Source organism: Equus asinus, chromosome 5 (assembly GCF_041296235.1).
Source record: "Equus asinus isolate D_3611 breed Donkey chromosome 5, EquAss-T2T_v2, whole genome shotgun sequence".
Taxonomy (NCBI): domain Eukaryota; kingdom Metazoa; phylum Chordata; class Mammalia; order Perissodactyla; family Equidae; genus Equus; species Equus asinus.
This window is the reverse complement of record NC_091794.1, coordinates 20,277,431-20,545,882: the sequence shown is the minus strand read 5'-3', so window position 1 is coordinate 20,545,882 and position 268,452 is coordinate 20,277,431. Positions and strand designations below refer to the sequence as shown.

The window sequence follows — 268,452 nt, the reverse complement described above, 5'->3', positions numbered from 1 at the left end:
GTCGGGCCATGGCGCTGAGTCAGGCAGTGGCAGTGATTTGGGAGAGAAGCCACCAGGACGGCGGAGCTTCCTGGCGTGGGGGGCAGGGACGTGGATGACTGAGGAGGGTGATAGGAGATGGATACTGAGTCAGAACAGAAATAAGAGTATTTTGTTTGCATAGGTGAATGGACACATAAATAACACAGATGTGGACGTTCTTAAGCAAGTGTTATGCCACTGTGCTCCAGGATCTCTTAATCCATCGTTACGTGACGCTTTAATTGTTAAACTTTAACGTGAATGAGTGCCATCCAATAAGAGGAAATAATCTTGCCAAACAGGAAGAGGGAAGGAATAGAAGGGCTTGGGGATTCCCAAGAAAGACAGCAGTCACCACCCAAGTGCAGAAGGAGAATTCGAAAGGAAATAGAGGGGCCAGCCTGGTGGTGCAGCAGTTAAGTGCGCACATTCTGCTTTGGTGGCCCGAGGTTCGCCGGTTCGGATCCCAGGTGCGGACATGGCACTGCTTGGCATGCCATGCTGTGGTAGGCGTCCCACGTATAAAGTAGAGGAAGATAGGCATGGATGTTAGCTCAAGGCCAGTCTTCCTCAGCAAAAAGAGGAGGATTGGCAGCAGTTAGCTCAGGGCTAATCTTCCTCAAAAACAAACAAAGGAAAATAGATTTTATAAACATGACAGGTTTACCTAGGGCTGGCCTAGTTTACCTTAAACTCAGTAGGGACAAGTAAAAGCTATGTTTTTTCTTTATTTAGCAAAGAAATGATTTTCATATATTTCCCCACTTGTACTTCTTCCTCTTTTCTGCAGAATCTTTCTCTAGCCTTCTGTCCCAATTTTCCTTTTTTTTTTTTTTATTATTTTTTTCTTTTTCTCCCCAAAGCCCACTGGTACATAGTTGTATATTCTTCGTTGTGGGTCCTTCTAGTTGTGGCATGTGGGACACCACCTCAGCGTGGTTTGATGAGCAGTGCCACGTCCACGCCCAGGATTCGAACCAACGAAACACTGGGCCGCCTGCAGCGGAGCGCACGAACTTAACCACTCGGCCACGGAGCCAGCCCCAGTCCTAATTTTCTTAATTGTAATCATATACAGACTGAACTATTGTAATTGCCAACAGCCCATGCCAGGAGTCCCCAGTTTGGAGGCTGTGGGTCCCTGGTCATGGTTGGGGAGGGTAAGGGAAGAGAATAGTGTGTGAAGGAATTTGAGGATCTATATATGAGGACTCAGTTTCTCATTAGGTGGAAACAAAATACAGTGAGCACCATGTGGAAACTCCCTGTGTGTTTTCAGCTATTAACAAGGCATCCGCATTTTTCTTGAAGGTTAGAAAGCGCTATACTATGCCTATTACTATTCTTCAGATAATTTTTTCAACCAAGGTAATGTGCCAGTCATTTAAGTAAATCGTTATGAAACTTCTCAAGCTGGGAGATAATGTTGAAGGCCTTTAGTTCCCTGCTGTGCCACTTTATCTGCACTGGGCGTTGCAGCGCCGTGACTGGCTGGAGGCACGTGGCTGCTCCTTGCCCATTGCCGCCATAACCCTGCTCTCCCTCCATAGCTGGGCAGGGGAGTTTGGCCTCAAAGGAACCGAGCTTCCCCCAGTTCCTGCCCTGTGTGTTTTTCCTTATCAATGCCCACAAAGAGGCCATGCTCTTTGAGTATTATAGATATAGATATTGCCAAGGATTCTACGGGTCCAGTCTATTTGGGCATCACAAATACTTAACATGAAGACTGTGCTACTTTCAAGTTTGTATTGATTTTTTCTCGCTTACACTGCCACTCATTTTTATAGTGCCTTAGGGTTTGTGATGTTTTTACACACACTTTATTGATCCAGTGGACTCTTGAGATAAGTAGGGGAGATGAGGAGTGGAGGTTCCGAAGAGGTGGGGGACTTGCCAGAAGTCCCACAGCTAGTAAATGGCACAGTCAGGGTGCTAACTCAGCTCTTCTGAGTTCAAGACCTTTACACTATAACGCCTTCACCTGGGCTTCTCTCATTCTTTGAGGGAGTTTTCCTGAATCTGTATCCCTGTCGTACCTCCTAGAGAAGTTTGGGATCTTCTAGGTACCAATGAGCACATTCCGTTCTCATTTGGTCCTTTTCATCTTTTTTCCAAACTCCCTCCCTGGCTTTTCTGTCCTTAGCTCCTTCACTTCCACTCGAGCCCCTGTCAGACAGGTTTCCTGGGGACCCCAAAGGCTCTGTGAATGGACTCTTTTTAGACGTGAAAGACTCGAAACCTCTGCTTTCCACAAGTCATATACATAGTCTCTGCCAAGAGCCATTAACGTGTCCCACAAGATAAAGCATGGTCTGGTACATTTCCTAAGTTCTTTTTTGCCAATCACACCCCAACACGTTTTTCAAAAGGTCTGACCCTTAGTACCTTACATATTTAAGCTAGTGCCACCTTCATTGGTTTTAAGTACACTGAAGACCATCTTACACCTGCTGAGAGGCGTTGATAGATCTCAAAGGGATTCACAAAGATGCGGCTGAGAGGCCCTGCCCCAGGGAGCAAGGCTCCATTGTTCCATGACAACTGTTGAGTTGAAACCTCAAATGAATTTGAACCTTCCGTACATATGTTGCGGGTGTGTGTGTAACACTGGACCTTGAAGGAGAGGTTGGTAAATAGTGGAGCATGACGATAATTGAATGCTTGTTCCATATTGATGTTTCCCTGTGTTTTTCACTTTAACTTTCCAGTAGCCCTGTAGGTATATATGTACAGCAAAGGGAAAACAGATTCAGGGTTAGTCACTTCCCAAAGTTGGTAAGAGGAAGAGAGAAGATTTGAACCCAGGTCTCTTTTGACTCCTATATCTTGTTTTTTTCCCCTATATTACATTATCAGGAGATTTTGAGATTTCTCTGTGAGGGCAGCAAGGGCAGAGATCTCATTTGTAGCTAGGATTCTAGAAATTATACCCAGAACTTGAGATGTATCCATTGAAATGCCTTATCTTGATGACCCTAGTACATTCTTCCACTATCGAGTAGGAGTTTTGCTAAAAAGCTATTACTCACAGCTATTGTTTGAGTGCCAGTAAATTTGGACCAGTATCTTTGGTCATCAAGCTTATTGCAATAAATTGAAGTAAGATGACATTAGTTGGCATGTTCCCTGGGATTATGGGCCAAACAGTTTTTCAGACCAGAGTTATGGTATAACTTCCTGTTGGTATCTCGTACAGGCTGTTAGCCATTCTAATGCACACTTTGTGTATCTTACTGAGCCCTCTCAGTCTCACGTGAGCATGGATGTGTTTTCCAGAAGCAGTTTCTGAGAGGTGAAGTGACTTGCCAGAGTCATGCATAGCTGGGATTTGGGGCCAGGTATTGGACTCCAAAGCTGATGTTCTTAACCACTTCATGGTGACGGACAAATAAACTCACAAATATACAAAGGAAATAAGGATGGGCAGTTATAGTATGCCCTTCAACCAAAGACCCCCAGGAACACATCTGCAGATAAATAAACTGGGCTTATGACTCACTGCAGTGAGCAAGAACACACCATGAGGAGCCGTGACGTGTCTCAGGAAAATGGAATTAGAAGATACCATGGCGTTTGGGTTCGAGTTGGGTCATTTGGGGAGAGTCGAAAGAAGCAGGGTGTGCTCTGTATTGGACACTGTCAAAAAGTGGGGACGATTCTACGATTGTGTGTATCAATACATTTTGTTCACAGGGAGGGACTGGCAGGAGAATAGAGATGTAATTGGTAAACGTAGCAGTCGCTCATTTTAGTCAAGAAAGGGTGTGTGGGGCATTTTGTGGGTGGCACAGTGACCTTGTTTCTGTGTGTGCTTAGAATTCTAAAGTGGCCTTGCTTTCCCTCATTTTGTCTTAGTCTCAGAGTGACTTTCTCTGAGGCTGGTGTTCTATGAGATTGTGTCTACTGGAATACCATGGCCTAGTAGTGAGCGCCAGGCTAGCTTCTGAAGGTCACAGGCTGCCCTTTCTTTTCTAAGAGGAACTCAGGGTGGAGGCCACTAGAAAGTAGGGTCTCATGGCACCAGTTGTCTTTAACCCCAGGATGTGGCTATTTGTCTCCTGCAAAGGGGTGTGTGTGCGCGCATGCGTGTGTGTGTGTGTGTGTGTGTTGGGAGCTGGCTGGGGGTTGAGGGAAGGGTTGGTTGGAGAAGGTCTGGGAACTGCCTTTTTCCAAGGTGACTTTGGATCTCCTCACTGCACGTGGCCACTTGAGCCTTAGGATAAAGATGTCACACACGAAAGCAAACTCAATTGCTTACAGCTAGCCTCCTCTGGGTTTCTTCTTTGATTCAGTCTCGCGTATAGGAGGCGATAAGGATTTGGGTGAGGTGAAGCAGGAAAGAGAAACTAGAGGAAATACTACCTACAGAAGGGGAAAGGAAATTGTTCCCTCAATAGAAACGAGAACCAGAAGTTTTCAATTCCTCGACCACAGCCTGGCTTGTCAATCAGATTGGTGGGGGTGGGGAAGAGAGGAGATTAGGTTTTCAAATTCACATGACTATTATTCCTCCTTTTCTTTATGGGTAGCCAGAAAGTACTTGATCTGCTCCTTAGAATAGAAGTTCCTTTTTATTACAGCCGATGTAGGAAAAAAAGCTACAGGGCTGACGATAGGAGCAGTGGGCTTTCAACCTTCAGGGTAAACAGCTTCCCAGGAGGCTGAGTAGCAATCTGGGGAGGAAACGGCCAACAGAGAGAGCAGAGAGCGTGATGACCCATCTGGTGTTGCAATCCAGTGAAACCTAGCCCAGAGTTCACCTGACATATTTTTGGTGTTAAGTCATAAGTGCTCTTTGCTCACCTGATAAGCGGGCAGACCAACTGTTGGACCAGTGGGAAGTTTTCACAAGATGGTTTTGTCCGGGCGTGTCTCGAGCCCAGCAACCTGCCAGCAGCCCAGAGCCAGGCTCCTGCTCTCCTTCCCCTCCCTGCTCTGATGGGGCTGGAGGTGGCTTTGGTGAGGCTTGGCCTGGGCCTCCCCCTGAGCAGCGGCTTAGTCTCACTGTGAGCCCTACTTCCAGTCCCAGAAGCCAGAAGAAAGAGGGGAAGGCTGGGCTTCCAGGGAAGGTGGAGAGGGAGGGAAGCCGGAACTGAAGCTCCTTGCAGCAGGAAGCGCAGGAGTCCTCAATGGCTACACTCTGCAGGGGACTCCTCAGGCCTGGGTCTGTCTCAGTGGAAGGTGTGTCCTCCCCCACTGGGTGCCCGGACATGGTGGATACCTGGCTTCAGGGCCTTATTTGGTTTTGGGGGGAGCAGAGCCTGATCCACATCCACAGTGGAATTTGCATTTTCTATGAAGGATGAGACTGAGGCTCCATGTAGGAAACTAGCTGGGCAGGGGGCAGGGGCTAACTGAAGGCCCATTCTCTTTCTAGTTACTTCTTGGTAGAGAAGGCAGGTGATAAGATTTAAGGAGCAGCAGGTGGGCCATCTTGCCCCACAATAGCTCCTTCCTGCTCCCATCCCTGCTGGTTGGATTCCACCAACTAGAGATCAGTTTCAGTTATCAGGGAAAAATCTGCAGAGATGATTAAGAGTGAGGACTAGTTGTCACTAACCCCTTAGCGTGAATTAGTTTGCAAAAGGCTTTCCCTTAACCTAATTGAGATCAAATCACAAAGAGAAGGGAATTTTGTAGGTAGAGAGAATTTTGGAGCACGAGGCCCTGGAGGGGAAGGCAGGAGTGGGTCTGGGGCAGGATTTCCTCAGCCAGTGGAGTGCACCAGGGCACTGGAACACCTAGTTAGCAGTGGAAGAAAAAGCCACCAGGACATGAGAGAGTGTGGCAAGGGAGATGGGAGAGAGGGCTTTCAAAGCTCTGCCCAGAGTAAGCTCCTTCCCTCTCTGCTCTTCTGGTGGATCACAGAGAACCTTCTCAGCCAAGCGCAGAAGTCATTGATCGTGACACCTGAAGCTCGAAGCTCTGTCCTGGAGAGACAAGGCGAGGCAGGGGAGGGGCAGGCTGGCTGTGTGTCAGGACGTGCTATCCTGGGAATTGGATCAGGCTGCTGTCCCCGCTTTACCACCTGGTGCCCAGCAGAGGCATGCCGCCCACCCTGCCCACCCTGCTCCTCCCTGTCCCTTCCTGCCTGGGGCTCAGCCTAGCTCACGGGAACCTGGTCAGGGACGTGGGCCTGGGGTATTCCCTGTGACTGAGTTGGCTGGGAGTAGGACCCTGCAGTGACAGGTCCATTTTCTTCATAGGGGACACAGTTCAGCGGTTGGAGTCAGAGATGCTTCCATTGCAGGAGGAAGGGGATTTGAGGAGCAGCAGCTCCATCACCCTTCTGGGCGGAGTACAGCAGGAGGGAAAAGTAAAAGTAAACTTAGAAGCTCCAACCCTTTAACTGCAGGGCAGGGTTCCCGGTACCCAGCAGGAAACACGCCCTATTGCATTTTCCATCTCAACTTTAATACCGGTGAGCCGAGTAAACTCTTCTGTCGGAACAGCCATTTTGTTAATCTCATTTATGACCAATTATGACATAAGTGAAAACGAAAAGTGAACATAATTAAAAGCCCTCTTTATTTATAAGACTAGGCAAACAGATGCTGAGTTAGAAGAACCTTCTTCAGGACCACAGATGGAAACATAGCTCAGAAGAGAAATATTTTGACAATAAACAAAAATCACCACAAATCACCCCTCTAGTGGTTGACTTGCTTCGCTCCTGTTTGAAAGAGTTTTCAAGTTGAGACTGGAAAATATATAACAGGCTCCTGCTTTGTCCCAAAAAGTCCACACACTTTCAATTAATGAGAGATTGAGGTTACTTAAACACTTTTGACTCGGCAATGTCTGAGAGGAAATTTCAACCATTGTTAACTCGAGATTGGGTGTTGTCCTGGAGAAGAAAAGGATCCCGAGGTGGCATTAGAGAATCACTTGAGTCTCTGTAGGTGGGGGCCACCGTGGGACAAAGCCAAAGATGATGGATGTATTTCAGCAGCCTTTTCCTTCCTTCTCACCTGGACAGCCGTCAGCTGACGGAAAGTAGTGAGAAACACGGATTTGCTGTCCAAGTACAGACGCGGCTTGCTGTGAGAACGGGGGTTCCTGTGAATGTCTTTACGCACCCAAATTAAAAATAACCAGAGATGGGAGGACTTATTAGCGACTTTCTAAATTCTTCCCTTCCTACAGTCTGTAAAATGTTGCAGAATCCTAGACCAGGGTGAAGACACTAGTGGTGAGAATTTCAGGAGCCTCAGAGCCTAAAGGAACTCCATACCAACCGACTGGGTAATTCGAGGAAGAATGCACGTGTTCCCGTGGAGCACAAATGTGGAATATTAGGAGAGCGGGGTTCCGGCACCAAATCCGGAGTCACGGGGGGAAGGTGGTGTGGCGATGACACTTTATGGTTAATATTCAATTCTGCTCCAGTAGAACATGGTACCCAGGAGAACCCAAAACTAGAATACAAAGGAAAAAAAACAAAACAAAACAAAAAGAAATAAGAAATTGTTTTAGAAACATACTGGGGGGAAAAAATGAAGTTACGTTCATTGAGGCTTAGGTCACACTGGATTTTTACGAGTAATCTTGCCGTAAGCAACATCACAGGGCAGAAGTAATACTGAATCCATCCTGCCACTCAGAGCAGCTTGCTCGTTCTCCTTCCCTGCCCCCGTCTGCTGCACCTAGACTCCCAGTCTGCTGGGCTTGCCCCTCTCAACTCTGTGCTAAACCAGCACCCTAGGGAAATTCTTCTTCCCATCAGGACTAATTACCTTCCAGTGGAGTCCTATTTCTAGTATGTACCATTTGGGGATACGAGTTTCTGGCTTCTACTATTGAACCTCTCCTCCCAGGGGACTCCCTCTTTTCCCAAAGATGCTTGTGGCCTGGAACAGCTGCCTCTAAAGAATGCACCACAGAACTCGAGATGGTTGACTCAGACAAGGGGCTGGAATACCGGGGGTCTCTTGCAGATCCGCCATGGAACTTTAACCACTTGGCCACAGGGCTGGCCCCCAAGAATTCCTAATTTTATTAGATGCTGACCTTGAGTACACGTGTTTTGACTACTCTGCACTACAGAAAGGAAGTGTACATAAGGCGGTTTTGTTGCCTACTGAAATGTGATGGTTGTCTTGAGGAAAAGCACTTGTGTGATTGAGTTGTGCCCTGAACTAGCCAGTTTTTCATGAAATGCAATTTTTACCCGAAAAAATGACTAACAGACAAGCTCTGGTTATTCAGATTGGGTGTTTGGCGGACATTTTCTTGAAAATTTACAAAGCGAGTCTGTCACTTCAAGGAAAACAACTGACAATATTTGTTGCTGATGATAAATTTGAGCAGTCAAGAAAAATCAGAGAACGTGCATCTGTGGTGATGCGCGTGATAGCATCCCCATGCGTGAGGTCTTTTCCAATGTGGTAATATCAACAAATGTGATGTCTTGGTACTGCATAAAGAAATCGGCCAACATTTGGAAGATATGCATAACACAGTGAACCAATATTTCCCCTATATAACCAATGCATGATGTTATAGAATCATGAATGGATAAAAGATTTATGCAAACTGCAAGACCAACCAAAGTAATGTATTTTAACGTGTAATAGTCTGAATATTTTGTTGACATAGTTTCAGATTCCATATTGCAACTAATCTTTAAGAAACTACTACTTTTCAAGCTTTGTTTGGTACCAAAAAAGAATATTCACAATTATCTTTAAATAAAGCTACCAAAACATTCCTGGTTTTTCAAGTACATATCAGTGTGAGGATAGATTTTCTTCAAATTCTTCAACTTAAGCAACTATTATAGCAGATTAAATGAAGAAGCAAATATGAGAACCCAGCTGTCTCATATTAAAGCTGGACATTGAAGAGATTTAAAATGTAAAGCAAGGCCACTTTTCTCACTATCTTTTTGCTTTGGAAAATAGTCACTTTTTCCACAAAAATATATTGTTAATGTTAACTTGTGATTGGTTTATTATTTTAAATGAATTAATAAGTACTTAAAATAATTCTCTGTTAATTTCCCATAGGGTATAAATATCAGTAGATATAGCCCCATACACAAAAGCTTTTTGGAGTCCTCAATAATTTTGGGGAATGTTAGAGGGTTCGGAAACCAAAAGTTTGGGACTGCTTCCCGAATGCGATGGTTCTTAATCCTGATAGGAAATTAGAATCATCTGGAAAAAATTTTTTTAAAAGTCTGGATCTTGCCCCCAGGTCAACTGAATCAAAATCTCAGACGTTGGGGTCCAGGCATGCTTCTTTTCCCCCAAGCTCCCTCAGGAGGTGTTAATGCTCAGCCAGGGCTGAGACCACTACCCTACCCTCTTGCTGCACACGCATCAGATAAGGTGGGCAGAAGGACAAGGTGAGACTGGTGGAGGCAGCTCTTTGAAAGGGACGAGGCAGGTTAGTGTCAGGCAGGAGCCAGCTAGATAGAGGACAGTCTTTGATATCTAATTGGACCAAATTAATGAGATCTGTAGAGCTGGAGTACAGGCAGGTGCATCCCTGTCGGCCAGAAGAAGGATCTGGTTAGGGCATGTCCTTTTCATGGTAGGGGAAGTTGACTCCCCATCTCCCAAGGGAATCCAGTGTCCTTGCTCTAGTGCCAGCAGCTTCCTGACTAGTCCTCAGGTCTGAGTGTGGCTGCGCTAACCAGGGGGCAAACTCAAGGTCTCTCCTTATCATCGTCTTCTCGGAAGTAAAATAGGTGCCAGGAAATACTCACAGTCCAGCAGAGAATGGCAAATCCAAACCAGGCAACCCCCCAGGCGTGTCGGTTCATTGGTCCAGAGATGAGTTCATAGCAGCCCTGGAGGAGGGGGCGGTTCCCCATCGGTGGGAGAGGAACCAGAACAAAAGACGTCAGAGATGGGTGGGAAAGCTGATTGCTATTTGAATCAATGCCAGTCCAAAGTCTAGTTTAACATAACCAGGTTATTTCCACATCCCTGTGGACAGCCAGGTGTTACCAGTGCTTTGCTAAGGGGATAGAAATAATCCTGTTGAACAACTACTCTATGTCACATTCACTTGTGTCGTTATCATTCAGTCTAACTAACAAAGGTGCTGCTATTTTAGCATAATGGGTTTTTTTTTTGTATTGAATACATAGACAATGTAAAGTATTCTTAGTAAAATTTGAATTTTTTTCTCCCCCAAGATTTTATTGGTGATTTGTTTGAGGGCGGAGTTACTTTTTGATTTGTTTGTTTTTAAATAAAAGTGCTTCCAGTCTATGAAAACCAGAGGCTTTTTTTTTTGTAATTATTAAAGGAACCCCTATGCCATGCTTTCTAAATTCTCATTTGACATCATATTTCAATATATTTACTGGATTCTAGTGAGACTTTGAAGAGCCACAGTGTATGTGCGAAAGAGTGATTGATTTTTTATGCATCGACTCATTCATTCATGCGTGGTCCAGTAAGTTTTCATACGGGGTGCACTCTGTTCTACTCGCTGTGCAAAGGGCTGGAGTGATACGCATGTGCAGGGCTGGACCTGCCATTTGAGTGACCTCTCCTAGAGCCCTGGGGTCACAGGAAAGCCTAGGAAATGCCATACCCAGACTGTTTTCAGGAACCACTGAGGTCCAGAGGGAAATGTCCTTGGAGAGCTGACGTTGAAGTTTAGGCTCCACCCAGTGCTACAGGTGGCCACTTGAGGTTCTGTCCTTTCTGGTCTGCCCCAGTCCCTTGTCAGTCCACTTACATGCTCTGCTTTTGCTACATCTGCCCTGACTTCTCTCCCATTTACTCTTCTCCGTCTAAGTTACAGGCACCACCATTCACCTAGATACTCAAATGGCAAAGTTCAGAATTATCCTTAATTGTTTTTCTCTTATCCAACATTAAATACTTAAGCAAAACCTTTTGGGTCTACTTTTAAAATATATCTCAAATCCAAACGTTTAGTACTTCCTGCAGCCACCTCAGTCCACCAGGGCGTCCCTCCAGGATTGCTACTCTAGCCTCCCACCTGATCTCCAGGAGGCCTGAGGCCACTCTTGGCCTCCTGCTGGCTTCCACACAATGCCAGAGGGATGCTTATAAGACATAAATCAGATCACTTCACATTGCTACTCCAAAAAATGGCTTCCCACCACCCTTAAAATGGAATTTTAAGTCCTCACGATGGCCCGTGAGGTACTGTCTGACATGGCCCTGCTTCTCTCTGTGATCCCAGCTTCCACTAACAGAGTTTCACTGTAAAGCTAATGAGCTTAAGCTTCAGGACTCCTTACTTGCAAGACCATTTCAAGGTCCTGTGCGTAATGCTGTATGTGTATTGTTTTGTTGTTTTTCCTAAGGAGGAACCCTACAAATCTTATAAACTTCAGGCCCTACAAAATCTGGGTCCATCCTTGCCTTCTGCTTCTCCTTCACTCATTCTGGTCTTGCCATACTGATCTCCATGATGTTCCTCCAAAAAGCTACGAGTGCTCCCATTTCAGGGCCTTTGCATTTGCTTCTTCCTTTCTTTAGAACTCTCTTCCCCAATCTTCCAGGGTCTCATTTCCTCACTTAATTCAGAACTCTGTGCAAAAATCATCTCAACAAAGCCTTTCCTGACAACCATAGAGAAAAATACCCTTTCCCCATCATTCTTTATGTATTTACTCCGCTTTATTTCTGCTCATGGCATTTATCACTACCTGGAATTTACCATGTATCTGTTTGGTAACTTTGTTGTCTGCCTCCCATACTATGGTGCAAGCTTTACAAGGGTGGAGATTTATCTTGCTCATTGTTGAATCTCTAGAACCTAGAACAAGTGTCTGGCACAAAGTAGGCACCTAACTGACATTGATAGGATGAATGGAACGTGATAAGAAGTAATGATTACAAGTGTCATCTGTGACACACTTGATGGTTCACAAACCCTCCTACATCCGTTACTCACTTGAGCCTCCTGACCATCCTGGGAGGTAGTCGTTTGTCTAATAATATGTACATGAGCCCACCTATGCCAGGTGCCAGGACTGGGCTGGGCATGCAGCTACGACAACGTAGAAATGGTTCTTGCCCTCATGGAGCTCACAGACAAAGGCCAGTTTTTTCACCTTTTCTCATTTAGTGCTTTTTCATAAGTGAAGTGGTGCTGAACTTGATCTTCCTTCATTCCATCATAATGTTCTTGAGGTGGAGAGATCAGAATTTGCACACAGCATTTCTGGGGCAGATGGCCCAAGATGCAAGAATGCCCACATTTGCATCTCACAAGTTATGTGAGGTTCTGGTTGATTTCTATTATTTCCACACTTATGATGGCTTCTCTAATTTTATTAGCCTTCATTTGTAGAATGTAGATCTTGAAAACCTACAATAGGGATGTGAAAAAGAGAGCCATTCGCCCACCTACCAAACATTAATTGATGCCTGCTTTGTACCAGGCATTATGCTAGGTGTTGAAGATACAGAATTGAATAATGCATGGCCCTCAAGGAGACTTACTTATAGAAAAAATAGACTTGTGAGTAAATAATTATAATATAGTTCAAGGTGTCAACTGCAATAGTACAAGTAAAGTGGATCAGGTACTGTGGTGGCATATTTTGCTTTGCAGAAAAGGATTGCTCTAAGAGAATTAGCAGGACTCAGAGAGAAGGGTGGTGTGTAAGAATCTGGGGGACGGGTAGGGAGATGTGGAAAGGATTAATAGATAAGAGATTATTCAAGGGTGAAGAATGAGTGAGACTGAGAAAGCAGGAGCACAGAGAGTCAGACAGAGAGAGGGAGTTCAGGATTCAGCAATCTGGTTGGGGAGTGGGGTTGAGTGATAATGAGTTTGTACTTGTGGTGCCACTGATGGGCAGTGGAAGTGGAAATGTTAAGGACAAAGTGAGGCCAAAGAACTGTGAGAAACGGCATTAGAAGGGTTGTCAAGACAGATGTGGAGCTCCCTCATTACTGGAATGTTACATGTGCCAGTGAGAATAGTGTTGCTGAGAGATAAACTGATTATCTGAGGGCAGACATCCTTTTCTGTCCCCTTCCAAGAGATCATAGTTTGTATGCAATTACAGTCCAATCAAGTTATGTCTGCATGGGCCAGTTCCAGTGTTGAAATATTAAAAGCATTTTATTACTCCTGAGAGTGATCGTTATATTGCATATTGTGATTATAGGCAATGAATTTAATTTTATAGCAGTCTGAATATAACTGATTAAAATGATGCCAAAACAATGTTGCTGAAGAGCTAAATGAGGGTTGTTTTGAAAGACTCTGCAAAATAATCTGTGTCACTCTCACATCCTTTTCTGGATTAATGCAACCAATCCAAGTCCAGGCACCATGCCAGGTGTGGTGGGATGGTCAGCAGTCCAGTGCCCTTCATTCTGAAGTGCAGTTTGTATTACTTACTCCAAGACTAAAGCGTCTGACATTTCTCAATTATTGAGTGAACTGGCACACAAACTCACGAAGCAGTGTACACCATTTCGGAGGCTGACCACAAGTATAGGAGCATTCTCTGCAGGGCTTTTCGGAACTATTACCAAATTCTTTCTTGGCCTAGAGTCTGGGATCTGGGGCCAGATTGTTAGCATTTGAATCCTGACTCAACCACTTACTAGCTGATTGACCTTGGGCAAGGTACTTATTAGCATCTCTATATTTCAATTCCTCATCCATAAAATAGGGATCATACTGGCACCTGCCTTTGAGCGTTAAATGAGTTGATATATGTATGGCTCTTGGAACAGTATCTGGCTTTTAGTAAATATTCACTGAATGTTAGTTTTCACGATCATCACATCATCCTCATTAGGCTGGAAACACTTTTTCAAAAACCATCTGTATGTAAACTCCCTTCTACCCAAATCACCAATCTAATATTTTATTAAGACCATCCTATATTACCACTGCCTAAGGAATGTGGATATATAATTACTGCATTTACCCTCAGCAATTCCCATTGCTTTGGAACTGGCAAAATGTTCTCTTTGTATATCATCCCTTCCAATGTACAGTTTGCAAAAAAGAGCAAATCTTTGTTTAATGTAAATAGTTTTTGAAATACTAATTCTCCACCTTGTACAAATAGTTTTCATTTAAACAAAGTTGGATTTTGCTGTTGCATTCTCATGTTCTGTTGATTTTATTAAAATGTAAAGTTTCCCCAATCAGCCCTAGGTTAGCGTTCACATTTTACTAACAGAGAAGGAAATAGTTACCATGAATTTTAGGAAAAAAGATGCAGAATTTCTTACCGAGAGACTATGACCTACAGTTAACCAGTATTTTCCTCATGAAGAGTAGAGGAACTTTCTGGCCTCTACTCTTGGTCTTGGGAGGAGAGAGGACTCACCTGATTGTGATAATAACCAGGCACTCCGAGTTTGCAGGCCTCCAGGTTGAGAGGTTCTTTGAGATTGTTCATAACACAGCACTGACGAGGCCAGGGATAGTCAGCATCACTGTTCTCAGTCCGGAAGGCAGACGTGTATTTCTGCCAGTCTGATGGACCGTTTACACCACAGCAATTGTCCTGTCAGCAGAGGAGAGACACAAAGTTCTCTTCCACAGTCGGAACTAGAGCCATCAATGTAGCAACTGAGGTTTTATGGAGAAAGAAGATATGGAAAGTGTACCACATCTTGTGTTTACTAAAAATCCCCAAATGAGAACTGAAGATATTGATAACATGTCTCGGAGTTTGCAAAATACTTTACATTTATTACTTTACTAGCCATTAATGAGCTCTGTAGCCTTTGACAAGTTAAATTCTCTAAGCCTCATTTTTCTTAACAGTAAAACTAGGATAAATATGGTACCTACCTCATAGAGTTGTTGTGAGGATTAAATTGTTAATACACTTAGCGTGTCTAGTACATTGTCGGGCCCATTAATAAATACTAATACTTAATAAATACTACTATCTTGATACAAAAATGTGAGAGAGGTATAATTATTCTAATGTTACATATGAGCAAATTGAGAACCAGAAAATTAAAATTTTTAGTAGTGAAGAAATTATGAGTGATTCTTTTTGTTCTACTTTTCTATATATATATACATTTATATATATATATTTTTTTTGAGGAAGATTAGCCCTGAGCTAACATCTGCTGCCAACCCTCCTATTTTTGTTGAGGAAGCCTGGCCCTGAGCTAACATCCGTGCCCATCTTCCTCTACTTTATATGTGGGACGCCTGCCATAGCATGGCTTGCCAAGCGGTGCCATGTCTGCACCCGGGATCTGAACCAGCGAACACTGGGCCGCCGGGATGGAACGTGTGAACCTAACTGCTGCGCCACTGGCCCAGCCCCAACTTTTCTATATTTTTAACTTTCTACTTTTATAATGGGAGAAAATAAACTGGAAAAAAAATAACCAAAACCTGGTGGCACAAAGCTATGCCTCCACATAGGAAAGGAAAATTAATGAACACAAAACTAATATCCTTACAGCCTGGACAGAATTGAGGATAGAGGATAAAAACAATTCATATCACTTTCCTTCCTTTTTATAAATTTTGCTAAAATGTTTCAAGGGAAGAAATTAAAACTATGGGCATCTCTCAACTTTTAGAAGAAATATATCCAAGTAAATTTGATGATAAGTCAACTGTCTTAAAAGCATGTCCTATTCTGCCACTGGCTTATGAAAATATCTCACCAAAGGAAATAATCATCCTGTACTTTGACCTGAGCGTTTTGGGGGAAAATGGTTAAGTTTGAGCCAGGCTTATTTCAGACTGGGGTTTAGAAAATTGGTAAGTGGATATTTCAAATGTGTGAACGTTCAAAGTGGTGGTTGCCAGAGGGGAGCGGGTTAGAGGGAAGGCTGACATAGGTGAAGGGAATTAAGGGTACAAGCTTCCAGTCATAAAATAAATAGGTCAAGGAGATATAATACACAGCATGGGGAATACAGTCAACAATATTGTAACAACTTTGATGACAGATGGTCATTAGTCTTATCAGGTGATCATTTGGTAATGTAAATAAACATCAAATCACTATGTCGTACAATTGAAACTAACACAATATTGTATGTCAACTATACTTCAATAAGCAAACAAAGGTGTGAGCACTCGTGTTTCATTTGAAGAGCTTAGATCTTGCTAACAGAGTGGAAAACATACTTGACCTATAGTCAGAGAAGTCATAGAAGGTGAAAAAGGGGCCAATGAATTGGAGGTCCAAATGGAGTAAAAAAAAAATATATTGGAATGGAAATATTAGAATAAGAGAAAGAAGGGGCTGGCCTGGTGGTGCGGCAGTTAAGTTCTCATATTCCACTTTGGTGGCCCGGGGTTTGCCGGCTGGGATCCTGGGTGTGGACCTACGCACTGCTTGTCAGGCCATGCTGTGGCAGGCCTCCCACATATAAAGTGGAGGAAGATGGGCACAGATGTTAGCTCAGGGCCAGTCTTCCTCAGCAAAAAGAGGAGGATTGGCAGCAGATGTTAGTTCAGGGCTAATCTTCCTCAAAAAAAAAAAAAAGGAAGAAGGGAAGGAAATTATAGAAGATAGAGGGTAAAGAGAGAGTTCAAAAAGGGGTGGAGACTATAACTGAATTTGCTGATGACAGACTGAAGCGGTGGTGTTTGGGAGGGGAGGGGTGTAGGGGGTAGTGTGAGAGTTGGGTCAGATCAGGGCTTGTGTAGGGGAAAAGAATGTATATACATATGGCAATGTAGGGGTGATAGTGGATATTCTGAAAGACGTGGACTTTTGATGGTATTTGAGGTAAACTTGAATATAAGGTATGACTGCCAGTCAGAGAAAACCAGGTGACCAAATCAAGCCATAGCCCGTGGTCCTTAGCAGGACTAGCCCATAGGAGGTGTGAAAAGGTGCTAACTGAGCCAAAGAGACAAAAAGTGCCACTTGAGTTCACTGTGGGGCGGAGGAGGCATTTTTCTTTTACTGTAAGTGATGTCTGAGTTCCAAGGGGCAGAGTGGGTGACTAATCTAAATTTCTTGACAATGTCATTATCCCTATAAATGGAAGCTAATCAGCATCGTGGCTTGAAATAAAATATAGAAGATCTAAGGGTCCCACTGAGCCATGTGTACACCCCATACCCCCTGCCATAAGGGGAATAGATGAACTTGCCTATGTCAAGTCTCTTTTTGAAGGAAACCCCCTTGGAGGCTGTGGTCCCCTCCCTTTGACTTTACTCCCAACCATACATACACCTCTGGATACTGGTTTAGATACAAGGTGCCATCTCCCCAAGACCACAGGCATTACCTGCAGCATGAGTCTGTCCCAGGTTCTGGTGACGCCATTGTTCTTCCACTGGTCGTCGTTGTTTGGAGGGCTGCTGTTTTGGTACCTCTCCAGCATCTGCTTCAGGAAGAGGTTGGGTGTGAACTGTGGTGGAAGGAGCAGCAAAGAGGGAGAGTTAGCTCACCAGTCAGTCCCCAAGGAGGAAAGTGATTTGCTCGGCCTGTTGCTGGGGGCACTGAACATTGTCTCCTGGGGTAAAACTGCTCAGAGGCACCGAGTAGGGGTAGGGTGGGTGTGAGGCCGCTCTGGTTGGCTGAAGTCCCCCATCTCCAAAGAAATGGTCTCACCCCACCGAGACCAGGGTGGACAGGCCTTGCAGGGTGCCTTAGGCTAGGGAGTGGAGGAAAGGAGAGAAAGCAGGATGATGCATTGGGAGGAGTCTTCGATGTGCTGGACTATTGATCATGCTGTTGGAGGGCCAGTGGCCCTGGCAGGGTGGTGAGGAGCGTGCAGTTAGAAGCTTGCGGCTGGGAGTCTCACCGCCTGGACTCAGGATTCTTCTCTTTCTCTCACCAGCTGTGTAACTTTGGACAAAGTACTTTACCTTTTAAAGATTCATTTTTTTAATCTCTAAAATGACCATAGTGATAATACCTATTTCATAGGGTTACTATAAAGATGAAGTAAAATTATGTATTTATTATTAATGTGCGCATTAGGGTGCCTGGCAGGGAGTAAGGGCTCAATACATGTCAGCTGCTATGATGATGATAGTGATGATTCAGATGCTCATTTTTGCTCTGTGCTTTTTGAGCCCATACTCACAAAGTCTCGTTGTGTTGCTGCCGTGATACAAGATGCCACTTCAAAGCCATATACGATAAACATCAGAATGAAATACTGGAAGGGAAACAAGAGAAATAAGAGAATGGCATTTGCTTCCAAAGACAGATTTTTTAATTTATTTTTCAGCACATTAGTCTAAATATAACCACTCATTCATTCACGTAGTTATTCAACAAAGCCTGATTTATCAGCTGTTTGAAGCAAGACTTGGTGCTAGGTGTAACCAGCTCAATTCTCTCCTTTTTCCAGAGAACAAACGACCATTGAATACAGAGCTTTCTCAGTCCAGTATTCTGCATTTCCATTTTAACTGGGAAAAACAAATCCAAAAAGACGAACTGATATGTGTGTGTGTGTGTGTGTGTGAGTGTGTGTGTTTGTTCAATAGCTGGCAAGGGTCTTAGTGCATCAGATACTATGTAGAGCCTCGTATAAATCCCGTCTCCTTAGGAGGAATTTTCTTTATGGTTTACTGAAAATTTAGAATTATACAGGTCACAAAACGATGAACTGGATCGTGCTTAATACCCATTGTCCCCCCGATGGTGTCCAGTCTCATCAGGGAGGAACAGACAGCCTCCAGGTGCACAGCTCTTCACTGGCATTCTTCTCTCATCCCCCACCTGTCCAGTTACATCAGGTCAGGGGAATGAAACAGAGCTCACTGTGTGTTGTTTTTATTGGTGGTGGTAGTGTGTGTGTGTGTGCATGCACGTGGACATGCGCATGCACCCATGCGTGCACAAGATGCTTCCACACCACACTGCCCCTGTTTATGGCTGGAAAATATCTGAACAAGCAATGGCCTCTGAATCTGGGACGGGACTGTTTGCCAGGGCTCCGTCTTTGCCCTCCTCGGCCTTGCACCTATGCTTTTGGTCCTTGGATTCTTCTGGGGAAAGGCCTCTGTGGTTAGTGAGGGAGAGCAGGGGAGACAGTTCTCGCCCAGGGCGGGGAGGCTGTCTGAGCAGGACCCTCTGGGGCCCTAACCACTCCGCCCACAAAAAGTCTTTGGCGCCTTACCAGCAGGAGCATCTTCAGAGGCCTCATAACATTTCCCCCTGTCTTAGTTGCTGCCTTGTTCTTTGTCAAGAGCTTTGCTGGCTCCCCTTAAGGAGGCTCAGGACCCTTAGAGACACTCCAGAAAGGAGGCACAGGGTGCAGGTGTTTCTCCGTCAGCCCCTTAGAGGGTGCTCTGCTCCTTTTCTGGGGGGCACGGTGAAGAAGCTTCCCTCTCAGCTGAGTTCTCCTGGCTGCAGGCACACATGGTGGCCCAAAGTGAGACTGCGATGCAGGTGAAGCTAGTCTCTAGGGACGCCTGCCTCTCCTGTCCCTTTCCCTGCATTCATTTCCCCACCCTGCAAGAGTGGGGGCGGGAGTTACTCACGCTAAGGAAGCAGAGAATGTCAATGTTCTGCATTCCCTGGGTAGCAGGACAAGGTTAGATCACAGGAACAGTAGATCAACAAGCACTTTAGGTTGCTGGACTCGTTCCATAAAGGTGGAACTCAGGTTCTGTGGCATTTGGGGATGAGTTATTTCAGGGTGGGGAGTGGAAGTGGGGCCCCATCACAGTGTGAGAAACTGCTGGGGCCAGAGTAGAGGTCTAGACCCAGTATGAAGGTTCTTAGCTCTGCCGGCTGCAAACGTGCTTCCATCTGCAAAGGCAGGGCGCAACCTTGTCGTCTGTGGCTTGGCAGAAGCCCCTCTGTGGTGTGCAGAGTTAGAGCCTCCACAGGCAGGCGGGAGAGGAAGCTGTCCTCTGCAGTGGGGGCATCTAGGTTTCCCAGGGGCCCCGACGATCAGAGTGAATGCATCATATGAGAAGTGCAGGTCCTACAAAATCATCGGCTTTGGGCTCAAAAATGTCTGAAAAGGCTCACACTTTCTCTTAAAAATTCACACCTATTTTGCATTTTATATCCTAATGTATCAATGCCTGAATAATAGTCAAATAATATTTAAACTACTGATTGTCTAGAGAAAAAAATCTAATTATCAAGTTCACACTCTGCCTCTCCTGTGGCCTATGTAGGTCCTAGCTGGACCTTTCGGGCACGTGCAGACACCAGTGGGAGAAGCAAAGATCTGGAAAATCAGGGTTCCCCCTGCCCCATGTGTCTCCTCTGTACTAGAATCTTCTGGTCTTACAATAATGGAGGGCATCCTTGCCCCCACACGGACAAGCTTCCCTGCAGGGAGAGCCTTCCCTCCTCACTCCTCAGCTGGCACTCTCTGCTCCCACCTACACTGCGAAAGCCAAAGCAGGATGCTCAGGGAAGAAAAACAATCCATCAAAATTGGTCCAGGAGACAGCTGTAGAGAGTTTTAAGGTCTCACCGCCAGAAGAATTTTCCTGTTGGACTTCATGATGCCCACGATGCCTAGAACGGACAGGCAGAAGAGGCAGATGCCGACAAACATGCCGATCCAGGCTGCCCCATAGATGTCGTCATTGTTGGTGGCTTCAAGCAGCGGGTAGAGGCTGTGTTGGTCGGATACAAAGAAGATGCACTCTGCGGTCAGGGCGATGCCGCACATCTGGAGGCAGAAAGGGTTCTGTCAGGCTGGCGGCCAGGAGAGCAGCCTTGGGAAAGGGGGTAGAGAAGTGGGTGAGGAAGAAAGACTAACTCTGTCCTCTGCATAGGCTCTAAGCAACTGACTTAAACTCTTCATAGCCAGGAAATCACATAGCTCCTTCCAGCTGCTAATTGGTTGCATGCCTCCTTCCACATGTCACTCTGTCTTATTGCTGTTTGGGAAAAGACCCAAACAATTTCAGACCGTCTATAAAGTCCTTGGGGCATGAGCCATTCAAACAACATCTTCCAGTGTGAAGATAATCTTCCACCCCACTCCCACTGCCCGTCACCCAAATTCCTGGACTGTAATATTTCAACCGGCCGTGGTCATATTTATCAGTGCCAGAGAGCCACTAGATGTTAGAGCTGGAGGGAACCTTGGTGGTCCTCTTTCCCACCCCCTGTATTTTATAGATGAGGGATCTTGGCCCTGAAAGGCAGTGACTTGTCCAAAGTCACATGGAGTCAGAGGCAGAGCTGGGTCAAGAGCCAGAGATCCTGACTGTTAAGTGCTCTCTCACCACTCTGTGCCCATACACCTTGGCCTCGGAGCTACTCTCACATCCTGGTGCTGGCTTCTGTATGAGGAGAACAGGAAGATGCAAACATCTGTCCCCAGCAGCCTTAACAGCAGAGTCCCAGGGAAGTCAAACCAAGGTGAAATAGCAAAGAAACGCGAAGCGTGTGTGTGGTGGGAAGGGCGTGGACGCTGACTGTGGTTGACATGGCTCTTTTTAGATTCTCCTGTTTTAAAGTTGGGAGGGCAATATCTATTTTTTTTAACCATGGTCTTTTGACATATTACGTAGTTATATATGATTGTTTATATAGTTCAATTCTAGCTGGCATATTTTACTAACACATTTCTTAAAATAAAGAAAAGATGTAGGGAGCCAGTAATTATATCATTATTTTCCTCTAAACTTTCACTTTTGATTGATCTAAAATCATGATTACAGGAAAAGCAGAATGTCCTGAAAAATACTCAATACTTACACCAATAACCACATTTCCAAAAATCAGCAGGCCCTGGAAGCAACGAACAGTGGAGTCGTCCTTGGCCATCTTCAGGATCCCCCAGCAGCTGCAGACACAGTGGAGAACATTACTACTTAATAGAAGCAGGTGACAATTCTGCTGACGTCCCCTGACATGACCGAATCACGCCGCTGTGTGTTGCCTTGCTGTGTTCCAAATCATCCAAACCAATTTGGGCACTAAGCTCAGTAATCACTGTAATTTTATAAAGAACAAAAAAAAGTAAATACTGCCAGGCCACAGTCAGTGACTTTCAGGAGTTCGTTAGCATACGGAGTATACAGACCACGTACAGTCATCCCCCCTTATCTGGAGCAGATACGTTCCAAGACCCCCAGTGGACGCCTGAAACCATGGAGAGTACTGAACACTATATATACTATGTTTTTTCCTGTACAGACATACCTATGATAAACTTTGATTTATAAATCAGGCACAATAAGAGATTAACAACAATAACTAATAGAATAAAACAATTCTAACAATATACTGTAGTAAAAGCTACTGTACATCTTAGCCACCTCAGCATACGATTTTTTTCTTCCCTTATTAAGATGAGAACTTTCACTTTTTCACTTAAAGGAAGCAGTTTACGGCTTCTCTTTGGCATCCGAATTGCCAGCATCACTACACTTGCACTTAGAGGCCATTATTAAGTAAAATAAGGGCTCGTTGAACACAAGCACTGCGAAACCGCGACAGTGGATCTGATACTGAGAGGCTGCTACGTGGCTAACAGCCGGGTCCCTATACAGTTTGGATACCCTGGTTAAAGGGACAAGTCACATCCTGGGCAGGATGGAGCAAGATGGCACGAGATTTCATCACGCTACTCAGAACAGTGTGCGTTTAAAACTTATGAATTGGGGCCGGCCCTGTGGCCGAGTGGTTAAGTTCACACACTCAGCTTCGGTGGCCTGGGGTTTCACTGGTTCGGATCCCAGGCGCGGACAAGGCACCGCTCATCAGGCCACGCTGAGGCGGCATCCTACATGGCACAGCCAGCGGCACTCACAACTAGAATATACAACTATGTACTGTGGGGCGTTGGGGAGAAGAAGAAGAAAAAAAGAAGATTGGCAACAGATGTTAGCTCAGGTGCCAATCTTTAAAAACTAAATAAATAAAACTTATGAATTATTTATTTCTGGATTTTTCCATTTAGTATTTTTGGACCATGGTTGAATGGGAGTAACTGAAACCAAGGAAAGCAAAACTGCCATATGGGGGACAACTGTACTTCTGAGTGATGGACTGAGGCCCCGCCAGTCACCACAGGCACACTTGAAGTGGCGATCACTTCGGGCAGCCCCGAAGCACACGAGGGTCCTTGGTCTAGCTCTTCACATGTTTGGTCCTGGCAAACTGAAACCCAAAGGGTAATCCCATGGCCAGAGTTGGCAGACAGTTCCCACATGGACTGTTAGGCAGCTGTTAAAAAGCATTATTTCCAGAAGATTTTATCTTCAAAAACAGTTGGCAAATAAAAAAGTACCTGGACATACAAGTGGGGGAGAAAAGAGGGACTGATGTTTACTCTCTTCTATGTGCCACTCCACTAGATACTTTACATGCACACATCTGATTCTCATTACCCGAGTAGGAAGAGAAAGAGAAAGGGTGAGGAGGCTCATTTTGCAGATGAGGCAACTGAAGCTTAAATTTAGGTAAATTAAGTTCTCTGGGGTCAGACAACCAGTGAGCGGGAGGCTGGAGACCTTGGTCTATGTGACTCCAGAGACCAAGCTCACCCTCCCAGCCCGCACTGGCTGCCAGAATTATTTACAAGGTTTAGTGCTTTGTATGCCACCAAAAATAAGCGTCTCCCTCTTTGAGGATTCTCTGGAAGGAATACGAGGGTAAGTGTTTGGTCAATTACTTTGGCTTTTGTACGTGAAATACCTGGAGAAAAGCCATCCGCATCTCTTACTGCCTTATTAATTAATCACTTCGTGCATTCATGCTATAAATAAAAATGTATTAAATAATACAACTTGTGCTGTGAGATATACAAAGATATGTAAGGGAGATTGTTGTATTCTAGGATTTCATTCTCTAGTAGCGAAGCTATGTTCCTAAATCATTCTAATTCATCTAGGAAGACCCTAGGCTCTGTGGGAGTTCCGAGGAGGGAAGATGTAAGCCTTGCAGAATCTGCGTGGTTTTGCTAAGCAGACTAGAGCTGAGTGGGTGTGGGAGGAAGGTGGGGCGGGGGACATTCGAGGGAAAGGGAAAGTCGAGGCGTAGAGAGCTAGACGAGCAAGGTCCCCAGGGAGAGCAAATGAATCAGTTTGGCCGAAGTCCTGGTTTGTGCAGGGGATCAGTGGGAAGCAAGCCTTCTAATTTGACCTAGACCTTGCTTAATTTTAACTTCACTGATACATTCTAATGTGAGCACTAACAACCTCCAGGTAATCTTAAACATCTTTAAATATTTCCCTTACTTGTTCACCTGGGTAGCTATGGGAATTGAAGGAATTAAAATTTATGAGTGTTTTTGGCCCAGAATTGGCATATAAGGGGTACTCCATCAATGTTTGCTGAATGAATAGAAGAATTTGGGCTATTGGTACCAGATCCCTATGTGTAGTTCCTGCTTAGAAATCCCGTTCATTTCTTTATGCTTGGAAATATCATTTCATGCTTAGAGAGGTCACTCATTCCTTCCAGTGAGTGTCGCACACTAGACTGAGTGGAGCCCGGGTGCCCTGAAGGAGTTAATGCACCGACCCCACCCAGGGGGAACCTTCCTCACGCAGCCAGATCAGTCACCTTGTCAGATTCGTTACTGGTATGCACTGACATTACTCCTGACCGGTCGGGTTACCATCTGAACTAGAAACACAAATAAATACACTGTGACAGGTAGAAGTTCAGACAACATAAGTATAGAGAGCAAAGGGCAAAAATCTGGAGAGGCCAAATTCACCAACCGGTACTGACTATGAACCCATTTGCCAGGTGGTGGCCTATTGGTGGTGATTAGTTGGGCTTAAAGAACAGAAAGAAGACCATTCGTTCTTTCAAGGAATTTAAAGTGTGATTACAGCAACACGGATTCAAAGCAAAAATGACCATGCCCAGTAGAATAAAGGGGGAGAGTAGGGTTGTGCACCAAAGAGGGGCTTTCTGGGGGCAGAAAGGAGCTGAAGGGACCCTGAACAAGGAATTTGGCCCCAGCGATGACCCAATTGTGCCCCATAACATGCATATTTTCCCAAAGATGACTCCACTACACAGAGATTTACAAAGAGGGGAAGAGACCAATGAATTTTCAGTGGGAAAACTGCAAGAGTGAGCGTGAGGGTGGGGAAGTGAGATAAGAGTGGGAGAGAGAAGGAAGGAGGCAGACACGAGCTTGGTTTGAGCAACAAGATGCGTGGACTGGAGAAATCTAGACAGGCCAGTGGTAAGAAAGGCCAGGGAGGCCGCCCTGGGGAGGCGGGGGCTGGATTGAGGAGGGGCAGGAACGTGTGGATGGGCAAGGTGCTCTGAAGTCGCTGACCACTAGGTTGTTCTCCTGCCTCACTACATTCTCTCTTCTCCTTCAGGCCTCTGGCATCAGTGGCACTTAACAACTTAGAAAGTCACTCCTCTCTTCCAAAATAATGAAATGATGAGGAAAGCTGTCATTTAAGGAGCACTTGCAATGTTCTCGGTGCATGCTGGGCACTTACTGTTCATCCTGTCAACTGAGAGATGGGTATTTTTACCAAAATCTGCATTCGTTTCCTATGGCTGCTGTAACAAGTTACCACATTCTTAATGGCTTCAAACCACATGACCGTATTCTCTTACACTTCTGGAGGCCAGCAGTGTGAAATGAGTTTCACGGGGCTAACAGCAAGGTGTCAGCAGAACTGCCCTCCTTCCAGAGGGTCCAGGGGAGAATCTGGTTTCTTGTCATTTTGCAGACGAAGACAAGGAGGCTTGAAGAGATTAATTACCCTGCCCGAGGCCTCATTGCTAGAAAGTGCAAACGCTGAGATTCAAACCCAGGTCATACCCACAACTAAAATACATAACTATATACTGGGGGGATTGGGGAGAAAAAGCAGAAAGGAAAAAAAAAAAAAACCCAGGTCTGCCTGGCTCCAGATCGTTTACTTAACCCTCTCCCGTTTGTAAAGTCCTGCCGCAGAGCAAATCTTTTCAGTACCAGAAGCCGCTGCCTCGCTTCCTTGCCAGCCCTGGGAGCAGGAGGGTAGACACAGCTTCCTGCTCAGAAGATCGTGCTTTTGTGAAGGCTGGAATCACGAGCCCGTTGCACTTACTTCTCTAGGTTCCTGTCTCCTTAGCTGCTCACACTGCATGAATAGCGGCACATTTTCCTCAAACCCAGGCCGCACCCACACGTTTTCACAGAAAATCTGTCTAAATGTATCCCAAACCTGCAGCTCTCGCACCGCCACCTCGGGACCGAAGTTGTTAGAAGGTGCACCCGGGCAGAGAGTCTGCATCTCACAGCCTCTCCTTGGCCACTGGCAATTAGACTAGGTTGGTGTCTAGAAGACCCAAAACATTTGTTGTACTCCCCAAAAGACTGCAAATATCAAGAGGGGTGGCCGTTAGGGAGCCAAGGGTGGGCTTCTGGCACCTCACAGTGTAGTCCGGTGGCTGTGGTCTAATGGTGAGCACACTGGACTTGGCGTCAGAACGCCCAGGTTCAAAGCCCCGTCTTGCTCAGTCCTCACGCTATAACCCTGGGCAATGCCACCCAGGTCTTCTTCCTCACTTACAAAATGGGTAAAACACAACTTGTTTGATGGAGTGGTTGTGATCACTGAGATAAAAGAGGCACGAGTGGTTGGCAAACACCCAGATTGTTTACAAATGTAGGAAATGACAAATAATTCCCAGGGGGATGCTCAGGAGGGGTGGCCTACTGGGCTATGGCCATAGGAGGGAGGTTGTAATGGTGACTGGGCCCACAGCCAAAGGCTCCCAGGTTGAGGTGAAGCTGCCCCTCCCACCTTCCCTCTGCTCCCTGTTCAACGGTTGCTCTGCTGGAGGAAGCCTTACCCGTCTGTGCCGATTTTTATTCCCCATGAAGGATTCATGGGGGAAAAAATCTTTTTGGGGAAGGAAAGAAAGCTTCTCAGTTGCGCTTGGGGTGTGGCGAGAGGCAGGTACCAAGCAGCATGTCTGCGAGGGAGGGGCCCTGTGTGCATTCCATCAGCATTCCTGAACAGCTAACACCCAACGCTGGGCCTCGGCCATCCTGCTTCAGCCAGCTCTGGGGCCTCTGCTCCGGATTGCGAGGTGGTGCAGGGATGGCCCTCGAGGTCCTCCTCTGTGCTTGGGCTGCTTTCTCTTTGACACAGAAGGGACTCAGAGGGGACTCCATCCTGCTCCCTTTGTGCATTCTTTCCTCCTGCTATCAACCTATGAATGGCTTCCTGCACTTTATTGCACTTTATTGTCCTCCAAAGCAGGACGAAGCCCTGGGACCCTGTGTTATTTGTCTTTCTAGGTCCAAAGTGGCACAGTGCCTGACACATAGTAGGCATGCAATAGATTATTTTGCTAAACAAAAGAGCAGATAAAGTAAATTTTAAAATGTCTATTTGAATGAATGAGTGAATGCATGAGTGAATTTTCTGCCTACACCTTTATTGCAGAACAAGTAGAGAGTTTGGTGAAGTAGAGAGAACATGGGCTTTCCACTGACTTGGGTTTGAATCTTAGCTCCACCATTCAGCAGTTTTGTGACCTCGGGTGGTTACTTAATCCTGTTCAGCTTCATCTCTAAATGGGTATCGTAATCCTCATGCTGAGAGTTACCGTGAAAATTAAACGAGAATATATGTGAAGTTCTGATACAATATTAGTTACCCATCCAACATTAATTTCCTTTACTTTTGCCTCGGTTTCCTGAAGCAGACAGACCAGAGCTAATAGACTAGGGAGTGGTGAGGGCACCTGAAGCTAGTGATTTAATTTTGTTTTAAAACAGAGCCACATTTTCAAAGGACTCATGGAACTATGATTTCAACGTGGAACTCTAATATACAAAAGCTGATCAAAATCTGGCCGAAAGAGGAGCGGGGAGCCTGGGCCTCCCAGAGCTTCCCCGCGTCAGGTCTAAACTTCTAACCATGTGGCTAGCCAGAGTGGTTGGAAACCACCATTCTAGAACTAACACAAATGAAACATGTAGGCAAATTACTGAGCTCAGAGGCAGCTACCCAAGACATTGGAAGACACTCAAGAGTGAAGCTGGAAAATCCTAGTCAAAATGTGTAAGTTGATATTACGCAGTCTCTGCGTCAAGAAGACTCCCGTTCAGTGGAAAACTTCTAGGAAAGACCCCCGGGCAACGGAGGCCAGTGAGTTTACTTCCATTCTAGACAGCTGGCGGAATGTTAGGAAGGGCTGTGTTCCTGGGGCACTTCAAGGCGGGGGCAGCGTGATTCCTGCAAGAGGAAACAATCAGACCTGGCTAAGCTAGGGCTCTTGGAAGGCTATTAAATGCCCATGCATAAGGACAGACTCATCAACTTATTTAGGTTAAAAGAAGAAAAACTCTGATAAATTTCCACACTGATGGCTATTAAAACAAAATTATGAATTTGTTGACCTCTCCAAAGGGCATAGGCACGGAGAGAGAAAAAAAGGGAGGGACAAATGGACCCTTTTCTACTTCCAGAATATAAACTATGGTGTTCTCTGGGGCCTGGTAGTAGCTGTGCCTTAAGAAATTAATAACTTCTTGAGTTTTGGTCTGCCTGCCTGATAAGGAAGTATTGAAACAGAGACCCTGGGAAGGTTAATTTTATGTGTCAACTTGACTAGAATATGGTGCCCAGTTGTTTGGCCAAATACCAGTCTAGATATTGCTTGAAAATGTCTTTTAGATGTGATTAACGTTGAAATCAGTAGCCTTGAGTAAAGCAGATTACCTTCCATAATGTGGTGGGCCTCACCCAGTCAATCGAAGGGTGTAAGAGCAAGGACTGACGTTTCCTAAAGAAGCAGCAATTCTGCCTCAAGATTGCAGCATAGAAACGCTGTCAGAGTTTCCAGGTGGCCACTTTCAGATTCAAGACTGCAACATCAACTTCTTAACTGAATTTTCAGGCTGCTGGTCTGCCCTACAGATTTCAGGCTCACCAGCCTCCACAACCACGTGAGACAATTCTTTAAAATGAACCTCTTTCTCTCTCTCTCTATCTTATTGGTTCCATTTCTGTGGAGAACCCTGAATAATACACCCCTTGATTTGGATTGATTTATATTTTTTACAGGAGGAAATAAATGATCATTTTCTGATGCTTCCTGAGACCATTTTACCCTTTCCTTCCAGTTCAGATGCCAGCCCCTAACATCTGGCTCAGATGAAGTCAACACTTTCTGTCTCCCTTCCACACAGTGATGCCAGAGCGAACTTTCTAAAGCAGACGTTCTCGAATGATCATACAGAGCACAGAGAGTCCACCTACTGGGGCAACATATTTTGATGCCAAAATTGAGTAATTGCAGTCATTTCCTAATTTGAAGAAAAATTAATGATGAAAATTTGTCATTTCAAGCATTTTCCTCTCAGATTTTTCTTCAGTCTTAGGTATCTGCTACCACCTGTCTAGCTGGAATCCAGTTTATAGTACGAATTTAGGTCAAAATGATCTACTTACTTTAAATTTAATATATCCACACTTTGTAGTGTTCCACAAAGATAAACGTGCCTTCGAGGTGTCAGTCCCTTAATCAGTCTTGAGACCCACTGTCCTCAATCGCAGCTCTGAGTTTCCATCACTCCCCTGCTTCAACCCCTTCAAGGCTCCCTCTTGCCTCCATTTAAAGGGGAGCCCTGGAGAGCTCCCGCCCCACCAACCGCCTCAGCCACAGGCTCCTTCTTACTTCCTAATGCCTCACGGCTCCACTTGTCCGCCCATTCTTTCCTGCCGACCCACCTCTTCAAATCCGGATTTCTCCCATACTGCTCTGTCGCACTTGAATTTGGGAACTTGCTGGCTTTGAGCTCTTGGAGACAGACCAATGACTTCCCTTGCCTATATCTACAGGCTTTGTCCAGACTCAACCATTTCATTTTCCTTCTGGCACATGGAAGAGAGGGTGGGCAATTTCAGGAATAAGGCACAAACTCCTTAGCCCACCAGCTTCCCAAGGGCCTGCTGCTTACCTTCCTCCGACCCTCGGAGCGTCCTCATCATGCGTCCAGGAGGCCTTGCGCTTCGGATGGCTCTGCCTCTGGAATCCCTGCTCTCATTTCTGCCCACTGAACTCCTTACCACCTTCTGAAGTTCAGCTGAAACCTCTTCTTTCCCCATCGACCCTTGCCCAGAAAGATCCTTGCTTCCACACCTCCCTCTCTGCCCTGAGCAAACAGCGCTCCAGGGAGCTCAAACCGTGTCCTGTTTGGTGGGTCCATGTGTGTGGCTTTTCTTCCCTGCTCACCTGTGCCATGGCAATCTAGCCTGGTACTTTGTTACCTCTTTTCTTTACCCAAGTTTGTTTAATAAGTTATTCTGAATCCACAAAGGAATAGATGGCCATGCATTTAAAAAGTCAATTTGACAAATAACTGCACTAAAGAAACAAAATTATAAACTTTCAAATTAACTGATGAGTGACACATCTAGAAGTCAATGACTACACTCTCGGTAGTTTTGGTCTAACTAAGAAGGTATGCGACGAGGGAGAAATTAAGGTGTCATTTATCCTAGGCCACTATTGGCCATGTGTCCATTCACAGCATCACAGGATGTCAGCTCTGGCTGCCAACTTGGAGGATTTGTAGTCAGTGCCCTCAGTGTACAGATGAGGGAACTAAGGCTCCAAGAGGGGAAGTGACTTGTTCAAAATCATCTAGGTATCATTTGCAGAGTCGAGATTTGAGTCCTGATCTCCTGACCCTTAAGCCAGACTTCTATTGAATTTGTTGCATTCTTCTTCTTTTTCCTTTTGTGAGGAAGATTGGCCCTGAGCTAACATCTGTTGCCAATGTTCCTCTCTTTTATATGTGGGACGCTGCCACAACATGGTTTGATGAGCAGTGTGTAGGTCTGTGCCCAGGGTCCGAACCTGTGAATGCCAGGCTGCCAAAGTGGAGTGTGCGAACTCAACCACTATGCCACCAGGGTGCCCTGCATTCTTCTTTTTAAGGTAGAGAGATACCACCTCTCTTTACTTTTCTTTAAAATTAAGAGAAACTCTGAATGCCCTGCCCTTGAGCCTGCCTTTCCCTTACAAGTTAAGCCACTGGGGGAGTCACATAAACAAAGCTGGCGAGGAGAGAGCCTTCCACCTCACCCTCCATTCAAAGTCATCCTCACTCCTCACCCAATTTCTGAAATCCCACGACTAGAGAATGACCCCTTTGCTCCTGATTAGAGTGCCAATACCTATAAAAGAGGCACATGGAGTCTGACGAGGCATCAATGTCAATGCCTCACTGGGAATGATTTTCTCAGATTCCTTCCTCATATTTCCAGAGAGAGAGGAAAGACACCACGAGAGGGAAAGAGGCCCAAGGAGAGGGCAGAGCCTAGACAGATGGCGTCCTAACTCATGATCTAGGGGCGTGGGGCTGTCTGTCTGTGGATGGAGACTGACTTCTGGTGATAGGGGGCGTCTTCCCTTCCTCCCTACCCTTTTAGGCCCCAGTATGTAGCAGCTATTTCAAATATGGGGTCTACAGAAACTTTCCCATGTTATTCCAAAACAGCGCTTCCCTCATGTGTGTTAGATGGATTTTTTTTTCTTTTTAAACCTAGCAGGGCTGGAAAGGAAGCAAATGGGGTGAATTTTAAAAAGTGGGATTGGTAGAGGGCACAGGGCAGAATAGTGGCTGTCGCTTCAGAAACAGCGTTGCCTCTGACTGAAAGTGCATCTCACCTCACGAAGTTTTCCATGTGCAGGAACGGCCCCCGTGGGCCCCACCCTGTGGAGAACTGCCCGGCGGCCTGGCACCAGGATGATTTACTCCAATTGCTCAACACTCTGCGAGTTCCTTTGCTCTGAGGAGTGTAGATTTTTTAAAAGGCTAGAGTTTTCTTTTTTGTGCCTTCATTCAGTTTGTTTTCTTATAAAAATTATTCAAATCCGTAGTGTTGATGTTTCCAGACACACTGAATAAGGCTCAAAACCATCACTAACTAAACAAACCAACTTTCCAAGCAGAAGAAAAAGACGCGAGACTCACCCGCCAAGTGTGAGATCATTTTTTTCAAGTTCATTGCCTCTCTTCCTCACCCAAGTTTGTTGGACCAGAGAACACACAAACCACACCTCAAACTCTAGCTCATGCTAGAGAAATTGGGTTAACAAAAGGGAAAAAAAAAGGAGAAACAGGAGAGGAAGAAACAAACACAATATGCTGTTGCTTTAGGCCTGACCCTGAAACCCCGGACAGGAATAGACGCCTGTGTGACTTAGAGGCGAGAATAAAGATGGGTGTGGAGATTTTAGATGAGGACAATTCCTGCTCTGCTTAAATTTAGGGTAGGAGGAGTCCCTGGGAACGCTGAAAAGAGGAGCTGGTTCCCATGGCCATGATACCATGGCTCTCAGCCTCCATTAGTTTCTCTTGCATTAAAGCTCTACACCCGCTCTGACCAATATGGTAACTCGTAGCTGCATGTAGCTATTTAAATTCAAATTAATTCAATTAAATAAAATAATACATTCTTTAGTTGTACTAGGCACATTCCAAGTGCTCAACAGTCACATGTGGTTAGCAGTTATGTATAGAACATTTCCATCATCACAGAGAGTTCTAGTGGACAGCACTGCTGTGATGTTCTCACCCCAAGTCAAGGAGCAAGATGCAAGCAATGGCTCAGGCCTTCTCAGCCAAGCGAGGACCTCCGGTGTGGGCAACGGCAGCAGGATGCCCGGCCCCAGGGCAGGAGGACTATGGAGGTTCCTTGGGGAGGTGAGATCAGCATACCTCCTCCTGAATTTGGTGTCTGCCTCAGTTAGGGAGCAGTGGCCCATCAGGGGCGTGGATAGCCCCGCATGGCAGTGAGGCCCAGATTCCAGCATATTCTAGGGCTGGTCAGTGTTTGCTCTGGGTAAGAATGTAAGCAGAAAGGTCAAAAAGAAATTCTGAGGTTTCATTTGTTTTTCTTGACTAGATGGTATCTAAGGTCTCTGTTGGATTTACAAGTCTATTTTTCTTTCCAGGTAGTTAAAAAAAATAGGTGAGTTGATTTTTAAGCTTATTATAGCAGAGAGCATAAAAGTCTATTGTAGCAGAAAGCAAAATAAGAAATTTTTCTCCTGATCAAGAAGAGTTAATCAAAAGAAAACTTATTTCTTTACAATTTTGAAAATTATATAACTCAAGTTATATATACATATACATATATATATAACTGAAACGTGTATATGTATAAAATCTAAGTGAGCTCTTTCTTCCAGTGCTTAGCGACTCTATTTAGGCAAGAAATGATCAATAAACATTGTCTTTAATTAAATGAAGACATTAAAATTAATAAAAATTTAAAAATCTTCAAAGCTAGTTATAAGTGGGTCATGAAACATAAACATAAACATAAAATAATACCAGCATTATTTGAAACTAAATTTGTATTATGTGTAGAAATGTCATTAGAACAAAAAATATATTTAGGACCTTCGGATCCTGGTGGATCAACTAATTGGCAAAGAGTAAAAATAAATTATGTAAAAATAACATTTGTAGATAAAGCTAATCTGTTGACTTATTTCAACTGACACATTTTATTAAGCAGAACTGTTTGCAGAGAAGAAACGTGAGTACACTCACTGCCTCACAAATCCCATTACGAGTTGGCAGGACCAAACGGTTTCTGACAAGCCATCGGGGAACTTTTTCTCTTCTAGGCTAAGAGGCTGATTATTAAGAAAGAACATGACCCCTTTCCTTAAAATTCCTTTTGCTTTTCTGACTGCACAAGGAAACTGGGCATCCACACAGGAGTCTCTCTCAGATTTAGTCAGATTTAGATACAGGTTTTCCCAGGGTTCTTGGATTTTTCCTGGTCGTGAGGAAATTTGAGGTTGGAATCGGAATGGGGAATAACACCCCAGGTAGAACTTTAATTTCAGTTCTGAGAACTGAACAATATATCAGAGGGTTTAAGAAAGCAATTTGTACAGCTTCAAGTAAAAGAATCACAATATTCTAAAGTACAAAAAATGACAGACTATGCCTCAGGAAATTCATTTCTTCTCCTTTCCCTTTCAGACCCCTAGCACCCCCTCCCAGGAAAGCAACCCCACTATAGAGAGTGCTGTTGGCTTCCCTGCCCAGTGACATCCATCTACTCACAGCGCCGTCTCCTCCTCCTGGCACCGGGCCGGCTGCTCTGCGAGCCGCGCTGCCCTGAGGTCCTTTTCTATCCTGCGGCAGTTCTTCCAAGCTCTGGCACCAGGAAGGGTCTGTGATTGGGAGGAGGCCTCTCCCATGGGCTGAGCCTGAGGCTGCCTGAACCTGCCTCGCCGAGGCCGGAAGTCACAGGAAACTCCGCTGGTAGATTTCTGCTGCTCTGGAATGAGTGATTCTGACAGATGGAAGCCCGGGACCCCGCTCAGCGCATCACTCCTCTGGATTCCTTCTGCGTCTGGGCTTCCTCGAACACACACTCAAGGCTTTCGTTTTTGTTCTGATTTGATTTATTAGTGTGATTTGATCCTTTGTTCTGCTTTTGTGCATTAAAAGTCCTCTCTATTGTCCTGACTGCTCAAAGTCACGCTGGTACATGTTTATCTGTCTAAGGTCTTGTGTAGTTTCAGTATCTGTAACTTGCATCTGCTACATTACGGGGAAAGTAATTGCCCAAGTAATGCTCACACTGGAGGGGGTCAAAAGACTAAAAACGGGCAAGAGATCTGGAAACAGACTGGGAGAAATTCAGGCATAGAGAGAGGGCTCAAGTACTTATCTGATGATGTCCCGGTCCTCCCTTCCCTTCCTGGCTTTCTTCTGGAGTCGCCATGTGTCGCACACAGCACCAACATTTCTTTTAATGGCTGCGTAGCATATCATGGTGCGCATGCGCCATAGTTGATTTAGCCTGGTGTTAGCGATGGATGACGGCCGTACTGTTAGAATTTGCTGAGTACTTAAATCAATAGACTCAGTTGTTCCTCATGGTTCAGGACCAGCTCTATCACAGGTGAGGCTCTTCAGGAAGCAGACTCTGAGACAGAGTTTAGTGGGCAGTGCATTTATTAGGGATTTAACATCCATGGGAAGGAGACGGAAGAAACAGGTGTGGGCAGAGGGAGAAGTGGAGCTGCCAGGAAGTGGGGACAGCCTCGGGCAATCCCCTCCTTCTAGCCCCAGGAAACTCTGAGGAAGACGGCCTGCCTCAGTTGTTCTGCAGTGGGCCCCTCTGCGGTCAGGCCTTAGATATGGGTCGCCCTGGGAAGGCAGCTCCCTGTAGCTGAGGCAATCCCGGAAGAGGGCTGACGATGGGGCTGGAGCTGCCAGTACCCCCAGCAGCCGGGCAGCACGTTCTACCTTGCAGGGGCCTGCACAGGGCATCTGTGTCCATCACATGCCTTACTCCTCCTCAGCTCTCCAGGGCCTGGTTAGATACAGCATCATAATTCACACAGTGGAATTCTAGGCAATTGTGAAAAATGATGCCACAGAAAAATATTTAATGACATGGAAATACATTCATTCATTTATTCAACAAGTATTTATTGAGAATTTATGAAATGTCAGGCACTCTTCTAAGTGCTAAAAATGAAAAAAGCAAATTACAAAAGAGTGTATAATTTGACACATTTTAATTTTTTTAAAAGGATATACATATATATGTGAGTTAAAGAGTTAGGAAGAATATAAAATAAATAACAACAGGGTTATAGGTGGATGATGTGATATGAATGACATTTTTTCCCTTTTTTTGGTAGTTTCTTTGTTTACAAAGGATCTATATCATAGTTATAAAAAAGAGAAACATGTAAGTTATTAAAAACATGTGCCACATACGGAAATCTTTGTGATAAAGTACCAAGGAAGCAAACGAGCACAGTTTCCATTCATGTCTTAGGCATTTTATTTTCTATTTCTAGAATGATGTGGGGAGAAGATAAATACGAATCTTTTCAAAATAGGTAAAATGAACACAAAACCCAATAACAAGAAACAAGAGACTAGCCAGGAAAAGGAAGATTAATTTTCAGACAATAACTGCAGCTGATCACATGAGGAATTTCAGGTCCTTAATGTATAATATGATTGATTGATTTTCCAGTAATCGCTTTCTAACTGTGTTCTGTTAATCTTTGCTTTCCCTCTGGCTAGGTGGCTCCCTTAACCACATCTTAACCCAATTCCAAAACTCATCAGTAAATTCTCATTACTAAAAATCTCAGTTCAGTTGGAAAGACACAGAGTTTTCTTCCTATCACCACAGTTTAGACTTGGGACTCCAGTGGTTTGGGAGTTTGAGGGAGAAGGAGGGAGGTCTTCTCTCCAATAATCCCCCTCCCAACTCCCTGTATACGCCCCTCTGGAGTGAAGCGACGTCATCTGACGTGACCTGGGAGAGGCTGCTGTCCTTTCTCTTAGTCATCATCACCGCTCTCCACCATCCGGCTCACCGCGAGCAGCCTCAGCGTAGACGGGGGTGCTGTATAGATGTGGCTGATGAGAGTTCTCGCAGAACCCCAACCAGCTCCCCTAAGCACCAGGGGGTGCTCTGCCCCTTCATTGGTTTGCAGCCAGTCTGTATCCTCCAATCTCACCTACACTCCAGGATTGCCAGATCCACCCTCAGTACATCTTAGAAATCTGGAACTAAAGGGGCTGCGCATGCTGCCTTTGCTTGGCTAGGCCACTGCACCATCCCCTCCAATGCTTTTCCTTCTCTGTAGTTGTTCCAAGGCAAGTTAACAAGCTTGGTGACTAATGTGATTTCTAACTGGGCTACAAGATGTCGGTCCTATACACACCCTCACACTTTCCAGCCTTCCTGGGGCTTCTCTCTCTCATCTTTGGGACGAGGAACCAGTGGAACATTCACAAACATTGCACTCCCTAAACAGACCCCTCACTCCAAATCCACTTTTTTATGGGGGAGGCAAGGAGCTGTAGTGTAAACTGGGCAGGAAAGCAACTGGCCCCGCATCTGGAGGGTCTTCAAATTAGGAATGTGGGTAACAATGCTTTTTGCTCTAGTCACCGGTTTCAGGAAGAAAGACTTCTAAAACCATCATGCTGTCTGCCATATTTTCAGTACTTCCTAAAGTCTCAGGCCCTGTCACATTACTCTTCACAACAGCGCTGGGAAGCACACATTGTTATTAACCCGTTTTACAGACGAGGGAGGTGGTGATTGGGGAGGTTAACTGGCCCCTGGTTACAGAGCTATTTAGAGGTAAAGACTCTCGTTGGTCCATCCTCACAGGCTGCACGCTTAACTGCTAGGCTAACTGTTTGACTATAGTGAGACAATCAGTGTAATTTTTAAAATGGTTTTTAAAATTTTAAATTACTAATGTGATTTTTTTCTATTAACTAGTTAACGAGGTGAATAGAGAGTAGAATATAGAATATTGTTCCCCGGATATGTAAGAGGCTGTAGTGGGCAAACAGGCTCACAAGTAAGTCTGCAGAGCACCTAGGCTCCTTGTGGAGTGAGCAGGTCACTATCAGAGCTCAGCTTCTATACTGAAAACGACTGCGCCAAACCTGCAAACGATGGGCCCTAGGTGCCCAGATCCGCACAACTGAGAATTGCTTTTCCTACAACAATTGCTTTTTCTCTCTTCATAAATTTTACTGAAATGTACAAATTCAGGCTTTTTAACCTTTCGTGGGTCCTCTCTTTTACTCAGCAATCCTTTCGCTCAATGTTAATTGATATTCTCATATTCCCTTCAGCTCCTGTAGATGATAAATGCTTATCTTAGTTCATATTTTTAGATTATGGCCATGACAAGATGACTTCTTAAAGCAAGTCTAGCCCTCAAAGAAAAGCCTCTATAATCTCTCTGCTGTCCAATATTAGGGGGCAAGTCTATGAAACTTGTTGTTGTGTTTATCATAGAGATATTGTTGAGGATGCTGTGTGCCATCTTACTTGATGGGTCTAAGAGGTCCCAAGGGAAACCATTATCTCTGGTCTTTTTTTCCTGATTAACTGGTTTGTTTTTATCTATTGGACACTAAATCTTCAATGAAATTCAGTCTTACCACGACATTGAAACTGCTTGTCAAGTTACAAACAACCTCTGTTTTGGCAAGTCCAGTGGACACTTCTTTGTCTTCATTTTACTCAGTCACGCAGCAGCAACCGATACAGCTGACAACCCCATCCTTCTTGTGCTACTTTCCTCTTCTGGCTTCCATAATACTGTATTCTTTTCCTGCTTCTCCTGATCCTCTGGCTGTTCCTTCTCAGTCCCCACTGCTGTCTCCTCCCTGGCCTGACCAATGATGTTAGAAGACACCAGCACTTGGATCCAGCTCTCAATTCTGAATTGACCTCTGAAATTTCACTTCTGTCGAGAGTCAGCCCCCTTACCCCCGCACCCTTCACTCATTCCCTCTACCTCCTGGTTAGAAGTTCAAAAAGATAGAGCAACACTGTCTGGATTTAAGGGGTGTAGAGAGAATTCCAGGCCTTTGTCATCTTACACATACAGCCGTGTTCCTCTGCTTTTCTCCTGGAAACTTCCCCGGCCACCAGCATTTGAAGAACAGTGAATTAGGTAGTGGCCTCTCTTAATTGGATATTTGGTAAGTATGTATACTTTTGATGTTTTTAAAGTTTTTGTTTTTAGATGTTGGGGGAAGATTCTGTGATGCAGTTTAAAGCGACACTCTTAACAAGAAATGTGCTGAGAACTTTTAAGAACATAAATCAGACTTTGTTGTTCCTCTGCCAAAAGCAGCTCAGTGGCTTCTCTTTTCACGCAGGAGCCAAACTCTTTACTAAGCCTGACCAGCTACCCACATATCCTCTTCCAAGTTCACTCGGCACTACTTCCACCCTCTGTGTGATCCAACCACAGGGCTTTTGCATTTCCTCTTCCCAGTAGCGGAAATTCATTTCTCCTGGCCGTTCCCAGGCCTGACTTCTCATCACCCTTCAGGTGCAGCTCAGCTCTCAGTTCCTATGAGAAGCTTTTCCTGATGGCCCCACATAAAGCACCCTGTCCTCTCCCCTCCAGTTACTTTCTCTCATAGCATCAATTTCGTTTCCTTCATAAAAACAATCACAGTCTGTTATTATCTTCTTTGTTGCTTTTCTTCCTCTGCCCTTGCTGCCACACCGACACTAGAATTGTTTCAAACAAATGAAAGAATTTCTGATTTGGGAGGTTTAGGGTGAATTAGATCTATGCAGTCCTGGGGAAAAAATCATTGCAGTAAAAAATGCTTGAGGAGAGCCAAAACTGTGTGTCCAACGAGCCACTTAGACACAGGCACGTGCGTTTCTTCAAGTGTTGCCCCAACTGATTCTCTGCTTTAAAAACAACGCTCATTATTCTATTCCGGTGACAAAATGAGCGTGTGTCCATTGCAGAGTATAAAAATCACTATACTTCCTTAGTGATAAACTTGGTGAATGTTTTGGTGTGGAATCATCCATTCAGGAACTATGTCAGGTACTTTTGTGTGTCAGGTAGAGTTCCAGCAGAAACGAAACTGACAAAATCTCTACTCTCATGGCACTTCCCATCTTTCTTCTTTGCATTTCCCCCCACGGAATTGGGATCACCTTTATTTACAGTCTTCTAAACCAGGTATTTCCCCTTATGGTACAGTGCAGACATTTTCCTAGGGGATTATCTGCAACGTAATTTTAATGGACGTGTTGTAGCCCATCATATGAATATGCTATTATGTATTTAACCAGATCCCTCAGGTTGAAAATTCAGAATTTCAATTTTTCAATGTTATAAGTAATGCTGTGGAAAATATTCTTGTAGGCGAAATTTTAAACACATTTCATTATTTCCTTAGTACAAAATCCTAGAATCAGAATTTCTGACTAAAGGGCATGTTTGTTTTAAAGTTTTTGGATTGTGATCACATTGCATTCCAGAGAGGCTGTAAAATGTATACTCCCCACAACGAGGTCAGAAAGTGCCATTTCTCTACACTTTCAGCCAAGTTAGGTACCATCTTTAAAAAAAAAAAAAATCTATAGGGGCCAGCCTGGCCCGGTGGCACAGAGGTTAAGTTCACACGTTCTGCTTCTCGGCGGCCCGGGGTTCGCCGGTTCGGATCCTGGGTGCAGACATGGCGTCGCTTGGCAAAAGCCATGCTGTGGTGGGTGTCCCAAATATAAAGTAGAGGAAGATGGGGATGGATGTTAGCTCAGGGCCAGTCCTCCTCAGCAAAAAGAGGAGGATTGGCAGTAGTTAGCTCAGGGCTAATCTTCCTCAAAAAAAGAAAAAAGATCTATAAAAATATTTAATTGGTATTTAGTTTTTGTTTCAATTTACATTTCTTTGGCTATTTACATGTTTTCTTCAATAAGTTTCCCATTTGTGTTTTGGCCCTCTTCTTTGACTGGGGGTGTTTATGTTTTCAAAATTGATTTGTGGGAACTTGTTACATATTTAGGATACTGACCTGCCATGGTCATTGCAACTATTACTCTCACTTAATCATTTGCCTTTTTGCCAAATTTTCTTCATACATTTTAAAATATTTCATGTCAATTGTATAAATATTTTCCTTAATGATTTCTGCCTTTGGGACTATGCTTAAAAAGGGCTTTCCAACTCAAGATTTCATATTTTCCTATTCTTTTATTTCTTTCAGTCTGTTAGTCTCTTTCTCTATTTTATATGTATATGCATATAGTTACATATGTATATGTATGTTGTTATATGATGCAGGGTAGATCCGATTATACTCATCCAAATAATTAAACAGTAACTATAGCAACATTAATTGAATGTATAGAATTTCATTGTGTGTATAGATCATAATTTATTTGATCAATCTGTGTTTGGACAATTTTGAGACTGGACAATTATCTTCATTTTTTTCTCATTATAAAAATTTGACACAAATCTTCCCTATAAAATTCTCCAGGTTCAGGGTCATCTCTGGAAGTGTAATTTGACCATATGAGTGATTTCATTGTGGTGCAGTTTTGGTGATGACAAGGTGTGGTTCTGGCAGTAGGTGACTAAAATGGAGCATAAACGTCACCGGAAAGGAGGAGTCCTTTGTTGCTGACAGCTCACTCCTTCTCCCCGTACGTGCCCACGCCGAGCTTGGGCCCTCTGAGGCTCTGCCTGGACAGACATCTCCCTCCCCTTAGCCGCCCTCGTGGGTCCTTCGGTCCTGGCTTATCTGTCGTTGCTATTCCATCTGCTTTCTGTTTTCAGAAATCATAGAAATCTCTGGTTTCTCTCCCTCCTGCTTTGAATATTAAAATGGACTTCTTTTTGTAACTCTTCACTGTAATTTTAATGGAGTTTGAGGAGGACTGCTTTTTCTTTTTTAAAAAAATTAAAGCACAGAATTAGGCAGACAACTTAACTCTGCCTATCGGAATCCTACCTCTTTGTAATACTAGGCCACGCTACCACTCTCTACCTGGGCTCAGCTTGTTGCAAATTCTTCCAGCACGACAAGAAAAAAAAATAGCCTTTGGAGAGCCTACTAAGGCACTGGCACACTAATGATGTCTGCCACTCATAAAAACACAATTCTTCCTGTCAAGTTTTAGCCTTACAATGTTCCCATCCAAATAACTGACATGAAGATTCAAGCATTGATACACTGATATCTCGAGCCATACTTGTCCACACCTCCATACACAAAAATATATCTAGACATATGCGAGCACAAAACATCAACAGACAAAATTATGCTTATACACTCACAAGATTTATATTTGTATTCACAAGAAAAGGTGGGTTTGTGTAGAGTTAATACAGAAGTGGATTACATAAGAGAAAAAGAAGGTAAGTGGAGGAGAGTGAGTGAGTAAAACTGAAATAAGGTAGTCAAGAAATAATAGGAGGCTTTATTGTGGAAATCATTTCACAATACATTCATATATCAAATCATTGTGTTGTATACCTTAAACTTACACAATGTCTTATGTCTATTATACCTCAATAAAGCTGAGAGCACACACACACACACGAAACCATAGGAGGCTAATTCAAAAAAATACAGCATATACAAAAGACCAGACTGTAAAACAAGGTAATTTATAAACAATGAGGAAATTGGAGGATAATTTTCCTGGAAGGCTAGGTATTCCTGTTTCTATTCCAGCTATTCCTATCCCAGTATTCCTGTTTCTATTCCAGCTATTCCTATCCCAGTATTCCTGTTTCTATTCCAGCTATTCCTATCCCAGTATTCCTGTTTCTATTCCAGCTGTTCCTCTTCCAGTATTCCTGTTTCTATTCCAGCTATTCCTATCCCAGTATTCCTGTTTCTATTCCAGCTATTCCTATCCCAGTATTCCTGTTTCTATTCCAGCTGTTCCTCTTCCAGTATTCCTGTTTCTATTGTTTCTGAGTTTCACAGCTATTCTCCTGTCATAAAATGGTCTTAAAATTATTAACCTCCACATGAATTCTTTTTAAAAACAGCTTTATTGACATATAATTCATTTACCATAAAATTCACCCTTTTGAAGTGTACAGTTCCGTGGATTTTAGAATAGTAAGAGTTGTGCAACCATTACCACTATCTAATTCCAGAACATTTTCATCGCCCCCAAAAGAAACCTCATCCTCACTGCATTCACTTCCCATCACTCCCTCTCTCCTGCCCCTGGCAACCACTATCTACCTTCTAGCTCTGTGGATTTGGCTATTCTGGACATTTCCCATAATGGGATCATATAATATGTGGCCTTTTGTGTCTGGCTTCCTTCACTTAGCAGAATGTTTTCAGGGTTCAGCCAAGTCATAGACATGTATCAGTACTTCAGTCCTTTTTATTATCAAATAATACTCCATTGTATGGATCTATCACATTTTTTTTCACTTTTAATTTTTTAAAATTGTGGTAAAAAACATAACATCACATTTACCGTTTTAACCATTTTTTTAAGGTCTTAAAAATCTTTTATGAAAATTTACTCCTAGGTATCTCATTATTTTTTTTATTAAGGTTATGAAAGTTAACATCCTTGTGAAATTACAGTTGTACATCATTGTTAGTCATGTTGTAGGTACACCACTTCATCCCTAGTGCCCTCCCCCCACCCCCTTTCCCCTGGCAACCACCGATCAGTTCTCTTTGTCCATATGTTATCTACCACCTATGAGTGGAGTCATACAGAGTTTGTCTTTCTCTGTCTGGCTTATTTCATTCAAGATAATACCCTCAAGGTCTATCCATGCTGTTGTGAATGGGACAACTTTGTCCATTTTTATGGCTGAGTAGTATTCCATTGTATATATATATATATACCACATCTTCTTTATCCAGTCATCAGTTGCTGGGCACTTAGGTTGGTTCCATGACTTGGCTATTGTGAATAATGTTGCGATGAACATAGGGGTGCATGGAACTTTTGGAATTGCTGATTTCAGGTTCTTAGGATAGATACCCAGTAGTGGGATGGCTGGGTCATAAGGTATTTCTATTCTTAACTTTTTGAGGAATCTCCATAGTGTTTTCCATAGTGGCTGCACCAGTTTGCATTCCCACCAACAGTGTATGAGGGTTCCCTTTTCTCCACAGCCTCTCCAACATTTGTCACTCTTGGTTTTGGATATTTTTGCCATTCTAACAGGTGTAAGGTGATATCTTAGTGTAGTTTTGATTTGCATTTCCCTGATGATTAGTGATGATGAGCGTCTTTTCATGTGTCTATTGGCCATCCCGTATATCTTCTTTGGAGAAATGTCTGTTCATGTCCCCTGCCCATTTTGTAATTGGGTTATTTGATTTTTTATTGTTGAGTTGAGTGAGTTCTTTGTATATTATGGAGATTAACCCTTTGTCGGATAAATAACTTGTGAATATTTTTTCCCAATTAGTGGGCTGTTTTTTTTGTTTCAATCCTGTTTTCCCTTGCCTTGAAGAAGCTCTTTAGTCTGGTGAAGTCCCATTTGTTTATTCTTTCTATTGTTTCCCTCATGTGAGGGGTTATGGTGTCCGAAAAGATTGTTTTGAAGCTGATGTCAAAGAGCGTACTGACGATATTCTCTTCTAGAAGACTTATTGTTTCAGGCCTAATCTTTAGGTCTTTGATCCATTTTGAGTTCATTTTAGTAAATGGTGAAAAAGAATGGTTGATTTTCATTCTTTTACATGTGGCTGTCCAGTTTTCCCAGCACCATCTGTTGAAGAGACTTTCTTTCCTCCATTGTAGGCCCTCAGCTCCTTTGTCAAAGATTAGCTGTCCATAGATGCATGGTTTTATTTCTGGGCTTTCAATTCCGTTCCATTGATCCGTGCATCTGTTTTTGTACCAGTACCATGCTGTTTCGATTACTGTAGCTTTGTAGTATGTTTTGAAGTCAGGGATTCTGATGCCTCCAGCTTTGTTCTTCTTTCTCAGGATTGCTTTAGCAATTCGGGGTCTTTTGTTGCCGCATATGAATTTTAGGATTCTTTGCTCAATTTCTGTAAAGAATGACATTGGAATTCTGATTGGGATAGCGTTGAATCTGTAGATTGCTTTAGGTAGTATGGACATTTTAACTATGTTTATTCTTCCACTCCACGTGCATGGAATGTCTTTCCATCTCTTTATGTAGTCGTCAATTTCTTTCAAGAAGGTCTTGTAGTTTTCGTTGTATAGATCTTTCACTTCCTTGGTTAAATTTATCCCAAGGTATTTTATTCTTTTTGTTGCAATCGTGAATGGGATTGAGTTCTTGAGATCTTTTTTTGTTAGTTCATTGTTAGCATATAGAAATGCTACTGATTTATGTATGTTGATTTTATACCCTGCAACTTTGCTGTAGTTGTTGATTGTTTCTAATAGTTTTTCTACGGATTCTTTGGGGTTTTCTATATATAAGATCATGGCGTCTGCAAACAGCGAGAGTTTTACTTCTTCATCGCCTATTTGGATTCCTTTTATTTCTTTTTCCTGCCGAATTGCTCTGGCCAAAACCTCCAGTACTATTTTGAATAAGAGTGGTGAAAGTGGGCAGCCTTGTCTTGTTCCTGTTCTGAGAGGGATGGGTTTCAGTTTTTGTCCGTTGAGTATGATGTTGGCTGTGTGTTTTTCATATATGGCCCTTATTATGTTGAGGTACTTTCCTTCTATACCTATTTTATTGAGGGTTTTTATCATAAATGGATGTCGGATCTTGTCGAATGCTTTCTCTGCATCTATTGAGATGACCATGTGGTTTTTGTTTCTCATTTTGTTAATGTAGTGAATCACGTTGATTGACTTGCGGATGTTGAACCATCCCTGTGTCCCTGGTATAAATCCCACTTGATCATGGTGAATAATCTTTTTGATATATTGCTGTATTCGGTTTGCCAAAATTTTGTTGAGGATTTTTGCATCTATGTTCATCCGTGATATTGGCCTGTAGTTTTCCTTCTTTGTGTTGTCCTTGTCAGGTTTGGGGATCAGGGTGATGTTGGCTTCATAGAATGTATTAGGGAGTGCTCCATCTTCCTCTATTTTCTGGAATAGTTTGAGAAGGATAGGTATTAAGTCTTCTTTGAATGTTTGGTAGAATTCTCCAGAGAAGCCGTCTGGTCCTGGACTCTTATTTTGGGGGAGGTTTTTGATTACTGTTTCTATTTCTTTACTTGTGATTGGTCTATTCAGATTCTCTATTTCTGCCTGATTCAGTTTGGGGAGGTTGTATGAGTCTAGGAATTTATCCATTTCTTCCAGGTTGTTCAATTTGTTGGCATATAGTTTTTCATAGTATTCTCTTATGATCCTTTGTATTTCTTCAGTATCTGTTGTGATTTCTCCTCTCTTGTTTCTAATTTTATTTATCTGAGACTTCTCTCTTTTTTTTTTAGTGAGTCTGGCTAAGGGTTTGTCGATTTTGTTAATTTTTTCGAAGAACCAACTCTTTGTTTCATTGATCCTTTCTACTGTCTTTTTTGATTCGATATCATTTATTTCTGCTCCAATTTTTATTATTTCCCTCCTTCTACTGACTTTGGGCTTTGTTTGTTCTTCTTTTTCTAATTCCGTTAGGTGTCGTTTGAGGTTGTTTATGTAAGATTTTTCTTGCTTATTGAGGTGAGCCTGTATTGCAATGAATTTCCCTCTTAGGACTGCCTTTGCTGCGTCCCAAATCATTTGGTATGATGTATTTTCATTTTCATTTGTCTCCAGATAATGTTTGATTTCTTCTTTAATTTCTTCAATAATCCATTGTTTGTTCAGTAGCATGTTGTTTAGTCTCCGCATTTTTGGCCCTTTCCCAGGTTTATTCTTGTAGTTGATTTCTAGTTTCATAGCATTATGATCAGAAAAGATGCTTGATATTATTTCAACCCTCTTGAACTTACTGATGTGTGCTTTGTTTCCCAAGATATGGTCTATCCTTGAGAATGTTCCATGCATGCTTGAGAAGAATGTGTAACCTGCTGTTTTTGGATGAAGTGTCCTATATATATCTATTAGGTCCATCTGATCTAATTTTTCATTTAATTCTATAATTTCCTTGTTGATTTTCTGTCTGGATGATCTGTCCATTGGTGTTAATGGGGTGCGTTGAGGTCCCCTTCTATTATTGTATTGCTGTTGATGTCTCCTTTTAGTTTTGTTAATAGTTTCTTTACGAATTTTGGTGCTCCTGTGTTAGGGGCGTATATATTTATAAGTGTTATATCATCTTGGTGGAGCATCCCTTTTATCATTATATACTGCCCCTCTTTGTCTTTCTTTATCTGTTTTGCTTTGAAGTCTACTTTGTCTGATATAAGTATGGGAACACCTGCTTTCTTTTGTTCATTATTAGCTTGGAGTATTGTCTTCCATCCCTTCACTTTGAGTCTGTGTTTGTCTTTGGGGCTGAGGTGTGTTTCCTGAAGGCAGCATATTGTTGGATCTTGTTCTTTGATCCATCCTGCCACTCTGTGCCTTCTGATTGGAGAGTTCAATCCATTCACGTTTAGAGTGATTATTGAAAGGTGGGGGCTTACTGTTGCCATTTTATCACTTGTTTTCCGGTTCTTCTGCATTTTGTCCTGATGGAGAGCTGTTACTTTGTGTTATTGTCCTTCTGCTTATCTCCTTTGTTCTGGATTTTGTAACCCGTTTCCTTTTTTTGATTTTTCAGGAATGAGGTTCTTCCTGAGCATTTCTTGAAGAGGAGGTTTTGTGGCGATGAACTCCCTTAACTTTTGTTTATCTTGGAAAGTTTTTATTTCTCCATTGTATTTGAAGGATATTTTCGCTGGGTAGAGTATTCTTGGCTGCAGGTTTTTGTCCTTCAGAGTTTTGAATATTTCATTCCCATCTCTTCTAGCCTGTAAGGTCTCTCCTGAGAAATCTGCTGATAGCCTTATGGGGTTTCCTTTGTAAGTTATTTTCTTCTGCCTGGTTGCCCTTAGTATTTTCTCTTTGCCATTGACTTTTGCTAGTTTCACTACTATATGCCTTGGGGTTGGTCTTCTTGCGTTAATAAAGTTTGGAGATCTATTGGCTTCTGTCACAGGAAGTTCCATCTCTCTTCCCAAGTTTGGAAAGTTTTCAGCTATTATTTCTTTGAACAGGGCTTCTGCCCCCTTCTTCTCTTCTCCCTCTGGTATACCTATAATCCTTATGTTGCATCTCCTAATTGAGTCGGATAATTCTCGGAGAGTTTCTTCATTTCTTTTTAGTCTTAGTTCTCTCTCCTCCTCTGTCTACAGCATTTCTATATTCCTATCCTCCAAATTGCTAATTCTGTCCTCCATATTATCGACCCTACTGTTCAGAGAGTCCAGATTTTTCTTAATCTCCTCCATTGTGTTCTTCATCTCCAGTATTTCTAATTGGTTCTTCTTTATAGTGTCAAGCTCTTTTGTGACATAGCACTGAACTCATTGAGTTGTCTATCTGAATTCTCTTTTAACTCGTTGAGTTTTTTAATAATGGCAGTTTTGAAATCATCATCATTTAGCTTATAGATTTCATTGTCTTTGGGATTGTTTTCTGGGTGCTCATCATTTTCCTTCTGTTCTGGAGATTTAATATATTTTTTCATACTGCTTGATGATGTGGATTTGTGCCTCTGCATAGAGATAGAGTTTAGTTGCAGCTTCCACTTGTTGCGACTGGTGTGTGGGGGGGCAGCTGTTTAGACTGCACCAACCCGGAACCCTGTCAGCTGTTACTGACTGGACCTGGACCCCTCCTCGTAGTCACAGTGGTCCTGTGGGATCCCTTGTTGGTTGTGGGGGCAATCGCAAGGGGGCCTCAGGCTGCTGATGCCTACTGTTTCAGCCCACTTAGATGCGCTCCTCCTTGTGGTCTGCAGCAGTGTTGTGGGCTTTACCAGCAGCTGGGAGCAGGATCACCTATAATCGCCACTTTGTCCCTAACAGAGCCCACAAGATCACACTTGTCCACTATAGGTCCCAGTAGAGCTATGGGTATCTTCTGCAGTCTGTCATTAGCTCACCTAGCTGTGCTACTTTTGCCCCAGGGCCTTCCCGCCTTGCGATTGCCGGTTGGGACCTCTCCACTAGTGCTGTGCAGAGGCTTTCGCTGAGGCTGCTGTAGGAACCTGGAGTTCCCCCCTGGGCTACGTAGCCATTTCACTGGAGCTCCACTCTGCCCCACTCCACTCTCATGGGATCTCTGGGAGCCCCTTGCCTCTTCTGGGACACAGCCAGAATCTGTAGGCCTGGTGGTGGCTTGTAAGCTGCTGCCTTGTGGGGAATTCTGCTCTAGGGAGTTTCCTGGTGTTCCGAATGCTGGGCGGGGCCTCCCTGCCAATGGCGAGCAGAGGCCCTCCCTGCTGGGGGGGTGCGGGACCCTGGAGCTCCCCCTGGGCCGCAAAGCCAGGTGTTGGAGCTCCACCCAGTCCCCAAGACGTCCACGGGAAGTCTGGGCACCCCCTGCACCAACCCATGTGCCAGAGACCGTGGGCCCAGCAGCAGCTGGCGGTCTGATGCAGTGCCAGGGAATCTGCCCACTGGGAGCTTCCCTTTGTTCTGGATTCTGGGCGGAGCCTCCCAGCTAATGGCGAGCAGACGCTTTCCCTGCTGGGGGGCGGTGAGGGACCCCAGAGCCTCCCCCCGAGCCGCAGAGCTGGGCGCTGGAGCTCCAACCCTGTCCCCAAGCACGTCCACGGGAAATCCGGGTGCCCCCTGCACTGACCCATGCGCCAGAGACCGTGGGCCCAGCAGCAGCTTGCGGTCTGGTGCTGTGCCAGGGAATCTGCCCGCCAGGAGCTTCCCTTTGTCCTGGATTCTGGGCATGGCCTCCCTGCTAATGGCGAGCAGAGGCTTTCCCTGCCAGGGAGGTGCTGCACCCCGGAACCTCCCCGCGGGCCGCAGAGCCAGGCACTGGACCTCCAACCGTGTCCCCAAGCACGTCCACAGGAAGTCCGGACGCCCCCTGCACTGACCTGTGCACCGGAGACCGTGGGCCCAGCAGCAGCTTGGGGTCTGGTGCCGTGCCGGGGAATCCGCCCGCCGGGAGCTTCCCTTTGTTCTGGATTCTGGGAAGGGCCTCCCGGCTAATGGCGAGTGGAGGCCTTCCCTGCCGGTGGGTGCGGGACTTTGGGGATTCCCCCTGGGCTTAGGTGTAATCGCGGGGGGCTTGAGTAGGGCTGTTGTCACCTGTTTCCACCGTCGCTCCGCTGGTGACTGCACACTTCTGCCCTTGGTGTGTGGCAATGCTATGGGGGAGTCCGCTGGAAGAGAGCCTCCTGCAGGAACTAGGCCGTCCGGGGGTCAGGGGTCGGGGGTCAGGGAGTTTTCACCTATTTCCACCTCCTCCCGGGGGGAAGTCCGTCCGCCTTCCAATGTATAGTAGCGCAAGAGTCTTAGGCGTCTTGAGATGCTATCTGGATATCCTTAGGTTGGCTCCCGCCTGGCCAGCTGAGAAGCTCTGCTGCTCCCAAAGGTGGCTTTTTTCCTCTCTGGCCGGAGTTACTGCCTCTTCTGCTTTCGTCAGGACTGTCCCATGTTGTGGGGGTTCTTTTTATCCAGTTTTCAGTTTTCAATCCAGGGTGATTCTTCCTAAAATTGTTGTAACCTGGTTGTGTTTGTGGGAGGAGGCGAGTTCAATGTCTGCTCACAGTGCCATCTTGACAAGAACTCCCTGTTTTAACCACTTTTAAGCATAAAGTTCATTAGCATTAAGTACATTCACATTATTGTGCAATAGATCTCCAGAACTTTCTATCTTGCAAAACTGAAACTTTATACCTATTAAAAAAGTCACCATTTTTCCCTCCCTCTAGTTCCTGATAACCATCATTCTACTTTCTCTTTTTATGACTTTACCTATTTTAGATATCTCATATAAGTGGAATCACACAATATTTGTGACTGGCTTATTTGTTGTCAGTTCACCCATGTTGTCGCATGTGACTGGATTTCCTTCCTTTATTTTTTTAGAGAAAGATCCACCCTGGGCTAACATCTGTTAGCCATCTCAAAGCCAATCTTCCTCTTTCTTTTCTTCTCCCCAAAGCATCAGTGCATGGCTGTATATCCTAGGTGTAAGTTCTTCTAGTTCTTCTATGTGAGCTGCCACCACAGCATGGCTACTGACATATGGGTGGTGTGGTTCTGTAACCAGGAAGCAAACCAGAAGTGGAACACACTGAACTGTAACCACTAGGCCCTCTGGGCTGGCTCAAGAGTTCCTTCCTTTTTAAGGCTGGATAATATTCCATGGTATGTATGTATATACCACATTTTGTTTATCCACTCATCTATTGACTATAACATTTTAAAAATCTATTCATCACTTGATGGACATTTGCATTGTTTACATTTTTTGGTTATTATGAATGCTGCTACAAACATTCATGTACAAGGTGTTGGATGGCCATACCTTTTCAATTGCTTGAGTATATACCTAGGTACGGGTTGCTGGATCATATGATAATACAACGTTCCTCTTGGAAGAATTGTCAAACTGTTTCCCAAAGCGGCTGCACAATTTTACGTTCCCACTAGCAGTGTATAAGTGTTCTAACATCTCCACATCCTTAATTATAGCTAATAATAATTAATCCTTACTAATACATTAATAAGTGTATTAACACTTATTAATAAGTGTTAATAATAATACGTATTATTGTCTGTCTTTTTGATTCTAGCCATCCTAGTGGGTGTGAGGTGGTATCTCATCATGGTTTTGATTTACATTTCCCTATGACAAATGATGTCACATTTATCTTTAAATGGAAGAGGGGAGGGGACAGGCCCAGAAAAACTGCTCGAGCAGCTTCACTTTCCTATTATTGTGAGGAGATCAGAGTGGCTGGGAAACGCAGTGAGGGAGGGTCATCAGGTTGCACAGGTAAAATCGAATACTGATACCGTGGATGATAAAACTACTAAGATAATAAGAGCTGACAGTGCCAGGCACTGTTCTAAGTGCTTTTACATGTTATCTCAGTTAACAACACCTGAGACACTCACACCCCATATCTATAGGTATAGCTCCTCCTTCAGAAGCATCCTTGGAGGGTTCCTGTAAGGGAATCAAGGGAGCGCACATCTTTTGATTTCTGGTTGTTCTGACATTGACACTTATTCCGCACCACGTTTTTATCCTACATGGCCGCCCATGTCCTCTGTCAGTTTTCCTCTGAAAAGGCCATCTCTGGGACTCTTCTTCCTCTTCTCATTAATAGCCAGTCCCACCTGGATTCTCACCTTTAGTGTTTACTCCTGGCTTGGGACTACTTCCTACCATTTAGGGACTAAGGACTGAATATACTTATAGCTGACTGATCTACACTAGACAGTTCTTTTGGTAGAGAGCCTGAGTTGCTAAAAGTCAGGCTTGGTCTTCATTTTCTCACTTCTCTATTCAGTCAAACACGTTCAGACAGGAGCACTGGACCATACCATGCCCATCCTCTCTGGTCTACTTCTCCTTGTAAAAGGTCAATGTAACAGTTGTGAAACACAACACAGAAAGCCAATGAGTTGGGCTGAAGTGGCTGGTGTGGTCTGGTTTGAGGTGTTCTGCCTTAAAAAACATAAAAAGCTCTCTGGTATTAGGGCTGAAAACCAGTGAGCTAACTTCAGTACTTAATTTCAGATGTTACTGATAACATCCAAGGTTTTGATCAGTAATAATATTGTTGTCCCTTCAATCTTTGGGTTATTTTGTTCAAACAACTGATTAATTGTAACAGTCACATCACTCAAATTTTTCCCATAGGTTCACTGCAAATTTATAGCTTTCACCTCGTTTTCCCAGCCTACAATCAACGGACAAGCTGCTTATCTGAGTGGAGAACGTTTATTGAGTCTGAGCACATGCACATTTTGTGGACAATTGGAAGAAAAACTAAACAAACTTTGAAGATATAAGCAGGAGATTTTTTAACATAATTATTAGAAAAGAAATTCAGGTATAAAAAAAAAGTAGGATTTATGCATGATTGTTCAAACGGAAGCTTAATTCATTGTAATACAACCACATACTTGCATCAAGTCACCAGCGAAACAAAATAAACAATCAAGTCTGCTTTAATGTTCAAGTGGAAATCAAATGAAAGGCTCAGCTCACGAAAAGAGCAGCAGATGATCATCTCAGTCATGACTGCTGGGCAGATCCTCTCATACCAGAGGGACCATGTTGAGGCTTTTTGCTTTTAAATACCAGTTTGACTGGTTACACATTCCACCCGATGTAGATACACTTCAGGGGCTAAAGGTGATGAGGAAGTGCCATTTGGCCTCTCCCACAGGTGTGTAAAGGGTAGTATAACATGTCTGAGTTTTGCTGTAGGTTAAAAATGAGAAGAGTGCCATCCGTAGGAATAGATTAAATCACATCTACTAATGGCTGAACGTAACAGGAAGGGTCAAAAGGAAAATAGTAGAAACATGTTGGAGGTATTAAGAAATAAGAGATATTACAACAATCATCTCCCATTAAAAGAGACAAAAAGTGATGTTACAAATTATTTTCCACAGGCTTTCTGATCAAAAATTTTATAGACAGCTTGGAGACATGATAGATTTGTATGCTTTAAGAGAACTGCACATAAATTGCTAATATTCTTTTCTTGATCCTCTTTGGGATTTGTGAACTTGTTATTGTTCAGTGCTTTGGAGGAATGAGCATTGACATATCAATGCATGGATAAGTATAATGTGTATATTTTTGTATGATTAGACAGAGGTATCTGTAACTATTATGTGAATTTTACAAAGATACCCTATGGATTTTTACTTAAAAATTAAGAACACATTTAGGCAGAGTCACTACCAATGACCATTCAAAAACTACTTTTCAGAGCGGCAAATTGAACAGAGTATTGATATTGATGGTCGTAAACAATGTTGAGGAGAGATTCATTCATTGTAGGTTTCAGGGTTGTCTCTGGTTTTTATCATTTCCTGTACCTGAGGAGAATGAAAAAGAATTTTTTCCACTTTCAGTTTTGGTCTACATGGGATTACCATATCTTGTGGGGTTAAAATATGTAGAAATTTAAAATACAGAAGTCCTTGTACTGACCTGGTACAATAACTTAGACATTGATAGGTCAAGAATACATGTTGTAATCTCTAGGGGAACCATTAACAAATGTTAAGAGGATCATTAGGGCAGTGACCCTATTCTGTACAACACTGTAATTATAGATACACATCATATACATTTGTCAAAACCTATAGAATGTACAACACAAAGAGAGAACCCTAATATGAACCATGGACTTCTGTTAATAATAATGTGTCAATATTGGTTCATCAACTTTAAAAAACACACCACACTAAGGTAAGATGTTAATAATAGGGGAAACCTGGGGTGGGGAACGGGGGAAGGAGAAGGGAGTAAATGAGAACTCATTGTTCTTTATGCTCAAGTTTTCTATAAACCTAAAACTACTCTAAAAAATAAAGTCTATTAATTTTTAAAAATCACCTCAATGCAAAACCATCCCTCTAAAAATTAAGAGAGTATAACTTCTAATAGAGAGAAAAATGGAGTGATAAAAGAATGCAAAAAGGAGAGGAAAAGAAATGACAGATAGGACAAAGAGACAGCATATGGTAGGACAATAGACTCAAACACAACATATCTTTAATAACATCAAACATAAATGGACTAAATGCTTTAATTAAAAGCCTGTAAGATTTGAATAATGATAAAAATTATAATGGTGCTATCTGTAAGAAAGACATCTAAAACTTAAGGGCAGAGTAAAGTTAAAAGCGATGAGGATGGAAAAATATATACCATTTAAGCACTGACTAAAATAAACCTGGTATGGCAATACCAACATTGAACAGAGTAGTTAGAGTTCACGTTCTACCTCTTCATGAGAAAAAGTTCAATTTACAAGAAGGGTACAAGAATTCTAAATTCAGTGTACCTAATAACATAGCCCCAACTGCATATACACAGCATAAACTGACAGAACTATAGGAGACAGGCAAATTCACAATCATATTGGAAAACGTGAACAACATGTTTAGCAAACCTGATCTAATGGATATATTTACAACACTTCCCAATAATTGCAGAACAAATCTTTTTCAACTCCAATTAATTCCTTCACAACAATTAACCATATGCTACGTCATAAAGCAAGTCAACATATTTCAAAGACTTGAAGTCTTGTTCCATGAGCAAAGTGCAATTGACTTAGAAATCATTAACCAAAAGGCAACTAGAAAATCCAATATTTGATCATTTATATAAATAATCTAATGTCCCCAAACCCATAAGTTGAAGAAAGCATAACGAAAATTATAAACTATTTTAAACTAAACAGAATGAAAATAGCACATACTTATATTTATGTGATAAACTTTAAATGCATATATTATATATAAAAAAGGAAGATCTGCTTCCTACATGTAAGAGTAAGCACTTAAAAAAAATAAATCCTGTGGGGCCAGCCTGGTGGCGTAGTGGTTAAGTTTGAGCACTCCACTTCAGCGGCCTGGGGTTTGCAGGTTTGGATCCCAGGCGCAAACCTAGTACTGAATGTCAAGCCATGCTGTGGTGGCACCCCACATGAAACAGAGGAAGATTGGCACAGATGTTAGCTCAGGGCCAATCTTCCTCACACACACACAAGATCCTACAAATAACAGCTATGTACTGTGGACAAAATACAATCCTTCCCCCTTGAAAAAAGAAAAACCAAACCAAAACAAAACAAAAACCCCACAATTACCTGAAGGTTCTGGAGACTATGCAAAGATAGGCAGGTTTTGGAGGAAAGTCTAAACTTGGAGCAAGTGATCAACATGGAACGAATTCCTCATTTTTTGTACCTTTGACCCAATGACAGTCACAGCCATAGCCATAGGTGTGGCTGCTCAAGAAGGCCCAAAATTCTGATAGAAAGCCCACTGTCTTTCTGGATGGAGGAATCAGGGGAAGAAGCTGGTCAAATAAGGCCAGACGCTGAAGAGCGAGGGGGAATCCTAGAAGAAAGATGATTCCCCAGTTCTGTGTATGAACCCTGGACAAGCCTCAGGCTGACCCTTGAAGCATGCATTCACAGGACAGATTCAAAGTAGTGCAACAAAGACCTAAAGAATGGACCCAAGCTACGATCCATCAACCACAGAAGGCAAGAGAGGGCTTACAATTTGAATGTAACCACATGAACTGCCAGCTAAAACAAAAACGTCAACATTCATCAGAGGAATATGACAGAACTCAGTCTACACAACATAATATTCACACTGTCCAGAATACAATCTAAAATTTTCCTACTGACAGAAAACCTAGAAAATGCAATCCATTTTAAATGGTAAAGACCCTTACTCCTTCTTCTCTGGTTTGGATGCCTTTTATGTATCTTTCCTGACTAATTGTTCTGGCTAGGACTTCCAGTACTATGTAGAACAGAAGTGGCCAGAGTGGGCATTTTTGCCTTGTTTCTGATCTTAGAGGAAAAACTTCCAGGTTTTCAACACTGAATATGATGTTAGCTGTGGGTTTTTCATATGTGACCTTTATTTATGTTGAGGTAACTTCCTTCTATTCCTAGTTTGCTGAGAGTTTTTATCATCAAAGAGTGTTGAATTTTGTCAAATGCTTTTTCTGGATCTATTGAGACAATCACATGATTTTTACCCGTTATTCTGTTAATGTTGTGTATCACTTGAATTGATTTCCATATGTTAAACGATCCTTGCATCCAAAGGATAAATCCACTTGGTCATGGGGTATGAGCCTTTTAACGTGCTGTTGGATTTGTTTTGCTAGTATTTTGTTGAGGATTTTTGCATCTACGTTCATCAGGGATCTTTGCCCATAGTTTTCTTTTTCTTGTGTCTTTGGTTTTGGTATTGGTAATGCTGGCCTCACAAAATGAGATTGGAAGTGTTCCCTGCTCTAGAGTTTTTTGGAAGAGTTTGAGAAAGACTGATGTAAATTCTTCTCTAAATATTTAATTGAGTTCACCATGAAGCCATCTGGTTCTGGGCTTTTCTTTGTTGAGAGGTTTTTGATTACTGATTCAATCTCCATACTAGTTTTAGGTCTACTCAGTATTTCTCTTTCTTCATGAGTTAGTTTTGGTAGGTTGTATGTTTCTAGGAATTTATCCATTTTCTTCTAGGTTATCCAGTTTGTTGGCATATAATGAATTGTTCATAGTATTCTTTTATCACCCATTTTATTTCTGTAGCACCAGTTGTAATGTCTCTTCTTTCACTTCCGATTTTATTTATTTGATTCTTCTCTCTTTTTCCTGAGTCTAGCTAAGGGTAACTCTTTCCTTTGTCTAACTAACTCTTAGTTCCATTATTTCTATTGTTTCTCTATTTTCTATATCATTTATTTCAGCTCTAATCTTTGTTAGTTCCTTCCTTCTGCTAACTTTGGGCTTTGTCTGTTCTTCTTTTTCTAGCTGCTTGAGATGTAAAGTTAGATTGTTTATTTGAGATCTTTCTTTTTTTTTTTTAATGTAAGTGTTTATTGCTATGAACTTCCCTCTTAGAATTCCCTTTGCTACATTCAGCAAATTTTGGCATGTTGTGTTTTCATTTTCATTTGTCTTGAGGTATTTTCTAATTTCCTGTTTGATTTCTTCTTCTACCCAAAGTTTGTTCAAAATTGGAAAAGAAAAAGTAAAACTCTTCCTGTTTGCAGATGACATGATCTTATAGAAAGCCCTTAAATACTCTACAAAAAAAAAAACCCTGATTGAACTAAGAAATGAATTAGGTAAAGTTGTAGAATGCAAAAATCAACATACAAAAATCAGCTGCATTTCTATATATTAACAACAAACTATCTGAAAAGGAAATTAGGAAAACAATCCCATTTACAACAGCACCAAAAAAAAAATATTTAGGAATAAACAACTAAGGAAGTGAAAGACTTGTATATTGAAAACTATAAAATATGATAAAAAAATTAAACAAGAAAATAAATGCAAAAATATCCCATGTTCATGATTTGGAAGAATTAATATTGTTCAAATGTCCATAGTACCTAAAGCAATCTACAGATTCAATGCAATCCCTATAAAAATCCCAATGTCACACTTTTTAAAAAACAGAAATAGAAAAAAAAACTCTAAAATTCATATAGAACCACAAAAGACCCTAATAGCCAAATTAAGCAGTAAAAAGAAGAACAAAGATGGAGGTATCACACTTCCTTTTTTCAAAATATATTACAAAACTCCAGTAATCAAAACAGTACCGTATTGGCATAAAGACAGACATATAGACCAATGGAACAGAATACAGAGCCGAGAAATAAATTCATACATACATGGCCAACTGATCTTCAACACAGGTGCCAAGAATACACAAGGGGGAAAGGATAGTCTCTTCAACAAATGGTGCTGGAAAAACTGGATATCTACATGCAAAAGAATAAAATTAGACCTTAATCTTATGCCACACACAAAAATCAACAAAATGGATTGAATATTTAAACATAAGACCTGAAACTGTAAAATTTCTAGAAAATAACACATGGGAAAAATATCATGACATTGGTCTTGGCAATGATTTCACAGATATGACACCAAATACACAGGCTACAAAAACAAAAAGAGATGAGTGGGACTACACCAAACAAAAAAGCTTCTGCACAGCAAACGAAACAATCAACAGAATAAAGAGGTCCCTACAGTATGGGAGAAAATATTTGCAAATCACATATATATATATAATTATTGTGTGTGTGTGTGTGTGTGTGTGTGTGTGTGGAAGATTGGCCCTGAGCTAACACGTGTTACCAATCTTCCTGTTTTTGCTAGAGGAAGATTGTTGTTGAGCTAACATCTGTGCCCATCTTCCTCTCTTTTATGTGAGGTCCCACCACAGCATGGCTTGATAAGGGGTGCTAGTTCCATGCCTGGGATCCAAACCTGAGAACCCCGGGCTGCTGAAGCAAAGCGTGAACTCAACCACTGTGCCACCGGGCTGGCCCCAACAAATCATATATTTGATAGGAGGTTAACCTCCAAAATATGTAAGGAATTCCTTCAACTCAATAGTAAAAAACCCCAATAGCTTAATTTAAAAATGGGCTAAGGACTTGAACAGACATTTCTCCAGAGAAGACAAACAAATGGCCAGCAGATAAATGAAAAAATCCTCAATGCCACTAACAATCAGGGAAATGCAAATCAAAGCAACAATGAGATATTACCTCATACCTGTTGGGATGGCTATTATAAAAAAAAAAAGGTACAAATGTAGGCGAGGATGTGGAGAAATTGGAAACTGTGCACACTGTTGGTGAAAATGAAAAATAGTGTAGCCACTATGGAAAACAGTATGAAGGTTCCTCAAAAAGTTAAAAATAGAACTACACATGGTCCAGCAATCCCACTTTTGAGATTGTTCTATTTATCCAAAAGAATTGAAATCAAGATCTTGAAGAGATATTAGTACTCCAATGTTCACTGCAGACTATACATAACAACCAAGATGTGAAAACAACCTAAATGTCAATCAACAGAGGAATGGATAAAGACAATGTGGTATATATATACAGTGGAATATTATTCAGCCTTAAAAAAGAAGGAAATTCTGCAATATGTGAAAATATGGATGAATGAGGATATTATGCTAAGTGAGATAAGCCACTCATGGAAAGACAAATACTGCATCATTCCACTTATATGAGTTATCTAAAGTGTAAATTCATAGAATCAAAGAATGGAATGGTGGTTGCCAGGGGCTAGGGGGAGGGGGAAATGGGATACTAATCAATGGGTATAAAGTTTCAGTTAAGCAAGATGAATAAGTTCTAGAGATATATTATACAACACTGTACCTATAATCAACAATAACATATTATACACTTAAAAATTTGTTAAGAGGGTACTTCTCATGTTAAATGTTCTTACCACAGAAAAATATAAAAAATAAATGGAAAAAACAATCAAGAGACAGCAACTCCAAGATGACCCAATGTTGAGATTACCAGACAAGCATTTTAAAGCAGCTATTATAACTATGCTCAATGAAGTAAAGAAAAGAAGTGAAAGAAAATAAAGGAAATGCCAGAAGATAAACAGAAAATATAGAAAAAAAAAGAAATAGAAATTTTAGAACTGAAAAATAAAAATTCACCAGATGGGCTAACAGCCAAATATAGATGACAGAGGAAAGAGTCAGCAAACTTGAAAATAGAGCCAAGTAGTTATTTGATCTGGAGAGAAAGAAAACTTGAAAAATATGAAGAGAACTTCAGGGATCAGTGGTATAACATCAAAAGGTGCTAGTGTAAGGTTAATTTGAGTCTCAAAAAGAGGGGAAGAGAGAAAATGTGGCAGGAAAATATCTGAAGAAATTATGGCAGACAACTTCCCAAATTTAATGAAAGACATAAATTTACAGATTCAAGAAGCCAAGCTAACCCCCAAAAAGGTAAAGTCCAATGAGTATCATGATTAAACCCCTGGAAACTAAAGAAAAAGAGAAGATCATAAAGGCAGATAGAGAGAAGTGACATACCATGTATAGGGGAGCAACAATGTGGACCTTTCATCAGATACTGTGAAGGGTAGAGAGTAGTGAAAGCACATTTTTAAAGAGCTTAGGGAAAAAGTCAATTCAGAATTCTATATCCAGAAAAAATGTCCTACAAGAATGAAAGTGTAATAGATTTTCAGATAAAGGAAAACTAAAAGTGTTCATTGCCAGCAGTCCTGCAATACAAGAAATGGTAAAAGAAGTTTTTCAGGTTGAAGGGAAACAATTTCAGATGGAAACTTGGAAATTCACAAATGAATGAAGAACATTAGAAATAGAAATTATTTGGGTAAACGTAAAAGATTATTTTTTCCTAAGTTCCTTAAAATATACATGATTATTTAAAGCTAAAATTATATTGTTGCCTTATGGGGCTTTTCACATATGTAGAAAGTGATACCTATGACAAGATTAACCTAAAGGATAGTGGATGGGAGTAAAGGGACCTATATGATTATAAGCTTTCCTTTTTATGTGAAGTGATACAAATATTAACTTTATACTGTGAAAGGTTAGGGATATATATTGTAATCCCTAGAGCAATCACTAAAAAATACTAAGCGGTATAGCCAAAAAGCCAGTAGATAAAGTAGAAGACTAAAATTATTCAAATAATCCAAAAGAAGGCAATAAAAGCGGGGCAGAAGAATGAGAAACAGAGACAAACAGAAAATAAATAATAAAATGAGACATCTATATTCAACCATATTGATAATTAGGTTAAATGTTAATGGTCTAAACCAGGGGTTAGCAAACTTTTTCTGAAAAGAGCTGGAAAATACATATTTTAGGCATTGCAGGACATGTGAAAAAAGTCATACCAAGTAAACTGTAAGATAGGAAAGCTGGACTGGCTATGTTAATATCAGGGAATATAGACTTCAAAACAAAGACTATTACCAAGGATAAAGATGGACATTTCATAATGATAAAAAAGTCAATTAAACAGGAAGACATAATGATCATAAATGTGCATATGCCTAATAACAGAGCTTTAGAATACATGAAGGGAAAATTAACAGACTTAAAGAGAGACTAGCCAATTCCACAATCATTGTAGAAGATTTAAACACCTCTTTCTCAGCAACTGATAGAACTAAACCAGAATCCCCAGAAAAACATGGAAGATTTGAACATTATCAGTTTCCTTGATCTAATTGATATTTATAAAACACTACATCAACAACAGCAGAATACATTTTTTTTTTCCAAGTGAATATGATACATTAACCAAGATGGAACCTATACTGGGCCATAAAAAAGTTTCAGTAAATTTAAAAAGATTGAAATTGTACAGAGCACAACAAAATTAAGCTGGAAATCAATAACAATAACATATCTAGAAAACCCCCAAATATTTGGAAGTTAAACAACACACTTCTAAATAAATAACTGGTCAAAGAAAAAAGTCACAAGAGAAATTAGAAAATATTTTGAATTGAATGATAATGAAAATACAACATATCAAAATTTGTGAGATGCAATTAAAGCAGTGCCTGGAGGGAAATATAGCTTTAAACGTCTAGAGGAGAAAAGAAGAAAGGTCTAAAATCAATGATCTAAGCTTTCACCTTAAGAAGCTAGAAAAAAAGAGAAAAATAAACCAAAATTAGGAAGAGAAAAAAGAGATGATAAAGATAAGTGCAAAAAATAATGAAATTGAAGATAAAGAATAGAGAATCTCAACAAAGCCAAAAGCTGTTTCTTTGAAAAGATCCACAAAATTGATTAATCTCTAGCTAGACTGATTAAGAGAGCACAACTCACATGAGAAGGACTCGACTGGCCATCGTTGGCTTTGAAGATGATGAAAGGGTACCCTGAGCCAAAGAATGCAGCGGCTGGTAGAAATTGGGAATGGCTCAGCTCACAATCAGCAGGTAATGGGGACCTTGGTCCTACAAACACAGGGAACTGAATTCTGCCAGTAACCCAATGAGTAGGACACGGATTCTCCCCTTAGAGCCTCCAGAAAGGAAGAGAGCCGCCAACACCTTCATTTTAGTATGGGGAGACCTGTACCAGACTTCTGACGTTCGGAACTATAAGATAAGAAATGTGTGTCGATTTAAGCAACTAAGTTTATAATAGTTGTTACAGCATCAAGGAAAACTCATACAACACTATACACAAAAGTTACCTACACATGGATCATAGACCTAAATTTTAAAGTGAAAATGATAAATCTCCTAGAAGACAACATAGGAGAATATCTTTGCAACTTGGGTTAGATAAAGATTTCTTAGATACGACTCAAAACTCTAAAGGGAAAGGCGGATGAATCATATTTTACCAAAACTAAAAATGTGTGCTCTTTGAAAAGCATTGTAAAGAAAAATCAAAGGAAAGCTAGGCAATGAAGGAAAATATTTGCAACACATTTATCTGATAACAGACCGGTATAACCATAATATATAAAAAACATTTACAGCTCAATAGTAAAACAAAACCCTAATTTAAAAATGGATGGAAGATTTGAACAAACACTTCATAAAAGGAGATATATTAATGGCCAATAAGTACATGAAAAGCTGTTCAACATTTCTGTTCATCAGGGATATGCAAATTAAAACTACAATAAGATATTACTACACACCCACTAGAAAGGCTGAAATTAAAAAAGACAAAGCAAGATTTGGCAAAAAGAAGTGGCTGCTTTCAGATTTGGGGCAGGAAAAGTATAAGTTGTTTCTGGAGCATCTTTTGTTATAGCACCAAGCAATGAAGTGATCAAAGATTACAAGGAATGTTAAAAGTGCTAGGAGTCATCCTAAAAAAGTTCCCATTGGTCTCAAACAGGAAGATTAGAGCACCAAGAAGAATAATAACTGCAAGGATGAAATGCATGAAATATATTTAAATCTATGAGTTGGTAATAATAAAAAGGTTGATTACCTTTAGAGAATTCAATGAAAAATTTTTGTTATGAAAACTGGTAAATAAAGACAAAGAGTTAAGCATTTGTCCTGTTTTCCTATGTAATCTATGCCTTAGGGTAACGAAATCATTGATGAGATATATTATGGCTAATAAATAAAAAAAGAAGGATAAAATTAGAATATCACCAGTTTGCAATCCCTAATGAATTAATGGGTCGGGTGATGATCATCAGTAACTGCTTATAGAACAAAAGATCATCAGTGGCTGGATCATTATGCACCAACTGACGGAGACACACCAGAGCACCTAGGAAGTAATTTTTCCAAGATAAAAAATTGAACCTGAATTTAAAGAAAGCACTAGATGTAACTATAACTAGCAATTTGCAGAAAATATAGGGTTCAGAAGAAGATGTTAAATGACATCATTGGAAAGTAATCAGCAAAATCCAGACTGGGAAACTCTTTAGAACAAATGATCTGGTTACTTCAATAAAGAATATTATAAGAAATAAAGAGAGGGAGAGAAATGAAGGGTGAATCTTTATATAATAGATCTAGGACATTTATTGATCAGTCAGAATGTATGGACCTTATTTTGATCCCAGTTAAAACAACAAAAAGTAGACAGTTGGTGAAATATGATCACTGACTTGTTATTTGACATTAAGGGATCACGGAGAATATTTTAGGTCATAACAGGATTGAGGTTAGATTTTTTTTAAGTCCTTATGTTTTAGAGATATATATACCAAATATTTACAAATAGAGTTATATTACGACTAGGATTTGTTTCAAGATAGTCTGGGGAGGAGAAGGCAGGTAAGGTATATATCAAACAAGATAGGCTATGTGATGATAGTTATTAAATAGGAGTAATGATCACACGGAGGTTAAAAATACTATTCTCTATTTTTGCATGTTGGAAATGTTCTATAATTGAGAAACATTTAAAAGTAAATAACAAAAAGGAACTCCCAGCAAATATTCTGTTCCCTGAAGGAGAAGAGAGAAAAAAGGGGATAGAAACCACATTTGAAAAACTAGTGGCTGAAAAATTTTCAAAACAGATGAAAAGCATTAAAACACAAAGTTTTGGAGCTTCTGTTTCTTCTAATGGTGACCACGTTTTTTGCTGTCTGAAACAGCTGAAAAACAGACAACAGACTAGAAACAATTGCTTTTAAGGCAATGGATATCAGGCAACAAAGGACAGTGCTCTCTGAGAAACAGGAAAGAAATGAAATGAGCCTTACGATTGCTCCAGCTTACTCTCTTCAGAATATTTCCTGGCCTCAGTGTAGATAAAGAGAACCCAAGAGGAACCCTGCAGACCCCTAGCTGAAGAGATGGACCCGAGAGCCTGGGGAAACCACGGCAGCTATTGTTCACAGGGCAGAGTGCTGGAGAGGAGAGAACTGCAGAGAAAGAACTCTGGAAATCCGCAGCAGGTGCCCTTCAAGTAACCCCCTGTGTACAGATCAGTGCATGGGTCTGAGGAAACTACTTGAGGCCATGGAAAGACCCAACCAGGAACAGTGCCATTAGCACCAGTTAAACTGGAGAACCTCATGAATCCTGGGCATTGGGGAAAGTACTCAAAGGGTCTTGCCTCAGTAGTGGGGAATAATTAGCCGTAGACTGAACACTGCTCTGCTCCGCTCTAAAACAATCTCAAAAGCAAAATCTGAAAGGATCAAACTGTTTCTGAGTAAATTATCTAGGTCCCAAAATAAAGCTCAAGAATACTTATAAGAATACAAAAAACTCCAGCACCTACCAAGGTTAAAGTCATAACATCTTGCACCAATCAAAAATTACCAGGTGTACACCTAAAACTAATACAATATGTCAATTATATCTCAATTAAAAAATAGTACCAAGCATATAAAGAAGAAGATTTAAAAAACCATTTTAAGTGTATTCTCTATGTTCAAAAAGTAAAGTAGAGATATCAACATTCTAGCACAAGCTAAACTTCTAGGAATGAAAACTACAAAAATTATAATGTACTCAATGAAAAATACATTGGCACTTTATTATTAATGGTACTTTAGATGTTGCAGAAGAAAAGATTAGTAAACCGGAAGACATAACAACAGATAGTATCCAAAATGATATATAGAAAGGAAAAAAGAATTTATAAAAAATGAACAGAGCATCAGTGAGTTGCGAGCCTACTTCAAGTGGCCCAGTATATGTGTAATTGGAGTTCCCAGAGGAGGGAGCTGGGACATAAAAGTGTTTGAAGAAATAGCGACTAACAAATTTCCAAATATGATAAAAACTGTAAGCCCATAGTTCCTAGAAATTCAAAGTACCACAGCACAAGAAACATGAAGAAAACTACAACAATGCCACTTTAGGTGGGAGTGTAAACTGGTCCAAATACTTTGGAAAACTTTTTCGCAGCCATCTTTTAAAGCTGAACTTATGTCAATACCCTATGACTTAGCAATTCCATTTCTAGGTATGAACCCAATAGAAATGCACGCACATATGCACCAAGAGAAAAGCACATGAATGTTCACTACAGCGATATTCATAACAATGGAAAATTGGAAACAACCAAATGTCTGATTTGGAACAGAGAATACAGAAATGAAAAGGAATGAATAATACGCACAAGATGAAGGAATCTCACAAACATAATGTCAATTGAAAGAAGACAGCCCCCAAATAGTACAGATTATCTGACTCCATTTATATAAAATCTAAAAAAGCCAAACTAATCTAGAAGTCAGAAGAACGGTTGTTTTGTGGTGGAGAAAGGGTAATGATTGGAAATAGGTACTACATGAGATTCCGAGGAGCCTGTAACATTCTCTCTCTTAACTGGTGGTTTCATGAGTCTGTTCAGGTAGTGACAATTACTCAAACTGTACAGTTTTGATCTGCACAATTTTCTGTATGTACCCTTGAAAAGTTTTTAAAATGAAAAATAAGGATATTTTACCACATTACCAGAATAAGGGAGAAAAATTATACAATAAGGGAGAAAAATAATACAATCATTTCAATAGATATAGAAAAATAATAAAATTTAATGATTCATAATAAAAAAAAACCCCTCAGAAAACAGACTAGAAGAGAACTTCCTTAACATGATTAATAGTTTCTGTAAAACACAGCAAACATCATACTTAACGGTTAAATGGGAAAATTTTTTTTTTAAACATCAAGAGCCAGCAAGGTGAACCACTGTAGCTACATCTACTCAACATTAATTCTACTGGAGATCCAGGAAACAGAGGGCACATTTAAAATAGAAGAATTCAATAAGGGTTAATTCAAAAAGAGGCCATTTAAAAAGAATGAGGCATAGGGGAGTCACAGGAGATAATGCAATAATCCAAAGCTAGCAAAAGTTGACCTAACCTTAGGACTGAAGGTCAGGAGGAGGGAACATTATGGAATTCAGAAGCAAAGAGTCATGTAAAGTAAGATGCCTTGAGAGGAGGCGTCACTTCCAGACAACTCAAGACAGGCAGATCATAAGGGAAGAGGACAGGGAAATAAACCTAATCTCACCCTCCTTCCTCCTTCCAGTCTTCCTTCAGCGTTTCCCATCACCTTAAACCAACTGGAAGTCAGAAGGAAGGAGAGCCTACTGATCTAGTCCAAACACATTAGCTTCTGTGTAGGGTAGAGAAGAGAGGAAGGTGGATCTGAAGGGGCAAAGAGAAGATAAACAATACATGTGATATGACAAGGGAGGAAAAAAGAATAAGGATTGGAAAGGTCAAACAAAACTGTCACTACTTGCAAGCGATATGATTGTACATGCAGAATATATATTTTATATATATAAATATATATCTACAAATACATGTATCTACAAATACAAAGTATCTACAAATACATGATTAGAATTAATAAGTTGAGTCTAGTAAAGTGGCTGGATATAAAATTAATAAAAATTAGATGTATGTTTATATGCCAACAATTAGAATGTGAAACTTCAAAAGTTTCTATTTACAATAGCATCAAAGTTATAAAATACCTATGGATGAGTGCATGAAAAGATATGTAAAACCTTTATGCAAATAATAACTGTACTGGGAGAAATTAAAGACCTAGACAAACGGAGAGGATAAAGAATTGGAAATACTCACCGTTTCAAGCTGTCACTTCTCCCCAAATTGATCTACGGATTCAGTGCAATCCCAATAAAAATCTCCCCAGTGTATGCTTTTGTGCCTGTGTGTGCGCATGTGTGTGTGTGCTTGTGCAACTTGACACATAATTCTAATACTGATATATAAACGCCCAGGCCTAAGAACACCCAAGAGATATATATATATATATATATTTTATTTTTCCTTCTTCTCACCAAAGCCCCCCAGTACATAGTTGTATACTTTTTAGTTGTGGGTCCTTCTAGTTGTGGCATGTGGGACGTCACCTCAGCATGGCTAGAGGAGCGGTGCTAGGTCAGTGCCCACGATCCGAACAGGCGAAATCCTGGGCTAAGGAAGTGGAGCACATGAACTTAACCACTTGGCCATGGGGCGGACCCCCAAGATATTTTTAAAGAAGAATAAGACGTGAGGACTTGCTCTCATGGATGTGGTCTTATTGTAAGGCATACTATTTAAGACAGGCTGTGTCTGAGCAAGGATAGACAAATACACTGTAGGAATCAAGTAAAGGGCAGTGTGCAAGGTACAGTTTTTTTAATATAAGGTCCTTGGTCAACTGGAAGAAAATGGAACTTGACCCCACCTCACCCCCTACACAGAATCAATTCCAGATAGATTGGATATAATATAAAAGGCAACAAACAAAATTAAAAAGCAAAAGAAAAAACCCGACAGACAAACTTCTACTAGATGATACAGGGGACTATGGTGAGGAACCTGGGCTAAGAGAGACTTGTAAAATAGGACACCAGAAGCACTAATGAGAAATAAAAAGATTGTTAAATTTGACATCAAAATTAAGAATTTTTGTTCATCAAAAGGTGCCTTTAAGAGATAAAAAGGGAAAGGAGAAAGCAGAAAAAGAAACCTGCAACAAACACAATCAACAAAGAGCTGATAGCCAGAATATACAGAAAACTGTTACAGAGGAGTAAAAAATTGACAAACAATACAATAGAAAAAGAAGTATTTCCAAATGGCCAATAAACAAATAGAAGATAAGCAACTGCCTTAGGAATCAGTAAAAAGCAAATTGAAACTTCAATGATTTATTATTATCCACCAAAAAAAAATCGCTAATGCTAAAAAGACGGATAATACTAATTGTTGGATATAAGTGGGAAGGATGTAAAACAACTGGAACTCTAATATACACTACTGCTGGGAGTGTAAACTGGCACAATCACTTTGGAACATTGTTTGAAATAATGTACTAGAGCTGAGCAAACACACATCTTATGACCCAGCAATCACTGTCTGGGTCTGTACTCAAGCAAAATGTACATATCTGTGTACCAAGAGACATGCACACGAAAGCTCATAAGAAAATTATTGTACTAGCTGGAAACAACCGGAATGTCCACATTCATCATAGAACGCATAAACTGTGGCCTTTCATGCAGTGAATACTATACAGCAATGACAATGAACTACAGCCGCACATAACAGCATGGATTTTGAGCAAGACATAATTTTGCTGATCGACATAATTTTGAGCGAAACAAATCCTTTATATGAAATTGAAAAAGCTGACAAACCTAACAAAGTGTTTCACGATTCACGTTTAGTGGTAAAATTATAAAGTGAGGAAGCCATTATCATAAATGTCAGAATCATAGTCCCTTTGTGGAGAGTAATGACTGTGAGGGAAAAGAAGGGGGTTTCTAGGATGCTGGCGATGTTTTAATTTTTTAACTTGACTGGTAGCGACAGGTATGCTGACTTCATGATAATTCACTGAGCTGTACATGCTTTGATTTGTACACCTGTATGTGTGCTATACTTTACAATCAACAGAATAAGAAAGGTTGTTCTTTCTCTCCTACTCCATACCTGGCTCAGCATAAATCTCAGGGGGTCCTCTGGTTTCTCATAGACTAAGTTTTCAGTGATCTGCTGAGAGAGAGAGAGAGAGAGAAAGGCGCCACATTATGGTTCCGAGTTGAGCTGGCGATGTGGTCAGGTTACACCTGAAGGCATCTTCCGTACTAACCTAACGTGTACCACAGTGGCTTACAGAAATTCACAGATCTCCACAAAGTGACAAATTACTTTCTTACTACTTATAAAATTAGGCAAATTAAGGTAAAGTTTGGAAAAATGAAAATTCAGTAATAAGGAGCAATGGATATTTTTCTAGTTTCCAAGATGAAAGAGGTAGTGAGAAAGTTTTGGAGAAAGTTACTGTTTTGAGAATTATGATCTTGCCAGACTGAGAAATCAATAAATTATTGGCTTTGAAGAAAAGTCAAAGGAAAGTATTTTGAATAAAATTTTTTAAACGCTAGTATATGATTTTACATAGAACTTTCCTTATGGTGAAAATGATATTCAGTGTTTGTAATAATAAATGAGAAAGCATATATAAAACGTGAGAGATTCACTTCCAAACTTTTGTTGTTGTTGAATAACCCCCCAAATTATAATAAAGTAAACAGAATTCTCATTTGCAGGGAATAACAATGGGGCTTTCAGAAATAAAATATTGAAGTCTGTTTAACCCACCCCCACCAATTATGTATTTCATATATGTTTCTACTGAACACACATTTGAGAACTAATTTCTCTTATAACGACATTGCATGCATAAGCATTGTTTTTCCTTGAGAGATGAAGAAAATCATTTATAAAGTGATTAGAATTCTACTTTCTTCAACAGCTTTCATCTGTCAGTTTAATAATTAGTAGTTCTTTGATTAAAGCTAGAAAATCCAGCCATTATCCCTCTCCCACAAAAGGACATTTTAAGAAGGAAAAGGCATGGAGCAGAATTAATGTAGTAAATATCACTTGTACCTATTTTATATGAGGAAACTGAGAGTCACAGAAATTAAGTAATTTTCCTCAAATCACATGCAAAGATAAGAAGTGGCGACATTAGGTTGGAGCCTTGGGCCAACAGATGGCAAAATTTGTGCTCTTTCCTCTACACTCTTCTTCTTTAGACTTCAACTTTTCCAGTTCAGAAGTTTTCATTTGAGGTGCACCATTCTTATTTTACTCCTTTCTCCCCACCAAGTTTCTTCACATGTACAGGTTATTATATATGTATATATGATTTTCTGGGTAGTAATATTATCATAAAAATAAGCATGTCGGGGAAACAAAAACAATTCGCCAAACAACAGAAATTTTATAAAAGTGATAATCTCCTGGAATTCTGTATTGGCCAAGGAATGCTAGACTTTAAAGAAGGTTCCAGCCCCATATCCTGAGGTCAATAAGATTTGTAATTTCAAGAATTAGAAGCAACTTTTAACTGCTTCTTTTTTCTCCTACAGAATGTGGTTTCTTAGATGGCCACAGGTTTGTCACCTTTTGAAAGTATTATATTCCTGCCTAGAAAGCCTTTTTCTCTCCTGTTCAATTGCCAATATTTTGTCCTTCCTTCCTAGTTGGCTCAAACTTTAACCCTTAGCTAAATTTTTCCCTATCAACCAACCTACTTGATCTCTAATCCTTCTGAAGGGCTTCATATCATGATAAATATCATCCATTTAGTGTTTACCATTTACTACTTTTGGTTAATACATCCTAATGCACTTACTGCTCAATGAGATTATATCCCTTTTACAGCAAAGGCTCTTTTTTTCCCCCAAGTAATTTTATTGGAATTATAATAGTATGTAACATTGTATAATTTCAGGTGTACATTATTCTTTATCAATTCCTGAATACACTTCATCATGCTCACCCCCAGTAGTCTAATTTTTATCCATCACCATACATATGTGCCCCTTTATTCCTTTCGCTCACCCCCCCCCCCAACCCCCTTCCCCTCTGGTAACTACTAATCTGTTCTCTTTATCCATGTATTTGTTATCGTCCACATATGAAAGGCTCTTTCTTATACTTATTGAAAAAAATTTGTTTTTTACATTATAATTACTGTAAAACTCATAAAGAAAGGGATTAAGAGATTTACCTGGAATATTTGCAGAATGTGGTGTTTCTCCACGTATTGCAGTGAAATTTGATAAGGATCTTCATAGACTGTAGGAGGGAACCACCTCCTGTAAGTTTGACTGTGTACAAGAGAACTCTTTCCTTTCCGGTATTCTGAAGCATCATCCTAAAAGGGAAATATCCCCCCACAGAGTCTTTAATAAATTTAAAAGCCCCAAGAATTCTGCCGTTCTTGTTGCTATTATCAGGGGAATCCAGTGTTGATGGGATCCAAACACCAGGAGGTGGAGAAAAGACACATTATTTTGAGAGACCTGGCTGATCCTCCAGGCAATATAATGCATCTCAAGTCCTGGGAGGTACCTAGGCATCCAATCTACTTTAAATACTTTTCCCTTCACAGGCACCTCCAATTCACTCCAAATTCCTTTCCTTTGATAGGGAGGGGAAATGACTTAGTGTCTCAGAGACAGCAGCAGAACTAGGACTTGAAACCCAGGTCTCCTGAGTCCTCGTTCCTTGATCCTTCCTCAATGGCCTTAGGGTAGCAGAGAAGGCAACAAATTTCTTTACTTCTCACCCTTCTCTTGCCCTTCCTGAAATCTATAGGTCACACATATCACAACCCCCCATACCACCACCACAGGCCCCTGGCTTGGCTTCCAACCCCCGAGGTGGGTATCAAATATCCCTTTCACCTACACGCTTGGTTTCTATGGCTTGAGTTGTTTCCTGTCTGCTGACATAATCCGGTTTGGATGAGATGGAGGGAAGTCTTTGGGAAAGGGCTTGGTCTTTTGCTTGGAAATTATTGATGAATCTGCCATCAAGTGAGTCGAACACTTGCGTATCAGTTACATTTTCAGTGTCAGTTTCAGTTGAAATTTTGGAATTGCTGAGGTCTGTTTGGCTAGCCTCAAATGTACAGGGTTCTATTCTGAAGTCAGCCTCTTCGCTCTCCTTGCTGGGGCCAAATAGGGTAAATATTTCGTCGTCAGACTGGCCATGTGCTCCATAGTCAAACAGGTTGGCTTCTGTGTCATTGTCGCCTTCGTTCATAAAGTGGTCAACCTGGTCAGATTCACTGTTGTCAGCCCTGTCAACCGTCAGGTTATCAACACTGCTGTCAGCTTGGTCAGCAGCCTGTTGTTCTGCTAGCTGAACAGCTTGGGCAAACGTTGTGTGGTGAGTCTTTATAGATGCTCTGTGGTCAACCGGGGCAGGCATTGTATGGTCAATCTGTGCAGGAATTTTTCCTTGAACTAGGCCAGACAATCTGCTGTAAATCTGTTCAGAGGTGCTTTGGTTGGCCCAGCCAGACATTCTGTGGTCACTCTGTTCAGAGGCTCTTTTGCTTTCAGTCTGTCTGGACAATCTTGGTTCCATCTGTTCAGAAGTTCCTTGCTCACCTGGAACAGACATCTGGCTGTCAGTCTGTTCAGTCTCTACATGATCAGCTCGGCCAGATGCCTTGCTGTCTGTCCCTTCAGACATTCTTCGGTCAACCTGCTCAGGCACTCCATGAGCATCAACGTTAGCATAGTTGGATGCTCCGAGGTCAGCCTGATCAGATGTTCTGCGCCCAAGGTGTTCAGTTCCTTTGTAGCCAGTTTGGCCAAATATTCTGGGTTTAGCCTGGTGAGATAATCTTTGGGTAGTCTGGTCATCTGCCTCCTCTTCGTTCTGGTTCTCCCAGTTGTCTTCCTGGTCACCTGTGTGGCTGTCATTTGGGGACTTGGCTGTGCTTTCAGGTCTCAAGGATTCCCCCGGATCCTCTTCTAGAGGCCCTTCCATTTTTTGCCTCCTTCCGGGCTGGTCTGTGGTCTAGGTTGCCAGACGCTGTGGGTGGGGCGGGGCCGGGTCGTCTAGGTGACCTTCGGGGAGCGCGCGACGATGATGCCCACGGGCTTTGTTCCGGCCTCAGCGCACGGTCTCTTCCGGGCGCGCGGGCGGCCGCCTGGCCGGGAGCGAGGTGCCCGCTGATGCCCCGGGAAGGGCTGCCTCGCTCTGGGCGCAGCCTGGAGTGCGGCGGCGGGTGACGCGCAGTGTGGACGGGAGCACAGGGGAGAGGTGATGACCACACGCTGGGCGTCAGGGCCCGGTGAATTGGTGCTCTAGGGCGGCACCCTCTTCGTTTCCTTGCGGAGGTTCACAGCGGTGTGTGTGAAATCGGCTTGTTCAGGTACCACCCCCTCTAATCGACAACAGAATGTTAGTTAGCCGATAATCGATCACGCGTCCCACCACACGAGGGCCCCTGCCTGAACAGAGGGTACTGCAGTCGTTAAGTCAAATCCCCACCTCGTCGGCTGTGCTGGGCACTGTGCTATTCAATGGTCCTGCTAAACGTTATTCTTCTTTAGGCTCCAATTGGTATGGTGGTGTGTTTTTTCTTTTAATTGTTTTAAACCATTTTTTAATCCTGCCTTTACAAACAGTGCCGATGCTGTTTTCACTGGTACCAGGAAGAGTTTAGTCCTCCTAACGCTCATGTTACCAAAGTCATATGGATCTTTCCTCACCATTAGTATAGAGAGGAGAGTTTGCCCTCCTCCCCACCCTCACCCTCACACACCCCTCCGCAGTTCCTTGATGCGGGAGCATCCTCTTCTCTCTCTCAAGCTGAGCAGCTGTTTTCCATCCTTTCTGGGAGGGGCTGTCTTGGCTGTAGGAACTCAAACCTCAAGGTGTTTTCTTGTTGAATTAGACATATACGGCTGGAGGGCAGGAGGGAGGAGAGGAGATGCAGTGAGAAGGGGTTCTAAAATCACACTGTCCAATGGCCTTATAGCAGAAGGGAGGGTGAGGGTTAGGAACCAGAGTTGGAGCAGAATCCAGGTACACTGAGGTAGAATCATTTATGTAAGAGTACCTAGAACATAGTAGGTGCTCAAGACATGTTTGTTGAACAGAAATATATGAATGATCTGCCTTATTTATGTATTTGAAAATGTGTGGTGCAAATGGACTCTGGGTTTGGAGTAAAATAAGTGATAGGCTGTGATTTGCAACTTCAAAGGACATTGGTTTTGTAGATTTGTTTTTCCATTTATAAGTTAAATGTAATCATTGTAGAAAAATGAGAAAAACAAGTGTGAAGAAAAAAAATTTCCCAAACATGAGTTATAACTTTTATTAACATTTTGATGTATATCCTTCTAGAATTTTCCCCATGCAAATCTATATGTCTAATATCTATAGGTATGTGTGTATTTTACAAAATGGAATCAAACTGTGCAGCTGTTCTATAAACTGCATTTTTATTTACCACTGTGATATATGTTTTTCCTTGTCAATAAATGTAATCTAAATTAAAGAACCTTGGCTGTTGGAGTCAGACCAAGTTTGTTTTAATTCTGTATCTGCCACTTTCTAGATTGTTGAGCTTGGGCACATCTCATTATTTCTCTGACCAACAATTTTCTCATCTGCAGAGGAAAATGGAAATAATATAATAACTCACAGAGCTCTTGTGACAACTAAAGGAGATAATGTATAAAATTAGCTCATATGTGCTGCATAAAGAGTAGCTATTTCAAAATTTGTATGGGATCACTTATGCAAATTTATTTTGTTGCTTTTGGCATTGACCATCATTGTACAAACATTTTACAAGCTTGTAATATTTTTTCCTTAAGATAAATTTTTAGTTGTGGAATTGCTTGATTAAGGAAATGCACTCATTTTGGTCTTTTAAAAGTACTATATTTAAGGGGCTGGCCCCGTGGCCGAGTGGTTAAGTTCTCGCGCTCCGCTGCAGGCGGCCCAGTGTTTCGTTGGTTCAAGTCCTGGGCGCGGACATGGCACTGCTCATCAGACCACGCTGAGGCAGCGTCCCACATGCCACAACTAGAAGAACCCACAACGAAGAATACACAACTATGTACCGGGGGGCTTTGGGGAGAAAAAGGAAAAAATAAAATCTTAAAAAAAAAAAAAAAAGTACTATATTTAAAAATGCCCTTCAGAGAAGTTGAGTCAATCTATAGCTCCGCCAGTAATATATGAGAATGCTATTTCCCAAACCGACACCAATTCTGTATGTATTTTTCATTTTTGCCTATCTCATGAGTGAAAAATAGTATCTTGTTTTAATTTGTACTCTTTTTTTACATGTTTAATGGCTATTTGTATTTTTTTGTAAATATCCTAGATATGCCCTTGTCTTTTTTTTATTGATTTGTGAGTGCTTCTTCTGTATTAAAATTTTTAATTCTTTGTTATGTAAATTGCAAATAAATTTTCCTGGCTTGTTTGCCACGTAGAAGTTTTATATTTTTATTTTTATGAAGTTAAATTTTTCTGTCTGTAGTTTTTATCTTTGGGCTCATGCTTAAAAAGACTTCTCCTGTCTCTTAAGATTATATAAATGTTCCCTACCTATATATTACTTTAGTACTTTTCAGTATGTATTCTTTTCTTACGTAGAGTTAAAACTTAAGTGTGCAGCTTGATGAATTTTTCCATGCGAATATATCTATGTATACACCGCCCAGATCAAGATAGAATGGTCCTGGCAGGTTTCCCCATGTCCCCACCCAGGAATACCCCTCCAAAAGTTAGATACTGTTCTGATTTCTGTTTCCACAGCTTAGTTTTTCTGGTTTTTGAACCTCACAAAATATGACTCTTGTTCTGGCCCCTTTTATTCAACAATGTATCTGTGAAATTCATTCATTTTTTTTTTTTTTTTAAGATTTTATTATGGCCGGCCCGGTGGTGCAGCAGTTAAGTGCCCATGTTCCACTTCGGCGGCCCGAGGTTGGTGGGTTCGGATCCTGGGTGAGGACACGGCACCGCTTGGCAAGCCATGCTGTGGCAGGCGTCCCACATATAAAGTAGAGGAAGATGGGCATGGTTGTTAGCTCAGGGCCAGTCTTCCTCAGCAAAAAGAGGAGGATTGGCAGCAGATGTTAGCTCAGGGCTAATCTTCCTAAAAAAAAAAAGATTTTATTTTTCCTTTTTCTCCCCAAAGCCCCCTGGTACATAGTTGTATATTTTTAGTTGTGGGTCCTTCTAGTTGTGGCATGTGGGATGCTGCCTCAGATGGCTTGATGAGTGGTGCCATGTCCGCACCCAGGATCTGAACCTGCGAAACCCTGGGCCACCGAAGCAGAGCATGCGAACTCAACTGCACAGTCACGGGGCCGGCCCCTCATCCATGTTCTTACATGTTAGAGTAGATAATTATTTTCCACGGCTGTGCAGCATTCTGTTGTATTTTTACCACAAACTATTATCGATTCTGATCCTGATTGACATTGGATTGGTTATATCTTGGAACTATTAAATCCTTTCTTGTACATGTCTTTTGGTGGATATTAGTGTTCATTTCTTTTAGGATATACCAGATCGTGGGGTTCCTGGATCACAGCGTAGGCTCATGCTAGGAAATACTGTCAGACAGTTTTCCAAAATGGTAGTACCAGTTTACACTCTCACCAGCAATGTATAAAAGAGTTCAAGCTGCTTTACTTGCTTGACTGTTACTGTTGGCTATTCTGGCGTGTTGGTTCTCAATTGGGGTTTTAATTTATTTATTTAATTTATTTATTATTTATTAATTAATTAATTTATTTTTTGAGGAAGATTAGCCCTGAACATCTGCTGCCAATCTTCCTCTTTTTGCTGAGGAAGACTGGCCCTGAGCTAACATCCATGCCCATCTTCCTCTATTTTATACATGGGATGCCTTCCACAGCATGGCCTGCCAAGCAGCGCCATGTCTGCACCCGGGATCCCAACCGGCCAACCCCGGGCTGCCAGAGCAGAACGCGTGCACTTAACTACCGCTGCACCACCAGGCCGGCCCTGGGGTTTTTATTTCTGTTTCCCTTATGACTAATGGTGGTGAGCACCTATACAGGTGCTTATTGGCCACTTGGATATCCTTTTTTACGAAGTGCCTGTTCACATCTTTTGTCCATTTTTATCATGGATTGTGTTTTATTGATTTGTAGGACTTTTTTATGTATCACACTTGTGTATGCGTGCGTGTGTGTACTTTTTAAACCTTTAAAGCTTTAATCTTTCTGCATTTTATTTTGGTACATGATATGAGATAGGAATCTAATCTACTCTTACTTTTAAAGCATTAGCTGGATATTACAACGTCATTTCTTTTGAAAAAAATAATTATTTTTCCATCTATTTAAAATACCAGCTTTTGCATATACCACTCTCAAATACATACTTGAGTCTATTTCTGGACATTTTAGTTCTGTTTCATCAAGAAAAAATAATCTGTTCTGGTGTCTGTACCATCGTATTTTTATTGTCATACTTTTATAATGCACATTAATATCTCATAGAGCAAATTCCCTTTTGTTTCTTTAAAAATAATTTGTGACTGCTTCACGTGTTTGTCATTCCAGGTGAACTTTACGATAAATTTTGTCCAGTTCCAACAGTATCATCAACAAAAAGCCTGTTGGATTTTGATTGAAATTATTTAAATTTAAATATTAATTTAGGAAAAAACTTGCAGGCAGAGGACGTGTGAATCTGGCTTGCTGATGTTGTCTTACTGGCGCCTCTTATGGCCTGAATTGTGTTCGCCCAAATGTCATATGTTGAAGCTCTAAGCCGTGGTGATTATATTTGGAGCAGGGCCTTTAAAGAGGTCACCAAGGTTACAAGAAGTCATAAGGGTGGGGCTCTAATCCATTCTGATGGTGACCTTTCAAGAAGAGGAAGATATGCCAGGGAGGCGCCAGCACAGGGGAAAAGCCGTGAGAGGACGCAGCTGGAAGATGGCCGTCTGCGAGCCAAGGAGAGAGGCCTCGGGAGAAACCAAACCTGCTGACACCTCGATCTTGGACTTCTAGCCTCCAGAACTGTGAGAAAATAAATTTCTGTTGCTTTAAGCCACGCGGTCTGCGGTATTTTGTTATGGCAGGCCTAGGAAACTAACAGCTCCCATAAGGTTTTTTTTTTTTTTAAACATTTGATGCTTAGTTGCTATTTTAATATCATTGGAGAATAGAGAGGACTCTGATAATTGAATACATTTCAGGTGAGGTAATGGTATATTTTTCTTAAGGTGAAATTCATGTAACATAAAATTAACCACTTTAAAGTGTAGAATTCAGTTGTATCTAGTACATTCACAGTGTTGTGCAACCACCATGTCTGTCAGGTTCCAAACATTTCCTCAGCCCTAAAGAAAACCTCAAACCCGTTAAGCAGTCACTCCTGGTTATCTTCTCCCCACAGTTCCTTGTAACACAAATCTGCCTTCTGTTTTTATGGATTTACCTACTCTGGATATTTCATATAAATGGAATTATACAATATGTGGTCTTTTCTCACTGGATTTTTTCACTTAGCATCATGTTTTTGAGGTTCATCTGTGTCGTAGCATGTATTAGTATCTTATTCCTTTTTACGGCTAAATAATACTCCACTGTAATGTATATACTACACTTTGTTTATTCATTCTTCTGATGAGGAACATTTGTGTTGTTTTCACCTTTTGGCTATTGTGAACAGTTTTTCTAGGAATGTTACTATGCAAGTATTTGAGTTGTTATATTCAATTCTTTGGGGTATACACCTAGGAGTCAATTGCTAAATGATGGCAATTCTGTTTCACTTTTGAGGAACAGGCAGGCTGTGCTGTTTTATATGCCCACCAGCAATATAGGAGGGTTCCAATTTCTCTACATCCTTACTTGTTATTTCCCTTATTTGTATTATAGCCATGATACTGAGTGTGAAGTGGTATCTCTTTGTGGTTAATGACTAATGTTGAGCATCTTTTTCTGTGCTTGTGAGTCATTTTTATATTTTCTTTTGAGAAATGTCTATTCAAGCCCTTTCCCCATTTTTAAATTGTTTGTCTTTTAGAGGTTATAAGATTTCTTTATATATTCTGGGTTCTAGACCCTTATCAGATATATGAGTTGTAAATATATTCTTCCATGCTGTCTTCACTTTTTTGAAAGTGTCCTTGGATGCACAAAGTTCTAAGTTTTGATGAACTCCAGTTTATCTATTTTTTCTTACGTTGCTTGTGCTTTTGGTGTCATATTCAAGAAACCGTTATCTAATCCAAGGTGTTGAAGACACACCTATGTTTCCTGCTAAGAGCTTTATAATTTTAGCTCTTTTATTTCTGTTTTTGATATGTTTTGAGTTAATTTTTTGTATGGTGAGGTAGGAGTCCACCTTCAATCTTTTGCATGTGGATATCCAGTTGTCTCAGCACCATTTGTTGAAAAGACTATTCTTTTTAGGTTGAATGGTTTGGCACCCTTGTTAAAAATCAATTGGCCATCATATTAGTTTCATGGGGCTGCCATACAAAATACCACAGACTGGGGGGCTGAAAACAACATAGATTTATTTTCTCACAGTTCTGGAGGCTGGAAGTCCAAGATCAAGGTGTCAACAGGTTGGTTTTCTGAGGCCTCTCTCCCTGGTTTGCAGACGGCTGCCTTCTCATAAGGACCCCAGTCAGATTGGATTAGGACCCGCTCTAACGGCCTCATTTTCACTTAATTACCTCTTAGCCCTGTCTGCAAATACGGTCATGCTCTGAGGTAGCAGGGGTTAGAGCCTCAACATATGAATTTGAGGGGGACACAACGTAGTTCATTCCAGCCACAGATGTGAGGGTTTATTTCTACTTCTCAGTTCCATTCTGTTGGTCTATATGTCTAGTCTTGTGCCAGTACCACACTGTGTTATTCCTGTTGTTTTATAGTGAGTTTTGAAGTTGGGAAGTATGAGTTCTCCAACTTTCTTTTTATTTTTCAATAGTGTCCTGAATATGTAAGGCCCCTTGAAGTCACATGTGAGTTTTATAATAGGCTTTCCCATTTCTGTGAAAAGCCCATTGGAATTTTGATAGACAGTGCATTGAATCTGTAGATTGCTTTGAGTTAGTATTGCCATTTTAAGAATATTAAGTCTTCCAATTTATGAACATGAGACGTTTGTCCGTTTACTTGGGTCTTCTTTAATTTCTTTCAGCAATGTTTTGTAGTTCTCAGTGTACAAGTCTTTCACCCACACACTCACACCCCTTCTTTGGTTTCATTTATTCCTAGGTATTGTATTCTTTGGGATGCTATTGTAAATAAAATTGTTTCTTAATTTCATTTTTTGGATTGTTCATTGGTAGTATTTAGAAATAGAAATATAGCTGATTTTTGTGAGTTGATTTTGTATCCTGCAACTTTCTGAATTTGCTTATTATTGCTTTTAGGTTTTTTTGTGGATTTTCAAGGATTTTCTATATTTGAGATCATGTTATCTGTGAATAAGAGTGCTTTTATTCTTCTTTTCCAATTTCGATGCCTTTTATTTCTTTTCCTTGCATAATTACTCTTACTAGAACTTCCAGGACAGTGGTGAATAAAGTGGTGAAAGTGGGCGTCCTTGTCTTGTTCCTGATCATAAGGGGAAGGCTTTTACTATTCAGTATCATATCGGTTTTTCATCAGAGCCCTTTATCAGATTGAGGAAGTGCCCTTCTGTTCCTTGTTTTCTGAGTGCTTTTATCTTGAAAGGGTATTGGATTATTAAAATTGCTTTTTATGCAGCAGTTGAAATGATTGTGTGTTTTTTTCCTCCTTCATTCTATTAATGTGGTATATCACATTAATTGATTTTTGTATGGTGAATGACTCTTACATTCCTAGAATAAATCCTACTTGATCATGGAGTGTGATGCTTTTAATATGCTTCTGCATTTGGTTAGCTAGTAATTTGTTGAGACTCTTTGCATCTAAATTCATAAGAGATGTTAGTCTGTAGTTTTTTTTTCTTGTGATGTCTTTGTTTGGCTTTGATATCAGGGTAATGCTGGCTTATAAAATGAGTTAGAAAATGTCCCCTTCTCATTCTTTCTTTGGAAGCATTTGAGAATGTTTGGTGTTAATTTTTCGGTAAACGGTTGGTAGAATTCATGAGTCAAGTCATATGTTTCTGAGTTTTTTTTATTCTGTTGGGAGGTTTTTGATTACCGATTCAATCTCTTTGTGTGTTACAGGTATATGGAAATTTTCTCTCTTCTTTTTTTGGTAATTTTGGTAGTATGTGTGTTTCTAGGAATTTGTCCATTTTGTCTATGTTACCTAGATTTTTTTTTGCTATAGTTGTTCATAGTATTCTCTTATAATCCTTTTTACTTCTGTAAAGTTAGTAGTAACGTCCCCACTTTCATTTCTGGCTTTATTTGTTGTTTATCTTTTTTTTTGTCAGTCTAGCTAAAGGTTTGTCAATTTTGTTCATCTTTTCCAGGAACCAGCTTTTTGTCTTGCTGCTTCTCCCTGTTGTTTTTCTGTAGTCTATTTCCTTTATTTCTGCTCTATTCTTTAGAATAGAATTTCCTTCCGTCTTCTGGATTTAGGTTTAGTGTGCTTTTCTCTTTATAATTTTTTAAGGTGTAAAGTTAGTTTATTAATTTGAGATCTTTTTGCTTTTTTAATGTAGGCGTTTACAGCTGTAAATTTCCTTCTGGGCATTGCATTCGCTGCATCTCATAAGTTTTGGTATGTTGTTTTTTCATTTTCTTCTATCCCAAGATATTTTCATTCATCTCAAGATACCACATTTCCCTTGTGATTCTTCTTTGATCCATTGGTTATTTAAAAGTATGCTGTTTAATTTCCAAATATTTGTGAATTTTCCAGTTTTCCTTCTGTTGCTGATTCCTAGCTTCATTCCACTATGTTCAGAGAAGATACTTTTTATGATTTTAATCTTTTAAAATTTATTAAGACTTGTTTTGTGGCCTAATATGTGGTCTGTCTTGGAGAATGTTCCATGAAAAGAATGTGTGTCTGCTATCGTTGGATGGACTGCTCTTTATATATCTGTTAGGTCTATTGGTTTATAGTGGTGCTCAAATCCTGAATTTTCTTATTGACCTTCTGTCTAGATATTTTATCCATTAGATACCTTACGTCAGTCCTTCAGGTAGCCATCAGACAAGTCAAAACAGACAAACACAATTCTTTGAGAAGAAGGTGTGCTCTGCTCCCTCTGGAACCAGGAGTTATGCTCCCACACCATATGAATATGGGCTGCTATCTTCAAAACTGCTGAGTTGAGAAGTGGGGAGCGAGGACAAGTAACAACACTTCAGTGCTTTCCTACTGTTTGTCAGTTGTCTCTTTCTTGATTCAGCATTCACTTGGTTGCTGTAAACCTTTGTTTATTTTCCAGAATTCTGACAAAGTTGACTAATAGTTTTTGCTTATTTTTTCATTGTTTCTGTGGAAGGTCAGGGTCTACTTCTCCGTTTTCACTGACGTCACTTCCCACCCCCTCTTAAGTTTTGAAAATGGAGCAGTGCACATCACATTAGATTTCAGTTTCCTTTGAAGAATTGGAAAATCTGTCAATATTGAGCCCACAGTTCCACATATCAGCAAATGCCTGGTGAGTAGCAGTTGCCCCGTTCAGGCAAGACACACCCACTTCAATTTCCCCACACTTTTCTCCTGCCCCTTAATCATTTAAGTTATGTGACTGGTTCCTCCACCCGTTTTAATGATAAATCTCTTTAGTATTATGTAGTGACTAAGATCGCAGGCCTTTAGCCAGACGAAACTGGATTTGAATGTTGTCCTCAGCTCATTTAAAGCCTGTGTTGCCTTAGGCAAGTGACCTGTCTTCTGTGATCTTTAGTGTCTTTACTTAGAAAATGAAGATAAACATAACTGCTCAACTTAGTTGAGATGAGTAAATGATATAATATTTATACAGAATTTAGCCCAGTGCCTAACATTCAGCAAGGTAATAGTAGTTGTCATGAGTTTTAATGTAAATGTATTAAAGTTATCTTTCATGTCCTTGGTAATGTTTGGAATTTTTTTCTTACATGTGGAATGTATTTGTTTTAGAAAGTTATTCTTGTGTAATTTATGAGTTTTATTGTTGTGAATTGGATTTTTTTCCTAGTATATTTTCTAAAAGGCTAATGCTAATATGTAGGAAAGATAATTTCTGTTTCTCTTTTATCTTGCCATCTTTTTATTTTCTTATTAAATAGATTTTTAGATTAGTTTGATTTTTCTTAATGGATAATGGTAATGGTAAGTTTTCCTCTTCCTTTTTAATATTTATACCTCTTATTCTTTTTCTTTTCTAATATTGAATAGGACTGCCAAACAATGTTTAATAATTATGAAGATTATAGATGTCTTGGTTTTATTCCTGAATATAATGGGAATATCCCTTTAAGTGCAATGCTTAATTTTGGTTTCTGATATGTATATATATATAAAAGAATATATATATGCTCTTTTTCTGTGGTAAGGAAGTTTCTTTCTATTTTGTTTTACAAAGGATTTTAATTGGCTTTTGAATTTTATCATATAATTTGTAGCGTTTACTGAAATAATTGGAGGATTATCTCCATTAATTTATTCATGTAGTTATATCAGGAAGATTTTTAAATGTTAAATCAGTTATCCATACCTGGGATAAGCCTTACTTGGTCATCCTATATTGCTCTCTTAATACAATTCTGGAATCAGTTGCTAATATTTTATTTAGGATGTTTGTATTTTATTAACCAGAGAGATTGGTCTATTGTTGCCTTTTCTTGTCTTTTATTTCTCACATTTTGGTATCAGAATTATGCTAGCTTTATAAACTAATTTAAGAAACTTACTGTCTTTTTCTGTGCCTTGGAATAGTTTATATTTGAGCTATCTGTTCTTCAAGCTTTGCTAAAACTCACCTATAAAATCACATGGTCTGGTTCCTTGGCGGGGGCAGGGGTTGTGGTTGTGTGTGTACAGATCTTTTATACATTTTCCAATTTATTCTATAGTTATTGGTCTACTTACATTTTCTCTCTCTACCTGAAAAAATTTTGATAATTCAACTTCACTTAGAAAAATCTTCCATTTTCTCTCAAATTTAAAATTTATTAAGTGTAAAGCATTTTCTTACAATATTATTTCAATCTCCCCCATATATGCTTATATTTCCTTTTTAATTTTCAATATTGAGTCCTCTTTCTTTCTTGGTTGCATTCGGTTATGCTTTCTAGGATTTTTTTTCAATGTTTCTTTATACAGCCTTTCTAAAGAAACATCTCTTGTGTTTGTCAGTTCTATGGTGAGTCATTTGGGTGTGTCGAGGCTATAATAAAAAAGACAGTGAGTTTACAGGTTTGTGCTCCTCTGACCTGTAATATCTAACCCTGTATGGACTGCCAAGACCACTAAATTTTGGGTGGGCATCCATGACATGCAAACAGTTTAGTGGGGAGCCAAGTCGAGCCTCTTGCATCCTTTTTCATTTATATCCTTTACCCTGTTTATTTATTGCTTTACGAGTAAACAAAGTGAAAGCAACTGTGACCTGGGGTCAGGGTGTCGTTCTTGCCGACCTTTAAGCCGGGTTAGGCATCTGTGGTTTGGACTAGCGGAGGTAGCTTTCTTCTGTTTTTGCTTTGCTTTGTCCTTTTTGGTTGGTGTCTGGGAATTTCTTATTGTTAAGCAAAAGGTTAAGTGTTTTACATACTTTATTGTGTATTTTTAAAAGTAGTTTTATTTTTTATATATTTCACGTACCATAAAAATTCACTCATTTAATGTGTGTAAGTTCAGTGGTTTTTATATATTCATAGAGTTTTGCAACCATCACTACAATCTGATTTTAGAACATTTTTAACACTCCAAAAAGAAATTCTGTACATATTAATAGTCATTCCCCATTCCTGCCCCTACCTGCTGCCTCACTTCACCCCAACCCTGGGCAATCACTGATCTGTTTTCTGTATCTATGGATTTGCCTATTCTGGACATTTCACAGAGATGGAATTATGCAATATAACCTATGTCTTGATTCTTTCACTTAGCATAATGTTTTCAAGGTTGTAGCCTGTATCAGTACTTTTTTTTAATTGCCAAATGATTTCCATTATTTGTATATACCACATTTTGTTTATCCCTTCCTCAGTTGACGGACATTTAAGTTATTTCTACTTCTTGGCTGTTATGAATAATGCTGCCATGAACATTTGTGTACAAGTTTTTGTGTGGACATATATTTTAATTTCTCTCTGGTGTATACCTAGGAGTGGAATTGCTGCATCATATGATAGCTCTCTGTGTCTCTATGCAGTCTTTTGAGGAAACACCAGACTGTTCCAAAATGGCTGCACAGTTTTACATTCCCACCAGCAGTGTATGAGGGTTCCAATTTCTCCACATACTCGTCAACTATTGTTATTATGTCTTTATTATTTTATGCATATTGGTGGGTGTAAAATAGTATATCTTTGTGGTTTTTATTTGCATTTCCCTGATGGCTAATGATCTTGAGCATCTTTTGGCCATCTGTATATCTTCTTTGGAGAAATGTTTATTCAGATTCTTTGCCTTTTTGTTTTTGCTGAGGAAGATTAGCCCTGAGCTCACGTCTGTGCCCATCTTCCTCCACTTTATATGTGGGTCACCACCACAGTGTTGCTGTGGTGTAGGTCTGCACCTGGATCCGAACCTGTGAACTTGGGCCACTGAAGCAGAGGGTGTGAACTTAACCGCTACACCACTGGGCCAGCCCCTCTTTGCCTATTTTTAGTTGGGTTACTTGTTTGTTTGAGTTATAAGAATTCTTTATATATTTTGTATATAAATCCCTTATGAAGTATATGACTTGCAAATGTCCTGTGTGTTGTCTTTTTACTGTATTGATGGTGTCCTTTGAAATACAAAAGTTTTAAATTTTAATGAAGTCCAATTTTTTTTTTCTTTTTTTTTGAGGGAGACAAGCCCTGAGCTAACATCTGCCAATCCTCCTCTTTTTGCTGAGGAAGAGTGGCCCTGAGCTAACATCCATGCCCATCTTCCTCTATTTTATATGTGGGACGCCTACCACAGCATGGCTTGCCAAGTGGTGCCATGTCCACACCCAGGATTTGAACTGGTGAACTGCTGCGGGCTGCTGAAGCGGAATGTGTGCACTTAACTGCTGTGCCACCGGGCCAGCCCCCAATTTTTTTCTTTTGTGCAATGTGCTTTTGGTGTCATATTTAGGAAAGCATTGTCTAATCGTAGATCACAAAGGCATAGACCTCTATTGAAGAAAATCAGTAAATGCCATCTTCTGAGTGAAAAGACTCCATGTATCTGTGGTTTCCTAATCTGCAAAAAGCTTGTAACATTTAACTCCTTACTGATTATGGCCAAGGAGAAAAGAAGACTGGATGAGTGCGTTACTGTTCTGATAACTTGTTGAAATTGATGCAGATGACCTACTAAAGAGTAATACAGGAAAACAGGAAGGTCAGAGCTCTTGGATGGTGACAGCTGTGACAAAGATGTAGCATCCATCCTATTACCCTGGTCTATGTTGGGACAATTGCAGGTGATCCCATACAAATCTAAATTGGCTTGGCTTTAGGTAATCCATTCTTTTGTAAAGGTTTCCATGTGATTAAGTAGTCTAATTAAATGGTTACCATTCCAATATTTTGTATTCAAATCATGTAGCCACAGAGGTCTTTCTAAAAGCAACTATTTTTAAATTTTTAAAATATGAAATTTATCTATTGTAATGTTATCACAACATAGAATCTTCCTCTTCTCTGTTTCCTCACCTCTCTCAGGGACGAAGAGGAGATGTCTCTGGTGGGACTCTGGCTCTGGTGGGACTACTTTTCTGGTACTGGTGAGCGACTTGGCCTTGATGAGGTTTTAAGACCATTAGCAGTTATTATCTCTGAAGACCCAGCTGAGGGAAGGGCTTTTCACGACACTGACCTCTTCCCACATTCCCCTACTTGTTCAAAAAAGTCTCCCATTTCTCAATTCAGAGAAAAATAATTTTTCATTTCAAAAAATGTTTATTGAGCACTAGCTACATGTCAGGCAAGGTGGATACAATAGAAAACAAGACTGATACAGCTTTTAACCTTAAGAATCTCATGTTGTAGAAGGGATCTCTGATAAGAAAACAAGCGATTGTAATGCAATGTGTTAAGAGCTATGATGGGAGAAGCACAAAGAGCTGTTGGCGCATAGGTGAGGCACGTAACCTGAAGTTGAGGGGTGAAGAGCAGTGGCATAAATGTGGCATAACATCCTGTCAGTTTGTCGTTGTAGGACCTGTGGAGTGCTGGAGTCTAGCTGCAGAGCCAGCATCCGCCAACTCCGTTACCTTGAACGATTTCTTAATCTTCACCACCTTCAGGTTCCTCATAGTTAAAATGAGGACCATTATAGTACTTGCCTCATTGTTTTCCATGAAAATAAATGAAGTAATACATATAAATTCCCTATTTGTGGAAAAGGCATGCTGTATCCCAGGAAAACTTGACACAAACTGGTCAGCACTGACATCATATGCTAACAAAATGACTGGACCTCAAAGATTAAGACTCTTTTGTGCAAGTAGGTCAAAAGGTCAAATTTCATCCGAGGAAAAGGACAGGTTGGCTCGGACTTCTCCACAGCAACAATCAATACTAGAAAACAGTGGAACAAGCTTAAAATTCCTCAAGGGAAGAAAATGTACTCAGAGATGTATTCACAGCCAAGTCGTCATTCTAGTTTGAAGACAACAGATATCTTTGAACCTTCAAAAACCCAGAGAATATAATTTCCATGAGTCTTTATAGCAGATGGCTTTCTTGAAGATTCTAAAGGGAACACTTCAACAACCAGTAGATGAATGGAGAAACTATGACAAAAGGAGTGGCAGGGGGACACCACTATGAGTAAATGTAGGGTCAAAATGGAAATAAAAATGGGAGTTATGGTTAGAATGGAATCTATTTTATAAACTCAGACGAGGTGGAAATGATAGAACAGACGAAAGATGAGAAACAGGAGAAACAATGTGTAAGCACCTTTTATATCTGGAAGCCAAAATTTACTGAAAGCTGCTCAATGAAGAAATAGAAGTATAAATATACTTAAAATTTTAAAGATAAGTACTAAGAAAAACCTTATAATCCATGAAAATTAGGCATTAGAGTGAGGAGGGGAGTGGAAAGGAAATAGAAATATACTAATTTAATCATTGCTAATAGTATAGAGACTATAATAGATACTGTGCAATGAAATAGAGGATTAAAACATTTTAAACTTTTAGTAAGGCCATGATATACTTGCAAATGTGAGAAATTAAGTGAATGAAAAGATATTCATTGCAACATCATTTGTAAAAGCAAAATATTAGGCTGTTGTAAAGAATGAGCTCTGTGTTTATGTGGAATGATCTCCAAGATGGATTAAGTGGCAAAACAAGGTACAGAACAGAGTGAATAGAATGAGGAAAGAAAACCAACGTATACTCATATATGCTTGTGTCTGTGTGAAATATCTCTCGAAGGACACACAAAACTGGTTAGCTTGGTTTCCTCTTTTTTTTTTTTTTTTTTTTAAATTTTGGTGAGGAGATTGGCCCTGAGCTGACATCTGTTGCCAATCTTCTTCTTTTTTTTTTTTCTCTCCAAAGCCCCAGTTCATAGTTGCATATCCTAGTTGCAGGCCATTCTAGTTCCTCTGTGTGGGACGCCACCTCAGCATGGCCTGTTGAGCAGTGTGTAGGTCCATGCCCAGTACCTGAACTGGAGAAACCCCGGGCTGCCAAAGCGGAGTGCGTGAACTTAACCACTCAGCCACAGGGCAGGCCCCAGTTTCCTCTTTTTAAGGAAGTGTGTCACTGGGGGTCAGGGGTAGGAGGGAAATATTTATTGTATACCCTCTGGTAATTTAAAAATCTTGTATCATGTGTTTTTGTACCTTTACTTTAAAAAATAACTTATTTTTCTTAAAAAGAGGTTGTTTAAGTCCCTTATGTAAGAGATGATAGTGGCTCGAGTTAGAGAAATGGCAGTAGGGATGAAAAGCAGTAGATGGAGTGGAAGTGTTGTCAGTTGGCTGATGGGTAGTGAGGAAGAAGGAGTCAAAGATGGCGTCTAGAGAAGCTTGGGTCCCTGGATAGTACGGGATGCTCAGATTCCCTACAGGTCTGTCCACAGGCTTCTCCCCTTATCTTTCTCTGTAGAAGTCTGTCGTCTCGCGCCCTTCTACCTTTCCAGGACTGCAGTTCTCACGTCTTTGCGGACAGTTTCCTTATCTTCCATAAACTCTAGATTACCTGCATTATCAGGTACCTACTGGACGACAGCTCAAACACATGTTCTTAACTCATTACAGGACTAAAGAATCATAAAATTTAAATCTAAAATGGACCTTAGAGATTTACCATGGTTTTGTCATTTTATTTTACCAATGAAAACCCTGAGGACAGAGGCATCATGTGACTTAGACTTTTGTTAAAAATTTAAACTTACAGATTTTTGATTTCCCTCTTCTTCGTTTATTTAAAGGTGGATCTTATTATGACCTCTTGTAAACTTTTCAGTAACCGTTCAAGGCAGATAGATCAAAGTCCAGATTCCTTGGATGGCATTCAAGGCCTCCATGATTTATAACTAGCCTTTGTTTCTGATTTCATTTCTGAATACACCTGCCACTGCAGCCAGACCTGACTAGTCATCTTTTATAAAATTCAATCTTTGCCCCTCTATCTAAAGTAACTTTTCCCTTGTTTATGTTTGTTGAAGATTTATCCATCTTCAAGAGCCCATTCATTCACCATGTAGCTTTCCTGGAGGAAATCTTCCTTTTACTCCCATGTCTTTGAGTTTGTACCAATAGAATGGTATGCTGACCATTAGCTTTTCATTTTATTTAGTGGCGTATGTGTCCATGTGCCTTTCTCTTTAGAGGCAGAGATTTTGTCTTTTTCATAATCTATGTTATGACTGTTCAGTATACTTCCCCAACCTTCTCTTTCCCAACTTCTATACCTTCTAGATGCTCTGAAAAATTTTTGGCTTAAGTTGAGAACTCTTTGTGAGTCCTCTGCGAACTTCAGTGATCTGAAACTGGATTGAAAATTGAAGTTAGAAACCAGACTGATTAACCACAAATATTTAAGTAACATCACAACAGAAGTACCCTAGAGACTTGTTATATTGCTAAATGATATTCTCTATTTGTGACTTTTCTTAGTTTCAATTTTCACTCTGTTAACTTTGCAATTTATTACACTTGGTGCAGATTGTAAAAAATGAAACATTGTACTTAATATAACTGATTTCCCAAAGGGACTAGATTATGAATGCAAATATATTTGTTATCTGAGATATTAATGCAAATTTTGAAACAGTTTTTGAAAATGTATAAAAGTATTTGGAAAAAATATTTGAGTAGAAAACTTATTTCATTTTTTAAGAAGATAAGTCACTTAGCGGCCGAGGGACATGACCCTTACTTGCATTACATGAGTTCTTCCACAAGAGGGCAGCAGCGACTCATGAATCACATCAGGCAACAGTAAAATGCTTCGAGATTATCCTTGGAATACAGTTTCCAATGCAAAATTCGACAAAATGCAATTTTAAAAAACATATATTTTGTTGACTTTCTGGCCAGGTAGAAATTAAGCCCTAGTGTTAGCTCTTAAGTTTAGTAAAGCAAATTGTGTTATGTGGCAGAACAACTTTCTTATCTTAGTTTTCAGCTTCGTTTCTCGTTTCGTTCATTCACACAGCAAACGTATTAAGGTCTGTTCTGTCCTAGGCACCGTACTTTTCCTGGGAATGCAAAACTGGATAAGACTTAGTCCCTGTTGCAGAGAACCCTGTTTCATTAAAAATTTTTTTTTAGTATTCCTATACTAAACAGAATAAAGGATACAAATATGTATAAGACATAATATTCGCCATGCACTGAATGCTTACTGTTGCACTGTTACCAAGGCTTTGTTGTAAGTACTTTACTTCTATGATCTTACTGCTCACAACAGCTCTAAGAAGTGAGCGTTAGTGTTCCTATCTTACAGAAATGGAGGCACAAAGAGGTTGCGTACCTTGCTGAGCATCGATGACACAACATTAAGTGGCGGAGGCAGTGTTTGAACCTAGGCAGGCTCAGTACAACCCCTCACTCTTCATCACTATGCTGAATACTGTTTCCCTCATAAGCCCTGCTCTCAAAAAGACATCACTTAAGGAGACATGAGACATCCTAGGGAAATAAATAGCATCGTATGGATTAAGTGCTTCCTCTTAGGTCTATGATGGCATCTCAGTAAAGGTATTTTTCTTTCTTGCCTGGATTCTGAACAGTTTGAGAAATAAAACAAAAGAATTGGGAGCTAAAATATCACTTTTATTACTGATAGAAGCCAAATCAGAGGATTTGGCTTTAGATCTGTTAGCTAGCGGGCTTGCTCACACTGAGCTCTTGAATTCGGGGCCTTCTCCACTCACCCCCCAGGAAGGAAGCCCAGGCTTCAGGTAAGCCTCACTCCGACCCTCCATCCAGTGTGTGCTCTCAGCAGGGGCAGAGTCCATGGAGGAGCAGGAATTGAGTGCTCCCTATAAGTGCCTCACTCCCAAAAGGAAGAAATGAGGCTCTCAGCCAAGTGTGCCCCATTTATTCTTCCCAAATCACTTCACCTCCTCTGAGCAGAGAGAAACCAGTAATCCCAGTTAGCGAGTTCCTTCTGGGAAGGAGATATCAGAAGTGGTGGAGATGCATACCTCCCTAATATTTTCTAGCTCCTGCAAGCTATTTACTAGTTAATTATTTTGAGAAAGGCATTGCGGTAGACTGAAATGGGCCCCCAAACGTGTCTACAGCCCAATCCCCAGACCTGTGTATGGTAGGTCACATGTCAAAGGGAATTAAGATTGCAGATGGAATTAAGTGTGCTAATCAGCTGACTTTAAAATGGGAGATTATCCTGGATTATCCAGGTGTGTTATGGCCTATATTTGTCCCTTGTTATGATGAAGCCTTAACCCCTAATGTGATAGTATTTGGAGATGGGAACTTTAGGAGGTAATAGGGTTTGGATTAGGTCATGAGAGTGGGGCCCTCCTGATGGGATTAGTGCCCTTATAAGGAGAAGAAGAGAGAGAAATCTCTCTGCTTCCACCAGCGCACATGGAGGAAAGGCCAGGTGAGCACACAGTGAGAAGGCAGCCGTCTGCCAGCCAGGAAGACAGCTCTCATGAGAACTCGACAAGCTCAACCACGCTGGCACCATGATCTTGGGCTTCCAGCCTCCAGGACTGTGAGAAAATCAATGTCTGCTGTTGAAGCCACCCAGTCTGTGGTATTTTGTTACAGCAGCCTGAGCTGACTAAGACAGGGTGGGTACAATGTAATCACCCTTAAAAGTGAAAGAGGGATGTGGAAGAGTCACAGAGATGGCAGCATGGCCAAGTCTTGGCCGAAAAAGTGTGAGAAAACAGACCATGTTTCAAAATGATGTCTGAGAAATATGGGACTCCTGGTCCAGAAGAGGGTATGGTATGGATTAGAAGGCGGAAAGCTCAGTGAATTAAAAAGCAGGAACTCCACAGCAACCCTGCTTGCCTAAGGCCCCATGAGATGAAATGTATAAGCCAATCAAGGCCTGTGTTACTTTCTCTGTTTCCCTTTTGATAAGCCTTGGCATTTAGTAAAGGCATGAATGTCCAGTCTTTCCCAGCCCTGCTGCTGGGCATAAAGGAAAGATGCATTTGCACCAGATTGGGTAGAGAGTTAAATGTAAAGTAGTGCCACTTTACAACCTAGAGACAAATAAGACGTTACATTAGTAATATGAAGGAAGACCCGAGGAGAAGGAAGAATCTCACTCAGGGTGAGGGAGTGTAGTCTCGTTGCTTTCTTCATTTGAAGAGTCCTTGGAGTTTCTGGACTTCATTATCATCAATAATGATTTAATTTCCTTTTAAGAAGTTATAAAGCCATATATATGTTCCATTTAAGTCATGGCTATTTGTCCTACTTCCGCATATATTCCCAAGAGCCTGGGGCATGAAGAGTAAGCTAGTTAAGAAAGCTTCGAGGACAAATGTGCGCACCAATAGGTACTCTCTCACCAAGAAGAGTGTTTGAAAGATAAGTCACTATAACCATGGCAGATTTTATTCAATACATCTGTTGTTTATTTGGTGAGTCCCTATTAAGTACTAAACATTGTTCTAGGTGGTTGCTAGAGATAAAAAATAAACCAACATTCCCTATTCTTAAGGAGCTCAAAGTATACTTGGAAAAAAGACATGTAAATGGTATAAATGAGTAGTTAGAACACAGTATGATTTAGTAAAAAATAAAGATGTTTGTAAGAGGCGATCTTCCATGGGCTCTGAACATCCCTGCATGCTCCTGCTGGACGTGCCAAGAATGCAAAGCCCTGACCTCTGTTTACCTGGAAGATTTCTCAGAGTTGGATTTGCCTCAAGCAATCTTGAGGATGAGGTAATGTCTCCCCCAAAGAATAGGCTTGCTTATTGCTCGCCATATTAGTGAATCTCCAAGTTCAGTGTTCCTCTCCTGTAATGCAACCCACTGCGTGTGTAGGCAACCATCTAGACCCACCTGTGTCACCCCTGTGAGATTTGGAGGACCCGAGGATCTGGCATGAACATGAAGCTGTGGTTACTACTTTGTTGTAAGTAATAAAGTTCTTTGTCTCTGATCCAGGAATCTCATGTCTTCTGCCAGCATACATGAAATGATAGTAAGCTAATTTCTTAGCTTGTAAGTAGGGTAAAATCCCAGACCCTTCATAATTACTGACTATACTCTGCCTTAGAGAAGTAAAGTGAGACTTGAAGAATGATCATGGATTTTCTAGGCTGACAAGAAGGTCGCATACACCAAGTCAGGTAACACTGAGTGGGGCAAGGCTACCTTTCGAAGACTTTAGCTCTCTTGTTGATTCTGACCCTGAGAGATTTACTTGCTTCATTGGCTGAATTCTTGGAAAAATTAAGTGTGTATCTCCTCTTTGCAGTAGAGCTTTAATAGTTCATAGTTTTTAATGTGAAGGAGAGGGTGTCAGCAAAAAGAATGATTACACATTCTCAGACCTGAGCATCAAACATAATCTGAAGTGTGTGTGTGTGTGTGTGAGAGAGAGAGATTCACTTTTCATTGTTGTTTTTAAATAATAATTTTGTTTGAGTTTTGACTTTGATACTTTTCCTTAGGTCATTCTTATATGAAATTTCCTGAACTTTTAGAATGAGGGTGGATTTCAAGAAGATTTTTTTAATTTCACAGAACTCCTTCTTATATGTGATGTTAAAATGTGGCGACTTGCTTTCTGGGGTTTTCTGGCTTTGTTTACCTACCCTAGTTTGGTCTGGACATTCTTGTTCCTTTTCACTGTTCTGCTCAATTTTGATTGCGCTTCTAGCAGCTTCTCCTCATTGTTCTGCTCTTCCCTAGCCCTTCTAACTCTATATCAGCGTCTCCTTCCTGGAGGACCTGAGTTGACAAAGGGGTTCTGTTCCCGAGTCTGTCAGAAGCTGGCTCATTGCTGCTTTATTTTTCCTACCAAGTGGACACCAATGCTATACGAGTTTTGTGGCTGTTAGTGGTTCGCTGGCACCTGTTTGTATCTTGTGGTTTGTAAGCATACCTTGTCATCCAATTTTGAAATGAATGTTGTCCATGGGTTTTTGACTTTACTATCTAGTTGCTCTTCTTGTTTTTATGTGAGGATTTGGAAAAAATGGAAGAATTATATTGCCATTACCCCCATCTTCCTGGGATCCATATTAAAATTCTTATCAACTTTGTTCATATCATTAGCATGTCCAGTATATTCCTGCCACATTTTATACCTCACAAGGCGATTTACAAGGATACTCCAGCTTTATGAAACTATCCCGTAAAATGTCTTATGATCATTTCTCTTATTTTATCTGGGCTATCTACTGATCTTAATTTGATTTCTCCCTCAGAAGCGACCATGTTGATTAGCTGAGATGAATAAGTACCCTTGGTTGTTCTGTTTCTCTTGGTAAATTCCTTACCTATTCAATTCAGGTTAACCCTTACTTGGGGAGCTATTCGTGAGTTAGGTGCGAGGGACGCACCGTTGAATAAGCTGTAGACCCTACGCTGAAGGAGCTCACAGACCAGTAAATTTGCTGCTGGTATGAGGGATCTGTCCTTACCTATCTTTGCCTCAGATGATAGTGGAAACAACCTCTGATGAAGAGAAGGAATTTGGATTCTCCATCAGAGCCTTATGAAAAAAACCAGTCAAGTTTCTGAGAGGTAGAAGAAGGAGACAGAAACTGCTACTGAGCCCCAAATTAGTGTAGAGGACAAGACTTTGCTTTGAGTATTCATGCTGAAGGTTGTTAATGATTTGTCATCTCAAAATGTAGGTGGGTAGAGTCATTTGATGACCTGAGTTTTACTAAGAGGTGGGATCAACCAGGGTAATTTTCACCCTGGAGAAAAAAGGCCTGACAAGCCCAAATATGTGAATGGCCAACAGCTTCTTCAGGGAGCTCTCCACAGGAGAGTGTCTGGGTCTGTGTGAGCTCACTCCATTGACCTGGAGCTGATGCGGTGGCATCTCTGGGAAGTGCACAAAAAAGTGTCGTGGTAATGGTTGATGGTGAAATAGGTGAGATTCGCAGGCAGAGGTATAAACGTTAAGACATTTAGTGTGTGAATTGTGTGATAGAGCATTTTATGGTACATTTTAAGTATATCTTTGTGATATTATGTATGTATATATAGGTGTGTCTATGTGTGTGTGTGTGTATACAGTAGTCCCCCCTTATCTGCGGTTTCTGTTACCTGTCAACCATGGTCTGAACATGGAGATTAAATGGAAAGTTCCGGAAATAAACAATTCATAAGTTTTAAATTGCATGTCATTCTGAGTCACATGATGAAATCTCAAGCCATCCCGCTCAGTCCCGCCCAGGACGTGAGTTATCCTTTTGTCCAGTGTATCCATGCTGTATACACTGCCTGCCCAATGTCACTTAGTCACCCTCTCGGTTATCAGTATATTGTTACAATACATTGTTACAGTCATTCTATTTTATTATTAGTTAGTGTTGTTAATCTCTTACTATGCCTAACTTAGAAGTTAAACTTTCTCATAGGTATGTATGTATAGGAAAAAAACCATAGTTCATATAGGATTCAGTACTCTCCACAGTTTCAGGCATCCCTTAGGGCTCTTGGCACGAATTCCCTGTGGATAAGAGGACAGCATAGTTTTCTTTTTTGTTTGTTCTATCTCTGAAAAATCCTGCTTTTCTGTGTGGTTTTGGTCACAGAAGCTTGCTAAGTTAATATTTTCAAAGAAAGCTTCCCATTCCTCCCAGATCCTTCTCTTAGGATTTCAGTAAAATTTAGTCTTTTAGTTATAAATATTTGAATATACAAACTCTGAAGACTAAATGCGGATGAATAGAAGTTGATGTATTCCATGAAACTTACAGTGACATCAGTTAAGCTGAAATATTTAATGATGAGCAAAAGTACTATTGTGGTGCAAGAAATTTAAGGATAAATGGTAAGCATTGAACTTTGGCATTAAAGTATTTATCTGTTGAAGGATAGAATAGACACAACCCCATGAAACATATTATTGTATTAACTTTAAGGATGCTATTGAGGATACGATGTAATAGATTATATACTATTTTCTATGTGAGTACTCATGAAAGAAATTTCTCTCTGTTCTTCGTACCTGTGGTAGTTATGCTGCTCCTAAACTTTTGTTCTGTTTAGCTTTTAAGGATGCTGTATCTTATAACTGATCATATTCCTCTTTGCATTGTCTGCCAGGAAACTCAGAGCCAAATTTATGGCTGACCTATAGTAAGTGTGGAGGATATTATGGCATAAATTATCTGCCCTAACCTCACACTTCATCTTTCCTTTACTTTGCCATTAGTTCTTACTTATTAATTTTTGTTATAACATTATATTGTTTTTACTTTTGGGGAAGCTGCTAAATTTTAATTAGGAATTTGAATAAATAAGTGAGTAGCTCATGTAACTAATTACAGGTGGTAGTCATTTACATAGTCAAACTCAGTTGTCTAGGGTTGGTGCTGAATATGGGCAAACGGGAGGAAGCAAGAAGTTGCTCTGAACTCTATATGTCAAGGAAGCAGGAGATCAGGGTTTAAAATCTCTCTCCTTGGAGGCTCCCACATCTCAGGTTCTGGGAACTGTGGCCTCAAACTCTGTTCTTTTTCTTCCCCATCCTCCATTTTCAGTGTTTGTCTTAGCAGCACAGACCAAGCAGTGTATTGTAAGCGGAGGCTTCTTGCCCCCAAATATCTTCCCTTGCTGCCTAAAGTTTCACCAGACATAGATTTATTTGCACCAACAAGCAAATGCCTATGAAGGACTAAGAACTGGATCTTCCTACTTCCTTCCACAAGTGGGTGTGGATAAGTAACAGGGTTATCAAACTGAGAGGGACTTGAGTGAGTCCAAACAACTCTCCTTTTATAAAAGAGGAAATTGAGGCTCCCAGAGGTAATGTGATTTGCCCAAGGGCATATAGTTTATAAACATTACAAACCAGGAATAGAATTCTCGACTCCAAACCCAGTGTCTGTTAGAAAGCAGACTTTTGGGGCCAGCCCCGTGGCCGAGTGGTTAAGTTTGCGTACTCCACTGCGGCGGCCCAGGGTTTCGCTGGTTCGGATCCTGGGTGCGGACATGGCAACACTCATCAGGCCACATTGAGGCAGCGTCCCACATGCCACAACTGGAGGGACCCACAACTAAAATATACAACTATGTACTGGGGGAATTTGGGGAGAAGAAGCAGAAAGGAAAAAAAAAATAGATTGGCAACAGTTGTTAGCTCAGGTGCCAATCTTTTTTAAAAAAAAAAGAAAGCAGATTTTTAAAAGAACTGTATGGCATAGTTCTTTTCATATATTTAGTGCACACGTAGTCTATATAAAATACTCTACCAAAGGATAGTCACTTTGGGAGCTGGCAGGGATCTACCCAGCTCTTGGGAATCCTCAGTCTCCATCTTGGTGTTACGGGCATGATAATGAGCACAGAGATGGAGTCTAGCATGAAGAGAGAGACTGGGAAAAAGAGTTCATGGGAACAAGCAGCAATAAAATGTAGAGGGAAAAGAAGTAAAGGATGAGATTGTGAGGAGAAGCAGAAGCAGAGGAGAAAGAGAGAGACAAAGATAGACGTGAAAAAGAGAAAGAGGAGAATAGAAATGAGCAAAATAAAAACAGATGAAAAATGGGACGATGAGGATGAAAAGTGAGTTAAGCAAGAGATAGTAAAGAACAAGATATGGAAGAGATGAGGACTGTCTCCTGGGCAGTTAAATGCTCAATCCGATGCTGTAAGTAGCAGGTGGAACCACATATTAAGTGATTTATGTTTAAAAAATTGGGTATTCATTTTACTCTCTAAGTTATTGAGAGGCAACAATATATTGCCCTAAAAGGAAAATTAATGCAGCATTTGAAAAAGCAAAACCAATAAATAAAACCCGTAACTTCCTGGGTAAAATTTTAGTAGGAGGAAATTCATTAATATATTAATAGATTTTTGGTCTGCAGGGAATAGTTAAAACTGGGATAAAAAACAACTGTCACCCTAGGTATGGTCTCTCTCCCCTTAAAGATGCAGATTAATCATGGACTCCCAAATGTTGCTTAGGATAGGAAAGTTACAATTAGCTGCTGTAATAATTGTGCTCTCTGCTTCTTGCTTTGTTTCACAGTGGCTTTAATTAAAGGCCTAGTGATGTCGGAAAGTCACATTAATTATTCATCTGCAAACATTTACATAGACTTCCCTGTTCCCCTTCAATAAATTATCAACTTCACATCTCCATAATTTAATCAAAATGGCTAAAAATACACCATCTCCAGCTTCTGCCCCTCCTCTCTGGGCTTTGTCTCTTCACTGTTATTTGTTACTGGAGAAGCCTTCCCACTGTTATTAAGAAAGAAGAGAAGAAAATCTGTCTGCTGAAATTGTGTGGATAGTGTTTGCTTTTTTCCACGCTGTCATATTGATTGGTATAAAGCTGTGGTTTGCAAATGTCCATAATTTTGGGGAGAGCAAGATGAGCGGTACCATAGAATTGTGCTATTATTAAAAGCCAACATGATGTTGAGATATATTAATAGAAGCATAATATTCAAGAATAAAGCAGCAATTTCTCCCATAATCCTCAGTGTGTGAAGAATCAAAACTTCAACCACTAAGCATAGAAAAATCATAAAAAGTAAGACGTCTAGGGGTTATAGCTGAAAGACAAGAATAAGCATAGTTAGAGAGCCAAATGTAAAATTAGAAATGGCATTTAAGAAAAATTACTCAAGAAGGCAGATGTGCAATTTGATAAGTCATTAGTAGGTCTGCAATTTGGCCTAACTGGTAAAGGTATGCTGGCAAACAGTTAAATACAAGGACTCTGAAAGGATGGTGATGGGAAAAACATGCACTTTAGAATCAGCTGGACCTGAGTTCAAATCTTAACTCTGCCATTTACTAGTGCTTTGATTTTTAGACAGTTTCTCAACTTTTCAAAGTCTTATTAAAATCTTGATAGATAATGACTTAGCCTAAGATCATTTGACTACAAGGAGTAGAAACCCATTCAAGCCAGATGAAGCATAGCAGATTTGCTGTCAGGAAACAAAGGAATCTCATGGAACATACACACGTGAAATATAGCCAAACTTTATGGAAATTGGAAAGTTTTCAGGCAACTTTTCCTTTCTCTGAGTGTTTTCCTAGAGTCTCTTATTTATGATTCCTGTTCAAAATTTGTGTTTCTTGAAGAAATTAAAGAGCATCTATTTTGTTTTTTGAGGAAGCTTAGCCCTGAGCTAACTACTGCCAATCTTCCTCTTTTTGCTGAGGAAGACTGGCCCTGAGCTAGCACCCATGCCCATCTTCTTCTATTTTATACGTGGGACGCCTACCACAGCATGGCTTTTGCCAAGCGGTGCCATGTCTGCACCTGGGATCCGAACCAGCAAACCCCAGGCTGCTGAGAGTCGGAACATGCGAACTTAACCACTGCACCACTGGGCTGGCCCCAAAGAGCATCCAAATAAATGAATGGACATCCTCTATTTGTGGATCAAAGACTTAATGTCATTAAGATGGCAGTATGCCCCAAATTGATCTAGAGACTCAACACTGTCTGTCAAAATTTCAGCTGTTTTTTTTTTTGCAGAAGTTGCCAAACTGATCCTAAAATCCATATAGAAATCCCAGAGACCCAGAATAACTAAAACAATCTTATACAAAGTTGGAAGTCTCACACTTAGTGATTTCAGAACTTACTCAAAGATATAAGAATCGAGGCAGTGTAGTTCTGGCATGAGAAGAGATCCATATATGCAATGGAATATAATTGAGAGTCTGGAAATAAATCCATACATATATGGTCAATTTAGTTTTGACAAAGATGCCAGAATATTCAATGGGAAAAGAATAATCTTTTCAAAAAGTGGTGCTAGGACAACTGGATATTTATATGCAAAAGAATGACGTTGAACCCTTACCTTACACCGTATACACAAATTAACTCAAAATGGATCAAAGACATAAATATAAAAGCTAAAACTCTCAGAAAGAAAGGTAGGTCTAAATCTTCATGACTTTGGATTAGAGAATGATTTCTTAAATATGACACCAAAAGCACAGGCAACCGAAGAAAAAGCAGATAAATTGGACAACATCAAAACTAAAGATATTTGTACATCAAAGGACACTATCAAAAAAGTGAAAGACAGCCCACAGAATGGGAGAAAATATTTGGAAATAATTTATCTGATCAGAGTCTAATATTCAGAATATATGAGAACTCCTACAACTCAACAAGACAAAAAGTCTCAAAAAGACAAACAACCCAATTTAAAAATGGACAAAGGACTTGAATAGACATTTCTCCAAAGAAGATATACAAATACACATTAAAAAATTGCTCAACATCATTAGGAATCAAGGAAATGCAAGTCAAAACCACAATGAAATACCGCTTCATATTTACTAGGATAGCTGTAATCAAAGAGAGATAAAAATAAGTGTTGGTTAGGATGTGGAGAAATTGGAACCTTCAAACACTGCTAGGGGGAATGTAAAATGGTATAGCCACTTTAGAAATAGTCTGACAGTTCCTTAAAAGGTTAAACCTAGAGTTACTATATGAGCCAGCAATTCTACTACCAGGTATATACCAAAGAGAAATGAAAATATATGTCCATACAAAAACCTGTACATGAATGTTCATAGCAACATTATTCATAATAGCCCAAAGTGGAAACAACCCACGTGTCCATCCACTGATGAACAGATAAACAAAATGTGGTCTGTCCATATGATGGAGTACTACTCATCCATAAAAGGAATGAAGTTCTGATACAAACTACAACATGGATGAGCATGGAAAAAATTGTATTAAGTGAAAGAAAACAGTCACAAAAGACCACAGATTATATGATTCCGTATATATGAACTGTTCAGAAAAGGAAAATGTAGAGAGACAGAAAGTAGACTAGTGTTTGCCTAGGGATGGGAAGGGGTTGGGAGGATGGGGAATGGGGAGAGACGGCTCATGCATGTGGGGTTTCTTGTGGAGTGAGGAAAATGTTCTAAATATTAGATCATTGTGCAACTCTGTGGCTATACTAAAAACCATTGAATTGTACACTTTAAATGGATTAATTGTGTGATAGGTGAATTGTGTCTCAATAAAGTTGTTTTTAAAAAAGATTTGTATTTCCTGACTTGTGGTGACTCTGGCTTGCTGACTGGGGGAGGAGGGAGGGATTGGATCGAATACCTAGTCTCCTAAACTGGTCCATAGCCTCCCAAAAATGGAGTGAGAGAGGAACTGATCATTCTCTCTAACATAGGAATATCATACACACCTCAGAATTGGGAGGAGTCAATGACATAATATGTAAAGCACCAAGAAAAGTGCCTAACTAGACTCCCCTTTACCATTCTGATTTAGCTTGTCAGATTGAAACCACCTGCTGCAAGTCTTTGCAGCTCGGGTGCCTGTGAAGACCAGCCAAGTGGGGTGCTCTGTGCAGCCTGGCAATGGTCTATGTTTCTAAGGTCTAGGATCCATCCTGATAGGCCTGTATCCTGGGCTCTTAAAAATCCTCTGAGTATTTGGCCTTGACGAAGGATGAGGTTATCCTTTCCCTCATCTCCTGGGCCTGGAACAGTTTCCTATCCAGAGGACTCTGAAAGGACACGATGATGAATTCGAACCCCTGGGTGACTCTCAGTGGCTGTGAGCCCCTCAAGCTGAGGCCCCACATTGAGGGTTTTCCTACAAATCAGAACAAGTCTCTCCAGCCACCTCAGTTCAAATTCTTACCAGAAGGTTTTCTTGGGGGACACCAGGAGCCTCTCTAAAATAGGGAAATGTCTACAGCTGTCTTTGCTCTTTAATGCAGACAAGTCAAATATACGGCAAGTGACAAGTTAGCCTATGGCAAATGGCTTGTAAATTCTGTATTCTTAGCTTTGAACTTTTGATGGCGGTGAACTAGTCAGTTTATGTATTTGAATTTGATACTCTGGATTTCTAATAAAACTTTTGCCATGTGAGTGTGACTTTTCAGATAAGGGCTTGTCCGTGGCCTCAGTTGTAACCAGATTTCTCATTAGACTGTGGCATTGTGCTGACCTTGAACAACAATTTGAACTGAATTCACCCATCTGGGGGAACTTATTTCTCAAGGCCCAGCTCACATTGTTACCTCTTCTCTATAGCTTCCCTGACCATGTTCTTGACAAAGTAATTGTAATTGGTCCTTTGTGTGTCCTTAGTCTCTTTAGGCCTCAGGTAGCAATTTTCTCTTGGTTTAAATGCATTACCAGAAGACTATGAGCATTACTCCTTTTCCTTGTGACTTAGGCCTCACCTCCTCCATACAGTGCTATGATTTGCAGAGCTCAGAAGCTAAAGGGGCGGGGGTATCATTTTCTCCCATGGGGATTGTGAGTCATTGGCATCTCTGCTCTACTCAAAGCTGAGCTTTACTATGAACAAGGCAGTGAGTGAAAACCCAGCATCTTCATCATGACTGGGGCCTTTGGATTGTTGGTGGCTCCACTTCCATTATGCCCTCAACAGCTTTTACAGATTTTCACTTCTCTTCCTAAACCACACCTTGTATCTCATCACCCACTCCAAGAATTTGACCTTGTCTCTTTTTTCAACTGAGGAAATCAAGATCAGGTTGGAATTTCCTCAGCTTCCTCCTCTGACTCCTGCAAATTATATCCTGCTTCTAATTCTTGCTTCCTTTCTCCTTTGGAAAGGTGTCCCTCCCTCATTATCCTTCAGAGTCCAAAAATGTGAAAGAAAAGCTTATGTTTCTTTACTTTCTAATTTCCCATTTACTCCTTAGCCCACTCCAGTCTGGCTTGTCTCTACTATATTGGAATTTCTTGTTCAAGTGACTAGGATTTAATGGGATTTCTGTTTTCTCTTGATCTTTCTTAACACTTTTATGCCATTTAATCTTTTGACATTTCACTTCTTCTCCAACTGTGACTTCTGTGAAATTACTCTCTCCTGGTTTTTTTTCTACTTCTCTGATCTTTGTATCATAGCCTCCTTTAAAGGATCTTCTTCTTTCTCTCATCTGTTCATTCTTTCATTTACTGATAGATTCCTTCTACATATTTTTTGAGTGCCTACTCTGCACCAGGCACTGTCCCAGGTACTGGGGTAAGTACAATGGAATATAACACTGACAAGGCCTTTGCCTTCTTGGAGCTTACTTCTAATGGGGGAGATCTTCAGTAAACAAATAAATAAACCAACAAAGTAGTTACAAATGATGATTAGTGCCATAAAGGAATATAAATAAATAGTGTGAAGTGACAGTGAATGATGGGAGATCTATTACAGATATAGTGAGTAGGGAAGGCCTCTCAAAGGAGAAACCTGTGTGTGAAGAACAGAAGAAGATTCTAACAGAAGTGCTTTTAGATGGTATTTAAAGCCATGGGAATGGACAAAATCACTTGGAGACAGAAAAGAGAGGACAATTTAATATTTAAAGTTGAGAGGAGGAGGATGGGCCAACAGAGAAAATAGAAACAGCTAAGAAGGTAGGAAGAACATGAGGTGAGTGAGCTGGGAAGATGTGGTAGGCAGAATAATGGCCCCCCAAAGATAGCTAAGGCCTAATCTTTGGAACCTGTGAATATGTTAGGTTACATGGCAAAGGGGAATTAAGGTTGCCCATGGAATTAAAGTTGCTAATAAGCTGACTTTAAAATAGGAAGATTCTCCTGGATTATCTGGGGAGGGCTCAATATAATCACAAGGGTCCTTATAAAGGTGGAAGAGGGAGGCAGAAGAATAACAATATGAGGAAGAGTCAACTTGCTGTTGAAGATGGAGAAAGAGCGCCACAAGCCAGGGAGTGCAGACAGCCTCTAGAAGCTGGAAAACTATCCCTATATCATCTGAATTTTAGCCCAGTAAGAGCCATTTTGCACTCCTGACCTCTAGAACTGTAGGATAACATATTTGTATTGTTTAAGCCACTAAAAGTGTGGTAATGTGGTCCAGCATCCATAGGAAACTAGGCTGCGACCTCAGCCTCAATAGGACTGAGATCTAAGCCCTCTCCTCAGCTTCTCATTCTTTATTCTTGATCTAGATAATCTTATTTTCACTCATGACTTCAGTCTAAACATATATACTCATGCCTCCCAACCCTACGGCTGTCACCTATCTAAACTACAAATTTGTACACACATCTATAATTTTACTTGGATAACTCACAGGAACTTAAACAGATATAAAGCCAAGTTCATTGACCTTTTCCTCAAATCTGGTTTTTATACTATGCTCCTTATTTCTGTGATTGGTACCAACATTCACTCAGTCAGCAAGTGACTCCTCTGTCACCGCTCACAATGAATCATTAAGATCTATAGCCTCTCTCTTCTTATTTCCTCTTACCCCATCACCACCTCTCCTCTTCTATTGTCACTGCCTCGGTTCAGGCTTTCACCAAGTCTAGCCTGGATCACTGTAGTACCCAACTGGGATTCTTGCCTTCCTGTCCAGCTGCCACTCAATTTTCTGCTTTGCTGCTGAAGTATTCTTTAAACAAAACCCAAGAGTGTTACTCCCCAGCTTAAATTCCTTCAGTAGCTTCCTGTGGTAGCTTTTGATATCTCAGCTTGGCTAAGCTGAACTGCAGTCCCCATAATTCCATTTTTACCATGTTTCTGGTTAGGATGGGTTACAAAGGATATTCTCTTGTGAGAGTTGGAGGATGGTAGCAACATACACCTTCTCCAAGTTATTCAAACAAACACTAATTCAGGTACTGTTGAGAAGTGATTTTGCAGATGCGATTCAAGTCCCTAATAAATTGACTTTAAATTAATCAAAAGGGAGATTAGTCTGGGTGGGCCTGAGTTAACTGGTTGGAAGACTTTTAAATGAGGGTTTAGGCCTTTGCTGAGTTCAGAGATGCCTAACTGTGAATGACAAGTTTTACCTTGTGCCCATGAGTTCCTTGTGCTCATGATCTTCCATTGCTGTGTGCCTGGCCTGTGGACTTCAGAATTGCTTAGTCAGCCCCCACTATTGGGTAAGTCAGTTCCATGTAATAAATCCTCCTATGTCTATGTCTATATCTGTATCTACGTATGGACCTATATCTAGACCTGTGTGTGTGTGTGTGTGTGCACACGCAAGTGTAACCTACTGGTTCTCCTTCTCCAGTTGAACTGTCACTGATGCAGAAGTTGGTACCAAAAGTGATGTTTCCAGAGGAACAGAATCTTAAAGATGAGTTCTCTGAATTGGTTTTGGGTTTTCTGGAATGGGATCTCTGATTAGATATAAAGGCACTAATGACCCTATTTTCAGTGGCACAAAGTGACAAAAGTGTTAGCAAAGTTACCACATTTGGATACCTGTAATCAACTACATATAGAAAGCAAGGCTCTGGTCACCAAGTGTTAGCAACCCTAGAACATTTTATTCAAAATAAGGAATATAATGGGATTGGTTGGCTGTTTTTAACTGCACTGAAAAAAATAAGGAAAGAAAATGATGAGCTCAGGGCTTCAAATTCCCAGCTCAAGCTACACATAATGACCTGAAAGCTTCTATAACTTTCCTGAAAGAAATCCGTATCCCCTTTAGCTACCAGTCTGAGACTTCTGAAAACCAAACCCAGAGTTTCACTTGCATGTAGCTGATTACAACACAAATCGAATTCCCAACTTGGCGCCATCTATTCTGTTAAAGTTAGAGTCTTTATTTGGATAGAATGGGATCAAGAACATATGGGTAGATTCCAGTGAAGATGGGGGAACATGGACCCCTAAATTAAATAGAGGCTTCGTTGCTAATGGAAACAGCTTTCCACCCCTGTCTGAGAGGGTTAATGGTATATATGCAATTGGGCTTGAGTCCAGTATATATGAAGTACATCCTGAAGGCACAAGTAAATTGCATGAGGATGTGGTCAAAATGTCCATGGCCTCTACTCCTGCTGTAGTACCTTCTCTCTCTCTCAGCCTGTACTTATAACCTCATGGGGAGTTCTCTATGACCAGCTGACTGAGCAAGAAAAAACTTGAGGCTGGTTTACAGATGCTTCTGCAGAGTATGCAGGCACCCACCAAAAGTGGACAACTGCAGCACCCCAGCTCTACTCGGCGACATCCCTGACAGAAAATGGTGAAGGGAAATCCTCCCAGTGGGTTGCCCTTCGAGCAGTGCACCTGGTTGTTTGTTTTGCTTTAAAGGAGAAACAGCCAGATATGTGACTGTAAACCAGTTCACAGGCTGTGGCCAATGGTTTGGCTGGGTGGTCAGGGACTTAGAAGGAACATGATTAGGAAAGTGGTGACAAGGAAGTCTGGGGAAGAGGTATGTGGATAGACTTCTCTGAATACGCAAAAAGTGTGAAGACATTTGTGTCCCATGTGAATTCTCACCAAAGGGTGAGCTCAGCAGAAGGGTATTTTAATAATCGAGTGGATAGGATGACCTGTTCTATGGTTACCAGTCAGCCTCTTTCTCCCAGCCACTCCTATCATTGCCCAATGGGCTCATGAACTAAGTGGCTATGGTGGCAGGGGTGGAGGGTATGCATGGGCTCGGCAAAATGGACTGACACTCATCAAGGCCAGCCTAGCTGTAGCCACAGCTCAGTGCCTAAATAGCTAGAAGCAGAGATCAACATTGAACCCCCGTTATGGTACCATTCCCTGGAGTGACCAGCTGATTACCCGGTGGCAGGTCGATTACATTGAACAACTTTCATCAAGGAAAGTGCAGCACTTTGTTCTTAATGAAATTTACACTTATTCTCAATGTGGATTTTCCTTCCCTGTGCACAATGCTTCTGCCAGAACTAACCTATGTGGATTTACAGAATGCCTTATCCACTGTTGTGGTATTCCACATAGCATCACTTCTGATCAAGGAAGTCATTTCACAAGAAGTAAAGGGCAGCAATGGGCCCGTGGTCATGGAATTCACTGGTCTTATCATGTTCTCCATTATTCCAAAGAAGCTGGCTTGATATAATGGTAGAATGACTTTCTGAATAACTAGATATGATGCCAGCTACATAGCAATACTTTGCAGCATCCTCCAGGATGCAGTATATGTTCTAAATCCAGTGTATAATATATAGTACTGTTTCTTCTCTAGACAGGAATCAAGGGGGGAACATGGCACTGTGTCTCTCACTGTTTCCCCTAATTTCACACAAAATTTTTGCTTCCCATCCCCACATCTTTAGGCTACGCTGGGCTGGAAGCTTTCATTCCAAAGAGAGGAATGCTTCCATCAGGGGGGCACAACAATTATTTCATTGAACTTGAAGTTGAGATGGCCACTTGGCCACTTTGGACTCCTCTGAATCAGCAGACAAAGAGGGGGGCTACTGTGCTGGCTGTGATGATTTATTGTAACCAATCTTACATATTTTGAGATTTTTGAGGATTAGAGGCAATATCAGAGATAACATTCCCTAGAAAGAAAACTCGAATTCCTTAACTTTGACAGGAAACGAAATAAATCGATGTCACTACTTTTACATTGAAGTTTGTGTCAGATAATTGGGTTACAATTCCCATGATATACAATATTCCTTTGGTAAAATACAGAAACCACATACCATATCCCTTCAGTCGAATGAATATCCTCATTTATGAACCTCCTCCTGGGTCTCTTTGTCTTATTTGATACTTTTAACCATGGCAGGATCACACTTTGTCAAAAGCAGCGATCACAAATAATGTGAAGTTTGCAACTGCTATAACTCAAAAGAGATATATCATTATTTCCTTCAAAGAATTTCTTTCTTAGTGTGAATATTTTCTGTCTGGTAAACATGTGACCTGGACAGCCAAGGCTTTGCCAAGTTATGAGTATGACTGTGGTCATGTAACATTTGTGCCCAGCTTGCCTCTTAGCTCTTTCTGTTCTCGCAGAACCTCATCTCCCTCTCAAAAATTTCCCCCAGTTGTTTCAAGGAACGTCCATGATTCTGATGTTTCACATGTGCCCATGAATAATTCTGTCCATGCTCCTCCACTCTTGTATAAGCCCTGTGACTGACAACCACAAAGGAGACACCTCTCCCCTGGCAAAGAGCTGTTTTTGAGGATGCTGTTCTGCTGGGCACTGCTGCCTTCTACCTGCTGTATGCCAGAGCTGTGTTCTGGGGTGGAGGTCGGGGACAGAGAGAGTAGTCTCTCTGATTCTGTATGCACTTGATCACCTGGAGAAAAGCTAGCTCTGTTGTGTTCAGAGCCTCCGACAGACTCATAAATATACTTCCTTTGGCCTTTTGCCCTAATACTGCTCTCAGAGGAACTTGAACACATCCATCAGTACAGATATGTCATGAAAGAAATGAAAAATGAGAAGTGAGAGAAATGGCATACATCCTGGTCACTGTCCCTGATTTTCTCGTCTTTATTCTATTCCTCCCTATCTCCTCTCAGCAAAAATAAAAAAATCCAAAACCCAAAACCAAATAAAAAACCAAAGACAGAAAAAATAAAACCACTCCTGTACCCAAAATTCACATATACTCTAAAGATTGGCACTTAGATGCAGCCTACACATCAGAAGATCTGATTCTTAGCTGTCCAGGTAGGACACCCTGGAACAACTTGGAAAATTTTCAGATCATCTTAAGGTAGTAAAATTTTGATTCTGCATAAAATATCATTAGTTAGGTGTTATTTAGGTATGTTTGCTTTATCAGTTCAAATCCCATCCCTTAAGTATCCCAAATATGTTATTAGTCGTGTAACTAGAACAATATTGTAATATATTATTTCATGCTAGGTATAAATACCAGCAAGTCTATATGCTGGCTCCCAGAAAAAAATAATCCCTTTCTGAAGCTCAGTTTGTTTTTGCTTTCAATTTTCAAAAGAATAAAATAAAAATATTTGAAATTCTTGCTGAGGGCCTAGGGTTAAAAGTTATGCTGTCTACTTTTTTGGGCTGGAAAAACTGTGACATACGGTATATACCATGTGCTCCAAAGTCAGGAACACCCGAATTCCAACTTCACTGCTTACTTCTGTGTTCTTGGTTAAGTTCTATGGACTTCAGATGCCACTCTTGAAACACTGAAGATCCTTCCCGGTATTCCCGTCAGGGTTAAATGAGATCTTGCAGAGACCCCAGCACCTGGCAGGGGCCACACCATTGCTCCTTCCTCCTACCCAGTGCCTTCTCTTCCAGAGTTGTCTCCGACTTCAGCGAATCATCGCTACATGGAATTTCAGAGCTGGGAAGAAATAGATCTCAATTTTCATTGCCATGACAACAGAATCAGAGAAGTGAAAAATTTCCTCCTGAAACAGTGAGCAACTGTTAACAAAGTAGCACCTTTTTAATTGGTGGCGAGTATGTGATGCCCCTCCTCCTTTTTCTCCCTTTGCTTCACCTAGCATCCCTAATCCTCTTTGTTTACTCTGAGAGGACCAAAAGGAGCCGATGGAGATTGATTTTCTACTTTCTGTGAAAATGTTCACGATGATATCTAGTTCTTTCATATCAGCTACCTTCAAGCTGCTGCCTGCAGACTCATGGAAGGTACCGAGGGCTCTGTTATTCTCTGAAGTTAGACCTTTTCATAATCAATATCTGCATTTGTCAGATGTCTTTAAGCTATTCTTTACAATCTCCAAGAGTTACAATGGTTGTCTAGTCTTTCTTTCACCCTCTAAATAGATTCATTTCCAAAAGGAGTTTTTCTGCTCTTTGTTTTGACATGCCTAAAGTCGACTCAATTAATTTCCATGGTAATATACTTCACTCCCTCATAGTTTTTGTGGTCTTAATTACCAACCCAACCTGCTAAAACCTAAGCCTCTTTGCTCTCTTACCAAAGAGATAGAAAATAGTTAATCATTGCCACTATAAAATACATCTTTTTATGCTCTAATTAAGAAAGACCCCAACTTATGATCTCTTCTTTTTTAAGATAAATAAACTGTTGTCCTTTTATCACATGATGTAGTACAAGCTATTTTAAAACAATATGTTCCACTTAAAGCATATTTTTTAACAGTTGCTTTGAAAGCTTGATTCCTTAAATGCGAAGGTTTGGCAGAAATCTGTGACCAAGGTTAGGCTTCAGAGATCAGTAGAAGTCATTTGCTGACAATTTCTTATTTGAGAGAAGAACTGAGTGATGTGGAAACACGTTGCCAGTAAAATTTCCTTCTCATTGATAAAGGATCACGACAGATACAGAAGCCATGCTTCTTGCATGCAAATAGGAACTAGCGGAACTTTCTTTGGGCTTTTGATAAGGTAGTAATTTTTCACTTGTGCAATTATAGAGAGGAATTTATTAGTTAGATAAGAAAGAAGATATAGGAAGAACTAAGAATGGAACTGTAACAGAGATTGCTAGCTGCCCACCTCACATCCATTCTCTCCTTTTTCCTTACTAAGGGAAGCCCAATTTTGGGAGGGCAATATTGTATTTGGGTTAACAAATATTCCATTTCCCAGCCTCCCTTACAGATAGAAGTGGATAAGTGGTACAGTTCAGGTCAATGATGTAGAAACAGAAGTTTAAGGTTAGAACTTCTGAAAATACTTCTTCAGAGTGCGTGATCCACGGCTGGTGTGACTTTTCTGCTCCATGGACTTGTTCCTTGCCCTCTCTGTGAAACATGAAAGCCATAGTGGATGTGGGTCATGTATCTTGTAGAGGTGAGAGAAAACCACGAGAATCACAGGTACCTCAACCCAGATCTAATCTTGTAATAGTTTCTTTGATGAGGTTGGTGTTGCTTAAGATTGGCTGCTTGTTAAAATCTCCTGAGGATATTCTAAAAAACTAAGTGTTGGGACTTCTACTAATAGGCAGGATGTAGTAGAGAGTGGCAGGCCGGTGTTCCTGTTGCAAAAGCCAGGCAAATTACAAATTTATTTCTAAAGGAATCAGAGAGCTGTGAAAGCAAGTTTCTGGTACTACAATTCCAGAGAGGGAGGAGCCAGTCTCAGGCGGGTGGATGAACAGCAACTCTTCTCTCCCTGGGGTCATTTGCCAATTCTGGGCATGGGCTGAGGATCTGACTTAGCCTAAGGAGAGGGACTCTGCTGAGAAAAAGAGAAACGTATAAAGTTTTTAGTGGTCATTCAGGGCTGGAGTGAAAAAAGTAAACTCGAAGGACTTCAGATACATGTCTGATTTCCCCACAGGACATTAGCCAAGTTTTGGTGCTGCACAGGTGGCCGAGGAGCTAAGCTGAAAGCTTCTAAAAAGCAGAGTGAAATACCCTTCAGTCTCATAAAAAGAGGTGAACCAAGGGTAGACCTGAGTCTTATTAAAACTGGAACTCAGCCCCAACCTAGCTCAGTACTTAACTGGATTGAGGTAATCAGTCTCTCATCCTATATGCTAGTAGAGAACAAGATCTCTCTTTGGGAAAGATAACATTATTTGGAGCATTTGTATTTTTTTTTTAATACACAGAGTTTGGCATACAATAGAAAACTACTAGACATACAATGAGGCAGGTCAAATAAGACCTATAATTGAGAGAAAAAGAAGACAATTGAGGTGGGGCCGCAGATAGTCCAGATATCGAAGTCTGCAGACAGGGAACTTAAAATAACTGTGATTAATATGTTTAAGAAACTAAAAGAAAACATAGCCACACAGGTGAAGTGATGGAAAATCTCACTAGAGATTTGGAATCTACAAAAAAAGTGAAATGGACTAAAAAATGAAGAAATACAATATTTGAAATTAGGAACTCGATAGATGGGCTTTATGAGATTGGACACAGCGAAACATAGACTTAGTAAACTAGAAGGCAGTTCAAGAGAAAATATCCAAGTTGAAGCATAGAGAGACAAAAGGATGGAAAGAACAAAACAGAGTGTAGCAAATGTGTACCGTGGTATTCTGGTAATCTAGCACTCTGAAAAAAGAAAGTCTTGATTTGTAGCAATACAACTGATTACTATAGTGTAAATACTGTCACCACGGCTGATTTCAAGTTATTGATGGTTTAACAGACATCTCACAAAATTCCTGAATATTTAACAATCAACTCTGGCAAGCTGGTACAAGCTGGTTCCAGCACATCCTTCATGTGAATCATACTCTGAAGGTCTAAAATATATTAGAGACCCAGAAAGAGAGAAGAGAATGGGGCAGAAGCAGTATTTTAAGGTATGATAGCTGAGAATATTCTTAAACTCTTAAAATAAATCTAGCCAGACACTAAAGAACACAGAAACTTCAAGCACGGTAAATACGAAGAATACTACAGCTAAGCACATCATGGTAAAAGAGTTGCAAACCAAAGTGTAATAGGCTGGATGGTGTTGCCTCCCCAAAATATGTCTGTGCCCTAATCCCTGAGATGTATGAATGTTGCCTTGTTTGGAGAAAGAGTCTTTGCAGATGTAATTAAATTAGGATTTTGACTTGAGGAGGTCATCCTGGATTATTTAATCCAGGTGGACTCTAACTGCTATCCCATTCCTATTCCACCATTGTAGAAAAAGAGAGACACAAATTACCTGCATAAGTTATAACAAAGGAGACTATGGATTTGACAGAAATCAAAAATATACCAAGATACTTTTGTGAACAATTTTACACCAATAAATTTGGATGAAATGTGTAGATTTTTGAATAATACAACTAACCAACGCTGACAGGAGAAGAAATAGAAAACCTGAGTAGTATTATGTTTATTAAAAAGATTATCCGTTAAAAAACAACTTTCCATAATGGAAATCCCCAGTTTGATGGATGCACAAGTGAATTCTTACAAATATTTATGGAAGAAATAAAAAGAATATTTCACAAATTCTTTTGTGAAATTCTTTTGTGAAATAGAAAAAAAGGAATACTTCCTTACTTTTTATGAGGTCAGCATAACCTTAGCTCTAAAACTTGACAAGCAAATTACAAGAAAAGAAAATTACAGACCAATCTCTCTGATGAAAGTAGATGAAAAAATTCTTAATAAAGCTTAAAAAAATCCATTTATATTTAAAAAGGATAATATATCATGACCAGTGGGATTTATTTCACAGACACAATGGTAGTTTAGTATTAAAAAAAACCAATTAAGGTAATTTACACATTGTCAAGAAAAATTAAAAAATCCACGATTATTGCCACAAATACGGAGAGAGCATCTGAGAAAACTTAAGACATGTTAGTGACTTTTAAAAAATTGTGGCAAACTTGGAATAAAATGGAATTTTCTTAATTCAGTAAAGATACCTGTTAAAAACCTATGGGAGACATCATAATAAATTATGAAATATTACAAACTTTTTCTCTGATATTGGGTATGAGACAAGGTGGCTTGCTACTAACACTTCCATTCAAAATTTTCTGGAGATCTTAGGAAGTACAATAAAGTAAGAAAGAAGCAAATAAGGATTGAAAAAGAAGAAATAAACATTATTTTCAGATGACATGATTGTGTATGCAGACAATTCAAAGAATCAATAGACAAAATATTAGAATTAATAAATCAATTTAGTAAGATTGTTGGAAACAAGTTAGATGTACAAGAATTAAGTTTTTTCTTTATGCCAGCAATAACCAAAGAGAAAATGAAATTTGAAAAATGAAGCCGTTTACAATAGCATCAAAGAACATCACATGTTTAGGAATAAATTTAACTAAAAATAGACAAGAAACTATTAAATATTATTGTGAGAAATGAAAGAACTCTAAATACATTGATTGATATGACGTGTTCTTGGATTGGGAGATCTAATATTGTAAAGATACCATTTTTTCTAAATTAATCTATAGTTTCAACACATTCCCAATCAAAATCCTGGGAGATTTTATTGTGGAAATTGAGGTACTGATTCTAAAATTCACATGGAAATGCAAAGGACCAAGAGTAGCCAAGGTGATCTTAAGAAGAACAAAACTGATATCAGATAGCAAGACTATCATATACCTATACTACCTACATATATACTGCCTATAGTGTAGTATTTGGGCCAGGATTGAGAAATTTGTCAATGAGAATAGAAGGGAGGCATAAAACCCCACACATACTCAGTTATCTCATTTATGCAGGCTACACGACAGGCTGAACTGCAGTAAGGAAAGGCTTTTCCTTACTTTCAATACATGGTGCTAGGTTAACTGGCTGTCCCTACGTCAACCATACACAAAAATCAAATCCATGTGGATTGCAGACACAAATGTGAAAACTAAAACAACAAAGCTTTTAGAAGAAAATGTAGGAGAACATCTTTCTGACCTGGGTGTAGTCCTGCATTGTGGTCACTTCATTCCAACTCCAGGGTTCCTTGGGCGCACCAGTTTTCTTGGTATCTCAGAGTGCCCTCCCTTAACCAAGAACATGATAACTCCAACCTGTCCTTTCTGCACCACCATAATGAAGTATGTGCAGCTCTAGGAGAGCATCTTCTGGCCCACCCATCAAGACTTTCTTCCACACACATTCACTAAATTGCAGGACTGCTTCGTTGAACTGCTATACACTACAAAGAAAGTGAAGACTCTCAGAATTGACTTCCTGGCCTCTCTTTCTTTCTCTGCCTTGGTTCCTCTTTGAAAATTTCCCCTTTCCCTTTTTGCTAGGGTTGGAACTTTGTTTATATAATATTCTCTGACCTGTCTTCAGGATGACCACTATAGAATCTTTTTGTTTGAATCCATCTGATTTGTCTCTTGATACTTAAAAAGGAGCTATTAGAATTAAAAACAAACAAAACTACAAACACTAATGACAAGAATAACAAAAAAAAAATAGGGAGAAATTTTCCCTGTCTTGAAGCCTGGCCATGGACTCAAAGAAGTAACCATTGTTCTCAAAGCAGAAGAATTACTTTTTTTGTCTAGGTGCCTGTTTTGTCCTTCTCTGTGCACAACAAAACTCATGGCTTGACTTAAAACGAGGTAAAAATTGCAGGAAAACATTATTTACAAAGGGGAATTTAAAAGTGCATAGTTTTAATTGTTCCAAAATATCTTCATTACACATTCTATTGCCTGTGCCAGAAATTATCTACTTCTCTTTTGCTGGGTCAGCCTTCAGTCTTTGTAAATGAGTCAATTCTTCAGGGAACTCTTCCCGGATCTTTTTAATTATGTTAAACTTGGTTACAGGCCTCCTTAGCACCTGATCTCTCTCCTGCATACCACTGTTACATTTGTTTGTAGGATTATGTGATAAACCTCTGCCTTTTCCACTAAACTGGAGGTTTCATAATAGCAAAAGACCTTCCGATTTTTGCTACTTAATGTATCCCCAGTACCATGGACAGAGCCCAGGGGATGGTATACTCTCAACAAATATTGTAATATGCCTCATCAATAATGAGAATTAGTATATAATGCAATTGACAACTCCTGTCCTGTGTTCAGCCCCTTTTTCATATGGCAGGATAAAGGGATGGAGGCTAAAGTGTGTACTTTCTAAGGGAGGATGTGGTGGAGTGAGTGAGATTAGAAGGTTAAACAGCAGGTGGTTCTGTCTTAGGAAGCATGGGATGTGTCCCTGTATATCATGGCCCAGTATTCTTGCATGAAGCTGATGAAACAAGTGCCGACTCACTATTCCTGGAATCACAGAGGCTGCCCTGGAAGTACCAACCAATACAGGACCCATAAACACTCCCATCAATAGCTAAGCTTTAGTTTGAAGTGCCACCAGGTAGGACAGGAATAGATGTGGATCCAGCAACAGGAACTCTGGAATTCCTGCTTAGCAAGCCAGTTTATTAACCCAGGCATTTTATTAACCTCACAATAATGGGACTGTGCATTTTACATGATCTAATTGTTCAGTTGCACTCAATACATCATAGTGGGATTTTTCTATGCTTCTGGAATTGATGGACTGTGTGGAAGCTGTGTACATTCAGTAACGGTGGAAGGACGGGGCAGGGTTGGCTGTGAGGCAAAGGTATTTGTTACAGCAATAATGCCTTGAAATCTCTCATTTCAAAGATCCACATAGAGGTCCGCTCAGTTTATTCTATGGAGATATCTTGATTCCAAGCATTAAATGAGTTCAAATATTTGCTTATGGCTGTAAAATACAATGCAACAAAAGGTTTTTGGTGGAAATACCAAGTCCACCAAATGGATATTTGTATCCCCATGATGCAGACTATCAAATAAAATGAATAATCTACTATTTATGGTAATAATAACAGCAGCTAACATTATTTGCCAGGCTGATGACCTGTAATAGGCATTTTCACGTATATTACCTCACTGAACGCTTATAACAACCTGTGAAGTAGAAATTATAATCCATTTTTATAAAGGTGATAGTTGAGGCATAGAGAGGTTAAGTGACTTTCCAAAGGTTATTAAAAATACATAGCAGAGTTGAAATTGAGCAAAGCTTTTATCACTTAGAAGTTCAAATGAAAAAGCAATACTTTGTATTTGCTTTATTTGATTCTAGATATTGAGAAAGACACACAGAGACACACATCCAAAATCTCTAGGACAAGAAGAAGCATACTATTCCATTGTTTTGATGTGCAATTTGAAAAGAGCTGACTAATAAAAAACTATAATAGAATCTTGGTAAGAACTATATACACAGATGTATAAAATCTACTTAAGGGTAGGTCTCTTAGCCTGGATTCCCATGAAAATTTATCCTGAGTCAAAAGCTTATGTAGAGTTTGTTTATTTAAAAAGCAATGGCAGGGGGAGGGAGAATAAAGCAGTCAAGGATGTCTTTGTTGTCTGTTGGTTACTGTTGATCATGGCGGGACCTTCTGAGGAGCTCGAGGAACTGAGAGCTGCCCACTTGGAGAATGCAAGGGAGTAGGATTATCCACTGGCTCCCATCCTACATGGGTTGAGAGTGGCCCCATAAGTGTTGACATCCCTGTGCTTCCAGGTTGCACCTGTCAGTCCACTCCCTTCCTGTCAGTGTCCCAGGCAGCAGGGTCAGAGAGGCTCCTGAGTAGGGAGAGTGTAGGCCTTGGGGTAGGCCACAGTGAAGCAAGTTACTGACAGGTTATTCCTGTGAGAAGCTGATCTAAGCCTGCAGCAGAGGCTGGAAGAAGAGGCAGGGCTGAGAATATCTGGAATATTGCACAAGAAGGTTCTAATACTGTGGTATTCTTCCTTTAGGAATACATGGTATTAATATGTGGATTTTGGTAATAATAATGACTAGAAATATATGGATTTTGCTAAAATGATATTAAAGCTGTGACCCAATTTATTGTAATTAAAATATCTTTTAGACCATCTAATTTTTTTCTTCATTGTGTTACCATAGAAACATAGCATGGCTCACTATTTTTAATTTGAGTTCCAATTTTTAATGGGTTATTACTGATTTTATTATTAATAGCACATAGAATTCCAGGTATTATTTAGTCTTTCAAGCTCACTAAATATAGAATTTTAGATTAATTTTTAAGGGGGCGTGGTATCCATTTAATTGTGTAAGTCTATATCTTTTAAGGAAGAGTGTTCATGAATAGATTCAGAAGACAGGCTAAAATCTGAACAAACAATTCTTTAGTACTAAAAAGTAGAAGAAATATTACTAGTTCCAAATTGTCAGGCAGGTTACTAATTCAAATAGAAGTTTCAGGATATAGAGGAAAGAATACTGGCCTAGGAGTAAGAAAAGTTGGGTTTTATTATTTGGGTTTTACTGAAGAGCTGTGTAATCTTGACCAAGCAGTTGAAAGCTTCTTTGGATCTCAGTTTTCTTCATCTGGAATAATGGGGTAAAACTACTTACCTCACAGGGTTATTGCGAGGATTTCTCTGAGACTTTGTACGTTAAAGCACACAGCATGGTGCCTGGCACCTGGTAAGTATGCCATCAATATGGACTGAATTTAAATTGAAATGTACATGCGACACCGGCTCCAACCCACACACTGATCATATATGTTACGAGACTGGAGGCCATCTTTTTGAAATTTCTGGTTCTTTTCATGGCTTATTCCTTCACATCTGTTGATTACCAGGTTAGATGTCACAGCTTTAAGATCTTCTCTGATGAGTCTAATCAAGTAAGACCTTCCTCCCCCTACTTGAAGCATAAGTTAATGACCCTCAGAACACTTTAATCCTAAAGACAATGTTTTTGGTGGCAGGCAACAGAAATTGATGGTGGTTCATTGGAGCAGAAAGGGTCCAGGATGTTGGGTAGCACGTAGAAAAGATGGGAAGTCTAAATGATCAGAAAACAAGCAGCAACCAAAGGAGTCAAGGTAGCCAAAATGACACCATAGGAACAGTCCAGTGAGGACTCACAGACAGCTCACCACCACCACTGCTGGCACCAGGTACTGGAAGCCACACCCGACACCATCACCACAACTGCCTCTGGTCAGTGGACAGTGGAATGAATTCTTCCTCATTCCTTCCTTATTCTTATATTTTGTCATTTCCTGGTCCCTTATCCCTTCCTTATTCCTGCGTTTTTGTGATGCCTGCTCAAGACTTACAGTGCAGAGGTGAGCCTGTCCAGCTGGCTAAGCCTTGTGTTATGTGACAGCACTCTGGTTGCTAGGAGGTGAGGAAGCCCTTTGGGCACCTGCAGTGGAAGGTGGACTCTGCTTCCCTTTGAGAATCAAACTTTGGGGAATTCTCTGAACATTGGAAGAGGGTCTTGGTGCTTAGCAGTCAAAAACAGGTTTAGCAATCAAAAAATTCCTCAGTCGAGCCCTTTGGATGACTAACATCCACCAATACTTTTTTCCTTATATTTATACTTAAAAAATACATAATGCATATATCTTTCTTACAACTGAAAAACCGCTCAATTCTTCTACATTAGGAGACAATTGAAGTCTATTATTACTTATGGTTTCCAGATTTAAGTCCAAAGGTGATATCCATTCTTCTAATTGATATTCTCGTGTCTTGACATTCTTCAGTCTGTGGATTACCGGTAAAGTTACCTGCCACCGTCACACCCTAAATAAACTAGTGGGGTAAAGGAAAAGGAAAGAAATAGAAAGTTAGTTGAAAATTTAAATATATAAATGACAAGCAAAGAATAAGGCATAGAGGCTACAGACCTTATTTCTGAAACTGAGTTTGAGGCCACAGCTATTTCAACGCTGAATCTTTGAGAGATGACGTTCTTTTTGCACACTCTTTGAAAGTACCTGAGTTTCAGTCTAGGCCTTATGCCCAGAATTCAGGGATTTAAGCACATTATCTTCTTTCTTTAAGCAGTATAGTGCCATTAAAAGTAGTCACCTACCTCATAGTTCTTCATGCTGCTTTTACTGTTCTCCAACAGTGACAATCACTTTTCTCAAAGCCTTGTCTTCTCTTCTTTTTTTTTTTTAAAGATTGGCACCTGAGCTAACAACTGTTGCCAACCTTTTTTTTTTTTCCTGCTTTATCTACCCAAACCCCGGTCACCCTCCCCCCCCCCCAAGTACATAGTTGTATATCTTAGTTGCAGGTCCTTCCAGTTGTGGGATGTGGGATGCCACCTCAACGTGGCCTGATGAGCGGTGCCATGTCCGCGCCCAGGATTCGAACCCTGGGTCGCCACAGCAGAGTGCTCGAACTTAACCACTTGGCCACAGAGCCGGCCCCTCCTTTAATCTCTTAATTTGGTGAATAAGATTAATTTTCAGATGTTAAACCAATCTTACATTTCTGAAATAAATCCAGTTGGTGTGATGCATTATCCTTTTTAGATATCACTGGATTTGGTTTGCTAGTGTTCGTTTGCATTTCTCTAGATGATGAAAATTGGCCTATTTTCCTTTCTCCCATTATCTTTGTCAATATTTGGTATTCAATATAATGCTAGCATCGTACAATGAGTTGAGCATTTCCTCTTTTTCAGTATTCTTAAATAGTTGGCAAAAGACTGGAATTTTTAATTTTCTGAACATTTGGTAAAAATTGCTGATAAAATTGTCTGGATCTGAAGTTTTATTTGTAGGAAGATTTTAAACTATTGCTTCAATTAACTTACTTGTATGGGACTATCTGGGTTTTCTGTTTATTTTTGAGCAAGTGTTTGTAAGTTATATTTTTCTAGGACTTTGTCCATGTCTTCCAAGTTTTCAACTTATTGGCATAAAATTGTTCACTATGCTCCTTACTTTTTTAATGTCTTCAGCATCTGTAAGTGATGTCTCCTTTTTTATTCTGATATTATTTGAGAGCTCTCTGCCATTTTTTTTCCTTCTTCTTCTTCTCCCCAAAGCTCCCCAGTACATAGCTGTATATTCTAGTTGTAGGTTCTTCTGGTTGTGCTATGTGGGACGCCACCTCAGCATGGCTTGATCAGCAGCGCTCAGTTGGTGCCCAGGATCCGAACCAGTGAAACCCTGGGCTGCTGAAGTGCAGTGCGCGAACTTAGCCACTCGGCCAAGGGGCCGGCCCCTCTCATTTTTAATTTTGATTATTTTCACCAGAGTTTGGTTAATTTAATGAAAATTTTCAAGGTACTAACTTTTGGCTATGTTGATCTTCTCTCTATTATATGTTTGTTTAATACTTTATTAATTTTACCTGTTTATTATCTTATTCCTTCTACTTTCTTTGGACTTATTTTATTTTCTTTGTCAAATTTCTTAAACTTTATCTTAATTCATTTGTGTTTAGCTTTTATTTTTTTAAATATAAGCATTTAAGGCTTTAAGTTTCCCTCCAAGTATATATTCCAGTTGCATTTCACAGATTTTGATGTAAAATATTTTTATTATTGTTTTCTTCTAAATACTTCTTAGTTTCCTTTATGATTTCCTCTTGGATTTTGAATTATTTAGAGGTGCCTCTCTTGATATCCAAATGTGTGTGTATGTGTGTATATTTATCTTGTTATTGGTATCTAGCTTAATATCATCATGATCAGAGAATGTGTTCTGACTGATTTCAATCTTGTGAAATTTTGCTTTATTTACTGATTCATCTATTCAAAATGTTGATTCAGTGTCTACTGTATGACAAGCTCTGTCGAAGGCACTGAGATTTCATCAGTAAATAAAACAGATCAAAATCCCTGTCCTCCTTGGTTCCATTGGGTGAAGCAGACAATAGACAAACAAGATATTAAGTAAAATACACAGTATGTTAGTGATGGGTTGCTAAGAGGAAAATACCACAGGGAAAGGGATTTTGAAATGTCTTTTAAACTTTTTTTTTTTTTGAGGACAATTAGCCCTGAGCTAACTACTGCCAATCCTCCTTGTTTTGCTGAGGAAGACTGGCCCCGAGCCAACATCCATGCCCATCTTCCTCTACTTTATACATGGGACGCCTGCCACAGCATGGCTTTTGCCAGGTGGTGCCATGTCCGCACCCGGGATCCGAACCCGCGAACCCCGGGCCACCGAGAAGCAGAAAGTTTGAACTTAAACGCTGTGCCACCGGGCCGGCCCCTCTTTTAAACTTTTTATTTTGGATAGAATGCTCAAGCTAAGGGCTCACTTCAGGTGACATGTGAGAAAAGACCTACTGGAACTGAAAGGAGAGCTGTGCAAAATTCTGGGAAAAGAACAGTTTCAGTGGCCCTGAGGCAAACATGTTCCTGCTTGTTGGAGGAACATTGAGGAGGTCATTGTAGCAAGATCGGAGTGAGTGTGGGGTGGGGGTGGGGGAGGACGGAAGAAGCCATTAGAGAGATAATGGACTAGATCAAGGTGGGCCTTGTGGTAAACAGAATAATGCCCCCGCTTAAAGACGCCTGCTTCCTAATCCCTAGAATTTGAGAATATGTTACCTTATACAGCAAAGGGGAATTAAGGTTGCAGATGGAATTAAGGTCACTCTTCAGCTGACCTGGAGATGAGGAGATTATCCTGGATTATCCACGTGGGCTCACTGTAATCACAAGGCTTTTTAAATGTAAGAAGGAGGCAGGACAGAGTCAGAGAGACGGCAATGTGAGAATGACTTGGCCTGATGTTGATGGCTTTGAAGATGCAGGAAGGGGGCCATGAGCCAAGGAAAACAGGTGGACTCTAGAAGCTGGAGAAGGTAAGGAAATGGATTCTCCAGAAAGGAGCAGAGCCCTGCTGCCATCTTGATTTTAGCCCAATGAGACTCATTTTGGACTTTTGACCTCAGAACTATAAGATAATAAGGTTGTGTTGTTTTATGCCACTAAGTTTGTAGTAATTTTTTATAGCAGTAATAGAAATTTAACACAAACCTTGTAGTTTATAGAAAGGACTTTTACTTTCACTCTGAGTGAGATGGGAGGTCATTGGAAGGACCCAGGCAAAGATGTGAGCTGATCTTACCCAAGAGGATCTTTTGGGATGCTGTGTTGAGAATAGATTATAGAAGGAGTCCTTCTTTCATCTAGCTTTTGGCTTGACTTTTTCATATTTTATTGAGAGCTTATGAATTCATCTAAGATTTAACAAAATATAATTTGACATTTCTTGTAAGTTGAGGTCTCTAATCAACTTTGTTGTCAGAAATGAAAAGTCTTAAGTACACTTTAAATTAAACTTCTATGGAAAACTCATAGTCTACTCTGTACTTTTTGGTGTTTTTTGGAAAAGTTACATTTAGATCTAATCTGAAACTGTTCATTTTTAACAAGTAAAATGTTACAGGTCTCAAAAAACACAAAAACATAGTGGTGCCATTTTAAATTTGCCATTAAAATGCATTCAGTAGCACTTTATCACAATGGGCTGTGCTCAGAGAATAACTTTGCCTAAAAAAAAATGTGTTCATAATAAAAGGATTTCAATGTTGGGGAGGCAACTGCAGTGATCCCCATAGCCAGCTTTAAGACACTATGGTTTATATAAATTTCTTTAGATGTTGGTCTATAAAGAGATAAAAGAAAAAGACTTTGTGGTGTGATCGAAAAAACTATGGCTTGAATGACAGAATGCCTTGGTTCCAGTTCTGCCCATTGGTATTTGCAATCCCTGAGGCATCCCTTGATCCTTTTTTGAGACTGGACATCTTACTATGTGAATAATGTGAATATGTGAGTAATCCCTGCCTTACACCCTGTGAGGTTGCTGTGAAGATCAAATCAGATGATATATGTGAAAGCACTTTGAAATTTATGAAGTATTATACAAACATAAGATGATGTCTGTTGCTTTAGCACCCAGAATACTTTAGAGATTTAAAGAAATCCTACCGTGGTCATAAGGCAGATTAGGATAAAAGAGCTGGTGAAACTCATCAGTACTAATAAAAAATTTACTCAAAAATACATGCCAGTGGTATTATCTCTATGAATTAAAAAGCCCATTTTTTCTTTGTTTCCTGAGAGCGTCCTTTTGGAAGCCTCTGTGCACAGCACTTGGAGTTTCCCGTACTCTCCGTCAGCTTCCTTCGAGTCCACCATCTACCATCTGCCTCCACGCTTCTGGGCAGCCACATTGCCTCCTGAAATCTGATCGCCCCCACTCTCCCTTCAGAAGCCACGCTCCCTTTTCTATGAAAAGGGCGGCTCCACCAAACTCTGTGCACTGACCTCTTTCTAACTCGCCAGCTCCTGTTGGGCAAGGCGGAAGTACACCATGGTGACAGAGGCAGGAGAGCTCTCTTGCTCTGCTGATTCACGATGTGCAGTTACATCCCATATACAACTGGAAGTTATTTAAGGATGGGGATCATATCTTATACTTTATGTTTAACCTTCAACCCAGTGCCTTACAGAGTGTAGATACTCAGTAAATATATGCTGAATTGATGTGCTAAGAATTATTTCAGGTAACTTGCTTTATCAGGGCTTTTCAGCCTAGATTATTAAGTTATTTATTTAATTAAAGAATAAATATTCTATCTCTATATTTATGTCTGGGATTATAGTGAAGCAAAGTCCTGCTCTGAGGAGCACCTGCCATTTGACAGCTTTATATTACTTACTCTTATGCCCTGCATAGGACTGGTTAGAATGCAGGAATTTGTACAGGGCAAAGTAAGGAATTGAATTGGACAGAGAAAAAAAACCCTTTGAGTTTAAAAGAATGAGAATGAGCCCAGTTATGAAATCATAGTTGAAATTTTAACTTTCTGTTGTGAATAGCAAAGACTATATACTGTCATATCATTCTTTTCTTGCCATTAGAGATCTGGTAAGGGATTCTAGCAAATTGGAAATAGTGAGCAAAGTTGAATCATCTCTAACTGATAAGCAAACTATATCTTTTTAGGGTAGTCTTGTTAAAGGTGATTGACACTTGTTAATGGTTCTCCTTTTTTTTTTACTTGAAACTATAACATCAACATTTTCAAAAAATAAAAGGTGCATCCATAAGTCCACCATCTTGATACTATTTTCATTTTTACGTATATCTTTTAATCTTTGTCCAAATGGATAGCTGTTTTACATTATTTGCCTTTCTCCTGTGCATACTATTTTCATTTCTGAGTTGCCTGTATCTCACATTGTATCTGCCAGATGGGGCTAAGAATTTCTGAATGGCCTCAGGAATCCTAGTGTGTGCCACTGTAGAAATTGACCAGAATGGTCTGACATTCCCTGGGCAGACATGTTCTCAAATTTCGAAGGCTCAGGTTGGAGGCTGAAGCAGAGAGTGACTGTGGGCAGTAAGGAACCAGCAACCTCAATGGAAAAAAAAAGATGATTAGGTTTTATAAGAAGAGATGCAGGTAGATATTTAAGTAAAATAATTTCAGATGCCACGAAGTTCCCTCTTCACACCCAACCAACCAAAGAAGAAACAAAAAAACCCAACCAAAATAACAACCATCACAATAAAATCACCTCCTCACTAGTTAACAAATACTTGAAATTAGTTGAAGAAAGCGATAACATTTAAAACAGGAACATTTAAAAGTTAGAAGTTGACGTAAGTTTTACTAACGGAGCAAGAGAGGGAGTCGTCTCATTGATAGGACCCGGGAGTGAGGAGCGTGGTACGCCCCTACGCTCTTTTGAAGGAAGAAAGAGTAGTCAGAAAAAAGAAGGAAAGAAAGAAGCTATAGAATAGAACAAGGCTCGTTGATTATGAATTTTGTCAGACTCAGGTTCTTTCAGATTATTTAGATTACAGAAGAGAAGACTGAAAGTGAAATGGCCAAATAGAAATCATCTGGAAACTGCAACGGAAAACAATGTTGCTGGTTCTGAGGAAGGAAGTGGCAAAGTCCCTCCTAGAGCCGGGTGGGGATGGGGACTGACACCTCCTGTCCCGGGAGTGTTGAGGCCCGGAGGGGCCCCGGGCGGCGAGCAGGCCGGCCGCCCCTTTCCAGCGCTCGCCGGGGCCCAGCGCACAGGTGGCCGGGCCGCGCCAGCTGCGCGCCGCGCTCCCTCCGCGGGCGGGCCGCCAGGCGTCGCGCTGGAGCCGCGGTTGCCGGGGAGACCGAGCGGGCCGAGGGGGCGGCGCGGAGCCGAGCCGAGCCGGGCTGCTGCCCGAGGAGCAGGGCGAGAGTTGGGGGAGTGGCTCCCCGGGCGGCGCGGGGGGCCGGCGGGGCCGGGGGCAGCGCGCGGTGGCCGGGGCGCTGCGGGGCGAGGCCGGCGAGCCCGGGACGCGCCTGGTGGCAGCTCGGCCTCCGCAGAGCGGGACGCCGCGGGAGCCGCACTTGCCGGGTCTGCGCGTCCCACGGTCCCAGCCCCGGCGGGTCTGCGAGGACCGGGCTGTCCCGAGAGCGCCGAGAGCCCGGCCCGCGCCTCCGCGGCCGCGACGAGGAGCCGGGCGGGCGGCGGGCGCGCTCCCTGCGGCCCCGGGATGACTTCTCGGGGCTCCCCGCTGGCGCCCCTGCTGCTCCTCTCTCTGCACGGTGAGTAGCCCGAGCCGTCCGCTGCCGTTGGGCCAGGCTGGGCCGGCGGGCGCGGGGAGAAGCGGTCTGGGGACCGCCAGCAGCCTTTTCGCGTGTGCCGCGTCTAGGAGCCCAACTTTCTCCGGGGCGCAATCGTGGCTTTGGGCCGCGGCTCGCGCGCCCGCCCGCGCCTCCTTCCCCGCCGCCGGCGCGGCTCAGGTGTCCCCGATCGGAGAGGGGACTGCGCCCGCCGCTCGGGGCCCGCCGATCCCGAACCTGACTTTGACCCCGCTGTGCTCCTGTTTAGATAATCAGCTCCCTTACTTACTGGGTCCAGTGAGAAACAGTTTTTAGAATCAATTTCCGTTACTAGGCGGCTGCAGGAAAACTAGAGATGCCTTTAAAATAATGCAGAAAACTTTAAATTGTAGTTTTACCATAACGTTTAGCAAGTATATGCAAGTTTGACTGATAAATGTGATCTTTATTTTAAAAATAACTGCACAGCGTGCTACACTATACTCGAAAACAAGCATTTAACGTTTTCTACCCTAGCTTCTTCCCCAAAGGATTTGAAATGACTTACAAAAATACATAGAATATAATGATATTAGAACAAAGGAATAAACGCATGTTTAATTTTCTTAATGGTTTTAAAAAAATCTATTTTAAAATTTTCTACTCTCTAATCTTTCTTACATTTGATTTTCTATGAATAGCCATCATATTTAAACTCTGATTTTCATCTTATCCAGTGCCCTTTTCTTTCGTGAGTGCACTGTCCTGTGCAGTCAAGTTCTGTCTCATTTAATTGATTGTTGAGATTTGCTGAGATTTATTCTGAAGGGTTTTATTTAAAAAGCAGGTTCAGTGGTTTATGGAATATTGCGGTTAACCTTGTTCTTTCTGGAGATATCAGTATGTTTCCCATAGTTTTGTGACCTTAATTGAGCTGATAATGTACCTATAGATAACCTACCTATAGTAACCTAATTTTAGCTAATTTAAATTGTACAAATTCATTTAGTAGGGGAGAAAGGAATACAAAACTTCATATACCTATTCCATAGAAGCCAGTGAAGGAAATCATCAAAATTACAGCTAACTTTCCTGGAGTTCAGTAGGTATATTTTTAGTGATGATGTGTAGGTAATAATTAAGTGATGTCAGTATGTGCTTCTAAATTTATTTTGTCTGGTTACTGGTTTGAGAGGCCCAACATTTTTGTCCTGCTTCCTTCAAGTGTGAAATAAGATGGAGCAAATGGGCTTTTTATACAGTACCTTGGACATAACTGAAAATGTTATAAATTTTACTATAAGAACTGCTGAAATTTTTGGTAAAAATAATGTGATTAATCTTCATAGGTTAAAGTAAATGCCACTCTCTTTTTGTAAATGACATTTATATATAGTTTGCTTTTGAATTATTATTGAATTATTTGAATATTTTTGAATTTTTTGAATATATTTGAATTATTATTATTTTGAATTGTTAGGCAGTACTTTTAAAGAGTTAATGTAATTCGCAGAAGCAGCCTTACAAGGTCATCTGATTTGTTTCTTTTCCTTCAGCAGAACTATTGCTAAGCCATCCTAGGATGTTTGTAAAGACTTCCAAGGACATTTCAGCCTTCATGATGAACTATGCTGTAGAGGCACTTTTCACCCTCCAAAAATGAACAAATGTGTTCATTTGTTCAGCAAATATTTACTGAGCTTCCATTCTGCATCTGGGTGTCTGGTGGGGAGGGGTGATGGTGGAAGACAAAGATGCACAAGAGTATGTCCACAGCCCTTAAAGAAGGAGTTTGCAGTCAGGCTGGAAGCATGGACAAGCGATTTTTGATACAAGGAATATATGATGAGTGCTGTTTATTAATGGTGACATCAAGGAAGACTTCCTGGAAAAGTTTACTTTTGATCTCCTCTGCTTTGAGTAGAATTTGAATTGGCTGAGATGGCAGTGGTTGGGTTTTCCAAGCTAAAGGAACAGCCTGGACGAAAGATATGAAGTGGAAAGTGCAGGGGCATGTTTTTGAAAGGTCAAGCTTCTGGCTTGCTAGAGCAGGAGATGTGTGCACAGGAGAAAGGGCTAGAAAGGTCGTAAAAGGATAGTGAAAGCCTTGGATGCTCACTTTGGGATTTATTTCGTAGGCCATGGAAAGGCCACTGTTCAGTTTCCTTGAGATGGGGAGGGGAGAGAGGGTGAACAGGTATTGAGTGCCTGCTTGTGCCTAGCATAACCATCTGGGGGAGAATACCACATCCTGATGACATTAAGTTCTCGAACCAGGCAATAGCCAAGATGGTTGGAGTGAATTAGGGCCCATCCCTTGGACTTCCAGTGTGGAATGAGGGGGAGGGCTGGATATCTGAACAAAGTTGTTTCTATTATGAAGGAGGAGAAGGGAAATGGATGCTAGATAGATAATCATTGTAGCAGGAGCCACTACAATGGGATAATGCACCAAAGGTGGAAATTGAGTCTCTCCAATTTTCGAAAGAAAATGGATGTCAAGAAATTTCTGTTTTTATTTTTGTTTAAATCTCTTCAAAGGGAATTTGAATGGAAAAGTTGACTTTTATATAATTCTACCAATGGGTTAAATATATCTAAAGTGTTTCTTGTACTACTTGTGATTCCTTGAAATAGCAGATAACTTTTTGGAATCTGAGAAAATATAAAAAGAAAGAAAAGACCACATCAAATGAAATGAAAATGAAAAGACTTATGAGCCTCAGTGTTAGCATTATGAAAAATTTATTGTAAACTTCAATTTCTTATCTCTAACTTTAATTATGCAGCTCTTTTGGAAGGATTCACTTTTTAGTAAAAAATCTGTAGTTTGACCCAGAGGAGGGGTGTCAGCCACTGGATGGGAATTTTAGAGAAATTAAGCTTCCTACACTGTATATTCAACATGGACTATTCAGAAGGCAATTTAAATATTAAATCACCAAGTGCCTCTAAAATGTTAGACTTAGAACTGTTGTCAGACCTGGGGTCATGATGCACTGGGTAGACTTTCCCCCAGTAACAGTATGTGGCACATTTTCAAATGTGTTTTCACACTTTGATAGTGGAAGCATTTATAATGAAAAGTCTCATTTGAATCTTCATACTTCAGCCGTGTGATTTAGTGTCGAACAAGGTGGTGGCTGGTACACAAGATTCTTCACTTGCAGTGAGTTATACGGAACAAAGGATGGGAGGTACTAGCAGAATTGGGAGAGAGTTGGGAAAATTGTGGCATTCCCACTAAAATTCTCCTCTATAACTAGTTTCTTTAGAATAGGGATTCCGAATCTATTGTTATCTGCACCAGTGATACCGATTTATTTCTACCATTTTAGGCAGTTTGAGGGAGGATCGCTGGGTTTCTGGTGGTCCAGTCACTTCAAGTCCCCTCCTCTGTTTGACGAGGCTGCCTGGCACTCACACGTCTCACCCTTGAGTTTGAGGGCAGCCCTCAGACCATCTGGAGGCTCGGAAATCCTGCTTTGATCGTTATTTGAGAGTAACTGGTATCAGGGAGGTTGTCAGCTCTTGGGTGGTGTTCAAAACACCATCTGATTTGAGCTGCATTTGGTCTTCAAGTGGAAAGTTAATTAGTTTACTTATTAGTTAAGCTGATCTTACTAAACTGTGGAAGGATTTTTTTCATTTTGTTAAAGTTTGGGTAATCGATTTTCTCTGTACCTGGTTTCCTGTCGCCTAACAGATTGTTAGTAGTAGTTTGCATTTGTGATAGTTTTAAAGTTGTAGAAATGTGAAGTCAGTCACAGAGAGAAATCTGTTTGCTAATTTCACAGATAATAGACTCAGCCGTTGATCTGATACCAGTTCATCTTCACCAACGGATGCTACAGAGGTGCTGTATGGTGTGGCTCTGCCTCACTCATGTTTGACAGGAAGATCACATTGTAATAAGTATCACTAAAAATTTTCTGTTTCTAGAATAGGGTTAAACCAATACAAATTTTCCAATGTGAACAAAACGTCTATGCAATAAAAAAATCCCAGAAGTCTACTTACTGGTCTCTCTTCATTAAGCATTTTGGTCTTGAGAGGGTGAACACACTGACAGGGTTAGAGGCACGCTTTTATAGGAGCATTGCCGGGAAAGAAGTGGAGAAGCCAGAGGCACTGAGTTCAGGAAATTCTTGTACCACGTAGAGTTCTTTGGAAGAATCTTCAGAGAGTTAGACTAACGTCAGTGGCAATGAATCATAGTGGATCAGGATTTAGGGTTGGGATAGAAGGTCAGAGTGTAATAGTTTGTAGGATTTGAAATTCAATGCTGGTTTTTCACCAAGGGTCACAACTATGTAATAACACAATGTGACATTGTGAGTGTAACTCTAATGTAATGGGGCTGCTTGTACGTCCAGTCTGAAAAGACTCATTCATCCAATATTTTAAAAATTTGGAGAGAAATTTGAGTTTTTACCAGAGTCTGTTGAAGATCACACCAGAGGAAACTTAAATGACTGTCGAGAACCCCTTGACCCGCCTTTGCCCGCAGTCTCCCTGTTCACAGCAGTTGCTCGTGGAAAATCTCTGTTCTCTCACTCCCGTATTCTCAGTAATGTGATTCTTTGCTGTCCTCTTTCCTCCTCATTCTCTTCTTCCATTTTGGAGGATGTTATGTTCTTCTGCTAGTAGCATCAGGTTCTTTTAAGATAAATCTATCCATTCATGGCTTTTCCAAAAGATTTAGGTCTGCCTGTTTTGAGGGTTCATATAAAAACCCTAGGGCCAAGCAGGCAGACCCAGAAATTGCCTTAGAAGCTGGGCGTTGGTGGGGCCATGTGAGAATGTGGACATAGTTCCATGCTAATATTTTCCCTTTGTCCCATGAAGTTAACTTTATGATATAATTTTCTCTCTGTGTATATATATATGTATGTATGTGTATTTTCCCTAAAAGACTATGGTACCATGCCCAGTACATAGTGAGTACATGGTAGGTAATCCTGAATGAATGAGGGAGTGATACTAATATAAGTGGTAATCCCGTGTGCTTAGAGTACGTGAAAAGAATGTTTTTCTCTCTTTTAAAGAAAAAGAGAATTTTTGTTAAAATTTTCTTTAGGGCCAGCCCTGGTGGCCTCGTGGTTTAAGTTCAGCGTGCTCTGCTTTGGCGGCCCCAGTTTGCTTCTGGGTGTGGACCCATACTGCTCTGTTAGCAGCCATGCTGTGCTGGCAGCCCACATAGTAAAAAATAGAGGAAGGTTGGCATGGATGTTAGCTCAGGGGGAATCTTCCTGAGCCAAGAAAAAAAAAAAAAAATAGTGATTTGGTGTGACTGTGTCAGCATCATTGATCTTTAAACTTTAGTTTATATTTTGTGAAAGAGAGGTGACAGAGATCTATTTTCATAGTCTTTTCAAATTTCATGACTTTGGAGGTTTATTTAAAAATGTAATACTTATAGACCTTTCAAAATTGATTCTTGGCTTATCTTTAATCCTAAAACTTTGAAGTTCTCTATTTTGAATCATATTTTCCTAAGGAATTTCTGAAGGTTTTGCTTTGTGCAATAAAGAATGGTGTTGGATTTTTGGGAATTTATTTAGAACCTTGAAGATTCCCACATCCATGTCTGGCATTCTTAGACCTGAGGGCCTGTATCTTGGAACTGGTATGCCGAGAGCAGAGATAATTAAAATAACACCTTGTATAGTCTAAGCTCAACTTCCCCTTCCCCACATTGTGTATAAAGTTCTGGAGTTGCTTTTTTAGAAATAGGAGCATTAACTGAATCAGCCGCATGTGCAGGTATTGTAACTTCTTCTGTGGAGACTGTCAGGTGCCCTCCCCTCCCTTCCCCTTCGTTTTTCCCGAAGTCTGTGTATTTCCAGCCATAGTCTCTTCCAGCTATGATTCATTCCCTTATGGAGCATCCTCTCAGTCAGCCGTGATGTTTATCTCTCTCAAAATGTCAGAAGTCTGCTACTAACTATAGCCACATCCTCACCCATGTGCTCAGAGATGCCTTAAGTAACACCAAACATTGATCGTAATACCTAATCTTTGTTTCTTTGGACCAGGTCCAGCCCTGGTTATATAACCAGAGTTATATGACTTCTGTTACCCACCATGGTTCAAGGTCACTTGCCAGGACACAAAATAGGTGGCAAAAAGAGAGGCTGAAGTGTAGCAAACACCACTTGTTGCAGAACCCATTCAAATCAGGCTGGCATTTTAGGCTTGTAGTGCAGTCCGGTTGTGAGCCTTGCCTGTGTGTAAATCCAGGTTACCTTCCCAGCACCTGTTGGCCAAGACTGAAGACAGTATGCAGAACATGTGAAGAATGTGTTAACAGTGTAGTACAGAGGTTCTTTTGGCCTTAAAGATTGCTAGGGGCTTAAAGATTATTGAGAATCACAAAAAGCTCTTGTTTATGTGGACATGTCTACCGATATTTGCCATATTAGAAGTTAAAAATGAGAAAGTTTAAAAATATCAATTTAAAAAAATAATAAATCCATTATATGTTGACATAAGTAATATATTTTTGTGACAAGTAAGAATTTTTTCCAAAACCAAAAATTATTAACGAGGAGAGTGGTGCTGTTTTACATTTTTGGAAATCTCTTTAGTGTCTGGCTCATTAGAAGACAGCTGGATTTCCTTGTCTGCTTCTGCATCCAGTTTATGATGATGTGTTGTCTTGATTTGGTTGAAACATATGAAGAATATCTGGTCTTAGATTTGTAGTTGGAAGAGGAAAGAGTATTTTGATAGCATTTTCAAATAATTTTGGATATTCTTTGATATTCCATCAAAACTCGGTAGTCTCTTAAAGTGGTTGCGATGCAGAATCAGAAACCATGTGGATAAACGTTGCTTACTCTGCTATATTAAAATCCATTGGTTTATCTTGAAAATTGAATGGATCTCTTATTCATGCATGATTTATTGGTAACATTATACAGTGATAATTTGGAAAATATTGCTTCACTGATGGAGATCTTACAAATGTTCATATGTATCAAATTTTATAATATAAAGAACCCCACATTTGTTAATATCACCATTGATTTCATCAGAACAGTCTTTAAGGATTGAGAAGATGCTAAACTCATGATGGCAGATACAAGTTTTCCAAAATTTTAATATTTCCTCCAAATTTATCGTTGGCAACAAATAGCTGTCAGTTATTTCCCCTGAAATAACTTATTTTGTTCGATTTTGTGGTATTATTTTGTTCAATTTTGAGAACACATCTGCCAGTTACCTAAGTATGAATAACTGTAGTGTGTCTGTGAGTTGTTCTTTCAAGTAAAAATGCCGATCCATGAAGAAGGCCACCAGTTCACTCAGCTTTGAGCTCAAACAGTTGCTTTTCCTTGGGACAACCATTTTGCTCTGGTATGCAGCATCAGTGGCTTCTGTTTCATCCTACCCATTTTGTTGCCCAGAATATTGTAAAAGGTCAAGATTTAATAAAATGACTGGTATTGTTTCATCAAAGACATTCTTTAGTGAAACTGGGTTTTCTTTCTTAACTGAGTGCGTGACAGTGAGGACTACAGTGACTGAGTAGGGTGGAGTGCCAGTGCCTTGACTTGTGTAAGGCGCCAAGTTTCACCCAGCACTGCTCTGCCCCATCAGCGCAAACGTCAGCACAGGCAGAAAGGCAGAGAGCATTTGACCCTTATTAAGAAAGTAGGTTTTACCTCACAATTTTCTGAAAGGGTCTTGGAGACCCTCACGGGTCTGGTGAACTTAGTGGAATGTTAGATTCTTTTTTTTTGAAAATTGTTTTAGAGACAAATAGCCACACAATTATTCCATACCATGTGGGATGGCATTGAATGGAGTATGCATGTACTATTGAAAAATAAATAACAAACTCATTTAAAATTCTCTATTTTTGTATTATAATTCTTTTAAAATTACAAACGTAACATATCCTAGGCATAAAAATTCAAACCATTTGGAAGTCTTTGAGAACTGACTCATACCCTACCTCCACCCACCGAATTCTCTGGTTTTGCTGTGCATTGTTCCAGACCTTTTTCTAATCATAAACAAAGCCTGCATGTACATGTATTTTTATTTTCTTTTATGAAGATCTTTATGGATCTCACAGAGGACCAGTCCCTTAAATTTTTTGGAGCTTTTGTTTACCCTCTTTACCTAAATTCTATTGTCTGATTGCATTTAGTAGGAAAATAATCATAGCTGCTAGGTAGAAAGTATGTGTGTGTGTGTGTGTATATTTATATGTGACTAACAATCACCATGCCACCAGATTGTTTTTCATGAGTTACTCATATTGCACTTTGTTTTAATGAAGTATAATTTAATTACAAGATGCTCCTATTTTCAGTATTATGTTATATGAGTTGATAAATTTATGGACCTGTAGAAACATGAACACAGTCAAGATGTAGAAATTTCCCTCATCAAAAAGTTCCCCCATGTGCCTTTGCAGTTAACTCCTCAACTCTTGGACTCAGTCAAATGTTGATTAATTTCTGTAACTATACATTAATTTTGACTGTTGAAAAATTTTACCTAAATGGAATCATACTATTTGTGCTTGAAAAGTACAGACTTCATGATTTTTATGAAAATGATCCATATTTATTTTAAGTAAACTCAAACAATATAAAGCAGGAGAAAATAATATTTCAACATAGTATTCTAAACCACACCACCCAGATTTATCCATTTTAACCTTTGGTGGTTATGATTTATTTTTATTTTTTATTTCTTTTGAAGATTGGCACCTGAGCTGACGTATGTTGCCAATCTTTTTTTTTTCTTCTTTCTTCTTCTTCTCCTCAAAGCCCCCCAGTACGTAGTTGTATATTCTAGTTGTGAGTGTCTGTGGTTGTGCTATGTGGGATGCTGCCTCAGCATGGCTTGATGAGTGGTGCTAGGTCCGTGCCCAGGATCTGAACTGGCCATACCCTGGGCCGCCTAAGCAGAGCGCACGAACTTAACGACTTGGCCCCTGGGCTGGCCCCTGTGACTTATTTCTTGATAAATCTAGGTAGGTTTCTATCACTTAGAATTGTTTTAGTGCTTACTTTATTCCCTGAATTAGTTCATTTTTTCAGTATTTGCCTATTTCCATCCAAATTGAAGGGGAATTTGTCTACGTATGTTATTGAGTGAAAATATTTTTCCTAGAATTTTTAGAAGTTGCTCCATATCTTCTGGCATGGACTGTTGCTGTGGTGAAGTCTGACATCAGTCTAGATTTAATTTTTCTCTCTTGAGAGTGATTGACTTTTTGTACCTGAAGGTTAAAAGTCTTCCTTTATCAATAGATTAACCATAATTTGTGTTGATGTGCTTGTTTTTTTTCAGTTTTTTTCCGTGAGGTATTATGCATTTTCAATCTGCCTAGTCATGTCTTCCAACATTTCAGATTCCCTTTCCTGTATTGTATTTATGAATATTCTTATGCTCCGTATCTTGTATTCATTATCTGAGATGCTATATATTAAATCATTTTTGTCTCTTCTGCATAATTTTCTTAAAAAAAATTTTCTTTCTTTTCTCCAAAGCCCCAGTGCATGGTTATATATTCTACTTGTAAATCCTTCTAGTTCTTCTATGTGAGCCACCACCACAGCGTGGCAGCTGACAGACGAGTGGTGTGGTTCCGTGAACCGGACTCGAACCCAGGCTCCCGAAGCAGTGAGAGTGCCGAACCTTAACCAGTAGACCATCAGGGCTGGCTGTGAAAAAGTTTAATTCAATTTATTTAAACTACAAAAAACCAGTTCACCCATTTCTTTCATGTGCTTTTTTTTGAGGAAGATTAGCCCTGAGCTAACTACTGCCAATCCTCCTCTTTTTGCTGAGGAAGACTGGCCCTGAGCTAACATCTTCCTCAACTTTATAAGTGGGACGCCTACCACACCATGGCTTTTGCCAAGTGGTGCCATGTCCACACCCAGGATCCACACTGGTGAACCCCAGGCCTCCGAGAAGCGAAATGTGCGAACTTAACTGCTGCGCCACTGGGCCGGCCCCCCAGGTGCTTTTTTAAAAAAACAAATAATACCATAAATATTATTCTACAACTTATTTTTAAAACATAACAATTTGATATGGGCATTTTGCCACATTGTTACATGGATCTACCTTATTCTTTTTAATGACCCTTTAGTATTTCATAGCATGTTGGTACATAATTCAGTTAGCTGTTTCCCCGTGTTGGACATACATGTTGTTTCTGATTTTTTGATATTAATGATGTTGGAGTGGACATCTTTGTACATATAACCTATAAACTTGTGTAGATATCTCTGCAGTCTGGCTTGCCCAAAGTAAGAATTATTTGGATGTACACATTTAGCATTTTGGCGCAGATTGTAGCATTGTGGGGATTTTGATAGTCAGACATATTGGGTTTGAATACCTGACTTGTTATTTATTTGCTCGGTGACTTTGGGACTATTTTAATGTCCTGAACTAGAGTTTGATTCTCTTGTAGAGTGGAGATGGCCTTCTCAGTGTGTTGAGAAGTACTAAAATAAATTGACACATCTCTAAAGTGTCTAGCATAGTGCCTGGCGTATAGAAAATGCTTGGTTAGTGACAGTTATTGTTGCAAGGATCCATCAGCTCCAACTTGAGTCAGGAGGTAAGAGTTCCATCCAAGAGGGAGCACGGATGGAGGTGTGACCTGGGACACATCATGCGGTTCTCCGGACCTGCTTTCTTTTGTGAAATGAGGGAGTTGGGTTAGGTCATCTCCTCTTCTTTTCCACCTCTGTAATCTCGTGATTCTTTGACTTGGCTTCCAAGTATTGAGAATATTGGCAATCAAATAAGCTGGAGCTGATGTATGGCTGGTTTTAACATACTCACAAAACTTTTCCTAAAATAGTGACTTGACTTTCCTCCCCCCCTCCCCCATCAATATCATGAGACTTTATGGTGATGTCTATTCTAGGAACTACATATTGTCATCTGTTGTAGGAAGATTATAAAATGTGGTTTCAAAAATCTTATTTTTAAATTTTGTTTTAAAATTGACTTCTTTTCACTTTGGCTCAGGCTCTTTATTCTTTTAAATCCTTTGTATCACAGACAGATCTTGTAGGTGTCAGGAGAGGTTCAGTGATAAGCAGGCTATAAATATGACAAAAATCTTTTTACCACAATCACTGTATTTTGGTCCTTAAAGTTGATTTCTGTGACCTTCCTCTGCTTTTCTCTCATAATGACTTATCTTTGTCTAAGCCATGCATAGGTGTCTAAATTTTATCTATCCTGGGTCACATGATGAATATAGACATTTTCGTAATGTTGTCATTGATTAGAAATGAAAGGCCTGTGAACTTTTAATGAACAGTGAATTCGAGTCAGGGATGTGTCGATGCTCAAAGTGAAGCCTTTGGAGGGCGTGGTTAGAGCATGTCTTCATTCTGACTCTAGGTTTCGTGTCATTGCTGGTGTTTCCAAGTGGTGCTTTTTGCATTTTCATGGAAGAAGATGTTTTTATACAAAGCCAGGTGGTCTCCAAAATGAACAGAGTTAGTCACACGGTTAGAACTTTCAAAATAATTCTGAGATTCATAAACTCACCACCTACTGTGTTCTTTTGGTAAGTGTAGTTTGTTTTTAGGGCATTAAATTTTTCCTGAAGCTAAACCACACTAATAAAGAAGGTTCTTGAGTTTTTTTACTCCAAAATAGTTATAGAAACTTAGCATGATTCATTTTCATGAAAATATTTTTTGAAATTGTGACTTTTCATTTTTCCTAATTTGTGATTTCATTGTCCTCAGAGTTTGTTTTTTTTTAATGAGGAAGATTGGCCTTGAGCTAACATCTGTTGTCAATCTTCCTCTTTTTTTTTCTTGAGGAAGATTGTCACTAAGCTAACATCTCTGCCAATCTTCCTCTATTTTATGTGGGAGGCCGCCACAGTGTGGCTTGACATGTGGCACTAGGTCCGAGTCAGGGATCCGAAGCTGTGAACACTAGGCTGCCAAAGCAGAGTGGCTGGACTTAAACACTACACCACAGGGCTGGCCCTTCAGAGTTGTTTTTAGTTGCCCTTTGATCAATCTGTATTTACAGTTTCCATCTTAACATTTGCACTTCTTTGGACAAATTAATTATGCTGTTCCCCGATCCCTCCCAGTTGCTTCGATTTCAGGGGGTTGAGTTGTCTCTCTAATTAATAAGAAAGTGTAATGTTGTGAGGCACAGGGATCTGGACCAGTAAGGTCTCTTAGAGCCCTTTAATTCCATAATGTCCTTGATCTGAGGAAGCCGCTCAGTAAAGCTCTTCACAATTTCCACGACCAAGCCATCTGCCTGCATTAAAATAGATCAGATCTGCTTACTCCTTCAACATCTAACAAATATTCTATAAACTGATGATGATGAAGACCACAAATGTGAAAATAATTTGCAGTCTTGAGCACTTCCTCTGAATTCTCGGCTCAGATCCTCTTGAAATAGTGGAAGTGGGCTGCCAGCTTTCTCTTTGGCTTGAATAAAGGGTGGCCGAACCCTTTCCCCACTCCTCTGATTGCACTTATCCCAAGTGTGGCCAGTGACTAATTCAGCTTGTCCACATTCAGATTAAACTTCACAAAACCTTTGCTTACTCTTCTACTTCATATATGCTGGCTGAGTAGGTAAACCCACATATGTATTGATTTAGTTTTATCCATGGCAGTTTGCATAAATGGTATATAGATATTTAAATCTCGGGCAGACTGATTTTGTGTCTGGCCCGAGCTTCTGATGTTGCATAGACTGTGTCGACTGCAGACCGTGGCAGCGTCACGCCGTACAAGTGCATGATCCCATGGCCTGTTCTTCTGCAAAAATATTTTTTTCACACCTGAAAACCACGGAATCTTGACAATATTTCTTTTCCGTGTTCTTCGTACTGTCCTTTCCTTCCTCACCACCTCCATTAATTTATATCCTTATTTTAAGTTTAGATTATTCCAACAGTTTTCTGCTGGTCTTTACTTCACCTTTTTCGCTTTGATCCATCCTTGACTCTCTGCCAGGTTGCTTTCTGTCAAACGCTGCTGTCATTGTATTCCCCTCTTCCTTCAACAACAATAATGACAGCGAACTCCAGAAATCTTAAAGGATAAATTCCAGTTTTTAGGGTGTCATTCACTGTCCTCTGTGGCTTCCGCTCTTCCCCAGCCAACCCACCATGTTTGCACCCCCCTCTTTCACACTCTGGTCCCATCTACCTCTTCCGCTCTCCTGCTCCCACTTCCCTCCTTTCTGGTTGGTCTGGATTACCTCGCCTCTTTCTCCTGATACCTGCACTGCCTACCCTTCCAGGCCCAGCACAAGCCTGTTTCCTCCGAGGCTGACCGCCTGACATCCTGGCCTGACTGCTCTGTGCAAGATCTTTTCCTCTTTGAGTTTCCTAAGCACTGACTGTGCTGCTTCTCTGGTAGCACCTCCCAACTGCCATGCCCTGTCCTCTTGCACTTTCTCGAAAGTTCCACCAGGTGAGCACTTGTGCAGTGCACATGGCAGGTGCTTAATTTATTGAGTGAATGGACGAATTTTAAATTTTCGCTTTTCAGCAGTCTTTTATCTTGTATTAGGTAATACACAATCCAATTCTCTGATTTTTTTTGGGCAAAAAGTTGAAATTCTGTACATAACATTGAGATAGTGATGTGAATTTTAAAGTTTTTTTTTTTTACTAAAGCATAGACATTTCTCATTCTCAAAAAATGATAAAAAACATATTCTTTTATACCACGGATTGAATTTGCATTTCATTGGCTCCAGTTTTGAACAGGCTAATACAATTTCTCAGCCTTTTCCTTTATGTGAACTGAGTTTACAGTAGCTTCCCTGTATCTTCTAACATATTCCTGCTTCTCTTCTCTAAGTTATACTTTATTTGTTCCACTGAGGAGCATTGATTTATATATGGTCAACTTTTGCCAATTTTTTTAACGGCTTTACTGAGAAATAATTCATGTATCGTATAATTCACCCATTTAAAGTATACAATTCAATGGTTTTTGGTAGATAACTATTAATTTTTAAGATTGTGGTAAAATACAACATAAAATTAGCCATTTTAACCATTTTTAAGTGTACAATTCAGTGACATTAAGCACATTCACAATGTTTTGCAGCCATCATCCCTATCTATTTCCAAAACTTTTTCCAGAAACTCCGTAAATGTTAAGGAATAACAGCCCGCTTCCTCCTTCCCCAGCCCCTGGTAACATCTCATCTCTTTCTATCTCTATAAGGTGGCCTATTCAAGGTCGCTCATATAGGTGGAATCATACAATAGTTGTCCTTTTGTGACTGGCTTATTTCACTTAGCATAATGTTTTCAGCGTTTATCCATATTCTGAAATGTTTCAGAACTTCATTCCTTTATATGGCTGAATAATATTTCATTGTATGTATAGACTGTATTTTGTTTATTCATTTGTCTGTTCAAGAATCCTTGGGTTTTTGCCAGTTTTTAAAATCAGAGAGTCTGTGTGTCTTTTTTTCCCCCCGATTTGTATGAGTTTTAAAAATATCTGTTGGAGTATTTTATTGGTACTTTATTTTATTTTACTGGCACTTTATTGGTTATAAGTGTTGTGAAATGTTCTTTTACTCTGTGACTTGACTTTTCACTCTCTTATTTTAGTATCTGTTAAAGAACAGTTCTTAATTTTAATTAGCTCAGTTTTAGTGTTTTTTCTTTTTTGACAAGCACTGTTTGTGTCTTGGCTAAGAATTCTTTGCCTATCTCAATGTCACGAAGATATTCTCTGTAATCTTCTAGAACCTGTACTGTTTACTTTTTATAGTTTGACCCACAGCCCACCTGGAGTTGATTTGCTGTATGTGTGATGAGAGTTGGGAGTCAAGGACTAAAACTTATGTTTTGGGGTGGTTTACCTATTTGCATTTATGTCCAGTCTTTTTTGTTAGATAAGTTCTTCGATGTGGTCTTAGACTTCCTTTACCTCCAGGGTCTAGTACAGTGCCTGCTCATGGTAAGTGATCAATAAATGCTTGTTAACAATAGTCAGGCCATAGAGATTTATTTCCCCAAAGATGTATCTAGGGACCCAAACAGAACGCTGTGAAATCTGACTTTATTCTTCAGTAGTGTTCATTTCTCGTTTACAGCATTATTTTCTTCTCTCCCTTTTTTTTTTGGTCTATTATCGCTCACTGTTGCCACTGCGTCCTTTGTCACTGTCATCTCCTCCTCTTTCATTGATATCATCATCATCTGGAACTGAGGTTAAGTTCTAAATCTCATGATCTTAATTTTATCATTGTATAGTATTTACTTTAAAAATAATCATTTTGGTTGTATAAGAGAGTTTTATATTGTTGAGTACTTTACATCATAACACCACCCCCTCACATTTGTTTTGTACAAGAATTTTTTTTTAAGGTGGTAAACATTTTATTTTTTCTTGAGGTACAGTTGATATACAACATTATATTAGTTTCAGGTGTACAATATAATTCAATATTTGTATATATTTCAAAATGATCACCACAGTGCGTCTAATTAACATCCGTCACCATACATCGTTACAAAGTTTTTTTTTCTTATGATGAGAACTTTTAAGATTTATTCTCTTAGCAACTTTCAAATATGCAATACAGTGTTATTTACAGTAGTCACCATACTGTACATTCCATCCCCGACTTACTTATTTAATAACTGGAAGTTATTTTTGACCCCCTTCACCCATTTCACCCACCCCTCACCTCCTGCCGCTGGCAACTACTAATCTGTTTTCTGTATCTATGAGCTTGGATTTTTGTTATTTTGGTTTTCTTTGGATTTTTTGGTTTGTTTTTTAGATTCCTCATATAGGAGAGGTCATATAGTATTTGTCTTTCTCTGTCTGACTTATTTTGCTTAGCATAATGCCCTCGAGCTTTATCCATGTTGTTGCAAATGGCAAGATTTCCTTCTTTTTTATGGCTGAATAATATTCCATTGTGTACCTTTACCACATTTTCTTTGTCCATTCATCTGTCGGTGGACACTTAGGTTGTTTCCATATCTTGGCTATTGGAAGTAGTGCTGCAATGAACATGGGGGTGCATATGTCTTTTTAAGTTAGTGTTTTTGTTTTCTTCAGATAAATACCCAGAAATGGAATTGTTGGATCATATGGTACTTCTATTTTTAATTTTTTGAGGAATATTTATACTGTTTTCCATTGTGACTGTGCCAATTTTCATTCCCACCAACAGTGTACAAGGGTTCCCTTTTCTACACATCTTCACCACTTCTCTTGTTTTTTTGATAATAGCCATTCTTGACAGATCTGAGGTGATATCTCATTATGGTTTTGATTTGCATTTTCCTGATGTTTAGTGATATTGAGCACCTTTTCATGTACCTGTTGGCCGTCTGTATGTCTTCTTTGGAAAAATGTCTATTCAGATCCTCTCCCCATTTTTTAATTGGATTGTTTGTTTGTTTGTTATTGAGTTGTATGAGTTCTTTATATATTTGGATATTAACCCCTTATCAGATATATGATTTGCAAATGTTTTCTCCCATTCAGTAGGTTGCCTTTTTGTTTTGTTGATGGTTTCCTTTGCTATGCGAAAGTTTTTTAGTTTGATGTAGTCCTTCCTGTTTAGTTTTGCTTTTTTCGCCTTTGCTTTTCGGCGTCAAATTCAAAACATCATTGCTAAAACCAGTGTCAAGGAGCTTACCCTCTATGTTTTCTTCTAGGAGTTTTATGGTTACAGTGAAGTTTACATTCAAGTTTTTAATCCATTTTGAGGTAATTTTTGGGTATGGTGTAAGATAGCGGTCAAGTGTCATTCTTTTGCATGTGGCTGTTCAGTTTTCCCCACACCATTTATTGAAGAGACTGTCCTTTCCCCATTGTGTATTCCTGGCTCCTTGGTCGTAAATTAATTGACCATATATGCTTGGGTTTATTTCTGGGCTCTCTGTTCTGTTCCATTGTTCTATGTATCTGTTTTTACAAGGAATTTTATTAACCTTTGGTCCAAAAATGGTTTTCAGAGAAGTCACAGGAATTTTATGCAAAATTTAGTGCTGTATGCATTTGATATTTTTCTTTTTTCTGGGGAGAGTATCTCAACTTTTTACAGTATTCTCTTTCATTTCATAATAAACAATTAAGAGATCTACTTTCTGTATGTCCCTGTACTTGGCCCTGTGGGTCATACAGAGTATTCACTATGGTGCCTGGTCATAAGGAGCTTAATACATGTGTGACTATAGTTAGAATTGTAAGCAGTTACAATTTGGAGACTTATGTGAATCAGAAAAGAAGTAATTGTGGAACCCACTTGTGGTCAGAATCATGTGAGGGGACAGAGCAGGTGACGTAGTAGTTAGAGTGTCAGGTGGAAGATGACGCAGCCAGATAGTTAATAGCCTTCTGCACTGCCTGTCTGGTCTTCCTCTCAGCCCATGAGGCAAAACACCTTTCTTTCTTCTGTATTCAGCAGTTTTTAAGGGGGAAAAACCCCAAAAACAAAATGGAGGGTTTATTATGCTCTAGGCATCTGGGGACAGCACGATGAGGAAAGTGTAGGCTCCAGTCTTCGGGATCCATGGTTTAGTCTAAAAGACAAATGTGATTCAGCTCATTGTGATACAATGTGTTACATTAATGGTTTAATCAAGTGTTGTCTCCCGTTCAATTCTCATTCTTGTTTTGACCAAGCCATGCCATTTTCCTAGGTGGTATTGGTTCCTGGGGTCTGCAAGCTCTGCAGGTGCTGTTTTCAGTGTGTGCTAGGGGGATGGCATGGAGGCAGTGGCAGAAAGCAGGTCGGAGGCAGTGCTCCTGGTTCCTCAGGGCCCACCTGAAGGGTGTGAGAGGCCTGGTAGTGCTTGTGTATCCTGGGGAGGGGACTGATGGAGGCCTGAGGTTAGATTGAAGTCTGTGTGTGCAGGAATTTCAAGATCAGAGGCAAATGGCCAGGCCCACGTACGAGGATGAAAACTGGCACATACCCTGCATTATTCCCCAGTCAGCAGCAGCACCACCACCGGAAAGGCCACCCCCACGGAGGACCTTACTGGTTACCAGGCTGGGAGCAGCCGGTGAAGATGCTTACAGCAGAGGCCAGTGCAGACCCAGAGAACTTTGTGTGGATAGGAGGCCCCCGTCTCTTCTCCTCTGCCTTGGGGTAGTTTGAGGACTTTCTTCTTCATGCAGTCAGATCCCCTTTTGAGAAAAACAGGACCAGGGGAAAAAAATCTGAAAGACTGAGCATTTATTGGAGGCACTGATAAGAGACATCTGTAAGGTTCCTTAAAGAGGCTGTTCACGTTATTGGCTCAACCTTGGATGACCAGATTGGATTGAATTCCGTTACCCTCCTTGTCCCCACCACCCATCTGGTTTTGGGGCGGGTTGATGGGAAGGGGTTAGAAACAGTAAGAAGATCCTATCAGTTTGAGAGAAATAGACTCTGCTTCTTTGCATATGCTTATTTATTAACAAAGGAATGTAAATTTACTTAGTGCTGTCCTCTTGAAAACATTTGGTTGAGACACATGGCCAGTCCCACAGAGTTCAGGGTCCTCATCTGGCCAGATACGCCAACCTTGAGCTCTGTCCTAGTTTTTAATTTAAGCTGATGTGCCAACACGGCAGCCAATGTGTAAGCAGCCGCGAGAACCATACTACAGTGGTTTATTGAATCGCAATAAATGATCTTTTCTTTCAAGAAAATCCTCTTTATTCGCTTGATCACTTGGAGTGTTTTTTTTAAATACTTGGATTTGGCAGGCTTTTTCGATCCTGAGGTGCCCACAGTGAACTGAATGTGGTTAAACAGCTTGGAACACTGGAGTTGAATAGGCTCTGGCCACATGTGCCAAGGGGTGGCAAGCCAAGTCATCCTGCCTCCTGTGCCAGCTCTGACGCGCTTCAGTTCTGCTGCCGTCACTTCTGGATCCCTAAGTCACACACATTTCTTCTTCTTTTAGTGTCATGAGTTTTCAGTCTGGATGTCCAATTTCCATTAAGATCGTAGCTGCCATTGTTGGCTCTCTACCACGTGCCGTGCATCGCCTAGGCATTTTAGTATGTTTGCTTATTAATCCTTAAGACAACCTGTGAGATAGATGAGTGTGAGCCCTATTTCCAAGTGAAGAAATCAATTGTGCAGTTGGAGAGTAGAATGAATTTCAGTACCTGGAGTTTAAGTGCCTGGAAGATTAATACTATGTAAGTGCCTAGTACTGCGTCAGGCTCCGACAGTCAGTCAGTGGATTGCATTTTCTCTTTGTAGCTCTATTGGGCCTTGTGGTGGTTTTGTCTCCATTCTGGGATCCACCTGGAGAGGAATGTGGGAAACATTTGTATGAGTTGTGAGCAGAGCTTGTAAAGGCCTTTAAATGCTAGGCAGGAAAGATTATGGGGCCCCTTCCTGTGGAACTCAAAATGAGACACTAAACTGTAGAGTGAGGATGATTCCAACACAGTTGTGTTTTTTCCTTCTAAAAGACTATTTTAATCTTTGTTCTGAAGTATCAGGAATTGACCTTAAAATGATTTCTTCCCTCTGTCTCTCTCTTTCTCTCTGTGTTCCTGCCTTGCTGGTGCCTTAAGTATTTGTTTGGTGTGCCCGTTGGGTAGTATAGCACTCACCATTATAGAGTTTAAAATTTTATTTTTATTTATATCAGATAAGTAGGTATGGTACAAGATTTATATGTTATTAAATTCAAAAGGGAATGATTAAAAACTTATTATATTTATCTCTTTTGGAGATTATGAGTCAACAATAAATTGTGCCTGGCAGTTATGTTCGACACTGCAGGTGACAGAGAAGAAGTCCCAAACTCCGTTCCTGCCTGCCTGGAGTTTACGGCTGGCGAGGAGGGAGGGGGGGAAACAGGTTTTGAATGCTTCCTAGGTGCTAGTCCTCGGTATACGTTATGTAATTAATCGTCACCACACGCTTCCATTATTCCCATTTTATAATCAAGGAAACTGATGTTCAGAAAGGTTAAATAAAGTCACAGTTCATGTCTTTTGGTTTCCACACCTACCTTCCTCCTGCTTCAGGAAAAAGAGAACGAGAAAATACTGTTGTATCAACTTGAAATGCCCCTTCCTTCTCTTTTTTCTGAGCCTGGAAAATAAGACTTGTGCTTCCAGATGCAGGTTGATGTCACCTCCCGTGTGGTCTCCCTGAGGTGGCCGTTTCCTTTCCTGTCTCCGTATAACTTTGTTCAGACTGTAGCCAGCCCTGTTTTCTGTAATCTCTACACTCACTTCTTTGTGCAACCCCCGTCCCCTACCTGGCTTACCCTTTGCACGGTGCCTAGTACACAACCAGTGCTCAATAAATGCTTGTTTCATAAATAATAAGTGACGATTGTATAGTTCAGGCTGTAAGTGCAACTGGAGTTTGAAGAGCGTTTAGGGAACAGGGGTGAGCTAAGAGTCCTGCAGGGTCTGAACAGGATTTAGACCAGCACAGAGGAGGCCAGGCCCACCAGATTGGGGAGGGAGGGGCGCGGAAGACACGGGACTTGGCCACATGGAAGGAGCATCACTGGTTCCTGTTAGGAAGTAATGCGAGTTAAATTTGGATGCCATGTTTATTATTTCAACTCTTTGAGAACTGCCCCTCATGATATCTCTTTTCTTTTGTTTCCTCAAAATTAATTATCTTTTTGTAGCTATGGTAACTCATTTGAAGCTCTATTATGCATGTAATCTGCACACACTGACTATTTGCTTCAGCATTCTAAACATTTTCCTGCATAGTCAATAATTCTGTATTTACAATGTCCTCTTCCTTCTGGTGAAAATTGGCTTTTCCCTTTAGATTTTTAAAGATGGCTTAAGAAAGAATTAGGAATGACAGCTTGACTAGTAAATTACCATAAATGACCATCATCTTTGTCACGAACGTTCATGCCATTATTTGCTTGTACTGACAGTTGTTCCTTTGAGAAACTTTAAACACATGACACACACCGCCCTGGTTTCCCCACTTTCCTCGCTCCAGGGGCCCCTCCACCCTCACTCTTGAGAGCTCCCGACCCCCTGCCCCTCTTCTGGGACTCCCGCAGCCCAGCGGGGCACCCTTTGTGCCTCTGGTCAGCTCTGGTCCAGCCAGTTACACTTCTGTGTGTGCGCCTGTTCTTTCCCCCTGCTGCTACCTATCCTGTCGCTAACCTTCCTGGCTCAGCCTCTCTGCCTGGGCTCAGACCGCTCGTCTCTTATGTCCCCCGTCTCTCTCCAGGAGGAGTTCTGCACCTGCAGCCCAGCTCACCTAGGCAGACCATCCAGTCCCATGCTTTCTTCTCTTCTTTGCTCAGAGTACGGTCTAACCTCTGAATCTTTTTCCTCATCTGGAAGGTCAGGCAAGCAACACCCCGCACTGAGTGGCTGGATTGGATGGAGAGATGCCCTAACACGTGGGCCGTAGTGAGTAAGCTGTACCTCTGCCTCTCCCTCAGCCCTCGACATTATGAAACTTCTGTTTCTTCCTTTATTCACTAAATGTTTAATGAGTTCCCGCTTTGTGCTAGGCACTGGGATATAGCAGAGGCAAAAATAGACTAAAACCAGACTAACAACATCTAAGGCAGTAAATAAAAATGAGATAGCACTAAAATTTCTTTTTCAAGTCCCTGCTTCTTAAAATGTTGGTTCGTCTATGAAATAGTGGCAGGTTAAGAACAATGTAGCTGATACAGAAAGAAATTCTGTTAAGAACCTAAGTCCGCTTACGTCACAGTAAACATGCTTTTTAAAGCTTCCACAACCTTTTGATTTTGTTTGTGTTCTCCAGGTCCCTAATGGTTTCCTTAGTGAAGTGGCAGGGTCGTGCGGTTGCAGCCTGTGCTGCTGGGCCCCCGTCTCTGAAACGCTTGCAGTTGGTTATGTTAGGCGAGCTGGATGTTACACAGACATTGGAACCGACTCTTGTTAGTTAGTATGCTTTTTATCTCCAATTAAGTGATTTCCTATTGCTAAGAGCAGTAATAAAAACTTTCACTATTTCCTCTGAGACAGTCATTGCTCAATATTGCTTAAACCACGGTGCTTTACGTGGGGAAGATACTCAGGAAAGGTTTATGGGCCCCGAAAATGTTTGTTTCTCTAAATGAGCTTTTATGCTTCTCTTTTTGGGGCTTCGTCAACAATTACATTTGATGTTTATCGCCAGTAATCAGCATCATCCTAGATAATGTCTGTGTCTCTTTTTCTTTTAACTGATTTTTGTACTTTAGAAATGTAAAATTGTTCTGTTTGAATTGTGTTTATTTTTAAAGTACTTCTAAGCTGTTTTAGTATTTACTAAATATTTATTAAGCATACAGTATATGTGACTCATACACTTTAGAGGTATGTGAATAAATATTGATTGGTTTGCTTTTGAGTCTAATGTTGATAATTTCAAACCAGAAGGGGAAAACATCTTGCACTTCGAGTGGCTTTCTTGTGAAAATCTCTGCAGCTATCTATGGTCCCAGTATTGAGATCTGGGAAGCACCTTCTATCTTCTTCTTTGCTCAGCTCTTTCCTCCTTCCCCTCCTGCCTCTATTCTTTGCTGTTATATAATAAGAAACTCAGCGAGGTAAAGTAATCTTTTCAAAACTACACAGCATGTAAGTGGCAAGGTTGGGACCAGAAACCAGGTTAATGCTCTTTCCAATAACATGAGGGAAATAAACAGCTAAGCAAAATTTCAGTTTCTTTTTCTGTCTTTTTCAAACTAATTTTAACCTCTTTAGGGTCAAACATTGTCTTTGCCTAGGGTCTTTCTGCCTCTGTCACTCCAACACCCCAAAAAAATATTATACAAGAAAAATGTACATATACCATGAGTGTGCACAGACGTGTGTAAATAGTCCATGTGCTTGTGTAATTGTGGTAGGGTTCTTTAGGCCCAGTGGAGGTGTTATGTGCACCAAAAAAAAAAAATAAAAATACGTATCAGATACCTGCCCTTAGTTCCTTTATGCTTCTGTGATGTCGTTGTATTCCAGACTGGGTAAGATGAAACAGATGAGAAAATACTCAAATTTCATTTCAGAATGTGCAGCAGCTGGAGTGAACATCAAACAGATGGGCTTTTCCACCCTGATTATCCTAACTTCCTAAATTTAGAAATACATGCTTTAAAAAAATGTAAATTACCCGAGGGGGTGGTGTAGCACATGCCAGGCAGTGCTAACGAGTGCAAATAGATGTCATCTGCTGACTTAGATGGAGCTCAGCTCCCACTCCTGGGTCTGTGTCATTTTGTTCCCTTTAGACTTGTTTATGTCACTGCTCTCCTTTCTGAAAATGTAGTGTCAAGCCTCTTTTCACACATAGACTAATATTATTTTAGAATGTTGAGATTTATATGGTATCTCCAAACCAAAATAGTGTTTAATCTGCCTTATTACTCAAAATACCTTCAAGCTGGTGGAAAAGGATAGGGAAGAGATGTTAGATGAGAAGTCTCTTGTATTTTACCAGCTGGGGGAATTTGGGCAAGATGCTTCCTCTGCCATAAAGTAGGGGGACTGGACTTGGTCTCTAATGGGCCTCTCAGTTATAAAGTTCTTTGTTTCTATAAATTATCTCTATCTCTACATTATTTTTGTACTGTGTTGTGTCATTAGAATCTGACACAATGTCTGGCACATAGTAGGTGTTTAATAAACATTGTCGAAAGAATTAATACAGTCTTATATTTTCAGTTAACAAAATTCGTTGGGCCACTTGTGTAGGAACTACGTGTTTTATGGCCGCTCTGCCCCTATTAGAATACAGCATTTCTCTCCTGTATCTTATAGTTAAGATGAGGAGACCAACAGTGATCTAAGGACATAAAAAAGCAATATCCAAAAAAGTGAGAAGGTTTGAATATACACATCACCTCCCATTGGAGTGTGATTGGTGTGGGGAATCACATTTTATATAAATGAATATGTTGATGGAACTACCTTTATTCCAAAGTTACAAGAGGGGAAGCAGAAAATGATCCCTAAGCCCATTAGGAAAGGAAGTGGAATGATCAGGTTTGCAAGACGAGGGCAGAAGCAGCGAGTCCAGAAGCGTCCTCATAGGGGCTGAGTGAGAGTTGAGGAAGCAAGAGGGTAATGTGGAAGGGGGAGGCATGAGAGATCCAGCCTTTCTGGGCAAAAAGAATAGATAAGCAGAGTTACAGAGGCATAAAACAGTCTGGGAGCTACAAGACCTCTGCCTGACCAGAAGGTGTAGGGTTCGAGGGGAGCAGAGGCTAGAGTTGGGGTCAGAAGGACAGGCAAGCGCCGGGGATCTGGACTTGATCTCGTGAGCGGTGGGAAGCCTTCCAAGGGCTGAAAGAGGAATGGCTTGCTCAGCTTTGCTCTGTTAGCAGTTTGACTTCAGCAGCAGTGTGGAGGATGGACTGGAGGTGGCTGGAGAGGGAGGCAGGGGCATCAGTTAAGAGGCTGTTGTGCTAGTTCAAGATCATGTGAGATTTCTCAGAAATGTTGATAAACTAACTTTAAAGTCCAACAAGAGAGACGTATTCTCAATGAACCTTTAAAAACCTTGGCATAATTACTGCTTCAAAGCTCCCATCCCCCCAAAAATGAAGACTTGTAAAGAGAGCATTTTCTTCTCCGAATAGGGGAAATGTAAGAAGGAAAAAAGTGTTAAATTCATGGGAGCTTTATTCATATATGGATATATGTGAATAATTGAAAAGTTATTAATGTTGTATTGAGACAAATCTAGCCATTTGTATCTATTTTCTATTTCTAGTGTTGGCGACCAGGCCAGACCTTGGAACTCTAGATAGCATGGTAAAAGACGAAATTGAATTTCAGCTAAACGGTACCCATCTGAGCACAAACTAAACTAAACCACCTTTTTGGAGGGGATATAAATTATGAATACATTGAATAAAGCATGTGAAATTATAGTGTAGCACTTATTTGGGAGTTTCATTAAGGTCTGGGAAATGTCATAATTCTGGGAATGGCAGACCTTGGCAGTTTCTCTTTTCTCGAATTTGCTTGAGAGAATAATCACTGATGGTTTGCCAGTTTCTCCATATTTCTCAGAGGTCCCCAAGACTCTCTGACAATCTCTTGGCCTCAAGGCTCTTTTCAGAGATTGAATTTAATGAAGTTGTATCTCACCCTTGCTGGGAATGGATCCTCTCCACCGTCCTGGGGGGGAGGGCCAGCACCATTACTCCCCTCCTCTCTCCTCTCACCCTCCACTCCCCAGAGGAATTAGGTTAACTAAGTTAGCCCTTCTGAACTATAGCTTCCTTGCCACCCCCGACAGGGAAATAGTTTTTCAAAATTAATGTTCCATTTCTTTGGGATAATTTTAGTATGGAAATAAAACATGATTTATTTTTTAGTTTGGTTGATGTAATAACAGCTTTTGCTGACTCCGTGATTTTGTGGAAGGTGGTAAGATGGTGAGTTGCCTGTGACTAGTCCACTCCTCATACCACAAGCACAAAGGGCCCTCCTGTGGGCACTGATGATTTTTAAAAATCCAACTTGATAAGGTTCAGTTTAAGTACAAAATTCTGCATCTATTTAAAGTGTACAATTTGATGACAGTTGTATATATCCATGAATTTGCCATGTCAGTGAAGATACAGAACATTTCTACTGCTGCCTAAAGATGACCTGTCTCATTTTGCATCCATCGCTCCCTCTGCCCCCAGGCTCAGGCAGCCACTGATCTGCTTGCTGCTACTTGGTGTTAGTTTGCATTTTACAGAATTTTTGTAAATGGAATGATACAATATGTAATCTTTTTGTTTCTAGCTTCTTTCACTCAGCATAATGATTTTTTTTTTGAGGAAGATTAGCCCTGAGCTAACATCTGCTGCCAATCTTCCTCTTTTTTGCTGAAGAAGACTGGCCCTGAGCTAACATCTGTGCCCATCTTCCTCTACTTTATATGTGAGACATCACCTCAGCATGGCTTGACAAGCAGTGCATAGGTCTGCACCCAGGATCCGAACTGGTGAACCATGTGAAGTTAACTGCTGCACCACCCGGCCAGCCCCTCAGCATAATGATTTTGAGGTTCAGCCATGTTGCTGTGTATATCAGTAGTTTGTTGCTTTTTTTGCCGAGTGGAACCCTTTATCCGGATGTGCTACAACTTGTTTTTCCATTCTCCTATTGAGAAAAATTTGAGTTCTTTCCAGTTTTGGGACTATTGTTCTATGAATCTTTGAACACATTTTCAATTGTTGGGGAGTAAATAGTTATGAGTGGAATGGTTGGTGTTTAACTTTCTAAGATACTGGCGAATTGTTTTCCAAAGTAGTTGTACCATTTTTCTTTGCACCACTGCTATCGGTGTCTAAGAGTTTTAATGGTTTCACTTCATCGCCAAGACTTAGTATCATCAATATTTAAAATTTTTAGCCATTCTATTGGGTGTGTAGTGATTTTTTGTGGTTGTAGGTTTGTGTTTCCCGATGACTAGTGATGTTGGGCATCTTTGCGTGAGTGTAGTGGCCATTCACATAATTTCTTTGGTGGAGTGTTTGTTCAAACTCTTTTTGCCCATTTATAAAAAATGGGCTGTTTATCTTCTTATTGAGTTGTAAGAGTTATTCTATATTCTGGATACCATTTCTTTGTCAGATATGTTTTGTGAGTATTTTCTACCATTCTGTGGGTTGCCTTTTCACTTTATTAATGCTGTGCTTTGAAGAGCAAATGTTTTCAATGTTGAAAAGTCCACTATAATTTTTTCTTTTATGGTTTGTACTTTTTGTGTCTTATCTAAGAAATGCCTATCCAAAAGCTGCAGGTATTTTCTCCTATGTTTTCTCTAGGAGATTTATATTTTTAGCTTTTACATTTAGGTCTATGATCCATTTTGAATTAATTTTTGTATATGTTGTGAGGTAAGAGTAGATGTTCATTTTTTTAAAATGCAAAATCCAGTTGTTCCAGTACTTTTTAAAAGATGTTCTTTTCCCCATAAATTACTTCTTATCTTTATTGTTTCTGTTTAATTTGTCTTTGTTCATCTTTTTCTGGCTTCTTTTGATGGAATCTTAAGTCACTGATTTTAGACCTTTTTCCTCCAACATAAGCATGTACAGCTGTAATATTCCCTAGTAACACTGTTTTTCCTGCATCTCACACATTTTGATATGTTGTGTTTTTCATTTGAATTCAGTTCAAAATGTTTTCTAATTTCCATGGTGATTTCTTCTTTGATCCATTGGGTTTTTTTTTTGATTGGCCCCAAGCTAACATCTGTTGCCAATCTTTTTTTTTCTTCTCCCCAAAGCCCCCAGTACACAGTTGTATATTCTAGTTGTAGGTCCTTCTGGTTGTGCCATGTGGGACGTCGCCTCAGTACGGCTTGATGAGCGGTGCTAGGTCCACACCCAGGATGCAAAGTGGTGAAACCCTGGGCCGCCAAAGTGGAGCGTGCAAACTTAACCACTCTGCCACGGGGATGGCCACCATGGATTTCTTGAAAGTATCTTATTTAATTTCCAAGCACTTGGGAGTTTCCCTGGATATCTTATTGTTATTGATTTCAAGTTTATCCTTTTTGATCAGAGAACTTACTCCGTGTGACATCATTCCTTTTAAATTGATTGGAACTTGTTTTATGAGAAAACACGTGCAGTCTCTCAGTGAATGTACCATGTGTACTTGAAAATAATGTGTATTCTGCAGTTATGGGAGGACAAGGTGGTTGATAGTGTTGTTCTGATCCTCTTTTTTCAGTATTAATTTTCTGTCCAGTGTTTCTATCAGTTGCTGAGAGAGGGATGTTAAAATCTTTTATGATTGTGGAATTGTCTCCTTTTAGTTCTGTCAACTTTTGGTTCATGAGCTTTGAGAGTCTGTTAGTAGGTTCATATGCATTTATGATTATAATGTCTTCCTGATGAATTAACTCTTTTATCATTATGAATAGTCCCTCTGTATATCGTTAGTTATGCTTTTCGTTTTTAAGTCTATTTATATGATACTAATGTAACTCTTTCTTATACTTACCTTTTGCGTGGTATATCTTTTCCCATCCATTTATTTTCAATCTATCTGTGTCTATATATGTGACACACATCTCTTGTAGATAGCGTATAGGTGCATCTTGCTTTTTAATATATTCTGATAATTTTATGTTGTCTTGTAAGCTATTCCTCTTTACATTATTTTGTTTTGTGATTGCTCCAGAGATTATAATATACATTCTTAATTTGTCTTGGTATACTTAGATTTAATATTGTACCATTTGACACAAAATAGAGAAACTTTGCAAACCTAGAAGTCCATTTACCATAACTGCCACTGTCCTTTATGTGATTGTTGTCATATGTCTGACATCTACGTTTTATAAACCCAAAAGGCCCTTTATGTGTTAGATAGTCATATTCATTTTAAACAAATTAAGAGAAAGGTATTATTTTATATTTACCTGGATAATAACTATTTCTGATGCTTTTCATTCATTCATGAAGTTTCATGTTTTCCTCTAGTATAATTTCCCTTCAGCTTGAAGAACTTTCTTTAACAAGTCTTATGGTGCAGGTCTGCTCATGACAAATTTTATGTTCCTTTATCTGGAAGTGTCCTTGTTTCTCTTTCGCTCTTCAAGGGTATTTTTGCTGAATATAGTATTTCTAGGTTGGTAGTTTTTTTAAAGCTGTTCAGCTGTCTTCTGGCTTCTGTGGTGTGGGATAAGGAGTCTGCAGTCATTGGAATCATTTCTCCTGTGTGTGTGTGTTTCCTTTTCTATGACTGTTTTTAAGATTTTCCTCTTAGTTTTTTAAAACATTTGACTATGACATTCCTAGGTGTAGTTTTCTTTGAATTTATCCTGTTTGGGTTTTGCTGAGCTTCTTGAATCTGTAAATTTATGCTATTGACCAAATTTGGGGAGTTTTTGGTCATTATTTCTTCAAATATTTTTCTCTGCCCCATTTGTTTTCCTCTTTCTTTGGGTAGAATTGTTGTATCCTAACATTTTGAAATTGGTACACATATCCCTTAGATTCTATTTATGTTTTTTAAATCTTTTATTTCTCTCTTCTTCAGTTTGGATGATTTCTGTTACTCTGCCCTCAAGGTCATTGATTTTTTTTCCCTTTTTTTTCTATTCTACTGTTAAGCTTACCCAGTGAGTTTTTAAACACCACGTTTTTTTCAAGTTCTAAAATTTTCATCTTGTTCTTTTTTCCCTATCTTTTTTACTGAGATTCCCTATATTTTCACTCATTACTACTTCTTGTGAGGTGGGAGAGACAGGTGAAAGGATAGGTACAAGGGTGGACACTCCGATGTGGTCGGGACAGAATTCCTTCAGTTTCTTCTAGGAAAGGTGAGAAGTGAGGTGTTTGCCAGGAGTTGGAAGGGTAGGTTGGGAGAAGAGTTTAAGGAAGACGAATCTTTGGAGGAGCTTTTAAGTGGGTCTACTGGGAGCTCAGTGGGAATACCCATTTGCAGTTGAAGGGTGAATCAAAAAGCCAACGTTTTCATATTTTTAAATATCTGATTTTTGTTCTCCAACAACTCTGGGTGTCAGTTGTCACTGGTACTGTAGGCACCTTGCTTTCTGCTCACCTTATTTTGACCTGAGACCCTATTTCTCAAGAACCTCCTTATGAATTAATTTTTAGAAGACATTCTGTCATTTGGGGGCTGTAAAAGAAAATGTGATTAGAATAAAATTGTTCTTGAATGAATATTATACTATTAAGTACTATGTTATAAAGTTTATATTTAATACATGATTTAATGTAGCATTATACATGAAGAAACATTTTGACTTTTTCATTTAGCAGGTGATGCACAGTGCGATTAGAAGAATTGAACATTTTCCAAACATTTTTGCTCCGTCACTTCTTATGGGGTTTTGTCAAGAAGCTTACGTTTGTATTGCCTTTTCCTTATAGTCTTGAGGAAATGAAGGAGCCCATTGTAGCTGCTGTTTTAACCATTGATGGAACGTGGAAAGGATTTGAGATGAAATTAACTCTAAGATTGCTATGGTCCATGTGATTCAAGGGGGCACACAGAATCACGTGAGCGGTTTTCAGATTACAGACGTAATTGTGATAGGTCCTTTACAAAATGGTTTTATCTCTGTAATTATATATAACCTAGTCATTGAGTCCTACATTTTTTTTTGTGGGGAATCATTTTTTAAAATTTTATTTTATTGAGATCCTGATAGTTTATAACTGTGAAATTTCAGGTTTACATAACTATTTGTCAGTCACATATATATGTGCCCCTTTACCCCTTATGCCTACCTCCAACCCCCTTCCCTTCTGGTAACCACTAATCTGTTCTTTTTGTCCATGTGTTTGTTTATCTTCTACATATGAGTGAAGTCATACGGTGTTTATCTTTCTCTGTCTGGCTTATGTTGCTTAACATAATACCCTCAAGATCCATCTATGTTGCAGTTGGGATGACTTTGTGTTTTTTTTATGGCTGAGTAGTATTCCATTGTGTGTGTGTGTGTGTGTATTCACCTTATCTTCTTTATCCAATCATCAGTTGATGGGCATTTGGGTTGCTTCCACATCTTGGCTATTGTGAATAATGCTGCAATGAACATAGAGGTGCATAAGTCTCTTTGAATTGCTGATTTCAAGTTCTTTGGCTAGATACCCAGTAGTTGGACAGCTGGGTCATATGGTATTTCTATTTTTAATTTTTTGGGAAACATCTATACTGTTTTCCGTAGTGGCTGCACCAGTTTGCATTCCCATCAGCAGTGTATGAAGGTTCCCTTTTCTCCACATCCTCTCCAAAGTTTGTTATTTTTTGGGGGGGAGGTAATTAAAACCATTCTGACAGGTGTAAGGTGATACCTCATTATAGTTTTGGGGTTTTTTTTTGTGAGGAAGATTCACCCTGAGCTAACGTCCATTGTCAATTCTCCTCATTTTTTTTTTGTTTGAGGAAGCTTAGCCCTGAGCTAACATCTCTGCCAGTCTTCCTCTACTTTGTATGTAGGATGCCTCCACAGCACGGCTGATGAGTGGAGTAGGTCCACACCTGGGATCTGAACCCACGGACCCCGCCCGCCAAAGTGGAGCGTATGGAACTTTAACCACTTGGCCACGGGGCTGGCCCCTTCATTGTAGTTTTGGTTTGCATTTCCCTATTGATTAGAGATGTTGAACATCTTTTCATTTGCCTGTTGGCCATCTGTCTGTCTTCTTTGGAAAAATGTCTATTCATATCCTCTGCCCATTTTTTGATCTGGTGTTTGTTTTTTTGGTGGTTGAGTTGTATGAGTTCTTTATGTATTTTGGGGATTAACCCTTTGTCAGGTATATGATTTGCAAATATTTTCTCCCACTTGGTGGGTTGTCTTTTTGTTTTGTTCTTGGTTTCCTTTGCTTTGCAGAAGCTTGTCAGTCTGATGTAGTCCCGTTTGTTTACTTTTTCTTTTGTTTCCCTTGCCTGAGTAGACATAGTCTTCAAAAAGATGCTTCTAAGACCGATATCAAAGAGTGCACTGCCTGTATTTTCTTCTAGGAGTTTTATGGTTTCACATCTTAACTTCAAGTCTTTAATCCATTTTGAGTTAATTTTTATGTATGGCAAAAGATAATGGCCTACTTTCATACTTTTGCACGTAGCTGTCCAGTTTTCCCAACACCATTTACTGAAGGGACGTTCCTTTCTCAATTTGTGTGCTCTTGGCTCCTTTGTCGAAGATTAGCTGTCTGTGGATATGTGGTTTTATTTCTGCTCTTTCAATTCTGTTCCATTGATCTGTGTGCCTGGTTTTGTGGAGTCCTACATTTTTGAAAGTATTCATTTCTTTTAAAATAATTTTATACATGGTTTACTTTTTAAAAATGTCATTTATTTTAACCATTTCTTTCTTGGAATAGGTTATACATTCACATGGCTCAAATTTCAAAAAAATACAAAAGAATACCTTTTGAAAAGTTTTCCTTGGCTGCATTCCTTCAATTTGTCTCCTGCATAGGCAGCCAGTGTTGTTAGTTTTTGAAAAAATATTCTAGCGTTATTTTAAGCATATATAATCAAATACATTTATAACCCACCCCCATTTCCTACACAAGTAGCAGTACACTATATACCTGTATGTTTCCTTATTCTTTTTTTATCCCTGCATAAAATTTCAGTGTGTTGATGTACTATAACTTGTACCCCCTTCTGATGGATTTCCATTCGTAGATGATTTCCATTCTTTTTTTTCTTAAACATTGAGATCTGAGCTAACATCTGTGGCCAGTCTGTTTTTTTTCCTTCTTCTCCACAAAGCCCCACAGTACGTAGTTGTATATTCTAGTTGTGGGTCCTTCTGGTTCTGCTATGTGGGACGCCGCCTCAGCGTGGCTTGATGAGTGGTGCCATGTCCACACCCAGGATCTGAACCAGCAAAACCCTGGGACACTGAAGTGGAGCTCGCAAACTTAACCACTCTGCCACAGGGCTGGCCCCTCCATCCTTTACTATTATGAACAATGCTAAAATGAATAGCTTTATACATACATTATTTTGCATGTGTAATAAGATTGCTTAATTTACTTTAAATTAATCACCTAAAATAAAGCAGCACTTGTCACATTTTAAAATGATGTATTTTGGGGAATGAATATAGATTAAAGTGCAGATTGAAATTTAAGGTTGTGTCCAGGCATCAAGAAGAAATAAAAAGCTTTCTTTGTCACTTAATGGTTGAAAGTCTAGTATTTTGTCTTATTTTTAAGAAGTTATTTTATGGGCTTTCTTTTTAAATACAATAATAAAATACTTTAAACTGCTATTTGTAAGTACTTTCCTGGCAAATAACACATTGTGGGGGCAGACAATCTTAATTCCTCATAAATGAAAAGACAGTTTTGATGCTATATTTCCTGTAATTTTCTTTTTTTTATTTGATTTTGAAGTATTGGAAACATTTTGTTGTAAGAGATAAGAAATCTGATCAGATAACGTAATACCAAGTTGGCAAAGATCATCTTGAGTTGAAGTTGTAGGATTTAATGTTTGTATTCTTTATTGACTAATATTCCAATAATTCTTATGTTTCCTGTATTTAGCCAGTGGCCTTTTATAGATACAAAATAAATGACATACAACCAAACATGAATCAGTTTAAAGCCTTAGGACTGTCAGAGTCACCAGGCTGTTGCCTGTGATCAACTGAATAATAAACCAAATGACTAGGTCATAAGCCGACTCATCTTACAGTTGCTAACTGTGCCCGGATGTGTAGACAGAGGTTCTCAAAACATTCTCTTTTAAAAGTTAAAATAGAGGCTGGCCCAGTGGTGTAGTGATTAAGTTCACGTGCTCCTCTTTGGTGGCCTGGGGTTCACGGGTTTGGATCCCAGGTGCAGACATAGCACCTCTCATCAAGCCATGCTGTGGTGGTGTCCCACATAAAATAGAGGAAGAGTAGTATGGATGTTAGCTCAGTGACAATCTTCCTCAGTCAAAAAGAGGAAGATTGGCAACACATGTTAGCTCAGGGCCCATGTTCCTCACACACGAAAAAGTTAAAATATGTAAATAATTATTTTATATGTTGACCTAAAAATTGAAATAAAGATAGATGCCGTAACCATCTTACTGAACTTGAAAGATTTGTGTACAGTAATTAAGAAACACTGATACTGGGGAAAGTTAAGGAGAAAAAAGGATATTGGAGATTATAATCAGTGTCTCTTATGCAAATCTGCATTTGGAAGAGTAATTGTTACTTGTTAGAAATTCTGTGGAAGCTCTTAGTATTTGTTTATCGTGTATAGTACTTTATATTAAATGCTTTGCACAATACCATAGGAAGCCCACAGTGAATCGTAATTTAATTATTATTGTCTGAAAATCCTAATAACAGCCACATCCTGAGGCAGCTCTCTAGGGTCAGTAGGAGAGAGGAAGGAAGATAACTTTTGCACCTGTTCCCTAAACTGTTAGCTGAGTGGTGTCCCCAGGCTGAGAAATTGCCTGGTTTGGTTGTCAGGATACAGACTTCCAGGCACCACCCCAGATGTGCTGCCTGAGAGTGGGGGATGATTTATAATTAACTAATAGAGAAGTCATTTGGAAATGGGTGAGGACATCAGGGAGCAAAGGGGCAGAGGTGCTGCAAGAATAGTTGGAAAGTAGTGGTCAAATCCTAGGCTTTGCTACCAAATTGATCCTTGTAAAGATCCCACCACAAATCTGGTGCTGGGTCACTGGTTTCTTTTGTCCTTGAAATGCTAACCTAGACCTGACCCAGAGCTGCAAAAGTTCAGATTAGAGAGACACTTTAATCTTTTCTAAGAAGCTGAGCTTGCTTCAAGCTTTATTAACTTAGTTCATGATTATCTAAAATAGTCTTAGTCCTGTTTACCATAGATAACTCTTCTTATGTTAGACCTGAAATAGTGAAGCCAAATGTCACTTAGGATCCAGGCCCATATTGCTGGTTGCCAGTGGGGTGCCTCTACTTGGACATCACACAGACACCTCAAACCCAAACGTCTGTAGCTGGACTCACCATCTTACTCCAAAGCTGATCTTTTCTCTTTCATTCTTGTAATGTACTGGACCTGGGCACTGAGTGAATAAAACAAGACATGTTCCCTGTCTTGAGTCTTCAAGGGCAATGGGAATATCTTGAAGGGTTTTACACTTTAAAAAGATCATTCTTGTGTTTAGAATAGATTGGAGTGAGTCCAAGGATAGTGGGGCAAGGAGACTGAGTGAGAGGCTATTGGAGAAATCAAGGAGTGGGTGATAATGGCGTAAACTAGAGTGGTGGCAGTGGTGATAGAGAGAAGTGATGGACAGGTGAAACAATTTCCAAATTAGAGTTTGAAATTCACTGCCACTTGGTAATGGACTGAGTGTGGGGGCTGGTGGGAACAGAGGTCAAAGGTGACTCCCAGGTTTCTGGCTCAAGTACCAGCATCAGTCTGGTGCCATATTCTGAGATGATGAAACCCCGCACGCACTGGGAAACAGGTTTGAGAGTGAAGGGGCAAGAGTTCAGTTTTGGGAACTTTTAGGTTGAAATATCTTTACGAAAGTCAAGTGTCCCTTGTACATTTCCTTTTATCAGTGAAGTCATTCCTCTTCCCTAGGCCAGAAGCCCGGAAGTTATCCTTGATTCTTTCTTCTTCTTCACTCTCTGCATCTAGTCAGTCATAAAGTCTTGTCGATTCTATATCTCTTTAGAGCTTTCTGGACCCTTTTCTCCCCTTTCTCCGTCATTTACGCCTACTTCAGGTACTGATCATTTTTCGCCTGGATTACTACACTCGTTTCCTAATTAATCTCCAGTCTTCCATTATTACCTCTCTTTAGTCCAGAGTTTTCCACACCATCTTCTGCAGAGCACCAAGGGTTCTTCCATGGTGGGGGTTAAAGGAGCATTGTCCAGACAGGGCACCAGGCCCTCCACCACTGTTTCAACCAGAAGAGATTTGGTTTTTCACATCTTGGGTTTCTGTGTAAAATTTCATTTGAAAGCAGATTAAAAGTAATTACATAGGTAAAGAAAAGCTGGAGAACTCTTGCCCTAGTGAATCTTCATCCTGCAGACAATGGCTAGGGTGATATTTCTAAAATAAATCTGATTATTTCATTCACCCACTTAATAACCTTCAATGGCTCACTGTTGCTTTTAGGATAAGGTTTAAAATTTGTAGCATATCCACAAGACCTTTCATGATCTGGCTTAATTACCCTAACTCATCTTCTAACAGTCTTGTCTCATCCCCCTCCTTTTTTTTGGGGTGAAGAAGATTGGCCCTGAGCTAACATCTGTTGCCAGTCTTCCTCTGTTTTGTATGTGGGATGCCTCCACAGCATGGCTTGATTAGCAGTGTGTAGGTCTGCACCTGGGATCCAAAACCGTGAACCCTGGGCTGCTGAAGCAGAGTGTGCAAACGTAACCACTATGCCACTAGGCCGGCCTCTTGTCTCACCTTTTTGATTCCCAAACTTCTTTTGGTCCTCTAAGCCTCTTTGCTTTTACATCCACCTTTTCATTGCCTTGACTGTGGTTTGCTTTCCTTTCTCCATCTCTTTGTAGACCGTTTCCCTCTACCAACCCTTTAAAGCCCTTGTCATTCCTGTGAAACCTGTGTGAGTCATCTCCAGACAAGATTCATTACTCCTTTCTCTGTATTTCTCTGCCCCCATACTTTTCCCTGTAGTTTGCACATAGAGCACTGAACTTGAATCATGTGCATACACATCTATCTCAGACCTAACAGGCTGTGAACTCCTTGGGCATTGGGCCTACTCTATCTTTTGTCTTCATAGTTTGAACATAGTCGTTGGCCTATGGTGGCTTCAGTCAGTGTTGAAGCAAATGGAACCAAAATTGGCAGTCAGTGCTGCTAGGCTTTGGTATCCTTAGACATTCCAAGTGTTTGGAATGCATCTGTTTGGTTCTTTGGTGCCCCCAGAGCCAGTCCAGTTCTAGAGCAATGCCTGGGATATAGACGCAGGTGGATGCGAATATAATTGCTCTACTTCAAATAGGCCTGGCCCCATCTGGTATCAGGGAGCTTTAGGGTCGGCTTTTAGAAATGTGTAAGGGTTTGCACTTTGGCACACACACAAAAAACAACTTTATTGAGATAATAATTTACGCAGCATAAAATTTACCCATTTAAAGTGTACAGGTTGATGGTTTTCAGTATATTTACAGATTTGTGTAACCATCACCATAATCTAATTTTAGAACATTTTCATCACTCCAGAAAGAAAACTTATACCCACTAGCAGTCTCTCCGCACTCTTTCCCACCCCCTCCTAGTCCTGGGCAACCTCTAATCTACTTTCTGTGTCTATAGAGTTGCCTATTCTGGTCAATTCATACCGATGGGATCATACATTATGTGGTCATTTGTGACTGGCTTCTTTCACTTAGCATAGTGTTTTCGAGATTCATCCACATTTTAGCATGTATCAGTACTTCATTCTTTATTATTGCTGAATGATATTACATTATGGATATACACATTTCTATTTATTCAGTCATAAGTTGGTGGACATTTGGATTGTTTCCACTTTTTGGCTATCATGAATACTGGTGTGAATATTTATGTACAAGTTTTTGTGTGGACATACATTTTCATTTTTCTTTTCCACCCTGGAGTAATTATTGGGTCCTGGGGTAACTCTCTGTTTAACTGCCAAACTATTTTCCAAAGTGGCTGTACATTTTCCCAGCAGTGTACGAGGGTCTCAATTTGTCTATATCCTCACCAACACTTATTATGTTTCTATTGTAGCCATTCTAGTGGGTTTGAAGTGGTATCTCATTGTGATTTTGCATCTTCCTAATAACTAATAATACTAAGCGTCTTTTCATGTGCTGATTGGCCAGTCGTATGTTTTCTGTGGAGAAATGTCTTATTCACACACTTTGCCCATTTTTTAATTGGGTTATTTGTCTTTTTGTTGGTAGATGCTGGAGACAAGTCCCCTGTCAGACATATAATTTACAACTGTTTTCTCTCATTCTGTTGATTGTCTGTTCACTTTCTTGGTGGTGTCATCTGAAGCACCAGCAGTTTTAGTTTTGATCAAGTTTAAGTTATCAAGTTTTTCTTTTGTTGCTTGTGCTTTTGGTATATCTAAGAAATCATTGCTTAACTCTGGTGCAATTCCTTGACCTCTTTTTTCCTTGAACATTTTTCTTCCATCCCAAGGTGGCCAAGGCATCGTTGTAACTTATTTGAGAGCCTGTAGACATGTTGTAGCCCCAGGATCAGACTAGAAAGCCAGATCCATAGGACAGATAGACCAAAATTGAGTGTGTGCTTGGAGATGGGGGTGAGCATGGTGACTATTTGTCCTGCCAGTTTTGGAGAAGTATTTGCTAGAATCTGTTAATTTGGTGAATGCGGGCTTTTTAAATGTAGATTCAAAGGATGTATTAAAGAGGCTTTGCACTTTATTACTAAATTTTCAAGGAACACCATCTAAATCAACCATGTGCTGGAATCTTAGACTACGGTTTACATTTGTGTGTAATAAAAGATTTAGTAAAGGGGCGTGTTTGGGTGAAATCTACCAGTGTGGGTTGATAACTGGGAGACCCATAACATCCAGACTTATGTCTGCTGTATGAATTTTTCAAAATGCTAGTAGTCTTTCTTATTTATTTCACATTTTGGAATATAGGTTGTTTGTGATCGTTTCTGGTACATTTCCCTGCTCTTCCTCTTAGTGCCAGTTTAAGGAGTTGCTAATTGTCCATTCTTGCTGGAAAGTACTGATTTCCATTTGAATATAACAGTCTTTTTGCTAAAACTTTCCTATGGTTGATTCGAGCAAATACAAGAAGCCTTCTGTTTGTGGACTGAATGTTCAGCCAGCCGTGACGTAGTCACTATAATCAATGCAGCTTATTCATCACTTTCCATGCTGGTGCATTGTACGGGACTTGCAGAGGATCTTGGAGCCTCTGAATGGAGAGCTTCTCCTCTGCTTACCTCCATACATGATTGGTATTAAGCGATTCTGTTCTCTATCTTTTCCAGCCCTCGTGGATAATTCGATCTTTGTGTTTTCCATTGGTTCCCAATAGTGTCTTACAGATTGGTAGGCCCTGATTGAGACTTTGTTCATTCTAATGATAAAATGGCAATTAATAATCTTAGGAGGTAGTTTTATGTTCTCTTTTCTTGTATGTGAACATTTATATTATATCCAATGTCATTTTAAAAAGACATAGTGGCAGTTGATGATCTTAGATTAAAAGCATATTACGTGTTAGGTAAATTAAACTTTTTAATGCTGAATCTGGTATACTTGTTGAATAATTAAATTAAATTCACAGGTTAATTACTGAATTGCACTTGTATAGGTACAGCTGTGATACAAAGATACCAATGGGGTTATTTGACCCAGTTTGTGACCAGAATGCTGCAGTGGAAGTTGTTATGAAACCAAGCCTATTATATACTTTGGTAAAATCATGTGCCCTGAAATATAGCTGATACTTATTAGGAGAGCCTGATAAAACATAATCGGGCCACCACAATGTGGGCATTGGACCTGTCCCACAACGGTATTGTTATGATAAGTGGTGTTCCCTGTGTGTCTGTGGCTAACAGGGGTATAAATATCCATGATAGAACAATATTTGAATTGTTTCTGACCCCATCTAACAGACTTACTTTTTTCAAAATATTCCATGAAAAATGGTATGTGCTTGCCTTACCTTCCCCACCCCTGTTGCTTTCTCTCAAGAGGCGCTGAGTTTCAGGGACTCACTTAGCCTGTGGCCGCTATTCTAAGGAGAAGCATGTCTCCTGACCTCTGTGAAGTTTCCTTGGGTTTGGGAGGGCTATCCTTCCCCTGGAGACTGGGTGATTCCAGAAGAGCTGGTTGACTCAACACTTTTCATTCGAGAGACTCAAATTTTTCCTGGGGACATTTCAGGGAACTATTCATTTCTTGCAGCCAAGAAGCCCTCCCTCCCTGCCCACCAACACTATACACACACACACCCACCTGCCCTTTAGAGATTCCCAGAACCCGTAGGCTTCTCTGATTGAAAATGAGTCTTGGTTTGATACTTGTTGAAGTAAGTACCTCAGGCCTGCTGTGGTACATCGCTAACTTCTAGGGCGTCTAGGAGACCCAGAGTTGCCCTGGGGCTAGTAGTGAAAGGACTGTTCTCACGCCCCTTTTATCTCCCACAGTGTCTGTGTCCACTGCTCTCTATGTAGAAGGTGAAAAGTAATGTGCTGGCTACAGCTCCTTACCCATTCCTCTTCTCCACTTACATGTATGTGAATCTGTTTAGATTGTTAAAGCCCAGTATTCTAGAATTTCACATTTTGCCCCACATACCTCTCCTATCTCTCAGCAATACTCTTTTCATATTTGTATCTACTGAACTTCCACATTTTCATTCTAGAATTTCGCATTTCATTCCATTCTCTCTCTTCTTAGTAACCCACTCACCATCCTTATACTTAACTGATCCCTTCTTATATAATCAGGCCCCGTATTGAATTAAGTGAACAACTGTCTGATTACAGATTCTGATCCATATTGATAAGTAGGGAATGTTATACATTCCTACCCTTAAAACATTTTCCTAAGCCATCTCTCCTGCCTGTTTTCCTTGGCATAAGGTAGGCTCTGTTCACTTCCCACCTAGATTATTCCAGTATTTTCATGACTGGTCTCTGTCCCTCCGTCTGTTCTCCCTGCCTTCAAATCTATCTATCACACTGATGCCAGAATAACTTTAATGAAAATATTAACACATCCTTCTTCTGATTATAAAAATATTCGGTGGTTCCCTCTTGTGTTTTGGGTAAAGCCCGAAGCGTAAACCGTAAAGTCATGCAAGTCTCTCAGAATCACCTTGTAGGTTAACTTTCTGCACTTGTACTGTTATTACTGTGCCTCAGAGTTGATGCTGTAAACATCCCATCCCCTTTTCTGACCCCCAAGCTTTTGCAGATGTTCCTCCTCCACCTGCGGTACCTTGCGCTTCTGCCTGTCTCCGACTTATCCTTGCAGCTCAAAGGCTGTCTCTTCTCTGGAGCGTCTCTTAAATCTCCCAGGCCGTTTCTCATCCGTGCTCTTACTGGATAGCATAATATAGTGTAGTATAGTATATATTACTTCTGTTATATCACTTTATTGCATTGCTTCTCAAACCGTTTGTGGACCAGTAATTTTGTAAAATGTAGTAAAAGTGAAATACTGGGAAAATGAAGTGTAATAGATACACTAAAATACAAAATAGAAAGCTCATTTTAAAATTATTAGATTCAACAGACCTAAAATTACTATTAAATTGCTATAAAGGTTTCTAAATGTTTACCCTCAATTTCTAAAGTTAACTATTTCTTGTAGACCAACAATAAACCATTCACGGCGGCATTGGTCCTTGGGCCACATTTTGAGCAGCACTGCTTTGTAACGTTGATCAAACAGTTTTACCGTTATTTGCATGTCTATTTGCTTTTCTTACTAGACAGGGGCTGTGTCTTATTTATCTTACCTTCCTTTGGCTTCTCATCCTTTGTCCCCTGTCCCCCGAAAATCAGGTCGTAAAATAGTGCATGACCCAGAATTAATCAGTAAATGTTTGTTGAATGAATTAGTGTAGCATTGCTCTCATTACCTTATAATCACAACTGATTTGCATTTCAGTTTGCGAAGTGACTTGGGTAGAGCTTTTTATTAGTTTATGAGGGTATGGCTTTGAACTTCATTCTGCCATAGCAAAGTTCTGCTGGGGAAAGGGCTCGCTAACTCAGTCCGAAGTAGACACAATCATGTTGTAATATGCCTTCGTTTCAGTGGTCTCTAAGAAATCTTGCATGCAAGACATCGCCCCATTCTTAGCACAGGTGACAAAATAGCTCTCTGCCAGGGGAGGGCTATAGAACTAGTAATACCACCGAGGCAACCTTTTAGCAAATAGTTGCTTTGAGGAGAATGGTTGCTGCCAGTTACAAAAGAAATGCTCTGAATTTTTCTGCTTACTGACATGACACGCAGATGCCATTCTGTTTTCTGGGTCTCCCACCCTTGAGGACATCCAGCCCTCATACCCCTCCCTCCATCCCCGTTCATATTTCCTTAGTCAGTGTGTCTTTTGCACCTACTTTTGAAGGTTGTATTCTCTCAGCTTCAGAAGCCTAGAACTTGCCCCATTTTCTGTGATTTGGGGACAGTATTCTGCCGTGGTGGAAAGTGCTGGAGATCTGAGTTCTAGCCCAGGCTTTGCTGCTAATTGACTGCATGACTCTGGGTAAGTCATACCCCTTTCTAACTTGTGTCCTCATTAAAAAATCCAGACAAGGTGATTTCTAGGGTTGTTTTTTTAACTCTTCCCTTTGGTCCTCACAGGGGTTGATGTTTGCTTGCCCTGCTTTTGGTCTTTTGACTCTGGCTGGTGATCTTCATACACTGTCATATACATACTATGTGACTACCATATTATATTGACGTTCTCTGTGCTTTCATTTCCTCCCCGGTAGACTGTAGCTTCCTCAAAGACATCTTACGCATCTTTGTATTAGCTGCTCTTTGTCCAGTGTCTCAATTCACGCTCCATTAATATTGGTTGACTTGTTAAGCTGGACTCTGTTCTTTGTTGTTGCTTCAGAGTTTTGTTCAGCAGTCTGCCTACCAGGTGAGAAACCTTGCATTGGTTGCATATTTGATAGCCAATTAATATATTACAGAACTTTCAGGTTGTAGAAGTCGTACAGCCCAGTTAGCGTCATGCTGATAAGTCACATGTGTGTGTAAAAGAGATGAGAGTCATGGTTATTCATTCATTGTTCCCCTCGGGGAGATCTCATTGATTATTAGCTTGATGAAGGATCTGAGTTGGTATTCCTCTGTCTGGGCCTTCTTGGCCTCTGGCAGCAGAGAAGAAGATGTGAATTCTCTGCCCACAGGCTGTCCAGCCCCACAAGGCAGGCTGCCAAGAGTCTCAAGTCACATGCCCAGTGAGTTGCTGCTACATTTTTTCTTCTTTGTCTTTTTCAAGGCTGCTGTTCTTGGGCTCTCTGCCTGGTGTCCCTGAATTGTAGCTCTTTTAGTTTCCTGGGTGATGAACTCCAAATGTTGTTTAGCAGCCAATGCAATCCTTATTGGGGCTGGATTACCTCCACCGAGTGGGCCAAACGTAGTTTTATGTGGCCATGTTACCAGGCAGGACTTGTGGAAGTGGAAGTCCAGGGCCATTGGACTTGTTCTAGTCCTTTCCCCTGAGCTTGCAGCCATGACTCATATACTGAGCCCATAGTCCTCAGTACCCACAGCTTGCCCCAGAACGTCCCAAACCTAGGGTGTATGGGTATGGTGTGAGAGGTAGCTTGTCCTCACCCCTTTCCTGGAGGAGGGGAATCCTCATCCTCTGGGCGGAGCACATGAAATAACCCTCACACTCAGCTTTTCCCAGCAGGTGTTCCATTGTGTGTTCTGTTTGCAGAGCAGAGCCTTGAGCGTCTTTGTAATATCTGTCATACACCAAAATGTGCAAGTGCCGTTAGGAAGGTTAGTTCTCTGAGCTGTATTTGTAATGGTGATGGATTAGAACAGCCTCTACACGTGTTTTCCTGGTCCACATGTTTGTGAGATGGTTCGCAAGGTTAGAAATTTAGTAGATGGATATCTAGAGGAATGACACTAATTAATACTTAAGTTTATTGAACGTGCTAACCTGAACTTTTATTGACATGGTGTAGTAAGTAACAGCCATGATCTTAGAATGACCCCATTACCCAGAGTCCCCTATTCTGCTGAGAAATGTGGAGAAAACTGTGAGAATGGAGGAGAATGTAGAAAAATTTCTCTTCTTTTATTCTTTGTATTGCCTTTTCTTTCCATTTAATTTCTGTGTTCTCTCTCTTATGTGAGAAGCACTATTGAGTTCGCATAGACCCTGTCGTTCAATATTGACGTATCCACTTCCCAGCTATATAACCTTGGGAGAATTTATTATCCTCTCTGAGCTGGTGTTTCCTTCTCTGCAGAAACAGGATACTGCCACTACTTAACTTACCTGGCTGTTTTAGACATTAAATATCATGTGAAAGTGATGGCGTGGTGCTCTGCTGACCTGGGGAAGATGTTAGTAAAGGCTCCTTGCCATTTTCCTGTTAAATCGAGCATACAAAATCTTACTTATCGTAAACCCCTCGCTTGTACCTGTATTGAAAACTAGAAGAAAATGTTACAAATAGCATCAAGTAGAAATTGAGGCACTTAATGAAGAAAATGTTGTTGGGCACCGGGCACTGTGAGTGGAGGAGAGGACCACAGCCGTGAGCTGTCACAGTCCAGTGAGTAACGCAGACACACAGACATTTCCCTAGAGCTTGATGGTGCTGGAGAGGCAGGGCTGCTGTGCTGAGAAAGTAGAGAAGGAGGGCACTCCATCCTGAAGGGAGAGGAGAAGGGGTGGCAAAGAGCCAGGGAAGAGTTCCTGAAGGAATGGAGTTTTGAACTGTGGCTTGTTGAAGAGGGAAAGGACGTTCCAGGCACAGGAAAGACAAAAAGGTGTAAAGCAGCATGGGGATTGCAACTTCGAGTTGTTCATGTTGCTTAATTGGAGCGATTGTGTGATGTGGCCGTTGGTGGAAAGTGACGCTATTAATGGCTGACTTATGGAAAGCGTTTTTGCCATGCTAAGAAACTTGGTTTAGACCTCACAGAGAATGGAGTCTAATCATCGTAAGGCTGTGTTGTGAGGTGTGGCATGAGCACATTTGCGCTGTAGAAGCATCCCTCTGGGGCTAGTGCGCAGAATGGCTTGTCAGGAGACAGGTTGAGAAGGGGAGAGATGTGCCCGGAGGCTGGTGCGGGGGGTTCAGAGGAGAGACGACTGTGGCCTGAACTGATAGAGCAGGTGGAGGAAGGGATAAAGACGAGGAGACCAACTGAGTAATTTAGGAGGTAAAATCTGTGATTCTTTCATCTTAAAGGATGAAATGTGTCCAGGATGAATCTCCTAGATTCTTGTCTTGGGTGCATTGGGATGGAGAATAAAAGAAGAACATCAGAGTTGGGGAAAAGTTTTGGACAAATTGAATTTGTTCTGCTTGTGGAATGTGATCCAAGGGGAGGGAAAACCAGCAAGCAATTCGATGTATACACCTAGGGCTTAAGGGAGGTCAGAGCCAGAAATGTAGCTTTTCACCTTAATTTTAACTGATAGTAATAATGTAGGAAACAACAAAGAAATGGTCCCTTTGTCCTTGCATTGTGACAGAGGGACAGAAATTTATAATGTATCACAAATGAAGCTGTTATTACAGATGTTCAATAGACCCCCCCACCTCAATTCTCCCCTTAATAGAGATAGAATATTGTTATCTCCCTTTTCTCTCTCAATTCCCTTAGTGCCTTCTGGTTTGAAATACTGCTTTGAAATTAAATAAGATTGAATGTTGAAGGGTCTTAAATTTTCATGTGATACTTTACATAACTCCAAGCTGCATTTTAATGTGGCTCAGCATATCTTCTGAAGTCTCTGGGGGTACTTCAAAGTAATTTATTATTATTATTGTTATTATTTTATCATTAGCTCTCAGACAAAAGTTGAGAGAAAATTATGAGAAAAATCAGGATGTATTCCCTAGGCTGCAAAACGGGTGAATGTTGACGTCTGGGCTCCAGCGGCTTTCTGTCTTCTTGCTCGGCATGCCCTGCCTTCTCTCTCCTGGAGGCTCCGCGGGTTTAGAGCAGAATCAGGGTGTCACTGAGGGGCGGTGACAGAGTTCTTGCAGCTCAGAATTTTTTGGATAATCTTCCACACCTTCACCTTTTCCCTACCATTCCCTCCTCTTTCTCAGCAAGGAGGACAAACTTCATCTCATTTCAGAGGATCTTAGGAAATCCTGTTCTTAGGTGTTCTCATTCTATTCCTTTATGATCTGTACATATTTTCCTTAATTATCCTCTTGTCAGTATTGAGATTTATGGTAACCTGTCCCTTCCTACCCTCTTCCATTTGAAAATGGGTAGAAAATCAGCCATTCTGTTCTGGCTTCCTTGACGTGATAGGTTTGTCTTTTTTTTTGTTTTTCTTTTCTTTTGTTCTTCTCTCCATTAAGATAAAACATTCTTGGTCCATTCACTCCCTGCCCCTTCCAAATAGACCCGTTAACCCTCTATATTTGGCTCCGTGAATACTTCTTGAACCAGCTGCCTCATGCAGCTCGTTTCATTCTCAGCAGCTTTATTGTCAGAAGACGTCCTTTACGTACAGGTGATATAGTGATGTATTAACCAGTGTGCTTTCCGTTCTGGTACTTCCTGCTGCCCTCTGACAGTTTTCCTTTGCTAGTTATCAGGGGAGGGAAGAGACACCTCGGCAGAATGCAGAGAAGAGGCAAGTGTCTGGTTTTTGAATTTCAGAAATTTGAAGTCTGGGTCTGTCTATAAAACCAAATTTGGGAAAGTCAGGAAAAAAGATTTTGTAGACTAGCTGAGGAAGGAGAGTCCGAAAGGGAGTCGAGAGAGCCTAGTGGTTGGCATTGGGCTCAAAAGAAACCCCTGGGAAGGTTTGGTGAAGCTTCTCCCAGAGGAGAGTGGATTTCTCCCTAAGACCTCAGAGCAAAAATGCAAAGATTAAGTTTCTGCCTCCCAGCCAAATAGAGCTCACAACCAAAATTAAGTTTAGTCCCAGAAAAAAATGAAAAGATCGAAATGACATTTCTTGCCCGTGTGATTTGTAGACAGAGATTTGTACCCGCACTCTCTAAATTGACTAGCAGTGAGGTGCAGTGGAAGATTGCTTAGGCTCCGAGGCCAGATTGCTTTGGGTTTAAATCCTGCCTGTACATAATATCCTTGTCAACTTACTTAATCTCTCTGAGTCTGTTTTTCACTTAAATTTTTCTCTCATTACTACCTCTTATTTTATCCTCTCAAGACTTATAGAACACATCCAAATCCTTTTTTCATGTGACAGCCCTACAGATATTTGAAGCCCGATATCCTCAACAGTGCCCAGCGCCATGTTCTGCACATTTGAGAAGCAAAATGATGTAATATATTCTGGAGCCCATTGCTTGCATGTGAATCCCAGCTAGGCCACTTCCTAGTTTAGGTAAGTTACTTAACTTCTTTGGACCTCAGTTTCCTTGTTTTTAAAATGGGATAATAATTATAATACCTATCTTATGGAGTGGCCGTGGATATTAAAGATGTTAATATATATAAAGACTTCCAGGTGCATGGTAGTTAATTAGGTATATAGTCAGCAACTCACTGTGACAGAGACAAGGCTACGTGTTCACCTAGCCCTGTTTTATTTCCCTCTTCAGAGCCAGGCCGAGGCTGTGTTTTCCTGCCTTCCTTGCACTTAGGTTGGGGCCACGTGCTTATTCTGACTGATAGACTATAAGTGGAGGTGATAGGTAGGTGTCATTTATGAGCCGAAGCTCTCTGCCATGTGGATGGTGGAGACCCACGTGTTGAGATGACAGAATCACAAGATGTATTAGAGTAGGTCCATGAGTCACCATTTGGAAGAAAGCTTCTGGATCCATAGAGGACATTGTGCCCAAAAGAGCAAGAAACACACTTTGTGTAAAGCTGCTGAAATTTCAGAGTTAATTTGCTATCAAGGCATAACCTCGCCTATGTGGATTAATATAATATGGCTATTATTATGGGTTGGTTGAATAACAAATGAAGGAAGCTGTTGAGTCATCTTCAGCAGAGGCTTTTCAATGAAGATATTAAGAAGGTGAGACAAGGGGCTTTTATCAGGGAAACAAACTGAGTTAATAGAGGGTCGTTAATTTTTCTTTTGGAAAGAGTTTTTGTGTAAATTCATGTCTGGATGATAAAAATCTTTGCTCTTCTTTTCCTTGTCCCATATCCTTTAAGAGAAATTTATTTGTCATAAAGCTTTATATATCTTGTTAAACTTCAAACCGTTGTGTTCTGCGAATGTTAATTGATAATTTTATTAGTGAATGAGCTTATCAGTTCCCATATTGGGGAGCGGGCTTTATCAAAAGGAGTGGAAGAGAGAACATAAGAGCTCCAGTTAGGTTTGTGAGAAGGGAGAGGACATGACATGGGGGCCAAGGGTGAAACACGGGCCGTCTGTAAACAGGGTCAAATGATCCTTGAGGTGACAATGTTGCCTACCATTGTCCTGATAGTTTCTCTGCTTAACCCCACATGCCACACAAAATGGGAAATGGATTTGATTCTTGGAAAACAAGTTTTCAGCTACCTTTAAACACTTAACGCAAGAAAATAGGGCATTTCAAAATGTTTTCTGTATCATTTTTCTCTTTTCAGTATTTAATTCTTCATGTGTTTCTCAGATTGAGTCATTATGAAGATGGACAAAGAAATATCAGAATAAAGTGTAACAAAAATACAAGTCAAGTATTAAGGTGACTGACTTAGAGGTCTAAGCAGACCGACTTCATTTATTAACAGAAATTGATATGTGAAAGAATATTCGACCCTTAACAGTACTGGAGCGGTGGTCACATACCCCATATATTCACTTCATGTTACCCAAATGTCTGCTTTTGAGAAATAGGAGCATGAAGACAAATTTTTCTTTTAACAGTTAGGGGCTGTGCAGTGATACATCAGAGCAGCTGTGGAAATTCAGTAACTGTTGTTTTTTTTCTACAGAGAATAGAAATTTCTGATACTGACATTGGAGTGTTACAACTGTAGGAAAAAAAAAGTATGGACTCTCCTACGATTTTCACATCCCTCCTGGTCCAGTGGGAACTTTGAGACACATTAATGATCTGGATAGAACTGATTGTAGAAATGAAGCAAGAGACTCGCAACTTTGGGGAAGGGCTGTTGCCTATATCTAGCTTTCAGAATCTCCTCCATCTTCAGACTAGAGGGAAAAGTTTGTTTCTGTCTCTAGTTTCACCAGTAGCAGTTCTGTCCCCCTTTCTTGCTCTCAGTGTAGGGGTACGGGGACTTCCTTGGAGCCCAGATTATGGCAGCAGTGGTAGATGTCTCCTTTGAGGTATTGGGAGGTAGGTGATGGAGATTTTGCGGCTTCCTGTATACAAGACTTTCTTTATGCAAGATACTATTTGATAGTACAGACAATAGCATGAGGAGTTTGAAAAGACAGCTCCAAGGTTTGAGCCTGATGTTACCACTAGCCAGAAAAAAGAAGTTGAGAGAAACTTTTTTTTTTTTTTTAAAGTTTGAGGAGCACCATTCTTTGTTTTGTTTTGTTTTTTGATGAGGAAGACTGGCCCTAAGCTAACATCTGTTGCCAATCTTCCTATTTTGCTTGAAGATGATCATCGCTGAGCTAACATGTGTGCCAGTCTTCCTCTATTTTGTATGTGGAATGCTGCCACAGCATGGCTTGATGAGTGGTGTGTAGGTCTGCACCCAGGATCTGAACCTGCGAACCCCAGGCTGCCAAAGTGGAGCTGGCGAACTTAACAATATGCCACCGTGCCAGCCCCAGAAAACCACCTTATTTTTAAGGGGAAGATATTGACTTCGTTTTTGGACCTTGAGTTAGAGACAATGAGTATTAATATAGTGGTTGGAAGGTCAACACTCCATCCCTTATGAAAAGCTGGGGCTAACGATGGTTTGAATAGAGGCTTTTTGTTGTTACGCCCAAATTAAAGACACCCCCCCAATTCTATATTTGGTAGAGCACGTCTTTGAGATTATAGAGCGCATTTGTGGCAGTATATGATGTATTATGTAAGCTCCTGACAAACAGCTTTCTATGAGCACAGCTTTTGTTCAGCAGGGGTACAAATTTATCTCTGTTATATATAGTAACAGAAACCTACATGAAATGAGTGAATTTTCTGTTTTTAAGGAAAGGTGCTATTGAAGAAGATTGAAAAGTGGGATAGCATTTTTAAAAACATATATTTGGTTTTGTGAACAAAATGATTTAATTTTCCTTTTGCAAGGCAAACTTTCTTCAGTGAGAGAGAGAGGAGAATTTCTTCTCCGTCAAATTTAATCTGTAGCCATCTGCTGCTGTATCCCATTATGTTCTTCATGTAATTAGAGCAATTAGGATGAGGCTTGGGCTATATATTGGTCTCGGAAGGAGGGCTGAGCTATTTGCAGGCTTATTTTGGGAGACTGGAGATTAATGGCCTAATCTTTTAGGTAAACTGATGGAAAGTGAGAAATCTTTAAGCTAGTAAAAGAAGAGGGCTATTTTTTCTCCTATCTGTAATGTTGCCTTCTTATCACCATGGTAACGAGGTATCTTGATAAATATGTTTCTAATGAGGTTAACTCAAAAGGTGATAGAGAAGAAAGATTGTGAAACGAACGAGAGGAGATGGGCTCTGTGGTGTGGTGGTTGTGGTGGAAACCTCTCTCAGACTTTTGACACTGAGCTGGGTGGAAGGAAGGAATGGGGAAAAGGAGGAAGAGAGTTTAAAGGAGAAGGCGTTAATCAGAGATGCGCAAACCTCTCTTTTCGGAGGCCAGTCACACGAATGTGGTTTGGGTATTGAAGAAGGGATTAGGTACCGTCACCACGATGTGCTGACCCATTGTGAGACCCCTCGGATAGAACTGCCATGCCCCCCACACACCCACTTGGGATGAGGGTGTCAGTCCACATCCCGGGAGGGGCTTCCCTTGAGGGCTGACAGTTCTTCCTGTTCTGTCTGCCTCTCTGCCCTCTTGTGTTCATTGCAATTGCCAATATACTAGTAGCGATTCTCATTACCAATAACTCAACTACTGCATTATTTTTCCAACTGATCTTTCTAAAGTCATTCTCTACTCCAATTCAACCTACCTGTGGCCACCAGATACATTTTAATGAAATATCACTTCTCTGTCTCTTTTTTATTCAGATGCTTTTTGTAAAGGCTCAGCCTCGCCCACAATGCCCAAACTTCTTATCCTGGCATTCAAGGTCCCCTGAAGGGAGACTGACCACATTGTCATCTGTAGCTCTAGTGCATGAGCCCTATTTAGGTAGTCTAGGGTCTTTCCTGTCTCAACAGTGTGCCATGTTCATCTCTGCTATTGCTTCTCTGTGCATGCCATTGCTCTTGTCTGAAAACCCCCTTGATTCTCAATCTAAGTCCTAAATCCTTCAAGGTCCAACTCAATCCTTCACTCTCCTTATTATTTTCTACAGCTGTTGTCTCTTATATTTTTATCAATAGTCCTTACAGTGCTCAGAATATTTTTTCTATAATATAGTGGATGCTGAAAAGTTGGTGGTAATTGAACCACAGGGCTTTAGAAGTGGAAGAAACTTTAGAGATCGCGATGGCCCATCCTGTTTCGAATGTTGGATTGTGTGGCACCAGTTCTTTGGGAACCCAGACAGACGAGCCTGCTTAAAGGAATGAGTTGGGTCTTTATTTCATTCCTTTGTTTCATCTTCTGTCAGGGCCCTGGTATCGCTGAATGCCACCAGGCTCAGGCAGTTGACAGACAAAATCGTTTTCTCCAGTTTCGAGGGGATTTATGCTGGAGGCATTGAATGTGTTCAGCTTCTGGGTGCGTGCCCGGTGCTGTATACAGGGAACAGTTAATTCTAGGGGCTGTCCGTGCTCTACTCTATTCAGATCAGGACTCATTTATGGATGCCAGGCCACTGCTGAGCTTGGCACTTGCTGGTGGGCAGGAGAGGACTGCTTGTCTCTCTGCATGTGACAAGTTCTGCTCCTGCCGGGTGGAGCATATGCCTGGGAGAGAGGTCCTGCGTGAGACAGCAGCAGGGAGAACAAAGCACGGGAATGAGAGACTGAGAGTGAGCAGTAAGAGCAGAAAGAAAAGGAGAAATTAAAATGGAGGGAATTGGTATCCACATTCCCGGTGGAAACAGCCAGGGAGAGCAGATCATGATGTCTTTCTCAGGGTCGTGTGTCATTACCTAGGTCCTAGCATCACCTGAAGGTCACTGACCCCAGCTCTTTATTCATTTGTGGCATGACCTATGCCTCTTCCCAAGTCTGCTTTAAGAAGGTGTTAATTTTTTATTAAAGGTGTCCATATTTTAGTTCTCCAGTGGTTACTGAACTCTTTAATTTGCTTTTAGTTGATGACAGTGACACCCTGGTCTACATATCTGAAATTGTTCCATTTGTCTTTGAATTATACCTCCCAAGCATTAAGGTATAGGTTTTACAGATTCAGTAATGGTATCTGCCCAGGATGACCAGGATATAGCTGTCCAGCCCTGGACCTGTATTTTGTTTCTGGCACAAGGATTTTGTTGCTTCAAAATGACAAGTTTATAGGATGTCGAGATTTTCACAGGCTATGCAAATCCATCCATTCAGCAGCTATTTATTGAGTGAATATTCTTTGATATAAAAAATTTGAGGGGCTGGCCTGGTGGTATAATAATTAAGTTTGTGCACTCTGCCTTGGCGGCCTGGGGTTCACCAGTTCAGATCCTGGGTGTGGACCTATGCACCGCTTGTCAAGCCATGCTGTGGCAGGCGTCCCACATATAAAATAGAGGAAGATGGGCACAGATGTTAGCTCAGGGCCAATCTTCCTCAGCAAAATGAGGAGGATTGGTGGCAGATGTTAGCTCAGGGCTAATCTTCCTCACCAAAAAAAAAAAAAGAAGAAGAAGAAGATCCTTGTCCTCACAGACCCTCCATTTCAACAGGGAGAGACAGACAGTAAACATTAAGTATAATAAGTATAATGTATAGTATGTTAGGGAAACAGAAAAAGTACAGAATGGTAAGGGGGTAATGTGATATGTGAATGAGAGTAAATATAGTTTACTGTTTTCGATTTGGATACATTTAAACCTTATATTTTAGCAAATATGTAATTAAAGAGATTGTGCCTTTTTCCTGGGTTTTTAGATTACAGGACCATGAGGAGTCAGGCATTCAGATCCTTGTTTCTAGACTCTACAGGAATAATGGGCCATTTAGTCCTAGCCATTTGGGACTGGAGAGAAGGATAGGCATAACCCCAAAAGTCTCAAGGCAAGATCACAATTTAGTGGGAAGAAACCCTAAAACAAAGCAGACACTGAATTCCCTCTTCCTGTTCCCATGGACTGGGGAGTTTCTCCTTAAAGATAGAAGTGCTTTGTGTTCTAATATTTGTCTTCATTGTACAGGAATAGTAATTTGAGTTTTAGGTGGTTTTGATTAAATATCTTCTTATTGAATAGATTTAAATATAATTTGGGGACTATGTTATCTTAAACCTGCCATTCTTCATTCTTCGTTTATACACTAAAATGTTCAAGTGCGAGGGAAGGCTTGAAAAGGTTGTGAGTGGGGAAGGAATACGTTTCTTTTATCCACCAATTATACTTTCACATCTTTTAATTTCCATTTTTATTCCAGTCACTTATTTATTTATTTGGTGAGGAAGATTGGCCCTGAGCTAACATCTGTTGCTAGTCTTCATCTTTTTGCTTGAGGAAGATTGTACCTGAGCTGATATCTGTGCCAATCTTCCTCTATTTTATGTGGGATGCTGACACAGCGTGGCTTGACGAGCAGTGCTAGGTCCACATCCAGGATCCAAACCTGCGAACCCCGGGCCACCAAACAGAGCATGTGAACTTAACCACTATGCCACCAGGCTAGCCCCTACAATCACTTCTTTTTAGGATAATCAGTGTTATTGAAATGAGGAAATATATCTCCAAATTAAGATCAATCACGTGGCCTGGCATGATCCTGAATTTTTAACGTTCTAGTTTTCACATACACACATAACCCTAAAGTGTTTTCCTTTAGGTATTTATTTTCTGTTACTGGATTTTCACTCCCTGAAGTGTACTAATCTGACTGACGCTGACCTAATCGTTTGTGAGGTGAAATCTCTCCGCCCTCTGCCCCTGTTGATCCCGTATGCCTGGAGTGCCTGTCGTAGGCTTCAGTCATCCCATTGCCTTTTGCTCTTCAGTGCTATAATGGACTCTTCCTTGTTTCTTCAGGTTATTGTCTGGGCCGAGAGTGAGCGAGTGAGGTGGCAGCAGGTACATCTATCAGTCCCAGGACTGCCAGAGTTCGCCCCAGGCCTTGGTAGGGTGCAAGCAGCTGGGACTGGTGTTCATTTTGTCAGCTTTATTGTGACCCATTCTGCTTCAGCCGCCCAAATCCTGCAGAGACACCACAGCATTATTCTTGGTCTCTTTTTCAGCTCAATATTTTTTTTTTCAGAGAACGAATAACCTCTGTACCTATTCCTACAAAAGAAGAGGCCATTTAGTAGAGAAGTGTGAATGGAAAGGCAGATTGTAGTGGTTGAAGATTTTGAAAACTTGTAAAAGATCAGTTGTGCTTTCTCTTTAAACTGTAAAGTTATTTGAAATCTGATAGTATCAGAAAACTGTAATAATGAATATATTGAGAAACAACTGAGCAGTCCCAAGTCCTAGAGTAAGTCTCGCATCCTTCTGCTGGTATTTTCGATCATCACCTTGAACCAGAAGAGCCTGTGTGAATGTAATTCAAAACCAAATTCAGAACCTTGCCACTCTGAACTGGCTTCTGTTTTGAGAATGCCATCGCTTTCCTGATCTCAAAGGCTGGAAACCCTGGGGTGATTTTATTTCCTCTCCTAGTTGGTATCCTCGGCTTCTGTCAGGCATTCCTGCCAGCTTTTCCTTTTCATATCAATAAACTTACTTATTTATCCTCTTTTCCCAAAGATCCCCTGGTTCAGGTCTTCTTTTCCTCCTGCTTGGTTTGATGTGATAACGTTTGAGACATTAACCAGTATCCCTCCCTATTGTTTCCTATTATACTTGCCCTTTTTAAAATTTTTTTCCAATTTGGCAATCCAGCTTATTTTTTAAGGAAAAGATAAACCCAGCATATCTCATACCACAAAAGAGTCAAGTGCCTGACTTTTCAAGTTTAGGAGTCAAGTTCCAGGCGTAAAGGGAATTGATCTGGAAGATTCCAAATCAGTTCTTCCTGTCCTCAGAAAAGTAGGGAGTGGAACTGGAGAAGAGTAGAGATGGCTTCTAGTTAGACGGACCTGAGATAGCTTTGCCAATTGTTATGGCAAGGAGAACTTAGGGGGCAGCCAGGAGATGCCTGTGTGCCCAGAGGGGCAGAATGTAGCCGAGAGCACCGGATTAGGAGCAGGCTTGACGGGGAGGAGGAGGACGAGGGAAGGCTCTGGGGAGACCAGCTGCTGGAAGAGCTTCCGATGTTTGCAGGGGTAAGGGCGAGTGATGACCTCCACCCGTCCTGTCCCCGCACCCCCACCCCAGGCTAGCGTTTTGTGATCCTCTGGAATTTGGATGCAGCCCTTGAGAAAGAGGAACCCAGAACTTGATTGAGGTTTTCCTGAACTGACTGAAATTTAGTTTTCATCCTTCAGTAGAATGGGCGCCTCAAAACAGAAATTCACTTCAGTCACACAGATGTCAACTCCAGTTCCTTGCCCACCTGGGTGTGTGCTTTGCAGTGGTACCTGTCACACTAGCTCCTTTCCAGCACTGCCTCTCGAATCTTGGTGCTTTCAGTGGGGATGTCTCTCATGGCTGTTTGCAGTACGCGGCCTGGATGTCCAGATTCTTCAGAGCCTGGTTCCACCCCGTGTTTTCACTGGTCTCCAGCCTGAGCCTCTCAGGAGACCGGCCAGTCTCCTCAGCCTCACGTCTGCCAGATGCCTTCTCAGCCTCCCACCCAACCGCTCGCTCTTTGCTTCTCTCTCCTCCTCACCTTCAGACGTGGACTGTCCCCCTCCTCTTTTTTGCCAGTCTAAATCCTATCCATTTTCAGGGTTCAGCCCAGATCGTGCTGCCTTGTAAAAACTTTTCTTTATTTTCAAATTCAAAATGGTTTTGGTTTAAAAAAAATTACCTTACCACTTAGTGTTTAGTTACATAGTGCTGTTTGTTCCTTCATTTTTGTTCTATGGCCAGCAGTTTTTTTTTTCTTCAACTAGATGATAAGCTTCTTAGAAGTATGGGCCATGCACCCCATATTTTTCTTGCTTTCTCTTGAATTCTATCCCCTGCTGGGCACAGAGTAAATAATGAAAAATTACTCATTAATCAGTAGGGTAGAAGCCATTGCTATTTGCATCGTGTGCGTGAGATGAATTGTATCTGTATCAGTTTTATTCTCTATTTCTATACCTCTACCACTCTAGCAGTTAAAGAAGCAAGCAGTGGGTGGATGCTCTGTGCCTGCTCTGACAAGTAAAACAAAGCTGATTTGCTCTATTTTTGGAAAGCGTGATGGTGTTCGTTTTTCAAGTGTCACTTAAAAATGGGTAGCTAAATAAGTACTCTGGGTGTTTTTGACGCGATGGTGTAGTTTGGTAAGAAGCCCTTTGGAATATGGGCAGCACAGGTTTAGCACCTTTACTTAATACCTCCTGAAGTTATTGAGGGGTAAGGAAAGCTAATGCTCTGCTTTGTTTAATTTTTTTTAATTATGAAAAATTATCTAACATTAATTAGAGTCCCTTCTTGACACAACCTCAAAAGCATAATTTTGTTGCAGATTTTAGTTCTGTGTTTCATTCATTTCCTTGAAAGAAACTCAGCTGGCTTCTTGCCCCATCTGTACTCTTTTTTATTCAATATTAGGAGCCTCTTCATAGAAGGGTCCTCTTCAATTAGGTTTTCAGGCAGCTGGATCTTCTGTTCCCATGTTGCTTCTCTGGCTGTGACAATCCCTGGAGGCCTGGGGCAGGCAGAAGACCTGGGGAAGGAAGGAGTAGAAACCTGAGAGGCTGCAGGTGCACAGGGATGTTATCCTGTCCCCCGCCACCCTCCCCCGACAGGGCGTCAGCTTTCCCCAGTCCCACAGGAGAAGGCAAAACCCATTTTGCAGAAGTAGGCCATATGCCCCTCTTTAGGGATGCCCTATCCAACATGTATCCTTTTCCACGTGTAAAAGTATATAGTGCATCTAATGTTTTTTAAATCCTCAATTGACTCATTGCAAATAATTTGAGTTTTGTAATATTCTGCTTGTAAGGCAATGTTATCTGAGGTGCTTTTTTGTTAGGAAGCTATCTCTCTCTCTCTATATATGTATATATGTATATGCACAGACACACACAGACACACACACATACAAGCACTTTCTTACTGGTAATGACCCTGGTAATAGCCCGAGTCACGGTAAAGTTATTGGAGAGTGTCCTTATTGTGAGAATAAGGAAGAACATGCATTCAGTTTGGAGGGAATCCTTGCCAATCGTTGCCTGGCTCTGCTTGCCAATGCATAGTAAAAATAAAATAAAATGAACAGAAAAGCTTCTACAAAGAGAAAGCAGTACAACTATATTTATTCACTTGTTTGTTCATTTGCTTATCTATTTAACATGTTTCAATCAGTGCTGAGAAGCACCGCTTACTATGAGAAAGACACAGTGGGGGCGCCTTTCTCATAAGGGTTCTCTAAGGAAGTGGTAGCTAAGCTGACACCTGGACAGTAAATAGAAATTAGGGAAAGACTTGAAGAAGAGGCTGTTTCCTTGAAGTTGGAAACGGTTGGGTACGTGGGAGGACCTCAAGGCTGGACGTTGTGGCACAGTGACTGAGGGGGAGAGTGGCAGGAGAGGAAGGGAGCTGCATTTGGAAATGCTTATTTTAACTTTTAATAGATGATTCTGAGGTTAATGATTGCCAAATAGCTGTGGAAAGTAATTTTGGAGAGTCAATTTGCTGGAACAGCAGATTCTTGTAAAGTTGTATCTAACTCAGTCGAGAACGTAAAGAAAGACTAGAGGAGAGATTTGACACAGATCATACTATGATCAGTGGCTTTTATAAACTTTTTCCTCTTTTACTTTAAAATAATGAGTGGAGTACCTGGATATTAACTTGACGGATTTCATATATATATATATATATAAATTAATTGGTCTTTTAGTTTTATGTTTTTGGCCTTAATTCGTGAAATAGTCGATTTGGTACCCTGTATGTTCGGTGCCTTTTAGAACTTGTGCGGTCTCGCTGAGAACATAGCAGTAGGGTTGAGTTGCAGCCCTCCTTCAAAATCCTGAGTTAACTTTGCAAAGTGCATCTTTGTCTTTTCCTTTCCCTTCCCTCCCTCAGCTTACCTGTTAGGTGGAATTGCAGGTGGTGGGAGCAGTTGTCTCCTCTGTGAGGTGCTGTGTTCCCACCTCCTGTGCAGGCAGAGCCCTGCGCGGGCCAGAGACGTCCTGGGAATGGAAACCAGACGCAGGCAGAGGAGGACTGGGCTGGCTCGGTTAACCTGTGGTGTGTTTGTTGATGAAAAGATCAACTGGATGTAAAGAATAGGAAGGGGGAGATCTTGTCAAGATGGTGGCGTGAGCAGACTGAACTCATCTCCTCCCACAAACACAATTAGGTTACAACTATTTTTGGATAAATTACCGTGGAGAGAAAACTGAAAACTGGATAAAAAGAACCCCCACAACAAAGGACAGTCCTGACTAAGGCGGAAGAGGCAGAAATTCCTGCTGGAGAGGAAAAAAGCCACCTTTGGGAGCAGCGGAGCTTCTCAGCTGGCCAGGCGGGAGCCACCCTAAGGTACTCAGCCCTCCCTGGAGGAGTGAGGTCCAGAGCGGGGGTGATACTGCCGTAAGCGTCCTTCAGACTCAGCACAACTGAGACGGGCGTCTTACTGTCTGGTTTTGCTGGCTATTACTGCAGTGAGGATACCCCCAGAAAAGCTATCGGCTGAAAGCCAAAAAGACCCGGGTCTTAAAAGGCCCATGCACAAACTCACTCATTGCAGCAACCTAAAATCACCAGAGAGAAGGCTGACAGTCCTTTGGTGAAACAAGACTCACCTGGTGGGTTCTGGGGGCATCTTGGTGAGAGGAGGGACCTCTCTGGAGACTGAGACGTTGGTGGGGGCCAATGTTCTGAGCTGGCCCAGGCGCGCTGACACGGACCCTGGTGGGCGCCATTGAGGTTCATCCCTTGGCATGGTAGCCCAGGGGTCTGCCACGCCCACTGGAGCACAAATTTAATCCAGTTCAATCAGGGCAGGCAGGCTGCCCTAGGGACTGGCCCCACCTAATAGCAAGCCCTCAGGCTACTTTTCAACCTGTATTGACTGGGTACTTTGATCCTCTACAGGCAGGCAAGGGGGTCTGCCTCTGTGGGGTGGGGTGGGGCCTGTGTGAGGACCAGGTGAACTGTAGGGGCATTGGTGGAGAAGTGGGGGCCCCTGCAGCGCGGCATCAGAGTGTGCTCCAGGGGGTTGAGAAGTGCGCAGAGACCAGGACTGTGTTGATGTATATGTGGTCCTGTTGGGGGTGAGGCTTATCAGCGGCAGAAGACCTCTGCTTCATAAATAGCCATAAAAAGGATCAGCCTCACCTTCCAAACCCTGAAACAATTGAGTGCCCTGTGTCTAGGGCCAGCCCCACTCACCTGCACTCCTAAGAGGTCTGACAACAGCCTTGTAGGCCTGAGGCCTATCACAACTGTAAGCCCCTGAGACTAGCAACCGGCTACACTGGGTACCAACCCAATTAAGAGGAAAACTGTAATAGGAGTGTGCTGTTAGACTTTGTAGCCAACAGTGCTGAGGCTCCCCAAACCAGATTTACAAACAGCTGGCCAGGGAAGGAAAGACTAGACTCTCTGGATACCTGAAGTAAGAGCAACCCTGCCACAGCAGAAAGACACAAGTAGCCCACAGAGGGGTCACTCCTGGTTCTTATGGACTGGTGACGAGAGGGAAGCACACTGCTGGGCCTCATAAGGCATCTCATACATTAGGCCACTTCTCCAAGATTGGGAGACATAGCCGACTCACCTAATACATAGAAATAAGCACAGAGAAAGAGGCATAATGAGGAGGCAAAGGAATGCTTTCCAAGCAAGGGAACAGTACAAAACCCCAAAAAAGGACTAAATGAAATAGAACCAAGCAACCTACTCGACAAAGAGTTCAAACAAAATATCATGAGGGTGCTCACAGATATGGGGAGAAGAATGGATGAATACAGTGAGCACAACAGCAAAGAACTGGAAGATTTTAAAAAAATCAAAAATGAAGAATACAATACTGGAAATGAGAAATTCACTAGAGGGACTCAATAGCAGAGTAGAGGATGCAGAAGAATGGATCAGCGAGCTAGACGAAAGACTAGAGGAAATCACCCAAGCAGAACAGAAAAGAGAAAAAAGAATTAGACAGAATGAGAACAGTCTAAGGGAAATCTGGGACAATACCAAGCATGCTAACATTTGGATTATAGGTGTCCTAGAAGGAAAAGAGAGAGACAAAGGGGCAGAAAATTTATTTGTAGAAATAATAGATGAAAATTTTCCTAATCTGAGGAAGGAAACAGACATTCAAGTTCAGGAAGCACAGAGAGCTCCAAACAAGATAAGCCCAAAGAGGCCCATACCAAGACATATTAGAATTAAAATGTCTGAAATTAAAGACAGAGAGAATCCTAAAAGCAGCAAGAGAAAGACTACAAGTGACATATAAAAGGAACCCCATCAGGCTATCAGCAGACTTCTCAGCCGAGACCCTACAGGCAAGAAGAGAATGGCACGACGTATTTAAAGTGCTAAAAGGAGAAAATCTACAGCCAAGAATACTCTATCCATCAAGGTTGTCATTCAGAACAGAAGGAGAGATAAAGCAAAGAGCTTCCTAGACAAGCAAAAATTAAAGGAGTTTATCACCAAGAAACCAGTTCTACAGGAAATGCTGAAGGGACTTATTTAAGTGGGAAAGCAATGACCACAAATAGACATAAAAGAAAATCAACAAAACAAAACAACAACAACAAAAAAACAGGCAATAAAATCACTTGATTTTATTATGTAAAATATATTAATTATGTAAAATAATTAAATTTATTATGTAAAATATTTTATTATGTAAAAATATAGTAAAGGCAGCAGATCAACTACGTGTGAAGATAATATGAAGGTGAAAAGACAAATGTACTACAATCACATATTTCAGTGATAAGAGGGTAATGGATAGACACACACTAAACAAGAGACTATATATGATTTGAAAAACATAATGTAGGAGGAGGGGAGTGAAAAAGTAGAGCTTTTAGAAAGAGGTCAAGCTAAAGAGTCTATCAACTCAATATAGACTGTTATATGCATAGTATATTAAATAGGATCCTCATGGTAATCACAAATCAGAAACCTATAACAAGCAAGAAAAAAAGTAAGACAAAAGAAATCAAACATATTACTAAAGATAGCCATCAAACCACAAGGGAAGAGAGCAAGAGGAAAAGACAGAACAGAGAAGAACTACTAAAACACCCAGGAAAAAAAAAGTAACAAAATGGCAATAAATACATATTTATCAATAGCTACTTTAAATGTCAATGGACTAAATGCTCCAATCAAATGCCATAGGGTGGCCAATTGGATAAAAAAATAAGACCCATGTATATGCTGCATACAAGAGACACACTTCAGACCTAAAGACACTCACAAACTGAAAGTGAAAGGATGGAAAAAGATATTCCATGCAAATGGCAAAGAAAAGAAAGCAGGGGTAGCAATACTTATATCAGACAAAATAGGCTTTAAAACAAAAACTGTAACAAGAGACAAAGATGGGCACTACGTAATGATAAAGGGAACAATCCAACAAGAAAATATAACACTTGTAAATATCTATCCACCCAACATAGGAGCACCTAAATATGTAAAACAATTTTCAACAGACATAAAAGGAGAAATAGACAGTAACACAATAATAGTAGGGGACTTTAACACTCCACTTACACCAATGGATACATCATCCAAACAGAAGATCAATAAGGAAACAGTGGCCTTAAAGGACACATTAGACCAGCTGGACTTAGTAGATGCATACAGAACATTCCATCCAAAAACCACGGACTACACATTCTTTTCAAATGCCCATGGAACATTCTCCAGGCTTGATCACATATTAGGCCACAAAACAGGTCTCACTAAATTTAAGAAGATCGAAATAATACCATGCATCTTTTCTCACCACAAAGGTATGAAACTAGAAATCAACTACAGAAAGAAAAAAACCCAGAAAACCCACAAAAATGTGGAGATTAAACAAAATGCTACCAAACAACGATTGGGTCAATGAAGAATGAAAGGAGAAATCAAAAAATTCCTGGAGACAAATGAAAATGAGAATACGACACGCCAAAATCTGTGGGATACAGCAAAACTGGTTCTAAAAGGGAAACTTATAGCAATTCAGGCCTACCTCAACAAAGAAGAAAAATCCCAAATAGACAACCTAAAAGCACATCTAAAGGTACTGGAAAAAGAACAACAAAGCCCAAAATCAGCAGAAGGAAGGAAATAATAAAGATCAGAGCAGAAATAAACGAAATAGAGACTAAAAAAAATAGAAAAAATTAATGAAACCAAGAGCTGGTTCTTTGAAAAGATAAACAAAATTGACAAACCCTTAGCTAGACTCACCAAGAGAAAAAGAGAGAAGGCTCAAATAAATAAAATCAGAAATGAAAGAGGAGAGATTACAACAGACACCTCAGAAATACAAAAGATAATAAGAGGATACTATGAAAACTATACGCCAACAAATTGGATAATCTAGAAGAAATGGATAAATTCTTAGAAACACACAACATTCCAAAACTGAACCGAGAAGAAGTAGAAAATTTGAATGGACTGATCACCAGTAAGGAGATCGAAACAGCAATCAAAAAGCTCCCAAAAAGTAAAAGCCCAGGACCAGATGGCTTCCCTGGTGAATTCTACCAAACATTCAAAGAAGACTTAATACCTATCCTTCTCAAACTCTTCCAAAATCAAAGAGGAGGGGAAGCTTCCTAACTCGTTCTACAAAGCCAACATTATCCTGATACCAAAACCAGACAAGGACAACACAAAGAAAGAAAGTTACAGGCCAATATCACTGATGAACATCGATGCAAAAATCCTCAACAAAATACTAGCAAATCGAATTCAACAATATGTTGAAAAGATCATACGTCATGATCAAGTGGGTTTCATTCCAGAGATGCAGGGATGGTTCAACATCCACAAATCTATCAACATGATACACCACATTAACAAAATGAAGAATAAAAATCACACGATCATCTTAATAGATTCAGAGAAAGCATTTGACAAGATACAGCATCCATTTATGATAAAAAATCTAAATAAAATGGGTATAGAAGGAAAATACCTCAACCTAATAAAGGCCATATATGACAAACCCATAGCAAATATCATTCTCAATGGAGAAAAACTGAAAGCTATCCCTTTAAGAACAGGAACCAGACAAGGGTGCCCACTGTCACCACTCTTATTTAACATAGTATTGGAAGTCCTAGCCAGAGCAATCAGGCAAGAAAAAGAAATAAAAGGGATCCACATTGGAAAAGAAGTGAAACTGTCACTCTTTGCAGACATGATTTTATATCTATAAAACCTTAAAGATTCCACTAAAAAACTTTTAGAAACAATAAAGGAATACAGTCAAGTCGCGGGATACAAAATCAACGTACAAAAATTGGTTGCGTTTCTATACACTAACAATGAAGTAGCAGAGAGAGAAATTAAGAATACATTCCCATTTACAATTGCAACAAAAAGAATAAAATACCTAGGAATAAACTTAACCAAAGAGGTGAAAGATCTGTACACCAAAAACTATAAAACATTGTTGAAAGAAATTGAAGAAGACACAAAGAAATAGAAAGGTATTCCATGCTCTTGGATTGGAAGAATTAACATCGTTAAAATGTCCATACTTCCTAAAGCAATATATAGATTCAATGCAATCCCTATCAAAGTTCCACCAACATTTTTCACAGAAATAGAACAAAGAATCCTAAAATTTATATGGAACAACAAAAGACCCCGAATAGATGAAGGATTCCTGAGAAAAAAGAACAAAGCTGGGGGTATCACACTCCCTGATTTCAAAATATACTACAAAGCCATAGTGACCAAAACACATGGTACTGGCACAAAAACAGACACACAGATCAATGGAACAGAATCGAGAGCCCAGAAATAAACCCACCATTTATGGACAGCTAATATTTGACAAGGGAGCCAAGAGCATACAATGGAGAAAGGAGAGTCTCATCAATAAATGGTGTTGGGAAAACTGGACAGCCACGTGCAAAAGAATAAAAGTAGACCGTTCCCTTACACCATGCACAAAAACCAACTCAAAATGGATTAAAGACTTGAATGTAAGACCCAAAACCATGAAACTTCTAGAAGAAAACATAGGCAGTATGCTCTTTGACATCAGTTTTAGCAGCATATTTTCAAGTACCATGTCTGACCGGGCAAGGGAAGCAAAAGAAAAAATGAACAAATGGGACAACATCAAACTAAAAAGCTTCTGCACAGCAAAGGAAACCATCAACAAAACGAAAAGACAATTTAACAATTGGGAGAAGATATTTGCAAACCATATATAAGATAAGGTGTTAATATCCAAAATATACAAAGAACTCATAACAGCTCAACAACAAAAAAACTAACAACCAAATTAAAAAATGGGCAAAAGATCTGAACAGAGATTTCTCCAAAGATATACAGATGGCCAATAGGCATATGAACAGATGCTCAACATCATTAGCTATCAGGGAAATGCAAATCAAAACTACAATGAGGTATCACCTCACTCCAGTCAGAATGGCTATAATTAACAAAACAGGAAACAACAAATGTTGGAGAGGATGTGGAGAGATGGGAACCCTTGTACACTGCTGGTGGGAGTGCAAACTGCTGCAGCCACAATGGAAAGCAATATGGAGTTTCCTCAGAAAATTAAGAATGGATCTATCATATGATCCAGCTATCCCACTGCTGGGTGTTTATCCAAAGAACTTGATAACACAAAGACATAAAGATACCTGCACCATTATGTTCATTGCAGCATTATACACAATAGCCAAGACTTGGAAGCAACCTAGGTGCCCATCAAGGGATGAACGGATAAAGAAGATGTGGTATTTATACACAATGGACTACTACTCAGCCATAAGAAACGAGGGAAATCCAGCCATTTGTGACAACATGGATGGACCTTGAGGGTATTATGCTAAGTGAAATAAATCAGAGGGAGAAAGTCAAATACTGTATGATCTCACTCATAAGTACAAGATAAAAACAACGACCATCAAACACATAGCAACGGAGAATGGATTGGTGGTTACCGTGGTGGGGGGCAGGGCAAAAGGGGAGATTAGGCTCACATGTGAGGGGATGGACTATAACTAGTTTCTGGGTGGTGAACATGATGTAATCTACACAGAATTCGGAATATATTATGGTGTATATCCAAAAGCTATATAATGTTATAATCCAATGTTACTGCAATAAAAAAAAAAAAGCTTTCTTGTTAACCTAACTGGGTCAAGTAGTTGAAATCCTAAAAATAAGATTTCTAATTAAAATTTTAATTTCTGGTAAACCAAAAAAAGGAAGGGGCAAAAAGTTTTTCACTTGACTATCTTAAATTTAAATCTAAATCTGGCCCTTACTAATGTAAACTGGCTGCTTTTTATTTGGATAAGTATATAATCTTTGATACATTGTCTCAGTGCTGCCTTTGTGCTCACCTGAGCCTGGAAATCCTTATATATGTCGTTGGGATACGCAACATGGAGGTGAAAGTTGCCTTTTTAATTCTGCTCCCTAGTAAGCACGTTGTCAAATGCTTGGTAAAGAAATTGGAAAGAAATCAGAAAGGTTAGAGGTCTTTTGGTAGACTGACGACACAATTTCTGATTTTTAACCTGTGAAGAATATAATTACAAAAAACCGAATAACTCAGTCAAGCTTGTAAAGGAGCGAGGTGTAGGGAAAAGCAACGTGGAGTGAGGGTCCTGTTAACACCCCTGCTTTGCCACAAATTAGCCATGTGATTTTGAACTGAGTACTTAGCCTTTCTGAGCTGTTTCCTCATCTGTAAAATGGAGATGACAATACTTACTTCATTAGGGTCATTGGTGAGGATAATACATGTGGCAGTGCCCAACATAGGGGTGAGTGGACCCTAACTGTCAAATGAATTGAATGAAATCGTATTGGGGCACACATGTGTACAAGGTTAGGCATGGTAGGGCACACATGCGTGCAAGGTGAGGTATGGTAGGCGGGACATCTCTGGCCCCTGCCTTTCAGCAATTTACAGTCCAGTAGCTGTGGAACCTGACTCTCTTATCATTACTGTTTGTTGTTTGAAAAGCATCTGCACTGCCATTTCTGAACATGCTTTGATTCAGTGGCAACAGTGGTCACACACAGGGTCCTGCAGCACTCAGTGGACCACATGACAGGAAGCTCACTGTGTCACCACCCTGCTGGACCTCACGTGATCAGGGGTGAAAGAATCATCCTGATTTGGCTGCTACCCAGGGTGATGATGTGGGAGTGAGTCCACCAGACTCAGGATGGTTGGAGGAGAGCCTGCAGGTCCCATGGAACGATGCTGGGAACCAGCAGTCAGAGTCAGCACGTAGACATCATTTGATGGAAACGTGGTGAGCTCTGAACATGAGGACTGGCGAGTGGGTGGCAAGGTAAAATTGGCCAAGAGGGGAGGCACCTGATATTGATTCTGTGTTACTCTATGCATTTTGTATAAAAAGAGACTATTTTTGTGCCCCGAAATGGGTTCTGATTATGTTTGTATCACACTCGTTTCTTTGGTCTGCTACTGCGGTTCTGTCCACGCAGTTCTTCTTCCTTTTCTATTTTACTCTCCTTCCTGTGGGTTTTTTCTTACCCTTTCTTAATATTCTTGTCTGGTCTTTTCTGAACACTATGAGCTGTTCCACCCCCAGAACTCAGCCACCCAGCTGCTGAGTGTAAAACAAGTTGGCCATCCTTCATCTTTCTTTCATCTCTGAAATGACACATGGCTAGGCAGTAAACACATTTTAATAGATGCTTCCCTAATTCTAAACATTATATACATTTTTTGCAGGAATTTTAGTAGATATGGGAAAGTATAAAGCAGAAAATTAAAATTAGCCACAATGCTTTAGCACCCAGAGGTCACATTTGTTAAAATTTTGACATATCCTTTCTATCTTTTAAAAAATTATGTAGTAAACATTTGGATTTTCCATGCAACACACATGGACATGTTACATTTAGAAAACAACACTGCCACATTTATGTATGATCTCTGATAACTTCAAACTATTTTTCCTAAAGAATTATGATCACTTCTATAGGAAAGTGTTTTGTTGTTTTTTTTTTAAAAGCACATCTTGTGTAAGATTACTATGATCACTGACCTCGACTCATTTTTGAGCCAAAAAAGAAGCAATAAAATGGAAATTAGGAAAGAGAAGAGCTCTTTGATTTAGTAATTTATGACACAGATGCTTATCAAATAGTTGATTTTCCTTTTCTTTTCTCTTTCCTTTCCCTCTTTTTACTTCCTTACACCCCTTTCAGCCCACAAATGTAGCTGAGGAATGGAGCCCAGTAGCTCTCTTTGGGGTCCTTGTGACGCCTGTTGGGTTCTGAGTATGGCCCCCAAGAAGATACACTGATTCCTCTATGTTGGAGGCTCCTAACTTGGGGTATTGACATTCTCTAAAAGTGTACGCCAAAATATATTTATGTGTGTACTTTTCTGGGAAGAGGATTGGTCCATGAGTTTCATCAGATTTTCAAATGATTCTGTGACCAGGAAAAACATTCAGGATTTGAATCTAAGATCTGGTTGTGGCCTAGCCCTTGAATTGTTGCCAGCTCTGGGCAAGGCACGTAACCTCTCTGAAAAGAGGAAGAGTTCCTTGTGCATAGTGTACATGGAAATTGTAAAAAAAAAATAATAAAGTTTATGACAAATTGGGTTTGTTGGTAAGGGAAAAAAGTCAAGGGACAGTTTACTGCCAACCTGAACCGTGTAAACTATTGTTACCATTTTCTGAAGCTAGCTGTGAGCTATGGGATTTGGGACACAAAACAGATGCAGGCTTCACACGCTAGTATGAGAGATCTGAGTGGACTGTAAGGAGACCTGTCCTACAAGGGTTTCAAACAGGAGAATGAGTTTGTATAATCTTCTCTTCAATAAGCCCTCATAAATGGGATAAAATTTTTATTTGCATGAGATGGCTTAGAAGAGTTCTTATTTGGAGTTAAAATAGGTTAGATTACCTATTAATGAGCCCATATGCTCAAAGTCTGAAAAAACAACCTAATAATTAGAAGTATAAAATGACCTCCCTTCTTTCCATTCGTACCTCCTCCCTTCCCCTGCAAGTGTATTTGCTGTCCTGTGTGTACTTACCTTAAGCTGATGTTTTCAACCCTCTTCTCAGCCTGTGACAGGTTGGGAAGTCTTCTACCCTGACCCCTTCCTCTCCTCTGTAGTTCTGCCCATTTGTCAGCTCATCCTCTGAATTGCACTCATTATCCACGTGTATGTTAACTATCCTATGAGACGCTGTGGTTAAAACACAATCGTGGACAAAACTCGTCAACTTTCTGACTTCTTTTCCACTTACTTGCTATTTTACTGAAAAGTCTGCAAAGCAAATTTGCAGACCCGGAATGTCATGACGCTCTAAGACATCTTTCCCAAGCTCATCTAATGCATGGAATACTGTAAGAGGAAATAACAAGGACTCAAGCGAAATGAACAGATCCTTTAGCCTTTGTGGGGCGAGGGATGGGGAGGTGCTGGAATGATTTTATAAAACAATGTGCACAAGGCTGAACTAGATGGATCTCCAGGATCTTTCTGGCTCCAATATTCTGAGCCTGAACAGCATTGCCTAGTTGGAGACCACTGAAAACAAAAGGGTTCTGTGCATAATGGAGCTCATTGTGCTCCTGACCCAGGAAGCTTGGCCAAGAGGCCCATCACAAGACTGTCATCGGTCAATTAAAATCAATACCAATTAGGGAATATTAATTAAAATTGCAGTTTCCCTAAGGAGAAAAACATTGATTCTCTGTCTCTATACATAGATAAAAACATTGACTCTCTATTTCTATATATAAATAAATAGAAATATTGTTTTTTTCCCCCAAAACCAAAAGAAAGATAATAACGCAGAATATCTTTTGAGCGCATCCGATTTAGTAATCTGGTGCTCTTAGGTTGCATGACTTCTGTTTAGCACCCTGGGACCACCAAACAGAACTTTTCCTTTTTCATTCTGGTTTTGCATAGTTCCCCTGGCCCACAACCTCCATCTGCATGGTCTCCTAGCTACCCATGAACGCAACTCTCCCCCACGGCTGTAGCACTTCTCAACCCTCATCAGAATGGTGGCACCACATAATTGAAATGGATTGATGTAAATGAAAAGCAAAAGTATTATTTCTGCCCTGAGTACTTCTGATTATTGTACGTTTATCAAGTACTTTCTATCTTCTGGGTGGATTTTAGTGATCATTGCTTTAGCACTGTTTCCAGAGAGACAAACAATTGAACTATCCCATGTCAGGTCGGATGGACGGCGAAGAGCATGTAGTCTGGTGATCCTCAGATTTTAGCATGCATAGGAGTTACCTGGGGAGCTTATTAAAGACACCTAGTCTTGAGTTTCTGCCGCCTGTGATTCTGACTCGAGTATCTGAAGTAGGGTCCTGGAATGAGCATTTTAATCAATTCCTCAGACAGTCCTGATGCGTGTGGTTCAGGGACCCCTTCTGTAGGTCACCGAAGCCCAGGGCATCCCTCTCTGGCTCCCCCAGGGTTGGGAGTGCGGGCTTCTAATTCTGCAGTCCTATGTCTCAGCAAAATGGCCAGATCTACTCCCCTTTGGGAACTTCTTTTGTAAAGACCACCAAAGACCCCCTGATGGCCAAATCCAGTGGGGTTGGCTTGCAGGTTTCATGATAAGTTGACTTAAACATACAAACTGATTTTATAGCTTTTTAGGCCTGTGATGACTCCTTTTCCTCCAGGTACTTGGCTCAGTCCTCCAGTCGTACATTCTTGTTTCCTTTCCATACTTCTCCTTCCTCAGCCCACCCCGGAGTGGGGGTGCCATGAAGGGCTGGCTTTTATTTTTATCTTTTTCTTGAATGATTTTTTTTTCAGTTTCATGACTTCAGTGGCCTGTCGGTTTGTCTGTGAGTTCTGAATCTTGCTCTTTGCTTGTATTTCTAGCTACCTACTGGGCATTTTCATCTGTTTGTCCCCCAGAACCTTTAAACTCAGTGTCTAAAATTGAACTCCAAATAATTTTCCCCTGAATACTTCCTCCAGCTGTATTTCCTATTTTAGTAAATGATCCCATCTATGGCCTACCCAGAGTACTTGATAACCAGAATAGATTTTTTTTTTTTTCCTGAGGAAGATTCACCCTGAGCTAACATCTGTGCCAGTCTTCCTCTGTTTTGTACATGGGATGACACCACAGCATGGCCACTGACGGACAAGAAGTGGTAGGTCCAGGCCTGGGAACCGAACCTGGGTTGCCGAAGTGGAGTGCACTGAACTTAACCCCTGGACTGCTAGGTCCTGCTCAATAGATTATTTTTTAACACCCTCCTTTTCTATATGACAAAATTATTTTCAATAATAATCGTGAAATGAAAGAATAATAATGGACAGAAAGTTTTCCGTGTTGAAATTTGTGTACTCATACACATAATCGTGCCAGTAACAAAATAAACATTAGTATACAAAAAGGAAAACTTGTAAATTATAGTAATCTGATTATATTGATATAATAGTTGAAACAAGAGAGGTAAATGTGAAGAAACACAAGAGTGAACTCTGCAAGGTTCAGAGAATGATTTGCAGGTAGAAGGACAGAATGGAAATAACTCAAGTTGTGTTTCTTCTGTTGCAGTCACTGTGCTAACCATTGTTACTTAGAATCTACTCCCTGCTCTGCAAGCACAGGCTTACGTAGTTGGAGGTGTATGTGGATTGGAGACAGGAATTGTGCCCGAAGTGAGCTCCAGTTCTTTCAGACAGACATGTATCAGAGGCCAGGCCATATCATCACATACGTGGAAATCCCATAAAAGTAGCGATTTCTGTGAAGTAACGTCCACGTGGAATACAGTGTTTATTAAAGGATAAGTAATAAAAATGTGCTAATTCAAAGTTTACATGTATATTATATTACCAACAGTAATGTAATTAACAGTTATTTAACAGTTGTATTAACAGGAACCGTGGCAATTGTTTAGAACTTAGAACAACACATTTTTTCAGGGAGTAACTTATCAGTGACATTGTTTAGAATTGCTGGTTCCTGGTGACAATAAGAAGCAAACTGACTTTTAGTCAGCTTTATTAATACTTTGAAATTGGCTGCAAACAGTGCCCCTCAGCGTCCTCAGACTGGCTCCTGGGCGTCAGAATGTCACCGGATCCCACCATTCACACATTTACCTCAAGCCAGAAGCCTTAGAATCATTTTCTAAAACTCCGTTTCTCTGTGTTCTTTGGAATTTATTTTGTTATTGTTTTCCTGACCTTCATTGTATGGTTAATTCATTAATTTTGAGATTTTTCTTTTTGCTAATGTGAACATTTTTGGCAAATTTCCCTTTGCTGCTTTAAAAAAGTAGGTTTTTTTTTTGAGGTATAACTTATATACAGTAAAATTCACCCTTTTTCTGGTGCACAGAGCTGTGAGTCTTGAGAAATGAATATGGTGTGGGAGTGTGAAAGAGCCTGGGTCCTGCGGAAGCCTGGAGTTCGAGTCAAGAGGTCTCTGTGCAGAGCGTCGTGACCGGAGCCCGCTGTCTGGGCCCCCAGGCCCCAGAGTGAGTGCCAGCAAGTCTTTCCACAAAAGCCCAGGACCAGCCACGTTTCAGCAGGAACCAGTCCAAGGAAGAGCGCCATCCTGTAGCTGACAGCAGCGTGATGTCCAGGGGCATCACCTGGACCAAGGCCCTCTACGCCCCCTGCCAGAAGGATCTTATGAGCCCCCTTGTATGTTGTCTCCTTTAGCCTTCCAGGCTGAGGGAAGGGGTGGCGTAGAACTCTGAAACAGTGCTAAAGACACTGAGTCCTCCGAAGGGGACCGTTGAAACCAGCAGTTTTGGCAAGTCAGATTTTGAGTAGATAAATATTTAAGCTGAAGGATTGTTTAAACTGGAAAAGATTGAAGTATTGCTGATTAGCGAGCCTGTCGTCCCACTTTCCACTAGAATGGGGCTCCTACAGATGCCTAAGTCAGCTGTACAAAGGAACGGCTGCATTTTCTTTGCACAGCTGAAAGTTGCAAAAATAAATTTATAATATTTTACCACAAAAAGTAACCCCTGCCAAAAATAGATCTATAGCCTCACTGTGTGATAATAGGAGTCGTATAATAAATGCGTGAGAAAAAGATCAGAAATATGTACACCAACAGTATTGATCTCTGAGTAGTGACATTCAGGTGGTTTTTTCTCTTTTTTTCCCCCTCAGTTGTCTGAAATAAACTGTATACTTTATAGTAGGAGAAACAAATGCTATTAAAGAATAAGAAATTAATCAAACAGCAAAAGCTAAGTTTTTTCTTGGGTAAATATACGTTGTTGCACAGCCTTATAGTACACACTGCACGTCTACATATTTGATACAGTACTTTTTATAGAATTTTATATCCTGCTTTTTGTCACCTATTTTATACCATGATCATTTTTCCTGTTTCATATTGATTTTAAAAAACGTTAAAAAAATGTCTGTACAATAGTTTGTTGATGAACAATTTCTCTATTACTGTAAATCTAGGCTTTTTAAAAATTTCACCATTTAAGTAAGCCTGTAATATACATATTTCTTTGTCAGTCTTGCATCTTTGATTGTTTCCTTGGGATACATTCCTTGAAATGGTGTTACTGGGCCAGATAATAGGAACGTTTCCAATATACTAGATAATAGTTTTAATGTCCATGATCTTTTGGGAGCCTTGACTGAGGCCAAGCTGTATTACGTGGATATAACCTTTGCATTCTGCACATTTGTCATTTCTTAACAACAGCAACAATTAAAACACCCACTTGCACTTGTGCAGGTGCACACACATGCACACATACATAAACACACACAGCTGTTGCGTCTATCTAATCAAGACTTCCTCAGACTATACATAACTTGTCCTAAAAATTTGCGACGCCTCTTGTCTGTCTGTTCTCTTTGAGGGGAGGCCTCTCAATACTCATAGCAGTTACTCTTCTGTGAATTCAACAGGGCCAACCAGCTAAGAATGGCTTTGCTGGTCGCTTCTTGGGCAGGGTCACATTATCCTGGGATGTTATTCCTTACCTATTGTTCCATCAGGAGTAACTGTTGACGTGTTGCTCTGAGGAATTCGTTGCTGTTTCCTCTGTCTGGAGTGTGGACCTACCTCCTTGCTGTTTAATTATTCTTCTCCCTGTCAAGACTCAGATGGTTTGCAGTCTTTCCCTTTTGAGTCAAGCCATGTCAGTCTCTTCCTTTGCTGGCGTCCAGCAGCATATATATTTCGAATCAGGAATCTTACTGGGGGGCTTGGATCTTCTCTATGCAGAGACCTGTTCCCTTCATGATAGGAACATCAAAATTGACTCCCTGTTTAATGAAAGAAAAATCTCCCATACCTGTTGGAGGGCAGGTAGCTTGTCCTTACTTTTTGCCTAATCTGAATGTACCTCCAAAGTGCGGTCTTGAGTGGAATCTGCCTGTCCAACTTTATTTTTTGGTAAAATGGCCTTCTCTTCCCCACACATATTTTGCAGGTGCCTCTGTAGCAGAAGTAAAATTACTGCTGGGAGGAAGGAGGGGAGTTAGCACTTGGCAAGTATGAAATGGGATGATGACTCCTATGAATGTAGGGGATCTCATTTGCTGCTTTTGTGTTCCTCACAATGCTTAACTCAATGCTAAGGACAAAACTCGCCCTGAATAAATGTCTGTTCTCAGTCCATCTGTACTTCTGTTTTGTTTTATTATTGTTATAATGCCTTTGATGATGATAAAGTGTTGAAGAACATCTCCTATAAAATATACTTATTAATCCTTCAGGTCACTGGCTGACCTTGTCATTATCTCAGCTTTTTACTCACTGCTGTTGAATCTAATCCTTCATTTTTGAATTCATTCCAGTGGCAGAAGCACTGGAATGAATTGTAACTATCCAGTGTTTATATTTCTTGATGTTCCCATAGTGAATATGCATGTATCCCTTTGTAATAATTTTCTTTATCTTGCTACTTATAGCATCATCCTTGTTTTTTTCTACTGACTAGGGAAAGTTGGAGACTAATGAAATGCATGACTGCAAGACTCCTGGGCAGAGTCCTCAAATAAGTCATCTCTGAGTACATTGGGATAAAGTAAGGAAAGGGAAAAATTAAACTACAAACTTAGTCACAGAATATGCCTGTGTTCCCCCTTGCTTTTCTCTCTAAAGCATGAATGATGGTCACAGTGATGGTAATTGTGGTGGTTTGTGGATTCTGGTTCACTGCCCCATTTGTTAACTTTGATTTATTTCTCTTCTTTCTTTATAAAAGAACAACAATGGCATCCATCATTGGCAAGTTTAATTGTGAACTTTAACTCTTCCTTCAATGAGACTTTGAATTTTTTAAAAGTCCCATCTCCTGTGAATATTATAGAGAGCTCTTCGGTAATGTCTGTGACTCTGAGAAATACAAGGAAAGAGGTGATTTACAAGTGATCCTAGAATAAGCAGTGTTAAGTTTAGAATTTCTTTTTTCTTCTGAATTTCTACTTTTGGATTTTAGCCCCTTTGATTTTAGCAGGAGGGCTGTGCAGCTGCTGTAAAGCTCGCTCATTTTGCTAATGTCTTCCTAACCAAATCGGAAATGTGTCAAAGGCTCAGTAGCCCAGAGAAAGTAGGAAAGATGAGGAAATTCGGAGGGTGATGTGGTTTCTTGGAGGTAAAGAAAGGGATGCTGGTTATGTGACCCCCGCTCAAGTCAGTAGCAAAATCAGCTGGTCCGTTACTTTAGCCTGCAAACAAGGCACTTTCCACTGAAGCCTCTGCTAGCAATTGGCTGTTATTTCAGAATAGAAGTTACTTTTACTCCTTAAAACAGGGTGAAGTGGGGACTAGTAATTGCTTTGAAAAATTATGTTTGGAATATGTTGCTTGTGAAACGAGCAGTGATTAGAAGAAATAAGCTAGCCTGCGAGGAGTGGAAATCATGGTGGTTAAGAACATGGATGGACTCTGGAATCAAACTTCTTGTATTCAAAATTTGGCTTCGTCATTTATTAGCAGTCAGTTGACAAATTAATCCCTCTCTGTCACACTTTTCTTATTTGTGAAATAGGGATAATAGCATATAATAATAGTGCCTATCTAACATAAAGGTTGTAAAGATTGGGCTAATATGTGTGAAGAACTTAGACTCAAGAAATGTCAGATGTAGTGGCCAACTGGGGGAGTACCCTGTCTAGAAGTATTTAATTTACACTAAAAGCAAAATTGCCATGATCACCAAACCAAACTCATTTGTCAGCCAAGTTTTGTCCATGGATCACCAGTTTGCAATCCCTGGTATGGGGGATACATACATGATAAATAGTTTAGCTGTATAAAAAGACTAAGAAGCTAAAACTGTGCTATCCAGTATGCTAGCTATTAGCCACATGTGGATATTTAAATTTAATTAAAACTAAAATTCAATTCCTCAGTCACACCAGCTACAGTTCAGGTGCTCAACAGCCACGTGTGGCTAGTGGCTACCATATTGGATAGTGCAGATATAGGACATTTCCATCGTTACAGAAAATTCTATCAGATAGACTTGATGTCGTGGTTTATAAAAATACTCACTCATTACTCTCTACCAACTGAAGTATCCCTCGGTGAAATGGCCAGGCCTGAGGCAGTAGACACCAGTACACAGCATGGGTTGGGAGTTGTTTCCTGTGTGATTGTACACCACAGCTGGTAATCCACTCCCTAGCAGCAGCTTCTAAGTTTGTTTTTGAAGTTTTTTTTTTTTTTAACAGCTTTTTGTTTGGTGACTGTAGGCTTCTGGCGCTAGGAGAATCTCCAGTTTGAGAAAATTCTATAGGGGAATAGAAAGGGTGGTTTCCCCCTTGAATTTCATGGGATACATTATTAGTGCCTTTCTAGGCATGAAGGAAAAATTGAGTTGGGGTATATATGTGTTAGCATGTGTGTATTTTTTCCCCATTAAGAAAAGTACGTCAGTGAGAAACTTTAACCTTTACATATTCTCTATAAAATGTATATTGCCTTAGAAGTTCTTTTACTGTGTCCTAACAATGCTGTGTCTCGTGGTGGCAATCAATTCTTGCTATTGCTGGAATAATGCTTCATCATATAATGGGAAATAGCACACTTTTAATTGTTTAATGGTGATTTGAAGAATTTTCAGGATGTTAAAACTTCACTGGAGGAAGCATGAGCTGGTGGTGGGGTGATACAACAGATCAGATCCCATAGAGCTATTTACGTTAGTAGATGGAATTATATGGCTATTGCCATTAATAATAGGGTCCATGTGTTACTCCTTAACAGAGAAAGCATAGAACACAGAGGGATCCAGTGTATGCACTATGGTTTCTTATTATATGTGTCTTGGGGAATTATCTGTTTTCCCTGAGCAAATCTCTACTTCCATTCCTGTCTCAATGAGAGTCATCAGAGAAAAGGTGATTATTCCTTCTATTTCTCCATTTAACAGCACAATTTGACCTGTTCCTGAACTTAGAAAGAATGAATGGTGCCTCACAGTGGATTACCATAACCTTTATGCCATGATCCTACCCATTAAGGCCGCCATTCCCAGAATTATTGAAATTACTGATTCCATCTAATCAGCTACTGGATAGTACTTTGCAATCATAGATTTGGCTAATATGTTCTGCTCAGAGCCTATTTCAGCAGCCTCTCAGCTGCAGTTTGCCTTCATCTTTGAAGGGACACAGTACACCTCTACCTAGCTGTCCTTGTGGCACCTTAATAGCCCTATTATTCTATACAGTCTTGGCAGGTAAGATCTTAACCACATCCGGCTTTCTCCAGAAGCACAAATATGACATCACACTGATGACAGTCTCCTCCAGGGAGAGTCCTTTAACACACTCATTCAGGATACTAATATTTGCAAAGGACATGAGCCCTTGTCCCACACATAGTGGAGGGCCCTACTACTTTTGTTAAATTCCTGAAAATTGTTTGGTAAGCTGAGACCCACTCCATCCCTGACACTGTCAAGAAATAGCTGATGGCCTGTTCAGCACCCACAAATGTTAAAATAGGCTCAACATCTTTCAGATCTCTTTGGGTTTTGGAGACAACATATTTGTCATTAATGAATTTTCCTTAAGCCAGTTTATGCCATTATTTGCAAACCAGCCCATCTTGAATGGGACTCCCCACAGCAAAAGGCTCTAGAATCTGTCCAAATTGCAATACAATGGCACTCCCATTAGTGCCCCTCTTCCCGCCCCAAGACTCATTTACTACGGAGGCTTTAGCAAACCTCCTTGAATCTCTGGACCACCCACCCGTAATCAGCACAAGTTTTGTGCGCTGAACTGCCCTCTTGGCTCCATGCTTTGCCACTAGATACTGAGATCTCCTGGAATTAGAGGCTCTTGTAGGCCCCGAGCCCGTGACCCTCTGCAATGTCTCAACTTGCAGTATCTCTGTTCAGCTTCCCAATAGTCTTCTCTGTTGAGCTGCATAGAATCATGCCTTTTGCATATGCAGCTAAGTCTTCAGCCAAGGACTTAAGGGGAAGTCTGTATAGATATCTGGAGCTCTTTCTTTTTACAGCTCCTACTCTGGTAAGCTACTCCATAGAGTCCATGCACCTCAGTAGCCCCAAGGTTGAACCTCTGCTTCTCAGCTTAGTGCATGTGCTGTGCTCTGCTTTGCTTCCACCTGTCTACACTAAGTCTGGAACTTGCTCAAGGCAGAAGGCTGGGATGATCATGGGGACCACCTCATTACCGTCCTGTATGCTTCTTTTCCAGCTTCTGTAAACAATTGCTTCATATATTTTGCTCAGTTTTTTACTTATTTATACACAATTGGAGGGATAGTATGGTACCATTTAGTTTTTTTGTGGCTGTAGTAGAAATTAAAATATACTTTTTATTAGTATTTAGTGGGAACTTTCTTATCCTAACCATTTCAATAATATCATCAGCCTTATTCATTGATATGCTTTGCCTTAACAGTACATTATTCTTTGCTTCTTTTATGTAATCTAGAACTATAACTATGATCATACTTTTATTTCTAATTATTAAATAGCGGTTGAGTTACTTGTAGGTTTTCTGCAGAACTTATACTTAATGTTACCAGCTTCAGTTGGATAGTGTATGTATACAAGCTATGGTACGTGACTTGTATATTTTATGCTTTACATTTTTATCTAATTAAATTCTCACAACATTTCACTAACTTTTTAAAAATATATTTGAGTTTTTTTTTACTGCAGTGCAATCAGATTATCATAAGTAGGATATCCTGGCAATAGTTGTAGTCAAATATCTTTTAAGTATTTTCCTATGACAGAGTAAGTTTTCAAAACTCTATTTTGAAACAAACTCTATTTCTATTTAGTTTGAGCTCATGCAGAAACACCAATGTTTAATTTTCCAATTTAGAGAACATTTATTGAGTTTTCATGGTGATTATGGCCTAATATATTAGAAGGTGAGGAGACATGAAACATAGATGATTGAAATTATTTAAAACACCAATTGCAGTTTTTCCTCAATAATTTCAACCTGTTTTCATCCAAAAACTTTAAAACAATTAAGTTCTAGAAATTATTTGAATGGATGAATTTCAGAGTCGTTTTCTTTCTCTCCATCATCCACTACTCGGTAAATGTCCAAGTGAGTAATGGAATAAGTAACAGTGACAAAGATAGAAAGAAGCAGAAATTTCAGACTTCCTATTCATAAATACTTGAGATTTGTTCGTGGATATTTGAGTTTCTGTCCTTGGTGCAACAAATCCAATACAGTGGAAATCATAGTCAGTTCGGAATTAAGGACTGACACTAACTGTGATTTCAGACAATGACTTCCCAGTTAAGGGGGTAAGTTTTTTTCATTTATGAAACAGAGGGATTGGATTAGATGATATATAAGGTCACTTTCAACATTCTGAAAAGCTTCAAATAATAATAAAAAAACCCAAACACTAAAATGACATCTGATGTCTAAGATTTACCATAAACCTTTATTTTAACACGAAAACTGAAAGAATCTGTAAGCTCTATAGGGAATCTGAAGGGTGGAACATAAAACCATCCAAAATAAATACTTGCAAAGAGACGTTTACTGAAAGTGGAGCAGGAGAGCAACAATGGAGATGCCGTCTGGGTGCTGACTTGATTTCTGAACACAGTTGGGTAACTGATACGCTTAGGAATAGGAAACTCACTGGAGGTGGAAACGCTGATTGCAAGGTACCTAAGCTAAATGCAACTGGAAAATGAAAACTTACAAATAAAGTAAGATTGAAAGACTCTGTATAGTTTAAATGCTGTTTTTCTTTAAGCTCTAGTCTGTTAAACTGAGAAACGAAACAATTCTAGACCCCTGTTTGTTTAAAAGCTAACTCACTCCATGTACCACCTGACCATTGGAGGGTATCGCTTTTGTTTTTGTCAAAACTCATGTATATTGCCCGAGTTAGTTGTGTTTTTTTCAGACCATACTCCCATCTCAGTTACAGAGCCAGCACAGATACAGTCTAACAGCGCTTGCCACTAGATACCAGTGTCTGAGCATCTAAAGAAGGCTACTCCTGTCAGCTCCTAATTAAAAAATAGGAAATGATTGAAAGATGGGAATGATTAAGTAGAACAACTAATGAATTTTATTTTATTATTATTTTTTTTTGATGAGGAAGATTGGCCCTAAGTTAACATCTGTGCCAATCTTCCTCCATTTTGCCTGTGGGATGCTGCCACAGCATGGCTTTACCAGTGGTGTGTAGATCCGCACCCGGAATCCAAACCCATGAATCCTGGGCCGCCGAGGCAGAGCGTGCAAACTTAACCACTATGCCACTGGGCCAGCCCCATCAGTGGATTTTAAATTGAGCTGCTTATCTGATTCAACTCTCATTCCCCAGGTATTTCTGTTTATTCTTAGTGTTTTATGCATACACACACACACCAACACATGCACACACATCTTGAGATGTAGTGTTAGAGTGATCATAAAGGCTATAGGAGATGCCTCACAATTGAGGAGTAGATTACTCCATTTGTGGATTGTTTAGACCTCTGGCCTCAATGTCATTTTCCTCTTTATAGATCACTTCTGTAGAAGATGAAGTGATGGTCCCCACTGGAGTCTGGCTTCTAGGGGAGAAGTGGGTTGAGGGAAGCAGATTGTTACTCTGAGGATATCTCACATCCTCTTTAGGAAACTGGGTTGAGAAGGACGGACCTGTGACCTCTCATTTCTCCTTTCGTGTCATAAAAAAAATGCTTAACCCTTTGAAAACTGTAGATAATGTGGTAGTCTTACTGTTCTCGTAATCTTCAGCTCAACAGCAACTTTCGTCACAAAACTTTATTAATACTGTTCTTTTGTTGGTATCCAACCTGGGTAATTGATTGTATCTCCAAATTCTGAGATCGTACTCATATTGTACGTTTGTTGGAGGCTCCTCTGATTGTTAATTAAGCCATTTTGTACCTCGTGGTTGCTTTTTGTCTGGCTGACTCCGAAAACCACAGACAACTTTGAAGAGCCATGGAATTGTCTGAAAGATTAAATTGGAATGTTATAAGACTATCTCTCTAGCTCCTAGGGCGCGGGAGGGAGTGGCCTTCTTGGGTTCAGGACATAAGATGGTGTGCGCTATGCAAGGAAAAGTAGCCGGAGTCTAGGGCTGCTACTGCTTCTAGTCTCCAACAGGGTGGAGGGTGTTTGGGGAGGGGAGAGAAGTAGAGAAGACCTTCAAAAATCGTGTGGAAAGAACGTGTTGTTAATATTGTATAAGTAGTTGTGGTACCTTAGATCTGATAGCACTTTACAGTTTTCGATGTCTTTAACTCAAACGTTGGTGGAAGCACAGATGTTATTGTACGCGGCTTTTCCCACTGTGACTACGGTGGAGCTGGGTAGGTTTCACTTTCACACCACCAGCCAGCCTCTCGCAGGGAGCAGTTAAATTTTTGCAGAGAAGTGGCATCTGTGCAGAAAGTTCTATCTGTCCTGCTTGGTGTCTTCAGTTCACGATCATTTTTTTTCTCATGCCAGAGAAAACATCCCACCACCAGCCTGTCTGGGCTTCCTCTGAAGATCAGTTTGATCAGAATTCAACTGAAATTTTCTCTGGACCTGAGGCAGCTCTGGAAGGGCTGGATCAGCAGAGTGGGAGCCCACAGACTCCACACCTCAGAGCACAGAGCCTCGGGACTCCAGGGAGGAGTTGCCCCCTGCACTTCACCCCCTGGGCCCTTGTGTGTCAGTCACAGACCACTCGCTAGCCTTGGTTCCGTGTTATATTGTCCTTTCACCTGAGAACTCAGCAGTTGGTTAACAGGCCAGTGGTTCCAGAGGTAGCCATATTTATTAGAGAAATTATAAGCAAACCACACCATCGAAAGTACCTCATCCTGAGAAAAGAGAAATAAACGTGCACATCTTCTGCATAACATTTATCAGCATGCATCTGATGGATTCACAGCTGAATCTCCACTAGGCTGTGGGTTCCGTGGGGGTCGAAGCTGTGTCTCTGCTGTTTGCACCCTTACCTGTGCCCAGCATTGGTTGGCTGCCCGAATTAATCAGTGTAAAATTCCATCGGCCTGGGCCCATGTGAGCCTCTGGGCTGGGGTGGAAGCACCGAGGGTGACTCCTCAGTGCTCCCCAGCCCCTGCCTCCTCCTCCTCTCCTGCCCCCTCGCCCCCGCCCACCACACACACACCAGAGCTCTGGCCTCAGTTCCCCTCCCATTCCCGAAAAGAATTAGGTCCGTTCTTTCTTATTAAACTATTAGTAACATACCTGTCATCAACATATTTTCTCCACGTGCTTCCTCCACTTAACCCGTTGTATCCGTGTCCTTCATTGCCTGTGTTTAATAAAGGGAGCCACAAAAGTTTATCTTCTTGTGACATTCAAATTACCGGATAGCTATAAGCGCTGAGCCAGTAATAAATGAGAGAACCTAGGTGAGCATCTCAGTCCCCCAGCAGGGAGGCCTTCTGGATGCTAGTGGAGGCCCTCACAGGGAGTTAGCACCTTCGGAGCTGGTCCCTGGGCACCCGGAGGTTAGGAACGGAAGCACTGAGATCGAAAGAGGAGGTCTTGAAGGGGAATACTCATTCGTCTATTGTTGTCTTGGCCATCTCAACCCTAAGAGTTTTTTCTTTCTACATAGTGGGGCTGTGGGGGCGTTGTGCTTTTTCTGATGAAATCATGCTTCCCCGTTCTTGCCTGGTTGCAGGACCTCTTCGTGCTGAAATTGAATGTTTTCTGTGCATTTGTTAATCCTGCAGCTGAACATCAAAATTAAGCCAAAATAGGGGACCAGTGGCTGCAAACGGGCACGTGGTTCCCAACAAGTGACTAGTGTAGTCCTTTCCTGCTTTTACCTGGCATAGAATTCCTTATTGGGAGTCAGGGGGGTGACCCTTCCGAGTTTTAAACTTTTCACCAGCAGTATAATGTGCAACGGACACAAAATCACAGTCTTATACTGCAACTGCTTTAACAGTCTTAGTTATTTAGGAATAGGAGGGGAAGTAAAAAAGCCTGTTCTTCTGGACCAAACGTTGGGATATCTGTTACACCTCAAAAGGTTTTTTTTCTTTTTAGTAAAATAGGCTCATCTTAGAGATTAAATCTGTTATAAAGTGCTATAAATATGTTACAAATATAAATGCTGCAGAAAAATAACAAGTATACTATACCAGCTTAATTCTGGCTTTTAGTGGTTAGTCTTCCACAGCCATACGAGATTTCAGAGGAATATGAGATTTTTTATAAAACCATTACTGAGTTCAGCAGTTTTGCAGGATTTATATATCAGTGCGTGTGTGTATATAGCATAATATGTGTATTTTTTATCTTCTCATCTATTTCTTGCCACTGCAGTTCTTTGGTTGCTATGGAGAAGGTTATGATAAGGAAAAGCGTCAGAAGGTTAAAGTTCTTCCTGCATCTGGGACAGAAATAAGAGTCCCCCACCCCATCTCTTTACGCCCTCCCACTCACGTGATGCTCACCACCTGTTGCTGAAGGGAGGATGGCTTGATGCTCTGTTTGAAAAATTATACAGAGAAATTCTCCTCTTTTTATTTTGCTTTTCAGCTTTATCACTTCAGGATAGGCACATTCGGGTGAATCAACTCGAGACATTTCTGTTTTCAGTGGATGGGATTTTTTTTCTTCTATTTGTCTGTTTAAAATTTTTATTTATTCTTTATTTGCTGATAGGAGGGAGGAAAAGCTTAGAGAAAGGACCTGATGTAGAACAGTTGGGATTTGGTTAATCTGCTTAGAAATAACATTAATCGGTGGATCAGACGCTGTCAACAATACAGGGTCCTCTATCCCCATTATCGTCCCCATTCTTTTCTTGTTGATTCTTCCTGCACTCTCTTTGGTTTCATTTACATTTATCCTCTTATTTCCTGCTGGTTATTTGTTTCCTAATGTTTCTTTTATATTTTTACTTCGCATTTTATTTTGGAATTTCTCTCCTGCTTTGTCATGGGAAAGTACTTAGTCTTTTGGCCTTTTACTCAGGGAGTGGAGGGTGTGAATATGTACAAACTCATAGACGAAAAAAAGTTTTCTCTTTGCTGAAACATATGCTGAAGCGTAACTTCACCTAGCTCTTAATCATTAAGAAATCAGAGCTATGGGTATGTGTCAAAATAAGTGTATGACCATAACTTTCTTGAGAAGTTTCATCTCTGGGACAGTTACATGAATGGAGGTGAATACACACGTACCACTTTCTTTCTGCTTATTACTGCTTTGGGTTTTTTTCCTGAGATCAGATTCAGTTATGATTTATTAAGAACCTCCTTTATCTCAGGCCCTTTAACATACACTTCTCATGTGGTAGATATTTTTATCCCTTTTATTAAAAAGGCAAAAATACTAAGGCTCCAAGAGTTTTGGTAACGTGCCCAAGGTCACACAGCTAGGAAGGAGCCGCACCTGCATTCTGAGTCTGTGCTCTTTTCTCTATTCTGGGAGGCCGTATGGAGGAGGCTTGGGAAGCCCCTAGAGTCAGACCAGACATTGATTTGGATTCCTGTTCTGTCTGGGAAGTTTTTTTAACATCTCTGGGCCCCAGTGTCCTCATGTGTAAAATATGATTAATAGCCGTTATCACCTCCCAGTCATGTTTGTTACTAAGCCTGTATAAAGTGCCGACAAGAGTACTTGGCGCATAGTTCTGGATGAATCTTATCAAGTACACATTGGACATTCACTGTATTATGGTCAGTGTGTGCTGGGACCTGGGCATGTAGTTGCTACTTAGAATCTGGTGAGAAAGACCTATGCTAAGAGAATTTAGAGGCTTAGCACAGTTTCAAGGAATTACAGGGTGCTGTGGGAAGCATTTAAGGGAGAATTGTAACCTGTTCTGGATCAGGGAAATTTTAAGATCTGAAGGATAGGTGGGAATTAGAAGGATGGGGAGTGTGTGTGTGTGTGGTGTGTGTGTGTGCGCGTGCGTGCCAGAGGAGAGTATTTCAACCTAAGCAAAGAGACCATACAAATCCAGGAGAGCCCAGTGTATTCCTGGACCTGGAGAAGCCCGCTGTGGGAGAAAGTGCTGTAAGACTGGCTAGAAAGACAGGCAGAGGCCGGATGAAGGGGGGCCTTGAAGATCGGGGAAGGTATTTGGACACATTGTGTCAGTACATAATTATGACACCATCTTGCTTCTGTCTGCCTTCTTGGATTTCTAAGAGCTTCTAACAGGATAGATAACCATTAACTCCCTATTTCCACATTTTTTAAATTGAAGTACAATTGACATTGTATTTGTTCCAGGTATACAGTGTAATGATTTGATTATTTGTATATATTGCAAAATGATCACCACAGAAAGTCGGTTAACATCCACCACATACATAATTACAAACATTTTTTTTCTTGTGAGGTGAGCTTTCAAGATCCACTCTCCCAGCTACTTTCAGATCTATGGTATTATTAACTCTAGTTACCGTGACATCCATTACATCCTCATGACTTACTCATTTCATAGCTAGAAGTTTGTACTTTATGACCCCCTTCACCCCTTTCATCCACCCCCAACCCCCACCTTAGGCAACCACCAATCTGTTCTCTCTGTATCCGTGAGCTTGGTTTTTTATTTTTTGGGTTTTTTTAGATCCACATATAAGTGAGATCATATGGCATTTATCTTTTTCCGTCTGACTTATTTCAGTTAGCATAATGCTCTGAATGTCCATCTATGTTGTCACAAATTGCAAGATTTCCTTCTTTTTTATGGCTGAATAATGTTCCACTCTATGTATATGCCACGTTTTCTTTATCCATTCATCCATCGAGGGACACTTAGGTTGTTTCCATATCTTGGCTATTGTTTTTGTTTCTTTCAGATAGAGTTCCAGAAGCGGAATTGCTGGGTCATATGTTAGTTCTATTTTTAATTTTTGAGGCTCTTCCACACTGTTTTCCATGGTGGCCACACCAGTTTACAGTCCCACCAACAGTGTGCAAGGGTTCCCTTTTCTCCACATCCCAGCCAACGCTTGTTATCTCTTGTCTTTTTGATGACAGCCATTCTAACAGGTGTGAGGTGGTATCTCATGTGGTTTTGATTTGCATTTCCTGAATGATTAGTGATGCTGAGCAGCTTTTCATGTACCTGTTGGCCTTTTATATATCTTCTTTGGAAAAATGTCTATTCAGATCCTCTGCCCATTTTTTAATTAGATTGGTTTTTTTTTTTTTTTGCTATTGAGTTGTATGATTTCTTTACATATTTTGGATATTTACCCCCTATCAGAGAGATGATTTCCAGATATTTTCTCCAATTCAGTAGGTTGCCTTTTCATTTTATTGATCCTATTTCCACATTTCAAATCTCTTATTTTTTCTTGTTGTGCACACTGAAGAATGCTTTAAACTAGTTAAAGCTAAACTAGTACTGACAAAAAATCAAGGAAATGTTTAAAAATAGTGCTTAGTTTGGAAAGAGGCGATATTATTGGTTAACAAGAATAAATTATTTCAGTTGAGCCATTTTTTAAAAAGAATTTAATTGGTTTCACAATATAGCATCCTTCTTGATGGTTTCAGATGGCTTTATTTGTTCATAAATAACTCCATTTGTTGATTTAGCCTCTTTTATCGTATGAATGCTTCATTAAACAAATGGAGCTCGCTCATTAGAGCCAAGTGGGGCTGTATTTAACCAAGTGGTGAAGTTGAGAGAACATGGTTATATTTAACAGTAAAGGCCATTTACCTGGCCTTTTGCCATCTGGAAACGCTAGTTAGTATTTCCCAGTATAAATCTTCAATCTGCCACCCACACTGATACTGGCATTCAGCTACAGGGTCACGATGTGAGAAAGGCCTACCAAAACATAAACTAAAGTGCTCTGTAATTTCTTTAGAAAACAAAGCAAAACTAAGACAGGAAAGAAAAGTACATTTTTCCCATCCTAGTCATTGTCTAGGTTAGAAGCCTAGATCTCCTCAAGTTCTTTAGAAACCTAAACAGCAAAGAATTTGGATTTTTTTTCTCTTGAAAAGGGCCAATCACTTGCAAGTTCTGATCTGGCTACAGGCTTACCCCTATAAGAAGAGTCAATCCTGAAACACCGAAAAAACAGCCCATAGACTGTCAGTTTTTTCTCCCCACATCCTGATCTCTCTCTACACAGTGAGTTTTGAAGTTTGAAAGCGCCAAGGTTAAAAAAAAAAGTCCTTCATATAATCCTTGGGGCATTAAGATTATTTTAAAATTATATTTATCATTCCTAGGACCCACCAAAGTTTGCAAGAAATGTCTCTTCATCTGTTTTCTTTAAATCAAGCTAAATGCAAATCTGAGACTCTCTTCTTACTAGTATGGCAGGAAATGTAGTATCACCTTTTTGTTGGGCTGGCTCCCCCCACTGCAAGGTCTCTTACAGAGCCAACGTGCCAGGGAGTCCTCTGGTCTTCTGTGGAGTAATTGCTGACGTTCCCCACGTTTGAGCCTGCAGAGTCCTTCGCAGTCTTACTGCTCTGCCGTGTCTGTGCCTTGTAGAACGCAAGGGACCTTGCACTGACAGGGCCCGAGTGTCCATGGGCCGCCATCCTCTCAGGTGCTGTATTTCCCTTGGCCTCTGAGGAAGGCAGAGCACAAGTCCCTTCTTCTCCAGGAACTTGGCCAGCTTCCATGCCCTTCTCGGGAGTCCTTCTCACCTTCTCTCCCCCAGTATAGTTTCCTCAGTGAGCACAGGCTTTCGCTAGAGACAAGAAGATTGTCTTCAGGAATTTCAGCTTTCTACCTTGCAAAAGCCTATGAGGTAAGGAAGTACAGACAAAGATAGGCTTAGAAGAAATAGGGGAGAAGAAAAAGAAAGAGAAAGAACTTTTAATGTTTTCTTTGACTGTTTGCTGTAGTCAACATTTGTCCTGTTCACTTCTGGCCGTCGTATTTTGAATAGTGTTTCTATATTTGGAGAAATTCCCACATTATGAGTCCACCTCCAAGTGTTAGAAATGAGAATGCAAATTTCTAGCCTCTTCTGCACCTTGGGCTTGGGCTCTCCAGTCAGATGCACGTAGGTGAGACCGTGGTTTGGACGAGAGCAGCGTGAGAAATGGGCTCTGCGCCGAGCATGGATGGCAGCAGAAGAGTATGTATTTGGAGATGGTGGTGTTGTGGGGTCAAGGGCCTGGTGGAGACCTGACGTCATTAGTAGTTGCAGTAAGGTTCTGGTTCTGGCATTTAGGGGCTGGTGACAGGGACAGCTGCAGCAGTTTTCTCATCAAGCCAGTTCTACAGCATCGTTTTGGACGTTTTCCTAGAAGTTTAGCCTTGAACTTGTTTCTCTAGCTATGTCAGGGATTCTGCAAGCTTCCCAGCATCCTTTTTTTAACTAAAAAAAATCAGATTTATTGAGGTATAATTTACGTACAATAAAATTGTCCTTTTTAGGTTAGTTTGTTGAGTTTTGACAAACATTTATAGTCTTGTAATCACCACCACAATTGTGACGTCGAATATTATCATCACCCTAAAGAGTTCATTCGTGCTCCTGGGCAGTGATTCTCTGCGCACACACACCCCAACCCCCGCCAACCCAGTTTCAGCCCCGAGTAACCACTGATGTGTTTTCTGTTTCAATAGTTTTGCCTTTTCCACAATATAGGATTTTTTTAATGGTGCCTCCTGCATATAGTCTTTTGTTTCTGGGTTCTTTCATTTAGCATAATGCCTCCATGTTGCATCTGTCAGTAGTTGTTTCTTTTTGTTGATGAGTAAGTTTCCATTGTTTGGCTGTGCCACGATTGTTTTATCTGTTTGCAAGCTGCTGGACATTTGAATTGTTTCTAGTTTTTTGGCTATTGTGAATAAAAGTGCTATGAATATTTGCATATAGATGTTTTTGTGTATGTATGTTTTTACATCTCTTGGATAAGTATCTAGGACTGGAATTCTGGATAGTATGATTAAGGGTATATCTAACTTTTTTAGAAATCGAATGATCGTACCCCTTTGCAGTCCCTACAGAAGCGTATGAGAGTTCCAGTTACTCTGCATTCTTGTCCACACTTGGTATTGTCAGTCATTTTAATTTAACTCATTCTAGTTGATGTGTAGTGGTATGTCAATTTGGTTTTAATTTCCCTGTTGATTAATGAAGTTGAACATCTTTTCATGTTCTTATTACTCATTTGTGTGTTATCTATGGTGCATTTTAAAAATTGGGTCGTCTGTCTTACTGAATTTTAAGAGTTGTTTATGTATTATAAACACAAGTTTTTGATGCGTTTTGAAAATATTTTCTCCCAAACTATGGCTGGTATTTTTATTTTCTTGATAGTGTCTTTTGAAAACAAGAAATTGTTAATGTTGAAAGTCTCATTTATCAATTTTTTAATAGTTCATGCATTTTATATCCTAAGAAATATTTTCCTAACTCAGAGTCATAGAGACTGTCCCCTATGTTTCCTTCCAGAAATTTTTATAGTTTTACTCTTATATTTAAGTTTTTGATCCATTTCAGGTTAACTTTTATATAAGGTGTAAGGTAAGGGTAAAGTTAATATTTTTGCATATGAAGGTTCAACTTTTCCAGCATTATTTTTTGAAAAGTGCATCCTTTTCCCCTTGAACAGCCTTGACACCTTTTTTGGAAGTCAATTGACCATATGTGTGTGGATCTATTTCTCAACTCTCTGTATGTCCTTCTGCGAATCCCATGCTGTCTTGATGACACTAGCTTAATAGTAAGTTTTTAAATCAGATATTGGAAGTCCTCAAACTTTTTTTCCTTTTCAAAATTTGGCTATTTTAATCTTCACTTTTACACATACATTTTAGAAATAGTTTGTCTATTTCTACAGAACATCTTACTGGAATTTTGATTAAGATTATATTAAATCAGTAGATGAATTAGGGGAGACTTGACACCTTAATAGTAGTGAGTCTTTTGATTAATGGCAATGGTTTCTCTATTTATTTAGGTCCTTAAATTTCCCTCAGGAAAGTTTTGTAATTTTCATTGTATAGATTTTACAGATATTTTGTTAAAATTATACCTAAGTGTTTTTGATACTATTATAAGTGGTTTTATTTTTAAATTTTAATTTCCAAATATTCCTTGGTATTATGTAGAAATATAGTTGATATTTGTATGTTGACCTTGGATTTTGCAACTTTGCTAAACTAATTGGCTAATTAGAATTAGTTGCTTTTTTGCAGATTCATTATAATTTTTAATGTAAATGATTGTGTGATCTACAAATAAGTACAATTTTACTTTTTCCTTTCCAATCTGTGTGCCTTTTGTTTCTTATTCTTGCCTTATTGCAATGGCTAGCACCTCGTGTTGAATAGACATGGTGAAAACAGACATCCATGCCTTGTTTCTGATCGTAGGAGGAAAACAAACCATTAAGTAAAAGTTGTCTTTTACCATTAAAGATGACATTAGCTGGCTAGTTTTTGGTGGATGGTTGTTACCAGTTCGTAGAAGTTCACTACTCTTTCATTTTGAAGAGAATTTTTATAATGAATAGATACTGATTTTTGTCACTTTTTCTGTATCTATTGAAAAGAGTATGTACATTTTTTATTTTTTGGTATGTTCACATGGTAAGTGATATTGATTTCAAATATTAAGTGAACCTTGCATTCCTGGAATAAACATCACTTGTGTCATGATTAATTATCCTTTCTTTGTATTGCTGGATTCAGTTTGCTAATACTTGGCTAAGGACTTTCTGTCTATATTTACAGGAGATGCTAATCTGTAATTTTCTTTGCTGGATTATCTTGGTTGAATTTTGCTATCAGTGTCCTGCTAGATTCATAAAATGAGTGGGGAGTGTTCCCTCTTTTTTTCTTTTCTGGGAAAGTTTATATAGAGAATTGGTATTATTTTTTCATTAAATGTTTGACAGAGTTTGCTATTGAAGGCATTTGGACCTGGTGTTATCTTCATGAGAGGATTTTGAAATGCAAATTAAATTCATTTTGTTTAATGGACATGGGCTGGCCATTCAGGCCATCTGTATCTTTCAGAGTGAGTTTTGGTACTTGTGTCTTTCAGAGAATTTGTCCATTTCATCTGTACCAAATTTATTAGCATAGAGTTATTTATAATATCACTTTATTATTCTTTGAATGTCTCTAAGATCTGTAGTTATGTTCCCTCTTTCATATCTGTGTCTTCTCTTTTTTATTCTTGATCAATTTGGTTAGAGATTTATCGATTTATTGGCCTCAGAGAACCAGCTTTTGATTTCATTGATTTACTCTATTTTTCTGTCTTCATTTTCATTGAATTCTACTCTTTATACTTTTCTTCTTTTGACTTGGTTTTGATTTTGTTTGCTTTTCTTTTTCTAGTTTCTTAAAGTGGATGCTTAGGTAGTTTATTATAAACCTTTCTTTTATAATGAGTGTTTAGGTGCTATTAGTTCTCTTCTAAGTAGTGCTTTCTTGCTTCCTATAAATTTCAATATGTTGTGTTTTCATTTTGATACAATTCAAAATATTTTCTGATTTTACTTGTAATTTCACCCTTGACCCAGGAATAATTTGAAGTGGATTTTTATAAATATTTGATGATTTTCTAGATGTCCTTCTATTATTGAGTTTTTATTTAATTCATGTTCTTTGTATGATTTTAATTCTTTTAAATTTGTTAAAGTTTAGTCTGTAGCTCAGAATATAGTCTATTTGGTGAATGCTCCATGCAAACGGAAAATAATGTGTATTCTATGATGTTGGGGAGAGTGTCCTAAAAATCTCAGTTAAGTTCATCTGTAGTGTTGGTTAAGTCTTCTATATTTTTACTGATTTTTATCTATTTATTCTATGAATGAATAACAGAAGAGTATTTTAATTTCCCACTATAAATGTTTTTTTCTTTTCCTCCTTTTAGTATTATCAGTTTTTCCTTCATGTACTCTGAAGCTCTGTTGTTAGGTGCGTACACAGGACTATTGTGTTCTTGACGAACTGACCCCTTTGTCATCATTTAATGTCCCTCTTTCTTCCTGTGTTAGTGACCTGGCTCTTCTCTCTTCACGTGCTGCTGCTTTCTCAAACTCCCCACCAAGAGGGAAGGTCCTGTTGGATTTGCCAGGCACAATTGTATTTGGCATATCTTTTGAAGAGATCTTGTGACAGTTACCTCGTAAACAACTGTCCAGTCTATAGGTGACTGTCTTGCTCAGGTGCTGATTCCTGGTGCAATCACTTGTGGCCAGAGTGTGAATGAGATCCCATGTCCCAAACCATGGTGACCCACGTTTAAGGAATTGCTTCATTCTGCTCTCTCCAAAGGGAATTCTGGCTATGGTAGCAATCAGAGTGTCATGTCCATCATAACACTGGCAAACCTGGTTCCACTTTTGTGGCTTGCTTCTTGAAACAGCTAATTAAAATCACATTACTCACTTAGTTTTACATAGGGTTTTGCAAACACAGATGTCCATAGGAGTCAGGCAGGTAAGCTTACTCAGTAAAATGGGCTGTATTGTGGAACAATAGGGAACGGTGGAGACTGTGGCAATGTGGAGAACTCATACTTTGTCTAAAGAGGTAGCACTAATTGCCACGTGAAATGCAGGCACAGTGTTACCAGCTCTTTCAGTTTTTCTAGATAAGTTGGTAATCTAGAGTTTTGTATTATTTAATTGTAAGTAATACAAAGTATTTAGAAACTCTGAGTGGGTCATATAATATAGGCCAAACCAAATATGTCTGTAAATCCTCTGTCACCTTGCCAGACTGTGGTCAGCCCTGGAAGGGGATTCCTAAATGGAATAGAGCGCCTGTGCCCATAGCCAGCTGTAACATCAGGAGAGGCTGCTAGTAATGAAAGACTTGCTGTAGAGGGTTCTGATCAAGTTTGCCCCAGGTGTTAGTGGCTTCTCCTGAGCAAATGCCACCCATGTAATAGACATGCCATGGCATGAAGGCGTCGAGGATGCAGATGTATGTACTTTTTGATCATTTGAAAAGTGACAAAGGAAGGTGACCATGGATAGAGTGAGCGTTGTTTCGGTAGAAGGCGTTAATCCTCCCTCTGGACCTCTATCTCGTCTCTGGGCCTGCTCTTTGGAACTGCACCTGAGGAGATAATTTCTGTACTCAGGTCCCCAGCATGCCGTTTGCCCTTGGTATGGTCTCTGAGGACTGTTTGTGGTTGAAAAGGAGAAGTCAGCGAGAAGGCACTGAAATAACATCTCAAGGGGAACCATAACCATGGAAATAAAATACTGCATACCATGGGCCATACACTCTGTATGAGTAGTCAGTGGTTCAGCCAGAAGATAAGGATGTGTAAGTTTATGGTAGCCTGCCTGTGTATACCAACAAGAAAGTGTGTCATGTAATATGGCGTAGAGTGAAGTAGAGATTTGGCAGTGATCCTGCAAATTGATTAATGTGGGCGACTAGTGCATAACAATGCCATCAACATTGAAAAAATTAACTAGATATTTACTTTTCATTTAATTTAGTACCGTATTGATGGTCAAAATATAATTTATTGTCAGTGACTCAAACATTATTTTTTAGTTCAGATGGTAGTTTTAAATATATATATAATAATATAAATTATAGAGTATTTTATCTAATTAAAATTTGGTTAAAGTATGAAGAGAAGTGATTTGTTTTAAAAATGACTACAATGGAGACTTGTGGTATTCTGTAGTTCCCTTCAGAAAACAAGTATAGTGTAGAATTTTTATTTTCTGAAATTTATTTCAGTCTGATAGAACTACAAAACTGAATTTGAATAGGTTAAATGAATTTTATATTATATTTTTCATATGCAAGAAACAGCACTTATGAAATCGTATAAGCCAGTAAGCCTTTTGTGACTGCCGCTATTAACATTTTGGGTGAAAGGAGAACGTGGGTCTCCCGAACTGCCATGAGATCCTTTTGATGCTTTGCTGACTATATCCCCAGAGGGCAATGTTCTGGCAGTTGGGCTTGTCCTGAAACGTGAGCACATGCTCCACAGATATCAGCAAACACTTTAGTTTGAAATCTCAGTTGGATTGGCTGGGCCAGCCCTCGTTCGGAACTTCAAGCGTTCTGGCCCTGATGGATTTGCAGGGGAGGTTTCCCGTCCTTTGAGTCTAGCAGATCACTCTAAAATGTCCTTTGTCTGTTCTCTTGGCTTTGTGGTGTGGATGATCCTTCTTCAGACTTTTAAGGATTCTCTGCTGCCAGCTTCTTTTTCTCTATCATGTGCCTCTTTGTCTGAGAGAATGTGAATTTCTTCCTGCTTTAAATCTTGGGAAAGAGGGGCCTAAAGAAAGAGTATAGACAACTGTGATTTATGATTTGAACTCCTCAGAGGAAACAAGACCAGGTGCTTTATGTCTTTCTTATTTAATTGCTAAGAGTCATTCAAAATTCATGAATTATCTTAATTTTTCTTGGGTGAAAGTACTAAGAAAAGATTCAAGTCTGCAAACTGCTCCCAATTCAGCTCTTAAATTATGCATTTTACATGTAAATATTGCAAATTGTAAGATATTTTAAATGAATTTTTAATCCAATATTTAGCATTAAAGTTTAAATTTCTGTCTAGAATTTCAAACATGGAAATACACTTTAAAAGGAAATAGGATTTTTAGTTGTTTATTTAATAAGATAGAAAATATTAATAATTTAAAATCTGAGAAACACCAATTTCTCTCCTTACTCTTTCTAAGAAATTTTCAATTATACTCAGTTCAATCAGTATGTTAAACAGGAATCCTGAGACGTAATCACAAAGCAACTTATGTTTTCCTTTTCACATCCCTTTAAATTTATTCAAGATCCAGTTCTTGTCCTAGATGAAAGCTTAAGCAGGTTACACAACTTTTCTGATCACTCTGAGTTTAAAAATAAAGAAAAACAAGAAAATCTCAATTTATGTACAAAAATATGTATGTAGTTCTCAGAATGCCAGTGATCCACCCTCTAGGAATCCAGAGATCTACCTCCATCTTCCTTCCACTGAGGTCTTGTCAGATGGCCCTCTTGGACAGAATCTCAGCTGGTCCTGCACCAGCGCTTTGTCTGTTCACATCTGGTCCATTGGAAACACTCAGATGCCCTTTGCCCTGACACATTCCAGGAATGTAGGCCCTTTTGTCGGGTTGGAATGGGATGGGACTTATAACACACCACAGCTCTAATAAAAAATTCTCTCCACGAAGTCTCTTTACTGATGTTCACTCCTGACTCACTTATTCCCTGCGTTGTTCTAAAGTTATATAGTCAGTTTTCAGCCATCTTTTTTGTGCAAATCCTTTAGGGTAGTCTATCTTAAACTTCAGTTTGGTATCTGATATCTTAATATCTGATGTCTTAGAGTCTTGGAAAACTTCCTTTTAAGATTCTGTTACATAGAGAATTCTGGTCACTGAAGAGCCTAACAGCCTTTTTATGTTAAATGTTTCTATCCACATGAGACTGAGAGTAGAACAGATGTATTTACAAAGAAATTGAGTTTTTATTGCTCCCTTCACTCTAATCATAATACAAGCAATAACATCATCATTTGTATTCTGAGATATGGTCTCTGGAAGAGTTTGGTATAGTAGAAAACATACTCTATTGGAAATCAGAAGAACTTAACTTTTGGCAAGTCTATCTCTTTGGACCCTAGTATTTTCATGTGGAAATTTGAAGGAATTGAATTAAATAAGTCCAGCAACATGTATTTATTGAGTTCTGTTGAGTGCTTACACTAATGGAGTTCTTAGTGGACCTTACAGTATACTGGTGAAGAAATGTTAAATAATCACCCTAATGAAAGTATGGTTACCAGTGTGGATAGTGTTGAGAATGAAAGGAACACTACTTTATGGACCTGACCTAGGCTGAGGGGACAGGAAAGGCTCTTCTGTGAGAAGGTAGTGCTTGAGCTATCATGAAGGATGAATAGGAGGTTGCTGAGTGAAGGGATTGGGATGTGGAACAGAAGAAAGAGGACAGAGCAAAGGCTCTGATTCAAGAAGTCAAGAAAAATTTAGTTGGTAAAATGGATCAGATTTGATCACAGATTGGGTTTGGGAGATGATTAAAGAGTAGAAGGAATCAGGAAAGATTTCTAAATTTCTGACTTGTCCAACCTGATGATGACTGGTTGAGCTATTTGCTACCACGGGGAACACTGGAAAGGAGACAGATATACAGGGAAGACAGGCACAGAGAGGAAGATAAAGAGTTTGATCCTGGACAAGTTGACTTGAGAAGCCTTTGAGGTAGCTGCATGGAGATGTCTCAGAGAGAGTTGGATATCAGAGGAGAGATTTGGGTTGGACAGAGACATTTGGAAGAGATTGGAATGTATATGAGAATTGACGCCACAATACTGGATGAGAATCTGTAGGGAGAGAGTTTAGAAGAAAGAACAAGAGAAGGCAGCTCTGAGGGATGCCAACATTTCATAGCCATGTAGAGAAGGGTGAAACAGTAAAAGAAGCCTAGAAGTATCCAGAGATATAGGAGGAAAACCAGAAGTAAATTATATCACTGAAGCTAAGGGAAAAATGTGTTTCAAGAAGGAGGGAGCACGGTCATCACTGTTAGATGCTACTGAAAGTCCAAGAATGGTCACAAGAATCATGAAGCTACCAAAAGGTCTCTGGGAAACCTAGGGAGAACTATTTTTAAGACGTAGTAGGGGCAGGAGTGGATTGAAGACTGAGTGATGGAAGAGTCTATGCAGAGAGTGAGTATAGACAAAAAGATGAGTGGTGAAGTATCAGAGAGAGGGCAGTCCCTGGAGGGGACTGTGAGATGGAAGAAGGAAGGAATTTTCTTTTAAGTGGAAATACCTGAGGATGTTTACATGTTGCCAGGAAGGCTCCAGTGCAGCAGGAGAGGTGGAAGCTACAAGAGAGGGAGAAGTCAATGATACGATTACCAAGGAGGCCAAGAGGATGGGATTTAAATTATGCTCAGATGAGATGCTGGCCTTAGAGGAACTCCTCTAATCTAACAAGATTGAAGAAGAAGAGGATGAGGGAGATCGAAGCTGAGTTGTAGGTTTGGAAGCAGGAAGTTGAGAGAGTTTCCGTCTGCTGGCTTTGAGTAACAGTACATACTAATTTTAAATTTTGTGATTGTAGGATATAGTAGTGATACTAATCACAGACATTTGTGGAATGATTTCTGTGTGTTGAGTTATGTGTGGTAGGTAAGTGTTTGTTCTCTGTAGATAAAACTATCTGGATTAGAATCCAGACCCTCCCACTTCCTATGGGACCTTAAGCTATGTGACCTTGAACTAGTTTTTATTCTCTCTGGGCTTATAATTTCTTCTGTAAAATGGAGATAATGTCAGCAGACACCTTATAGGATTAAATGAGAGAGAGTGTGTGTGGGGGGGGTATATATATATATGGTGTGTGTGTGTGTGTGTGTATACACAGTGCTTAATGTGGGCTCGTTATATGGTCAGCGTGCTCTAAATGTTAGCCAGCAAAAGCAGTGGCACTAGTGATAGAGCCATCAGCATCTGGTCCCGCCCTCCTCATACCCTTTTGATGATGTGATGGTAGTCTTTAGCCCTACGTTACAGATGAAGCAGAAGAATCAGAAATTGACTTATTAGGGGCCACAAAGCTAAGTAGATGAAAGAGCCAGATTTCAGACTAGACCTATCCAGCTTCAAACCCACAGTTTTACACGTTCTGAAAGCAGCTTACTAGAATATTTCTTCTGCAGCTGTCTCAATCCTTGAGATTTCCGAGTTAACTCTATGTAAAGATGTGGAGTCATGGAAGGCCGTCTTCTATAGCGGCTACCGCCCCAGACGCTGACGGGCTGCCTGCGGACCTGCACTGTTTCCCCAGCTGCCGCCTGTCCTGTGCGTCTACTCTTCCTTTACTTAAATGCTGCCGGATTTTGATAGTTTTTCCTGTCTACATCTTTCTGTTTCATTCTTAGTTTATATTGGGCATTTTTTTCCTTTTAAAAATTTGTATGAGCTCAGTTGGAAATTAGTGAATTGAGGGTGTACATGATCCTGTGTAGTTCAAGGCAGGCATATTCCCTTCTCTTCTTCCTCAGAGTTTTACCCGAAGAATGAAGCGATGGAGCTTTTGTCATTGTTTGGCTTATACACCTATTCTTAAAAACATCTCCAGTGGCATTTATTAAATCACTGTAACACATACACTCTCCTAACCCACTTGTACCCTACAAGGTAGCTTATTCCCCTGTTCATTGCCTGTTCCATCATCAAATAACCCCCCTTTTTTCCTGTTAATGCCTGAGATTCTTTCAACTTTCCCTTTTAAAACTCAGAGAATTTTCCTAATGTTATTTAACTTAGAGACTTTTCCTGATGTTATCAAGTGCTTTATGTTCTATCACAGATGGCTTATTTCCTTAAACATTTTGTCCTGCAAGCTTACTTTTGAGAACATCATCAGACTATGTGAAGAACATGAGATTCTGTAGAAGGAAGGTGTGATGTACGTTTATTTTTTTAACTAATTGTCATCATTATGGTATGTTGCTGTGTCACTTTTTTGGGGGGGGGAAACAAGATAATAGCACTTCAAAATAAAACAGTTTGAGATACTGCCATGGACTTAATGTATTTTTTATGATTAGAATGCCTTCTTTCTTGGGTCTCCCTGACCTATTTTAATCTCCTGTTAGTCCCATGCTGTTCTGTAGTCCCAGGCGGGCAGGCATGCTTTTCAGAAGAGATAACAGTTGGTTTTGACTTCCCAGGAGTTGGCTCTGCTAAGTCACTGTTTTCTTTTTTGAATTTTAACAGTGTTCTTCAGGTATAATTTACATTCCAAAAATTTTACCCATTTAAAGTATAAAATTCAATTATTTTTAGTAAATTTGTAGGGTTGTGTAGGCATCATAACAATCCCATTTTGGAAGTTTTCCATCACCCTGAAAAGTTCCATTGAACCTATTTACTTCAAGCCCTCCTCCCTCCTCTCTAGCCCCGTGCAACCGCTGATTCGCTTCTTGTCTCTATAGATTTGCCTTTTCTGAACATTTCCTATAGATGGAACAATGCAGTATTTAGTCTTTTGCATTTGGCTTCTTTCACTTAGCAAAATGTTTGAGAGGCCCATCCATGTTGTAACATTTATCCTTAGTTTGTTGCCTTTTATTTCTGAATAGTATTTCATTATATGGGTATCCCACATTTTGTTTATCCAGTCATCGGTTGATGGATATTTGTATAATTTCCATTTGGAGGTATGATATGAATAATGCTGCTATGAACATTCATGGGCAAGTCTTTATGTGGACATGTATTTTCATTTTACTTGGGTAGTTTTCTAGGAATGCAATTGCTGGGTTGTATGGTAAGCTTATGTTAAACTTTTTAAGGAACTGAAACTATTTTCCAAACTTGCTGTACCATGTTCCATTCCTACCAGCGGTGAAGGAGGATTCCAGTATCTCTGCATCTTTGTCAACACTTGGTATTGTCTTGATTATATAGCCATTCTAGGGGATGTATAATAGTATCTTATTGTGATTTTCATATGCAGTTTCCTAATGAGTAATGGTGTTGAGCATCTTTCCATATCCTTATTAGCCTTTGTTGAAATATTTATTCCAATCTTTTACCCATTTTAAAATTAGATTGTCTTTTTATTACTGAGTTGTAATAGTTCTTTATATATTCCATATACAAGTCCTTTATCAGGTATATGATTTACAAATATTTTTTTTTCCCAGTCTTTACCTTGGCTTTTAATTTTCTTAATTAAATCTTTTGAAGCACAAAGCTTTTTACATTTTAATTAAGTCTAATTTATTAATTTGTTTTCTTTTATGATTTGTGGTCCTGGTGACATATCGAAGACCTCTTTCACTAACCTAAGGTCACAAAGATTTTCCCCTATGTTTATTTCCAGAAGTGTTATAGTTTTAGGTCTTACCATTAGGTCTATGATACATTTTGAGTTGGTTTTGTGTATGCTATGAGGTAAGGGTCTGAGTTAATTTTTTTTTGCATATTAATATCAAATTGTCCCAACACTGTTTGTTGAAAAGACTATTCTTTCCTCCATTTAATGGTGGTGTACATTTGTTGAAAAACATTTGACCATAAATATATGGGTTTATTTCGGAGGTCTAAAACCTGTGCCATTTACCTGGTGGCCTATCTTTATGCTAGTGCCATGCTGTATCGATTACTATTGCTCTCCGGCAAATTTTGAAATCGGATAGTGTGAATTCACCACATCTGTTCTTCTTTTTCAGTATTCTTTTGGCTATTCTAGTTTTTTGCCTTTCTGTGCATTTTAGAATTAGTTTGTCAGTGCCTATAAAAAGCCTGCTGGGGTTTTTATTGGAATTGCTCTGAATGTGTAGATCAGTTTGGGGAAAATTGGTGTCTTAACGATATTGAAACTTCCAATCTATGAATGTTGCATATCTGCCCAATAAGACTAAGTAATAGTCTTATTTGATTTCTTTCATCAGCGTTTTGTAGTTTTCAGTGTATAGATCCTGAACATATTTTGTTAGATTTATGTATAGGCATTCAATTTTAAGTGTGTATTGTAATGATGCTTTTAAGAAAATTCACTTTATTTCTCATCCTTCATCACCATTGCAAGCTTTCCTCAAACCTTATCAGTTGAAATCTCCCACGTTGTATTTGAATCTGGCCAAATACCGATAGCGTCTTACAAAATAGAGTAAATAGTCTCTAGTATTTTTCATTTGTAGTTTCTGAGAGGTAAAGGAATGAGCTGTTTTAATTATTTTGATGCAGTGCCTTCCCAGCAGTTGTTTAGTAAGACTGTCGTGTGAGTCTGTTCACATTACGACGATATAAAGCACACAAACCTTTTCTGAAGGGATTTGGACTCTCAGGAAAGGGCGAGCACGTAAACCCCCTCTCCCTCCTTGTGCAGGTGTGGCAGCTTCCCTGGAAGTCTCAGAGAGCCCTGGGAGCGTTCAGGTGGCCCGGGGGCAGACAGCGGTCCTGCCCTGTACTTTCACCACCAGCGCGGCCCTCATTAACCTCAATGTCATTTGGATGGTCATTCCTCTCTCCAACGCCAACCAGCCTGAACAGGTACTTGCACTTCACCCTGCGCTACCTCTGAAGTAGTAGTCTGTTCAGAGGAGGTGGGTAGGAAAGCATCCTGAGTGCATACTTGATTTCTAGAATAGGGTGGCACTCTCAGTGTGCCTGTGCTGTTTTAGGTCCTACTCCTGTGTTGTTAGTCAGCTATCAGAAGAGCCTGTCCTCTTTTTAAAAGACTTTCTTTTCGAATTGACAAATGTCAAGGGGATCCTTCTGAGAATTTTATGTAGGAACCTGGAATTTTATCAAAAGACATTGCTGACAGGAAATACCAAGACAGAAAAAGCAAAGTATCTTTTAACAGGAAGGGGTTGGCACTAAAACAGGTGGGTGAGAGAGTACTTTTTAAACATAATGATAATATTAAGGAAGTAACATTAGATAGTAGTACTTGATTTATTTGGCTAATTTCATAAGTATTTTAAAATAAACAAAGCCAGGCATATTGGCCATCCTCAGAGTCTCAAATAAATTAGAGTACATGAAAATAGAAGCCACTACCTAATATGTGTGTCAATTATAGGTAAAAGATCTGTAATTTATAATACCCACTGCAGAAAATAATGCTCAGAAAATTAATGAATTGTGATCATGACTATACCTCCATTCCCAAAGATAACTATTTGTCTTATGAAGGTTTTCTGCTTCAATAAGCTTATTACTTCCTAAAAATATTTGATAAGCTAAATTTTCTGATATGAAATTCAAATAGGTATATTTAGAAGCTTCTTTTATTTCTTTAAGCCATGGAAGTTTTCTAACTGGACTGAGCGTTTGAGATCATTTTATTCAACCTCATTATTTTAGAAGTCACTGGCAAAGAAAGACTTGACCACAGTTGCCCAAACACTTGCAGGAGGAGCTTGAATAGAACCAAGTCCCTCACTCTCAACCCAGAGGGCTTTTTGCAACACCATTCTGAGTCCTCTCCCATGGAGGGTTAACTTTGATAACAGAAATTGACGTTAAGAACTGCAGTCATGGGCCTGTAACTCTTCTTCCCTCTTCTGACTTTCATTTATATTCAGTCTATAGCTGTGATCTACCATTTTGTGACCTAGTAAGCATGAGAATTGCAGTGCTAATATTTTTTAACTTTTTATTTTGGAATTAATTTTTTGAACTGATAAAATATTTATGGGGTGATAGTAGGATAGCATTAAAGCCATTTTTTATATTCTGATGAGCTAAGCAAGGAAACAGTGTTATTCCAGTTTAGTATGTAAGAATTTAGACCCAAGATCCCTGTGCACGGGTGCTATAGGGAAAAGTTGATGACAGCTGTAAGATTAGAAAGCAAATTTTCCAACGTTTGGTGCAGTCTACACTCTACCAGATAGTTGCTGTTGTATGTCTAGAAGGGGTGCACTGGCAATTGATTTACTTTGCTTTCTTTTGCAGGTCATTCTGTATCAGGGCGGACAGATGTTTGACGGTGCCCCCCGGTTCCATGGTCGGGTGGGATTTACAGGCACCATGCCAGCCACCAATGTCTCCATCTTCATTAATAACACTCAGCTCTCAGATACAGGCACCTACCAGTGTTTGGTCAACAACCTTCCAGATAGAGGGGGCAGGAACATTGGGGTCACCGGCCTCACAGTTTTGGGTGAGTGGCGGGAAATGTTCCCCACACTTCGGCTGTGCTCAGGGATCTGCTCTCAAGCGGCTTCCTTCTGCCTGTCCTTCCACGCTCTCAGTCTGTCCTTTCCCTGTCTTCTCTCCTCTCTGCCTCGTCTCAACTCTGCTTCTCCATGCTTCCTACACGTAGTCTCCCCAACCCTTTCTCCATTTCAGGTGGCTCTCTAAAGCTTATTTCTTAAATGATTTTTCCTAAAGGTAGCACAAAATGCCATCAAAAGTGGCCTCATCATTTTTCTTAGGCTTCTACAGGATAGGACTGATTGTTGAGAGTAAATAAATAAAAAATTGTTAAAATGAGTACGAAGCAGAAATATCATCCCCTGTGAGGATAGGTACTGCTACTTCCTGTGTGCGTCACGCTGGGTAGGCTCACCACAGTTCTCGGCTTATACCCATTGTCCTGGCATAATTTTGATATTACCTCCTTTTACTCTCAATTATATGATCAATTTGGTCTTAATACTGAGACCAAATGGATTTAGGACCTTTCACAAGGTTACATAGACAGACAGTAAACAAAAATAAACTTTAGCTTAAAATTTAGGTCTCTTGACTCAAACCAGTATTCTTTCCATTATCCCATGCGGTTAGACTGTCTCAAATTAAATCCATTCTCAACATGTTTTATTTCTCAATTCTGCTGCCTCTAAATTAAACAGTGCCTTCTAAATGGATGCTTGTGGTAGCAGCGGCTAAACTCAGTTCACTGGGGGAGATGGAAGAAGGATTTAGAGAAGGCTGACGCTCTTGATTGTCCTCCATCCTGCTGAAGTCTCAGAATCCGCTCCCAGCTCCTTGTCAGATTCTCCCGCTTTTCTTTTCCTTCCCTTGCTGAGTCACTTGAGGATACCAGTGCTGGGGACTCTTGCCTTTTCCTTCTCTGGGGGAGAATGTGCTACAGCCTTGGTGCCTTGTTCTCTCAGTCTTCGAACAGAATAAGAAAACTAAGGACCAGGTCGGGGACTTCTATCCTAGAAACGCTATTCATTGTAATATATTAAAACTGTATAGACTTTAAAATACTCTGAGGACCGAATACAGAGTGCTAATGGAATTTAATATTATTCCAATGCCTCTACCCCTAAGTTAGGTAACTAGCTTCCTACATCATCCAAGTTTTTTTTATTTTTTAATTTTCTAAAGGAAGAAGAAAAGCTTTTAATTCATCTTATATTTTACGCTACCTTCAAAGAGCTTTTTGGGTTCCCCTGTAGTGCCACAGCGGCAGTGTCAAGGGCGGTAAACTGAGGAGATTGGTTTACTCCATCACAGCAGTTAGGATTCTCTGAGTTTTTTTACTCTTCCTGCCTTTACCCTCACCTTGCTCTCTCTTCCCCCACCCACTTTCTTTCCTGGTTCCTCTGTATACTGTATTCATTTCCCATTCCTTTTTGCAGGGTTGAGCACATTCATGGAAAAGTCATTAGCATTACAAGTACGTCATCACTCGGATTTAAACTCTACAGCCTACATTCCCCAAGATGAGACTTAGTTTCATGGGCTTAGTTTATGTTTTTATTTGCCTGCTTTTTTACTACAAATCCCTATCTTCTTCCTTTAGTGTTCTTTTTAGTAATTTTTTGTTTCATGTCCTTTGTGTCCTTAATGGTCTTAATGATTACAAATTGTCCGCTGCATGACTCTCAAGTAGTAGATGTACTTGAACCTTACTCTAACTTCCCCACCATAAAGCAGAATTTGGTATAAAGTGGGTCTGTCTGGTTTTCGTTTGTAAAGTAACAAAGAACTTTGTACAGGTAGTCTTAGCCAGAGAGTAGCTGGCAGGGTAAGTGGTTGTTCTTCTTTGAAATATCTCCTCTATATCCGTCTATGGATGCTTGGGTTGATTCCACCTTTTAACTATTGTTAATAATGCTGCTTTGAATGTGGGTATTTTCAGTAATGTTTTTAAAGGCAATATGTTGACATGGAGAATCTTAAGAATTCTTCTTTAGAGGAAGCAGAGTGAAACCAAGACCATAAGATACCTTGAAAATATAATCAAAGCATGTAGCCCCTCTTACATATTTGCTCCCTGCCAACTGAAGTTGTAGCCCTTGCACCTATGCCCTGTGAAGAGTACATAACTGTCCACTGCCTTCACCCGTGGGGCAGTCTCCTGGTTTGTGTTCCAAAAACAGTGTTATCTCGAGTTCCAGTGCACTGACGGTTGATGTCTCCTCCATCGTCATTTGGCTTACAGTAAATGTGTATTTTGTTGCTTCTGCTTCCTGTTATAGTTCCCCCTTCTGCCCCACACTGCCAAATCCAAGGATCCCAGGACATCGGCAGCGATGTCATCCTGCTCTGTAGCTCAGAGGAAGGCATTCCTCGACCAACTTACCTGTGGGAGAAGTTAGACAATACCCTCAAACTACCTCCAACAGCCACTCAGGGTATGTACGCTGTTGCTTTACCCGTTTAATTAGTTATCATGGAAAATTCTGATTCTGAGACTCACAAAGTAATTAATAGATTTTGAAAAATAACACACTGTATTTGTAACTGCCGAAAATGCCATCTGGCTCATTTTGTGTTTTCAGCTTTCAAGAGAATAAAACATTTCCTTTCTCTTCTAATTGCTGCCTTTGTGCAGTGTATCTCCTTCAGTGGTAACTATATGTGGAAATTCTGTTCCGTGATAGTGCAGATTTAAAGTAGCTAAAGGGTAGCTTCTTTGTGTTGGTAACTGTAAGGTAATCCTTGACGTTTACAACTGAGGATCCACTTCCTCCTTGAGGCACAGCTGCCTATTTTAGTGTGAGAAACATCAGCATGGTCATGAGGGGGTTAATCATCCTGTTCTCAGCCTCTAGTCTGATTAGAGGAGGAAGATGGGAAAGGGAACAGGAAAAGGCCGTAGTTCGTGGGAGATCCAGGAGTTAATCTCACCAGATGGGTGAAGGTGGAGGAGCGTGAGTATCATTGATGGTTTTCTAGGTGTAAGTCCAGCTATTTAAATTTGATATTAAAGGAAACACCCTTGAAAAACTGAGGAAGATTTATGAAATAAAATGAGGGAGAATTATCTGTAAAATCTTCTATTTCAAGAAAATAAAATTTAGCAGCTTCGATTGTTGCATCATCTCTGATACAGAAAATGTGTCTTGTAGCTGTCTCAGGGCCGGTTTACATATCTTAACTTAAAGAGCTGGCAGTTAATGGAGAGGCCCCAGACAACCTTAGTTATGCCTGAGAAGCTGAATCATATTGACGGTATGTGCCTGTCATGGAGAAGGAAAGCCCTTTTGATGTGGTGAAGTTAGATGTAATAAAGAACCTTGGCGAGCAGCTTCTTAAGAGCCTGTAAATTTCCTTTAAGAAGCCCAACAGGAATATTAACAGCCCTTCCCATCATCTTTTAATTAACCTGCCCCAAAATTAATGATTTAAAAATACTTCTTTTCAGCATAGTAACTTTTGGGTTATTCTAATAATGATTACTGCAATACTCTTGTTCCCTACTGATTTTTCATTGCTAAATGTTTCAGCCACACTGTGGGCTAAATAGCTTTTTTTGTGGTCTAACTTGTTAATCTCATCATTGTAAGTGGCGTGTTTAAAATAGGTATTGTTTTGAAATCCTGAAAACCATATTCAAATTCCACATTTTCCAGTAACTAGTTTGATGACGGTTCACCTCGCTGGGCCTATGTTGCCTCTTTGTAAAATAAGGGGATTAAACAATATCGTTGCCACAGTCCTGTGTATCAGCATTAAATTTCTATTATTTATAACATTTCTGTGAAATATTAGGCTGAGTTTAGAATTAAAAATGAACATTTAAAAGTGGTTGTTTGTATGTAAGTGAAGCAATATCTGTGGAAAGAGGCTTCCATACTTCCTTATTTCTAAATAATTGTATATCAGTCAAAGTGTTTGGTGTCTTCTTTGCAACTTGAACATTCTTTGGTACATTACCTATAAACATGAACTCGAATGCCAAAGATGAAAATGTTTGTCTTGTATATTTCAAACTCTGGATCACTTATCAGAATTACTTTGGATAACTTTATTTATTATAATAACATGCATTAAATGAGTCAGATTTTTAATTTAAATTTACCTCTTGATAGCTACATTAATAAAGTGGATCTCAAAACAGCATATAATCTCAAAATAACTTAGATTTTTTCAGAAGATTTACTTTCTAATTATGTTTGCAGTTGCTTAATATAAACTCAGGATGCATTCTCTTAAAAGAATATTTGGCACCAGGGAGGGCACCCGAAAGTCCAGTTAGTGACAGGGACATAATATTTAGGGGTTAGAATTGTCCGTGAGTATAGGGGCTAGCTTGAAGGAGCTCCTTTTGGACAAATCTGGGACAATCTGAACATTAAAATAAATACATAATCTGTTGAGTAAAATGAGAACTCCTGAATCCCTACTGATATATATATAAATAAGTCTGGGGGGGGGGAAGGGAAAGCATTTTCTTACGGTAGGATGCTGACTAATATATGTAGAAGGAATGATAGAGTTATAAAATCATCATTGATGTCAAAATAGTGGACAAGTTTGATGAGGAACAGGATATTTACATAGCCCCAAAGTGTGTCCAACAAATTACTTAATAATTACAAAGAAAAAATAGTAACTTCATAGTGCAGAGAACTATTGGAAACCAACTGATTAAAGTGAACATTGCCAGTGACAAGTTGATATCCATGCCTCCTGATATATGCACTGAGAAGGATACAACATCACTGCTGTGGTATTCTGTCAAAAACACGTAACCCGAATCTAATCATGAGGAAACATCAAACAAGCTGAAGACAAAACTGTTCCGGATTGAATGAGACTAAGGAGTTAAAACAACTACGTTCAATGAAGGTCACTACAGTATGGGAATCATATTACAGTATAGAAATGTATCAAATTAATATATTGTACACCTTAAATTTACACAATGTTATATGTCAAATATATTTCAAGAAATAAAGAAAAATAGAAAAAAAATCCACAGTTATATAGGGGGAAAGTGGGTCCATGGTCAAATAAATTGGGAAAAGCCAAAAAAAAAATCCTAGATTAGAATCTGGATGGGGAAGAAGAACCATAAAGGACATTATTGGAACAATTGGTGAAACCTGAGTTTAAACTGTAGATTAGATAATACTGTTGTATCAATGTTAAATTTTTTGACTTTGGTACTTTGCTGTGATTATGTAAAGAATGTCTTTGTACTTAGGAAATAGTCACTAAGTACTTAGCGGTAAGAGGCATAATGTCTTCAACTCACTCTTAAGTAGTTCAGAAAAATATTTTTATATTTACTGAGAAAATGATAAACCTAATAGGGAAAAATGTAAACAACTGTTGAATCTGAGTAGATGATATACAATATATGAGTTCCGTGTAGTAGCCTTGCAACTTTTCTGTAAGTTTACAATTATGTCAAAATAAAAGTAACTAAAAAATTTTCTTTGTATAATTTATGTGTGGATACTTAAGAGTTGAGTGAATGGAGAACCAGTATCCCATGAGGTACACTCCATTTTGATACGGAGGAATAATAAAGTGAATTTAGTGTTGTCCTCTTAGTATATAACCATTTTGAATTCTAAGATAAATGAAAACTATATTTAAGGTTGATATTCTTTGAAGCCAAATGTAGCAGTTTGGTCTGTGCTTCTAAGGCCTGTACAACTGGCCCAGGTTCCGGTAAGAGGAAACAGTGCATGAGACACAGTTTGCCGGGCTCTACACCAGTAGAGCTCAACAGAGACAATTTCGTTTGGCGATGTCTGGAGAAATGTTGGTTGTCACAGCTGGGAGGATTGTGCCACTGGCAGCTAGTGGGTAAAGGCCAGGGATGCTGCTAAACATCCTACAATGTCCAGGATAGTCTCCACAACAAAGAAATATCCAGCCCAAAATGCCAGTAAGTGAATTACATTAATAAATGTTCTCATGTTAAAACATCCTTGCGTTTCTGGAATAAAGTCTATTTGATTGTGATTATTTTTTAATTTATTACTATATTTGGTATGCTAATATTTTAATAGAATTTTTCCATCTGTGATCATAAGTGAGAATGACCTTTTTTTTTTTTTTTTTTTGTCTTCTGTTGTCCTGGTTCAGTTTGGTATCAGACTGCACATGGCCTCATAAAATGAGTTGGGCAGCTTTTCCTCCTTTTCTATCCTCTGAAACAGTATGAATGAGATGGATATTATCTGCTGATTTTGTAGAATTTACCTGTTAAGCTTTGCCTTGCTGTTATGTTTTATTGGTAGATTTTTGACTATTGATTCAGTTTCTGTGATGGTGTAGGTTTGTTTAGATTTTTTGTATCTTTTCTATTTTTCTAGAAAATGTCTCTTCTGTCTGACTTTGTTCATATTGGCATCAACTCGTTCTTAGTATTCTCTATATGAAAACAGAAGAGTGCGTTTACAAGTGCAGGTTCTGGAGTCAGAGGAGGTGGTTTGGAATCTTGGCACCAGGAATCACCGACTGTGTGACCTTGTACCTTAGTTTACCTATATGTAAAACAGACACAGTAACAGTAACTTCTTCACAGGGGTGGAATAAAGATTAAATGTAAAAAGTTTAGAATGTATAAGCACTTGATAAATACTGGTGTTTATATTATTAGTATTGTTTTTCCCTTGTGCATTTTATTTTATTTATTTTATTTTTTGAGGAAGATTAGCCTTGAGCCAACTGCTGACAATCCTAACTGCTGCCAATCCTTCTCTTTTTGCTGAGGAAGACTGGCCCTGAGCTAAAATCCATGCCCATCTTCCTCTACTTTTATGTGGGATGCCAACCACAGCATGATGTGCCAAGCGGTGCCATGTCCACACCCAGGATCTGAACCAGGGAACCCCGGGGGTGCTGAAGTGGAACATGTGCACTTAACCACTGTGCTACTGGGCCGGCCCCTCTCTTGTGAATGTTAAAACTGTATTTATGTTCCCCTTTTCATTCCTAATTCTGTTTGTTTGTGCTTTTCCTCTTTTATGTTTTTGATCTGCTAATCCCAGCTTTATAAAACCATATCTATGCTCTTATATACCTGTATTAATTTCTTTTCTTCATTCATTCATTCACCAGATACTTGTTGGGCACTTACTGGGTGCCAGACACTATTCTAGGTGCTGGAGATACATCCATCAACAGGATAGACGTCTTTCTCTTTGTAGAGTTTACATCCTAGTGGGTAGAGATCGGACATAATGAATCAGTAAATTGCAGAGTTTGTTACAAGGCGATAAATTCTATGGGGGAAAATAGATCAGGATAAAATGGATTAGTTGGGGCCTGAGGAGCTGCAAGATGCTTAGGGGAAGCCTCATGGAGAGGAAGATACTCTAGCAAAGATTTAGAGATGCTGAAGGAAGGCCGCATGTGACTCTGAGGGCTGGAGAGCATTCCAGACAGAGAGAACAGCCACATGAACGCCCTGAGGCAGGAGCGCGCCTGGTGTTTTTGAAAAACAGCAAAGGGACCAGCGTGTTCTGAGTGGAGTGAGCGAGGCGGAGAGTAGTAAGAGCTATTGTGTCCAGTTGCAGGTGCTAGGAGATAGGAATATATCTCTCTCATATGAAACATGTTAATTGTATTATTCAAGTATTCTATATCTTTACCAATATTTTATCTGTCAGCTATTATTTTATGAAAGAGGTGTTTTTAAAAATCACACAGTAGGACTCTGGATTTGTCAATTTGTTCTTGCACTTATGCCAATTTTTAAAAATCTGTTTGAGCCCATGTCATTAGGTACTTGCACGTTTGTTACATCTCACTGATTCTCTATGTTTAATATTCATTTTTGCCTTATTTTAACTTATTAAAATTCCTATAGTAGCTTCCTTTGGTTGATTCTTGTTAGTATGTTTCTATTTTATGGTTCCTTTACTTTCATGATTCTGTGCTTTATATTTTAGGTTTATCTCTTATAAGCAGCATGTATCTGGATTTAGTTTGGTTTTCAATCTGCCATCTGAGAGCCTCTATCCTCTGATTGATTGAATCCATTTACATTAGTTATGATTATGGATATATTTAGATTAATTTCTGATATTTTATTTTATTTATTTTGTTTTCTATTTACTGAGATTTTTCTTAACTTCCCCTCTCCCCATGCCTTTTACTGATTATTTGAGTGTTCTTTATAAATTATGCATTTTTCCTTCTTGGTTCCTGGGACTTCCTCTGTTGTCCTCATCCTTTCATAATTTAATGCGGTGAAGAGAGATGATAAACTCTCCTGCTTGCTTGAGAACTCTGTGCACTACTTTGTATAGACATCATGTAGAGCAGGAGAGTATCTTAAATATCACCACGGTCCAACACTGTCAAGCTACAGGGGAGAAAACCCAGAGAAGATTCCAGGTTTGCCCAAGGTCTGGTGATAGACAGCACTCCCATTCGCCCGCCGTGCTTGGAAGCCTCAGGGACCTTGATTCTCCTCCTTGAACTGCCACTGCCGAGTCCTCTCCCAGTGAGAGTGGTTCCATAATTCTCTCATGGGGAGTAACAAAGTTTTCACCCACTTAAGTTGCTGAATAAACAGGCGCTTATTTTGTCTTCATCAAGATGTTATTCTGACTAAAGACAGGTTTCCCCCCTTGCTTTTTGCCTTCTGACATAAACAAGTCCCAGGCAATGCTCAGTACTCCTCCTTCTTTAAAAAATTAAATACCAGTGATTATCACAACTCTGTTCACTTGGTTATACATTTGTCCATTCTTTAGATAGGTGTGTATGTGTGTGTGTATGTGCAAATACACAGGCACAACCCTTATTCTGTGCAATTACCTCAGGGTGGATTGTTGGGGAAGGCAGAGAAATATAAATATAAAGAGACGCACCTCCATTCTAGAGCTCACTGTCAATGGAGGACAGATATAAAGGGATAATTATAGTACTACAGGTTTAATGCTATAAAAATGTTTACTGTGCTGTAAAACTAAAAAGATAGAAGTTTTAATTCCCCCTGAAGAGTCTAGGAAGAACTTTATAGGGAAAGAGATTCCTGAGCAGAAAATGATCTTAAAGTAGGAAGTAGCAGTTTTAGCAGGTAAAAGGGGGTGTTATCAATAGAGGGAAGCATTTGTGTAAATAAAATCTTGCCAGTGTAAAAGTGTAACAGTTTTAAGTGAGAAGATCTATAAAGCTGACATAAAGATTCATGGGGATTTGGCCAGAAAGGAGGTTGGCAAGTTCGCGTCCAGGTTGTGAAAGGCATTATATAACATTCAAGGAGTTTGGATGTTGTCTTTGAGACTGTGGGTATTCAGTGGCATTTATGAAGCAAGAGAAGATATCCACATGTGCATTCTAGAAACAGCTTCAGCAATCAAGGTGAGAGATTGGCAGCTGGGTCATAGATGGGAGGCTTTGATAGCAGCTCCATCAAGAAATGATGAGGGCCTGAACTAAGGCCCTTGTGGTGGGGATGGAGAAGGGACAGGAGGCAGGGTGGGTTCAAGAGAGACTGAAGGCAAAATCAACAAGACATGGGGCTTGATTAGATGTTGGGACCCAGCGAAGTGTGAAGGTTCATTCAGATTCTTGTCTTAGGCCATTGAATGAACAGTAACTATAGTAACTTAGAGAAAGAATACTTAGAGGTTTGGTTGAGGAAGGTAGTGAGTGAGTTAATAGTCCTCTGGGACTTCTGGATGGTGACTAAAATAATTATAATGGTAACAGGTAACATTTCTTAGGCACTAAGTACCATTCTCCTTTGAGGATTAAAGCTTAATAATCAACATAGAAATATACTGATTCTAAAGAATCTGTTGATGTCAAGTTAAAAACAAGAGCACTCAGAGTCAACATTTCTGGGAGCCGGACAGAAGCGTGTAGGAGAGAAGCAGTCACAGGCCAATCAGTCAGGCTTGCTCGTAGCTGTTGCCATGTTGGGAGTGTGTGTTCATGACTCTTTGTTGCTAATGGTGAGTCATTTTTGCAAATAAATATTAATCTCTTTATACATATTTTATAGTATATTTTATATAAATGCTATGGGTGGTATTCTAAGAAATAAGTTTTAGAAGCAAAATAAGTCCTTAGCTTGGTAATTTTGATGCATGATGCATGATTCTGTAGAATATTGTTAATACCAGGGGATCCAAATATTAAATTATTCAAATATTGCCCAGTAATGTTCATTGGTGTTTTCCAGAGTTTGAATATTTGCTATAGACTTGAGTTCTTTGTAAATACTTTAACAGCAGAAAGGCAAAGAGAGGAAGATGGGAAGGTTGCTGTGGAATACACTGACATGAAATCAGAAATGGATTTAAAATCTGAACTGGCAAAAGTAGTATCTGTTTCAATGGCAAAACCAAAATCAGGGCAAACAGACAAAATATGTTCATCATTAAATAAAGGAAATGAGCTAATATGAAGCAACGTCTGTCCTAACATCTGCCTCGAAGGCGCTTTGGACATTCTCTTAATGGGGACGGGTTCTCTCCCCTGTCCCTTCTCCATCTACATCTTAGTTCAACCAACATCAACACAAAAATGAAATGAAATGTCCTATGTCTGGAAAATTTGGCATGAAACAAAGATCAAGGCTACTGGGTAATTCACTTAATGCTGTATAGTGTTTTCAAATTTTATTTTATTTTATTTTTTTCTGCTTTATCTCCCCAAACCCCCCTGTACACAGTTGTATATCTTAGTTGCAGGTCCTTCTAGTTGTGGGATGTAGGATGCCACCTCAACGTGGCCTGACGAGCGGTGCCATGTCCACGCCCAGGATCCGAACCCTGGGCCACCGCAGTGGAGCGTGCGAACTTAACCACTCAGCCACGGAGCCGGCGTCTCAAATTTTATTTTAGAATTCCTGATGTTATCTTTGAATTTTTACATAGATTTTAATTTGGCATTTATTTTGTGTTGATGTTCCCTTTTTACTATTTTTTATTATCAAATGTATCAGGTTGCAATCATTTTTTGCATATCATTGACATAAATAATTTTGTCATATTGCTTCAGATAACAATAAATCATGCATTCATTATTTTTTTCCACATAGTACTTCTGAAACTTTTATATAAGAAATGACTCACTATTATTATTATGGTCACTCATTATTATTTAAAAATAAATAAATCATACGAAAAATATATAATAATTTATGATTTAGGAACTCCTATCTCTCAACCTCAAATCCTGAGCATTAATACCTATTGGGAATTTGGAGACATTTGACATTTTCCCAATTTCTTGACTGGTTTTTCTTATGATTCAGGAAAAGACAAATTTCCAAAGCAATGCCAGGAAGGAATTCCCACATGGACACATCACCAGGCACCGTCATGAGCTTGCTACACGCATTATGTCATCTAATCCTCACAGTAACCTAGAAGGCGGGGGCATGTTGGTAGCTCCATGTCACACATGAGCAAACTAAAACACAGATGAAGAGAACGTGACACATTCAAGACGCATAGCTAGTAGGTGGTAGAACAGGTTCCAACCCAGGCTGTCTGAGTCTAGAACATATGCTCTCAGCCAGTGCACCATCTTGTAGGCGGTTTGGATCTGGGAGAAAGGGTGGAAGTGGAGTGTACACTTATATGTGTTTCTCTCTGATTCGGAAGGACTTTCTAGTGCAAGTGCACAGCTTGTGTGGGCTGCAGTGTTGCTGTGGACTGAAACAGTGGGGTGTGATGTCATTTGTGCTTCCCAAACTGTAGTTCCACGCAGTTGAACTTTCCCTATTCTTTAAAAGAAAGAGGATCCAAAGAACATTTATTCCCTAACTTCATTTCAACAAATTACTTCTGTGCCAGAGCAGGCCAAGTGAAGTGACAGATTGAGGACTTAAGTCCATCTTGTGTCAGAAAGAGCCACATGCTTGTGGTTGGGAACAGTCTGGGGCTTGCTGAAGGCATGCTCCCGTCTCCACTTGGCCTTGACCACATGGGCAGCCCTGTTCTGCTTCTGGTAAATCCCCTCTTGCCAACGCCGTCTGCCTCATTCCCTGATTACATCCTGAGTTAGGTCTAGCATGGTATGTCAGCCTCGGTTCAGAAGACGTTTTTACATCCATCTACTTGAGGAGTCTGCATCTATAGAGACAAAGGGGAGAACAGTGACTTCGCCTTTTAAAAATAACTTTATAAAGCAAGAATCTTTAAAGTTTACCTCTTTCTACATGCCAGAATGCCACTTACATCAGCTGTTAAAAATTTCCCAAATTACCTCTACGGAAATGTTAACAAAATTGCTGGTTCTGTGTGAGCTGATCAAATTCCTAGAATTTCAGGGCTTCTCCAGCTTCCTCTCTGCTTCCTTTACTGGCATTTCCTCCGGTAAACCTTGTCTTGGTGTCTGCTTGGAAAATCTGGACTTACACAGACAGTTATAATGATTGTTGGGTGTAACAGTCTGCACCCTTGAGCACAGAGTGGATACTTTTTCCATCAACTATGAAGTGAACATTATTGTAATAAGTTTAACCTCATCTTTATGTTATTGCCTTTCCTCAGAATTAAAATTTGGTGTTACTGATCGTAAATTCTTTAGGATAGGCATTAGCCACTGTTTCCTCAGGGAAGGCTGCTAACATTTAGGACCTCTCACTAATCTGCAGATTAAGGCGTAAGATTGCCCTTAATTAGGACAGTGCTCTGTAGCTCCAGTCTTTAATGTGATGTCATGGTTTTAGTCTTTAGCATTCATGAACCAAAAAAGTTTTTTCAAAAACAGCTATTATAGCTCTTCAGTGTTTGTCTATTTTTATAGTCTTATCTTCTGCTAATTTCTTTGGTTTTCATATTTTTTCTCCTAAATCCTTACTTGATTATTATTTTTGTGACAGATCAGGTCCAGGGCACAGTCACCATCCGCAACATCAGTGCACTGTCCTCAGGTTTGTACCAGTGCGTGGCTTCTAATGCCATTGGAACCAGCAGCTGTCTTTTGGATCTCCAGGTTATTTCACGTAAGTATGTAAAATTCTGAGTCCACTCTGGGTCTGAGACGCCAAGGTCTCTGTCAAACCAGGAAATGAAGAGTTCTGCTGAATTGTTTTTAGGTTGTTCAAAGATGAAATAGAAATTCTTTCGGTTTTAATCGTTATTGAAAATATTTTAGGGGCCGGCCCTGTGGCCGAGCGGTTAAGTTCGCGCGCTCTGCTTCAGGTGGCCCAGTGTTTCGTTGGTTCGAATCCTGGGCGCGGACATGGCACCGCTCATGGAGTCACGCTGAGGCGGCGTCCCACATGCCACAACTAGAAGGACCCACAACTAAGAATATACAACTATGTACCAGGGGGCTTTGGGGAGAAAAAGGAAAAAAATAAAAAAATCTTTAAAAAAAAAAAGAAAATATTTTATAAATGTATTAGTATACTTTCCAGCCTCAGCAATGTGACATCTTCTTTATGACAAAATGTCTTTCTCCTCAGGATCCTTAGAATCAAGTCAGTTTTGATTATATAGTACTACAGATGTTATAAAAATTTGTGGGGATCTTACAGCCATGGCAAGACCTCCTTGCATTTTCTCTGTATCCCTTACATCTCCTTATTTGTTAGGTGGCCAGGTCATAAATAAGAAGTGCAGAAGTTTTCTCTTTAGTGGAGAATTCTGGGTTATTTGAATACCCGTTGCAGACGGGAGTGGTCTGGCTGGGAGGAGGTGCTAAGTTATCCCACCGATTGCCAGGGTTCCTTTGGGCCGATCAGGCAGGCGAGCATCCTTTTCCTGCTCCACTCTAGGTGTTGCTCTCCTGAAACACTGAGCCATGTAAGGTTCATTCCTTCAGTAAATGTCTGTGAACCTACTGTGTGTTAGTCCCAGCGACTGGGGATACAGAAAGTTAACTGAGGTTTCGCTTTATATGGATGGACTACATTAGGCAATTTTGTACATTTTAAGAAGATTCTATAGTAGTTTATAAAGTTGCATGTGTATATGCCATTTCTCTCTTTCTCGCTTCTTTTTTGGTTCTTTAAATCTACCTTAAATATATTTTGCAGCCCAGCCCAGGAGCATTGGACTAGTAGCTGGAGCCATTGGCACTGGTGCAGTCATTATCATTTTTTGCATTGCACTAATTTTAGGGGCATTCTTTTACTGGAGAAGCAAAAATAAGGAGGAGGAGGAAGAAGAAATTCCCAATGAAATAAGGTTTGTGTGTCAGATAATTTGTCTTGCATAACTAATGTCCATTTCTATTCATTTTGGCAGCTACAATTTCTTTGCTAATCTTATGACTGTGATGTCCAAGATAGTTAAAGCAGCCAAATAATATTTTCTTGTATGTTATATCATTTTTCCTCATGGTGCTACTCAGTTTTATTTACTGGATCATGAAAGGGGAGGAGGGTAGAGCATGTGCCTAACTAGGAGGACCCAAGGGAAGAAGTTCCCCTCTCCTCCCCATCTCCAGGACAGGTGGGGTTAGGTGGCTGCCACAGTAGAAAAGTTAGTTTAAAACCTGTGTTTAACATTGGCATTTATAAGGGATGAGAGCATAAAGCAAGAAGGAACACCGTAAGAGCATACCGGTACCTGTGTCCACTGAGGCCAAAGCAGGATGGCTTGGTGTGAAAGACAGTTCCATTAAGAATATGAACGTCTTAAGAAAAAAGAGAAGTGACTCTTGGCAAATTGTCGAGATATGGGGGTTCAAGCTCAGTGTCAGATTGCATCACGTTATATCCTTTTGAAAGTGCTTTAATGACTCCAGTCTGCTTAGCATGACATACACGGCCCTTCAGGATCTTTCCCTGCTTCCCTGATCCCTTTGTGTTCCAGTCTGTTTTGTATTCTCTCATGCCTCAGGGTCTTTGCACAAGCCTCCACCCTCTTCCTTCCCTTTTCATCCAACCCTTCGGTAAATTCCTTGATCTGATTCAGGTCTAGTCCAGGCATCACCTCCTCACAGAAGTTGAGCCTTTCAGACTTGCAGATGCTCTTGCATTTTTGTCACCCCCGTTTGGCCATAATCTTCTTGGCTATAGGAGCTGTGTCTTTTTAACATGAAACATCTAGTAGAATGCCTGCTGCTCAATAAATGTGAAATGAATTAGTTAACATGTTAAATTAAATTAATGACTTCTCCTAGCTTCTTGTAATTCTTAAGGGTTAGGACTTTGTGGGGTTAGATTTCATCCCTGCATCAGATTACCAAGGAAATCCTCTCATCAGCACACCACAGTGATATCTCAGACCCCGAAGTGTAAGAAAGTCAGGCAGCTCTAACCATTTCCTGGAGTTCCCCATATCCGGGGTTTGGTTTCCCAGCTATCTTACAGCAGCTGGCTCAGCGGATTTCTTCATGGACTATTTTCCTATTTAGAGGGAAAAAAAAAATTTATACGCACACACAGACACACACACATATATCAAGATACATAAACATGTACATATATATACAGGCACACATATATACTTTTCTTTTTCAGTTATATTGGAAGGCATGGTCTTTGAGAGATTTGGTATTACCTTTTTTTTCTCTTGGAGATTGAGAAGCTGAGGGAACTATTTTTCCTGAGCATTGTCTCAAAGGGAATGGATGTCAAAGCTGAGGCACCAGGACTGCTGGGTTTGCTTTCGGCATAATATGGTCTGTCCTGAGGGTTTGTATCTTGCAGACACACTGGCCGTAACTTAAGAGGAAAGAGTTCTGGGCAGGAGGGAGGGTAAACCTCAAGTGAATCCTAACAACAATTTTATTTTTGTTCCGTTTCAGAGAGGATGATCTTCCACCTAAATGTTCTTCTTCTGCCAAAGCATTCCACACTGAGATATCCTCCTCAGAGAACAACACGTTGACCTCTTCTAACACCTACAACAGTCAGTACTGGAGCAGCAATCCGAAAGTTCACAGAAACACGGAGTCACTCAACCACTTCAGTGACTTGCGCCAGTCTTTCTCCCTCCACTCAGGCAATGCCAATATACCATCCATCTATGCTAATGGGAGCCATCTGGTCCCAGCTCCACATAAGACTCTGGTAGTGACAGCCAACAGAGGGTCGCCACCACAGGTCGTATCCAGGAGCAATGGCTCAGTCAGCAGGAAGCCGCGGCCTCAGCACACACACTCCTACACCGTCAGCCAAGCAACCCTGGAGCGAATTGGCGCTGTTCCTGTCATGGTGCCAGCCCAGAGTCGGGCCGGGTCCCTGGTATAGGACGTGAGTGGACGGAGCATTCAGGAAAGAATCAGTGGACTGCCCCATGCAAGGGGGAGGGGAGGGTGGGCGTGCGCTCGGAAAGAAACACTTTCCTTGTAACGATACCAGTAAAAAGCACAAAGAAGCAGGCAGTGCTGTTACCTGGCCACTAAGAGTTGTGTAATGAACTGGAATGTTCCACCATGAAGACTTGTTTCACCACCACAGCTGTCCCAGGATTCTATTCAAAAAGCTGGATCTCAAAGATGTGCCAAGCCAAGGAAAAAGATGCGAGAGCAGAATAGCACTTAAAGCTGAAACTGCAGTCCAGATGGGCTGGTTCTTTAATTCATGCCTAACTTAATAATTGTTCAAGAGACTAAAGTGCCAGACAGAATTTAAATAATGAAATGATTTAAAAAGATAGGCGTCTTTAGTAAAAGTAATGAGCAGCCCTGGGATACATTCTGCCTCCCCCGTCCCCTCTTTGGAGAGGGCTTAATGGCAGAAATGGTTAATATCGGTCCCCACAGGGCTGCCTCTTGTATCATAGAATCAAAACTTTTTGCACAAACAAAATTCAGTAAGAAATAGGGGGAAACAAAAGAAACTTCTCTGAGAAGCCCGTTCCTATTTATTTATTTATCTCCTCCAGAACCATGAATTTCATATTTGGAATATTGCTATACGGACAGATTCTTGCCTGTCTATGTTTTTCTAGGGTCTGTTACAGGTCTGTGACGTTTACTGTTCATTATTTCCTGGAAAAAAATTTTTTTTAAAGAAAACTAATGGTTTTTAAAAATCATACATGAGAGGCATTGGGCTAGCAAAGCAAAGGCGACACCATGTGCAGTGAGTGTTCACAGAGCCCAGCAGGAGGCCCATCGCGGAAGAGCTGGGTTGAGTGGGCAGCACGAGAGCAGGAAGGCAGGTCTCAGGGGTGTCCGCTTGCTGACAGCCTCGCAGAGCTGGGCTGTCCAGGCCTCCCTGGCTATCGCAGTGGGTTCCTCTTAATGAGGGCAGCACCTGCTGCCTTTTGTACTGAGGTAGATAACTTTCTCCTTGTTTGACAAGTCGAGGTTAGTAGGTTGTTACAGGCAGGGCAGGAGTTGTTTTGTTCTTTTCCAAATAATTATTTTGCAAAAGAGATAAGACTGAGACAAAAGGCATGTCTTCAGATATGCTCCTGGGAGGGTCTGCCCTGTATTCATCACAGCTCAGGGTTGCAATTTCGCCCAATTGCGTTTTACACCTCTGTAAAGAGGCTCCTTTTGTGATTAATTACCTGGCTTGGCTGGCCTTGCAGTTCACCAGATAATTTACAAACTCCTCATTCTATTTGTGCCGTGTGGATCTGCCCATACTTGCATTGGTGGCTGATTCGCCTTAATCACACTTTGAGCAACACATGAATGATTTCTTCCCAAATTTGTTTCCTAAATTATTTACGACACTGAGCTTGTGATTTGATGAGTAGCTTTTCTATCCCAATTCGTCTCACTCCCTCTTCCCACTTTTTCCCTTTTTGCCCTCTTTTCCTGTAATCACAGTTGTCACAGGGAAGGCCTCCCGATTTTCAGACCTATTTGAATAAATGGAACCCAACAGCTGCAGCGTACATTCGTTTTCTGAGAGGGCTAAGCTCAGAACCTAACCATTGCAACCATTCCAATATTGATGAGAAGCTGAATTTACTTTAGCATTACTTATTTTTTCCATTTGATGGTTCTTGACTTTGTAAAAATTTAAATAAATGAATGTCTATACTTTTTATAAAGAAAGTAAAAATACCATGACAGAAAAGCTGATACTATCAGATGTTGTTTAGAAAGCATTTATCTTGCAATTCTTTATTCTTTCTAATTATCTAAAATTCAATAAAAGTTTATTCATATAAAAACAAGTTGTCTTTAATTATCAATTACTAATGAATATATGGTTTTTTTTTAAAAAGATTGGTGCCTGAGGTAACATCTGTCGTCAATCTTCTTCTTTTTTCTCTTTTTTTCTCCTTTTTCTCCCCAAAGCCCCCCAGTACATAGTTATATATTCTATGGTTTTGTATTTAATGTTTCCCTTAATGTTATAAGCATTTTCCATTCTGTTAAATACTATTCATAATGACTATAGTGAGCATATAATATTCCAAAATTATTTCACCTTACTCTTATTGTTAGAAATTTGAGTCCAATTCTCACGTGTATGACTGAAGATTTAATGGTCCTTTTCATCCATTGAGCTGTTTTCATATTTCCTGTCTGAAAGTTCATGAAGACAAAGCCCATGACTTTCACCCCTGAATCTCATTACCTAGCACAGTGCCTAATATGGGTGTTGAGTAGATAAATGACTGATGATTTCTCAACTGGATTTGCGAAGTTTCCGTTCAGAAAGTTATGACCCTGATTGATTGTGGCTCTTGATATATATTGACTCATTCCTTTAACTTTTTATTTTGAGATAATTATATATTTACATGCAGTTATAAGAAATAATAGAGATTCCCATATCCCCTTCACCTAATTTTTCCGAAGGGTAACATCTTGTGTAACTATTATACGGTTTCACAAATTGACATGGATACAATCCATCAAGTTTATTCAGATTTCAGCAGTTATAGTGCACTTATGCGTGTGTGTGCGTGTGTGCTTGCACTTAGTTATATGCACTTTTGTAGTCACAGCCACCTCCTTCCTTCCCAAGTCCCTAATCCCTGATCTGTCTTCCAGCTCTACAGTTTTGTCATTTCAGGAATGCTGTATGAATGGAATCATGCAGTATGTAACATTTGAGGCTTGGCTTTTATTCACCAAGCATAACTTTCTTGAGAACCATCCAAGTTGTTGCATGTGTCAATAGTTCATTCCTTTGTTGCTGAGTGGTATTCCATGGTGCAGATTACCATGGTTTGTTTAACCATTTACTCATTGAATGATATGAAGGATATTTGAATTGTTTATAGTTTGGGGCTATTAAAAATAAAGCTAGTGTGAACATTTCTTACAAGTCTTTATGTGAATGTAGGTTTTCATTTCTTTGAGATAAACGCCTAGGAGCGCAGTTGCTCTTGCACCATTTGTTGAAGTCTATTCTTCCTCCTCCGGTGAATTGCTTTGGCCTTTTGAAAACAATCATTTAGATGTATTCGTGTTGACCTCTTTCTGAGTTCTGTAGCTGTTCCACTGATCTCTCTGTCTGTTCCTCCACCCAAAGTATGCTGACCACTGTAGCCATTTAACGAGCGTTGACGTCTGGTAGAGTGATTCCTTCCGCTTCATTCTTCTTTTTCAAATCATTTTAGCTATTCCAGGTCCTCTGCCTTTTCATATCAATTTTAGAATAAGACAGTCTATGCCTGTAAAACACCTTGCTGTTTTAATACGAATTGCATTAACCCTATAAATCAATTTGGGTAGGACTGGCCTCTACTATATTGAGTCTTCCAACCCATGAACATGACCTGTGTCTCCTTTTGTCTAGGTCTTCTTTCATTTATTTCATCAGCGTTTTGTAATTTTCAGGATACAGATCCTGTACATGTTTTATTAGATTTATTCCTAAATTATTTAATTTTCTTTGAAGCAATTGTAAATGTTACTGTGTTTTAAATTTTAGTTTCTATCTATTTGTTGTTAGTAAATAGAAATGTGATTGAATTTTTTGTATTGATTTTATATTCTGCAACTTTGCTGAACTCACTTCTTCAGAGTTTGGTTTTTTGTTTCGTTTTGTTTTTTGTAGATTCCTTGGGATTTTCGACATACATAGTCATGTTATCTGCAAATGAGAACAGTTTTATTTCTTGGTCTTCAATCTGTATGCCTTTTGTTTTTCTTGCCTTATGTCAATGATTGGAACTTGTAGTGCTATGTTAAATAAAAGTAGGGAGTGTGATAGCCCTTGTTCCCAGTCTTAGGGGGAAAGCATTCATTCTTTTACCATTAAGTATGGTGTTGTAAGTTTTTGTAGATGCTTTTTATCAGTTGAGGAAGTTTCACTCTATTTCTGATTTGCTGAGAGTGTCTTATCATGTGTATGTGTGGGATTTTGTCAAATATTTTTTCTGCATCAATTGATACAATCATATGATTTTTTTTCTTTAGTCTTTTAATAGACTGGGTTATTCTGACTGATTTTCAAATGTTGAACCAGCCTTGCATGTCAGGAATAGATTTCAGTTGGTTATGGTGTATAATTTTTTTTTAACATTGCTGTATTTGATTTGCTAATATTTTGTTGAGTATTTTTATTTGTAAGTGCATAGAATTATCTCGTAAAATCATCTGTGCCTGAGATTTGTTTTTCAGCTTTTAAATTATTAGTTCAATTGCTTTAATGTTATAGTATTATTCAGGTTATCTGTTTCATCTTGATTGACTTTTGATAGTTTGTGGGTTTTGAGGAATTGATCCCTCTCTTCTAGCTTGTCTATTTTGTAAGTGTAAAGGTTATTTGTATTTTTCCCTTATTCTTCTAATGAGAGCAGGATCTGTACCAATATCCCTTGTTTCATTCCTGACGTTGGTGATCTGTGTCTTCTGTCTTTTTAATTTTTATCAATCTTGTGTGAAGTTTGTCACTTTTGATTCTTTTCAAATAAACACATTTTTCTTTGATTGATTTTTTTTCTGTTTTTCTGTTTTCAGTTTTATTGATTTCTGCTCTTTATTATTTCATCCCTTCAGCTTGCTATGGGTTTATTTTTCTCTCATTTTTCTAGTTTCTTGAGATGGGAGCAAAGAATTGAAACTCTTTCTTCTTTCTTAGTCAGCATTTAGGGCTATAATTCCCCCACCCCCCCCACCCCCAATACTTCTTTAGCTGCATCCACATATTTTGACATGTTGTATTTTCATTTTAACTCAATTCTGTGTGTTTTTTAAATTTCCTATGAGAATTCCTCTTTACTCGTGGATTATTTAGAAATGTGTCAATTTCCAAGTTATTGAAGTTCTCTGGTTGTCTTTCTGTTAATGATTTTTAGGTTGAAATTAGAAAAATAATTGTATTATTTTAGTTCTTTTAGATTTTTTGAAGTTTTTTTTTATGTCCTAGGACATAGTCTGTGTTGGTACATGTGCCATGGGCTCTTAAAAAAATGTTTATTCTGCTGTTGTTGGGTGGAATGTTCTGTATATGTCAATTGGATCCTGTTGGATGCTTGTGTTGGTCAGTTTTAAATCCTTACTGATTTTCTATCTAGTAATCAGTTGCTGAAACTGGGGTGTTTCAACTATTAGTTATTAGTTGGTGTCCCCAACTATTATTGTAGATTTGTCTGTTTCCCCTTTCAGCTCTACCAATTTTTGCTTCGTGTATTTTGAGGCTCTTTCTTTGGTGCACATATATTTAGAATCTTTATGTCTTTCTGGTGGATTGATCCTTTTATCGTGTAATGTCCCTCTTTGTCTCTAGTAATTTTCTGTAAAGTCTACTTTATCTGGGATTAATTTACCACTCCTACATTTTTTAAATTAATGTTTGCGTGGTATACTTTTTTCCATCCTCTTATAACGTTCCTATGTCATCATATTTGAAGTGAATTTCTTGTAGACAGCATATTGTTGCATCATATTTTTTCATCCACTCTGCAAATATCTATCTTTTAATTCGTATATTTAGACCGTTTACATTTAAGGTAATCATTGATATATATAGGGCTGAAATCTATGTAATTTTTTGTTTTCTGGGGGTTTTTTTTCCCCTCTGTTTCTTATTATCTGTTCCTCTTTTCTTACTTTCTTGTGAGTTATTTGAATAATTTTGATTTATTTATAGTGTTTTTGAATATATCACTTTGTATAATTGTTTTTAATGTTAATTCTAGGTATTACAGTAAGCATACTTAACATATCACAGTCTACTTGTATTGACATTTTACCACTTTCAGTGAAGTGTGAAAACTTACTTCCATATATATCCCTTTTCTTTCCCCACTTTTAAATATCTTTTTCTTGATCATAAGATGATATATAATTTTTGTTTCAATCATCAAATATGATTTATAAAACTCATGAGGAGAAGTCCATTATATGCACCTATATTTCTGCTTCTTTATTCTTCTTTCTTCCTTCCTGATGGTCCAAGATTCCTTCTTTTATCTTTTCCTTTCTGTTTGAAAAACTCCCTTTAGCCGATTTGTAAGGGTAGATCTGCTAGCAACGGATTCTATTTGGTTTTCTTTTGTCTGAGAATGTCTTTATTTCCCTTTCATTCTTCACTGGATATGGTGTTCCTGGTTGACAGTTCTTTTCTTTCAGCACTTGAAAAATCTGGGAAGTGTTCAACCATTATTTCTTAAAATACTCTGTCAGCCCCACTCTCTTTCTCAAAGCTTCCTGGGACTCTGATGATGGATCTTTTGTTATTGTCCCACAGGTTTCTGAGGCTCTCTTCATTTTTTCAGTCTGTTTTCTCTCTGTTGTTCAGGGTAAATCCTATTGATCTGTCCTCAGATTTACTGATTCCTGTCTTCTCTTGTTTCCACTATACTGTTGAGTCCATCCAGCAAGTTTTTTATTTCAGCTACTTGTATTTTTCAGTTTGGCAACTTACATTTGATTCTTTTTTAAACAAAATTTAATTATTCATTTAAATTTCAACTTAAATTATATTGAGATGTAATTTACACACCATAAATTTCACTCATAAAAAGTGTACAGTTCAGTGGTTTTTAGTATGTTTTAGAGAGTTGCACAGACACCACCATAGTCTAATTTTGGAACATTTTTATCACCCCAGAAAGAAACCTGTACCCACTAGCAGTCGATCTTTATTCCACACCACCTTCAGCCCCAGGCAACCACTAATCCACTTTCTGCATAGAGATTTGCCTACTCTGGACCTTTTGTATAAATGGTATCATACAATGTGTGTGTGTATTTCATGACTGGCTTATTTCACTTAACATTATGTTTTTTAGATTCATCCATGTTGTAGCTGTACTATTCATTCCTCTTTCTTTACTGAGATTTCTAGTTTTTTAGTAGTTTCAAGAAAATTCATAATTGCTTATTGATGGATTTTTATTATAGCTGCTTTAAAAATTTTGTCAGAGAGTTCCAACATCTGATTCATCTTAATGTTAATCTATTGATAGTCTTATTCAAGTTGTGATTTTCCTGGTTCTTGGGGTGATTAGTGATTTTTTATTTTCTCCTGGACATTTCAGATATTATGAGATTCTGGACCCTCTTTTTAACATTCATTTTTTTAGCAGGCATTCCCTTTGTTTCTCTTTGCTGAGGTGTAGCACAAGAGCCAGAGGTGTCTGTATGTGTAGTTTCCCACCAGGCCCCACTGATAGCACCTCGGCAAAAGTGGATTGTTTACACGGTCTCTTTGCAGATGGGTGCAGTAGAGGGCTGGCTCCCCCTTGGCTCTGCTTACACCTTCTTGGGGAAAGTGGGCAGCAACTTGTGCTTCAAGTGGGGGTGTAACGTTAGCCTTGAGCTGAGACCCAGGAGGTAAGGAGCAGAGTGCTGACTCACACCACTTGTTGCTGCAGGGTGGGAGTAGAAACTCACCTCTGTGCTGCCCACTGACACCAGTGGAACGGATGGAGGGAAGTGGAGTGCCACCTTATTCTGCCTTCTTGATGGTAGGTGGGATGGAGGCTCACGGCCCCACTGGGCCTGCTGAGACCAGGGCAAGGGGGAAGTGGAGAGTCAGTTACCCTGCCTTATTACCCTGCCTTGCACTACTTCTTTCCACCTTGTTAATACTAGGTGTGAGTGCAGGCTTAGGGGATTACCAAGGTCCCTAGGAAATCCATCTTCTTTCCACTGTTCAGTCTTCCTATGCTTGCTTGTTGTGTTATGTCCAGTTTTTTTTTTTTTTATTAATTGTAAGAAGGAAGACTATCCTACAATGGGGCTTGTAATGGGACTACCCCATTATGGCTGGAACCAGAAATCCTGGAACATTAGCTTTTAAAATAATCAGTAGTTAAATCTTTTTTTTTTTTTTTTTTTTTGATGATTGGCTCTGAGGTAACATCTGTTTTCAGTGATTTTTTTCCCCCTCCTCAAAACCCCAGTATATAGTTGTATATCCTAGTTGTAGGTCATTCTAGTTCTTCTGTGTGGGATGCTGCCAGAGCATGGCGTGATGAGCAGTGTGTAGGTCCGTGCTCAGGATCTGAACCAGTGAACTTGGGCCACTGAAACGGAGGCTGCAAACTTAACCACTCAGCCATGGGGCCAGCCCCTAAACAAATCTTATAGTACTCTACTATTTGCAGGATTCTCAATTGTGCATTAAATAAAATTCTTACTCCTTGGCTTGATTCATTCAGTTCCTTCCTCAAATGGTCCACTGTCTTTCCATTCCCAATGTCTACTCCTCTGCATGCAAACTTTGCTCCAGGCCTGTTCACCTTAGCCTTGAACTGACTAGTTCTTTTTTTCTTTCACTTTTTTGTACACCTCCCACCTACCTCCAGCTAAATGTTCTTGTACCACAAGTCAAATCCCTATGCTCTGTCCTCCATAAATCCTCTCCTTTTCAGTCTAGTGAGAAGTTGAAGCCAGGTACCTGGGGGTTACTGTAGATGTTCAATAAGAACATGATTGCCTTTTGACCTTGTTCCCAGCACAGACATAGATGAATCTTGTCACTTTGCTGTTTTCTTGTTTAACTTGAGGGGTGACTCGGATCTTGAGAATTTGTGCGTTGGCTTTGTAGAAGAAAGAGAACTCCTTCGGGGAGGTTGTGATCATTGGATGGCCGGCCCCCAGCAGCCATAGCAGATTGCCCAGGGGCTTATAAGGAGAGACCCCTTTGCTTCTCCAAAGCTTCTCCTGCCAAGCCTCTTAGCTCTATAAAACCCCCTGTTTTCTGCTCTTGTGTAAGTGGATTTGAGTGAACCCATGCTCCCAGCTTCTCATCTTGGCCAATTCAAATAAACCTTTCTCCATCTCCAAGTACTGATGTCTCAGTGTTTGGCTTACTGTGCGTTGGGCACATGAACTTGAGATTAAGAGGTTTGGCATCAAAGTGACAGCTTCTCACAAGCTATAGCATTTACGACCTATAAGGGAATTGTCACATCTGTATTATATTCCTGTATTACTATATATGATTCATCTTTCCTGCTGGAGTATAAACTGAATTATTCCACAATCATATTTGATCCCTTACTATGTGCTAAACACTGTTCTAGATGTTGGGGATGAATTCCCTGGGTGGTCTTTGATGTGATATTAAAGGTGCAGTATTCTTTGGAAAAGCTGTGGGGATAACACACTAAATGCAGTGATTTGGAAGAATCCCATGTTTAAGTAGCTGTAAAGTGTTTTACATAAAAATAATAATAGCTATAACTTGTGCTTTCTACATGGCAGGCACTTTTTAAAATGCATTTAAGCATTAATTCATTTAAGCTCCTCACAATCCTATGGGGAAGATGTTATCACTCACATTTTATAAGTCCAGAAACTGAGGCTAAGAGTGGTTAAGCAATTTTGCCAAACTAGTGAGAAATCTGCCAGCTGTTTTTCTCAATACGTGCTCCTGTCTGAGTGAACCAATGTCTGAAAGAGAGACCTGGGGTCCCAGTTGTTTGGCCTTCTTTGAGCCCTCTTTCAGACAAGTCATCTAACATGTTTAGTAAAATAATACATACTCAACTTTACAGAGAAGTGTTGAGATGATAAATGCAATTTAGAGAAAAGGTGACTTGTCAATTCTATGTGTATGTGGTTATTTATAGCTTTTCCTCACAGCTCTCTTGTGAGTAAGGTATTATTTCCCTATTTTAGGTGAAGGCAGGGCACAATCATAAGACTTACTTAATCATAAGACATTAACGATAGAGACAAAACTATTAGGCAAAACAATAAGTGTAAGTGCCTACTGTGTATTTAACAATGGGTTCAGTTGATATCTGATTAATTTTGGCAGGTTAGATAACTAGATTAGATCATTTAGCCTAAAATAATTTACATTGAAGTCATATTTCTATACCATGCATCTCTTGCTCCCCCAAGTTCATCAGATTACAGCAGTTTTGCATTTGGGGCTTGGACAGAATTATATTTCCATGTATACGTATATGGACTAGTTGCAATTGTCCATTATATTGGACAAATTACAAAATTCCCAAAGGCTCAAATTCATCTACAAAATGGAGATAATGGTAGCTACCTTTGAGATTGTGAGGACTAAATGAACCAGTGCACATCAAACGAATAGCATAGTGTCCAGCCATAGTAAACAGTCAATGTTAGCCATTAGTAGTAGTAGTTCAGAGGTTGAGATTCTAGGTGAGAGCTAAGTCGTTTACACCTACTCAGTATTCCAGCTCGTTTTACGGGAGCTACTGTTTGGGTGATGCTGCATAAAATAGCACGTGGAAACTCCTTTTGTTTAAGAGAAAGGAGAAGACTCAGTAATTATTGTCTGTCTGCCAAAAAAGTCCCTTGTTTCCCATTTTCCCACATTTTATTCCAAAATAGCACATCTGTGTTCTAATTACCATCACTTTTAAATCAGGAGAATGGGAAGGTTGGGAAACATCAGCACTTATGGCACACCTACTATATGCCAGACAGCATGCTAATCACTTTGTGTGTATCCCATTTAATCCTCACAACATGCTTCCTAGTATTATGCTAATTTTCTAGATGAGGAGACCGAGGTGTAGAGAGGTTAAGTAATTTACTCAAGGTCACAAAGCTAGTAAGTTGTAGAGCCAAGAGTATTGCTCATCTGTTGCCATAGACCACCCCTCCATTAAGATAGCTAATGAATATTAAAAGTCTTGGCACTGCCTCAAATTTGACACGGCATGGACAGAACTCTTAATTCCTCCCAGTCATTCTTTGCCCAAGTGTTTTTTAATAATTGGAGAGAATTTCCATCTCTGACCTTCTAGAGAATTAGAATAATTTTCTCCACACAGTCAAGGTTTTTGAGTCTTTCTCTTTAATTCCTACATAATTGGGCATCTCACAGCCTTTTAATTTTTTCTCATCCGTTTCCCAGGGCATTTGCAATTTGCATAAGATACTATTTCCCTCACCACCTTCAGCTCATGGTAGTCAGAGCCATTGTGAGAGGAGAGTGAATTTGAGGGGATTCTCTTGGGAGAGAAGTTTTGAGGGGGACAAAGCAGTTCCTGAAGGCGTGTGGTGTATTTGGAGGATGTTAACTGGAAGGACGCACTGCTTTACCCCGGACCCTGCGCTGCCTTCCCAGATCCGTCGCTTCCTAACTGACTTTAGGCCTCTTTAGCCTGCCCCGGCCTCATTTTCTTCACCTATAAAATGACAATCATAATTCCTCCATCACAGTTCTGAGGATTCAATTAGATAATACATGTAAAATGACATAGTTCTTAATAAATTGTAGCTGTTACTCTTTTACTTTAGGGCACTTGTTTGAATTGATAAGAAATGGAAAAAAGTTCCAACAGAGAGACTACAGAAGAGCTGAGTCTCATATACAACCAGCTCATAATGCTCCTCTTCCTCACCTCCCTCTTTCCAGTCATCAAGAAGGCAAGGCCATCCTTACCCCTCCAAGCTCACAGAGCCCCTCCATTACTATGATGTAGGTAGGAGCTGGGATTTTCCGAGTCCCAATGTCTTTAGTGTAGAGATCAAAACCTCAAATGCCTAGAGAGGTTAGTAAATGAGACAATTGGGCCAGACGGGTTGTAGCGACCTGGAGACTTACATGCCTTAGTTGGCATGTGGCCCAGTACTTATAATCTCTGCTATAGACCAGACCCATTTCAAACAGCTCCGTGGGTTAATCCAGCCTGGAATTGTTCTCTGCTGAATAGCATCTATTGACCAGAAACTATGTGCCAGGTACTCTTCTAAGCACTTTACGTCTATTGACTCATTTTAATCCTCACAACAACTCTATGAGGTATGTACTATCACTATCCCCTTTTACAGATAAGGAAACGAGGCACAAGCAATTACGTAGCCCAAGGTTACATTGCAGAAGTGGAGCTGGGACCAGGATTCAGATATAGGCAACCTGGCTCTTAATTGCCATATAGTGTTTTCTGATGTTTGTGCTTCCAGAAGAAGAAGAATAGGTGCTTTTTTGATCATTTTCAAATTAAGAGGAAGATTTGAGTGATTAAGATCAGTACACCCCTCTCCCTAGTTCTATTCACAACAATCTGGGCTTCCATTCGGCAAGGAGTGGGAAAAGGCTGGTTCTGGCATCTGACCTCATCGCTAGGTTCTTCTGAAGTCAGCGGAGCTGAAGGCCCCCATTGTGTAAGCTCCCAGCCTACCCCTCCCCCAGCGAGAAGTCATGAGCAAGTCTGGAGTCTCTACATAACTCTAGAGGCCTGTAGAGGAAAACTCTTCATTAACAATGCATTGATTTGTGACCGCACTTTTATAAAAAGAACAGCTTTAATAGAACCCTCGGCAGCATACTTTTTCTTTTAAGTGTAGTGTTTTTGGTTACTTGCAAAGCACTAAAGAGGAATTAACTTTTAGATGGGTACAAGGAATCTTCAGATGTGTTGCTGCTAGCACTTTTTTTTAAATTGAGTATAAGAGTGAAAAGAATGTTACCTTTTGGGGAGGATTATCAGGAAAGAGAATTTCTTCTCAGTTGATGAAACACAGCCGAAAAGGGGGAACATCTTTCAGCCAGCTCCGACTTTAATTATTCTATATGATGAAAAAAATTCCCCTGTCTTGTCTGAAAAAGAAAGTGAAAACTTGTCATTTTAGTCTTGCACTAGAAAACTTATAAATATGTTTCAGAGAAGAAATAGAGCTGGGTAGACAGTTTTGGTCAGGCGAGAGGGCCTTGGGCCTTACTCACTCCCGCCCGGGGAAAAGGAAGTGATTTATCGAGAGCCCGCCATGTGCCAGACACAGTCCATACATTATCTGATTTGTTCTCACTTCCAGCCCATGAGGTAAGTATTATTTTCCCTGAGAGGTTGGGAAAGGCAGTCGTCCTTAATTTGCCTCCACCTTCATGTGCCCTCTCTCTGCCCCCAGACACTAGTGGTGGCTTCAGACAGAGGAGCTGCTCAGAGGTGGCAATCTACTGGAAAGTGGGCAAAATGGAGGGAGGGACAGTGGAGGATTTTTCCTATAGTTCTGTTAGCATAGCAAATTATCTGTCTTTATTTCACCTGTTTATTTAGGAGGGCTGCAGGAGACTATGGGAGAGCTAAACCTCCCAGCACGGCAACCCACCTATGCCACACCACTGCCTCCGTATAAGTCCAAGCTGTGGACTTGACATGCCAATATCCTTTCTCTCTTCTCCTTCCCAACTGCTTTTCCTTTAGCCTGTTCCCTATTCACTTGGACTATGATGATGGTCTCTTTAGCTGGGCTTCCTGCCTTCAGTCTGTCCACTTCCAGTCCATTCACCACACTGTTGCTGGTTAGAAATGTGATAGTGCACCTCTGGTTATTGCAATCCTTAAATAGCCCCTCACTGCCTAAAGAAAGAGGTTGAGTGAAAAATAAAAAATGGTAGATCTCATGAAGGGCCAACCAGTCAGTACTACTGGGGGGGTGGGCCAGGCGTCTGCACAGGTGACGATAATATGCACTCTCATTAAGAATCAGTGGCCCAGGGACCGGCCTCATGGCCGAGTGGTTAAGTTCACGCACTCCACTTCCGCGCCCAGGGTTTTGCTGGTTTGGATCCTGGGCGCGGACATAGCACCGCTCATCAAACCACAGTGAGGCAGCGTCCCCCGTGGCACAACCAGAGGCACTCATGACTGGAATATACACCTATGTACTGGGGAACTTTGGGGAGAAGAAGAAAAAAAATGATTGGCAACAGATGTTAGCTCAGGGCCAATCTTCAAAAAAAAAAAAAAAAAAGAATCAGTGGTCCAGAGCGTCCAGGCTCCTCAGCATGGTGCACAAGACCCTCCAGGATCTTGCCAGTGCTCAGCTCCCCAGCCTCACTTCTCACCCCATCCCTACCTTACTTTATGCTCCAGTCACACCAAATGTCTGACACCCCCAATTCACCCTGCAGTTCCACCTCTCCTGTTCCTGCACCCCACTGCTCCAAACTTCTATCTGGAATGCTCTTCTTTTCTTCCTTGATTTCTTGGGATGAACTCACCTTTAATCTCAGGCCAGGAATCACCTCCCCGTGGAAATGAGGACTCTCTGTCTCTCTTTGGGCCCCCATTATACATCTTATGTCCATTACCTGCAACAGCAACGCCTTAATTTAAAGATCTGCTTTCCCATGATAGACTTGGGGTTCCTTTGTATTTTGAGTACTGAACACATAATGTTTATGGCTAATAAATGTTTATTGAATGAAATGAATGCATTTTATAATTAACCCAAGGTCACACAGGACGGACTGTCTTTTGCTCTTGCTCTTCTGTTCTGCTTCCTATAAAAAATGATGACATAGAAATACTAGGCAAATCGTGGACACACTGAAGCAGCTTGTCTTTTAACAATGACCCCAGAGAACCATCCCAATGCATACATGCTTAAAAAATATTAAAATCAGTCTGTATAGATAATTGGTACCTTTCTTTTTATCACTAAAGTTATGTTAATATATTCTTATTGTTATTTTAAGAAATATTTATGTAGCTAAATAATATTCCATCATACTCTTACTGTACTTTTAATCTAGTGTTTTTCAAAGTGTGGCTCAAAAACCATTAATAGGTAGGAATAGTGGGTTATAGTCAGCACTTAAAAAAATTGAAATTGGATGCATTGTATGTAGTAAAGATATGTATTGTCTCCTGAAGATTTGGTTACAGATTGTATCTATATATATATATACAGATGTGTAAATGTGTGTTTGCATGTGAATATATATAGTAATCAAAAAAGTTCAAAAGCTACTATTTTAAGCATTCCCCAACAGGAGGTTATTTAGATTACTTATACTTTTTATTATTATAAATAATACTGCAATGGATTTCTCGGTGAGTAATTTCTTGAGTATGTTTCTCTAGAAAAGAAATATATGGCAAATAATTGGGTCAAAGGATATGAATTTTTAGCCTTCTGCTATCTTTTGCCAAGTTATTATCTAGAAAGATTATAGCAGGTTCTACCACCAGCAGCAACAAATGGTCCACACAGGTGATTTTTTTAGGACTGGGCCCTGGGTAATGAACATTCCCAGGCATGTGATAGTGAGGCAACCACATTCCAGGCAGAGGAAACCGAATAATCAAAGGAAGTGGGCCGGGGGTGCTGGAAGTGCCTGTTAATGTTGAGGAGTAGCAGGTGGAGCTGTGCATGGGCGGTTGATGGAAAAGAGGAGGAATATAGTAAGATAGCTTGGGGCCAGGGCTCAAGGGCTTTACACACCTTGCTAAGTTTTGGTCCTTATTCTTTGGGAACTGGAGCATCATAAAGTTTGAAAGCTGAAAGTCAAGTGATAAGATGAGACCTCTATTATAGAAAGACAAAATGGAGGAGAAACTAAGCTTCAGAAACTAGTTAGGAGGCTATTTCAAGAACTCAGGTAAGAAACGCTAAGGAACTGAGCCAGAGTCAGGGAAGTGGGGATGAAGAGGGTACCACATCAAGAGACGCCTCTTAACACATGTGTGGTGATGGATTATAATTAGTCTTTGGGTAGTGAAGATTATGGAATCTACACAGAATTTGAAATATATACGATGTACACCTGAAAAAAAAAGATGCCTCTTACATGGAATGGGATGGCTTGAGGGTTTATAGTTAGATGACTTATAAATAGTAACAGAAATGGGGACCCAGTTTGTTTGAGGAGAGTGGATGGTAATACTAAAACCCTAGAGCCATCCAGGCAGAGGCTGTGGAACCAGTCTTGCCTCCCAATAGAGAAGTGATCAGAAAACCTCCCTGAGATGTGCCGTGGGCCCTAGAATGCTCTCCAGCCTCAGGCCCTGCCTGATGCAGTGGGTTTAAACCTCCTTATGGCCTGGGTTTCACTGGGTTTCTGGAACAATTTGATAATGGGATGGGATGGGACACAATGCAAGTATAGGGTCAGTGAGGAGCATACTTGTTTTTTTCACTGTACGACATCCTTCTAAAACATTCAGGAAGCCATTTCTGATGGACAAAACTTAGACATCCATACCTTTGCGGGGACCTTTGACCTTGGATATAAGGTTCTGATTTCAAGAAAGTTTGTGAATACTGGCATTTATGAATGCTGGGGAAATGACCAGGGCTCAGGAGAAAGGCAGGATTGCCTACTGCTAAATGTCTCATTTTCTTGTCTATAGTTCTGTTTATTGAACAGACTAAGATATAAAATGCAAGATATTTACCTCCATACATTAACTGACTGAGGCAAACCTAGAAAGCTGAATTATGCAATGGCACAGTGTACACGTTTTCACTTTTGTTCCTTTCCCCTTCGCTTCTTTCAAGATTTCATTCATCATTTTTTTAAAACAAATATTTATTAAGCACTCACTGTGTGCCAGGGACTGCTCTTGGTGCTGGAGATGCAGCAGTGAACAAAACAAAGTTTCTCCCCTCAAAGAAACTTACATTCTAGAAAACTTGGTATAGATCAGCCACCCCAGCAGTGTGAAATCATAGGAATGTGCGGCACTCTCAGTTAACCAGAAAGCTCCATGCTTTATCATTCTAGATAAATGGAGATCATGATTTGATGGCTATCGAGACCATTGAGGCTGATTATCCTCTTTCAGTCAAAACCTACCTAGGATGGAACATGCCTAAGCTGCACTAATAGGTATATATGACTCTGCTTTCTCTCCTGGACTTGCACGCAAAAGATACAGCGCTCGGCTGGCAGCTGTGTAACTTTGGCCAATTGACAACCTCTTCAGCCTAGTTCCACTTTTCTAAAATGAGTACAATTAAGTCTGCCCTACCCACTGTACCAGTACTTTGAAAAGTACGAGGGGTAAAACAAATATATGGTTATTATTATCTTACATGATCTTGTATGGGCCTTGTATGGGTCTGGAAAGAGCTCGTCCAGACCTAAGGACATCAAGTTCATGATGACTGCTGACTCTGCGAAGGAGCCAAGAAAGCAGAGGGAGGATGGTGTGCTATTAGGGGTAGCATTGCAACGAGAAGATCCCGACTCTCAGTGATAATTATAAGGACTTGAAGATGGTAAAACATAACAGCACAAGGACAGCTTTTGAAAAATCTCTAACATTTTGCCACTCTCCAGCACTTAGCTCATAGCTGTGGTCCTAAAGACACTTCCTGATTGACAGCCAAGAGGGTAGGGTGGGGAGAAATACTCTGCTAAAAAAGCTGTTATCTGCAATGTCACATGAAATGGTGCAATGGTTTCTCTCTTTATTGTGTATTGTTTTGTCTAGGTTAAAATGTAGGCAGTGTCCTGCATTACGTGACATGCATTACACTGTTTTTCTTGATACTTTTAGATCTCAGACATTGATTGTTCAGTAGCTCTAGAGTGACACCTGCTGCAAATTGTAGGAACTGCAGTTTCGGATTGCAACATTCCACTTTCGGATTTCTGTAGACATCTGAGGTGTGACGGTTTAGTGAGGACACTGATTCCACAAACCTCCCGTGAAAACAAGCTCCACTGTGCCACAGAATGCCGCATTCTTGGTTAATTGATGTACACCTGGAAACTGAAAGCAAGTTAATAAATATCGCTGGGTGCCCACACTGTGCGCGGTGCTGCCACCCTGTGGCGTCAGAGGCAACGGGGCATGGTGGGGGCGCCCTGGCCTTGGAGTCGATCAGACCTGCGGTTGAGCTGCAGCTCTGTCACTTACCAGCTCTGTAACCTTTCTGTGGGTGGTAAAACCTACCCTGCCTACGCAACTGGGTTGTTATGTGGGTTAAAGAACACGTATGTGACAACTCTTGTAACCTGTGTATAAAGTGGTGGTACTAAAACATCCTCAGGGACCTTACTCTCGTGGAGTGTCATATAAACAATAAGTGATAATGACAAATTGGTGGCAGGAATAATAATAATAACAGCAATAATAATAATAGCTAACCCTTCGTGGTGGTTTTATGCTGTGACAGTTTAGCTAAGCCGGGAATTTCTCTCCCAGGATTCCTTCGCTGCATGGTTCCGGCTTAGGGTTGGCCACAGGAGAAATTCACACGAGTTTGGAAAGCGGAAGTGAAGCAGCAGCACCTGTGTTGGGAGATTGGGTGCAGGGCGCGGAGCCACAGCTCCTCGTGCTGTTGTCGCTCATCTGCCTTGACTTTGTTGGGGTCAAGCAGCACCTGGGCCTCCAGCTCCTCTTGCTCCCACGAGGTCTCCTTCACCTTCTCCCAGTTCCGGTAGGCACCTACCCCTGGGTGGAGCACACCCACTTCTTTTTCGGCCACTGGCAATGTGTGGGTTAAACGTGTGTGGGTTAAATGCCCTGAGGTACTGTCGTGAGTTCCACTTTCCCTCTGCTTTGGTCCGGTGCTTCTTCCCCAGCGGCCTGCTCTTCTGACCCAGCACTTCAGGCCCGCGGCAGATGCAGAGGCAGCAGGCTTCCTCAGCGGTGGCCTTCTTCATCGGATCCCTTTGTGCTTCCTGATTAGTGATGTTTTCCTGATCCTCCAGCTTTCCCCGTGCAGACCTTTACTTACCCAGCTTTCCCCATGACTGTGTGAGGTCTAATCCCTGTAATAAAACCCTTATTCCATATCAGTCATAGTGGTTCTGCTTCCCTGATCAAACCTTCCATGATACACGCTAATAGAGACTCTTCTAAGTATTTTGCATATATTTACATATCTAATTTACAACAGAGGCCTGGGAAATAGGTCTTATTTTATCCACATTTTGAAGATGAGGAAACTGAGGCATTGAAAGTTGAAAGTGACTTGCTCAACATCACAGAGCCACAGAGAGGCAGAGCTGGCATTGAATGCAGTGTCTGTTTGGCTCCAGGGTCTATGCTCTTGTTTTCCACATTATACTGTCTCTTCTGGTTATGATCTCATTGCTGTGGTTGTTGGAGTTCAGTGCTGGGAGAGAACCATGAGGACTGAAGTTGCCTCTTGGGTGATGAGAGTTGCATGGAAGAGCTGAGCTTGCGAGTACGGGTCCTGAGCATCAGAGCACATGTGAGCTCCAGACTGGGGCACCAATCCTCAAGCAAAAAAGGACAGGCAAAAGGTCAAAGTTAAATCCAAGGTCCAAGGGCTGAATGGAGGAAAAGATTGATTAAGTTCTCAGCAGAATCCAACACAGGTTAGCATGGGAGAGATCCAGCCACAGGTGTCGAGAAGCTGGTTAAAAGGACCTGCAGACCAAGAGTGGGAATCCAGATTCCTGACACAACGATTATGGTGTAAGTAGAAAACGAGGAACTGGTGTTAAGGTATGACTAGATGAGCAGCTATTAATATCTATTAGTACTGACTCCTAATTCCCCTTGCCATGGCACGGAGAGTCCAGGATCTGGGGCAGTTTAAGCCCACAAGTGGCAGTTAAATGGATATATGTGATTTTTGCTACATCCTTTGCTTTTGGAACCCACCTTCTTGATTCTGTGTGGTTCAGGTGAGGCTGACCAGCCCCCTCACGGCACCCCCAGGTCCAGAGAGGAGCATGTGACCAGGCTTGGGCAGTCAGAGCCTTGTTTACCAGAGCTGTTGAAGACAATCTAGGTTGTAGTTGGCTCCATTCACTCGGCTCAGTGGTTCATGGATGATTACATGATATCAGCAGGACCAATCAATGCTCAGAATGATGCCTTTTCCTCTGTGACTGTGAGCTATAAGCACAATATAAGTTGGAACTACTTGTGGGCCATCTTGCCTGACCAAATGAAGATTCTCTCTTTTTTGGAGTGGATGAGCCCAATATGCAAAGAAAAGAAAAACTGAGCAGAGAGCCCAAACCACACTATTTGAATGCCTGGATCCAGTCATACCTCAAGGTCTAGCTCTGGGCCTGTGCTGTCTAATATGGTAGCCACTAGCTCATGTGGCTGGTGAGGACTTGGAATGGCCTAGTCCAAACTGAAATGTCCTGGAAATGTAAAATACACACCAGATTGTGAAGACTTACTGTGTAAAAAAAAGTAAAATGTCTCATTAATAATTTTAACATTCTGGTTACATGTTGAAAGTCGAATAATTGTAGATATATTGGATTAATAAAATACTTTATTAAAATTAATTTCACCTTCATCTTTTAACTTTTTAAATGTGTCTACTGACAGCTTGAAAATTATATGTCTCACATTATATTTCTACTGGTTAGCACTTCTCGAGACTCTTTAGTTATAGTAGGCAATAAATTCCCTTTTTTACTAATTCTAATTTGAATTGAGTTTTTGTCACTTGCAAATGAAAGAGTTAGGAAAGGCACATGTTGGATCCCAGCTTGGGAGGTTAGGAAGAGACAGGAGAGCCAAGCAGAGCCCTGCACGAATCATCAAGATGGAGACCACAGAACATGAAGCTAGCCGTGTGTGTGGCTTCTGTGACCTCCAAATTACATCTCTTTTCCTCATTTCTCTTCTGAGCACCTGGCACAAATTTACAAATGTTAGCTAGATATTTCTCTTTGGCGGTTCCCTACCACAAAGTCAACATGTTTATAACCTAATTGCCAGGTCCTTCTGGTCAACCATATTCAAAGATTTGAAGTCATCCGTCATCTCACCATCCTCTCCTACATCTTGACTTTCACAAAACAGATGTGAACCAGGATGAACGTTTAAGGTCCTCCAGTTGGGTGTAATCTCAATTCATAGATATGAAACCTGATTAGTCAGAAAGCCTGTTGAATCTTTCTCCATGCTCTTTGCCTGTCATAGCTCTTCCCAACTGTCAGAAGAAAGCAATTGCTGGTCCTCCTTTACTCCGGGAGAAATACCTTGGCCACCTCCTATGACTCCTGGTATTATAACCACTTGGGTTAAATTTTCTGCTTAATTGCACTGCCCCATTGTGGTACCAACAAATGTTGGTTAGTGGTGCACCCAGTAAAATAGAACAGCCAAGGATTAGAGAAATTATATTAATTTGGTTTTCCTTTGCTTATTTGTTTTCATACAAGAAGAGGCATGTAACATTTGACTCATGTACTTATAAAATTAATACTAGAGAACAAATCTTACTAACTAAGTTAAAAATGGTTAAAAAGCATACTTCAATATTAAAGGTGAAAAAAAAGAAAGGAGCAGAAAATGGAATGATTAGGAGGAAGAGACAAAGACAGACCTCAAGAATGAGGCAGAGAGAAGAACAAAAGGATATTTTAAAAATAAAGAGATAAGGTAAGATAGAGTGAGAAGCACAGAGACACCAAGGAACAGAACCTTTAAATGAGAAAAGCCATCATATGGAATGGGGATTCTGGAGAGTCCAATGCTGTTTTCCTAAGGAGGATTCCTAGCGTGTCAAGACAAGGACTGGGGCCCTTTTTGGGTGGTGACTAAATGGGCCTTCTGAGGAAAAGAGTGGGGAGGCATCACGGAACTCACAGCTAAGACTCTGGATGAGGCTTGGCAACAGGGCCGGGTGGATGGTTTCAGGTGCAACACTTGATGCTCCTCCTGGGTGCCTCAGACTTGGCCTCAAGTGGGGCCTCTGTCAACTTCCTGTAGAAGAGACTGTAACAAACTGAGGATAGAGGGTGCAAACATAACACTTAGTGTGCAAGAAGCAAGTGACAGGGCAAGTCCATCCTGTTTGGAACTGTATTAGTCAGCTCAAGCTGCTGTAACAAAATACCATAGTCTTGGTGGCTTAAACAACAGAAACTTATTTTTTGACAGTTCTGGAGGCAAGAAGCCCAAGATCAAGGTGCCAGCAGGGCTGGTTTCTGATGAGACCTCTCTTCCTGACTTAGAAATGGCTGCCTTCTCACTGTGTCCTCACATGGTGGAGGGAGAGAGAGTTCTGGTGTCTCTTCTTCTTCTTTTAAGGACACCAGTCCTGTCAGTTTGGGATCCCACTCTTATCACCTCATTTAACCTTATTACCTCCTAGAAGCCCTATCTCAAAGTACAGTCACTTTGGGGATTAGGACTTCAACACAGGGATTTTGGAGGGACGCAATTCAATACATAACAAGGACCAAGTTAGAATGTGGGAACATTTGTGGTGAGAAAGTCCTCTCTCACCTCAGCAGTGTGGTTGGTGTGGGAAAGGGCAGCAACGCATGGGGGAATGGAGGGAGACTAGCAATGTGGTGATGATGGGGTGGGAAGGGATGGCGGGGGGAACAAGGCCTGCCTTCATCAGTGACATTCAGTTCCTCTCATCATCTGCCATGTGACAGAGAGAAGAAGGAAATAGTAAACCCAGCCCTGAGGAGATCATATATGAAATTTGCTCTGTGACCATAAAGGTGAACTTGTAATGACTCTTGAGCATAATGATCCACTCAAGAACTCTGTCAGGAGAAGGGCAGAACTCCGGCAGAACTGAGTTCTGGTGTTTTTCACTAGCAGGGGCTTTGTTTCATGTTTTAAATTGCCCACACCTTTCCCATGCTTCTGACATCTAGGAGACATGGTGATAGGGTGATAGTGGTGTAGAGGGAGACAGCAAGTGACGTGGGCTGATGGACATGGGAGGGTTGACCGAGGGGAGTGGGAGAGAGACTGAGAGCCACACGCGCACAGATCAACTCCAGATGTACTAATAAATAATAAATGCAGAGGGACTTTCTGTGGTGGAGAACCTTTACTATCTGGCCTTCTGGTTTATCCCACTGCTAAAGACTTTGTGCTATATGGTGGTTTCCCACGCACAGGTAGGGGGGAGATGTGACTCTTTGTCCTTGCCCCTGAGATGGAAGGCATTGAGCCTGGGGACCAGAGGTTCCTTCGTGTTCACTCCCGGTGCAGCAGCGCTGGCAGGGAGCTGACTGGAGGACTCCTCCCGCTGTGTCCTCATAAGCAGACACACTTTGAGAAGTGCTTAGTTCCAAGCGCACGCTGCAACCAGCCTCTCCTCAAGCCAGTGAGGGATGTAACGGAGCAGAGTCATAATAGGGGTATTTACACCTCAGGGATGTTGGAAGAGGAGAAGCAGAAGGGGACCAGGGGCTCACACTCAGAAGAACTGGGCCTTCTTGCAGCTGGTAGAGGAGAGACAATGAAACTAATGAAAATCAAATTGCCATTTAAATTCAAATACCCTGAAGGTCTTGCCTACGCCATTTAGAAAGCATCCAGGCCAATTTCACAGAGCTCAGTGTCCCCAGACCAGCCACAGCCTGTGGTGGGTGTACACAGCCACCTTGTCCGAGGCCGGGATAGGAGCCGAGGCAGCAGAAACTCTTCAGGAGGGCAGCCCATGCGTGGACGTGAGCCCCACGGTTAAAGGCAAAGAGCCCTCTTAGACAACTTGTTAGGAGGGTGAGAGGCAGTGCTGGGTCTCTGAATTGTGGTTGGTGCCTCTGAATACCCTTGCTTCCCAGGATTCTGCAAGCTGGAGGGCTCTGCTCTTACCTCATGACCACGGCAACCCCGAGGCTTGGTTAACCTGCTGCTTGCTAATCTCTTGGTACAGGAGAAGCAATGCATCAGGACCTGTTTACAGAACTAAACTGTCCCAGAATTTGGTAAAGTTCCAATCTATTTTTACTTTAGAGCAGGGTTTGGCACATTTTTTCTGTAAAGGGCCAGATAGTAAATATTTTAGGCTTCTGGGGCCAATTTCTGTTGCAACCACTCAACTTTGTCATTGTCACATGAAAGCAGCCATAAACAACGTGTAAATGAACGAGCATGGCTATATTCCAATAAAACTCTATTTACCAAAACAGGGGGCTGGCTGCTGGCTGGATTTGGCCTGCAGGCCATACATAGTTTGCTGACCCCTGATATCAAATATCTGTATAATCTTCTCCCTTCTTAAACTCTTGCCATCACCAGAACAACCTGTACTCCGTAGTTGTCAGGGGAGATGGGAGGAGCTTGAAAAGTCAAGATATTTGTTTTGATACTTCTCACTGGAGTCTTGGCCCTTGATAAGCTTAGGGATGTACCCCTGATCAGTGAGAATCTGAAACCCTTCTGGGCCTGAGTTACCGAACAGAGTTCTAAGTGTCCTTCCCGCTGTCCTGTCTCAACAGATAAGTCAAACACCAAGATTCCATCGCCTCTACCTGGCAACTATGGGGGTGATGGAACAGTCCGATTCCAACTGTACCCGAATTATAAAAGGAGCCTGTGAAATAGGAGCCTGTGAAATAAAAATAAAACTTATCATATCACAACTAAAGTTAAAGAAATGTAGGCTGGATAAATGCAAATATAATTTTACTAGAGGTTGCCATTTTGCCCATCTGCCAGATGAGAAGAAGAACAAATGTTTTTCTGTAGCCTCTCCAAAGTGTACGTGATTAGACTCATGGGTTTTATTGGGAGAGAAGTGAGAAATAGTGTATCCATGTTGTTTTCATTTGTGTTTCTCCCATTAGGAGTGAGGTAAGCATCTTTTCTTATGTTTATGAAACATTTCCTCATCTGTGAAGTTATTTGTTGGTGTCTGTTGCCCTTTATTTTATTGGGTTATTGTGCTGGAATTTTTTTTAAAGAGCTCTCATATACTTATGGAGGCTAGTCTTTTTTCGATGTAAGTTGCGTTTTCTCCAGTGTGTTCATTTGTATTTTAGTTTTAATTTTTTTCAATGTAAGAGGTGTTTGTCCCCCTTTTTCTCTTTTCTTTACATTTTATGTAGTCAAATAGAGCAATTTTATTCTTTCTTGCTTCTGAAACGTAAGTCATGTAGGAAGATTTTCCTTCTTTCCAAGTTAAAAGGAATATATCTATTTTTCTTATAGTGTTTGTATGATTTCTTTTTTTTTAGTGTTTAAATCCCTAATCAATTTGGAAATTATCTTGGTGGGTAGTGTGAGGATACATTTGATTTCATTTTACTTTCCAAAGGGCTATCTGCTTATCTCAACATCATTTATTAAAAAGTCATTTTTCCCTATGATTTGAGATGCCATTTTTTCCTATATCAAGTTATTGTGTGCACTTGGGTCTATTTCTAGACTTTCCACTCTATCTACTCATCAATATTATGCTATTTTGATTTTAAAGGATTATAGTATGCTTTAATATCGTATAAGCCAGCCTGTCTTCCTTTGCTCTTCTCTTATCAGGATTTTTCTGGTTGTTTTTTCTTGTTTCTTCTTCCAAATGAACTTCAT

General features: G+C 40.3%; 3 protein-coding genes across 6 annotated transcripts; 1 reads left to right on the top strand and 2 right to left on the bottom strand.

Moving 5' to 3' along the window:
- Positions 1–6,526: 6,526 nt before the first annotated feature.
- On the bottom strand, positions 6,527–34,237 carry UPK1B (uroplakin 1B). Its single transcript, XM_014829049.3, has 8 exons — positions 33,936–34,237; positions 21,617–21,704; positions 20,379–20,579; positions 18,018–18,092; positions 17,214–17,336; positions 14,318–14,497; positions 9,734–9,817; positions 6,527–7,439 (listed from the first exon to the last, which is right to left on the bottom strand). The coding sequence occupies exons 1-8, from the start codon at positions 34,070–34,072 to the stop codon at positions 7,389–7,391; spliced, it is 939 nt and encodes a 312-aa protein (XP_014684535.1). The 5' UTR covers positions 34,073–34,237; the 3' UTR covers positions 6,527–7,388.
- Positions 34,238–51,962: 17,725 nt separating this feature from the next.
- TEX55 (testis expressed 55) lies at positions 51,963–72,489 on the bottom strand. The gene is made up of 5 exons (XM_070508920.1): positions 71,281–72,489; positions 70,598–70,744; positions 68,506–68,568; positions 57,433–57,522; positions 51,963–53,087 (listed from the first exon to the last, which is right to left on the bottom strand). The coding sequence occupies exons 1-4, from the start codon at positions 72,370–72,372 to the stop codon at positions 57,493–57,495; spliced, it is 1,332 nt and encodes a 443-aa protein (XP_070365021.1). The 5' UTR covers positions 72,373–72,489; the 3' UTR covers positions 51,963–53,087; positions 57,433–57,492.
- Positions 72,490–125,247: 52,758 nt separating this feature from the next.
- IGSF11 (immunoglobulin superfamily member 11) lies at positions 125,248–245,262 on the top strand. 4 transcript variants are annotated; one of them, XM_044771553.2, is made up of 8 exons: positions 125,335–125,617; positions 171,977–172,114; positions 225,435–225,598; positions 227,012–227,219; positions 229,495–229,650; positions 240,051–240,173; positions 241,212–241,362; positions 242,930–245,262. In XM_044771553.2, the coding sequence occupies exons 3-8, from the start codon at positions 225,560–225,562 to the stop codon at positions 243,372–243,374; spliced, it is 1,122 nt and encodes a 373-aa protein (XP_044627488.1). In that variant the 5' UTR covers positions 125,335–125,617; positions 171,977–172,114; positions 225,435–225,559; the 3' UTR covers positions 243,375–245,262. The 4 variants fall into 4 exon arrangements, with proteins under 4 accessions (XP_044627487.1, XP_014684531.1, XP_044627488.1 ...); XM_044771552.2 differs by lacking the exon at positions 171,977–172,114 and having other exon boundaries at positions 125,248–125,617; positions 241,296–241,362; XM_014829045.3 differs by lacking the exon at positions 171,977–172,114 and having other exon boundaries at positions 125,250–125,617.
- Positions 245,263–268,452: the final 23,190 nt, after the last annotated feature.

What these genes read in the sequence shown, in the direction of transcription:
- IGSF11 (XM_014829045.3), top strand. Translation starts at nt 125,566, where the DNA reads ATGACTTCTCGGGGCTCCCCGCTGGCGCCCCTGCTGCTCCTCTCTCTG. An exon ending in CACCGGCCTCACAGTTTTGG is followed by an intron (nt 227,220 to 229,494) that starts GTGAGTGGCGGG and finishes TTCCTGTTATAG; the next exon opens with TTCCCCCTTCTGCCCCACAC. An exon ending in ACCTCCAACAGCCACTCAGG is followed by an intron (nt 229,651 to 240,050) that starts GTATGTACGCTG and finishes TTTTTGTGACAG; the next exon opens with ATCAGGTCCAGGGCACAGTC.
- UPK1B (XM_014829049.3), bottom strand. Translation starts at nt 34,072, where the DNA reads ATGGGAGAGGCCTCCTCCCAATCACAGACCCTTCCTGGTGCCAGAGCT. An exon ending in CAGCAACACAACGAGACTTT is followed by an intron (nt 17,337 to 18,017) that starts GTGAGTATGGGC and finishes CTTCCACCACAG; the next exon opens with TTCACACCCAACCTCTTCCT. An exon ending in GGGACAGACTCATGCTGCAG is followed by an intron (nt 14,498 to 17,213) that starts GTAATGCCTGTG and finishes CTCTGCTGACAG; the next exon opens with GACAATTGCTGTGGTGTAAA.
- TEX55 (XM_070508920.1), bottom strand. Translation starts at nt 72,372, where the DNA reads ATGGAAGGGCCTCTAGAAGAGGATCCGGGGGAATCCTTGAGACCTGAA. An exon ending in AAGCCATAGAAACCAAGCGT is followed by an intron (nt 70,745 to 71,280) that starts GTAGGTGAAAGG and finishes TTTCCCTTTTAG; the next exon opens with GATGATGCTTCAGAATACCG. An exon ending in ACATTCTGCAAATATTCCAG is followed by an intron (nt 68,569 to 70,597) that starts GTAAATCTCTTA and finishes TCTCTCTCTCAG; the next exon opens with CAGATCACTGAAAACTTAGT.